Source organism: Mobula hypostoma, chromosome 4, assembly GCF_963921235.1.
Source record: "Mobula hypostoma chromosome 4, sMobHyp1.1, whole genome shotgun sequence".
NCBI classification, from domain to species: Eukaryota; Metazoa; Chordata; class Chondrichthyes; order Myliobatiformes; family Myliobatidae; genus Mobula; species Mobula hypostoma.
The window spans coordinates 25,791,168-26,004,100 of NC_086100.1; the positions used below are offsets into that span (position 1 = coordinate 25,791,168).

At 40.5% G+C, this 212,933-nt stretch overlaps 2 protein-coding genes and 1 long non-coding RNA gene across 6 annotated transcripts; 2 read left to right on the forward strand and 1 right to left on the reverse strand.

Annotated features, from left to right (window-relative positions):
- The first annotated feature begins 240 nt into the window (after nucleotides 1-240).
- xrn1 (5'-3' exoribonuclease 1) lies at nucleotides 241-111,239 on the forward strand. Of its 4 annotated transcripts, none has more exons than XM_063045421.1 (43): nucleotides 287-483; nucleotides 9,864-10,096; nucleotides 22,378-22,475; nucleotides 26,654-26,763; nucleotides 33,200-33,310; nucleotides 33,795-33,880; nucleotides 34,258-34,345; nucleotides 35,214-35,382; nucleotides 35,480-35,547; nucleotides 38,428-38,559; nucleotides 43,701-43,779; nucleotides 44,047-44,167; nucleotides 46,563-46,652; nucleotides 49,493-49,649; nucleotides 50,041-50,160; nucleotides 53,852-54,021; nucleotides 54,116-54,236; nucleotides 55,399-55,491; nucleotides 55,909-56,012; nucleotides 57,447-57,578; nucleotides 64,515-64,677; nucleotides 65,104-65,217; nucleotides 66,590-66,688; nucleotides 67,700-67,815; nucleotides 68,936-69,082; nucleotides 69,958-70,047; nucleotides 70,608-70,743; nucleotides 74,539-74,595; nucleotides 75,983-76,115; nucleotides 77,492-77,561; nucleotides 77,844-78,063; nucleotides 78,914-79,045; nucleotides 82,036-82,173; nucleotides 82,983-83,094; nucleotides 85,422-85,510; nucleotides 86,532-86,663; nucleotides 88,972-89,109; nucleotides 94,634-94,802; nucleotides 102,180-102,340; nucleotides 105,769-105,882; nucleotides 106,018-106,129; nucleotides 107,000-107,157; nucleotides 110,931-111,239. In XM_063045421.1, the coding sequence occupies exons 1-43, from the start codon at nucleotides 409-411 to the stop codon at nucleotides 111,237-111,239; spliced, it is 5,466 nt and encodes a 1,821-aa protein (XP_062901491.1). In that variant the 5' UTR covers nucleotides 287-408. The 4 variants fall into 4 exon arrangements, 3 of the variants coding, with proteins under 3 accessions (XP_062901493.1, XP_062901491.1, XP_062901492.1); XM_063045422.1 differs by having other exon boundaries at nucleotides 288-483; nucleotides 78,914-79,042; XM_063045423.1 differs by lacking the exon at nucleotides 107,000-107,157 and having other exon boundaries at nucleotides 245-483; nucleotides 110,931-111,103.
- LOC134345187 (uncharacterized) lies at nucleotides 107,182-121,322 on the reverse strand. The gene is made up of 3 exons (XR_010017630.1): nucleotides 121,184-121,322; nucleotides 110,063-110,191; nucleotides 107,182-107,991 (listed from the first exon to the last, which is right to left on the reverse strand). It is a non-coding gene; the product is annotated as an uncharacterized LOC134345187 (long non-coding RNA).
- Nucleotides 120,698-212,722, forward strand: gk5 (glycerol kinase 5). Its single transcript, XM_063045424.1, has 16 exons — nucleotides 120,698-121,270; nucleotides 154,737-154,830; nucleotides 163,503-163,578; nucleotides 168,237-168,330; nucleotides 176,941-177,072; nucleotides 185,057-185,132; nucleotides 188,206-188,267; nucleotides 188,476-188,549; nucleotides 191,571-191,631; nucleotides 194,365-194,491; nucleotides 196,426-196,530; nucleotides 200,771-200,865; nucleotides 207,543-207,646; nucleotides 209,444-209,503; nucleotides 209,711-209,844; nucleotides 211,071-212,722. The coding sequence occupies exons 1-16, from the start codon at nucleotides 121,142-121,144 to the stop codon at nucleotides 211,226-211,228; spliced, it is 1,581 nt and encodes a 526-aa protein (XP_062901494.1). The 5' UTR covers nucleotides 120,698-121,141; the 3' UTR covers nucleotides 211,229-212,722.
- The last annotated feature ends 211 nt before the right edge of the window (nucleotides 212,723-212,933 follow it).

The window sequence follows — 212,933 nt, forward strand, 5'->3', positions numbered from 1 at the left end:
GTTACAGCCGGGAGACGGCGCCTGCCCAGTACCGGCTCACGGCTCATTACAGCCGGGAGAGCGCCTGCCCAGTACCGGCTCACGGCTCATTACAGCCGGGAGACAGCGCCTGCCCAATACCGGCTCACGGCTCATTACAGCCGGGAAACGGCGCCTGCCCAGTACCGGCTCACGGCTCATTACAGCCGGGAGACGGCACCTGCCCAGTACAGGCTCACGGCTCGCTACTACTGGGAGACGGCGCCTGCCCAGTACCGGCTCACGGCTCTCTACTACCGGGAGACAGCGCCTGCCCAGTACCGGCTCACGGCTCGTTACTGCTGGGAGACGGCGCCTGCCCAGTACCGGCTCACGGCCCGCTCTCCAACCTCTTCCTTCTCTGGCCCTCCGCTTCGTTACTCTGTTACCATGGGTGTCCCCAAGTTTTACCGCTGGATCAGCGAGCGCTACCCGTGCCTGAGCCTGGTGGTGAAGGAGCATCAGGTAAGAGAGAGCTTGGGAGGCCTTAACCCCGTCCTTTCTATAGGCCGTTACCCTGAGCGAGCGCCAGGCCTGTGGCCCCCGCCAGCTTGGCTTCCCTCCCTGGCCTCAGGCTCCGGTTACTTAACTCGCCATTTACAGTTTACAACATCGAAGGATTTGGGGTCGTGCGTTGAAAATGGTCTTTTCATTATCGCAGCAGCTCGAGCTGCTCCCATTCCTTATACTTCACTGAAAAGTAAACTGAAAAGTCAGAGGTGAACGGACCTGCATACCTACTGTTCACATATTTAGTCTGAGGCCGGTGTTACGTTAGCGATGCTGCTCTTTAACCCTTCAGTGTTTTAACTTTACATCGGCGATCGAATATTTCACATATTGTTCTTTCTCTCCGTGTTGTTCCTGGCAGTTGTAATGATGTTGTGTCAACACGGTTCAATAAATCTAATACAGCGCTCTATATATTAGTCTCGATCTCTGCAGTGTTGTTTAATTCTTCACTGCCACTTTTCTCTCAATGTGGCATGGTTTTTGTTTTCTTTTTCTCCGAATTTGTTAACAAGTGATCTAAATTGCATTTCTCTGTTTACTAACATTTGTAATTCGAATCGATCAAAGTGCCATGATCAGTCATTTATGAACTGGCTACCTTGGATTTATTTTTGAAGGGGAAATACAATTTTATTTGATGTAAGAAAATGAGCTTAAGCTTTGAATAGAAATCAGGTGTATGGTCGCTGACTTGGAACATGGCTTGTTTTATTTTGCAGCAGCAGTACAGTACAAAACATAAAATTTACTGTAAGTTACAAAGTCGTGTGAAAGACGACTAAGGAGGTAGTAGTCCATGTAATATCCAGAACTCTTATGGTAGAGGGGAAGAAACAGTTCTTAAAACCTTGAGTGTGGGTCTTCAGGCTCTTTTACCTCTTCACCAATGATAATATGAAGGACACAAAGCGTCTTTAATGATGGATGTCACCTTCCTGAGGCATGGCCTCTTGAAGATGTCCTTGATGGCAGGGAGGGTTGTGCCAAGTGTACAGCCTTCTGTGGCCTCTTGCGATCCTGCATTGGGAGTTCTATATCAGTCTGTGCTGCAAACAGCCAGAATGCTCTCCACCATACATCTAGAGACTTGTAAGAGTCTTTGGTTACATAGCTAATCTCCTCAAAATCCTAATGAAGTAGAGATACTGATGTTCCTTAGACCATAAGACATAGGAGCAGAAATAGGCCATTCTGCCCATTGAGTCTGCTCTGCCATTCCATCAAGGCTGATCCCAGATCCCATTCAACCCCATACACCTGCCCTCTCACCATATCCCTTGATGCCCTGACCGATCAGGAAAAAATCAACTTCCGCCTTAAATATACGCATGGACTTGGCGGCCACTGTAGTCTGTGGCGGAGCATTCCACAGATTTACTACTCTCCGGCTAAAAGAAGTTCCTCCTTACCTCTGTTCTAAAGGGTCACCCCTCAATTTTGAGGCTGTTCCCTCTAGTTCTGGATACCCCCACCATAGGAAATATCTTCTCCATATCCACCCTATCTGGTTCTTTCAGCATTCGGTAGGTTTCAATGAGATCCCCCCACATTCTTCTAAATTCTAGTGAGTACAAGCCCACAGCTGCCTAATGCTCCTCAATGTTAATCCCTTCATTCCTAAAATCATCCTCATGAACCTCCTCTGGACTCACTCCAATGACAACACACCCTTTCTGAGATATGGGGCCCAAAACTGTTGACAATATTCCAAATGCGACCTGATTAGTGTCTTATAAACCCTTAGCATTATCTTGTTCTTTTTATATTCTATTCTCTTTGAAATAAATGCCTACAATGCATTTGCCGTCTTTACCACAGGCTCAGCCTGTGAATTAACCTTCTGGGAGTCTTGCACTAGGACTTCTAAGTCCCTCTACATATCTGATGTTTGAACCTTCGTCCCATTTAGATAATAGTCCACACTATTGTTCCTTTTACCAAAGTGCATTATCATATATTTGCTAATACTGTATTCCATCTGCCACTTTTTTGCCCATTCTTCCAATTTGTATAAGACCTGCTGCAATTGCGTTGCTTCCTCAGCACTACCTACCCTTTTATCTTGTTTAGCAGCCTCATGTGTGGCATCTTATCAAATGCCTTCTGAAAATCCAAGTAAATGACATCCACTGTCTCTCCTTTGCCCACCCTGCTTGTTACTTCCTCGAAGGAAATTTCCCTTTGCAGAAACCATGTTGACTTTGACTTATTTTGCCATTGGTCTCCAAGTACCTTGAAACCTCATCCTTAATAACATTTTTCCAACCACTGAGGTTAGGCTAACTGCCCTATAATTTCCTTTCTTTTGCCTTCCTCCCTTCATTAAAGAGTGGAGTGACATTGGCAATCTTCCAGTCCTCTGAGACCATGCTAGAATCAAGTGATTCCTGAAAGATCATGACTAAGGCATCCATTATTTCCCCAGCAACTTCTCTCAGGGCTCTGGGATGTAGTCCATCTGGCCCAGGTGACTTATCCACCTTAAGACCTTTGAGTTTGCCTAGGACCTTTTCCTTTTTAATAGCAACGGCACTCACTCCTGCCCCCTGGCACTCATGGACCACTGGCACCCTGCTCAGTGAAGACAGATGCAAAGTACCCATTAATTTCATCTACCATTTCTTTGTCCCCCATTATGACCTCACCAGCGTCGTTTCCTAGTGGTCCAATATCAACTCTTACCTCCCGTTTACTCTATATAACTGAAAAAACTTTTGGTATCCTGCTTTATATTATTGGCAAATCTGTCATTATATTGCAAATTTTCCCTCCTTATAGCTTTTTTAGTTGCCTTTAGATCTTTAGATTATGAGGACACTAATGCGTACATGCATTAAGAAATGATACAATGTTTCTCTGGAGTGATATCACAGAAAACAGGACAAACCAAAGGCGAACACTGACAGAACCACATAATTATAACATATAGTTACAGCAGTGCAAAGCAATACTATAATGTGATGAAGAACAAACCATGGGCACGGTAAATAAGGTCTCAAAAGTCCCCGAGTCGATCGACTCCCGAGTCCCCGATAGCAGGCGGCAAAAGGGAGAAACTCCCTGCCATAAACCTCCAGGCACCGCCAATTTGCCGATGCCTTGGAAGCAGCCAATACTGAGTCCATCCGTCCGAAAACTTCGAGCCTCCGACCAGCCTCTCCGATACAGCCTCCCGAGCACCATCCTCTGCCGAGCGCCTTCGACCTCTCCCCAACCGCTGAAACAAGCAAAGCCGAGGATTTCGGGGCCTTCTGCTCCGGAGATTCCGGTTACCACACAGTAGCAGCGGCAGCGAAGTGGACATTTCAGAAGTTTTCCAGATGTTCCTCCGTACTCTCACATCCGTCTCCATCAAATCAGAATTGTGCACGGTCCCCTACTTGACAGATAACAGATATTCATCACCGGAGAGGCCTTTTGTTGGGTTTTAAAAGCTTCCCAAACATCAAACTTCCCACTCACTTTTGCTACCTTTCCTTGGCTTTTGTGCAGTCCAACCAACCTTTAACTATGCCACAAGTTTGTCCACCTTATTCCAAATGCAATGCACATATAAATACAGAACCTTCGGTCCTGCATTCTTGGCCCTTCCTCTGTGGTACAATTTAGTCCTTTGCTTTGTCTGCATTTGTACCCAGTCATTGGCTTCTCCTTCCTTGCGTTCATGTTACACCCATCATCGACTTGTAAACCTGCTTGCTTATCCTCAGTTCTATTATCCTGGTTCCCATTCCCCTGCCATATTAGTTTAAACCACTCCCAACAGCTCCACTAAATCTGCCCCTTAGAATATTGGTCTCCCTTAGATTAAAATGCAACCTTTCCCTTTTGTACTGGTCCCACTGCCCCAGAAGAGGTCCCAATTATCGGGATTCCTTCTTTGTGTTTGCACCAGTGTTGGGGCCCAGCGTAGATCCTCTGAGATGAATTGTATTTTGTCATTTTTATTTCATGTTCATGGTTTTGGTATATCTCCAAAGATACTCAAATTTCTATAGATGTACTGTGGAAAGTGTTCTAACTGGCTGCATCACTCTCTGATATGGGGTGGCTGCTACACAAGATCCAAGTAAGTTACAGATGGTTGTAAATGCCATCATGGACACTGGCCTCTGCCATATCCAGGTCATCTTCAAGAAAGGGTGCCCCAAAAAGGGTGTCCATCATTAAGGACCCCAATCACCCAGGTCACGCCTTGTTCTCATTGCTTTCATCGGGAAGGAGGTACAGAAGCCTGAAGGCACACACTCAACAATTCAGGAACAGTTTCTTCCCCTCTGCCATCTGATTTCTAAATGGGTATTGAACTCATGAACACTGCCTCACTACTTTTTTAAAAATTGCTATTTTTGCACTACTTATTTAATTCAACTATTTAATTATATTCAACTATTTATACACTTTAATTCATTTTTTCTCTATTATTATGCATTGCATGGTACTGCTGCCATAAAGTCAACAAATTTCATGACATATGCCAGTGATATTAAAGCTGATTCTGATTCTTCATTTCACTTCTACTTGCATATTACTATATGATTAGCTCGATTCATCTATTGGAAACAGTGGTTGATGATGTAAAGAGCCTTGCCTTGTTCAAGTTTCTCAATCCTCCACCATTTATTTATTGTTGCCATGTTGGGATGGAGAGAAGGGGACACACTTCCACATAAGGCATGTTTTCCCTAAATTTGCTGCTGTTTACTATATTACCTTCCAAGTTTTAATTGACAAAGCTATAAGAAGAAAAAAAGACATCTTGTACAAAGTACTTGCTCTTCTGCTCTAAAAGAGCTCATACTGGTGCCCAAGAAGAACAAGGTAAGCTGCCTCACTGATTATCACCTTGTAGCACTCACATCTACTGTGATGAAGTACTTTCAGAAGTTAGCATAGAACATTACAGCACAGTACAGCCCCTTTGGCCCACAATAATGTGTACTGACCTTTTAACGTACTCTTAAGATCAATCTAACCCAGCCTTCCTGCATAGCCCTAATTTTTCTATCATCCATGTGCCTATCTAAGAGTTTCTTAAATTTATCTGCCTCTACTACCACCCCTGGCAAGGGATTCCATGCACCCACGTCCTCTGTAAACGACTTGCCTCTGACATACTTTCCTATACTTTCCTCCAGTTGCCTTAAAACTATGCCCCCTTGTATTTCTGCCCTGGGAATGTGGCTAGAATTAACTCCTTATTGAGCAAGGAACTGGAACCACTGCATTTTGCCTACTACCATAACAGATTTACAGCAGATGCAATCACACTGGCTCTCTAGTCTGCCTTGGAGTACGAAGACAACAGTAAAACTTACGTCAGGTAGGTGTTCATCAATTTCAGTGCGGTGTTCAACACTATTGTCCCCTCAGTCTAAATAAAAATTCCTTTGTATCTTTTTTAAAAGGATGTCCTGTATTCTGAGGTTGTGCCCTCTGATCCTAGACTCTCCCACTATTGGGAACATCTTCCCTACGTGTACTCTAACTGGGCCTTTCAATATTCAGTACCTTACAAGTAGTTTCCCCCCCACCACCATCTCCCACAATCCTTCTAAACTCCAGTAAGTACAGGCAAAAAGCTATCATTCCTCACATGTTAATCCTTTAATTCCCAGATCACTCTTGTCAACCTTCTCTGTCGCCCCTTGTGTGATGTCAACCTGCACATCCTTCCTTAGATATGGTGCCCAAAGCTGCTCACTATCTCTTCTGGGATAGAGGCAACCTGTATAAGAGGGATGGGTTGCACGTGGACCAGAGAGAGACCAACATCCTTGCAGGAAAATTTGCCAGTACTACGCAGGAGGGTTTAAACTAGCAACACACAAAATGCTGGAGGAACTTTGAGTTTCTTTAGCATTTTGTGTGTGTTGGTTAGATTTCTGCAGATTTTCTTTAGCTTGTGAGGGTTTAAACTAGATTGGTAATGGTGTGGGACTCTGAGCAGGACAAGTCTGGTGATCACGATAGCCAGGGGCACAATTAAGGCAGGAAAAGGAATACTCCAGGTGGATTGCTTCAGGATTCTGGGACAGAAACTTAGCTGAGGGATGGGCCAGTACTGGCAGCTCAGTATTCCAGGAATGAGATGTTCTAGGTATGACAGAGGTATTTGAGGTATTTGAAGCATTAGGGTGCATTAAGGTGGATAAGTCCCCAGGGCCTGACTGAGTGCATCCTTGGACTTTGTGGGAGGCTAGAAAAGAAATTGTGGAGGGCCTTGCTTCTTTAAAAGGACAGGGAGCAATGGGCTGGTCAGCCTGACTTGTGTACAGTACTGGGGAAGATACTGGAGGGAATACTAAGGGTCAATCTGATTGGAGTCTCAGCATGGCTTTGTGCATGGAAGTTTTGCTTGATGAAACTTTATTGCCTAATTATTACCACTCATGGCTCGTGTTGGTAATTTTTTGGTGTTTCATCCTCAGTAGATCAGCAACATGTTTAACTCTGAGAATGATAAGCCAGATATGGCGAAAAAATGTCTGACTTAAGATTCCAACGCATTTTAGTTTAGTACAGATGCAGCTTTTTGCTCTTCAACCAAATGGCTGTAAGATACAAAATGCTGAAACTTAAAACTTGAGTAAAAAGAATTTTTTAACATAATGAGGCAGTATCTGTTGAGAAAAGCATGGTTAATGTTAGACTCTTTATTGGTGGAATATAACAGAAGGTGCTCAAGTAGCAAGATTGTAGAAATGATATTTACCGGATAACTCAGTTTGTGATTTTGGTAAAGGTTTAAATATTGGCCAAAGTACCAGAGATGGATCCCCTGCTCTTCCTGAAGACAGTGTTGTGGGTTCTGAGAAGCAGGATGGAGCCTGGCTTCTGAATCATGTCAATATCCAAAACACTAATGTGCGGCAGCCCTGGTCTAGATCATGCCTGGTTCCTTCTTTTCCTTCGTTATCTCTGCTTTAACTTTTAGTATTTTGTTATGTGGTTGCTGTTGTGTGACATTTAAGTATTTGCTAGGATGAAACTTGGAAGGATTACATACTTGACCAAGTTCCAAATCAATGTTGTTAAACATTTATTTTGGCAGACTAGTTAATTTGTCTATTTTGATGTTTTTGTTAAGTTTATTCATCGAGAAAATTGTTTTCAGTTTTACTCTACTTTTCCTATTTTCTTGTGATATTGAAAAATCTAAGTGTAGCAGTTACTTGAAAACAAACCAAAATCACTGAGAGACTGAGTACGGGAATTGTCACTGTATGATGCGCTTCCAAATAACTGAGTTCCAAGTCAAAGAAAAGTATGTTTGATCCTTTATTACAAAACCAGTAAAAATGAACAATCTTACAGCAATATTAGTAATTAATGAAACTAAATTAGGAATGTAGTGAAATAAGAGCAATTAGTATTCAAATTAACATAATTAAGTGTAACTAAGAGGTCAATAAAAATATTACCCCGCGTATGTGCGTACGCTCTCTCTCAAACTAAAACTAAAAACTAAGAAAAAGCAAGAATATGTAACTATACTAATTTACTTCCACCACACCCCAACCCATGTGACAACTTACTCATAATAAACACACAACACAAAATACAATACAGACACAGAAAATAGATATGTGGCTCCAACAGTGAGGATACTGATCACTTTTACTAACTTATTCAAGTAGTCATTTCTTCAATTGATAATTGTGTAATTGTTCACATATGAATTCTCACTGTTCACTGTTCCTGAACCCAAAATGATAAGATAAGTCATATCTCATGTAATACAATTCATAGTAACTTTTAACCTAGCTGTATGTTGTTTTTGTACACCAAGCCAATGGAAAGTTGGCTGTTACTTTACTCAGTTGCAGGAATAAAATAGTCTGTTGGGAGTGTTTTACAGGGAAACCATTGTCTTAATGCATGACCATGATTTGGATGATGCTTTTAAGCTATTTGGATTTTGCCCATATGACTTTTCATTATTTTCTTTATCTCTATGAATATGTATCAGTACCTACTTCCAAAATTACTTCGTCATGCATAATTATATCTACTGCCAGTGGTTTCATTGCTAGTGGAAAGGTGTAAGTGCAACATGATGCTTGTTTATATTCATTTCTGTGCAAGTAATCATGAATTGATGGCAGAAGAAAAATACTGTTTGTCATTCTGCAAAAAGAAATGTTTTCAGGGAGATTCAATGATTGATTAATAATTGATCCAGCATATAAGTGTAATTAAAAAGCATCTATATTTTATATTGTATCTGGAATCAGCCTGATGAATAAATTTACATCTCTGTGGCATTAGGACTTTGCTAGATATCCCTTTTCTGAAAACTCAATGAACATTTGGATACTTGAAATGTATCCAAAGGCAGGCTGCTGAAGAATTTCTCCTTCCTTTGAAAGTTTGCTCTTAATTTGAGTTTTGAGTGTGCATCTAAATGATGCTTAAACTGTGATGTGTATTGACAAGTCATTCAAACACAGATGCATTTGCTTGACCTTGCATATTAGAATTTAAAATAGGTACATGGAGCTTTGAAAAATAGAGGGCTATGGGTAACCCTAGGTAATTTCTATGGTAAGGACATGTTCGGCATAGCTTTGTGGGCCGAAGGGCCTATATTGTGCTGTATGTTCTCTGTGTTTCTAAAAAAAAACTACAGGGGATTTGTGGCTACGTCTATGGTCAGATTGCTGAAGGGATTGGGAGTCTGAGGCCAGCGCCAGTGGCAAGCTATAAAAGAACTCTCTAAGGTAGCAGAGCGAAGCAACCACTGGTTATGGATGAAGCAGGGTGATGACAGCTGGGCCTGAAAATGTCCCATGGGTCGCCAGATATGAAGGGGGGTGCATCTGGGACTCTGGGTAGCACTGTTGAGCCCTCTGGAGATGTGGTGGGCTTAAATTGACAAAACATCTAAGAAGGAGGATGCCCAACTGATGACCCTTGGGAAGCATCTGCCACCCACCAAGCCCCACCTCAAGATCTCTATGCTGTGACCCAAGTTAGGATCTGCTTGTCAAAGGGATTGAAGCATCTAGTCCTATGAGCTCGAACAGCTGTCAAGTTATGTGGACCAGTTACTTGCCTGGATCTTCCTGTAAAGTCACAGCATGTGGCATGTTGAACTATTTGAGTATTGTGTTGTACCCTGTGTATTAAACATTTTTCGGTGGAACATTGAAGAATTTTATAAAAGCCTGTTATGAGGAGTAAATTGAGAGGGCTGTAATGTAAATGTGCTTAAAGTGTGCAAAATAATGAAATATTTTAAGTAAAATAAAAGTTACTTTATCATATTCTTGTTAAGTTGGTCTTTTGTTCAGTATTTTACCAATGCATTTTGTTGTTCAATTTTTCAGATTCCAGAATTTGACAATCTCTACTTGGATATGAATGGAATTATCCACCAATGCTCTCACCCAAATGATGAAGATGTGCACTTTCGAATCTCTGAGGAAAAAATATTTGCTGATATTTTCCATTATATAGAAGTTCTCTTTCGGATCATTAAGCCAAGGAAGATCTTTTTCATGGCTGTTGATGGTGTGGCTCCAAGAGCAAAAATGAATCAACAACGTGGCAGACGTTTTAGGTAAGAAAATTGTATGGTAGTGTGGTCAAAGCAATTCTTTTTGGCTTGGCAAATTTATCCAGTAAATAGCTGAGTCACATTTGTTTTGGCATTAATAAGGATCATAAATTGGATAACTATATGGACAGGAAAGGAATGGAGGGTTATGGGCTGAGTGCAGGTCGGTGGGACTAGGTGAGGGTAAGAGTTCGGCAGGGACTAAAAGGGCCGAGATGGCCTGTTTCCATGCTGTAATTGTTATATGGTTATATGGTTAAGTATCTCTCAGCTTGGACTAGGAACCTTATTGGTTTTCTGGTTGATACAGGTTGAATAGCCCTTATCTGAAATTCCAAATTCCAAAAACCTCAGTCTGAATTTTTTTTTGAGCGCTGACATGATGCCACAAATGGAAAATTCCACAAGATGCTAAGAAGGTTCCCAGGTAATGTCCAGGTCACTGTGCACCACAGACAGTTCTGAGAAGTGACTTCACATATGTAATGAACAGAAGTTAATGAAAGGTAGAAAAACACTGCATAAAGTGAAAAATGAAGTTCTTAATTATGTATTGCCAGCAGTGGAGTGAATGTTTGCCACTTAACGGTATGCTGATCATGAAACAAAGTTCTATCACGACAAGCTGAAAATTGAAACCGGTTGCAGAAATCCTAAAAAGAAGGCATGGCATTAAATTTTTCAAGCATCTGCTGATCATGAAAATCTAGCATTAGAGCAAGTCTATGATGCTGCTTGTTTTATACCTTACATAAAACCAAAAAAAAATACAAATACAATGTACTGTAACATTTTAATCATAAGACAGCATTGCAGGTGGAGACTGAAAGCCTGCTCTTGTTTGTTGTTGTTCAACAGCTGATTCAGGTATTCTCCCAATGCTGCCATGCTACTTTTGTTACCCTGCATAGATTATATTTCATTATATTAATTAATGTAGTAATTTTTGTTGTTAAGTACATATGTGTGATGAACAACTGTACGACGAAGACTGTTTACTGGTAGCATATAAATTCAGAGTTGGAAATGATAGCAGTCCCGTCTCATGATATATTCCAAAATCTAAAGCACTTCTGTCCTCAAGTATTTTGGAAAAGGAGTACTCAACCTGTATCTTGAAATGCAGTGGCTTAAGAAGGTGAATCAATGTTATGTCTTGGAAGATATGTAGCAAATGGACAGCAAATGCTGACCATTTCATCAATGCTTACATTAAGTTAAATGCACCATCGTATACCAAGGTTAGGTTTGGATTTTGCTTTTTGCCTGGTGTGATCAAGTGGATTTGTTAGTATTTAATGCATAGAATCCTAGATCCTAATATATAGAATATTGGTCAGATGGGTAATGGATCAGAAGATTGTCACTGTAAGTGTGAATGTCTGTGTTACAAAGTTTGAAGTTTGTTCATTCAAAGTTACAATGAGCATGTTCTTCTTCACTGTGTAACAACTCCCAAAAAAAAGGGAATAGCACTGGTCACTGTGAGTGACCTACATAACTCCATGAAAGTCTTTGATTCCATCAAATGTGAGTTCCTGGCAAATATCCTCTTCAAATTTGGCTGCCCACAGAAGCTCAGTCCCATTTTATTCTTGTTCTTTGATGCCATGCAAGCCACTATTCATGTTGTCAAGTGTTATCAAAGCTTTCCTTAATTGTTTCTTCCTGAATTTTGCATTTCACCTGAAGCAAAATCCCTGTGGGAGTAATGCTAATATTCAGAATTAGTAGCAAGCTATTTAACTTCTGGCAACTACATTCCAGAATGATGGTGCTATGTTTACCCATGCTCGAGAGGCAGAACTCCAATCTCAAAACTTTCACTGAAACACACAAGGTCATGGGCCTTGCACTCAATATTTTCATCCCATAGCAGAGATGTCTGAATCCAGATATCGTGGGTTTGAGATGAAGGTGAAGAAGCTAAGAGAGGAATCGGAGGAGAATGTGTTGTACTTAGAGGTGCTTGGAATGGGAAATGGCCTGAGAGGGTTAGGGAAAGCAGAGAACAGCATCTAGTGAGTATCTACATAAACATTTGTTGTAAGCATTGAAGACTAGAAAATGGGATTAGTATGGAAGGATACTGGTCAGCTTTGGGAAGCCAAAGAGCAGTTTCTAATGTAAATGTGTATCAACCTGCCATACTGCACTATGTAGCTCTCCAATAATAAAAATTAATGATTAATGAAAATTAAGACTGTGGAATATGTGGACTATTTTGTATTTGTTGGGAGCAATTTCTTGGTGAAGGCAGATAAATGATATTGAAATGTACTACTGCCTTAAATGCACCAGGACAGCCTTTTGAAGATTAAGATCTTGGATATGACATAAATTAATGGTCTACCATGCAGCAATGGTCTCTGCCCTCCTCTGTGCTCGAGACCTGGACTACTTGCAGACAGTTTCAGAGACACTGGAAAAATGCCACTAACACTGTTTCTTGAAAATTCTTCAAAATCTTTGAATGGCCACTGACCTGATGTCAGTATTGTTTCTGAGATCAATACCTCCAGTAATGAGTGCCTGGTTACATACTCTGTTATGTTTGCCAGGCTTTCTTTTCTGCAAGTGACACCAGGCTCCTGAAGAACTACTCGGTTATGAATGGTGCTCCAGTAACAGATTGCCCGATGGACGAAGGAAATGGTCCAAAGTTGTACTCAAAGGCTCTACAAGGGGGGAAAAGAAATGCAACATCCCTACTAACTCTTGGGAATCATGGTAATCAGGAGCAAAAAAACAGGGGCCCAGTGTCAACAATGGAAAGAGCAGACTTCTTTGTAAACTGCCTAGTTAAGTCAGCTATCACCTGCCCTGTTTGTAGAATTGTCAGCAGTTCCCATCTTAACCTCAGATTTCATTGTTTTTTTAGGTTTGTAGAGATACTTGTGCGGAATGGGGGGGAGTTAAATTTAGGGACAAGGATATGGTGGAGTTAAATGATGTCCAGAGTCTAGGCCTCCATTTCCCATTTGGAGACCAGTGACCTGAAGGTGGGACGAAGGACATTTGTAGTTGGATGTTGGGGCTGGCAACCAATAACCAACCAGGTTATCGAGTCATTGGCAGGTTTTGAAAATAAGAGATCCATGTGGTACATGAGTCAGTGAGACAGGCATTTGAAGCTTTATACTTGAGTCCTCTTCCTGGGTCCACATTGGTCCTTATGTGTAAGTCCTGAGGTTGATACTGAAGATCAAAGTTTGAAGGCTAATCAGAACACCGGAAGTCGAGGCCTGATGTCTAATTCCCACGTCTTTGAGTCTTCAACTCTGTTGGGAAAGTTAAAGGTCCAATGTCTGCAAACCTATAAGACTGCTGGAGGCCTGGCCTCAGCTGTCCTGGGGATAGAGTACTGTTTCTTTGTGTACATGGATGGGTGGTAGAGAGGTAAGGGGCTTGTTTTACTGCTGTTGTTTTGATCCTGTTGTTGCCTGAATGTGTTCATAAAGACATGAAAGGTACAATAGTTTGTTATTAGTTTAGACAGATTTGTGTTTGTCTATTATTGTGATTTAGATGAAGATCAGATCACATTTTATGCGTAATTAATGCAGAAAACCAGGTGGGTGGGCCTTTGCGGTTCTAATGTTTTAACTGCTATTTGTTCTTTGGGGCACTCTGTTTCCATGGATGTCTGTGAAGAAAAGGATTTTGGGATATATTGTAAACATTTCTTTGATATTAAATGGAACAATTGAACTATTGATTGTGCTCATCAATACTGAGTACACCATTTAAACAATCACAGTCTAGGTTCAAAGAAGTAATGAACCTCCAGGGTAGTGCCTTCTTACAAAATCTATTTGGAGACAAGCAATGAGATGACTTTGGAGGTGTGATTTTATAGAGGTACCCTGCCCTTTAAAAAAGATAAACAAATAAGGTTACTGACAGAGCCTACTCTTCTCAAGAAAGATTTGTTTATGTGCACCATGTCTTAATGAAAACAACTTTCAGAAGATCTCAGAAGAAAAATTGTAGTGATGCATGAAGCTGGAAAAGGGTGCAAAAGCATTTCTAAAGACCTGAGTGTTCATCAGTCCTCAGTGAGAGAAATTGTCTACAAATGGAAGAAATTCAGAACTGTTGATACTCTCCTTAGTAGTAGGCATGCTGCAAAAATCACATCAAGGGCACAATGTGCAATGCTGAAGGAAGTGAAAATGAACCCAAAGGTAACAGCAAAAGACCTGCAGAAACATCTAGAACTTATTAAAGTCTTTGTTCATGTGTGCACTATAAGAAAAACACTGAATGAGAATAGTGTTCATGGAAGGACACCATGGAGGAAACCACTGCATTCAAAAACAAACAAACAAAAAAAGCATTACTGCATGTCTGAAATTTGCAGAAGATCACCTGGATGTTCCACAACATTTCTGGGGGAAAGTTCTGTGGACAGATGAGGCAAAGTTGAACTTTTTGACAGAAATACGCACCACTATGTTTGGAGGAAAAAGGGCACTGCACACCAACACCAAAACTTCTTCCCAACTGTGAAGCATGGTGGAAGGAACATTGTGGTTTGGGTCTACTTTGCTGCCTCAGTGCCTGGACAGCTTGCAGTCAGGGAACAATGAATTCAAAATTGTAATAAGATATTTTACTGGAGGATGTCAGGGTAGTGGTCTGTCACCTAAAGCTTAGTAGAATTTTAATGCTGCAACAAGACAATGATCCAAAACACTTAAATCAACAACAAAATGGTTTAAAAAGAAGAAAATTTGTGTTTTGGAATGGTAAAGTCAAGAGTCCAGACCTTAACCCAATTAAGATGTTGTGGCATGACCTGAAGAGAGCTGTTCATGCAAGATATCCCAGAAATATTGAAGAACTGGAACAGTTTTGTGTGGAGGAATGGTCTAAAATTCCACCTCACCATTGTGCAATTCTGATCAGCAGCTACAGGAAACATTTGGTGGAGGTTATTTCTGCAAAAGGAGGTTCCATCAGTTATTAAATAACTGGGGTTCATATATTTTTGACAGCCTGCACTGTGAATTATTAAACAATGTGTTCAATAAAGTCATGAAAATTACAATTACTGGTGTGTTACTAGTTTAGGCAGATTGTGTTTGTCTATTGTGTGACCACATTTTATGAGTACTTATACAGAAAACCAAGTAATTGTAGTATAGAAAGCCAGGTAAACCAGAAGACTATTGTACCAAAATGTTTCTTTATGACAGAATCTACCAGTTACACCACTTTCAATGAATTCTGGGGCTGTATTCCCTGATGCCTTTGTTCGGCCACACTCCTCAGTGCCCTATAGTTCACTGTGTGAGACCTATCCTGGTTGGTGCTACCAAAGTGCACCACCTCACACTTGTCTGCATTAAATTCCATCTGCCATAATCTTCAATTCCATCATTTTCTGACTGGTGTGCTGGAGTATCAGAGAATATTTCAAGCTGAGGAGCTTGTCCTGTTACATCTCCAACATGAAACAAAACGAATCACTGCAGATGAGAAAGCAAGTTGATAACATACACGTGTAAAGGTATGATGTGGATGGAGCTTTTGAGTGTTGTGTTGCTTTTTGTAAATAAAACTTAAATTCAGAATTCACAGTAGGCACCCTTATTTAGGCCATGTTGGCCTATTGGAAGTACATTCCATTTAATCCTATTCCATGGTCTTTCTTTCAATGAGGGTTGAAAATCATGTCTCTTCTTCGCGGACAATCAACTCAAGTGCACCTCAAGAATGTGCTTAGCGCACTGCTTTCCTCTTCCTACACTTGTGATTATGTGGCTCAGCACAGCTCAAACACCATCTATTAATTCCCTGTGTCATATTTGTTTTTGGCAGAATCTCAGAGAGCAATGAGGAGGTATGTAGGAGTGAGATAGAATCACTGGTTGACTAGTATTGCAGCAACAACTGTGTACTCAATGTCAGCAAGACCAAGGAATAATTATGAATTTCAGGCGGGTGAAGTCAGGAGAACACACACCAATCTTTAATAAGTCAGCAGTGGAAAGGGTGAGCAGCTTTAAGTCCCTGGACATCAACCTCTCAATGGATCTATCTTGGGCTCAGCACATTGATGCAGTCATTAAGAAGGTGGCACCCTCTTCATTAGGAGCTTGAGGAAATTTGGTATGTCAAAAAAGTCTCTTGCAAAAAAAAATATCATGGATTTCTGCAAATGTATGTGGAGAGTATTTTGACCAGTTGCATCACCACCTGGTAAGGGGTTTCCAATGAACAGCATCGCAAGAGGCTGTAGGGGATTGTAGACTCAGTCAGCACCACCACAGGCATGACCCACCAACCATTGAAGACCTCCTTCAGGAGGCAGTACCTCAAGAAGGCAGCATTCATCATTGACGATTCTCACCATCCAGGACAAGCCCTCTTTGCATTATTCCCATCAAGGAGCAGGTATAGGATGTATACTCAGAAACAGTTTCTTCCCACTCTCTCCATCATCTGTCTGTGAATGGTGGATGAACCCATGAACCCTCCTCTTTTACACTGTTCATTTGCTGTTATAACTTGGAGTAATTTTTATGCCTTGCACTCTGCTGCTGCAAAACAGTAAATTTAAAGATGTGTGTCAATGATATTAAACCTGATCCTGATATCTAATCTTCTTTTGAAAGCTACTCTGAATCTGTATCTTTTGCCTTATGAAGATTCAAAGTGCATTTATTATCAAAGTTTGTATGGAGTATACAACCCTGAGATTTGTCTTCCCATGGATAGCCATGAAACAAAGAAACACCATGGAATCCTTTCAAAGAAAACATGAAACAGCCAAATGGCAAAAAATGCGACTGATTAACACACAGAATGTTAAACATTAAACCGCAGAGTCCTTGAAACAGTTTATGAATGTTCAGTTCATTGTAGTTTAGCGCTGTGTCATTAATTGACCTCGGGTCGCGGAGCTAGTCTGCCCCAGTCAAAATTCCACAAATTAATAAACACTTATAACATAAACTGCAGAATCCTTTAAAAATGAGTCTTATCCATAAACTGCACTGATCAAACCTTACTCAAGACCCAAGGCTCCTGCACCTTCCTCTGGCAGCAGAGAGGGAGATTAGTCAAACGCAGACAGATGATGTTGAGCACTCGATCACCGTCCGCTCTCGACTTCGTTGATTTCAATCTTGCTCAATACTTTAGTCAGTGAGTTGATTGAGAATTGGAGCCAATCATAGGTTCGTTGTCTGCAGTTAGGCTGCACATTGTGTTCTCAACTACACCAAATTTCCTCAGATGACAAAATTGCCAGATCACTCAGTCAGCCCAAAAACACATTATCAAAATATAAATTACAGGCTCCAGTCGCACACAAATTAGTAGAAGCATACAGGTTTCCCCCACTATCTGAAGGTAGAGCATTCCTTTGAAATGGTTTGTAAGCCGGAATGTCGTAAAGTGAATAGCAATTACCATTTATTAATATGGGAAAAATTTTTGAATGTTCCCAGACCCAAAAAAACCTACAAAATCATGCCAAATAACACATAAAACCTAAAATAACAGTAACATATGGTAAAAGCAGGAATGATATGATAAATACACAGCCTATATAAAGTAGAAATACTTTTCTGCAGCACTGTCTAGTGCAGCGAAAATCTCACGACAGCACTCTTGGCGAAAGCGCTCTCGGCAGAAACACTCTCTCCAGTAACCTTTAAGCTATGAAGCTGCCAAATCATACTAAATAACACATAAAACTACACAGCCTATATAAAGTAGAAATAATGTATGTACAGTGTAGTATCACTTATCGGAATCGGGAAGACTCCAATAAATTGCAGTTTCATCACAGTTAAACACTTGCTTATACGAATAAGCACCTGACGCAATTGGCAATTGCCTCTGATCTGGGCTGACATTTAAGTGCAAGGCGGCACCTAATTAATTAGCTTGTTTATTTCGGCTTTTTTTCTTAAAGATGTGCTGGGTGCGTTCCGACTACTGCTGCACCCCTGCATGCTTTGCGGCAATGTATCGGTCTGCGGCCTGGAGGTTGGGGGCCACTGCTTAAACTATGAAGCTGCCTTCGCCTCAGAAACCGATCAAACCACTCATGACTACCTTTAAATTCCACTTTCGCAACACTTTCATCACCATCGTCCAGTGCTTTCTGTTTCAGCTTATTAAAAAGACTGACTGATTTCTCCTTTAAGTATAAGAAAACTTAACGGAACACCACGCTTTGTACACCCATCAATCCCCTCAAGCAATACTTTCCATTTTATCCATTATTGGATGCTGACTAAGAGAGAGCACTTTGCTGCGAGCAGAACCAACAGTAACATCGGTAGCTTTCAAAATTCTTTCTCTCTGCGTATAAATAACGTGAATGGTGGATGCAGGCAAGTTCAACGCACGGACAATGTCCTTTCTTCATTCACCACGGTCGAAATGCTTAATTATGTCTAGTTTTACGCTGAGTGTAACACCCTTACGAGCCCTTTTAGGCTTTTCCGATACCTTAGAACACATCTTGCTAACAGATGCACAAAATAAATCGAGATAAAGCACGTGTTTAAGCAATGGCGGCTAGAATGCAGTTCTGGGGGAGGAGCTTGGCTGTTCAGGCGTGCGCTGCCTTCTTTCGTAACAGTGAGGTGTCGTAAAGCGACCGTTCGGAAAATGGGGGCCACCTGTATTTCAAAGAAGGTGAAGTCGTAGTTTCATGAACTGTCTGCAACAGTTGGTTGCTGGTGCCACCTTGCCATTGTATTCCAAAATATAATGAGCCATTTTAACCAATCACATTCTAATGCTATTGCTAATAGCAAAAAATCTGTTTTGTCTCGTTATTAACGACTGGAAACACTTTTATTTTCACTATGTAAGCTCTTAATTTCAATCATCTTATTCTAAGGAGAACAATCTCATCTTTCACATTTTATCCACACAACTTGATCCTTGAAGTGTTCTTAAAAAAACTATTTTGGAAAGGACATGTTCAGCTTATAAATGCACTGCTTGTTCAGAATTAGATATACTGCAATAGCTGGGGCTAAACATGTTTTGTACTCAATGTATCTATTAATAAAGTAAACAACAGGAATTCTGCAGATGCTGGAAATTCAAGCAACATACATCAAAGTTGCTGGTGAACGCAGCAGGCCAAGCAGCATCTATAGGAAGAGGCGCAGTCGACGTTTCAGGCCGAGACCCTTCGTCAGGAGTCCTGATGAAGGGTCTCGGCCTGAAACGTCGACTGCGCCTCTTCCTATAGATGCTGCTTGGCCTGCTGCGTTCACCAGCAACTTTGATGTATGTTGTTTATTAATAAAGTATCTTGTTTACTTTCTAAAAATGATTGAAATGAGTTGTCAGATGTAATGAGGATGTGATCAGGGATTGTGATACAATGTTGAAAAGATGAAAGATGTTATGGTAAATATGTATTGAGAAGAGGTTTATGGAGTGTTGGGATGCAGGGAATACCAGGAATGTTGTGAAGTCTTGAAGTTATGTGAGTGTTCCATTTCACATCCTTTGAATTTCTTTTGCAACTTTTTGAAATGTTTGCAAAAAAAACAGCATTTGTCAAACTGAAGAGTCTTAGGGATGGGTGAAGTGGGGAAAAAATCATGTGGAATTGTTGAAACGTGCAGGAACTATTTTTTTGAAATTAAACAAGGTTGGAAATGCTCAAGGTCAAGAACCATGAGTGCAGGGAGTGCATGTTTGGGTTCATGACCTTGCATTAATAACTGTACGTGATTGAAACAAGCAACACACACAAAATGCTGGAGGAACTCAGCAGGCCAGGCAGCATCCATGGAAGAGAGTACAGTCGATGTTTCGGGTCAGGACTCTTTGACAGGACTAGAGAAAAAAAGCTGAGGAGTAGATTTCAAGGGTAGGGGGAGGGGAGAGAGAAACACAAGGTGATAGGTGAAACCTGAAGGGGGAGGGCAGCTGAGGCCCAGCACCAAATCTTAGACACCTCCTCTTACTTAGTTCTCGAACAGGACCCCACTAAGGAACACCAGGCCATTGTCTCCCACACCATCTTCAACCTTATGACTATGAGGATCTCCCATCCACTGCCACCAACCTCATATTCCCGCACCCCGCACCACCCGTTTATACCTCCTACCCAAGAGTCCACAAACTCGCTTGTCCAGGTTGACCCATTGTTTTAGCTTGTTCCTTCCCCACTGAACTCTTATCTGCATGCCTTGACTCGATTTTCTCCCCCTTAGTTCAGTCCCTTCCTACCTACATCCGTGACACTTCACATGTTCTGGATCTTTCAATGATTTCAGGTTCCCTGGCCCCCATCACCTTACTTTTACGATGGATGTCCAGTTCCTGTACACTTCCATCCCCCACCAGGAAGGCCTCAGAGCTCTCCGTTTCTTTCTGGACACCAGACCCAACCCTCCGCCTAGTGGAACTTGTCTTCACTCTAAATATTTTCTCCTTTGGCTCCTCCTGCCTCCTTCAAACAAAAGGTGTAGCCATGGGCACTCACATGGGTCCCAACTATGCCTGCCTGTTTGTCGGCTACGTGGAACAGTCAATTATCCAAGCCTATACTGTTGACAGTCTTGCGATTTTTCTACATTACATCGACGACTGCATTGGTGCTGCTTCCTACACCCATGCTGAACTTGCCGACTTCATCCGCTTTGCCTCCAACTTCCACTCTGCCCTCAAATTTACCTCGTCCATTTCCGACACCTCCCTCCCCTTTCTCAATATGTCTCTATCTCTGGAGGGAACTTGTCTACTGATGTATGTTACAAACCCACAGACTCTCACAGCTACCTGGACTATACCTCCTTCCACTGTGTTACTTGTAAAAACACCATCCCCTTCTCTCTATTCCTCTGTCTCCACAGCATCTGCTCTCAGGATGAGGCTTTTCGTTCCAGAAGGAAGGAGATGTCCTCCTTCAAACAAAGTGCTTTCCTTTCCTCCACCATCAACGTTGTCCTCCACTGCATCTCTTCCATTTCACGCACTCCTGCTCTCACCACATCCTCCCACCACCCTACCAGGGATAGGGTTCCTCTTGTCTGCACCTACAACTACACCAGCATCCACTTCCAGCACATAATTCTCCGCATCTTCTCCACCCCCCCCCGCCACTTTCTGCTTTCTGCAGGATCACTCTCTCGTGGCTCCCTTGTCCATTCATCCCTCCCCACTGATCTCCCTCCTAGCATTTATCCTTGCAAGTGGAACAAGTGTTACACTTGCCCCTACCATTCAGGGCCCCAAGCAGTCCTTCCAGGTGAGACAAAACTTCACCTGTCTGTCTATGGGGGTCATATACTGTGTCTAGTGCTCACGGTATATCAGTGAGACCCGATATAGATTGGGAGACCACTTCACCGAGCATCTACGCTCTGTCCACCAGAAAAAGCAGGATCTCCAGCGGCCACCCACTTTAATTCCATTTCCCATTCCCATTCCGATTTGTCTATCCATGGCCTCCTCCACTGTTGCGATGAGGCCACACTTCGGTTGGAGGAACAACACCTTGTATTTTGTCTGGGTAGACTCCAATCTGATGGCATGAACATCGAATTCTTGAATTTACAGCAATGTGTGCCCCCCCCCCCGTCACCATTCCCCATCCCCTTTTCCCTCTCTCACCCTCTCAGTTTATCTCCTTGCTCGCCCATCGCCGCCTCCTGCTGCTCCTCCCCCCTTTTCTTTCTTCCATGTCCTTCCGTCCTCTTCTATCAGACTCCCCCTTCTTCAGCCGTGTATCTCTTTCACCAATTAATTTCCCAGCTCTTTACTTCATCTCTTTCCCTCCAGGTTTCACCTATCACCTTGTGTTTCTCTCTCCCCTCCCCCGACCTTTTAAATCTACTCCTCAGCTTTTTTTCTCCAGTCCTGCTGAAGGGTCTCAGTCCAAAATATTGACTGTACTCTTTTCCACAGATGCTGCCTGGCTTGCTGAGTTCCTCCAGCATTTTGTGTGTGTTGCTTGGATTTCCAACATCGGCAGATTTTCTCCTGTTTGTAATGATGGAAACAAGCATGCACCAGTGAGCAAAAGAGATTTAAGTTGGAAACTGGCTACTCAGAACAAAGTTAGAAGGTCCTAGGGGATAGAGATTAGGGATTATTTTTGATATATTTGAATATGATGGATGCATGCCAAACCCACTATCCTACTTTTTTGTCTCCTTTCCTGTTCTGCATTTTCTTTTGCACAGGGAAAAACTTGTCAGGTGTCCATATACACAGACACTTTCCCTCAGAAATTAGTGTATTTCCTGTTCATCTGTTTCAACATAATTCCACATCGTTTTTAATTGCAGATCAGCAAAGGAAGCAGAAGAAAAAATTAAAAAGGCTGTGGAAAAAGGAGAAAACCTTCCAACAGAAGCGAGATTTGACTCCAACTGCATCACCCCAGGTATCATGTTCAACAGTAGCTGTATTTTCCTCAAACTAATATTTATTTATCTCTCTATCTGTCCATCCATCCCTTTAGAAATATGACACAGTATCAGGCCCTTCCAGCCCAATGAGTCCCCATTGCCCAATTATACCCAAGTGACCAATTAACCGACTAACCCATATGCCCTTGAAATGTGGGAGGAAACTGGAATATCCAGAGGAAACTCACGTGGCCAAAGTGAGAACATACTTAAATGCCATCATGACAGCAGCGGAAATGAACACGAATTTCTGGCGCTCTAATAGCGTTCTGCTAACCACTATGCGACCATGTCACCCTGATATAGAATTGAATAAAATAAGATGGTGCTATGATGGTGCTACTTAAATAAAGTTTTTGAAGTTATGGTTCATTGTAGTTTGTTTCCAGAATCTCAGAAGGAAAAATATTCTTTGCTTTGAAAACCCATCATCAGCCTTCATGAACATAATCCCATTTATCTTTTGTTATACCAACAATAACTTACTATGTTCATTTCCTAAGCTACACCCATCTCATCTGAGGCTACTGACCTTTGTATTTTCCGGTGTTGTAAAATGGAGTAAGTTTTTCTTGTCCTAATGCTAATCAGTGAGTTTTGAATTTTTAATAGACTGAAGGCCATGGCTTATTTATAAATAGCATTATCAGAAAGACATCAATGGACTGTACATGCCCAAGAATCAACCTTCTTGAAATAGTAGAAATTTAAGTTCTTTATTTTTAAATGAGTATTATTCAATGTTGATTCTATGTTAAAACTTTTGCTGCATCCAATTGCCCTTTCGATGAGGAGAAAAATCGGGAAACTTTAAATTATAAGCTTCCAACTAATTTACATAATTGAAATCCTTTAATAAAGGCTAATGTTCCCAGAAGATTCATCAGTAAATCCTCTTTAAAAAAGAATAAATTTACAGGTTTTGAAAATACAAAGCACATAAGTTCAAAAATTCTAAAGAATCTATATAAAGATAAATAGAGCAAAAAATGCTATATATGCTGGAATCATAAATTAAGAACAAAATTCTGAAAACATTTAGTAGATCAAATACCATCCTTGGAGAAAGAAACAGAGTTGGTAATTTGGATCAAGAACTCATGATCAGAACTGTGTAAGTGAGACAATTATGGGAGATGTTTGGAGAACAGTGGGGATGTCTGTGGCAGAATAAAGCTCCCAAGGTAACAATGCAAAACAGGGCAGTTAAAGATGGAAAAATAATTGAAACAGAATTGTACAACCACATCTTTAAAGAACCACAATAGGTCTACAGTGGATGCAATCTCACTAGCTCTGTACTCTGCCTTCGATCACCTAGACAATAGTAATACTCACATCAAGCTGCTGTTTATTGATTGCTTCTCAGCATTCAACATAATTTTACCCTTAGTTCTAATTAACAATTTGTAAAACCTGGGCTCCTATACCTCCCTCTGAGCACATCTACACGGAGTGCTGTCACAGGAAAACAGCAACAGGACCTCACATCTCCCAGGTAATATTCTCCTCTCACTGCTGCCATCAGGAAGAACGTACATGGGTCTCTGGACCTATACCACTAGGTTCAGGATCAGTTATTACCCCTCAACCTTGACTTTCTTACTGGGAGACCACAGTTAGTATGCATCAGGAATAACATCTGCTTCTCATTGACAATCAACACTGGTGCACCTTAAGGTGCATGCTTAGCCCACTGCTCTACTTTCTCTGCACCCACAACTGTATGGCTTGGCACAGCTCAACCGCCATCTATAAATTTGCCAATGACACAACTATCGTTGTCAGAGTTTCAAATGGTGATGAGGAGGCGTACAGGAGCAAGACAGATCAGCTGGTTGAGTGGTGTCAAAACAACAACCTTGTACTCAGCATCAGTAATACCAAGGAATAGATTGTGGACTTCAGGAAGGGTAAGTCAAGGGAACACACACCAGTCATCATTGAGGGGTGAGCAGTGTCAAGTCCCTGTGTGTCAACATCTCTGAAGATCTGTCCTGAGCCCAATATACTGATGCAATTACAAATTACACAGCAGCTATATTTAAATTTGAGGCAACTTGGTTTGTCACCAAAGACTCTCAAATTTCTACAGAGGTACTATGGAGAGCATTCTAACTGCTTATATCACTGTCTGGTATGGAGGGGCCTCTGCAGAGGATTGGAAAAAGCTACAGAAAGTTGAAAATTAAGCCAGCTCTTTCAGCCTCCCAGCATCGAGGATACCTTGAAATAGTGATGTTGCTTTCTTGAGGACCTCTAATTCATCAATAAGAACTTCAATCATCCAGGACATGCCCTCTTTTCATTCTACCATCAAGGAGGTACAGGAGCTTGAAGACATACACTCATTATTTCAGGACCAGCTTATTCTCTCTGCCATCAGATTTCTGAATGGACACTGAACCCACAAACACTACCTCAAACTATTTTGTTTTGTTCTCTTTTTGTAATACTTGTATATAAATTTCTTATTGTAATTATTACGTATTGCAATATACTGCTACTGCAAAACAGCACATTTCACGACAAATGCCAGTAATATTAAATCTGATTCCGAGGAGGGAAATATGAGACCACCTGAAACTGCTAAATTCATTATTGAATCCCAAGCACAGAAAATGAGATATTGTTCCTTGAGCTTAAATTCAGCATTATTTCAGCAGTTGTAAGAGTCCTTTGACAGTGAAACGTTAGCATGAGAATGAGAAGAAGTGAACTAAAGATGCCTGGAAGCTCAGGATTGCTGTAGAGAATTGAATGGAAGTGTTCTGCAAAGTGGTAAACCAAAATGCATTTTACTTCTCTGAATGAAATGCAGTAAAATAAAAGGAATTGAAAGTAATTTGGTTCAAGGATATGGGAAGGGAATAAACATTCCCTTGGTTCTCTGCACCCTTCTCCTCCTTGCAATTTAAATGATGCAGCTTTTTCACCAACTTCTGATTTCTTGTAAACACTATTGTTTACAAGAAATCAGAAGTTGGTGAAAAAGCTGCATCATTGATGCATCAACAGTATGCTGTTGATGTAGATTTTTCATTGCACCTGTGGATTTGTATATAAGAGAATACACTCAACTTTGACTTGTTCATTTGATGATTCTGTTACCTCAATCATTAACTGTTACTCTCCCCACAAATGTTGCTTGATCTGCTAAACACCTACATTTACTATTGCTGTTACATAAAATGCTTCTTTGTGAAAGAAATCTTCCATTCACTTTTTAAAAACACAGAAGTAATCATAGCAATTCATTTTCAGTGATGACACTAATTGCTCACAAGTTTGAAGGAGGCAAATTTGTTGCTGTTACAGCATCTCAAGTATCCTCATCCTTGTGATAAAATTTGTTCTAAAATCTTTGCAGTCTTTTCCAAAAATGATTCACAGAAACACACAATAAATAGTTTTAAGTCTTCACTGAACCCAATCACATAGCTGTGTAATATTGTGGGGTTCCAACTTTCAAATCCCTTACTCACTCTTCCTTCAGTTAGTCCTGACGAAGGGTCTCGGCCTGAAACGTCGACTGCACCTTTTCCTAGAGATGCTGCCTGGCCTGCTGCGTTCACCAGCAACTTTTATGTCTGTTGCTTGAATTTCTGGCATCTGCAGAATTCCTGTTGTTTGCATTATATTAAATTCCATTCTTTGCAATAAATCAAAGAATTTAAGCTAAGTTCTCTGTTGGGTATTATTAATGTCAAGTTGGGTATTTTTAATCTACAGTTCACATCTCAATGATTCTTGATTGTCAGCTTTCGACTGAATTCTGTGTACTGTATATTTCACATATAATGAGCTACTCCACCAAATTGTGTTTAAGATCATATATAGGTGGATGTGCAGAAAAGATTCTGGATTTTTTCATTCTGGATTCCCACCAAAGTCACAATTTTATTCTATAATACCAGTAAATCTGTGAATATTTTACCTTCCTAAAGATACCAAGCCAGTTAATTACTATAGAAAAAGGGAAGAAATAGCTCTATGTAGATTGTTTGAATGATCGTCCTTGGACTTTGTCTGAAATGATGCCTGAAGCTCCATTCTTGTTGCACAACAACAGCAGTTTAAGTATTTCTGTTTCTGTACCATTTTGGGATGGACAAAATAAGTTTTTCACTTGTCTATTTTTGTTTTGTTTCAGGCACTGCTTTTATGGCCAGGTTACATGAGCAGCTAAAGTATTTTGTAAACATGAAGATTTCAAGTGACAAATCTTGGCAAGAAGTGATTGTATATCTGTCAGGTCATGAGGTAATTAAACAATAAGTAGTCCAAACTTGTTTTATTCCTTAACTTGAAAGTCCAAATGGAAGAGAGAGGAATTGTTTTGAAATTTCAGAAGGTTAGTTGATATTATTGAAAATATGGAGGGTAAATTGGGTTTAGAGTGTATCAAAGTAAATATGAGAAATGTAGTTAATAAGCATGATGGGCTAGAGAACTAATAGCTATGAGGGAATGTAATTGAAACCCCCGGTTTCCTTGGCTGCGTAAGTCTAGGGGAAACACTTTCCAGTCCCGCCAAACTCGTGAGATTCAGATGGCTCTCCCGCCCCAGACCTCAGACCCCGGTTTGTGCGGATGCTGTGTAATTTGCTACTCTGTTACAAATTAGTGCCATGAAATAACAGACAGTGCACTGTATGCGATTAAAGGAATTATATTTATGAATCTTAACTTAATCAAAGGGTTAGTAAAGAAAAACAAAAAAAGGGCCTATTTTAATTAAACAGTCAAATGTGCACAAGTTGGAGGTCACCTTGAAATTTTCTGTCACTCGTGCACTGGACCCTTGGTCAGCATGAAAGCACGCCAATCTGAACGTCACTCGCAATCCATCTCAAACAAACGGGTCTCCCACGAGGTTGAATGCTATGACCAGTTCTCCCCAGCATCTTCTCTCTTTATATCCCGCCGAACCAAAACAAACCCCAAGACCAACCTTAGTATCCCTCACCAAGAAAACCTCCTCCAAATTCTACCATCCTAATTAGATGGCGTGCATTCCTCATCATCCCTGATCTTCAACAATAACCCACCCAGGCTGACAGCAGACCAGACTGCTCTTACAGAACTGCTAAATGAAATACATACAGCATAACAGTAAAAATATGAACGAGGGCATTACATAATCTAAGAGCAAGCTCAAAAAGGGAGTTTTGAATACATGATGCAAGTATTCAGGAAAAGCAGGGATGAGAAAAAATTCCATTATTTAGAAAAATATATGAGAATGTTTGGAGGAGCCATGTATCTATTTTCTGTCCGTTGAAACCCTGTATCTATTTTCTGTCATATGGGTTGGGATGTGGTCGAAGCAAATAGTTGAGAGAGGTAAGCCATGGGGTGATACCTTTTTGTTGGCCACTAATTTAGTGCAACTACTTAGCTACATTAATTTAGTTTGACTGCTTATTTACACTAATTAACTTCGCTAATTGGGATTGCTAATTAGAATGCTTACTTACACTGATTTGAATGCTAAGATCACTATGTTTAGTTTTGTTAGTTTTTTATTGCTATAAGGTCATTTGTCTTTACTGGTTTAGTAATAAAGGATCAAAAGTCTCTGGCTTAGTCTCTCAGTGGTTTTGGTTTGTTTTAAAGTAACTGCTACAATGTTATTAAGGGGTGCAGTTGTTGGATGGGCATTCCAGCAAGGGCAGGTGGTCAAAAATTGTGTTGGGTTCTGAAAAATCAGAAAGAAGTTATAAAGTTATATGCTGTGCTTTACTAGTCACTAAATAGTAGGAATTAGCTAGAGGAACAGATTTGATAATGAGAATAATTATTTATGCCATTTTGCATGGTGCAGTGGGTTATTTAACAAACAACTTCTATGTGAGAACATTTTCAGTTCATTTCCAGTTTAGATAAGGATTTTCAGTTCCTTTCCATTCTAGTTAGTCACACTTTTTCTCTGATGTAATCACTGCAATCAACAACCTGTGCTTCCCTTTTGGAGTTGAGCTGTTGAACCGCCTGCTTGACCTGGCATTTTTGCAGTGTGAACAGAAGTCCTGAAGATGCAGGACAGTTGTGGTGTGGTGTGTACAGGCCGAACACCTCCCTCTGCAATTCCGGGGTCTCATCATCGGGGTCTCTCTTCCCGCCATTACAGACATTTACATCACACGCTGCATCTGTAAAGCAAACAGCATTATGAGGGACCCCATGCACCCCTCATACAAACTCTTCTCCCTCCTGCCATGTGGCAAAAGGCACCGAAGTATTTGGGGTCTCTCGACCAGACTACGTAACAGTTCTCTCCCCCAAGCCATCAGAATCCTCAATACCCAGAGCCTGGACTGACACCAACCTACTGCCCTCTACTGTGCATATTGTCTTGTCTATGCCTGCACTGTTTTATGTACTTTATGCAGTCCTGGGTAGGTCTGTAATCTAGTGTAGATTTGTGTTGTTTTATGTAGTTCAGTGTAGTTTTTGTATTGTTTCATGGAGCACCGTGGTCCTGAAAAACGTCTTGATTTTACTGTGTACTGTACCAGCAGTTATGGTCGAAATGATAATAAAAAGTGATGACCTGAATCAAGGTGGCTTGGCCTGGGCACGAGAGTGGGGAATGTGCCAATGTTGGGCCATTGCTGGAGTGGACATGGAAGGCAATTTGATGCAGCAGAATAGAAGCATGGCAATGGGGCCTTGGCTCAGGCTTGAGCTGGAGAGTGAGGAAAGACCCGAGGTTTGATCAGTTTAAGCGCCGGACTGAATTGGAAAGGTTGGGTAAGGGTGGAATTGGGCAATCGAGAACATACCGAAGCAGCAAGGCCCAGTTTTGAGAACGAAAACCAACTTGAGGTTTGGATGGTTTAAGTGCAGGACTAGATTCAAAAGGTCAGGGTGAGAGATGGACAATTTCAGCTAGCTGCTCCGTGAGGTTTACTCGTCTCTGCGCTGAACTGAGGCTGTGGCTTGCAATTAATGGGCTGCTGAATCAGCTGCAGTGATGACTGGCTTTGTGGCTCTGGATTCACTTTTGTGAACTTCAGTTCTGAATGTTATTTGCTTACACTTTATTGTTGGCACGATTTCTTTTCCTGCACGTGAGGTGTTTGACAGTCTGTTTTTTTAATAGGTTCTAATGGGTTTCTTTGTTTTGTGGCTGCCTGTAAGGAGACAAATCTCAAGATTGTATACAGTATACATACTTTGATAATTAATGTACCTTGAACTTTGGAGGAGGTTTTGTTCCATCTAGTCCTGAAGAATGAAATGGGTTGATAAATGTTATAACTTCAAAAACTTGGACTAAATAAGGAGGACAAGAAAAAATTTAGCCAACAAAAGATGAAGGAAGAATAATTTCAGCTAGCTGAAGAGTGCATTTATGTCACAGGTTTGATATACAGAAGTGTGACAGCTAATACATATTCTCACAAATGGTAACAAAGTCGCAGAGTGAAGCAAAAAGGAGGCATATGACATCTTTAATCACAGAAAATACAGAAGCAGGAGAAGCAGGTAGAGAAATATATTAGTGATCTCATGAAAGTGAACTCGTAGATCTTCTTCAGGATTATTAACAGTTAAAGGACTGTTAGAGGAACAGGAGAGCAAATGAGAAACCAAAATGGAGATATGTTATAGAAAACATGTTTGTGATTCTAAATGAATGCTTTGCATTATGCATGTCAAGTAGGAATTTTGCTAGCACTACTAACTGAAGTTGTTGCCAGTACGTGGGGAAAAATACTGTTAAAGAAGTCCTGTAAACACAAGAAGTCAAGAAGAACAACCTACCAGCCGTGCTTGCTTACATCGATTTTCGCAAAGCTTTTGACTCCGTTCACCAAGGTAAACTGTTGAAGATCCTGAAAGCTTACGGAGTGCCAGACCATCTACTGAGAGCAATAGAGTCCAGCTATACCAAAACCATGGCAAAAGTTGTATCACCAGATGTAGTAGTAGTGCAAACACAGCTGTTGGAGAAGTTACTGTTTTCAGGAAAAGATGCATCACTAGTTGCTCAAATAGAGATGGAATGAGACTATAGTTCTTATGAGATGCGCAATTTTAAAGGATACAAGAGACAACAAAACATTCGTATTCAGATCTTTAAAGATTATTAACAAGCCACATAATCAACTGTATAATTCTGTTTTTTTTCCTGAGAACGTGAAGGATAAGTCACACAAATATAATCGTGTCAATATGCCATAAGTGATGAGGAAGCTTTTAAAAACTACCAATGATTTGCAAAAGAAACATTGACTTACTAAGATTTGTTAGTTCAGGGCAAATTGCACTTGACTAGCCAGTTTGATTTTTTTTTGATTAAGTAGCAGTGTGTATGGATGTTAATATAAGAAGGGGGCATGAGAAGACCTTGGCGAGTAGGGTAAAGGAAAATCCCAAGGCATTCTTTAATTATGTGAAGAACAAAAGGATGACAGGAGTGAAGATAGGACTGATTAGAGATAAAGGTGGGAAGATGTGCCTGGAGGCTGTGGAAGTGAGCAAGGTCCTCAATAAATACTTCTCTTCGGTATTCACCAATGAGGGGAACTTGATGACCGTGAGGACAATATGAGTGAGGTTGATGTTCTGGAGCATGCTGATATTAAGGGAGAAGAGGTGTTGGAGTTGTTAAAATACATTAAGACGGATAAGTCCCCGGGGCCTGACAGAATATTCCCCAGGCTGCTCCACGAGGCAAGGGAAGAGATTGCTGAGCCTCTGGCTAGGATCTTTATGTCCTCGTTGTCCACAGGAATGGTACCGGAGGATTGGAGGGAGGCGAATGTTGTCCCCTTGTTCAAAAAAGGTAGTAGGGATAGTCCGGGTAATTATAAACCAGTCTGTGGTGGGAAAGCTGTATGAAAATATTCTTAGAAATAGGATCTGTGGGCATGTAGAGAATCATGGTCTGATCAGGGACAGTCAGCATGGCTTTCTGAAGGGTAGATCGTGTCCAACAAGCCTGATAGAGTTCTTTGAGGAGATGACCAGGCATATAGATGAGGGGAGTGCAGTGGATGTGATCTACATTGATCTTAGTAAGGCATTTGACAAGGTTCCACACGGTAGGCTTATTCAGAAAGTCAGAAGGCATGGGATCCAGGGAAGTTTGGCCAGGTGGATTCAGAATTGGCTTGCCTGTAGGAAGCAGAGGGTTGTGGTGGAGGGAATACATTCGGATTGGAGGATTGTGACTAGTGGTGTCCCACAAGGATCGGTTCTGGGACCTCTACTTTTCGTGATTTTTATTAACGACCTAGATGAGGTGGTAGAAGGGTGGGCTGGCAAGTTTGCAGACGACACAAAGGTTGGTGGTGTTGTGGATAGTGTAGAGGATTGTTGAAGATTGCCAAGAGACATTGATAGAATGCAGAAGTGGGCTGAGAAGTGGCAGATGGAGTTCAACCTGGAGAAGTGTGAGGTGGTACTCTTTGGAAGGACAAGCTCCAAGGCAGAGTACAAAGTAAATGGCAGGATACTTGGAAGTGTGGAGGAGCAGACGGATCTGGGGGTACAAGTCCACAGATCCCTGAAAGTTGCCTTACAGGTAGATAGGGTAGTTAAGAAAGCTTATGGGGTGTTAGCTTTCATAAGTCAAGGAATAGAGTTTAAGAGTCGCGGGGTAATGATGCAGCTCTATAAAACTCTGGTTGGGCCAGACTTGGAGTACTGTGTCCAGTTCTGGTCGCCTCACTATAGGAAGGATGTGGAAGCATTGGAAAGGGTACAGAGGAGATTTACCAGGATGCTGCCTGGTTTAGAGAGTATGCATTATGATCGGGGATTAAGGGAGCTAGGGCTTTACTCTCTGGAGAGGAGGAGGATGAGAGGGGACATGATAGAGGTATACAAGATATTAAGAGGAATAGATAGAGTGGACAGCCAGTGCCTCTTCCCCAGGGCACCACTGCTCAATACAAGAGGACAATGGCTTTAAGGTAAGGGGTGGGAAGTTCAAGGGGGATATTAGAGGAAGGTTTTTTACTCAAGAGAGTAGTTGGTGTGTGGAATGCACTGCCTGAGTCAGTGGGGGAGGCAGATACACTAGTGAAATTTAAGAGACTACTAGGCAGGTATATGGAGGAATTTAATGTGGGGAGGGGTTATATGGGAGGCAGGGTTTAAGGGTCAACACAACATTGTGGGCCGAAGGGCCTGTACTGTGCTGTACTGTTCTATGTTCTATTTTCAAAAAGGCATATGTTAAAATACTAAAATAGGTAGAGGATTAATTTCTAAATTTATAAATGAACTTGATCAGTCTGTCCAAGGGGACTAGGACAGACTGATCAAGTGGACTAGATGCACAGTAAATGAAATCAAATCGTGAAAGTGTGAAATGATATGTTTTGATAAGAATGATGAGAATGGATGACACTTGTTAAATGCAATATATGTGAGACTGTAATCATTGGCTGTGAGATTATTTAGCTTTGTCCATAGTCTGCTGCTGTTTTGCATGTACAGTGTTGCTACACGGTATTGGCAAATCATTGCTTGATAATGGCTAGTTATTTAGAGTGGGTGTCCTCGCAATATGATAATGGTAGAGTGAGGGATTGCTGAGTCGTGGGTTTACAGTTTATTATGGAATAAAATTCTCCAGCACATTTTTGAATTTTGATTCGATGACATTGTGAGCTGCAAATAATATTATCAAATATTACTGCTTAAGTACCAAATTTTAAATTATGATATCTTGTTTTAGACCCCTGGGGAAGGAGAACACAAAATCATGGAATTTATTAGAGCTGAGAAAAGAAAACCGGATCATGATCCCAATACACGACATTGTCTATATGGACTAGATGCTGATTTAGTAAGTATTAAATAATGCTTTTGTGCAAAACACATTCAAATTCAGCAATTTTGCTTTCATTTCTCCTACCTGGCCCTTCATCTCTCGTCTGTCTCCTACCTACACACCCTCTTTCCCTCATGTTCCCTTGACTAGTGGCTAGACAGAGTAAATTTGATGCCCTACTATCACTTCATGTCAGATTACTAATTAATAAAGTGCTATTAGTTGTAGATTTAGGTAGTATTGACAGTTTTATGCTACAAAAACATTTAGAGTTTATTTTAATGTAAGTTGATGCTGTTCTGTGTTGGTCAGCACAACATGATGGACTAAAGGGCTCACCTGTGCTATTTTATGTTCTACTTCAAAAAACTTTATATATTTGTGCTTTTGCACAATTTTTATTATAGTCAAGGTAAATACATTCATTCATCTCCCAAGATTGCTTTTTAAATAATTTGCTCTATAATGGGTAATTTACAGACATTTCTGTTTTATGCAGATTATGCTTGGATTAACAAGCCATGAACCAAATTTTTCCCTTTTGAGGGAAGAAGTTCGATTTGGTGGCAGAAAATCTCAAAAAAGGTACGATCTTAGTACTTTTCAACAGATTTCTTCTAGTTTTAAATTAAAATTTAGAAATGGAAAGCTCATGTTGATTTTTGATTTTTTTTTTTCCCCCTGCATTTGTAAATTAACTGCTGGAAATGTTAAAGAAATAAAGAGGTGTGCAATGGTTTTTCTGAGAACAATGCATCTTTTCTTCCTGAGAAGTAAATCTTCAGAGTTTACTTCATGATATCCCCAAGTTGCAGGGATAAAATAACATGAGGAAATACAAGGAATGAAATAATATTATTTTCACTATTCTTTAGGTTCTTGATATTTCAGTTGCTGGATTATTCTTTATAATGCTGATTTTGTCCACAAGCATCTTTTACAGACAGTTTTCTTCATTGCAGGATTACTGCAGTTGAAGAAACAACATTTCATTTGTTGCATCTGTCCCTAATGAGAGAGTACATTGACTATGAATTTTCATCAACACGAGTGAGTATTTGGATCAGATTTAATTTCTGATGATGATGATGATCATGATGTTTGAATTGATTGCTCTTGTGTTCTTCAGTTCATTGGTCCAGGATTTGGACCAAAGCTTTGACGGACTCTGCAAAGTACAAAACTGGTGGAAATTTTATTGACAAATAAGTGTGCTTGATAGAATAACATACAATATTTTACTTAATTCATATGAGTATGAATAATTGAAGACAGCTGTTTGTTGTTGGACTTTGTGTATTTTGTTGATTTATATCAAAAGTATCAGACTGCATGATCTCAGGGCAGAGAGGGAAAATGGATCAGCCATGGTGAAATGGTGGAGCAGACTCGATGGGCCAAATGGCCTAATTCTGCTCCTGTATCTTAAAGTCTTACGTATCTTATATTTATCCTTTCTCTCTGAGAGCAAAGCCCGTTTCCGTGCACTGTTCTGTTGGAGAGAAAACTTATTTCAGCTCACCTTGGGCAGAACGATGGAGCAAAGTGATTGGAAATTTGAAACTGCTCTAGAGCTAGCTCCCAGCAAAATGACTTCACAACTATCACAGATCAAACATATGGCTTCCATTAATGCTTTGTTCCTTTAGCTGTCTTGTTGGTTGTGCCACCAGTGTTGGTATTTGGAGACTAAACTATCTGAATAGTGCTTTTAACATGAAAAAGGCAAACAATTTGAATTCTTTGTCAAATGTTTTTTATCCACTGAGCAATAAATACATTGTTAAATTGAATTTGCTGGCTTGAGACCTTGTACATTAGCAACTGTCTAATTTACCATAACAATCTACTAGGTTGAAACTTACATGTATCATTTTGGAACTTTGATTTTGATTAACTTGTTGTTCTCAATCAACAGGGAAAGATTTCTTTTGAGTATGATCTTGAACAGATAATTGACGACTGGATATTGATGGGGTTTCTTGTTGGTAATGATTTTATTCCTCACCTACCTCATTTACATATCAATCATGATGCACTACCTTTGCTATACAAGACATATATTGAGGTCCTGCCAACTCTTGGAGGTAAGTACTTGAAACAACATATTCTAGCTTGTTGTCAAATATTGTTTCATAGATGTGGAAATAATTATTAGATAAATTTTAACTTTATTTTGATCAGGCTATATTAATGAAGGTGGAACATTAAATTTGGAACGCTTTGAGAAGTATCTTATAAAACTGTCGGAGGTAAGTTGAGGTTACTTCTATAATTTGAATGCTTTATTTGATTTGCTTCTGAATCATAATTTAAATTGATGTTTTTAGATTGGTCTGGTTGAGGGAAAAGCTCAGTTTACGTCAGCGGAAGTGGTACCTGTGGGTTCGATTACAACATTTTTAAGAGCAGTTTGGATGTGTACATGAATGGGAGGGGTATGGGGTCCAAGTGCAGGTCAATGTGAATAGGTGGAATAACAGTGGAGCACAGAGTAGATGAGCCAAAGGGCCTGTTTCTGTGCTGTATGACTCTGACCATTTTGATCCTAAGATTTCAATAATATGCAGTGACTGTTGTGCACATTTTGCAGAATAATCCATTTTGTTCAACATTTGGCATTTAAAAAAAACCTTATTGTCCTCCATTTCATGCACTCAGACGCATCTCCCCCATTTCACGCACATCTGCTCTCACCCCATCCTCCTGCCACCCCACTAGGAATAGGGTTCCCCTTGTCCTCACCTACTACCCCACCAGCCTCCGGGTCCAACATATAATTCTCCGTAAGTTCCGCCACCTCCAACAGGATCCCACCACTAAGGACATCTCCCCCCCCCCACTTTCCGCAGAGATTGCTCCCTATGCGACTCCCTTGTCCATTTGTACCCCCATCCCTCCCCACCGATCTCCCTCCTGGCACTTATCCTTGTAAGCGGAACAAGTGCTACACATACACTTACACTTCCTCCCTTACCACCATTCAGGGCCCCAGACAGTCCTTTCAGGTGAGGCGACACTTCACCTGTGAGTCGGCTGGGGTGATATACTGTGTCCGGTGCTCCCGATGCGGCCTTCTATATATTGGCGAGATCCAACGCAGACTGGGAGATCATTTCGCTGAACATCTACGCTCTGTCCGCCAGAGAAAGCAGGATCTCCCAGTGACCACACATTTTAATTCCACATCCCATTCCCATTCTGATATGTCTATCCACGGCCTCCTCTACTGTAAAGATGAAGCCACACTCAGGTTGGAGGAACAACACCTTATATCCCATCTGGGTAGCCTCCAACCTGATGGCATGAACATTGACTTCTCAAACTTCCACTAGTGCCCCACCTCCCCCTCGTACCCCATCCGTTATTTATTTATTTATATACGCACATTCTTTTTCTCTCTCTCCTTTTTCTCTCTCTGTCCCTCTCACTATACCCCTTGCCTATCCTCTGGGCATCCCCCCCTCCCCTTTTTCTTTCTCCCTAGGCCTCCTGTCCCATGATCCTCGCATATCCTTTTTGCCAATCAACTGTCTAGCTCTTGGCTCCATCCCTCCCCCTCCTGTCTTCTCCTATCATTTCGGATCTCCCCCCTCCCCCTCCCACTTTCAAATCTCTTACTAGCTCTTCTTTCAGTCAGTCCTGACGAAGGGTCTCGGCCCTAAACATTGACTGTACCTCTTCCTATAGATGCTGCCTGGCCTGCTGCATTCACCAGCAACTTTTATGTGTGTTGCTTGAAATTCCAGCATCTGCACATTTCCTCGTGTTTACCTTATTGTCCTTTTGTTTTTTACAGCTACAGCATCTCTAAACATAGTTTACCTGAAGGTATTTACAGGTGACACAGTGGCTAATAAATTGGACAGATTGAAGAAATTGGAGTTTTTACTATTTTTTGTTACTTTGTCTTCCTTTTTCTTTGTATAGCCAATGTCAATTTTGAAGCATAATTTTATGTCTCACTTCCCATTCAAAGAGGTGGAGTTAGAGGTGAGCTCCACATCTCTTTGCCAACTTTTCAATATACAGGAAGTGTATCAGAATTCATGTGATCTGTCTTCCCATTTTACACCTCCATTGATTCCAGCTTGATTGTTTCTTTTGTTCTCCTGACTTGAGAAATTTCATTTGGACTTTGGTCAACTTGAATCTTGAACTTTTTGCTCCATTTATTTTTTAGTTGGAACACACATTCTAGATGAATAGTGATCCATATATAAGTTAACTCTCTTGTTTAGGTGCTCAAATTGTGAACCTCAACAAATAAACCATTGGGCTGATTCTTCAGGATAGTTTAAATTGGAAGTTTTCAAGTAGGATATATTTTTGTTTTTAAAGCAACATTCTGAAATAGTAGATGTTGTTCAGTGCAAATGTGTTTGTTAAATGTACTTATTGTCTGTTTAATGACACTTTTTTGAGGCATTTTACCAATGGCAGGGTATGATCCTTAAGGTTTTAATTCTTACTTATCAATGATTTAATGGTAAGCGTGAAATCTGTAACGCACAGCTTTTCACTTAACTAAAAGATTCAAATGTAATAGAGGCAATTGCAAACTGAAGTTTCTGACATTAAATTAAAATTATTACTCTGTTTCACGGTATTTTGAGAAAACTTGCCTGGGCCTTTCTGACTTTATAGAATACAGCAAGGTTTTTAAAGAAATGTCTGCTAATTTATAGTGTAGCATGAACTAAATTTCTTTTGTATTTGATAATTGATGCGATTTATTATCAATTCAGTCATATTTGAGTGTATATTGTTTGTGATTAATCCAGAACAAGGGGTCACAGTTCCAGAACAAGGGGTCACAGTTTGAGGATAAAGGGGAAGCCTTTTAGGACCGAGATTAAGAAAAACTTCTTTACACAGAGAGTGGTGAATCTGTGGAATTCTCTGCCACAGGAAACAGTTGAGGCCAGTTCATTGGCTATATTTAAGAGGGAGTTAGATATGGCCCTTGTGGCTACGGGGATCAGGGGGTATGGAGGGAAGGCTGGGGCGGGGTTCTGAGTTGGATGATCAGCCATGATCATAATAAATGGCGGTGCAGGCTCGAAGGGCCGAATGGCCTACTCCTGCACCTATTTTCTATGTTTCTATGTAACCTCATTATTTGATTACAGTTTGATCGTGAACATTTCAGAGAAGTTTTTGTTGACCTGAAGTGGTTTGAAAGCAAAGTGGGTAAAAAATACCTAAATGAGGCAGCAGGCGTGGCAGCGGAAGAAGCAAAACAGCGTAAGAAGGAAAATAAAGTGAGTATTTATCTTATTTAAGTCTTCTCTCTCTGCGCTGAGGTGCACTAAATTTAAAAAGCAAGCCTGTCAGGAATTTCTGCAGAGCGTGAGATCATTTGGGTTATTAGGCAATTGGCAAGGGTAAATAAAAAGAAGTTAGGTTTAAGAGGAGCGGCCATTGTTTGAATGGACAGAGTTAGAATGGGTAACTGAGTCTTTTGCTCAAGGGGCTTCATGAGGAGAGGCCGAGACAAGGTAGAGGTCGCTATTAAGTTTCTGTTTCTTTCTCTATTAGTGCTTAGCTAGAGTAGTGAGAATGGTTCCCAAGTCAGTGGTACGCTGCTCTTGCAAGATGTGGGAGATTCGAGAGAGTTTCAGTTTCCTTGATTGCTACATCTCCAAAAAGTGCATGTGGTTGTAGATCATGGTAGGGAGCTGGATGGCCTTTGATCATGTGGCAGGATGAAGAGGTGATAGATAGGAGCTACAGAGACGCAGTCACACCTAATTTGCAGGAGGTAGGTAAGGTGACCATCAGGAGAGGGAAAGGAGAAAGGCAAATGTTGTGAAGTATCCCTATGACCATTTTCCTTGGTAATAGGTATCTTGTTGGAGGAGATGACGTACTAGGGGAAATCTGCAGCAACCAGGTCACTGAGCACCGAGTCTGACTCTGGCTCAGAAAAGCAGGGTGCAGAATAGGAGAGCAGTGGTGATAGGGGATTCAATAGTTAGACGGGAGATTCTGTGCATGTGAAAGAGATTCCTGGATTTAACCAATTTCCCCCTGGGATCAATAAAGTATGACTATGACTATGACTATGGATGGTATGTTGCCTCCCTGGCGTAGGGTAAGGGATGTCTAAGGTCAGGTGCATGGCATTCTTGGGAGGGGTTGGTGGTGGAAAAGCAGCCTGAAGTTGTATAATTTGGTAACAATAACAGATAGGAAAAGGGACGAAGTCTTAAAGTGTGAATGTCGTAAGCTAGGAAGGAAGTCTAAAAGCAGGACTTCAAGGGCAGTAATCCCTGGATTGCTGCCTGTGCCATGTGCCAGTGAGGGTAAGAATGGGGTGATAGGGCAGATGAATGTGTGGCTGAAGAATTGGTGCATGAGGTAGGGTTTCAGGATCGTTGGGATCTCTTCTGGGGAAGGTATGACCTGTAGTAAAAGACAGGTTACATCTGAACTTGAGCGGGTCCAGTGTATTTGTGAACTTCCTGGAAGCTATCGGGGAGGGTTTAAATTAGGTTGACAGGGGGCTGGGAACCAGAGTGATAGGTCAGAGTTGGTATAAAGATAGGTGCAATGTATAGACAGACTGAATGTGTGCACTGGATGGGGCATAACTGCAGTCCGTTGGATGGATTGAAATATGTCTATTTTAAAGTAGGGAGCATCAGAAACAAAGGTGATAAACAGAACATGAGTCAGTACATAAAACTACGACATTGCGCTCATTGCAAGAGACTTGGCTGACACAAGGACAGGAATGGCTGCTTGATGTTCTGGGGTTTTGATGTTTCAAAAGGTATAGGGAGGGAGGAACAAGACAATGACTGAAGAGAGGGTATCTCTCTGATCAGGCATTTTTAAAAATAGAAACGTGCCTTGAGTTGGAGGAGGTAGGGGTGTGCATAATGAATACTTTGCTTCAGTATTTGCCAATGAGAGGGAGTATATGAGGATGACAATGGGCTGATATGCTAGAATACGTTGATGTTAAGAAATTGGATGGGGTGGAAATTTTGAAAGACATCACAATAAATAAGGCCCTGGGCCAGACCAGATATACCCTAGGTTACTAGGGGCAGTGAGATAAGAGATTGCAGCTCCTTTAGTGATGATTTTGGGTCCTCACTGGCCATAGTGGTAGTTCCAGATGTTTGAAGGGTGGCAAATGTTATTCCTTTGTTCATGAAAGGTAATAGGGATAACCCTGTAAATTACTGACCAGTGAGTCTCATATCGGAACTGGGAAAACTATTGGACTCTATTCTTAGAGACAGGATTTATGAATATTTGGAGAAGCACAGGCTAATTAGGAACAGTCAGCATGGCTTTGTGAAGGGCAAGTTATGCCTCATGAGTCTGATTGAATTCTTCAAGGAAGTGACAAAACAAATTGATGAAGGTAGTGGATGTGAGGTGTATATGGATTTTGGTAAGGCATTTGACAAGGTTTCACATGAGCAGCTCATTATGAAGGTCAGGTGATATGGCATCCTTGAAAACTTGGCTGCGTGGATTGAGACTTGGCTTTCCCGCAGAAGGAAGAGGGTGTTAGTAGCTGAAACATCTTCTGTCTGGAGGTCAGTAACCAGTGGTGTTTCATGGTAGTTTGTTCTGGGACACCTGTTCTTTGCGTTTTTTGTAATTGACTTGGGTGAGGGAGTGGATGGGTGCATGAGTAAGTTTGCGGACAGCATTTAGTTTGATGGTGGTGTTGATAATGTTTTGATTGTTGTCGGTTCCAGTGCAACATTGATTGAATGCAGAGCTGGGTTGAGAATTGGTAGATGGAGTTCAACACTGAAAAGTGTGAAGTGATACCCTTTCGAAGGTTCTTCTTAAAGGGAGTGTATAGGGTTAATGGCAGGGTTCTTTGCAGTTTGGAGGAACAGAGGGATCTTGGGATTCACGTCCATTGATGCCTGAAAGTTACTGTGAAAGTTGATAGGGTGGTTAAGGACGCATGTAATATGTTGAGTTCGAGAACCATGAGGTAATGTTGGTATAAAATTGGTTAAACTGTACTTGACTCTGTTGGTAAAGAAGACATGCAGTATTTTTTCTTCATCGGGAGAGGTGCTGAGTGTAAGTTAGGAAGTCATGTTGCAGCTGTATAATATTTTGGTTAGGCTATGTTTGGAGCATTGTGCTTATTTGTGGTCATCGCACTACAGAAAGGACGTTCAGGCTTTGGAGATGGTAAACTTTTTCTGCACCAAGATCAAAGTTCAAAGTAAATTTATTACCAAAGTACATATATGTCACCATGTACAGTACTGTGCTAAAGTTTTAGGCACATATACATAGCTAGGGTGCCTCAGACTTTTGCACAGTACTGTACTATCCTGAGCATCATTTTCTTGTAGGCATTCACAATAAATACAAAGAAACAATTGAATCAGTGAAAGACGGTACATGACAAGACAGACGGTACATGACAAGACAGACAAACAACAAATGTGCAAAAGACAACAAACGGTGTGGGAGAAAACCTAACTGAATTACAAACGAACAAGCAAGTAAATAAGCAGTATATATTGAGAACATGAGAGGAAGAGTCCTTGAAAGTGAGTTCATAGTTTTTTGAAGTTCACTGTTTAAGTGAAGTTATTCCCCTGTGGTTCAAGAGCTTCATGATTGAGGGATAATAACTGTATCTGAACCTGGTAGTGTGAGTCCTGAGTTTCCTGTACCTCTTTCCTGATGGCAGCAGCGAAAAGAGAGCATGGCCTGGATGATTGGGGTCCTTGATGATGTATGTTGCTTCCTGCAACAGCGCTCAATGGTGGGGAGGACTTTACCTGTGATGGACTGGGCAATATCCATTATTTTTTGTAGACTTTTCTGTTAAATAGCATTGGTGTTTCTATACCAGGCCGTGATGCAACCGGTCAGTATACTCTGCACCACACAGCTGTAGAGATATGTCAAAGTTTTAGATGACGTGCCAAATCTTTGCAAACTTCTAAAAAAAGAAGAGGCACTGCCGTGCCTTCTTTGTAATGGGACTTACATGCTAGACCCAGGACGGGTCCTCTGAAATGATAATGTCAAGGAATTTAAAGTTGATGGACCTCCGGTTTCCTCCTGCTGTAGTCAATAATCAGCTCTTTTGTTTGATTGTTGTGTATATTGAAGTGTATTAATTCTAAAGACAGATTGGACAAACTTGGATTGTTTGTCATCTGTGGGGGCAAGTTGATAGAGATATATAATATGAGAGATGTGAATAGAGTACATAGTCAGTGCCTTAGTTTCAAGGGTGCAATGTCAAATACATAGTTTTACACTGAGAGGGGAAAGATTTAAAGGAGATTTGTGAGGCATTTTTTTCACAGTGTTCAATAAGGGGTCAAAGCAGATATGACAATAATGTCTAAGACATTTAGACAAACATAAACCAGAAGAGACTTGTGTGATTAGATTGGTGTCATGGTTGATGCAGATGTGTTGGGTCAAAGGACCTGTCACTGTGTAGTTCTTTTTCTGTTGTTGTTCTTAAACTATTCTTTACTGCTGAATAATAAATGAAATGAAATAATGTAAATCAATAACACACCATGTCAATAAATTTCTCAAATAATTTATTTTAACGTAAGGAATTAGGAGTGTTCAAATCAAACTTGCTTCTTCCACAGACTGAATTTGCCTTTCAGATCTATTTCATATACTTTAGGAAAATTCAGCAGAAATATTTCCTCACGTAACCATCATCAGCTCTAATATATTTTATCTTTTGACATTAATTAAGTTTGCCTGATATATTCTCTAATGAATTCTAATTGTGTTCAGACTTAAAGCATGGGAATGTTTGGTCCACCAATTGTTTAGTGCAAATGGAAGGGGGTTGCTTGATGATAAATATTGAAAAACCTGATTATAAATACATGGGCAACATACACCTGAAACTTTTGGTAATTAGGCAATAAAAGAACATTCCACTTCCCTATGAACTATATTTTTTCACTCCTTTCTAGGTCATTATTCCGCCCATGTATTTTAAACGATTAGGAGAAAGCCTACATTTGCCTAATCTGAATTTACTTTCAAAAATTTGCTTCATATTGTTATTGCTATTTGAGAATTAACAGATTGAAGTTTTGACTTATCCAACTCAAATTCTTAACAAAACGTTTATTGACTGTTTCCTTATTTATTCAAGAAGCCTTGATTTCTCTGTAAAGGCAAATCGAATATATTGTTAGCTATGTCTAATCTGCAATGTTATGTGATGCCTTATGATTTAGAAATTAATCTTGAGACTTTGAAAGTGTAATTTTTGGATCAGTCCCATGTTACTCATTGTATTAGTTGGCTAGCTGTTGAAGAGATATTACTATTCAGAGAAGTCTGCAAACCTTTTGCCACTTTGTTAAAGGGAATTTAGTTGGGTGAGGAAAAGATTTATCGGTTTATTTATTTACAGGCGCGGGAGGATTTGTGCCTAGCTGTACTAGATGAAGCAGAACCCTGCTCAGACTACAGTCCTGAATTGAATCACAAAGGTATGTGACTTTCAGTACATTACCATTCATTCTTTAGATCTCAGAAAGCCATTACATTTTTCTGTCACTTGAGAATTTGCTTGCTTTGATTAGCTAATTGAGGTAAACTGTTAAATTTAGCATAAGAATAATGAATTTGTCTGTTTTGCAGTTTAAATATTGTAACTATTTTGTTGAAGCATCATTGTGGACTTAAGCTAATTTACCGAGCCACATTTTATCCCCTATCTGCACTTAAATGAGTAATGTATGTGGTACACTTTTCAGATGCATTAGACAATGACAAAGATGAGGACCATGAGGATGAGGATGATCTGTTTGAAACAGAATTCAGGCAGTACAAGAGAGTTTACTACATGACTAAAATGGGCGTAGAAGTCGTTTCTGAGTAAGTGAATTTTGTTTGTTACTCACACCCAATTTTAATATTCAAGCATGACTATATTATATATTAAGAATAATCAGAAGGTCAGCTAAAACAGATGGGAGAGATCTTAAATGGATTTTTTGCATCTGTAATTTCTCAGGAGATAGAGTCTATAGAAGTGAGGTAAAGGCAGCAGTGAGGTCATGGACCAAATATAGATTGCAGAGAAGGTGTTTGCTGTGTTGAGGTAAATCAGGGGGACAAATCCCCGGGGCCTGACAGTGTGTTCCCTCGGACCCTGTGGGAGGTAAGTGCAGAAATTGCAGGTGCCCTAGCAGATATTTAAATGATCCTTAGCAATAGGTGAGGTACCAGAGGATTGGAGTTGTTCTGGTGTTTAAGGAAGGCACTAAGAATAAACCAGGAAATAATAGGTTAGTGAGCCTGACATCAGTAATGGGAACGTTATTGGAAGATATTCTAAGGAACCAGATGGATAAGTATTTGGATAGACATGAAGTGATAAAGAATAGTCAACATGGCTTTGTGCCTGGTAGGTCAGATCTAAACAATCTTGTAGTTTTGTGAGGAAGTTACCAGGAAAATTGATGAAGGCAAGGCGTGGATGTGGACTTCAGCAAGGCATTTGAAGGGGTCCCGCATTTGAAATTGGTCAAGAAGGTTCAGTTGCTCAGTATTCAAGATGTGGTAGAGAATTGGATTAGACATTGGCTTTCTGGGTGATGCCAGAGTGTGGCAGTAGAGGGTTGCCTCTCTGACTGGAGGCCTGGGACTAGTGGTGTACCGCAGGGATCTGCATTAGGTCTGTGGTATATCAATGATCTGGATGATAACGTGGTTAACTGGATCAGCAAATTAGTGGATGACGTCAAGATTGGGGGTGTAGTGGATGGTGTGGAAGACTATCAAAACTTGCAGTGGGATCTGGACCAGCTGGAAAAATTGGCTGCAAAATGGCAGATGGAATTTAATACAGACAAATGTGAGATGTTGTGCTTTGGTTGGACCAACCATCTCACGCAGTGAGCAGTGGGGCACTGAGGATTGTGGTAGAGCAAAGGAATCTGGGAATACAGCTACATAATTCATTGAAAGTGGCGTCACAAGTAGATTGCCTACTTCTAAATCTTCAGCCCTAATTTGGAATATTGTATGCAGTTTTGGTCACCTACCTACAGGAAAAATATAAATAAAATTGAAAGAGTACATAGAAAATTTATAAGAATGTTGTCAGTGCAGAGGAAAGATTGAATAGGTGAGGGCTTTATTCCTCTGAGCAGAGAAGATTGAAGGAAGATTCAATAGAGGTATACAAAATTATAAGAGGTATAGATAGGGAAAATGCAAGCAGGCTTTTTCCACTGAGCTTGGGTGAGATTACAGTTAGAGGTCTTGGGTTAAGGGTGAAAGGTGAAATGTTTAAGGGAAAGTTAAGGAACTTCACTCAGAGTGGTGAGTGTGGAAGGAGCTCCAAGCGCAAGTGGTGGATGTGATCGTGATTTCAATTTCAACTTTCAACAGAAGTTTGGATAGGTACATGGATGGAGAGGGGGTGTGGAGAACTGTGGTCCAGATGCAGGTCAATGGGACTAGACAGTTTCAGTGTTTTGGCATGGACTAGATGTGCTGAAGAGCCGGTTTCTTTGCTGTAGTTTTCTATGACTATGACTTTGAAGAGGTGGTTCAGGGTTTCTTTTGAGATGATCCCTATTTGTTGAAAACCTAGGAGGCCTGCCAGTTTGTGTTGTGTTGGGTGGTTGGTGGGGTCAGGGAACATGGGTGGACTTTGAGCTAACAATTCGATAATCAAGTCCATGGAGTGGTGATAGGTGGCATTGCCAGGGAGAAAATTCGAGGAGAAAATTTGGGTTAGCTAGCTGTCCCAGGCCCCAAAATTCTTGGAGAAACTTGATTTGAAGCGTTTAAAGTGAGTAAAAATTTATGTACCTTATGTCTTGCATTGGCTCCAGAAATGCAGCATTGCGAATTTAGTACATTGATTTCTGATGTCAGCATGATCTTTACTTTCCTGTACCAAGAAAGCAGCACTGTTATTTATGTGAACACACAATGGCTGTATTGCCTGTCCAGTGTCCAAGGACACAGTGTATCCAGTGCACAAAGAGATATTGGTCGAGAAAACAGTTGAGTTTATATCTGTGGTTAAAATGATGCCATAACTGTTCATACTTGCATGTATAGTGTTGGTACTTGGATAAGGTATTGGATAATATCAAAAAAGAGGGAGAAAACATCTGTGGAAAATTTGATTTGGTTGCTGGAGAAATCAATATTCCCTCTTTTTCACGCCTGTACTCTTAGAATCCTAATAGCAGTAGTTGAAAGTTTCCAGTAGTTGGAAATGTATTTATTTCTTTCCTTCCTGTTCCAACAGTGAATTTCTTGCTCAACAGGCAGAATGTTACGTTCAAGCAATACAATGGATTTTGCACTATTATTACCATGGTGTGCAGTCCTGGAGCTGGTAGGTGTTTAGATGGAGATTTTAAAATATATTTTTGTGAAGCAGTGCCATTGTCTTACCTGCTTTATTCAAATATAGTTCTACAACTTATTTAATCTCTAACTATATGCAATTTAAAGTTTTCTTTTAGAAACAAACTTGGTAGAGAATGTAGAACTATAAATTAAGATGCCACTAGTCAGATCGATTTGCAGCTTAGAATATACAAAGTAATTGCAGCCTCCAAATTAAAGTTAAGGATGTTTGTTTTTATCTGTAGGATGTCCCTGGCAACTTTTCTTTTGATTGTCGCTGAGAAGGTGGTAATGAGCCATTAGGGTCCTTCTGCTGAAAATATTTTGGCACAGCATTGTGCTGTAGGTTTTCTATGTTTCTAACAGCAGAATTTGGTTAGGAGATTCAGGAACTAAGCCAGAGAGTTAAATATTGTCAGATTAGGATGGGTGTACAACTATGAGGGGAGGCAGAATATTCCTATGCACATGCTTACCCTGCCTTTGTGATGGAGGTCATGACTGCAAGTGACAAAGGTGAAGAAGTGAACCTGTTAATCAGGCAGATTGCTTAGTCCTGGATGATAGAGTCCTCAGCATAGAAGCAGGTCCTTTGTTTGACTGAGATGTCTGTCTACACTAATAACATTTTCTTAAATTTGGCCAATATCCCTCCAGTCCTTTCCTGAACATGTACCTTTTGAAATGCTTCTGAACCCTGTAATTGTACCTGTCTCCATCCACTCTTAAGTGGAAAAACTTGCCCCTTAGATTAACTTTAATTTTTTTTCCATCTCACCTTTAGCCTATCTGCTAGTTTAAGACTCCCCTAACCTTGGAAGTAGACTGACTATCTATCGATGCCCCTCATAATCTTATAAAGGTCATAATGTCACTCCTCAACCTTCTGCATTCCAGTGAGAACAATTTCAGCCAATCCGTGGTCTTTTTAAGTCTTGCCGAAGGGTTTAGCCTGAAAGGTCGAATGTACTTTTTTCTTAGATGTATGTGTTGCTGGTCTTTTTAACTAAAGCCTTCTGTTCAGGGCATCAACCTAGTGAATCTCTTCTCATGCAAATATATCATTTACCTACTGTGATGGCCCCAAACTACACTCAATATTTCTAAGTGTGGCCTAATCAAGCTCCAGCTACCTCTGCTTCAAAATTATATCTGAAACTTTGACTTTGATTCAGCTTGCTTGCTTTTATAGGCATGGGTATTGAGTACAAAGTACATTTGACGTTCCCTACTCTGGCTACCTCTGCTGCTAATTTGAGGAAGATATGAACTTGTACCCCAAGGTTCTCAGAACATAAATGCTTATAAGGTCTTTTTCATTTACTGTACATGTTCTGCCTGTATCAGATTATCTAAATTATTATTTCACACTTGTCTGGAAAAATTCCATATGCTGCCACCACCCAACTTTCCAACTGACCTACTGTATGTCCCTCAGAATCAGTAGGCGAACATCCTTCAGCTTCACCAGTTTCCACATTGTCAACAAACATATCAGACAGCCTTCTCAACCAAGTCACGTATATACATGACAAACAACAAAGGAACAGCATGGACCCTCACGGTACACCATTCATTGCAGACTTCCAGTCAGAGAAATGATTCACCACCAATATGCACTGCTTCCTTTTACCAAGCTAGTGTTGGATCCAACTTGTCCAAACCTTGGATTCCACGTGACCTAACTTTCTGGGTCAGCCTACCTGTAGCACTTGTCAAAAGTTTCACTAAAGTCCATGTCTGCTGCTTTACCTACATCAATTTTCTTCATAGCCTCCTTAAAATACTCAAATCTATTAGTGAGACAGGATTCCTCATGCACAAAACCATGCAAACTTCCCTAATCAGTCTCTGCCTTTCTAAGTTATCATAAATTCCATCCCAAAGAATTTTCTCCAATAGTATCTATCTATCTATCTATCTACTTATTTATTGGTACAGTGCGAAATAAGCATTTCTGGTCCTTTGAGCTGCATCACCCAGCAACCGCTGATTTAACTCCAGCCTTATCATGGGACAATTTACAATGACCAGTTAACCGACTAACCAGAAAACCTTTGTACTGCGGGAAGAAACTCCGGAGCACCCAAAGAAAACCCATGCATTCCACAGGGAGGATGTACAAACACCTTACAGATGACGTCAGAATTTTGCTCCGACCTCTGATACCCACGCTGTAATAGTGTTGCGTTACCGGTACACTACCAGTTTTCCTCACCGGTCTGTAACTTTCTGGTTTTGATACTGAGCTGCTTCAGTTTGTTGGAGCTGCACTCATCTGCAGAAGTAGAAAAAGTTTTATCATCTACCAGCTGATGCCTTTCAGTTGACAGTCAGGAATTATGTCACTCACTGTGGAATACTCATCCTAAGGCTCTTTTTGGGCAGCAGGAATCTTTTCCAATGTACCTGTAGGTATCTAATCATAAACTCCTCCACCATATTCTGTTATCTAAACTGGAAATACTGAAAAGGTGACAGGAAGTAAACCATGAAACCTTAGTGGCAATTTTCATCAGTTTTCATAGAATCATTGAACAGGTTTAGCTTATTTGAAAGGTATTGCAATGAAGGTGCATTTTGTCACATTAATCCCCATTTTTGAGTTAGCCAACAATGAATTAAACTTCTAGTGAACCAATAAATTCAGTGGTTCTAATGGAATATCATTTGTCAGTAAGATTAACTTTTTTTTCTGACAAATGAAAATTTGCTGCATTTTCTGGTTTTTTTTCTATGATTTTCTTAAGCATTTTACTATAAGACAATTTCTTGTGTTGCATTCCAGTGCCATATAAATAACGAAATGTTGTTTTCACTGCTTAGGTACTACCCTTATCATTATGCACCTTATCTATCGGACATCTGCAGTATCAGTAAGGTGAAGATAACATTTGATATGGGAAGGCCATTCAAGCCCTTTGAACAGTTACTCGCTGTTCTGCCAGCAGCTAGTAGAGAGCTTCTGCCCAGTTGCTACCAGGTAAATTAAATTTGCTTGGTATTTAAAATAATAAAATTGTAAATTCGCATTTTAGTGAGAATTACCTGTGATAATTTGCATAACATATTGTTAATGGCCAGCTGAACTCAAATATTTTCAATTTTCAGTTGTTTCTCTGCACTGTCCCCGTTTCCATTAATCTCTTATTCAGTCTCACTCAGTTTCACATATCCACTTGTCCTACTAACCTTTTTCTTCCTCCAATTCCCATGTTCAATGCCTGCAAAAAATGTTAAATTTTTTAGTTTCTTTATGCTTTCAACAAAATAGTATTCCATCGAGCACAATAGATTAAATATTGTTTAGTGAAAAAAGACATCTTTCATGATGATTGTAGAGCTTAAATTAATTGTTGTTTTTACTTCCTCAGTTTTTAATGACCGATGAAGAATCTCCAATCATAGAGTATTATCCTCCAGATTTCAAAACTGATCTTAATGGCAAGCAACAGGAGTGGGAAGCTGTTGTGCTGATTCCATTTATTGATGAGGTGAATGTTTTTTTGCATGTTACCACTTTGTGTTTGAAGACTTTAAATAGTTAAAATGAACCAGTCATCACTTTTTAATGCATGAATATGACTAGCCTTTAAAGAAGTAACACACAAAATGCTGGAGGAATTCAGCAGGTCAGGCAACATCAATAGAAATAAATAAACAGTTGACTTTTCCGGCTGAGACCTTTCTTGAGGAGTATCTGTTGATTTATACTATTATACTCTTGCTTTTAAAATATTGATTTTGTTTTATTGTTAGTAAGCAGCCAGAAGTTTGTACTTTAACATTTATCTGCATGTTAAGATGTCTTTTTTTTCTTGTTCTAACTTAAGTAAACTACTGTTGAGGGGTGGTGTTGGATAGTTTTTCATGATAACTGATGGATGCTTATTTATGAGTCATTCCATTATCCAAACCCAAGCTTTCCCACATTTTTGTTGATTTTTTTTTTTAAGATTCTTCTTTGCCAGTGAAAACTTGAATTTGTATAATACCTTTAAAATGGAATACATAATAACTACTGAAATCGGATACAAGGAAATTAGAGAAAAGGATTGACCGAATGGATACTGTGGTGGGGCATTTTAGCAGAAAATGTTGATTCAAATGAATGAGTGATTACATTTCTTAAAGTCCTGGGCGTGATAGAAGGAATATGGGAGAAAATAACATAAGGGAAAAGAATTTGCATGCTTTGACACTGAAACTTTTGGTTACTGTCTTTCTTTTGCCTTGCCATCAATGACCTGAGAGGAAATGAAATACTAGGTGGTGTTTCACCAGATGTAGTGAAAAGGTGGAGGTATTTAAAAGAAAAGGTTTTTATTGGATAACATAGATTAGTATCAGTGAGGATCATTTGCTTGTTACTTGGCAAAGTACCCCTCATGATGGTTAGGAAGCTTGTAAATTGGTAAAATCTCAATCAATGTTAATGGAAGGGATAAAGGAGGTACAGTACTGAGCAAAAGTCTTAAGTACACGTAAAAAAAATTCTGCAAAGCAAAGATGCTTTCAAAATAATGAAATAAAAAAGTTTTTGAATATCAAAGCATTTACTATAAAGAGCAATAAACAGTAAAAAAAAATCAAATCAATGCAACACACACACAAAGTACTGGAGGAACTCTGCAGGTCAGGCAGCATCTATGGAAAAAAGTGCAGATGACGTTTTGGGCTGAAATCCTTTCCAACTGTACTTTTGTCATAGATGCTGCCTGGCCTGCTGAATTCCTTCAGCATTTTGTATGTGTTGCTCAGATTTCCAGCATTTGCAGATTTTCTCTTGTTTGTGAAGTCAAATCAATGTTTGGTTTTGTTTTTAAAAGTGCATCAATTCTCTTAGGTACACTGTTGTACAATTTTATAAGAAAATGGGCTGGTAGATTGTTCCAAGCACCTTGGAGAACTTACCACAGTTCTTCTGCAGAATTTGGCTGTCTCGTTTGTTTCTGACTCTCCAGGTAATCCCAGACAGCCTCAATGATGTTGACATCAAGACTTTTGTGGAGGCCATGCCATGTGACACCATATAAAAATCTAGAGTACCTGAGACTTTTGCACAGTACTGTGCAGAACCAGTTGAAGAAATGGTACAGAAATGACTAAGCAAGTTATGAAAATAACACAGTCTGTTAAGGGACAAATGTTTGGGAGGAAGGGTAGAGTGGGGGAAATGGGGGATACTGCAATTTGGAAAGAATAATAAAAAACAGTATTGAAGTGAAAGAGAAGATTGGTAGCTCAGGTTAGCTGCTTGCTTGTAAGGTTGTTTGCTGAGCCTGAAGGTTAAGCTGCAAACATTTCGTTGCCAGCTGAGGCGGTATCATCAGTGCACAATTGCGTGTTGATTTTACTGAGTGCTTGTGTTTATATTGGTTCGACTTGTTGTTCTGATTGGTTGCCTATCATGCTGGCCGCTAGTCATGTAGTTCTGTGGAGAAAACTACCCATGACACTAGCCGCAAGAAGACATGGTCCTCTGTCACTCATCTCAGTACATGAAGATGAAGAAGGACACAAGTTTGTCTGGGAAACTACATAAATCCTGGCAGATGCACGAAACAAAAATCAAGTGAATAGTTAGAACTTGATTTTCAACAGAAGACTCTGTTAACAAGCATATGGAACTGGACCTAATTTATGAACCTATGCATCTGCGGGATCGGAGCCAAAGGGTGAGCAGCAAACACCTGACGAACCAAGCTCATAACGACTGATAACCATTGATATGGGCCAGCAGAGACTAGTGGCCAGCCCGACAGCCATCCAATCAGAACAACAAGTCGGACCGATATAAACACGAGCACTTGGCAGAAACAACGATCAATTGTGCACTAATGATATCACCTCGATTCGTGAGGAAACATTTGCGACCCAACCTCCAGGCTTGGTGAAGAACCCTAAAACAAAAAATGTTGTTTTGATGATGAGAAATTACAGAATATTGTTGGGCAGAAGGATCAAAGTTGTCTTCATACATGAATTATAGTAAATTCGTATGTAGGTACAAGTAACCATGAAGGCAGTAGAAGTGGCACATAGTATAAAAGTAAAGAAATCTTGTTGCAACTTTTCTCAACAGATTTGTTCTCCTTTAAAGATTGATGTACTTGCGTCAAAGACTGCTCAGATAAAGTTCATCAAGTTGATTTCTCGCATAAAGCAATATGCTGATGAGGAAAGATTAGGCTGTATGGTTGGAGTTTAAAAGAATGAGTGGTGCTTTATTAAAGCAAGTATGTTTTTAGATAACTCAGCAAGGCAGATACTGACACAGTTTCTCTTTGTGGAGGAATCCAGAACAGAAGAGAGTAATTTCAGACTGAGGGTGGTCCATTCTCCTGGAAGATGGATGAAATTCATCTCCAAGTGTCTGTCTTTGCAATACTAAAATCCTGAAGAGTTTTAAAGACTGAATCTATAATTTTTCAACCTACAGAGGAGTTGGAGATTGTGGGAAACTTGCCAGTACTACAATTGAAATCAAGATCAGATCTTTCTTGATATTATTGAAAGGTGGAGCGAGATTAAAAGGCCATTTATTCTACTGTGACAACTACTTGTGTTTTTATAGAGAGGATTTTGCTACCCTTTCCATTCTTACCACTGTTTCAGACCCATAGCTATATAATTGAATAAGAAAATAAAAACAAAAAATCTGAAATTTTAAAAAAAACTGAAAATGCGAGAGATGCTTGCTGGGTCAGGAAGAACCTACGAAGGAGAGAACAGCATTAATGTTTCAAGTCAATGTTCCTCCATCAAATCAGGTTCTTGATTTAAGGTATAAACATGAATTCTATCGTTCTGTAATATTTCTGTTCATTTGAAAACGTAACTGACTGAACTATCACCTAGCTGGAAATGCCCACATTCTTTGTTTAAGTAAGACAAAATCATATTCTCAAGAGAATAATTGCTTTCAGAATCTCAAAAACATTAAGATAGATTCTTTATTGTGTACTTGCATTGAAGTCCAACCATTCTAAATATGGAAATAACTATTTTAAAATCAGTTCTGAAGCCAGCGTCATTAGCATAATGAAGAAATCAGCTGGAAGTTGCCACCTCTCTTTGGAGCTTATAATGGATATTTCAGCCATCTCAGATTGCCATCTTTTTAAATTGCTTCATCCAATTGTGAATGTATTACCAAAACTGAATATTTTCCCATCTTTTCAGAAACGACTATTGGCAGCAATGGAACCTTGTAATGAGCATCTTTCAAGTGAAGAGATACAGCGCAATCGACATAGTGGATGTATTAAATATTGGTATGATAAAGAAATTGAATTTAAGTATCTATCACCATGGGCAGAAAAATTTCCAGATGTGAAACAATGTCATGTAAGGTATTGAGATTTTGTCAATATCAAATTGTTTTCTAAGGCATTAAGCATTAACAACTTTGTGTTAATTTACCACTTGTTTTTTTTTAAATTAAAGACAGGAGGAGATTCCCATTGATGCATGGATAGTACCTCTTCATTTTATGTTAAACACTATCACTAACAACAGTTTGCTGTACTTTTGTGGGTTTCCAACTCTGAAACACATTAAGCATAAGGTAAGATTTGCCTGTGATAAATTACTGTTATTGTAGAACTTGTGGCAGTTACTTTTATGTATTGGGATTAGGAGTTTACTACATTATTGCAGGCTTGGAAAAATTGAAAAATAAATTTGTTCAAAGGGATCGTTGGATTGTTGTTCCATTGCCCATAATTGAGTCCTTGCCTTCATTCGTAATAGACTGAGTGGACATTTGGATTTTTGCTTTTGAGGTGAAAAGTGAACGAAAGTTAATGTGAATGTTTGTAGATAGGTGCTTCTGTGCTGTTTGATGGACAAAACCATAACACAGTAGCATGGTGGTTAATTGCCAGGTGCCTCTTTCATAGATCCAGGAACATTTATTTAAAATCCCAACAAGGTAGCTTGGCAATTTAAATTCAGGTATTTGAAATAAATATGGAATGTAAGAAAGATATAGTGTTGATGCCTATGAAGCCATTAATTATCATAAAATTAATTATCAAACAAAAGAATATCTGCCTTGTCTGGTGAGCAATGATGTGGTCTTTAAGACCATGTGTTGTGTAAAGAGGTACTTACGATTATTGACAGGCTAAATTTCACTACGTGCTAGTGCAGAGCATGGCTAACTTGCTGTTCTTCATGTTAATCCCACCTTGTGGCACTATGCATTGCGGTGAGTTTTACTGAGCAAATGTAGTAATTCTGCAGCAGAGTTGGCTTTGACTTGAAAATAGTGGAATGGGATGATTAGCCACTGTCATGGAAAGCGATGAGCAAGGTTAGTCTAACTCATAAGCATTAAACACTCAGAAAATAAGTTAGCATTTGAAACGTCAGGTCTGTATTTGCATTTTTCTCAGCAATTGCTTTAAGCTCATTCATCTGATTGTTATGCATACTTCTTTTAATATGGCTCAAGATGGAATGATCTATCATCATGAGGGCACTTTCACAACTGCCTCTCAAAATAAAATCATGACATTTAAACTTTGAGTGTCTTGAGAATGAATGAAGTTGGAAAGCTTCCATCTTCTTTATAAACATCTTCTGATTATAAATCTTCTGTTCAGAAGGCTAAAGATATCCAAATAGATGTATCAAGTCATTTTACAATAATTGGAAATAATCCTTTCTTTTACACTTCGTATTTATTGTATAAATGGAAAGTGTCAATATTTATGTTTTTGCAGTTCTACTTAAGGAAAAGTGGGGTTCAAGTCTTTCAACAGACAAGCCGTGGAGAGAATATGCTGTTGGAGCTATTGCCTAACAAGGAGGCAGAAGTATGTAATAGATTGCACGAATTGTAACAAATGAAATTTCATTTTACCTTTTTAAGAGAGGGTTCATAGAGACATTAATATTGAATGTTGTTTTCCTATCCCGTTTTATGAATGAATCAGATCATTTCCAGAAAAAAATTGCTCAGTGCCTTGATTAAATTTGAAGACCAGATCATTCATTGGGTTTACACCAAAGCTAGCTTTTGCAACATTAAATTATTTTTCAGAATCCAAAAGTGGGGGGGGGGGCATTTTTAAATGCGTTTGTGCCCAATTTCAGTAAAGATTTTTTTTCATTATGCTTGGAATGCTCTCTTTATTGAAAAATTTACATTTTGACGTGTTGAAAAGAGGAAACCCAATATTTATAATCCATATATTTAAGATTAATATAGAAGTCGCCTGTTTCCCTTTCAGAATGTGGATGACGTTGCTAATCAGGAGCTGGGAAGGTCTATCTTTTTGAATTGGCCCCATCTTGAGGAAGCTCGAGTTGTTGCAGTGTCAGATCAAGAAACAAAGTAAGCACCAAATTAAAAACAAATGTTTTGAGTTGAAGTTTGAGCAATAGTGTGAGACAGTGCTCTTAGTGTTGTAGTTTGGGTTTTGATTTGGTGTTTGCAGAATTAAATTCCCTCTTATGTACTGTATTCTTCCTCATGTGGAAATCTACTTCCAATGAGCTGTTTATGTTATGTTAGTGCATTCAGCAAACCAGGCAGTATTTGTGAAAAGCAAAATTGAATTGTTTCTATGTGCTGATGAGAGATTATTGACCTGAATTTTACCTCTGTTTCTCTCTCCACCTTTGCTGCCTGACCTGCTAAATGTTTCCAGAATTTTCTGCTTCATTTTTTATGATTCACACTTGTTTACTTATGACAGCTTTGTTACACAGTGATGCAGATCAGATTAGTTCAAATGATTGCAAAAGTTAGCTCTGGGCTTAGGATATAGCATTAAACTTGCAGGCTGAGCAATTTTTAAAATCAATGGCAGGGTTCTGTACTTGCACGTTTTCTCACTTATTCAAGAAGAATTCGCAGACAGTATTCACATTGGGTTGTGGAATTTCAGGAAATTTAAGAGTTGAACTGGGATCTCTGTTTTGCATCTTGTTTATTAAGTCAAGATGAGTTTATGAATGAAAGACTATAAAATTTCTATGCCTTTTGTGATTACAATAAAGAAAATTATTTGAAACATTATGTTCTAATTTTCAGAATATTTGTAAGGCAACCACATAATCTAATTTCATTTTTTTCATAGGAAGGTAATTCAAAGCAATTCTATACTTTGAATATGCAACATTGAAATTAAATTTGATATCCATATATTTCAAGATTGCAAGCTAACAGTGATTATTATCTACAAATATTTTCAGGGCCAATTTGATAACAGTAAAATCAACCAAAGCTCCCTACTATGGTTTATTTCCATCTTTGAATATAGAACAAGTGAAACTGACTTGTACTTGTAGATGGTACTTTGTAGCAGCAGCACATTTGATTACCACTTTGTGTCATTGCTGTATTCATCATTATCTACTCACCAGTGAATTTTTGCTTGGTAATGGCACTTCAGAATGAGAATAAATGTTCTCTGGGCATCCAGAGATCTTTGGGAATCACACATCCCATTCATATCTCACTGTGTGTGGATGTTTGAAACTTGGATGACTGAAGTAAAGATACAGTCAAACCTTCATATGACATCTAAATTTCTCCATAAGTCTGAGAACTGATCTGTCACCATTACCTGATTGTTATCCATATTGGTATGCAGCTTGTTCTTTCAAAGCTGACCTTTTTCTACACTGATTGCTATGTGTTAGGTTATTATTATTATTGTCCCTTAGCATTTGGAGAATAAATTTAAATTGTTTTCTTCTGATCTTACTTAATTGAATGTGAATTGATTAGTGACATGTCTGCTTTTCTGACAATGATTGATAGATATTACTTAGACGAACCTCCAGGAATGCAGAAGCTTTATACAGGGAAAACTCCACCACCTATTAAAGTAGTTTACCTTGGTGATGCAGAACAAAACACATGGACTAGAGAAGTGAATACTATAACCGAATTGTAAGTACATACATGCAATGCAAACTGCTTATTTCATATTAATATTGAAAAATGTGATTTGTCGTGGCAAAATAAATCAAAATGTACACAGATGAAGTAGAATTTCACCTTTTCTCTTAATGGATGTTTTCCCCGTGTCAATTTATTTCATCAGGTTGTTTAGGTTTCCGAGGTTGTTTAGTCATACAGTATTGAAAATTTCCGAAATATGGGGATTTACAGTCATTGAAGTCACATTATATGGCCAGGATAAGTTACAAAACTATTTGATCCATAATATGCTGGGACCACATTTGGTCATTTAATGATGCTGGAAGCATTTAGAACTTCTCTCTCCCCCTCTTCCAATTTGATATCATTGGTTTTATTTAAAATAAAGCCCTGGCCCTTTTGTCTTTTTAAAACCACTATCCCATCTCTAAAACTCTTTCCATGCCTAAGTCCTTAAGTGTGTTGTAGCTTCCTAGGTTCAACTTCGCTGAGTTTCTATCTGTGACAGAATGCTGAATTACCTCCAATCAAAGTGACCATTCTTCCAAGTCATTTTCAAATGTCTGCAGACTTTAGTGTGATTGATCTACACCATTCTTCTACAGTGCCTCTCCACAGTTACCCATTGGATGGGTAGCACTTTGTTCCATTCTTATGTATCAGAGAGTTGTTAACCCCTAGTGAACTCTCGCCCCAGTGAGGCCATCTGTTGACCTATTGATTATCTATGTGGCTCCCCTAGGATCATTATTCAGAACATGTATATTGTCCTGTCACAGACCTCCCACTCTCTTGATCTTTTAGTATCTTCAAATTGCTGGACATATCCATGTACAATAAAGACTGCCCATTTCCATATCCATAATATCTGCCCTTGCCTTGCCTGCTCAGACTCATCTGCTGAAATACCTATTGATTCTCATGTTTCTTCTAGATATGAACATTGGAAGTAATCTATAATGCTACAGCTTATATACTCTCATTTACATATCACCATTGCTTCAGCTAACCATGCTGAAATCAAAGGTCATAGATGACCATGAGATTCGTAGTCTGTTGAGGGCTACATCTGTGACATTCAAGACTGGTGATCCAGACCTATATTGGACATCCGGGTGTGACCTACAGATGACTATCTTAAGAGCAAATAAACAATTCTGATTGAAGTTAGAGATAGAATCAGATTCATATTAGCTCTGGTGGCATTTGCAAGCCATTACTTCCTACATAGTGAAACGTAGCATGAAATGGCAGTGATGCTTCACTCCAAGATGAGCTCAATGCCTTTTATGCTTGCTTTGAAAGAGAGAATAAGAATAAATCTGTGTAAGTGCCTATGTGACCCTGTGATCTCTGTCTTGGAGGCCTGTGTCAGAACATCTTTCAAGAGGGTGAACCCTCGCAAGGCATCTGGTTCTGATGGTATACCTGGTAGGGCTCTGAAAACCTATGCCAAACAACTGGGAGAAATGTTCAAAGGCATCTTCAACCTCTCACTGCTCCAGTTGAGGTCCCCACCTGGTTAAGAAAGGGTGACAGTCATACCAGTGCCGAAGACGAGCAGAGTGAGCTGCCTCAATGACACTCACATCAGTACTTTGAGAGGTTAGTCATGACTAGAATCAACTCACGTCTCTGCAAAGTTCTGGACCCACTGCAATTTGCCTATCATCACAGTATGTCTGCAATGGATGTACAGTCACTGGCTTTCCACTCTGCCTTGGATCGTCTGGACAATAGCCGTACTTATGTCAAGCTGCTGTTTATCGATTTCAGCTCGGTGTTCAACACTATCATACCCTCAGTTCTGATCAACAAACTGCAAACCCTGGCCTCTATATCTTCTGCAACTAGATACTTGACTTCCCCTTGACTTCTTCCACTGACCACAGTCAGTGCAGATCAGGAATAACATCTCTTCCTTGCTGACAATCAACACTGACGCAGCTCAATGATGAGTGCTGAGCCCACTGCTCTGTTCTCTCCACCCCCAAATTTAGTCAGTCACTAGCAGACATGCCTTCAGCTACAAATCTGAAATTCCCTCCCTCAGCCACATGTTCGGACGCGTCTTGTAACTTAAGCTGTTGATGCTATTGATGTTGATAACCAGTTGTACTCTGGAACCAAGATAAACCAAACCTGAGTAGTTGACCTGCACTAAGTGGATGACCCTTGCGTCTATGCATGATTGCTCAGCTCCAGGCATCATTGGTTCATTCACCAAAGCATACAAGAAGATGAGCTTTTTCTAGTGTCCTCTACCAACCTGATTTCTCATATTAAAGGTTTGCAACAAAACCATAGCAAGCAGAGATCACATCTCAGGAGCCACTGAACAGTGAATGCAGACTTCAGTAATGAAATTCACCCCAGCCTACATTGTGCCTTTTGTCAATTGAGGAAAAGTATACATGAAGACTGAGATCTCAGGACTGGCACAAGATGAGTGTACTACGAGGCAAGATTGATCTTTGCAGCTGAGTACTGGGCTATCTGTAGCAGGCACCTTGAGGTACTGGAAAAATACCAGCAACACTTTGAAAAATACTCCAAATTCACTAGAATGATAATTAAATCAATGTCGGTGTTCGCTTCAGGCCAACATCCTTAGAAATGAGGCCATCATTGTCTTCGGGCATCTATGTTGAACTGGGGCAGACACCAGGTTCCTGTAATTGGCATTCTGAACATTGCATGAAGAGATGGCCAAGCTGACACAAAGAAAGATTGAAGATGTGCTCTGAGCTTTATTGAAGAAGTGCAGTATCACCACTATGTCCTGGAAATCTCTGTCCCGGAAACCTCTGTCCCATGATTGCTCAAATTAGAAGAGAAGTATTTGGGTGTTGTAAGAAATCTCAAGACCATGCACCAGGAGCCCATTGTGTAATCCTACGGAAGTGATGGAAAGAGCACATAACTTCACAAACTACCTACCCGTCTGTCTAGTCAGCCCTTATTTCTGGAAGGGTCTGCTGTTCTTGCATTATCCTCATTAACCATTTCAAATCACATAAAACTTGAGTGGAAGCAAGACATAATTGATTTCATAGTAACAAGATCTCCAAGAAGATGTTCTCATGGTCTTTTGTCTCCATCACCAGGAGTTGGCAGGTACTGCAGCTGTTTATAAACTCTGTATGAAGTTTCTATACATTTCCAGATTCTTCTAACTTTTGTGAATGATGAATTTGTTCATAGACAGTAAAATACACCCCTCTATGAATGACAAAAAAATGTTATGAGACCGTAAGTTATAGGAGCAGAATTAGGCCATTTTGCCCATTGAGTCTGCTCCGCCATTTCATCATGGCTGATCCAATTTTTGCCTCAGCTCCAATCTCCTGCCTTCTCCCCGATATCCCTTAGTGCCCTAATCTATCAATCTGTGCCTGAAATATATGTAAAGATTTGGCCTCCACAGCTGTCTGTGGCAAAGAACTCCACAGATTCACCACTCTATCAATAAAGAAATTCCTCCCCATCTCCATTCTAAAAGGACGCCTCTCTATTCTGAGGTTCTGGTCTTTAGAGTTTACCACCAGAAGAAACATCGTCTCCACATCTGCTCTGTTGAGGTCTTTCAACATTTGATTGGTTTCAATAAAGTCACCGCTCATTCTTCTGAACTCCAATGAATAAAGGTTCAAAGGTTCATTTATCAGCAAAGCATGTATCCATATACAATTCTGAAATCTGTATTTCTCCAATAGCCATGAAACAAAGAAAGAACATGAAAGTTGTTCAGAGAGAATCATCAGCCCCCCCCCGTACAAAAAAGAATGACATCCCAATCATCAACCCCCCAAAACCACCCCCCCTGCACAAAATGGAACAGGAACATTGACTCCCAAAAAGCAACCCCTCCCCACTCAAAAAACTAACCATCAGCCCCTGAACATGTTCTCCTTGCATAAGAAAACGGAAAAGGAATGGGTGATTTAAAAAAACAATACAATATAAAAACCATAAGTCTGAAAAAGTCCACAGTCCATAAACAAAAAACCATGATGCCATCCTCCGATATCACAATATCCATCGAAAAGAAGGGACACTATAAGAGGTCGAGAGGCCTACCTGCCTGCCACGGTGAACCACAGCAATAGGCTGCACACAAACTCCTACTCCAGCAGTGATTGAAAGGCAGGCAATTGGGTGCTGAAACTCTTGTCCGCCTTACGCATTCACCTTGATGTCTCAGTCTTCCTCGATGCTTAAATCGGCGATTAATGGACACTTAAATGGCAAAATGGAGTCGAACGTCGGCTTGTGTCCCCCTTGAAGATTCTTTACGTCGAAGCCCAGAGTCCAGAGCTATCAAATTGTCTTCATATGACAAGCCATTCAATCCTAGAATCATTTTTGTGAACTTCCTTTGAACCCTCTCCAGTTTCAGCACATCCTTTCTAAAATGAGCTGCTGCTATTATACATTGGGAGGTTGAGACTGTACAAAGGTTTCCCAGCAAAAATATCATTTCTACAACAAGGGCAAAATGTTTACTTTGCTTCCCCTGAGAAGTTTATAGCAGAGTTGCTACTATTATTAAGCCCCATACCCACCCACCACCATTTTCAACCCCCCTCATCCCCAACACCACCGCACACAGACAAATAATTGTTAATATGACTGGCTTGTTGGAAATACAAAAAAACTAATAGGATGAGGTTGTTGTCTGTAAAGGAAAATTCATTGTCCGTCTGTAATTGATTTGCTGGGCTGTTTCGGATCGCAGTTGAGAATTGATTATATTTCCATGGGTCAGGAGTTACACAGAGACCAAAAGATCTGATGGGGAAGAATTGATGTAAAGGAGATTTTAGTAATCCAAATGGGCTTTTTATGGCAATGTCAAAAATTTCAAGGGTTGTCATTATCAATACTCACTTTATATTCTCAGTTTTAACCAAATTTAAAGGTGGAATTTGAACTTTGAATTATTAGTCCAGTCTTGGATACTTTTAACTTAACTACTCTATTTTGGTACCCAATATTTACTGCAGAAATATTTTCTGTAGCAAGCAGAATTTACTTCAGTTATAGGAAAGACTAATCTGAGAGAAGTGATGTGCAGTACAGTATTTCATTATTGATAAATGTGTTTTTCATATCAGTTTTAATATGGAATTAATAGATGATGAATAATTTATTTTAAACTTTGTTTGGAAAACTAATGAAAAGCATATAGACTCATAGAACACTATGGGACAGAAACAGGCCCTTCAGCCTGTCAAGTCTTTACCAAACCATTTATCAACCTAGTCCCATCGACTTGCACCTGGACCATAGCCCTCCAAACCCCTCCCATCCATGTATCAGAATCAATTTATTATCACTGGCATGTGATGTGAGATTTGTTAACTTAGCAGCAGCGGTTCAATGCAATACCTAATAAAGCAGAGAGAAAAAAAAAATAAAATAAAAATAATAATAAACAAGTAAATCAATTATGGTATACGTATATTGAATAGATTTTTTAAAAGTGCAAAAACAGAAAATACTGTATACGTTTAAAAAAAAAGTGAGGTAGTGTCCAAAGGTTCAATCTCCATTTAGGGATCGATGGCAGAGGGGAAGAAGCTGTTTCTGAATCGCTGAGTGTACCTTCAGGCTTCTGTATCTCCTACCTGATGGTAACAGTGAGAAAGAGGCATGCCCTGGGTGCTGGAGGTCCTTAATAATAGACGCTGCCTTTCTGAGACACTGCTCCCTGAAGATGTCCTGGGTACTTTGTAGGCTAGTACAGGTTTCCCCTGCCATCCAAAGGTAGAGCGTTCCTATGAAATGGTTCGTAAGCCGGAATGTCGTAAAGTGAAGAAGCATTTACCATTTATTTATATGGGAAAAATTTGTGAGCGTTTGCAGACCCAAAAAATAACCTACCAAATCATGCCAAATAACACATAAAACCTAAAATAACAGTAACATACAGTAAAAGCAGGAATGATATGATAAATACACAGCCTATATAAAGTAGAAATACTTTTCTACAATCATTGCCGCACTGTTCTCTGTAGCGAAAATCTCACGCAAGCGCTCTGGGCAGAAACACACTCTCCAGTAACCTTTAAGCTATGAAGCTGCCAAATCATACCAAATAACACATAAAAATACACAGCCTATATAAAATAGAAATAATGTATGTACAGTGTAGTATCACTTACTGGAATCAGGAAGACAGCGAGCACACTGATGGTGGTGTGTTAGGCTGGGTTGTCAGAGGTTGGGTGGTGCAGTGGTCCCCAACCTTCAGGCCGCCGACCAATACCGGGCCGCGAACCATGCAGGGATGCAGCGGTAGCCGGCACGCACCCAGCATATCTTTAAGAAAAAAACCGAAGTAAACAAGCTAATTGATTAGGTGCCACCCGGCACGTAAATGTTGGCCCAGATCAGAGGCGACGCAATCGGCAATAGGCTTTTCCGATACCTTAGAAATCATCTTGCTAACGGCTGCTCACAGGCACGTGTTTAAGCAGTGCCAGCTAGAATGCAATTCCGGGGGAGGAGCTTGGCTGCTTGGGGCACGCACTGCCTTTTATCGCGCATTGCTTTTTTCATGACAGTGAAAACAGCTTCTGTTAGCGAAAACAGGGCATTGATGTAGGTCTTTCGTAAAGCGAACGTTTGAAAAGCGGGGGACACCTGTACCTATCTAAATTTCTTTTAAGTGCTGAAATCAACCTGCATCCACCATTTGTGCTGGCAGCTTGAAGCATACATTGAGTGGAAAGGTAATTAATGCTGTCTCTTTGAAGACTTAGTGTGAAATTATTTATCATGGTGTCATGAGTATTTTATTTTATTAATCTTCCAACAGCATGGGTGATTATTATGCTTTTGTTTCTCACATAAATTATTCATAAACAAGCTAATTTTATCTTCTAATTTTGTTGATTTTTAAATTGGTGATTTCCTTATTTTTAAAAAATGTCTTTTCAGTTACCACAAAAGGAAAGGAATCCTTATCAATGAAACGTCAGTGCTTGTATATGCACAGCTTCTCGCAGGTCGTCGATACGTATTTGGTCGTAATGGTGAAGTTACTTTGGAGAAGGAATGGTCAAAGCAAATACTCCCATTTGCGCATCAAACCACTGTTCGGGTAAGAGATGAAAATAAAGGTCATAAGACGTAAGAGCAGAATTAGGCCATTAAGCCATCGAGTCTACTGTTTTCCATAGATGCTGCCTGACCTGCTGAGTCCCTCAGCATTCTGTGTGTGTTGCTTTGTCTGATTTATTATCCCCCTGAACCACATTCTCCTACCTTCTTCCTGTAACCTTTGATGTCCTGGCTAATCCAAAAGCTATCAACCTCCGCAGCAGTCTGTGGAGGCCGTGAATTCCACAGATTCACTACCTTCTGGGTAAAGAAATCCCTCATCTCTGTTCTAAATAGTTATCCCTCTTTTCTGAAGCTGTGCCCTCTGGTTCTAAACCCCTCCAGTATAGCAAAGAACCTTTTCACAGAGATGTTTTGTGTAAACCATATGATGAAATTAAATCCAATCACGATGCTTCTTTTTCAGGACCTAAAATCATTTGATTCCAGTTTGTCTCGCTTCCGCACATTGGATGAACTATTTCCACCGGGAATTAACATTTTCATGTTGGGAACTCCTTACTATGGCTGCATGGGAGAGGTTGGTTAATTTTGATACAGGAGATCTAACATTATGTGTCTTAGATAAGAGTGATTGCAGTTTGGTCATGTATGAGAAATGAGATGTAACACTAACTGTTTTGAGTGCTTTCATTAGAATATATGTAGTTTGTAACCTTACTATCTCTTTGGGTCAACAATGTAAATAATTGCCACAAAAATCAGTGCAATCTCGTGGTCAATTGGCAGACCTTCATCTTACCCACAGTAATGGTGTAGTGTTGCAGAAAAGGAGTGTTGGGAAGAGCAGACATTTGATTGGTGCTTCTGATCATTATCTGAACATTGGTATACCTAATAGATAGGAAAAGGCTGATAATCTGCTGTGATACAACCTATTTACAAATAATCTACAGAAATTGTGCATAAATTAAGGCTATACTCTATGCACCCAATCCAGTATGGTTAAAGTGAAAATTGTTGAACACCATTCACTTATAATAAGATACTATGCATTAATTTTATTAGAAATTTTAAAAAATTATGTTAGATCAATCTGTTGTATATGCTAAATGCACAGGATAATAACGTTTACTTTGAACTGCACTAAAATTTGCTTCTAACTTCTATGGAATAAAAATTGTAAGTGGATTTGATGTTCCTTGGCAGTATTATAGACTGTAACTGAGGTCTCGGTTAAGCTTCATGAATTGTATTCATAATCTGATGGAAAGCAAGAAAAAAATGTTTAAACAGCATCAACAATTGGCAGAGCAGTAAGTATTTAATCTGAAGTATGGCATCTCTGACAGCACAGCACCTCCACAGTACGTTACCAACAAATTCAAATGACATTTTGGTTTTGAACTCTGATTTATATTAAAAAAAATTGTATTCAGCCCCATTTTTGTTTAAGCTGTAGAACTCTTAGCTAATACAGTTAAAGCCAATGTTAAAGTCTAATGTTAAAGATTTGCACATCCCCAGGACTTAAATTTCATTGCATTTCTGAGAGGCTGCAACATAGTTGTGCATTTTTCCCTCAACAAGCTGTTAAATTTCAAACTTGAATGTATCAGGTGGACATAAAAAAATCTGCATCATTATTCAAAGAAGAGTGAGGAAGTTTTCCTGGCAAGCAATCCATTATCTTTTACCAAAACTGCTAAGGCAAATTTAATTGATTATCTTTCACATGGCTCTTTGCTTCACCCTCCTCCTATGTTTAACAGTGACGGTACATAAGGACATTGTTAAATGTAACTGTTAATTCCTAGGATGTGAAAATGCAAGTTTTGTCTTTTTTGCCTGCTTTCTGCACTTCTGCTTTGGAACCCAGTAAAACACATCAGGACAAAAGTGTGCTTGCACAAAAAATTGCTGAATAAAACTGAAATGGATTTTCTTAATAGGTTCAAGACTCTTCAGATGTTATCACAGATGGAAGAATCCGTGTGGTTTTCAGTGTTCCTTGTGAACCTCATTTAGATGGCATTATACAAAACCAGCATGTGAGTACTTGATGTTAGTTTGAATATCTTGAGTATTGTAAAGTGTTCCATCCAGTATTGCTGTGATAATCCCCTTCAAAACCATTATATCACAATAGTAGTGAAATTGTTAAGCTACTTTATTATCAGATTTTGGTTCTGCAAGCTCCTCATCACATCAGAGCACTGATGTAGTACAAAGGGAAAAGTATAGCACAATGTAGAATTAATTGTTACGGTAATAGACTGTAGTACAGGTAGACAAAGTGCAAGGCCAAAATGAAGTGGAATGTGAGATCAAGCCCATTTTATCATACTTGGGGAACTGTTCAATAGTATTCTTTCAGTAGGATAGCAGATGTCATTGATCCTGGTGGTACATGCTTTCATGCTGAGTTGTATCTTCTGCATGATGGAAGAGGGGAGAAGAGAAAATATCTGGTGTGTGTAGTATCTTTGATTATGCTGACTGCTTTACCAAGGTAGAGAGAAGTACGGACAGTCTTGTGGAGTGAAATAATTTCTTACAATCTACGTATAAGATACCCCTTTAGCAGTTAGGCTTCTCCTAGTATGATGAGCCCCTTGTTCAAAATAAATTTTATTAGAGCACATATATTTCACCACATACAACCTTGAGATTATTTTTCCTGTGGTCATACTCTACAAATCTATTGAATAGTAACTATAACAGGAACAACTGTGTAAATGCAATTATAAATCAATCAATCTCTGTGGTAGCTCACCACTCAAAGGCTTCCAATCACAAAACTAGATCTAATGTTGGCTAGATCTTGCAGCATGTACCCAGTTTTATTTTCTGAGGAGTTGAGAATAGAATTGAACACGAGATTTTGCAGATGCTGGAAATCCAGAGCAACACACACAAAATGCTGGAGGAACTCAGCAGGTGAGGGAGCTTCAGTGGAAATGAGTAAATGGTTAATTAAATGACTAAGTACCCACATAATGGAAATGAATATTTAGAAGTGAACATTTTTGGCAGTTATTGATTTTATGTAATTGTTTCAGAAATACTCTACAAAATATAACCCTGGCTACGTCCTGGCCAGTCGCCTTGGAGTTACTGGGTATCTTGTGTCAAGGTTAACAGGCAGTTTGTTTATTGGGAGAGGATCAAAGGAAAAGTAAGCATCCCTTTATTTACTTGTTTGACTGCTTTTCTGTTGCAACAAAGGTGTCTCAATTCACTTTACAGAAAAAATAATAAATAATTTTGCCTCATGGGGAAAGTAATCTTAGGCACCTATTTTACCCAAAAAAAAATGATTGAAGAATTGCATTTCTAAACACCAAGTATGTCACGAATTTCATGGAAAAAAATTGATTAGGTGCAATGCAGGCTGAACCCAGTACATCCTTGGGTGTGTTGGTTGTGAATGCAAACTATGCATTTCGCTGTATGTTTCAATGTACATGTGATAAATAAATCTGAATTTGCGAACTTAAGAAAATTACCGGATCTCCAAGGTCTTGGCTTTGAACTGCAGATCAACATAATTAATGCTTTAATGTGCTCATCCAAGCTCCATCAACATGGGAGCAATCAGGCCAAAGGCTTCATTCGTGCTTGTACCAATTGGATGAGCAGAAAATATTTAGTCTGAAGGACACTTGATAACTTCCTACATTTACATATTGGAAGGAACATATTAAGGTCGGAGTATTAAAGACTGAACTATATGAAATTCTTAATGTTTTTTTTTATTTCCAAAGCCTTAACTTTTGAATGTAAAGGAATTAGAATGGACATAAAATTGGTTTCACGGCACTGAATTCTTTACTAAGCTACTTCCTTCACCCAATGTATCTGTTTTGCCTCAAGTGACAATGTAAGGAGGGGGAAGGGGTTGAAGGAGATGGTTCTCAATGAGAGTGGTTTAAAAGCAGCTGAAATTCTTGTCTATTTGTCCTTGAATGCAATGTGGAAGACTGCAAGTGGCATAGGCAAATCAGAAAGGGCAAGGGTTTTCTGTATTTTACTCTGCATGAGCAGAAGTGCTGAATTTGTTATCATTTTTATCAATGGTTAGTGGTAAATACTGCTGTCATAACTAGCATAAAGCCGTTGATACTGGAAAAATATACAGCAGAATTTTGTTTCTCTGTACCGAGAATTGTAGTTGAAAGAAATCTACCCGGATTTATAAATGCCAATTGCAAATTGAATTTTAAGGGAGACTATCAGGAGCAATTATTCTGTTTAAAAAAAAGACTAATTTATTGTCTTCAAATTCATTTTGGCAGCCCACTTGGAGAACAGAAAATGAATGTGGGGCTGAATCTAAAGTTTAATAAGAAGAATGAAGAAGTGCCAGGTTACACAAAGAAAGTTGGGAATGAGTGGTTGTATTCTTCTGCTGTTGAACAGATTCTGAGTGAATATCTAGAGAGGTAAAATATTATTCCATTGTGTGCATAATTCCACTTATCTAGAGCAAAATATTTTTGCTATTGAAAATGGTATTTTGAGTACTTGATCTCTTCCAGCCATGTGCAATTGTCCTTTTCAAGATTGTTATATGAAGTTGAGGGTTGATTCAGTTCTGGAGTGCTTCACACACTAGAGTATTTGATTCAAAGCATGGACTTGTACCACCATGACAGATTTTTAAAAATACATTGGTAGGATTAAGTTAATAAACCATTGGTATGGGTCAGCTGCGTAATATCATGCATGAACTTACCGTGCTGAAGTACTTTTATCGAACCTTACACTCTGGGAAATGGTGAATAGAAAAATCTCATGGTGGCACTGGAAGAAGAGCATGGGGGTTTCTAGTGTCCTGTCATTATTTTTCCCTTAATCAAATTCACACAAGGGGATTTTCTGGTCATGATCTCATTCCTGTTTGTAAAACTCTGTTGTGAACAAATTGATATATTTTTATTTGCCAGTTCTTATTGAAACAATAAAAGAACAAAAAAATGAAAGTAGATATTTTGTCACTTGTTTACTAAACAAGTATATCCTTGACATTTAGAATGTTCTACTGCAACTAGTTATTGATACTCAGATTCTGATGAGACTTCAGATGGAATTGATTAATTATTCTGAACAAATCAGGAATGAGGGTTGAGCAATAAATTTGCAATAGATAATTCTTAACTGAATGGTCAGGTCCAAAACTTCAGAAAGAAAAGTTTCCAGTTATTTCTATGATGTTATTACTTTTACTTGATTTTCTGCTTATATTTTGAATAAATTAAACTGATAATGGCAAATAATATTATTTAAACCAGATGTAAATGTATATTTTCATTTTTAGATTCCCTGAACTGATATGCCACATTGCTAAAAACAGCCACGAAGATCTGTACTATGAGGATGATATTTGGTCTGGAGAAGATGTCAGTGGGTGAGATTAACTTATTTGTTGCTGCATTAGCATTTAGTTTTGGTTCACCTATGATTTTCAAAGCACTTGAATAGATTAATTGATGGCTGAATACTAATAGGAATTGGTCATTTGGCCCTCAAGCCTGTTCTGTCAATCATACTTCTTCTATTACTGAATTCCATTGTCTCTTATGCCCAAAAACCTTGGGCTTTGAAGAATTAATCATTCATTTAAAATTAATAATTGTTCTAGAATCAGAATTCTATTCTTGTAACATCATTTTCTATCTCAAAAACCTGAAGGTTTTACTCCTTTGCTTAAATGTTGAAACTCTCTTTACTATAGTTTGTTAGAGGGGATTTTCAGGCTCCCTTTAAGTAAACGAAAAATTTCCCACCCCTCATTGAATATAAATGCGCATTGTCTGTCTAGCTAAAATCATGTTAACCCAGCATGAATCTTTAGTGAACTATATTTTCCTAAATTAGTCAGTTAAGAATATGTTGAATTATTCTATTGCATTGTGCATAATACTATTTAAGCTGCTGTGTTAAAAATACTGTTCAAAATTTTAACAGTCCTGAAAAGGTCCAGGAAATTGGAGCCTGGTTGAAGACGCATCCTGTCAGTAGTTTGTCAAGAGCATCTTGTGACTTGAACTTATTGGATGCAGCGATCATCGAAAAGATTGAGGAAGAGGTAGAAAGCTGCAAGGTATTTCCCTGTTTTAGTTTTCAGATATACTTTTGAAAAACCTACCTTTTAGTTTAGTTTAAAACTATACCTGTTAGTTTGTAATTCCTTAATTCCATCCTTCTTTTCATATTTAATCAAGTTTTCTCATGGTGATTCTGTTTGATTCAAATTCTATATTGTCATTGGTTGCCTGTAACTCTACAATAAATCTTAAGTCGCAGTTCTTTAATGCCTGTATTAGGCTAGGCTATATACAATAGTCTGTACTAGGCTATTGAGCTCTGTATCGATCACATCATAGTTTGCATTCTATAGTGTGCATTCTACAGTGTCAGTAAATATTATCAAGAAGGAGACTTGAATAATTTTGATTTTTTTTCCTCCTGCCAGTGGATGAGCCTTGCACCATTTAAGTATTCTTGAGGCACATTCATTGGCATTGGGGAAAATCCAATCAGTATTCTGTCTTTCTGTTGTTTCCATTCCCGCCCCTTCTGTCAGGTGCAATAACTTTCACTTTGTCTGCATTAATTCATTGATTTTTTTTTGCTGTAATGCCATCAAATTTTATGGAATATGTATTTTCCATTTACAAAGCTATTTTTCATCTTGAATGGCATGCCCCACTCCTTGCAGTGGTACATAATAATGCATTTCACCATGATGACCTCACAAATCCTGACATTCAGCAACATTAGAAGCTAAGTCATTGAGGTATGTTTAACAGAATGGATGCAATTGGCATGCTCAAAAGGCTAAATGGGGAAGAGCTAAAGATGGAAACCAGTGAGGGATATGAGAATATTAGAATTGATTAATTACTTAATTTAGGATTCAAGAGGAGACTGACTGTATGAACGAATGGAGTTAGGATAAGAGTGGCGAAGTTTGCAAAGGGCGGAAAGTGAGAATTGATATCTTTAGAAATCACGGTGATAGTTTCAGGAACAGGTGAGTTGAGATAGACACAGATTCAGGCAACTTTTCTAGAAGCAGAAATAGGCAGTGTTGCTGTAAGTATGTGATCGGTAGCTCATTTCAATGGTTAGACATGATAGTAAAATTGTGAAACTCTGGTTCACCCTCAGGGAAGAGGAGGTGGCATTGGTGTTTAACGAGCAAAGTTGGTGATGCATGTGGCTTTGCTTTTCTCATTATTTGTGTGATATAAAATTGTGTTTGCTTACTATTAGATGTTGGAACAACTGTTTAACAATTCCAAAATAATTGATGAGTTGAGGAAGGAAGAGATGCAAGATTGAACTGGGTGTCATCAACTTTCAGAAGGCAGTTAACCCTAAGGCTTTTAATAATGTCACTGAAGGCTGTATGTATTGCTAGTGGTTTATTATTGTCACATGTACAGAGGTACAATGGAAAAACTTGTCTATAGAGGTAAAATTATTACACAGAGCATTGAGCTAGAATAAGATAAAACAATAGCAATGCCAGATAAAGTGTAAAAGCTTTAAACGTTTAATTGAGTGGAAAAGCAGATTGTGTAGAAGATACGGAGAGTCTACAGAGAGAGATATAGATAGGTGAAATGAGTGGGCAGGGGTCTGGCAGATGGAGTACAATGTTAGTAAATTCAAAGGTCATCCACTTTGTAAGGAAAAATGAAAGAACAGATTATTATGTACATGGTAAAAAATTTCAGCATGCTGCTGTGCAGAGGGACTTGGGAGTGCGTGTGCATGAATCACAGAAGGTTGGTTTGCAGGTGCAGCAGGCTGCCAAGAAGACAAATGGATGTTGGCCTTCATTGCTAGAGGGATTGAATTTAAGAACAGGGAAGTTATGCTGCAACTGTACAGGGTACTGGTGAGGCCGCACCTGGAGTACTGCATGCAGTTCTGGTCTCCTTACTTGAAGAAGGATATACTGGCTTTGGAGGCAGTGCAGAGGAGATTCACCAGGTTGAATCCAGAGATGAGGGGGTTAGATTGAGTTGCCTAGGACTGTACTTGCTGGAATTCAGAAGCATGATAGGAGATCTTATAGAAACGTAAAATTATGAAAGAGATAGATGAGATAGAGGCAGGAAAGTTGTTTCCACTGGTAGGTGAGACTAGAACTAGGGGACATAGCATCAAGATTCGGGGGTATAGATTTAGGACAGAGATCAGGAGGAACTGCTTTTCCCAGAGGGTGGTGAATCTGTGAATTCTCTGCCCAAAGAAGCAGTGGAGGCTACCTCAATAAATATATTTGAAACAGATTTTTGCATAGTAGGGGAATTAAGGGTTACGGGGAAAAGGCGGGTAGGTGGAGATGAGTCCATGGCCAAATCAGCCATGATCTTATTGAATGGCAGAGCAGACTCAACGGGCCTGATGGCCTACTCCTGCTCCTATTTCTTATGTTCTTAAAGCTACCAAAAAAGTGCATTGCAAGCATTGTTTCCTCTAAGCTGCACGGCTGCACAGCTGCGCAGTAACTGACATGCTCTTGTATACGTAACCTTTGTTGCTACGCAGTTTTCCAGCTGTGTAAAAATTTTTCTGCTCAGAAGAATAGTTGGTTCATGCAGCTGTAAAAAAAAACATATATAGAGGGGATGCAAGTAATCTACAGAGTGTAAGATCATATAAAGGTAGATTGTGAGGCAAAGAGTCCATCTTATTGTACAAGAGGTCATTTTAGGAGTCTGTTAGCAAGTGGGATAGAAGCTGACTTTCAGCCTAGTGCTATAGCTTTTGTATTTTCTGCCTGATATGTGAGTGAGGAGAGAAAGTCCATGGTTGGTCAGGTTTTTGGTTATACTGGCTGCTTTGCTGAGGCAGCAGGAATTGTAGATAGCGTTCACCAGGGCAGGCTGGTTCCTGTGATGTGCTGAGCTGTGTCCACAACTCTCTGTGGTTTTTTGTGGTCACAATCAGAGCAGTTGCCATATTGAGCCATTATGCATTCAGACAGAATGCTTTCTGTGCTGCGTCAACAAAAATTGTTTAGAGTAAGGGGAGACATGCTGAATTTCTTTAGCCTCTTGAAGAAGGAGAGGTGTTGGTTACATCAACGTGGTTTGACGAGACAGTCCATTGGTGATGTTCGGATCTAGGAACTGGAACCTGTCAACCCCGTTGATGTAGACAGGAGCATATGCACATTCTGAAGTCAATGACCAATTCTTTTGTTTTGTTGACATTGAGGGGAAGGTTGTTGTCATGATGCCATGTTGCTCAAGTTTGCTGTCTCCTTCCTGTAATCCGACTCATAGTTATTTGAGATGCAGTGGTATCATCTGTAAACTTGTCGATGGAGTTAGAGCAGAATCTGAAAATGTGGGAACCAAAGGAACATTGGAAATGGTACAGTAAGGGGAAGAGGATTAATGAGACTGAATAGATAAGAACAGATACTCCGACAAATGAAGATTCTTCTGCTAATCACTGGTCAGAGTGGAGGCAGGAAGATTATTATCACTTCAGTCTGCTTCTGGTACTCTCAAGGCAAGTACTTTGATGCATAGACCACGTAGTAAATGTTGCAGATGACATTGGCGCATTCATAGGCTTGTTGCAGGTTACTTCCTGGGGAAAACTTTTTTGCTGTCTCTTCATTGGTGTGCCAGTGTTTTGGCTCACTGCTGCATCTTTTAAATGTAATTATTCTCTAAAATCCTATATCAAATGAATATTTGATCATCTCTTCCAATTTTGCAACAAAAGGCAATATTTCAATTTCTTTTTGATTATTTGATTTCATTAAACACCTGTAAATTTTGAAGATAAAGCATTGTCCATAGTTAATACTTTAATTGAAACATTTGCTGAAAGTGTTGTTTAACATCAGTATCATTATTCCTCTTAGCAAAGAAGAAGTAACAAGAAAGTAAGAGTGACTGTGAAACCACATCTGTTGTACAGGGTAAGTTCAATGAGACCATTTCATCGATGTAATATTTTCCATTTAATATGAAATTTAGCACCAGCTTCATAATTGTACCACTGGAGAGTTTAGGGTCTTGAAATCAAAATCCAGATTAGACTGTTATTTGTTTACTTTGCTAATTGGGGAGCCATTTTTTTTTGTCTGCTCCAGTAAGTACTGTGCTTAATTTGCATGAATATCTGTAGCAGTTGTACAGAACAAAGGAAATCATCCCCTCATTCACTAAAATTTTGCTAATCATCTGAAAGATAGAATATCTGTCTGAAGCCAAGAATAAATATAAACATTACTTTTTTGCACTCTACTTGATCATTTACTCCAAGTTGCATTTTCCGCAACAAATTTCCCATTTTCCAGGTTGCATTGTAAACTAGCTTAAGTGCAAATTTGTAGCTTGGTGTTTCTCCTAAATTAAGAGAAACGGAGTTGTACCAAAAAAAAAGGGAAGTGCTGGAAACATTCAGCAGGTTAGGTAAGATCTGTGGAATGAGAAATGGTTAACATTTCAGAGGATCTTATTGACAACCCATTAAGAAGTCTAGTGCCATTAAGCAAGGATGGTACAACCAAACTCACTAATGTTTCATTCCAGCTGACCTCAATCATCCCAAATTTGGAAAGGCCCTGGGTGGAATTAAGAACACAAAATTCAGAAGATCTGTTCTATGGATTATTTGCTTGTACTGCTTTGTGAGAACTTCAGTGGCCTTTGAATTGTATTCTGCTCTCTTAGAAAGAACAGCTATATAACAGGAAATAGAAACAGAAAGCAGAATACCCTAAGCCCCTCTTCATCCACTCTTTCCCTCTTCACCTTTATTTTTGTATCCCCAAAGTCATTTTTCCTCCTCATTCAGAGCTTGGCTTGCTGTAGATAAGTTGAGAAATTTGGTACCATTTCATCCAATTCTGTGTTAGGATCTTTGGAGGTGGGTTTAATCCAATCTACACAGTGTCACCAAACAAGAGCTCTGCAACATGTAATTGATTTGAAGTTTTATTGTTTTCTTTTTGTGGGGAGGTAAAGAACACTGATTCTCTGCATGGGTAGCAACCTACTGAAAGTGAGGGGATAATGGGAAGAGGCCCGTACACATATTGCAAGATTACTATACCTACAATAGATTAATAAGATGGTGGATGTTTTAGAAACTAGACAATGACAAAGTACAGATGTTCATGAGCACGTGGACCTTAGGACTAAGTCGGAGTCTGATTAGACTTTTGGAGATCTGGAACTTCAATACATTCATAAATAAAATGTGCTGAAACTGCTTTTCCTTTTATCAGTTAAACTGAATTTTAAACACGTGAGTACTTTCAAGATCTTTTTTTCTTTCTAAGTTTTTATTTCCCTACACAGCCCCTGGAGCAACAACATGGTATAGTCCCAGACAAAGATGCAGAGTACCTTTTATTTGATCGTGTTGTGAATGTGAGGGAGGACTTCTCTGTTCCTGTTGGTCTTCGAGGAACTATCATAGGAATGAAAGGAGGTGAAGTTTTAAAGAGCATAATATTTAGAGAAGGTTAAGTGCCATGAATTTGGATAGCAATAACTCAGATTTTGACCTTTATAAAGGTCAACAAGAAGTACTTAATTATACTTTTTTAAACGGTCTGTTCCGCTTGATTGCGGTCTTTTCGCAATCTGTCTGCTGAGGCTAGACATCGCCTTGCTTCACTCTGGCCTGCTTTTTCTGGGAGTTCTGTGTCTTTCTATGGTTGGGATCAAATAAGTTTCTAAGATCATTCATTTTTTTAAAAATGGTTTTGGACATTCTTAAAATTCGGAATAATGTTCATGCATGCTTAATTTGAGTGTTTTTTCCAGCTTTTCAAGTTTGCAGTTAGTTATGTAGCTTTTACCAGGTCTTTGGAGCTTTTTAGCAAAGTTGAATACAGAATCCATGTGACCCAGCAATTGGGATTTTCATATGATCTTATTTATTTGTCATTGTTTTTGTGTATGGTTACTTTGTTCCTATTTCTTAGATCCATCAGCTGTTTGATATTCTTGGTCTTAAGAGATCATGACTGGCTAAGTATTATTTCTAAATTAGTAGTAAACAAACCTATTCAAAACTTACTGGATTTTTAACATGGTGTGTCATTATTCTATGCAGGCATACTTATATCTCCATTTAATTTCCCAAAATAAATTGCTGTTCTTGTCATCTATCTCCACCTGATGTCAACATTATTTAAATCTCTCATGTTCCTGCATAATGCCCACTTGGTGAAAATGTTGTTTCCCTCCCTGACTTTTGCAAACTTGCCCTTCAAATTCTTCATCAAGCTTACTTTGCCTGAACATACATATTTCATGTTTTCTTTCATGTAGATTAATGTGTTGATGGTGCCAGACACAGTTTAGAGCCATGTTTCATCCCTAAAGTAAAATCAATTTGGAAGAATGATTCAGGTTCAGACTTGGTATAATGATAACTTGGTATAATGTTCATTCAAAATCCCACTTATTTTGAGAATCTTATGTCATACTACCTGCCCTTTATTTTTTAGTCAGTGTATTCATTCAATCAATTTTAAATTTGGCAAAATAAATAGTTGGAGTGGTAAGAATGTTGATATTAAAAGTTTAACTCAATCGGTCTTAAAAAAAAACGTTTCTGCAACCTTCCCGTCACATCCCAACGTTGTTGTAACTTTTTCGTGCTTTGTTAAGGTTATCTGACCTTCTGGAAGCACTACCTTGAACAATTTTTCTTTGCAATAGTCCTTATTTTAGATTGGAACAGTAAATATGTAGTCTTCTGATTTTCTGATTTGTCAAAATGAAAATAAACTACAATTTCACTGTTATCGAGGATTTTCTGCTTTTCAATGATATGTGCTTGTCTTCTTTGTATAGCTGAGCGAGAATCCGATGAATTTTATGAAGTATTATTTGATGAAGAATTTCCAGGTGGACTTAGTCTAAGGTTTGTTTATATTTACAGGGTTCTTTGAAGTTACTTAATTCACTGTTCAAATCAATTACATCCACATCTTGTATTTTCATTGATAGGCTTTGCTAACTGAAGGATTGTCCCTTTAACTGAAGTAAAATATAATTGGTTGTGCTGTATGGAAAGATCATTTAGCCTGGGATAATTTATTTTTGTGGGATTTGAATAATGTTACGTTAATGCATTTACTTCCCAAGAATATGAGCACTCTAAAAATGTAGTTTCAGCAACTAATGATGCTACAATTGCTTTTAGATGTTCTCCTTGCCGAGGTTATAGGCTTCCAAAGTGTGCCTTAATCAACCTCAGTCACGGTAATCGCTTGGAGTTTGGAAGCCAGAAAGCAGCAATGTTGTTGAAACCACAGCCAGCGGCAATATCTCAACATGCTATGTCTCCTTCTTCGCAGTCTGCTCAGAAAATACCAACAGGAGGCTTGAACCACTCCCCTCGATCCCTATTTGTACCTACGCAGGTATGGATATTTAATTTAATTTTGTAAACACAACCTGATATTGGAAATTTGAAAAAGAACAGAAGATGCTGATAGGAAACAATAAGCCAGTTGGAATCTGAAGAGAGAATGGTGGTTATTATCACAAATACTGCTTGAGCATTTCCTGCTTTTTTAAACTAATAGGACTGATTTTCTAAATTTTCAAATTCAAGTTTATTATCATTCATCCATACACATGTATACTGCCAAATGAAACAACATTCCTCTGGACCAGGGTGAACAACATAGTACATGTAACAGACACACAAGACATAAAATAATATTACCCCCAATAAATTAACAAATAATAAGGTTCATTCAGAACACAAGTAACAATATAACACTACTGGCTCTTCATATGTGATGAGAACTGGGTGGCAGCAGGGAGGTCAGCAGTCTCACGTACTGGGAAAAGAAGCTGTTTCCTATCCTAACAGTTCTTGTCCTAATGCTGTGGTACACTCTTCCTGATGATAGGCAGTCAGAAATTTTTGGGTGGATGGGAGGGATCATTGACAATGCTAAGCATAGGTGTTTTCAAAAGAAATCCACAAGGGTGTTTGGATGTTTCAGAATGGCAGCAAATCAGCAGTTTTATTAAAATGTTCTTGAATTTCTTAGATCCAGCATGATGTGAGATTTTCATTGTGTTCCTCTTAAACCTATTTTCTGCTTGGTTTTCTGAAATACTTTGAGATTGAACGGACTAGGCTGCTATTCTCTGGATCATAATGTGTCTGGCTCACTTCAGAATCTGCACATTGTGACTTTGTCTAAAAACATTAGTGAGCCAAAAAGTTAATTTTTATCTCTGCATTTTAACATTTAGCAGCTTAATGGAAGACAACCATCTCTCAGGGCAGAAAATAGAAGCAATCAAATCAACCATCAGAAAGCAGATGGACTGTCTAGCTTTCAAAGAAATGATGATCATGAACACAAAGGAGCATCTGCTAAGGTGGTAGGATGGATGTTCATTGATTAAAATTTCTTTAATTAGAAGTGAATATCTTCATAAATATAGTAAATATTATGTTCTTATTGTATCTCTTCCTGTTCCTGCAGACATTCAAATACAAAATATTTAACTGTTTGCTTACTCTAGTTTGCATAGTTACATTATAAACAGCCAGGCCAGCCACATACAATTTTACCAATGTAGAATCTGGGCTTTATTGCAGTATAGTATCCTGGATAATGATAGAATTTTCCTTTGATTCATGTTGTGCAGAATTTTAACTAACTTTTTATATAATCATTGAATTCCAAACATACTATCAGTAAACATAATGAAACAAGGACACATCATGTTTCCCATGCATTTATTACATAAACTCAGTAAACTACATTAGAACTCTCAAATTCTCCATCAGTTACCTTATTGCCAGGGTTATTATCTACATCAGCCTTTTCCAAGTGCTGTATGACTGTTTCTCAGAGAAGGATAATAGAAATTGTTGCAATGTGTGGTGTGAAGGCCTCCCTTATTAGATATATTGACACACAGTTACCTTGTTTATCGCTCTGGGTGCATTCACAGGATTGAGAGTGCTGACACTGCTAAAAAGGGACCATTATAACATTGTACTATATTTGGAGAGGACTGTTACTGGCAGTGCAGCTATACTGGCAAAAAGCCCAATCTGATTCTCATTGTTGCTTTCTCGTGTTCTAGGAGCCTTTCACAAATCCCGCCCTCTGTTCGTGCTCTTAGAGCATGAAATCTTGGTTTGGAGAGGGCAAGCAGTGCAACCATTCATTGCTGAGGTATGGGGCTGAGATGTGTGTCCTGGCCAGCAAGGTTTCTTGGTAGTGATGAGTTGAATGGCCAGCAACCATTCCCCACACCTCCACCTCCACCCCACTGAGCTTGAAACTGCTGAGAAACCTTTAGGCTTGGAAGATAACATCTCCCATCACTTTGAGTAGGGGATGATGAAAAAGACCGGAAGCTGGACCGTCTGTCAACATGTGGGCTCCCATTGCCAGCCCCAAAAATGGAAGACACTCAATGTTCAGACCAGTGTTCCTCCTTGAGTTCCCCGTGAAAGCAATAAACAATGATGCAGCTTCCCAGCAGGTCCAATGCCAACCATCCCAACACCAAGTCCAAGACAAAGCAGAACAATGTGGGAATTTCAGCAAATCTCAGCACAGCACTGTAAAGCAGTGAAAGGCACAGAGGTTCATGCCCTGTTCCCTGTTCCTGATCCAGCCAAACTGCTTTATTCTTTATAAACTTCTGATGGTTACTTAGGATTACCAAGGATGCTATAATGTGTGTAGAGCTAAGTAGTATCATTTCTGCTCTCCATTTTGATTTTCTTTGTCCTTCTATATGTTGCAAGTGTGCAAGTGAACTTTGAATGTCATCCTTGTATGCAAAATGGTAAAAAAAAATGATTGAAAGGGAAAGTTCATCCCCCTTTTTTCTAATTTTTTTTTAAAACCTTTTATGACCGATCTAGTTTTTAAAGAATGGGATAGATTGGGTATTAAATGCTTCCAGGATTTGTTTGTTGGAGGAAGTCTCTTTTCGTTTGAGCAATTGTCAGCTAAATATAGCTTACCAAAAACCCACCTTTTTCGATATCTACAAATTAGAGACGTTCTGCCATCTCAATTATATACATTTCCTAAAAGTCCCGATAAGAACTTAATAGATGTAATTTCTAATTTGAAACCTTTTCATAATGGTTCAATATCCAATATTTATGGCATGTTGCTGGGAATGAGAAATGCTCCTTTAAACAAAATTAAGAATCCCTGGGAACAAGATTTACAGACATCAATTTCTGAGGAAACTTGGAATGAAATTTTTAAATTGTTTAACACTTCATCGTTATGTGCCCGCCATTCCCTCCTACAATTTAAGGTGGTCCATAGGGCCCACATGACTAAGGATAAGCTGTCTCATTTTTACTCGGATATATCTCCCTATTGTGATAGATGTAACAATGGAGAAGCTTCACTAATTCATATGTTTTGGACATGTCTGAGTCTTGAAAAATACAGGAAGGAAGTATTCCAAACTTTCTCTGTACTTTTCAAAGTAAATTTTAAGCCGAACCCTTTGACTGCCTTATTGGATATTGTTGGAGGAAAAGATATTATTTTGGGGATATCTGATTTGCACATTTTGGCTTTGATTTCTCTTATAGCTAAGAGGGTGCTCTTGCTTAAATGGAAGGATGGCGTTCTGCCTACTCATGCTCAATGGTTAAGTGATGCTAGGTCATGCTTAAATTTAGAGAAGGTTCGTTGTTCAATTTCTGAATCTAGCCAAAACTTTCAAACATTGTGGGGACCATTTTAGAACTATTTTCAAAACCTTTGATTTGCTGTTAAATTACAGATGTTGGCTAATAACATATTTCACTATATGATAAGGTTTTTTTTTCCTTTTTTCTTTCTTTACCAAACAGCTTCGATCTTGGTAGTGAGCTTAGATTCCTTTTTTTTTGTATAATAAATTATCATATTTCAATATTATGATTTAATTTAATTTATATGAATATAGAGTAATGAGATCGCAAGTGTGATTCAAATATAATGTATTTGGTATTATTTTATCTTTTTTTTGACCTGTATATCTTCTTGTACTCTGTATTCTTCTATGTAGAAATTAATAAAAATATTGAAAAAGAAAGGGAAAGTTCATTTCAAAGCAACAACCAACCTGTCAAACGAACTTAGCCTGCTGAGTTCTTACAGCAGATTGTTTGTTGCTTCAGATTCCAGCATTTGCAGTCTCTTGTGTCTACAAAGTACATGTTTCAGTATTTAACCTTATTTACTCATGGAACACGACAAGCAGATTAAACATTTTTATAAGTGTTTCAAAAACTGTTGAATATAAAATTAAATATCAAAATTAACATAAGTTTATATTCATTTGAATACAAACTAATTTATGACTTGAGCTGAACTACATTTGTATTCATGTCATAGGATCAACTGAAACCGGATGAGTTTTCCAATGTATGGCAATCCTTACAAAGTAATTTTGGAATTTCACCCGTCCCTGCACAAAGCAATTCTGATAGTGCGGAACTAGCCAGCAAACCTTCTTCCAGTTGGCAAGAAAAGGTAAGCAGGATCATTGAAATTTTACAACACACAAGGATGTTATTTAACCAATTGCATTTACATATATAACCTTAATATCATTTTCAAACTTGAAAAGTGTGACTTTTTGACTGAGATTCGTTGCATATTCCTTTAAAAGAATATTTAATAATGGCACGGTAGCATAGCTGTTAGCACAATGCTTCACAGCACCAGCAATTGGGTTCAATTTCTGTCACCATCTTTAAGGAGTGTGTACATTCTCCCTGTGACTATGTGGGTTTCTTCTGCGTGCTCTGGTTTCCTCTCACATTCCAAAGACATACAAGCTTGGGTTCAGATTGGTAAATTGTGAGTTGTGCTTTGTTGGCACCAGAAGCAGGGTGACACTTGAGGGCTGTCCCCAACATATCCTTAGACTTTGTTGGTCATTGAAGCAAGTGATGTATTTTACTGTATATTCAGTGTTTCAATGTATGTGTGACAAATCTAATCTCTTTCATCTTATTTTAAAAGAAGTATAAAAGAATTTAAAGTAGTCCAAATAACAGTCTTTTACCCCTATATTTGGGTATGCTAGTGAAAGGATGACTTTTGCTTTCATTTTCCCTGCCTTTTTAATAGCTCCCTAGGATGTGTTGGAAAAAGTAATTGCTCAGATCATAAAACTTATGTTTTGGACACACTGCATTAAAATTTCATGTTAGTTATTTTACTGGTGACTATCAAAAGATCCTCTCATCAATGATCAAATCCTTCCAGAAGAATGTGATGTAATGTGTTGTGTTTTGGGAACACTTTATGTTATTTACTCTTTTCTGCCTTCTTAGCCCATGTCCCAAAATCCCACATCTACAGAAAATAGTGTGCAGTCATTTAAAACAGATGGACAACAAAAGCAGAAATGGGTACCGGGAGATCAAGTGGCACGAAGCAGAAGAGGTAATGACTAGAATGGAATCAATCAAACTTTGTCATATTATTTGCTAAATAAAATCATCTAGTGTTTCAAAGATGCCTGAAATTTTAGTCCCTCACAACTATATTGGAATTTCTTTAGTTTTAACAGTGTTGTAAACATAGTTATATCTATCAAATGTTATTTTATTAAGCACTTGGATCCAAACAAGTGCGATGCACAAGATATTCTGCAGATGCTGGAAATCCAGAGCAACACAAACAAAATGCTGGAGGAACTCAACAGGTTGGGCAGTATCTATAGAGACGAATAAACAGTCGACATTTCAGTATGAGACCCTTCATCAGAGAAGAGGTCGCAGAGGGGGCCAATGCTAGTGTGATGCGACTGTTTTTTCCCCCTCAAAAAATTTACCCTATTTCATTAAGGATCACAAAGAACCTATTGTCAGAAAGCAATAGAATATGGAACTTCTTTTTGCTTTCTTTAGATTGTTTGGGTATGTTAATCTCTGAATGGACTTGCCCTCTTATGAAGGCGAACCAGCAGAAACACTGTAGGCAAATGGCCCCTCCTTTCTGTCATAAATGTTCGATAACTCACTGAAAAACATATTCAGTTCTGAATAACCATATTTTGGCAAAAAGCTGATTATTGCGAATTTGTCATAAGCTTGGGGGAGAAAAATGAAATATAGAATTTAACATCTATCCCTGCACTCGTTTTAGGTTTGGGATTTTTTGCGAACCTTTTGTCATTCAAATTTTAATCATTGCTTAATGAATTATATTCCTTGATTTTTACAAATGTAATTAATATTAAGAAAATAGAACATAGAGGGAAAAGTCAGTAGATTAGGTAAAATTAGTGGAAGAAGTCCAAGCTTCAGGATTTTCATCTGAACTCAGATAGTCATAACTGTTTTTGATTGAATGCCAATGTGAAACAGTTGAAGGCAAACTTAAAAAAGGAACTTAAATTTCAATGTTAAATTTTCAGTCTTCGACCCAATGTTTTTTTTTTCTATATAATGATGGTATGATACACACAGCCATGGTTAATAAATAAAATTGTCTTGCAAAGTATTGAGTCACATCTAGAAAATAAGTTAACAATTTTTATTGTAGATGGTGGGAAGGCTTTGTATGGATGCTGATTTATTTGAGGATGTGTGTCACATGCTGAAGGATATCCAACCTCAGATCTATCCTGTGTTTACATAGTTGCCCTAATTTTGTTATTGGTGATCAGAGGATACCGATGTTAGAGGAACTTGGTAATGGTAGCTTTGTTGAAAGGCAGATTTGGAGATTTGGGTGTTCGTGATCCATGCACACTCCATTTTTGACCTTGTAAAGGAAGGAAGGTCATTAAAGCAGATAATTCGATGACACGTTGGACAGTGAGGTCTTGAGCTTAGAATGATTGACAGCCGTAATAATCCTTCTCTCTGTGAGGTAATGAAGTATTTTCCTCTAGATGCTTAATAATTTATACCAGGGCTCATTAATATTACTTTAAAATCAAGAACTTTATCTCTGGCATTCAGTTCTTGGTTCCTTGTTCGGATCAAGTTGTAATGAAGTCTAGAGTTGAGAGGTCCTAGTAAAAGTCAAACCAAACACTGGTAAGCAGATGACACTTTCCATCAGCTAAGTAATGATTGAGAGTGGACTTATATTTGTCCTGCTTTTTGTGGACAAGAAATGCTGGCCAGTTTTCCACATTATCAGGTAAATACCAACATTGTAACTTCTCTTGAACAGTTTACCTGAAAGCACAGCTAATTCTGGAGCTGACATCTTTACTTCAACACCTAAGATGTTAACATCCCACATCCCCTGCTTGAGGACATACTCTATTTTTTTCTTCATATCAGCTTGGCTGAAATCCAGCTTCTTTGGTGGGAAGTTCAGTAGGAAACTAAAATGAATCATCCACTCAATGAATATGGCTGGACACATGTTTTGCCCTTTGATCAAGGAGGATAGGGATGTCCTTGATGCTACCTTTTCCTGATAGCTATTTGATTGCCTATACCCATTCATGACTAAGTATCAACAAATTGCTGAGCTATTTTCTGATCCATTATTTGTTATGTTATTCAATTATGTATTTTCCTGATTTTTGTAACTACTTTACACTTGAAACATTAATTTATCTTGTATCTTAATAGATGTTCATTTGAAGTATTGAGTTTCCTACTATCATATTTCTTCCTGTAAATGTGGTTATTCAGTTTTTAATTTATCAATGCTCTTTGTAATTGAACTGTTCTTGCTTGTGTGGCAGAATTCTTTTCAACCGTTTGTATTCTGGTCATTAAAGCTTTTTGTTTTGCATCCATTAGCAAAAGAGGATAACTCTGAAAATTTCAAGGCGAGAACTCGAGGACCTGAAGGCACTGGCCAGTCACAATCTAAACTGCCAAATAAACAGGTATGTACACATTTTAGGATTGTAACTTGCAATGTGATTTTTTTGAAGTTTGGATGTAGACATTACAACATTGATCTCCACACTGAGTCTGGTTGATGGCCAGCTAGCAGCTGTTCATGGCTTAGTAGGTCTTTGAATTCCATCCTTGACTATGCAAATATGGATGCCTAAGTTGAGTTGTGGCTCAAATGCTAACATATCCAGTACATTGAGTTCTGTGGCCGAGCCAAAATATATTGTAGAGAAAGTTTGGAAGCATATTGTACCCACTCCTTAGTTTATGGTATGAATATCTGGCAAATGAACAGCAGTTCCAACAGTACAGTGGTTTTGCTGTCTCGTAGTTATGGCAACACTGGTTCAATCCTGACCTCTGTTCCTGTCAGTGACCCACATAAATTTGCCTCAGTTACTCTGGTTTCCTCCTACATCCCAAAAATATGCACATTGATTGTTAAAGTAGCCACTGTAAATTGTTCCTAGTGTGTATACAAGTTGGAGAATCTGGGAGGGAGCATATGGGAAGATTGAGTATAAAATAGATTAGAATTAAATTAGTGTAAAAAAAAAGATGATGCTTGATAATGGGGGTAGCTTGGTCAGCCAAAAATTCCTGCGTCTGTGTTACATGTTATGACATTAGAATGGCATTACTAGCTCTTTGTAGAAGTGCTTGTCTCATTTTGCTTTCTGTTCTATTATTTTAATGTGTTTTAATTTTAATTTATTTTGTTTAAACATTTAATCATTTGTATCTAACTAAATAATTTGAAGTATCTCTATCAAACACTTAAAATAGTTAAAAAGCTCTTGCTGAGTAGTAGCAGGCTAAGCATATGAACTTCGAGCTGAGCCCAGGATAATGCAAACCAACATTTGTACAGATTGGTATCTGCATTCTTATCTATGCAAAAATTGTAATTGTAATCAATAGTCCATTTTTTGTCAATGATAGCATAATTCATAGCCCTAAATTATTTAAAAACACTCAAACTGTGAAATGTTCTTTTGAACTCTGCAGGCATGTACTGGCGCTAGTAAACAAGGTATGAAAATTCTCAAAAGGAATGAAGAATCATGTGAGCAGAAGCCTGTTGTAGAAAATTGTCAGTCATGTCTATCTTCAACAGAAAAGAACAATTCCTCCACCAAGGTAAGAACCCCACTTGCAGCATCATGTAGCGATTTTGAGAGGCATAGTTGAAATATGTAATTCCTTTTTTTTTGAACTGGAGAATATACAATTAATTGTGAATTCTCAATTTGTCTGTATATTTTAGTGGAACTAATGTAAATGGGTAGCTGGGTTTCACTGTCTGAATTAAGGACCAGGATTTAAATTGAAACTTCTCCTCTAACTCTGAATATAGTGTAAGAAGTTTGCATGCTGGCTGCACAAGAAAAATATGGAAGGCTGAAAAAACAAAAGTGGCTTGTGAAGAGTGGCAAAAAAAGTTGACTAATCTTTTATTATTAGTATTGTGTAGTATTGCACCTTTTTAAAATTTGGTGTGTTTGAAAGAAATTCTATTAGAAGGGAGAGTGATTTAAATGGGTTAATTTTGTACTCAAGATCTTTAGAGAACACCTCATTATTTCCGTAGGCAAATCTAGAAATAATGGGTAATTTTCCTATTGGAACTAGTTTGCTCAGCTTTTATAATCTTCGCATTAATGAACAAAATCTAAAATCTGGAACTCTTTTACCCATCTTCCCCCCCCCCAAAAAAAAACAAACTGGTGTGGAAGTCAGTTGAATATATTGTAATTGGTTCTGATTTTTTTTAAAGTAGCATGATTAATGGATGAGGAACATTGTGGGAAAATGGATTAAGGATAGCAAACATTTATAAATGATGGAACAGGCTCGAGAAACTGAATGCTCTTGTTCTTTATTCACTTACCTGAAAGAGAGAGTATAGATTGCTAATAATAATAAAATTAAAAATATACTTCCAGATGAACAGAATGCAAGATTCGCCTAGTCAAGCATGAAAGATCGCCCAGCTATTGAATAATGTGATTCTAATATGAACAGTGTAAATGTGGTTACGTTAGGTTAGTTAAGGTGTTGCAATGAAATTAATCTTTTGATCAGAGCAAATGTGATCAAATATACTTAATGGCCACTTTATTAGGTATTCCTGTACACCTGCTTGTTGCTGCAAATATATAATCGGCCAATACTGTTGCAGCAAGTCAATGAATAAAAGTATGCAGACACAGTCAGGAGGTTCATTTGTTGTTCAGGCCAAATATCATATTGGGGAAAAAATGTGATCAAAGTGTCTTGGGCTGTGGAATAATTGTTGGTGCCAGACAGGGTGGTTTGAGTATCTCAGAAACTGCTGATCTCCTGGGATTTTCATGCACAACAGTCACTAGCGTTTACAGAGAATGGTGTGAGAACCAAAAATTAAACATCCAGTGAGCAGCAGTTCTGTGGCTGAAATGAGAGAAAATCAGAAGAGAATGGCCAGACTGGCTCAAGCTGATAGGAAAGCGGCAGTAACTCAAATAACCATACATTACAATAGTGATGTGTAGAAAAGCATAACACACAACTCATCGAACCTTGAAGTGAATGGGCTAGAGCAACAGAAGACCACAAACATACAGGAGGTACCTGATAAAGTGAGATTTTAAAAGCATCTACAGATGTATTTGACAAATGGAAAGGGATGATAATTAAACTGTTTTTCTATTACTATTTACCCCTTTTTGTTCATTTTGTGTCTGTATTTATATGGAACTTGCCCTAATATTTGGCTTTGAACATTAAATCTTTTGACCATTTCAATTTGCATGAAGACAGGTTTTTATTTCAGTGAATATACCATATTCTCTAAGTAATGCCTACATGTTTGTTAGGCCACACTGTCATTAAAGAGAAAAACTCAAAGATTTTTCTGTTTCAAGTTGAGTTTGATTCCTGCAATCCTGGAAGACAAAATCATGTTCATTAATTTTTTCATAACATTTTTCTGTGATGTGTTCTAATTTATTCTATAATTCAAGGGTTTAAAATATTGTAGAGGAGGAGAATATCACAACAGTGCGGATAGGAAAAGTTTAGAGGGGTATGGGGTAGTACAGCTAATATAGGCAAATGGGGCTAGCTCAGGAAACTACTTTGACAAGCAACAACCAGCTGGGCTGAAGGCCTGTTTGCATGCCATGTAACTCAGTGGTTGTATTTCTTATATTATTATGTGCATTATTTTTACAACAAAAGCAATCAATGGGAGCTGTTTGCCAGTATGGTTTATATTGTTCTTGTTACTAAACCACATATTTTGTAATCTCATTTGATTTTATCTTTGTACTCGGTGTTTATCTTTGAAGGAAAATAATGTTTTTATGTCTGCAATTTTGTATTGCTCCAAGGATATCGAGCTATCCTTTGTGGTTGCATCTTTACTTGAATTTTTGTTTGATGTTACAATGCAGTATATCAACAGGTGTCATCTGATTTTGAAGAACTGTTAGTTTCATTGAAGACACCCAGTGGACAAGCAGAGAAAGATGCACAAGACTCACAGTCTAAAGAAAACAGGGGAAATAATGGAGAACCTTTATCTCCACAGTCTTTCGCAATGGTAAGGCTTGTTAAGACAGTTATGTTTTTGATATTTAAAACTACCTAAAAGAAAGGGGGGTATAAGCTTTCTATTGTTGCCACATTTGTGCACTTGAGAATAGCAATATCTGAATCCTTGGCAATAATTTCACATCCTGTTCTGGTTCATGAACTTTGGCTCTTGGTCAAATTATGCAACACACATTACTGCTGCAGAGATACACAAAGGCATTGTCTGATTCTTAACTGGATATTATTGAGGTATCCCTTCAGAGAGATGCCTCAAGGTTGTGGTGGTCTCAACAACTGTTTCGAGGAATGTAGAACAGCTTGTAGATTTGTGGTTGGTTGGTGCTGATTAGAGGTTTCCGATTTGCCTGGCCCTGTTTTAAAATGAAGATCAGCTTACTTTAACATTATGCCTACAGCAGATAGGTACATGTCAAAGTTCAAAGTAAATTATTAAAAAAGAACATATGTCCGCATTAAAAACCCTGAGATTTGTTTTCTTGTGGAGATACTCAGCAGATCCAAGAACCAGAATAGAATCAAGGGAAGACTGCACCCAACAGCGCGGACAAACAACCAAAGTGCAAAAGACAACAAACTGCAGTGCAAGAGATAAAAAGAAAAAATAATCATAAATAAGCAATAAATATTGAGAACCTGAGATGAAAAGTCCTTGAAAGAGAGTCCTTAGGTTGTGGGAACAGTTCAGTGAGGGGGCAGGTGACTTTAGGTGAAGTTATCCACGCTGGACAGCACAGCAACGCCTCTACTTCCTTAGTTTGCAGTGATTTGGCATGACAAATAAAGCTTCTATACATGTGTAGTGGAGAGTATATTGATTGACTGCATCACAGCCTGGTATGGAAACACCAATGTCTTTGAACAGAAAATCCTGCAAATGGTAGTAGATACAACCTAGTCCATCACTGGTAATGCCCTCCCCATCATTGTGCATATGGAGTGTTGTTGTAGGAAAGCAGCATCCGTCAATAGGGATTCCCACCAGTCAGGTCATGCTGTCTTCTAGCTGCTGCTAGTTACAGAAGCCTGAGGACCTACACCACTCCACCAGGTTCAGGAGCAGTTATTACCCCACAACCATCAGGCTCTTTAACCAGAGGAGATAACTTCACTCACCCCTTCGCTGAACTGTACCTACAATCTATGGAGTTACTATCAAGAACTCTTCATCTCAGGTTCTTGATAATTATTGCTTAATTATTTTTATTTGTTTGTATTTGTACGGTTTGTTGTCTTTTGCACATTGTTCGTCGATACTGTTGGGTGCAGCCTTTTGCTGATTCTGTTGTGTTTCTTGTATTTACAGTGTATGCTGGCAAAAAAAATGAACTCTCAGAGTTTCATGTGGCGACATTTATGTACTTTGATAATAAATTTACTTTGAACTTTGAAGCATCTCTGCACCCAAACCACTCATATTTTGTCTTCTACAGGGAGAAAGTAATGACTTAACATATCAAAGGTATACCAAAGGTTTGCAGTAATCCAGAAAGGAAATTGATAGTCAATGTTTAAAAAAAAAATTGAAATAAGTAATTGCAGTACTGAAAAGAAAATGAACAAATCAAACAAAATATTACCTGATTGGTTTCTCTGCTAAGGTAGGTAATTACCATTGGAAGAAAGATTTACTAGGATAATTAATAAATGAAACATAAAAAAAATTAAAACATCTGACATGGTATACAGTGTGGACACAATTGTGTTCATGTCAGCTGCCATTTCTTTGTGTTTGGATTCTGAGAAGGAATTTGATAGGGTGCCACATAAAAGGTGTTGGGACAATGTACGAGCATAGAATGAAGTTCGGTTGTCACATAGAAGAAAGAATTGTGATAAACAGATTATTTTTCAGGCTGGTAGGATAACAGTAGAAGAGTGCCCAAAGAATCATATCTTAGCCATCAGTTATTCTGGGATTTGTATATCACAGACTGGGAGGATAGGGCAGAGTGTAAGGTGTCCATATTTACTCATGACATGAAAATCACTGAGAAAGGCATGTTGTGATGAGGATATATGAACTCTGTGCAGGATAAATAGTTTGATTGAGTGGGTTAAAGCTTGGTGACCAACATCAGTCATGGCCTCATTTTAGAATAATGTGGGGGAAACTTCAAAGGAATCAAAGTACATTTATTGTCAAAGTATGTATATAGTATACAACCCTGAGTTTCATCTTCTTCACAGACAGCCACAAAACAATAGAAGTCATTTAAAGAAAAACTTCAAACCACCTCCCCAACCACATCTCCCCCCCCATGCAAAGAAAAACAAAGTACGCAAACTTATCGACTATTGAAAGATCTACATAGAGTGAACATGAAGGGGAATTTTCCAACAGTCGGAGAGTCTCAATTTCTTTTGTCAGAGTGTGGTGAATCTTGAATTCATTGCCACAGACAGCTGTGGAGGCCAAGTCATTGCTTATATTTAAAGCAAAGGTTGATGGATTATGGGGGAAGGCAGCAGAATGGAGTGGAGAGGGAAAATAACTTAGCCATGATCAAATGGTGGAGTACTCTCAATGAGCCATATGGCCTAATTCTGCTCCTATGTTTTATAATCTTATGATGGAAACAAGCCACTATATATGCTAAGGAGATAATTTGACCTTCGTAGGCAGCATTTTTCCTATACATAGCAAGTGTCATTGCTTTGCTGCTGACCAGGAGATCCAGCCCAAGATACAAGTAGGGCACAGTGGTTAATGGGATTCACCTATGTTAAAACAAACTCACAAAAAGATGTCAAAGAAAGATAAGAAAAAAGAAATAGCCTAGTTTTCAAGTTGAATGTGATGTAATTGCATAACAGACTGCTCTCTGTCATTGTTTAGAATATGAATAGTTTTGAACAAGGATAAAGTAAGTTCCTTTTGGAAAGAATTTGAAAAAATGACTGTGGAATTGACACATCATAGAGGCACGGTGGACCAATATCTTTTCATAAGAAACTTAATATATTATGCCTTTATCTGATGTTACTTTCCAATTTTAACCAAATATAGTAAAACTCCATTAGTGTGGCATGGTTGGTTGGATCAATGCTAATTGGACAATTAGATATTATTCCTGTTTGTCACTTGGCCTCACTTGGATTATTGTGACTAAGAAAGGATGTGCTGACATTGGAGAGGGTTCAAAGGAGGTTCAGGGAAATGAATCCGGGATTGAAAGGCTTGTGATATGAGGAGCGTTTGATGGCTCTGGGCCTGTACTCACTGGAATTCGGAAGAATGAGGGGTGACCTAATTGAAACCTATTATATGTTGAAGGGCCTTGATAGAGAGGATGTTTCCTATAGTGGGAAGTCTTAAGACCAGAGGACACAGCCTCGGAATAGAGTGCTGTATTTTTTGAATGAAGATGAGGAATTTCTTTAGCTAGAGTGTGGTGGATCTGTGGAATTTGTTGCCACAGGCAACTGTGGAGGCTAAGTCATTGGGTATATTTAAGGCAGAGGTTGATAGATTCTTGATTAGTCAGGGCATGAAAGGACACGAGGAGAGGGCAAGAGAAGGAAAATGGATCATCCGTGATGAAATGGCAGAACAGACTCGATGGGCCAAATGGCCTAATTCTGCTCCTATATTTTATGGTCTTAATACTTCCATGCACTTTTAATTTGCTATTGTTTTAGATGTTGCACAGTTGAATAATGTATTTCTGGAGATTTGGTGTTTTGAGCAAGGTAGATTTTGGGTTAGCGTGGGGAACAGCCCAGTGGGTTTTAAGGGAGCCTCTGAACTGGGCCTGGTAAGCCATATGCCAGGCAATTAAGATTATCAAATAGTTTGAAACCTGCACTTCCAGTGCTGTGCTATGATTTCAAAAATGAAATGGTAAATGCTTTGTAATACATCATAATGAAGAATATTATTTGGTTATGAAATCAACCCAACATTAGTGTAATCTAGAAAAAAAATCAGCAGATGAAAAGTAACTTGTACCAGACTGTATGTATTCCAAAATGTTACAGTCTTTGTATTGCTTATGCTTGTATGCATAATAATTGTTTTGAGTTCTGAGTACCCATAGTAACAATATCTGAATGAAGTTTACCAATAAGATTGCAAGAAAACCAAGTGCTAGAAGTTCTCATCATGGCAGGCAGCATCAGTAGCAAGGGAAACAGTTGACATTATGGACCACAGGCACTTCAGAACCCGAGAAGTGAGAAGGTAAGAGAGGGAGCTGGAGAGAACAGAGGAAATGGCTGATTGAGAACACACTAAAATTGTCAAAATAACGTGATTCTAAGATCACCTCCACTTTTTAAAAGTTTTCAAAGATTCGACATCAAATCTAAAACTTTCACAAACTTCTAAAGATATGTGGTGGAGAATATGTTGACTGGTTGCATCATGGCCTGTTATGGAAACACCAATACCCTTGAATGGAAAATCCTACAAAAATTAGTGGATACAGCCCAGTCCATCATGGGTAAAGTCTTTCCCACCATTGAGCACATCTACACGAAGCGTTGTCGCTGGAAAACAGCATCCAGCATCAAAGACCTCCACCACCCAGGTGATGCACTCTTCTTGTTGCTGGCATCCGAACGAAGGTACAGGAGCCTCAGGACCCACTCCACCAGGTTCAGGAACAGTTATTACCCCTCTCTTGAACCAAAGGGGATAACCTTACTCAACTTCATTTGCGTCATTATTAAAATGTTCCCACAACAGATGAAGTCACTTTACAGGGACTCTTCATCTCATATTCTAGATAGTTATTGTTTGTTTATTTATTTAATGATAATTATTATTTCCTCCTTTTTGTATTTGCATAGTTTGTTGTCTTTTGCACACTGGTTAAACACCCAAGTTGGTGTAGTCCTATATGGTTTATGGTTATCCTATTATGGATTTATTGAATAGACCTGCAAGAAAATAAATCTCAGGGTTGAATATAGAGACATATATATATACTTTTGATAATAAGTTTACTTTGAACTTTGTTCTCTACACACTCTTGAAACAATATAACCTCCAACATGACATGTGTAATGCCAAGGTGAATTTATGACTAAATTGCAAATTGATAATTGATGCAACTTAATGGGAGTGCTAAAGTAGTTATCGGCTAAATCTCAGTCCTCCCATTTCTCACTCCCCACCCCACCCCCATCAACTGAAGTTCTACTCGGGAGCTAAATGCCAGAAGGACAGACATTTTTTTTTGATTGATTAAAATCATGGGGAAAAATACAGCTTTATGTGGAAAAAACTGTCCAATATTGTAAGTCAAGGAGTCCAAATCTGAATATGCAATGTTATATCTGTGAAACCTGATTTTTAAATATCTATAGTTGAAATAATTCTTCTCTTAATCTACATTAAATTCTTAAACTATCCGATCTGGTTATATCAAAATATTACCCCGCTCCCACAAAGTTCTGTTTTCGTTTTAACAGGTATGAATTTTGACTCTTCCTTTGCACTTTGATTTCTGTGGATTCTTAGAAAATTTTTGACTTAATGTAACGAATATTTTTGATTTTATTGTTAGAAAGGAACGCAAATGTTAAAGGAAATTCTGAAGATAGATGGTGCACATCTAACCCCTGATAAAGAAACTAGTGCAACTTCTAATGTAAAGCAAGAAACCTCTCCTGCTGCTTCAGTCCATCATGAGAAAGCAGGATATACCTCCCACCAGCGTCCATTAAAAAAACTTGGTACGTCAATCACTATTTTAGCATTTATCTTACCAAAGATAAATTCTACTGTTACCAATTAAATGTAGCAGACAATAAAATCATGCGAGAAAATTAGTTTACCTAACAATTCTACTTTATTGATCATAATTGAACAACTCTAAGGTTCACCCTGTAGTTTCAAATAATCACAACTCTTGAGTCTCAAAAACTTCCACAATTTCCAAAACTCAGTATTTGTATTCAGATGTTATCTAGTCTTGATGAACCTGGCTGTGGTTTGATCTTGATGCATTATCTGAGTTGCTGATTCAGAGTCATTATCTTCAGTGATTGGTCACTGCTGCTGGTTATCTTGTTATACATTTATACATTTGTTCATACACATCCCAATTATTCCTTTGTTCTTTATTGCCTCTACACAGCATTAATTGCTAGCTTATCCACATAATGATGAATTTACTTAACTTCAAATTGCTGTTAGAGCCAATGTACAAATCATATCAAATCAAGTTTAGTTATCATTTAAACCATATGTAGATACAGCTGAATAAGACAGTGTATTTCTGGGGCCAAGGTGAAAAATATTCAAAATAGCAAGCAAACATTCAAAAACAGCAAGTAACATAATTCAAAATATAGAGCAAAGAAGGATATTCACTCGGAAAAAAAACATATATACTCTGATGCGACAATGTCTAGCAATCAATGGTGCGGTCTGCCGGCAATGTACAGACGCACACAATCCAGCCTGTCATTCCACCACTTGAACATGGGAAGGCTGCACCGATGGGATAGGCCAGGACTCAGCTGAGCTCAATGACGCTGTAGCGCTTCTGTATCTCTCACCTGGTCTGCAGCAGCAGACAAGCCTGAGGCTTAAGGCCTTATTTCTCGCTACAACTCCAGGTTGATTGTCCCGCCACCAGACACCTGCAGCAACTTACGTTATCACTGTCCAACGGAATCTTGCCATTGCAAGTAAAATGTTTGAGACAATCTCCCATGGTTATACTGCACCAACTTTTGATGCTTCTGAGTAGCAGTCAGCAACACCACCTTCAGCCAGGTCAGCTTCTGCATACCCAATCTGCTCCTCCGATGTCCCACCAGTTATGCCACCATCACCAGCTCACTGATGAGGTAGCCCTGCAGTGCCCAGTGTTGTTGGAGTAGAATTGTCTTTGGATCATAAAAAACAAATTTTTCAAAGAAAAAAGCACCTTTGGTTGGCCCCCAAGAGGCCACTGTGTTCGCACGTGCCACCGTCTTACTGGAATTATTTTAACCACTTGGTTTCCAAATTAACAGATTGCTTTTTGATACTTGTTATCTATAAGTTAGTACTATTCCAAAAGATGTTAGGTTCCAAACTCCCCGATCTGCTTATTCTGTCTTCCTGATAGCTCACAGTAGGATGTTTACAAAGTCAGTTGAAGGGGTCAGGTCCTTCCTTTACTGGCAGAAAACATTGTGTGATCTTCACTTATGGAGCTGTAATATGTAGCTCAAGTTGACAAAAAGTGTTTGAATATTTTTAGTTTTAACCACATAGCACACACCCACAGTCATGAAGCATCAGTGCAAAAGGGGAAAAAATATTAACTGATAGATTTCAAAAGAAAAAATGGAGACTTTGTTTGCTACCAAAGTCCTGAAGTCCTGCTGAAGGGTCTCGGCCCAAAACGTCGACTTTACTCTTTTCCATAGAGGCTGCCTGGCCTGCTGAGTTCCTCCAGCATTTTGTATGTGTTGCTTAGATTTCCAGCATCTGCAGGTTTTCTCCTGTTTGACGTTGGTTGGTAAACCTTTTCCTCATCGATGCACTAACATAACTTCTAACGAAGGGTCTCAACCCAAACATGAACTCCTCAGTTGCTGCCTGAGCTATTGAGAACCTCCACATTCCAGCATTTGCAGTCCCTTGTACCTCTCAGTGCCTTTTAATGCATACTTTGAAAGGGAGAATAAAACTATACCTGTGCAAATCCCTACTCCATCTCAGAGGCCTTATCTTTCATGAGAGTGAACAGTCGTAAGGCATCAGGCCCTGATGATATACCTGGTATGGCACAGAAAACCTGTGCCAAACAACCGGCAGGGTTGTTCAAGGACATCTTCAATCTCTCATTGCTGCAGATTGAGGTTCCCACTTGCTTCAGAAAGGCAATAATCATACCAGTACCTAAAGAAGAGCAGAGTGAACTGCTCTTTGACTTATTACCCAGTTGCACTGGCATCTACTGTGATGAAGTGCTTTGAGAGGCTGGTCATGGCCAGAATCATCTCTTGCCCAAGCAAGGACCTGGACTCGCTGCTGTTTGCCTATCTCCACAATAGGTCTACAGCAGATACAATGTCACTTCTCTCCGCTTGGACTTGGATCACCTTGACAGTAGCATTACCTACGTCAGGCTTCTGTTCATTGAGTACTGCTCAACATTCAACATAATCGTACCCTCAATTCTAATCAATGAGCTCCAAATCCTGGGCGTCTGTACCTCCCTCTGTAACTGGATCCTTGGGAGACCAGAGTCTCTGCGGATTGGAAGTAATATCTTCTCCTCGCTGACATTCAACATTGACACACCTTAAGGGTATGTGCTGAGCCCACTGCTTTACTCTTTCTACCCTCATGACTGTGGCTGCATATAGCTCAAATACCATCTATAAATTTGTTGATGACACAACTGTTGGCAGAATTTCAGATGGTGACGAGGAGGTGTACAGAAGTGAAATAGATCAGCTAGTTGAGTGGTGTCAGAACAACAACCCTGCACTCGGTGTCGGTAAGAACGGGGAATTGATTGTGGACTTCAGGAAGGAGAAGTCGAAGGAACACACACCAGTTCCTCATCGAGGGATCAGCAGTGGAAAGGATAAGTAGTTCCATGTTCCTGGGTGTGAATATCTCTGAAGATTTATCCTGAGCCCGACATATTGAAGCAATTACAAATAAGGTATGACGGTGGCTGTATTTCATTAGGAATTTGAAGAGATTTGGTATGTCACCAAAGACACACTCAAATTTTTACCAGTTACTGTGGAAAGCTTTCTCACTGGGTACATCACCATCTGGTATGGAGGGGCCTCTGCACAGGATTGGAAAAAGCTGCTGAAAGTTGTAAACTCAGCTAGCTTCATCATGGTCACTAGCTTCCGTAGCATTGAGGACACCTTCAAAAGGCGATGCCTCAAAAAGGTGGCATCCATCATTAAGAACCCCATCACCCAGGACATGCTCTCTTATTGCTACCATTTAGGAAGAGGTGCAGGAGCCTGAAGACACACACTGAACGTTTCAGGAACAACTTCTTCCCCTTCGTCATCAGATTTCTGCATGGACAATGAACCCATGAACACTTCCTCAGCATGAAGGAAGTATGTGATCTAAAGTGAGTGATCGTCTTAGTTGCTTTTCTTATGATCGCAAGACCCTGTTGGACATTGGTGGTGTGGAATGCTGCAAGTCCAATTCATTGGTTTATTGGCCAGTGATGGGGGCAGACTGGGGGAGCTGCGTGGCCTTGGTTATAGCGAGGACTAGGCCTCAGACCATGGTGTTGCCTGCTTGCAGCTGCCCAGGGTGAGGCGTTGGAGTCAGATGTTCCACCAGAGTGCTGGAGGAGGTGTGGTGCGGCATCCATGCTGGAATTGGTGCTGTTCCCCAGTGTTTACTCGGCAAAAGACAAGCTGTATTGTGTTCAACTGCATACTGCTGAACATTCATGGACTTGGGGATTTGAACTATACTTTTTGTATGACTGTATTTTACTGCTATCTTCTATGTGCTGTATGTGTCTTGTGCTGTGTATGACTGTTGGTACTGTGTTTTGCACCTTGGCCCCGGAGTAACACTGTTTAATTTGGTTGTATTTATGTATTGTCGAATGACGATTAAACTTGAACTCAACATTTCAGGAACAGCTTTTTCCCTGACATCGTCAGATTTCTGAATGGACAATGAACCCAAGTACACTACCTCACTATTTTTTTCCTTTTATGTTTCTCTTTTTGCACTACTTAATTATTTTTAAAAGATATTTCTTAGATAATTTATAGTTTTTTTTCCTGTTACGATGTATTGCATGAAACTGCTGCCATAGAACAACAAAGTTCATGATTTATGCCAGCAATATTAAACCTGATTTCTGATTATCTAAATTTCTCTCTCCTTTTTATGGTGATTATTATGTAGACTCTACATAATAAATTCAATTTTAACGGCTATATTTTAATGCATATTATTATTTTATGCATTAAGAAAGAAGCACATATATTACTGTATCAAATGTGTGTTTTAATATTTTGTTATAATTAGTTTCTTTTGTAATCCAATATTTTTTTTATATATTTAAATATACCATTCTGAGAATGGGTCCATAGGCTTCACTGGACTGATCAGGGGGTCCATGACATAAAAAAGGTTAAGAAGCCCTGATATAGAGGAATAATCACATTAGCAGTGGTAGTCCTCAGGCAACTTTCCCGATTAAAATAGAGACCATTTGATAACAACATATTATGATTGGCTCTCTGAATGCAACATCTTTCAATATTGTATATTCATGACCGCACATCTCCCACACACGTATTTGAAGCTTAGGTAGTATTAGCCATGACAGTCTATTTATCTTTATAGATGCTAATTGCATAATTGTCAAAATTATCATTTAATCCCCCAAAGTGTGATGCCACAGAACTTACCTTGCCCCAGGTAAATTTGAATTAAATGTACTATTTACCATTTCAACATGCGTCACATCCATAAGATTATACTGAGATCAGTTCATTTGCCACCAGCAAAAAGTCATTGGTGGTGAGTTTTTTGACCATTATTTATTTTGTCCATTTCAGTTAACTTTCAGTTAGGAATGTAATGTGTATGTGTCATGGGGAGGTAACTTAGTAAATGTTACAGAAAATGTGACTGGAACTCATTGAATTTTATTGATGGTTAATCTATTTTCAGGGATAAGGGATCTGTCATAATTGGATGATCCCCTTTTTTAAAACAGTGACTCTAGTCCTAGATTTTCTAGATACCTTTCAACATGCTTTCCTCATCCACCCTAACCCCTTGGGACTTTGCATTCCAGTTGTCACTTCTCACTCTCCTGAACTCCCAGCAGATCTAAGTCTATCTTGTCAAACCATTCCTCATAATACAACCAATCTGTTTCAGAGATCCTTACTAGATCCATTGACATCTTTCCTGAAGTTAGGTGGCAGATTTATTATCCCTCTCAACCCCATTCTCCTGCCTTCTTCCCATAACCTTTGACACCTCGATGAATTAAGAACCTATCAACCTCTGCTTTACATGTACTTATTGACTTGACCTCTACAACCATCCTATGCAGTGAATTTCACGGATTCACCACCCTCTGGCTAATGAAATTCCTCCTCATCTCTGTCCTAAATGAATGTAACTCTGTTCTGAGGCTGTGCTGTCTGGCCCTACTCACCCACTATAGGAAACAACCTCTCCACCTCCACTCTATCTAGGACTTTCAATATTCGATAGGTTTCATTGAGATCCTCCCTCATTCTGCTAAACTCCTGCAAGTACTGGCCCAGAGCCATCAACATTAACCCTCATTCCAGAGCTCATCATACATTAACCCTTTCATTCCAGAAACATTCTCACAAACCACCTTTGGAACCTCTCCAAAGGGCCCAAAACTGCTCATGGTACTCCAAGAGCAGTCTGACCAATGCCTTATAAAGCCTCAGCATTACATCATCACTCCTATGTTCTCATCCTCTCGAAATGAATGCATTCCTTACCGTCGACTCAACCTGCATGTTTACATTTAGGGAATCCTACACAAGGACTCAAAAGTCCTTTTGCACTTTGGAATCTTGAATTTTCTCCCCATTTAGAAGATAGGCTATGCCTTTATTCCTTCTAACAAAGTGCAGGACCATGAACTTCCCTACATTATATTCCATCTGCCAGCTCTTTATCTATTCTCCCATTCTGTCTAAGTCCTTCTGTAGACTTCTGGCTTCCTCAACACTGTCTGTCCCAGAAAGCAACCCAGATCTATGGAATTTCAGAGAATTAAAATATAATAAAAGACCTTAACTCAAAGACTTTCAGGAGTCAGGATCTTGGCAGCTGCAGTTCTAACAATTTGCTCAGTATTACTTTCCTGTTGATCGTAATTTTGCCAGGTTCTGTCCTTTCCACTTGCTGATTTGCACCCATTTCTGGCATGTTGCTTATTTATTATAGTGAAAGTTGATATAAAACACCTGCCTGTTTGATTCATTCATCCGTTTTCTGTTATTTAATCACCAGACTCCTTTTCCATGGAACTAATGTTCATTTTGTCTTCCCTATTTATCTTTTTGTCATTCATTTTTGATATGCCCAATCTTACTAATGTGCTGCCTAACTTTAGACAACAGCAACTTTCTCCTTGAGTTTGATGCTGCCTTTAACTTTTTTAGACAACCACCAATGATAGCTGTTCTCCGTGGAATTTTTCTTACCAGTTGAAATATACCTGGGTGGTGTTCTGCAAGATCCCCTTAAACGTTTGCTACAGCATTACAACTGGGTGGTCTCTACCTGTTTTCTTCAGTGAAGTCTACTTTCATGCCCTTATCATTTTGCTATTTAAATCTAATCTGGAAAACTTGGGCCCATTCTTTTCTCCCTCAAATTGTAAAATTAAAACATATGATTGCTTCTACCAAGGGTTTCTTAAGCAGAAAAGTCATAAATTAAAACCTATCTCACTGAACAGCTATCTCACCTACAAGACTTGCTTGCTGGTTGGATTTAGAACCATCCTGTAAAACACACTAACTCCTGGGTTGCCTTTAACTATCTCATTTTTCCAGTACATATATAGATTAAAATCAATGGTTACATGGAAAATGAAACAGTACAGCACAGCAACAGGCCCTTTAGCCCATGATAATATGTTGAACTACTTAAACTAGTAATTAAATTACTAACTAAACTTCAGCCTACACTTTGTGAAAATCTCACCACCTTCATGTGCGTATCCAAGAGTATCTGAAATGCTTCTATCATTTTTGCCCCCACTACCACCCCTAGCGTTCCAGGCATCCACCACTTTCTGTGTTTAAAAATAACTTGCCCAGATTATTTGATTATTATCATATCTTTCTTTAGAAGGTCCCATTATTCCTTACTTCATAATGTCTTTCCACTGTGACTATTCATATGTCATTAGTACTTTGTAAAATAAAAGGACAGATTAAAAGAAATGAAACTAACTCATGTAAACTATTAAACCAATACAATTGGTGAATTGTTTGTTTATTTCCTATTGTCAAAAGTCTAACGTTTGGGTACGTATTGTGTAGAAAATATGTTAAAATGTGCTATTCCAATTTATGAATTTGTTTTCTTTGTAGCTGCAAAAATCAACAAACCTCAGGGAATATTGGGTGGAGAAATCTCAGGACATTATCGAGGGCAACAGTCTCCTCTGTCTGTCCCAGTATCAGAGTTGTACGTCACTTGCGCCAGACTTGGTTTACCACATCCAGATTTCTCCTTTATTAAGACTACACAGGTTGGAGCTTTTTGTATTATTACCTCAGCAGTAGTATAATATTTGCTAAATAGCAAAATACTGGTGATCTAATACAGTCTGAAGGCAAACTTGTTATTGACATCACTGTTTTAGTTGTGTGTGTGGTTGTCATAGTGTCATAGAACGCCACAGCACAGAAGTAGGCCCTTAGACCCATTTAGTCTGTGCCGAACTATTAGTTTGTCCAGGCCATCAACCTTCACCCAGGCCATAGCCCTCCAGACCCCCTCCCCTCAAATTGATCTTAATTGTTGGAATTGACCCCGCATCCACCACTTATACTGGCAGCCTGTCGAAGTTACCCTGCATGTTCCCCTTAAACATTTTACCTTTCACCCTTAACCTCTAATTGTAGTCTCACCCAACCTCAGTGAAAAAAGCCTGCTTGCATTTACCCTCTCTATACCCTTCATAATTTTGCATACCTCTATTGAATCACCCTTCAATTTTCTATGTTTCAGGGAATAAAGTTCTAGCCTGTGCATCCTTTTCCTCTAACTCAGGACTTCAAGTTCTGGCAACATCCTTTACGCACTCTCTTAATTTTCTCTGCACATGATGCTTCAGCAATATCTTATACAATTTAAACGTAACATCACAACTTCTGCACTCAATATATTGACTTATGAAGGCCAGTTCCCTACCGCTCACCATGTAACACCTACCCTGGTTGGTCCTCCTAAAGTGCCACATTTCACATTTGTCTGCATTAAGTTCCATCTGCCATTTTTCCGCCTATTTTTCCAGTTGGTCCAGATCCTGCTGCAAGCTTCGATAGTCTTCCTTGCTGTCCACCATACCTCCAGTCTCGGTATCATCTGCAAATTTGCTGATCCAGTTTACCACATTATCATGCAGATCATTGATACAGATGATAAACAACAACAGACCCAGCGCCGATCCCTGCAGTACTCCACTAGTCATAGGCCTCCAGTCAGAGAGGCATCCATCTAAAATTACCCTCTGGCTTTCATGAAGCCAATGTCTAATCCAGGTTACTACCTCATCTTGAATGCCAAGCAACTGTACCTTCTTGTTCATCTCCCATGTGGGACTTTGTCAAATGCCTTGTAGGTACAACCCTCAGGCTTGGCCAGCACGTGTTCGTCTAGGGGAAGACAACTTCTGGCCCCGCCAAACTGAGAAATTTTGTATGTGTGGATGCTGCGTGATGTGTTGCCCGGTTACAAATCCGCACCACAAAATATCAGGCAGTACCCCATATGCAATTAAATGATTGAACTTTATAAATCTTAATCTGAATATAGGGTTGGTAAGGTTATCTCTAGTCATAACCCAAACATTGCTGCTACAGAGAAACCATTACATTAGCAGTGAAACATTATAGAGAGGCCATTACATTAGCAGTGAAACCTTACAGCGTGTTACATAGGCAATATCCACTGCCTTGCCTTCATCAACTTTCCTGGGAAGTTCCTTGAAAAACTCTTAAAGATTAGTTAGACAAGACCTACTCTATAGCTAATCAGTCCCTCTCTATCTAAATACTTATTTATCTGTTCCCTTAGAATACCTTCCTATAACTTACCCACTGCTGATATCTGGCTCACCAGCCTATAATTTCCTGGCTTATTCTTACAGCTTTTCGATACAAACTTCCGTCACCTTCCCTGTCTCATTCCCTAATAGGTGATCTGTATTGCACTCTCTGTAGTGGGCACTTGTATGTACTGATTGAGGAAACTTTCCTGAACTCATTTTGACAAGCCTTTCCCATCCAGCCCTTTTACAGTATGGGAGTCCCAGACAATATGTGAAAAGTTAATATCACCTATTATCACAGTGTGTTTCTTGCAGCTGTTTGTGCTCTCTCTGCAAATTTCCTCCTCTAAATCCCATGAACTGTGGTTGGTGTATAAGATAATCTTATTAGCGTGGTCATACCTTTGTTATTCTTCAGTTCTCCCCATAAAGCCTCACTAGATGAGTAGTCCAGTCAGTCCTGACAGCAATGCCATAATATTTTCCTTGACTTGTAATGCCACAATTCCCCCTTTAATCCATCGCACTCCATCATGTCTAAAACTATCAAACCCCAAAACACTGAGTTGGTCATCCTGCCCTTCCTGCAACAAAGTCTCACTAATGGCTACAATATCATAATTCCACGTGCACATCCATGCCCTACACTGATCTGCCTTTCCTACAATTCTCCTTGCATTGGGCAATACCCAACTTAGAACATTAGTCCCAGCATGCTCAACCTTTTGATTCCTGACCTCGTATGTGGGCTTAACAATGTCTTTATCCACAGCACTCCACTCTCTGTTCTGGCACTCTGGTTCCCATCCCCCCGCATCTCTAGTTGAACCCCTGCCTCATGCAGCACTAGCAACGCTTCCCACAAGGGTATTAGTCCCCCTCCAGTTCAGATGCAAACCACCCTTTCTGTACAGGTCCCACCTTCCCTGGAAAAGAACCCAATGACTCAAAAATCTGAAGTCATCCCTCCTGCACCATCTCCTTAGCCATGTGTTAAACTGTGATCTTACTGGCCTTACTAGCACGTGCCACAGGTAGCAATCCTGAGATCATCATCCTGAGGTCGTGTCCTTTAGCTTAGAACCTAACTCCTTGAACACACTTTGCAGGATCTCATCACTCATTCTACCAATGTCATTGGTAACGATGTGGCCTACGATCTCTGTCAGCTCACCCTCCCGCTTAAGAAAACTTCAGATTTGATCCAAAATGTCCCTGACCCTGGCATCTGGGAGGCAACAAACCATCCAGGAATCTCATTCTCATCCACTTCTGTTCTTGTAACCAATGAATCCCCTATCACTACTGTTCACCTCTTCTCCCCAGTTCCCTTCTGAGCCACAAAGCCAAACTCAGTGCCAGAGACCTGCTCACTGTGGCTTTTTCCTGGTAAGCCGGTCCTCCCCTAACAATATCCAAAGCAGTATTCTTATTATTAAGGGGAATGGCCACAGGGGTGCTCTGCACTGGCTGCCTATTCCCATTCTGTCTCCTAACAGTCAGCCGGGTACCTGCTTCCTGCAATTTAGGAATGACTACCTCCCTGTAAATCTAATCTATTGCTTTTACCATTGCTTAGGGGAAAGAAGTGTGTCTTTTATCGTTAGGTGGAGGTAATAATCCCGTTTGGAACAATTGGAGAATTGTGATGCAAATCCTGAAAAGGGACAGGAAATTAGTTCTCTTGATTTTTTTTAAACTAAAGGCTAACAGTGTATTTTCCCACTCTGCCAGTTAACTTTTACTGGAAATGAAGTTCTTTCAATCAGTGGGAAAATAAAATTCTATATCGTACTTTATAATCAAAAACTAACGAGTTTCATTGATACCTGACAATACACTAATTTATGATATGCTTTATGTGTTTATGTTATGTACTCAAAATGAAATTTTGTGTACTCTAGGGCTTGAAGGTTTGCCAGGTGAAGTTAGCCAATGGTTTGCTGGTGCATGGACCTCAGTGCCATTCAGACAGTGAAGCCCAAGAAAAAGCTGCAGTATTTGCATTACAACGACTGGTACAAAGATCAACTTCCTTTTATTTTTAGTTTAGTTTTGATAATGTTTCACCAAATAAACCTGACTTCTGTAGGTCTCATTTCTTTGCTACCTAATTTTAGATGAATACTTACCTGATAATATTTGTCACACAGAATGCAACAGGACAAAATACACCCCTTGCTCCAAGTGTGTTTCCCGGTTATCAGCCCATGGCAGGAAATGTACCTCTTCGAGCCGTTCCACCACCATTTTGTCAGGCCTCAGGTAACAAATGCCTGAATTTATTCTAATAATCTATGTAGTTGTTTCCACTGTGTAACTTGCTTTTAGTTTTGAACAGTCAACCGCATTGAAGAATTTATGATCTATTTTAAAAAAGTGTCAACATAAGATACCGCAAAAAATCCTAATTGTTTACCTTTTGACTGCAGTTAGAAGCTCTTTCCATGTAGTCGACAGAGCACTTTGATTTTTGGAATGTACTTGAACCTGTAGCTCTAAATTTTCCAGTTTTTTAAAATTCCATCATAGACTGTTGCATTGAAGCTTTCTTCTTAATCTACAGTCTGAAGATGTTGTAAGCAATATACCTTTTTCATCTGTAAAAAGAGAAACGTTTCTGTTCCAAGTCTCCTCATCAGAACTTGAGTGCTGCTTGACCTGCAGAGTGTTTGCAGCATGTCCAGAGTACACTTCAGATATCCAGCAACTGCAGTTTTGTTAACTTTTCTTTATATAGATAACAGATCTTTAAAATTAGAAGTATGCTTTTTTAAAGCAATTTGTGCGTTACACTTTATGAACAGCTTATAAAGATGTTCTTTCATGATGGGTTGGGAAGCTCCTTGATGCCACAGTATACTCCCTCTTTTACGTAATTTCCCAGTCATGGTTTATTCCAGCAAAATTCAATGAGGTAAGGTTAAATGCAGTAAAGGAAGGAAGAAAGTGGAACTGAACCACTGAGTATATCAGTGCTATTTTAAGAGTGTGAAGTAGCATTGAATTACATCAGTAATGTTGAAACTTAGAGTGGGTATTAAGGTAGCATAATGGGAATGGTCCAAGATAAATATTTAAATGTTTTCATATGTTTACAAATCTTAAAATACTTATCTATATTTCAATCTTTAGGTGGTATTATGCCTGTGCCACCTCATGGATATGGTCCTGTGCCTTGGACAAATTTGATTCCTCCCCAAATATACAATAATTATCAGATACCATATTCAGGGAACATCTGTCCTGGAGGAGTGCTTATTGGTACTCACAATCAATTCGTGCCTTTACAGGTAAGGGGCCTTCAAGCTTAAAAATAAATTGTGATAAGACCATAAGACATAGGAGCAGAATTGGGCTATTCGGCCAATCAAGTCTGCCTCACCTTTCCTTCGTGACTTATTTATTATTCCTCTCAATCCCTTAATTCTGCCAACTTCTAATTAGGAACTTATCAACATCCACTTTATTCCCAATATCTTGGCCTCCACAGCCACCTATGGCAATGAATTCCATAGATTCACCACTCTCTGGCTAAAGAAATCCCTCCTCATCAAATGGGATGCTGTTTGATCTCTGGGGAAGGGAAGAATGAAGGAAGATGTATTTAGAATCTTGGAGGAGATCACTCATGAAAGGACATAGTAATATTCTGTTTTGATGTATCGATATTCAATCTTAAGATTCAAAGTACATTTATTATCAAAGTATGTATGCAGTGTACAACCTTGAGATTAGTCATGAAACAAAGAAACACCATGGAACCCATTTGAAGAAAACATCAAACATCCAACGTGCAAGAAAAAGAACAAATTGTTCAAACAGCAGAGAAAAGGCAGTTATACACAGAATATTCAAGGTCAAATTGCAGGCCGCAGAGCCAGTCCGCCCTGATTAAAAATCACACAAAATAGCAATTTAAAAAGGAGTAACCAGAAACACATATAACATGAGGAGTCCTCTAATAATGAGTCCAATCCACAATCTGTGCCGATCAAACCTTGCCCAAGATCCAAGATATTCCTTCCTTTGGCGGCCAAGGGAGAGGGAGACCAGTCAAACGCAGGCAGATGGCTCTGAACACCCACTCGCTTCCACTTTGCGTGACGCTTTAATCAGCGAGTTGGCTGAGAAATGGAACAAATAATGGGTTCGTATTCCGCCATTAGGCCATGCACTCCATTCTCAACTCGCTCTCAACCACAGCAGAACCCCTCAGAGACAGCACAAGTGCCGTATCACTAAGTCACCCCAAAAACACATCAAAATGTAGATTATAGGCTCCAATCGCACACAGATCAGTACTAGAAGTACATTTCAAAGAAGTAGTTGTTTCTTGAACTGCCTGCAGGACATCGCTGTTGGTCATGTTGGTCGCTGGCACCATCTTGCCCACCACCCCTTTGCATAAAGGTAGAATTACACCACTGTATATATGCATATAGATGGTCCTGCCTGATACTGAAGGGATAGCATTCTGGTAATCAAATTCCTCTGGACTGAGAATAGAGAGGGCAAATGATCCGTTAGTCTTTAATGGATCCACATTTATTCTTATTGAGCAGGGATAATTTTACATTGCTTGGTTTTTAAAACACAAAGCACAGAACTTGTATTCATACAGTATAATGCGTAATATTGTCTCTCAGGGCAACACCACCATTTACATATTGTTGGGTTTTTGGATATTGGACTAACTTCTAAACTGGATTTTCAACATTCACTTCATCTGCTCAAGATACAGCGCCTTGTACTTGACTTAAAGACAGCAGCAACACTGCACTTAAATGGCAAAATAAATTATGTGCTTTAGCCCAGGACGAGATGAAATTCACACCTCCCTAACAAAATACTTCTGTCCCAATTGAAGGAATTTCAGCAAGCCTCTGCTGAGAAAAGAAAATGCTTTAAAAATAACATCAAAATCATTTGAAAAAATTCAACAGTTCATCTAAAAACTGGAAAGGCATTGCACTCAGTAGATAAAAATCAAGGAAATCTGTTCCCGAGGGGGTTGTGCTACATGATAACGAAGTCCATGGTGGCACAGAGAATAAATGGAAGCTGTGATAGGAAAGACTGAACAACCAAAAAGACCCAACCACTATCCACAGTCACCACTTACTCCTGCCCACACTGAATGTGGATCCTGGCTCAGCCTCTACGGCCACCTAAGGACCCACCAATATACAACCCCTTAAAGAACATCGCATTGGACTTGAGTTAGCACACTACTACTATTAGCCCTAGAATGGGATTTTGAATCACTGCCTTTACAACTTGGAATCAAGGATGCTATCACTTGACCGTGTGTTCTCAAAAGTGTAAACAAAGAATTTTGTATTGTTTGAATTTTGACATTTACAAGTGATTTAGTAATTTATAGTTCTGCTAATTTGGAGGGGGGGGATAAAAGCTTAATGTTCACAAACCTTATGATTTCAAAAGTATTAAAAGTTAAATTTGTGAGTAGAGATGGTGAGGTCATGATCTATCCAATAATGTTCGATAACTTTTGTGAATTTCTGCTTAGAAATTGGAGCTCCAAGACTATGCACAAAAGCCAAATACAATTCAATAAAAATTAAAATTTAAGCAAATAATCAGTTAAGTCAACTTTGAAAGTTCATAATATTTGCCTTCATCTAATAACTCTCCTCGTTTTTTTGAAATGTGAAGATAATTGATTTTTTATGTATTTTCCTATTAAATCTTTCATCTAATATCCATTTACCCCATTCTGGAAGCTTGGTGTATTACTGCCTACATAAGTGGTACAGGTTTCCCCTGCCATCCGAAGGTAGAGTGTCCCTTTGAAACGGTTCGTAAGCCGGAATGTCGTAAAGTGAAAAAGCAGTTGCCATTTATTTATATGGGAAAAATTTGTGAGCGTTCGCAGACCCAAAAAATAACCTACCAAATCATGCCAAATAACACATAAAACCTAAAATAACAGTAACATGTAGTAAAAGCAGGAATGATATGATAAATACACGGCCTATATAAAGTAGAAATACTTTTCTACAATCATTGCTGCACTGTTCTCCGTAGCGAAAATCTCACGCAAGCGCTCTTGGCAGAAAAACTCTCTCCAGTAACCTTTAAGCTATGAAGCTGCCAAATCATACCAAACAACACATAAAAATACACAGCCTATATAAAGTAGAAATAATGTATGTACAGTGTAGTATCACTTACTGGAATCAGGAAGACAGCGCCAAACACACTGATGGTGTGTTAGGCTGAGTCGTCGGAGCTTAGGGTTGTGCAGTGGTCCCCAACCTCCAGGCCGCGGACCGATACTGATCTGGGACGCACCCAACACCTCTTTAAGAAAAAGGCCGAAATAAATAAGCTAATTAATTAGGTGCCACGCGGCACGTAAATGTCAGCCCAGATCAGAGGCAACGCAATTTCAAATCTCTTACTAGCTCTTCCTTCAGTTAATCCTGACAAAGGGTCTCAGCCCGAAATGTCGACTGTACCTCTTCCTGGTCTGCTGCGTTCACCAGCAACTTTGATGTGTGTTGCTTGAACTAATGTAGGTCTTTCGTAACAGCGAGGTGTCATAAAGCAAACGTTCGAAAAGCGGGAGACACCTGTATCTTCTAAATATCTTGTTTCTCTTAGGGTACGAGATGTAGCTTTCCTGACATTATTTGGTTAGCTTGGTTCTTTAAGGATACTTCCATTTCAGATTTGGCATCTGTTTGGTACTTCAGTATAGATAGCACCAAGGGAATGGTGCACTGTCACAAATAACTTCTTTCACCTCAGGCATTAAATGAAAGTGCTATTGATGGGTATGAAGGAAATGACGAAGAACTAGTTAAATGTTCAAGTGATTATGGTGAACTTACATCTCTTAAATTGCTTACTATGAGTATAAAATATAAAAAACCATATTGTCTACATTCATTGTAGTTATAATGTCAAATACTTTAATGAAACCATCTTGTATTATTCTGCTTGAAGTTTCCCCTTTCAAATTAGACTAAGAAAACAAATTTTATTGTTATTATTATGAGCATTTTGTGGTATTACCATTCATTTTCTTCTTTATAAGGTCACAAAGAGGAGGACAGCCTTAAACAAGACATTTGATGAGAAGGAAGTCAGTCACTCTGTTCAGCAAAAGCTGAGTCAGCCAGCAACTACAATGGAGTATTCTAACACATCACATGGGTATCCTAGTGCCAGCACTTCAAGGAACTTCATTCAGCCCAGCCAAACACCTCTTAAGCCCCAGGATAAAACTGTTGTACAGACTCCCATTCAACCTCAGGGGCAGCAACAGCCGGTAGCAGGTTCCTCCGGCAGACGCAAGCAAAGAAAACTCGCAGTCAATTTTGGAGCCCCTCGGCTGCCTCAGTAGTTAAGGTGAAACAAATTAATCTATTTCTGAAACTTAAGTTTCATACAGTAGTATTTTTTAGATAGTTTTGACATTGAATGTTCCAACTTTCCTTTAGTATTCATTTAATAGTGTGCTTTCCTAAATGCTAATTAATATTGTTAGGCTAAAATTGTCTCCATTATAAACTGATGGCCTCATGGATTATTTTGCCATTGAAGATACAATACTCCTTATCTCAGACATTAAAGAATGAACCTATATTTTGGGAATTTTCCACCTATCTCTCAAATAATTGTGACATTGGTGAAATTCAACTTGTACAAAAATTAATTGCAGGATTAAATATTCCCCTCAGATGTGATCAGCTTCCAGTATACGCCATATAACACTGAAGTCTCTTGATATGAATTATATTTATTTCCTCCTCTTAGTATCAACTCACATGCCCTATTTTGATTTTCAAAGGTTTACATTTCATTTGAAATTTAGAAATGATGCAGCTTTTTATCATTGGCTATATCCATGCCTCTACACAATCCCAATTAAACATTTAATAATAAAAGATTTAATCATGGCATGTACCATGTTCTTTTTTTTAATCTTAGGAGACTTACCAGAAACTCCAGTTTGTAATATTACTTATACCAATAATCAGATTAACTCAGTGAACAGAGAATAGTTGCTGGTGGTGTGGAGAAACAGCAGGTGAAATGTTTGTCATCCATTACGTGACAAGCCTGATATTTAATTCAATTGAAATGGCTGGAGTTAGCTTTTTAAGTTCTTAACTAGGCAGCCAGTTTTTTATTGGCTCTGCTGCTTTCCTGGTCCTGTCTCGTTTCACGTCACTGTACTTTTCACATTGAGGACAAATTGTAGCATTGTCTTAACTCGTGTATGATATTGTCAAGAAAACAGATGATTTTTTGCCAACAGGAGCAAAAAGCATTATAATTTTTTTTCACAATTAACATTAATCGAAACATTCAAAAAGAGATTAGGTAAATATAATGGGGCAAAGCTGCATAATTATTTTACAATATTTTATTATATAGACAACAATAATCATCTACAATACTTGATTAAAAGTCAATATCTAAAAATGGAATTTTCACTTCTGAACAAGATTATATTTTCTGTACCGAGATTCTCATACTATGCTGGGCATGAATCAGGCACTATGGAAACGAAGCTCCCACAGTAGCAAATGCATTGACATCACACAGTATTGCCTTAAGCAATCCCACAACTGAGTTTAAAAATCCACAATCTTCGTCACATGTATGATTGCCTCAGAAGGATAAAACCTTTATTCCAACTTGAGCCTTTTATTATATACAGTGAGTAATAGGGAAGAATTGCCAAGTTTTGTGATATTTGAGGATTAGTATTTCTTGTGCTTTACCGAAATTCTGACAATATTATCTCTGCTGCTTTTAATGCAAACGGGTTTTGAATTTGGGTAGAAAATTGGTAGAGAATCATGCCTTGGATTTAATTCTTCCAGTTTTGCGGTCTATACTTTGATTTGAAAGCTTGAGTTAATTTCAAATACATTTCATTTTGAACATGGCCTTCTGGCTCAGGCTGTAGATAAGTACCTGGACAGTGTTCTTAACTTTGAAGACCTTCTTTGCCTAATAAAAAGAAGCTTCAGTCAGATCTTGAACACGCTTTTTTTGGGCATCAGCTGACTAAAAGGCTTCCTGTGCTTGCTGAATCATGACTGAAAATGGCCAGTCTGTGAACAGCAACTCCATTCATGGCTTGGCTTTGCGAATGAAGATTTAGGAAGGGGACTGCCCATGTCTGCTGCAGGCTCGCAGGTGGCTGACGAGGCCAATACAGGACAGGCAGGTCCGGCCACAGCGGCTGCAAGGGAAATTCTGTTCTGGGTTTGGTGCTGCTGTGTCAAGGTTCTTCCTCCTTCTCCTTTTGTCCTCAATGCCAGCCCTGCGTGCGTTCTCGAAGGAGGAGACAGACTGGTGAATGGTGTGTCGCCAGGCCTCGCGATCGGAGGGTAGGTTAGACCACTCGTGATTGCCAAGGTGACAGGCACCAAGGGATTTCTTCAGAGAGACCTTGTACCTCTTCTTCAGTGCCCCTCTGTTACGGTGGCCAGTGAAGAGTTTGCGGTACAGCACAATCTCAGGCAGGCAATGATCCTCCATCCTGGAGACGTGCCTTGCCCAGCGCAGCTGCGTCTTCAACAGCATGGCCTCGATGCTGGTGACCTCCGCCTGTTCGAGGACTTCGATGTTGGTGACGAAGTCACTCCAGTGGATGTTGAGGACGGTGCGGAGGTAGCGCTGGTGGAAACGCTCAAGGAGTCGTAGGTGGTGACGGTAGGTGACCCACGACTGGGAGCCGAACAGGAGGGTGGTCAGTACAACGGCTCTGTACACGCTGATCTTTGTGCCTTTCTTCAAATGCTTGTTGTTCCAGACTCTTTTCTTCAGCCTACAGACTGTGCTGTTTGCCTTTGCCAGTCTGTTGTCCATCTCTTTGTCAATCTTGGCATCTGATGAGATGGTGCACCCCAGGTAACTGAACTGGTGGACTGTCTTCAGCTCTAGCTCACCGATGGTGATGCGGGGAGTGTGGTAATCTTCCTGAGGTGCGGGCTGATGGAGAACTTCTGTCTTCTTCAAGTTGACTTCCAGTCTGAAGAGCTCAGCAGCCTCTGCGAGGCAGGATGTTACACGCTGCAGGGCTGACTTTGTGTGGGCAACAAGGGCGGCATCGTCAGCGAAGAGTAGCTCTCAGATGAGTTGCTCCGGTGTCTTGGTGTGGGTCTGTAGTTGCCTCAGATTGAACAGGCTGCCATCGGTACGGTATCGGATGTAGACACCGTCCTCGTCATCAAGGTCTTCTGTGGCCCTTTCGAGCATCATGCTGAAGAAGATGGTGAAGAGAGTCAGCGCGAGGACACAGCCTTGCTTTCCTCTGTTGCCTATTGGGAAGGGTTCTGAGAGGTCGTTGTTGTGTCTGACTTGGCCACTCTGATCTTCATGTAGCTGGATGACAATGCTGAGGAACTTTAGGGGGCATCCTTGTCGTTCCATGATTTGCCACAGACCTTTCCTGCTCACGGTGTCGAACACTTTGGTAAGGTCGACAAACGTCACGTACAGTCTCTTGTTCTGTTCCCTGCATTTCTCTCCATTAAGCATTGTTCAAATGCTTGGGTTCATTAGGGTTCTCAGTAGACTACTGTTGGCTTATTATAAACAGTTGCATATTTTGTTCATATTGGGCCAGAATTAATTCTTATGTTAATTGCTCCAAAGGATAGATTTTCAAGCTGAGTATATTTTTTTGCAGAGCACAACAGTCATACCTATAATACCATAAGGACTCTCTTATTTTATTTGGGGGGGGGGTGTGTGCGTGTGTCACATTTCTTTAAACCAGTAAAAGCTTTGTTGGATTAAATGTTGTGCAGAAAATTTTTAAGCCATGCTTACATATTATGCTTTTTAATACATTTTCTTCATACTTTGCTTTCTGTCTGTGTGTGAGTGGTGTAGCTTAGTTTTCTATTAAACTCAATGTCTTTGCACTTGGGAGAGATTTGAGGAATTCAATCTTTATTATACAAAAATATTAAATACTTCATTCACTTATATGTTCTAGAGTTTGATAAAACTGAAGTTTTATTTCAATTCTCATTTCTTTAAAACCTATAAAGTCACTTGTATTTTGGAATTTTACATTGCTTAAACATGGTACTTATGCTTTGATTTTTAAAAAAAATTCTAGTAATATTGTCTGAAATGGGTTAAAATGCTGTGATTCAGTGTCTGTAAACTGTGTTTAAATTGATTCATCGTTCATAAGTTATTCTTGATCTATGATGTCCTATATTTTGTCCACATCTGCCAATACATTGTCAATTGCCATCAGTTGTCCAAATAAGAGCATTTTCCACTCAATGCAAAATCCCAACTCAGTGTATGTGACCTTGCTTACTTTTATAAAAGTCATGTAAATGTTAGTTTTTATTCAATACTGTCAATTATGTCCATAGCACAGTTATACCAAAAGCTTGATATGTACTTGTACAGCAACGTATTTTATACGACTCAAAGAAGAAAATCAACTTCTGATGTAGATGTTGTAGAAGTGCTTTAAGATGGTTTTATACAAAATCTCAATTTATTTACTGTCTGATTTCTAGGTTCTTATACATGTACAATTTTTTATGTTTTTAGAAGACTACAACTGTTTTATCAATTTGTGACACAAACATTTTAATCTTTATCAGTGTGAAAATTTTGCTTTTATGCTTTTGATGTTAAAGGATTTCCATGTGGATCACACTGGTTTAAAACTGTACAGTGAAAGAAAGGTGATGGCAGCACATAAATCATATTTATTAATGAATGTGGACTTTTTACATTTTATGTATTACACAATGGAATGGTGACTGGTGAATAAACGAATACAGTTCAATGTTGCACTTTCTGCTGATGTGTATAGGCAAGCTCGATATGACAAATAAAGAATTTTGTTACAAGTGTTTGAAATGTGATACTGGCTTTGCTTTATCATTTAGTAACTTTTAACAACTCAGAAAAGGAGGATAAAATCAAGGATACTTTGCAGCTGTATTTGGTATTCTGAGAATTACTCAACTGTAGTTTTAGCTGGAACTTCAGGCATTTATTCATTGTAAACACAAAACACTCTGCAGGTTTTGGGGTCAAAGCGACACTCACAACATGCTGGAGGAACTCAGCATTGTACACTGTTAAACCCTAGAAAAGGAGTGTTCTGCCAAAAGTTTGTTTTATATTCTGAGACTGTTTTACAAAGCAGTAAGTTAATTACACCAGCTGGCATTTCTCTTCCCCACCTTTATCTCTCCAGTGCAATAATTTGGAGCCTTTAGAAATTGTGAAAAGGGGCACTTAGGGGATGTCTCAGAGCAGCTGCAGAAAGTTCTGAAGGGGGAAGGTGCGTAGCCTGAGGTCATGGTGCTCATGGTACTAATGACAGGGGTAGAAAGGGAGAACGAGGTCCTATACAGTGAATACAGGGCACTTGGAAAGAGGCTGAAAACCAGGACCTTGAAGGTTGTAACATCTGGATTACTCCCAGTGCCACCTGCTAGTCAGAGCAGGAATAGGAAAACAGAACAGATGAACAAGTTGCTGAAGAACTGATGCAGCGGGAAGGTTTCAAGTTCTCGGATCATTGGAACCTTTACTGGAGCGGGGGTGGCCTGCACAAGGGGGATGTGTTGCACCTAATCTGGAGGGATCCATTATCCTGGCTGGCAATTTCACAATACTATTTAGAAAAGTTTACACTAGTTTGGCAGTGGAATGGGTACCAAGGCCTGGGGTTAAAAACTGAAGGGATTGAGAGGAAGGTAGAAGTCATGAACGGTAAGAACAGGCAGGAGCAAGATAATAGATGCAGTGGGACAGACAGGTTGAAGTGTGTGCATTTTAATGCTAGGTGTATTTATTTATTTAGAGATACAATGTGGAACAGGCCCTTTCGGCTCTGAGCCACACTGCCCAGCACTCCTCCTTTTAACTAATCACAGAACAATTTACAATGACAAATTAACCTGGAATGTGAGAGGGAACCAGTGCACGCGGAGGAAATCCTACTGTCACGGGGAGAACATAAGGACTCTTTACAGGGGATGCTGGAATTGAACTCCAAACTCCGACGTCCCAAGCTGCAAAAGCCCTGTGCTGACCACTACTCTGGCGCCCCACAGTAACGGTGATGAACATAGAGCATAGACCAGTACATGGAACTATGATGTTGTGGCCAGAACATTGGCTTGGTTGAGAGAAGAATGGGAATGGATCATTTATGTTCCAAGGTTTGACATTTTAGAAAAGATAGAGAAGTATGTAAAAGGGTGGAGAGAGAAGTGGTACTATTAGTCAGAAACTATCGCAGTTGCACTCACTGGGGACATAATGTAGGGCTCATCCGCTGATTCCATATGGGGGGAGCTCAGAAAATCAGAGTGCAATTACTCTAACAGGTTGTAGTACAGAAGCCCCCCCCCACCCCCACATCCCCCAATATCCACTGAGGTGTGCAGGCAGATTGGGGAAAGGTTCAAAAACAAGTGTTGGCTGACTTCAACTTCCCTAACATAGACTGAGGCCTCCTTAATGCAAGAAGTTTAGGCAGAATTTCTTTGGTGCATCCAAGAGGGTTTCTTAAATCAATACTAAGATCGATGTTGCTATCCAGGGGAGACCCAGACACCTGGGATGGGGATATATGGTATGATGATAATGATAATGGGTCCTTTGGTGAGGGGGAAACTGCTTTTGCCCCAGAACCATTGTAGGCTCAGCCTGCCGTGGTGACTTCTCAGAAAAATGTCCATGGACAGCCAGGAGTTCAGACTCTCAAGTGCAAGAAGTATAATGATAAGGAGCAATCTGAGATGGCTGCCCGTTTTAAACAAAGGTCTGGGGAATCACTGGCCGAATGGTTACTCAGCTTGTGGGATGATGGAGGTGCTAGTATAACCTTTTATCCTGAAGAACTAGCAAGGCTAGGGTCTTTAAACTCGAATCCTCGTATTAATATTGATATTCTCGTATTTGGAGTATTGTGTTCAGTTTTAGTCACTAAATTACAGGAAGGATATCAATAAGGTTGAAAGAGTGCAGAGAGGGTTTACAAGGATGTTGCCAGGACTTGAGAAACTGAGTTACAGTGAAAGGTTGAACAGGTTAGGACTTTATTCCCTGGAGCGTAGAAGAATGAGGGGAGATTTGATAGAAGTATATAAAATTATAGAGTGAATGCAAGCAGGCTTTTTCCACTGAGGCTGGGGGAGAAAAAACCAGAGGACATGGGTTAAGGGTGAAGGGGGAAAGTTTAAAGGGAACATTAGTGGGGGCTTCTTCGCACACAGAGTGGTGGGAGTGTGGAACGAGCTACCAGATGAAGTGGTAAATGCGGGCTCACTTTTAACATTTAAGAAAAACTTGGACAGGTACGTGGATGAGGAGTGTATGGAGGGATATGGTCCAGGTGCAGGTCAGTGGGACGAGGCAGAAAAATGGTTAGACACAGCCAAGAAGAGCCAAAAGGCCTATTTTTGTGCTGTAATGTTCTATGGTTCTAATACATAGATCGTTTGACAAGAGGAGGGTCCATTCTGGACCTGGTGTCGGATAATAAGTCTAGCCGAGCGACTGAACTTTCAGTGTCAGAACAGTTGAGGAACAGTGACCGTGACTCCTTAAGTTCTATGATAGTTATAGATAAGAATAAGTATGAACCTTGAAGAAGAGTGTTATATTGAAGCAGGTCAAATTATGAGGGTACTAGGGAGAGTTAATTGGAAATGGTTGTTTTTTTTTGGCAATTCTACATCTGATGTGGAGAGTGTTGAAAGAGCAACTGCAGAGTACAGGACAGGTTGGTTCCAGGAATAAGGAAGGACAAGCATGGTAAGATAAGAGAACCTTGCATATTGGGAGAGGTGATGAATTTAGTTAAAGAGGAAGAAATGTATATAAGGTTTGGGAAGCTAAAATGAAACAGGTCCTTTGAGAATTATAAATAAGCAGATGGGAATTTAGGAAAGTCAGGAGAGGCCATTAAAAGTCTTTAGTATGTAGGATTAAAGAGAATCCTATAGCATTCTGTACAAATAAATTAAGAGGATAAATAAGGAGCAGATAGGACCACTTAAGGATAAAGGAGGGAACACGTGCTTGGAGGCAGATGATGTGGGTGAGGTCCTAAATGAGTAGTTTGCATCAGTATTTACCAAGCAGAAGGGTGTAGAGAGGGACATCAGTGTAGACCGTGCAACTATGCTAGACTATCTTGACATGAAGAAGGTGGCAGTGTTGTGTCTTGTATGAATGTTAAGGTGGATATACCCCAGATTATTGAGAGGGGAAGAGATGAGATTTCTGGGCTCTTGACCAATATCTTCATGTCTTCTCCAGCCACAAGCAGCATTCTGGAGTACTGGTCCATAACTAACATTGTTCCATTATTCAAGAAGGGAAATAAGGACAATCCTAATACCAGTAAGTCTCCCAGCAGTGGTAGGGAAGTTACTGGAGAGGATTCTTAAGGTTAGAATTTATGAGCGATTAGAAAACCATGTTCTAATTGAAGACGATCAACATAGCTTTGTGCAGAGCAAGTCACAGAACATAAAATAGAACAGCACAGTACAAGCTCTTTGGTCCATCATATTGTACTGACCTTTTAATTTACCAAAATCAACATAGCCCTCCATTTTTCCTTCGTCCATGTACCTAAGAACTTCTTCAATGTCCCTAATGTATCTGCCTTTACCACCACCTCTGGCAGTGTGTTTCATCCACTACCTCTGACATTCCACCTATACTTCCCACCAATCACCTTAAAATTACGCCCTTTCGTATTAGCAATTGCTGCCCTGGAAAAAAGTTGCTGGCTATCCATGGCTTGGTAACGTGGTTGAGTTTTTCAAGGTGACAATGGTGATTGATGAAGGCAAAGCAGTGGATGTTGTTTACATGGAGGGAAGCTCACCCAGAAAATTAAGATGCATGAGATCCACAATGAATTGGCTGTGTGAATTCAGAATTGTCTTGCCCCAGGAAGACAGGGTAGTGATTATTTTGGTACTTATTTTGGCTGAAGGTCCAAGATTGACTGAAGTTTTGCAGGAATATATATTGGAACCTCTGGAACCCATGTATGCCTTTTATATTTTTATATATTTTGATAGGTTATCCCTCAGTTTGAAATGCTGCAGAGAAAACTAAGTTTATCCAACCTCTTAGAATTCACAGATTTTTGGTACATGTGACAATAGTAAACCAATAGTAAGCCAAACCATTTTGCCCATCACACCCAACTTGTTATAGACGAATGAAAATGCTTGCAGAGGATTGTGAACTGTGATTTTCTACCCCAGGATTTTATGGAGACAAGATCATTTAAAGAAGACGTAGATAAATACTTGTACAGTGAAAGGATAGAGGACCATGGCACAGAAGAGTTTAGGCCTGGGCCTTCCTGCCTCTATTGTAATTCATCCTTGCACAGGCCATTTTTGTACTTGTGACTGTTACTCATTCTGAGACTAAGCATAGAGTCAATTGAATGTTAAAAATAGTTTTTCAGTTGAGTTTTTAATTCTTACAGCGCCACCAGTGTGAAAATACTGACCTATACAAACCCACGGGCATTGCATAATCTTTGAAAGCAGGGCTTCGATAACAATGCTGAGAACTTTTGAGGACCGGTCCAATTCAGAAACCTGAGAACAGGTGTTAGGGAGGGAAGAAATGAGGTGGAGGAAGACAGCTGGAAGCTATAGGCTAAATTAGTACCGTATTCCACTGCTGCCGAAGGAATGGAGCCCCGAACCGTGAACAACACTGAGTTTGCGTGTTAAAAACTCCGCGCCGCTCCGCCCCTTTCAGATGGGCTGATGTGTGACGTGCGACGTCACAGGCGCGGCGAGACGGGGTCAATGACCGGGAGTAAGTGGTGAAAGGAGCGCGCATTCTGTGCGAACACCGCCGGGCTACGCGGGTGCTCCAGCCGGGTAGGGTACCACGTTCCGCCGGCCGGAGCTCGGCAGCCCACCCTTGAACTGGCTAGTACTTCTAGAGAGCCGCTGGAGGGTCCGAGGAAAAAGAATAAGAATGTTTTATTTGGATACAAGAGCAACTTCCTGGAACGCCAAGTATCAGCTGAAGTTCCACGGAGCCGCCGCTTCCTAGTATCCGTAGCGTGCTTGTATGTGAAGCCCTACGCCCCGTGGTTTCCCTCCTTCCAACCCGTCCTTCAGTTTATTTCGTAGTTCTCTCTCTCTCTCCCTCTGCGGTATTTTCATGGCTGTTCCTGATCTCGCCCTGTGACTGCTGGAAGCGCCCCTCCCCGCCCCGGCGCTGGACGCCCACCACCCAGTTATGGGCTCTGTCAAAAATGGGTTTCGGCGCTCTGACACTTACATTCTGGCCGTTGATGTTGGCTCCACGTCCATCAGGTGCTGCGTGTACGACCGTACTACGAAGATCAAAGGTTTCAGTAGTAGACCGGTAAGGTCCATGTGTTAACGCGGGGATGTGAAGGGGTCTAAATCAGTGATCCAGCAGCAAATGAAGTCTGGAGGAGGTGGGAGGGGAGGGTGCGCGCGCCAGGGGAACACCTCTGTTTGTGCAACCTGAACTTGTGTGTGTTGTCATGGGAAAACAAAATTTAGAATACGTGTCTTTAGCGCCGAGTCACGACGTCAGTTCACCACGATTATAATGAGCTGAATAAATCCAGCTCCCTGCTGCTTGAATTCTGAGGCGTTTTGAACCTAAATAGTTCTAACACTGTCGCTCTCCTTTCGGGATGTGACTTGCCAGCGTTTAAAGCCCATCCCACACATGCAAGAAACAAAGTAATTCTGACTTGGATGAAATACTGAGCTGACTGTGATAGTAACACCTATATTGAACTGAATATATACCCAACTTGAACCTGACACACACATTCTGGTGCTATCAAGTTTCAGTTGGGAAGAAAATACTCCCTCTGCACCACTGGGGAGAGAGTCTTAGATTTTGATTTGGTCATGACGAAGGGCCGGCAGTATATTTCCACATTGTGATATTTTGAGATTTGAAGAGGAACGTTCAAGAAGTGAATCCTTGGTATTACAGTTTGGAAGGTTTATAGATGCAACACTGCAGCCACATTGTAATGAAAGGGAATAATTGCAGCTTTGGGGGACTGGATGCCAAGTGGTCTGCTTTATCCCCTTATTGCTCAGTCTCACATTGACATCTAAAACTTTGACAAACTTCTATAGATATGTGGTACAGGTGTATTAGCTGGCTGCATCACCAATGGAAAGACCAATTCCCTTGAACAGATAATCCTGCAAAGAGCAGTGGACATGGTCTTGTCCATCAAGAGTAAAGCCCTTCCCACCACTGAGCACATCTACACGGAGTTCTGTCCCAGGAAAGCAGCGTCCATCACTGGGACCCCCAACACCCAGGTTATACTCCCTTCTCACTGCTGCCATCCGGAAGAAGGTACTGGAACCTCAGGACTTGTGCCACCAGGTTCTGGAACAGTTATTACCCCTGAACCAGAGGGGATAACTTAACTAAACTTCACTTGCCCCATCACTGAACTGTTCCCACAACCTATGGACTCACTTTGAATGACTCATGTTCTCTGTATTTATTGCTTATTTATTATTATTTCCCTTTTTTCTTTTGTGTTTGCTCAGTTTGTTGTCTTTTGCACACTGGTTGTCTGTTGGGTACAGTCGTTCATTGATTCTATTATGGTTATTTATTGAACATGCCTGCAAGAAAACAAATCTCAGGGTTGTATGCAATCACGCCATTTTAAGAGACCGTCTCCAATACGGGGTTGGTGTTGATGGCACTGCCTTGAATTGGTTTATATCCTACCTCAAAAATAGAAGCTTCTCTGTCAACGTAGGCAAATTTTCTTCTCCCCCAGCTAGTCTCTCCTGCGGGGTCCCACAAGGTTCCATCCTAGGTCCCATTCTTTTCTTTATCTCCCTCGCCCTCGCCCATTTCCCCTCAGTCAAATCATTCAAAAATACGACATTTCTTTCCACTGTTATGCTGACAACACACAGCTTTATCTCCCCCGAAACCAAATGACCAGTCAAAACTAGCCAGCCTCATCAACCGCCTTGAGGACATAAAGTGTTGGATGGCAGAAAACTTCTTACAGCTGAATGAAGGCAAGTCTGAAGTTGTCCTATTTGGTGCCCCTGACTCCATCAAAGTGATTACCAACAGTCTTGGTAACCTGTCTACCCTTGTCAAACCCCATGTTAAATCCCTTGGTGTGATATTTCAATCCACCTTTAAGTTTGACAAGCAAGTTAATGCAGTAGTAAAAGCCAGTTTTTCCCAGCTTTGTACTATTGCTAAAATCATGCAGTTTCTCTCCTTCAAGGATCTTGAGCAAGTCATCCACGCCCTTATATCCTCCCACTTGGACTACTCCAACTCCCTGTATACTGGGATTAGTCAGTCGTCCCTGTCCCGCCTGTAACTGGTCCAGAATGCCGCAGCCAGGCTCCTGACAGGTGACCTGAAGAGGGACCATATTTCTTCTATCCTGGCCTCTCTCCACTGGCTGCCAGTACGGTTTAGAATTGATTTTAAGGTTCTCCTGTTTGTTTATAAAGCTCTAAGTGGGTTGCCCCCCTCCTTATATCACAGACCTTCTAACCCCTTATTCTACTTCCAGCTCCCTCAGGTCGGCTGACTTGTGGCTCCTGGCTGTCCCGCGATCTAAACTTAAGTTCAGGGGTGACCGCACCTTTGCTGTTGTAGCCCCTGGACTGTGGAACAGCATTCCCCTCCCTATCAGATCTGCCCCCTCCATCGACTCTTTTAAATACAGGCTCAAAACTTACTTCTATTCAATAGCGTTTGAATCCTCCTGATGTGGCTGATTTTTGGATTGTGCCTAGGCCCTTGTGTTGTTTCTTTAGTGCCTATAAGCTGTTTGTCTTGTTGGTTATGTCTGTGTTTCTTGTATTTGTGATTTTAGCTATCAGCTCTGATCTGTACAGCATTTGGTCAACGTGGGTTGTTTGTAAATGTGTTTCGTAAATAATTTTGACTTGACTTGATTTGTGCTCTGATAATAAGTTAACTTTCAAACTTTAATGCAGGCAAGTGAATATCCACACAGTCAAAGTCCAATTTAATTTTGTATGCACAGGTATTTTGGAAAAACTTGCTTGTAGCAGTATCACAGGCACATAGTATCATTTAAGCAGCATTTAGACATTATAACACGCAAAATGCTGGAGAAACTCAGCAGGTCAGGCGGCATCTATAGAGAAGAGTAAATTTTTTTTTCATTTTTAAATCTTTTTTAATTATTATTGAAGATCAACAAAAAAATGCATTAAAGTAATCAAGTCCACATGTCAATAGGTACGATGAGAAATTAAATTACCAAATAACTGATTAACAAAGCTAAACAATATATCAATAATAAGAAAAAATAAAGTGTTAAAACTTTTTTTTGGAAAAAAGAAAGGAGGAAAAAAGAACCCCTGCTAACTAAAACAGAAAAACCCTACTAACGAAAAAAACCGAGGGGAAAAAGATCATTGGGAGCACAACCCCGGAGCTCTACGCCGTACAAGCTTCCATAAAAGAAAAACATCAATCCGCCAACTCAAATCCATTTAAACAAAAATCTGAAGGAAATAATCTTAATTAACTCAAATCAGATGATAGTAGTGGGCAAAAGAACCCCACCTTTTCTCGAAGTCAAATCGAGGATCAAAAGTTCGGCTTCTGATTTTCTCCAAACTAAGACATAGCATCTCCCGAGAGAACCATTGTATCAAAGTGGGAGCAGAGGCATCTTTCCATTTCAATAAAATATCCCTTCTGGCCAATAATGTAACAAATGCAATTACATGTTGGTCTGATATAGAAATACCATGAATATATTGAGGGATTATACCGAACAAAACTGTCAATTTATTAGGTTGTAAATTAATTTTTAAAGCTTTAGAAATTGTAGAGAAAATAGATTTCCAGAACTGTTTCAATACAGAACACGACCAAAACATATGTGTCAATGTAGCTGTCTCAGTTTTACATCTATCACACTGACTATCAACATTGAGAAATATTTTAGACAGTCTCTCCTTTGTCAAATAGTAACGATGTACAATTTTAAATTGAATTAAAGAGTGACTGGCACAAATCAGAGAAGAGTTAACCAGCTTCAAAATTCGCAACCAATCCTCTGTTACCAAGGTTATGTTAAGCTCTCTTTCCCAATCTTGCCTTTATCTTAAGTGAAGAGTAATTGTAAATTATAAATTTTCCGGATAAAACCTTTAACTAAAGGATTCATTTTTAAAATAATGTCTAACAGGTCAGAATCCTGTATACATGGAAAATCACTTAAATATTCTTATAAGAAATGTCTGACCTGAAGATATTGCAAAAAATGTGAGTATGTGAGAGAGAGTAGTTAGTTACTAATTTCTCAAAAGACATCAATCAGCCTTCTTGGAACAGATCCATGAAGGAATAGACCCCTTTATTCCTCCAAAGAAAAAAGGTAGGATCACTTAGTGAAGGTTTAAATAAATATTTTTGATAAATTAAGAGTAAAGAGTTGACTTTTCAGACCAAGATCCTTCATCAGGACCTGATGTCTCAGTCCAAAACATCAACTCTTTATTCCTCTCCATCAATGCTGCCTGACCTGCTGAGTTTCTCCAGCATCTTGTGTGTTACTCTGGATATCGAGCATCTGCAGAATCTCTCTTGTTTATGATTCAAATGTTATACAAAATTTCCACAAGAAAGGGTGCAATTAGAACAAAGCAGACTCCACCTTCTTCACTGTGCTTTGTAATTGGTGGAAAGGTTTTGGTGTCCTTAAGACACAGTAGCAGAATTAGGCCATTCAGCCCATCGAATCTGCTCCACCATTCTGTCATGGCTGATCCCGGCATCCACTCAACCCTATACACCTGCTTCTTGCCATAATCCTTTGATACCCTGACTGAATAGAAAACGATCAACTTCCACCTTAAATATACCCATGGACCTGGACTTCACTGCAGTCTGTGGCAGAGCATTCCACAGATTCACTTCTCTCTGGCTAAAAAAAATTCCTCCTTACCTTTGTTCTAAAAGGTCACCCCTCAATTTTGAGGCAGTGTCCTCTGGTTCTGGATCACCCTACCATAGGAAACATCCACTATATATCCACCCTATTTAGTCCTTTCAGCATTTGGTAGCTTTCAATGAGATCCCCACGCATTCTTCTAAATTCCAGTGGGTACAGGGCTAAAGCTGCTAAACACTCCTCATGTGTTAACTCTTTAATCATCCTCATGAATCTCCTCTGGACTCTCTCCAATGACAACACATCCTTTCTGAGATATGGAGGCCAAAACTGTTGACAGCTTGACTTGTGTCTTAAAAAGGCTCAGCTTTATTTTCTTCCTTGTACATTCTATCCTCCTTGAAATAAATGCCAACATTGTGTTTGCTTTCTTTACCACAGACTCAACATGTAAATTAACCTTCAGGAAGTCTTGCATGAGGATTCCCAAGTTCCTCTCCACCTCTGATGTTTGGACCTTCTCCCCATTTAGAAATAGTCCACACTATTGTTCCTTTTACCAAAATGCATTATCAGACATTTCCCAACACTGTATTCCAACTACCACCTTTTTGACCATTCTTCAAATTTGTCTACGTCCTGCTGCAATCGTATTGCTTCCTCAGCACTACCTGCCCCTCCACCTGTCTTCATATCATCTGCATTTTGCCATGAATCAACCAGTTCCATAATCCAAATCATTGACAAACAATGTGAAAAGTAGCGGTCCCAATACACGACTAGTCACTGGCAGCCGATCAGTAAAGGGCCCCTGGCTGTCAGCCATTGCTCAGTCCTTGCCAGTATGTTTTCTGTAACACCACAGGACTTTATTTTGTTAAGCAGTGTCGAAAATGAGTCGCTCACCGCACAATTCCCCACATTTGACCCACACCTGCAACCGGTCACCCTGTTAATGTGACTGATATGTTTCGGTTTCTAATTGATGGTAAGGTCATTAAATGTCAAGGGCAAATGATTAGACTGTCTTATTGCAAGTAATCCTTGCCTGCACTTTGGTGGAGTCATACCTAGCTATTTCCCAGGTTACGCAATTTGCAGGCATATTAAAGATCTGTGAATGTTACGTATTATAAAATTGCTCAATCATAGAACATAGAACAGTACAGCATTGCACAGGGCATTGGCCAGTGATGTGGTGTCCACCTTGATGCCAATTTATACGGAAATTTACTTTGTTAGGTCAGGTTTTCCTTTAGGAAACCTGGGGCAGAGAACGCTGGTGGGAGTTGTGTACAGGCCACCTAACAGTAGTAGTGAGGTTGGGGATGGCATTAAACAGGAAATTAGAAATGTGTGCAATAAAGGAACAGCAGTTATAATGTGTGACTTCAATCTACATATAGATTGGGTGGACCAAACTGGTAAGGGTGCTGAGGAAGAGGATTTCTTGGAATGTATGCGGGATAGTTTTCTGAACCAACATGTCGAGGAACCAACTAGAGAGCAGGCTATTCCGGACTGGGTATTGAGCAATGAGGAAGGGTTAATTAGCAATCTTGTTGTGAGAGGCCTCTTGGGTAAGAGTGACCATAATATGGTGGAATTCTTCATTAAGATGGAGAGTGACATAGTTAATTCAGTAACAAAGGTTCTAAACTTAAGGGTAACTTTGAAGGTATGAGACGTGAATTAGCTAAGATAGACTGGCAAATGATACTTAAAGGGTTGATGGTGGATATGCAATGGCAAGCATTTAAAGATCGCATGGATGAACTACAACAATTGTTCATCCCAGTTTGGCAAAAGAATAAATCAAGGAAGGTAGTGCACCCGTGGCTGACAAGAGAAATTAGGGATAGTATCAATTCCAAAGAAGAAACATACAAATTAGCCAGAAAAAGCGGCACACCTGAGGACTGGGAGAAATTCAGAGTCCAGCAGAGGAGGACAAAGGGCTTAATTAGGAAAGGGAAAAAAGATTATGAGAGAAAGCTGGCAGGGAACATAAAAACTGACTGTAAAAGCTTTTACAGACATGTGAAAAGAAAAGGATTGGTTAAGACAAATGTAGGTCCCTTACAGTCAGAAACAGGTGAATTGATCATGGGGAGCAAGGACATGGCAGACCAATTGAATAACTACTTTGGTTCTGCCTTCACTAAGGAGGACATAAATAATCTTCCAGAAATAGTAGGGGACAGAGGGTCCAGTGAGATGGAGGAACTGAGGGAAATACATGTTAGTAGGGAAGTGGTGTTAGGTAAATTGAAGGGATTAAAGGCAGATAAATCCCCAGGGCCAGATGGTCTGCATCCTAGAGTGCTTAAGGAAGTAGCCCAAGAAATAGTGGATGCATTAGTGATAATTTTTCAAAACACTTTAGATTCTGGACTAGTTCCTGAGGATTGGAGGGTGGCTAATGTAACCCCGCTTTTTAAAAAAAGGAGGGAGAGAGAAACCGGGGAATTATAGACGGGTAAGCCTGACATCGGTGGTGGGGAAAATGCTAGAATCAGTTATCAAAGATGTGATAACAGCACATTTGGAAAGTGGTGAAATCATCGGACAAAGTCAGCATGGATTTGTGAAAGGAAAATCATGTCTGATGAAGCTCATAGAATTTTTTGAGGATGTAACTGGTAGAGTGGATAGGGGAGAACCAGTAAATGTGGTATATCTGGATTTTCAAAAGTCTTTTGACAAGGTCCCACACAGGAGATTAGTGTGCAAACTTAAAGCACACGGTATTGGGGGTAAGGTATTGATGTGGATAGAGAATTGGTTAGCGGACAGGAAGCAAAGAGTGGAAATAAATGGAACCTTTTCAGAATAGCAGGCGGTGACAAGTGGGGTACTGCAAGGCTCAGTGCTGGGACCCCAGTTGTTTACAATATATATTAATGACTTAGATGAGAGAATTAAATGCAGCATCTCCAAGTTTGCGGATGACACGAAGCTGGGTGGCAGTATCAGCTGTGAGGAGGATGCTTAAAAGGATGCAGGGTGACTTGGTTAGATGAGTGAGCAAATTCATGGCAGATGCAATTTAATGTGGATAAATGTGAGGTTATCCACGTTGGTGGCAAGAACAGGAAAACAGATTATTAACTGAATGGTGGCCGATTAGGAGAAGGGGAGGTGCAACGAGACCTGGGTGTCATTATACACCAGTCATTGAAAGTGGGCATGCAGGTACAGCAGGCGGTGAAAAAGGCAAATGGTATGCTGGCATTTATAGTGAGAGGATTCGAGTACAGGAGCAGGGAGGTACTACTGCAGTTGTACAAGGCCTTGGTGAGACCATACCTGGAGTATTGTATGCAGTTTTGGTCCCCTAATCTGAGGAAAGATATCCTTGCCATAGAGGGAGTACAAAGAAGGTTCACCAGATTGATTCCTGGGATGGCAGGACTTTCATATGATGAAAGACTGGATCGACTAGGCTTTTACTCTCTGGAATTTAGAAGATTGAGGGGGATCTTATTGAAGCATATAAAATTCTAAAGGGATTGGACAGGCTAGATGCAGGAAGATGGTTCTCAATGTTGGGGAAGTCCAGAACGAGAACTAGGAGGCAAAGGGTGGCAATAAATGGAGCCTTATCAGTTTGGCTGCTGGTGACTAGTGGTGTTCCATGGGGGGCTGTGTTGAATTATTTTTATGTTGTACGTCCACCATTTGGATGGTGAAATAGATGGCTCTGTGGCCAGGTTTGTGAATGGTACGAAGGTGTGCAGGTAGTGTTGAAGAAACAGAGAGGCTGCAGAAGGACTTAGATGAGCAGAATAGGCAAAGAGGTGGCAGATGGAATACGGTGTCAGGAAGAGTATGGTCATGCACTTTGACAGAAGAAATAAAAGCAGACCATTTTTTCAAAGTGGAGAAAATTCAAAAATCCAAGGTGCAAAGGGATTTGGGAGTCCACATGCAGGATTCCCAAAAGGTTAATTTGCAGATTGAATCGGTAGAGAAGGCGGCGAATGCAATGTTAGCATTTGTTTCAAAAGAACAAGAATATAAAAGCAAAGATGTAATGCTGAGGCTGTGTAGGACACTGGAGAAGGCCTCATTTGGGAGTATTGTGAGCAGTTTTGGGACTTGTATCAATTTCATTGACTTTACCTCCACCTTCCACTCTGCTGTCAAATTTACTTGTCCATTTCTGACTCCTGTCTCCCTTTTCTCAGTCTCTCTATCTCCGTTTCTAGAGACAGCCTTTCTATTGATATCGTTTATAAACCCTCTGTCCCTTGCAGCTGTCTTGAGTGTACCTCTTCCCACCCTGTCACTTGTTAAAAATGCCAATCCCTTTTCTCTTTTCCTCTATCTCCACTGCATTCATTCTCAGGATGAGGCTTTTCATTCCTTCGGAGAAAGGGGCTTCCCTTCGTCGACCATTAATGCTGCCCTCACCTGCAACTCTTCCATTTCTGCCCTCGGCCTCCTCATCCAGCACATAATTCTCTGTAACTTCCGCCATCTACAAATGGATCCCATCACCAAGCACTCTTTCCCTCCTCCCCACTTCCCATTTTCCGCAGGGATTGCTCCCTACGTCACTCCCGTCTGTTTGTCCCTCCCCCCGATCTCCCTCCTGCACTTTTCCTGGCAAGTGGAACGTGATCCACTACACCTCCTCCCTCACTACCATTCAGGGTCCTAAACAGTCCTTGCAGGTGAGGCGGCACTTCACTTGTGAGTGTGTTGGGGTCATTTATTCTATTCGGTGCTTCCGGTGTGGCCTCCTGTATATCAGTGAGACTCAGTGTAGATTGGGAGAGCGCTTTGTCGAGCACCTTCACTCCTTCCACCACAAAAAGCGGAATTTCCCAGTGGCCAGCCATTTCAATTCTACTTCCCATTCAGATTCTGACATGTCAATCCATTGCCTCTGCTATTGCCACGATGGGGCCACACACAGGTTGGAGGAGCAACACCTTGTATTCCATTGGGGTAGCCTCCAACCTGATGGCATGAACATCGATTTCTCGAGCTTCCAGTAACAAACCCCCCTCCTCTCCTTCACCATTCCCCATTCTTGTTTCCCTCTTGCACCTTCTCTTCTTGCCTGCCCATCACCTCCCCCTGGTGCTCCTCCCCCTTCCCTTTCTTCCAGAGGATTCTGTCCTCTCCTTTCAGATTTCCCCCTTCTCCAGTCCTTTATAGTAGTAGTCATAGTCATACTTTATTGATCCCAGGGGAAATTGGTTTTCGTTACAGTTGCACCATAAATAATTAAATAGTAATAAAACCATAAATAGTTAAATAGTAATATGTAAATTATGCCAGGAAATAAGTCCAGGACCAGCCTATTGGCTCAGGGTGTCTGGCCCTCCAAGGGAGGAGTTGTAAAGTTTGATGGCCACAGGCAGGAATGACTTCCTATGACGCTCAGTGTTGCATCTCGGTGGAATGAGTCTCTGGCTGAATGTACTCCTGTGCCCACCCAGTCCATTATGTAGTGGATGGGAGACATTGACCAAGATGGCATGCAACTTGGACAGCATCCTCTTTTCAGACAGCACTGTCAGAGAGTCCAGTTCCATCCCCACAACATCACTAGCCTTACGAATGAGTTTGTTGGTTCTGTTGGTGTCTGCTACCCTCAGCCTGCTGCCCCAGCACACAACAGCAAACATGATAGCACTGGCCACCACAGACTCGTAGAACATCCTCAGCGTCGTCCAGCAGATGTTAAAGGACCTCAGTCTCCTCAGGAAATAGAGACGGCTCTGACCCTTCTTGTAGACGGCCTCAGTGTTCTTTGACCAGTCCAGTTTATTGTCAATTCGTATCCCCAGGTATTTGTAATCCTCCAGTCCTTTATCCCTTACACCAATCGACTTCCCAGCTCTTTACTTCATTTTCCCCACCCCCTCCTGCTTTCACCCATCACCTGCCACCTTGTACCACTTCTTCCTCTCCCCCTCCCCTCCCCCCACCTTCTTATTCTGACTTCTTTCCCCTTCCTTTCCAGTCCTGAAGAAGAGTACTGGCCCAAAGCATTGACTGTTTATTCCCATCCATAGATGCTACCTGACCTGCTGAGCTCTTCCAGCACATTGTGTATATTGCTCTAGATTTCTAGCATCTGAATTACTTCTGTCTAACCTTCTCCTTAATAATGACAACTTCAAACACTTCTGCCTCCTGACATTCCTGAACTTCCAGTATACTAGTAGTGTCTTCCGCAGTGAAGACTGATGCAAAATACTTATTCAGTTCATCAGCCATTTCCTTGACCCCCATTACTATCTCTCCAGCATCATTTCCAGTGGTCTAATATCCACTCTCACCTCTCTTTTACACTTTATTTTTTAAAGTCTGTCACGAGCCTTGTGGCCCATCAGGGTGGTGCTTATGCCGATTTCCGTGGCGTGAAGCTACTGAGAGTATGAGACTACCCCCTACCCCCCCGGATAGGACGCCAGTCTATCGCGAGGTTAACCCCCAGCATTTTTGCCAGTACCCATTCTCAGCTGGGTAGACTGGAGCACTGTGTGGTTAAGTGTCTTGCTCAAGGACACGCATGCTGCCCCAGCCGAGGCTCGAGCCCACGACCTTCAGATCGCTAGTCGTAACGCCCTAACCATTTGGCCATGCGCCACACTTTTACACTTTATGTATCTAAAGAAATTTTTGGTGTCCTTTTTAGTATTATTGGCTAGCTTACCTTCATATTCCATATTTTCCTTAATGACTTTTTTTTAGTTGCCTTCTGTTGGTTTTTTAAAAGCTTCCCAATCCTCTAACTTCACACTAATTTTTGCTCTATTATATGCCCTCTTTTTGGCTTTTATATTGGCTTTGATTTCCTGTTTGAGATGTATATATCCCACACCTTCTGAATTGCTTCCAGAAATTCCAGTCAATGCTGCTGTACTGTCAATCCTGCCAGTGTTCTTTTCCAATCAGTTTTGGCCAGTTCCTCTCTCTTGCCTCTCTAATTCCCTTTATTCCACTGTAATACTGATACACCTGACTTGGCTTCTTCTCAAATTTCAGAGTGAATTCAATCATATTATGATCACTTGGCCCTAATGGTTCCTTTACCTTAAGCTCTCTAATCAATTCCAGTTCATTGCACGACACCCAGTCCAGAACAGCTGATCCCCGAATGGGCTCAACCATAAGCTCTTCTGAAAAGCCATCTCGTGGGCATTCTAGAACCCACCCCACCCCCTTGGGATCCAGCACCAACCTGATTTTCCCAATCCACCAGCATATTGGAAGTCCCCCATGACTATTGTAACATTGCTCTCTTGGCATGTGTTTTCTCTCTCCCATTGTACTTGGTAGACCACAGCCAAACTGTACTGTTTGGGGCTCTGTCAGGGGCGTATCTACGGAAAATAGTGCCTATGGCAAGCACTGAAATTGTGCCCCTGTCCAAACATCTGACACCCATCTTTTAGATAACTTTACCATAATATCAGCTCAAAAATAAAGTCAAACTCGTTAACCTTTTAATTAACAAATTATGGCACTACATGAAAATTATAACTGCACCTTCCTTGTTTTCACTGATGCAAATTGGTCTATGATGTGATCAAAGTCAGTTTTTTCAGTTTCTTCTCTTTCTACACTCAGCAGAGCAAGATCACAGAATCTCCCTGGACCCATGGAGGCTCTCTAATACGAAAGTATTAGTTTTAACTTGCTGAATAATCTCTCACAGCTGGTGATGGTTAGCGTTATCTGAATAGCATTGCGAAGATTAGGGAAGACGCTCTCATCTCCATACTGAACAATAAATTCAAGAAGCCCTTCAGGTCTTGATATTTTCATGTTGACCCACCTTGATAGCAACATTCTGCAATCCAAAATTTCTTCATATAGCTGCTGTCCATCAACATCAGAGCTGTACAATTCGCCCAAATTTTCGCACTTCTTTAAGTCGTTACTGTTGGTGCCATAACACAGTCCCGCGACATTGAGAAGGAACCCAAACTTGGCGTCAGTGTCGTGCAAGTGAGTGAACCTTTTATCCATTTCTCTGTGAGTGTTCCCTTCATGACTCTTTCCATTTCCTCCTTAGCTGTTAACCCAGCGTCTCTCGAGTTCTCATCAGCCATTCGTTTCTTTCATCTCTGACGTCTTTCAACTTCAATATTCCACTCTTGACAGAGACCGATTCCTTCAAGTGACTCATGGACCAACACTTCTCTTTCATCATAAAAATGATCTCGGAGGGCTTTCAAATCCAGGGCAGAATCGTGGAAGGTCATGCTAGGATCCTGCAGCCTCTTTTGAATACGGTCAATGCGAAAGAGTACTTTATTCCAAAATCCGAGCAAAATCAGAAAATCGTAAGTCAGCATGCGGTTGTACAGCTGCCTTGTTTCACTTCTTGTTTCACTGGTCTCGTTTTCATTGTCTATTATGTCCTGGAGAACTTGAAGCATCTCCTCAAGGCACTTGTTGACGGGCCTCACTGCTTCTGTCCTTGCACTCCACCTGGTTTCGGGCTCCGACTTAACAACCAGGGGCACGGCATTTTTGAGTTTTTCCCAGCGCTGTGTTGAATGAGAGAGAAGCATGTAGAGAGCTTTGATGGTTTCAAAAAACATGACCATAATTGTATCCTGCTTGGCTGCATGTACACCCACCAAGTTGAGTGAGTGATTGTCGCAATTCACAAACACTGCCAGGTTGTTTTTCTCACTTATTCTTTAATGAGCACCACTTCCGTGTCCAGCCATCCCTGCAGCGTTGTCATAGCACTGTGACCGACAATCTTGTAGCTCCATTTTGTCCTTCTCTAGCTATTTCAAGATGTCTTCAACCAAGCTCTCAGCATCCTTCTGGCTTATCTGGATAAAACCAAGGAAGGACTCTCTAACATGGACTGCTTTCCTCTCAAAATCAACTTCCACATACCTCACTACTTCTGACATCTGCTCACAATGTGCCCGATCAGGAGTCGGGTCGAACATGAGACCATAGTACTTGGCTTTACAAATACTTCTCAGTAAATTCTGGCGAACAGTGGATGCCATCATGTGGATGAATTCATTCTGGACACCCAGTGAAAGATAAGACTTTCCAGTGAGGTGTTCTTTTATGACAGGGTCAAAGATGGCCAGTAGTTTCAGTAAGCCAAGGAAATTTCCCACACTGGAGTCATCGTCTAGCTGTGTCCTCGTAAAGCCAGGTTCTGAGCCGCAAGGAATTTTATGCAGTGAAGGATTCTCGTCAAGATATCACGCCACTTCTGTTTTTCCTTCACAATCTCTGACTGAAATACCGTGTCAATAACTCCTCTGTTTCCAGCTAAATTTCTTTCCATTTCTTTCCTCTGGTTGAATCCACTTATTGCTCCAGTGAGGATTGATGGTCTGACCAGAAATAGAGAAGACAGAGTGGACAGCTATATGTGGAGCCAAAAGAGATGGGGGAGATTCTGAACAATTTCTTTTCTTTGGTATTCACTAAGGAGAAGGATATTGAATTGTGTACGGTAAGGGAAACAGGTAGGGAAGTTATGAAAACTATGATGATTAGAGAAGAGGAAGTACTGGAGCTTTTAAGGAATATAAAAGTGGATAAGTCTCTGGGTCCTGACAGGATATTCCCTCGGACCTTGAGGGAAGTTAGTGTGGAAATAGCAGGGGCTCTGACAGAAATATTTCAAATATCATTAGAAACGGGGATGGTGCCGGAGGATTGGCGTATTGCTCATGTCGTTCCATTGTTTAAAAAGGGTTCTAAGAGTAAACCTAGCAATTATCAGCCTGTGAGTTTGACGTCAGTGGTGGGTAGATTGATGGAAAGTATTCTTAGAGATGGTATATATAACTATCTGGATAGACAGGGTCTGATTAGGAACAGTCAACATGGATTTGTGCATGGAAGGTAATGTTTGACAAATCTTATTGAATTTTTTGAGGAGGTTACTAGGAATGTTGAGGAGGGTAAAGTGGTGGATGTTGTCTATATGGACTTCAGTAAGGCCTTTGATAAGGTACCACACAGAAGGTTGGTTAGGAAGGTTCAATTGTTCGGTATTAATATTGAAGTAGTAAAATGGATTCAGCAGTGGCTGGATGGGAGACGCCAGAGAGTGGTGGTGGATAACTGTTTGTCAGATTGGAGGCCAGTGACTAGTGGTGTGCCTCAGGGATCTGTATTGGATCCAATGTTATTTGTCATATACATTAATGATCTGAATGATGGGGTGGTAAATTGGATGAGTAAGTATGCAGATGATGCTAAGGTAGGTGGAGTTGTGGATAATGAAGTAGGTTTTCAAAGCTTGCAGAGAGATTTAGGCCAGTTAGAAGAGTGGGCTGAAAGATGGCATTGGAGTTTAATGCTGATAAATGTGAGGTGCTACACTTTGGTAGGACTAATCAAAATAGGACATACATGGTAAATGGTAGGACATTGAAGAATGCTGTAGAACAGAGGTATCTAGGAATAATGGTGCATAGTTCCCCGAAGGTGGAATCTCATGTGGATAGGGTGGTGAAGAAAGCTTTTGGTATGCTGGCCTTTATAAATCAGAGCATTGAGTAGAGGAGTTGGGATGTAATGTTGAAATTGTACAAGGCATTGGTGAGGCCAAATTTGGAGTATTGTGTACAGTTCTGGTCACCAAATTATAGGAAAGATGTCAACAAAATAGAGAGAGTACAGAGAAGGTTTACTAGAATGTTGCCTGGGTTTCATCACCTAAGTTACAGAGAAAGGTTAAACAAGTTGGGTCTTTATTCTTTGGAACATAGAAGGTTGAGGGGGGACTTGATAGAGGTATTTAAAATCATGAGGGGGATAGATAGAGTTGACGTGGATAGGCTTTTTCCATTGAGAGTGAGGGAGATTCAAACAAAGGACATGAGTTGAGAGTTAAAGGGCAAAAGTTTAGGGTAACATGAGGGGGGACTTTACTCAGAGAGTGGTAGCTGTGTGGAACGAGCTTTCAGCTGAAGTGGTTGAGGCAGGTTCGATGTTGTCGTTTAAAGTTAAATTGGACAGCTATATGGACAGGAAAGGAATGGAGGGTTATGGGCTGAGTGCAGGTCGGTGGGACTTGGTGAGAGTAAGAGTTCGGCACGGACTAGAAAGGCTGAGATGGCCTGTTTCCGTGCTGTAATTGTTATATGATTATATGGTTAACAAATACAAAATGCAGACTTTTTGGAAGGTGAATGGACCAGCCATGAGTGAGTCACTTCCTCATCACAACCATTTCCCAATTTCCTCTTGAACCAAGTTTTGAGCGGTTATTTGTTGGTAGGAAAGGCCTCTCACTGTTCTGGAAATACTTCCAACCCAGCTTTATTATTTCTGTTCTCAACACGTCAGGCAGAATTGCTTTTCCAGTATCCTTGTCGAACTTCAGAAGTCCAACGTCATGTTGTTCAATCACTTCCGGATTGATAGTTCAAGGCTCTTTGACAGCATCCAGTTCACTAGGTTCAGTGTCGTCAGGTTCAATCTCGTCAATAAACTCAACATCACCATCACCACCATTGTCTTCCCTTCCTGTCATGTCCACGTTCTCTGTGGCAGCCTCACTCTTAATCTCGTCATACTCAGGTGAATCTCAGGTTTATCTGACTTGACTTCCTCCTCGGCTTGTGACGCATTTGTACTTGATCCACCTTCGGATTCTAACAAACTTGTAGCAGGTGCAGGCGACTCCATGGAACGCGTTGAACTACTTGATCCAGGCTTTTCAAAGAAGGGCATGAAGAACTTGCTCGATGACTTCGCTTCCTCCGCCTCCAAATTTCATCTCTTCCATCCTTCAGCTCCACTTCCCTCCTTCGTGAAGAAAGGTTTCATGGGCTTCTTACACAGTGCTCTGAAATAAGGCCATCCTAGTGCTTCTCACCCATGATAATCAAAGACAGATCATACATCTGAAGAAAATTCTTTTTTCACTCTGAGGATGGCTTGTTTGACTTTAATAGAAACTGCTCGGTGGCGCCCCCCTTCAAGTAGCGCCCAGGGCATGTGCCATCCCTGAGATACGCCACTGGGCTCCATATATAACTGACATCAGGGTCTTCTTACCCTGGCAGTTCCTTAGCTTTACCCACAACGATTCAACACCTCCCCATCCTATATCACCTCTTTATAATGTTTGATTTCATTTTTTTTTAACCAACAGAGCCATGCCACCCCCTCTGCCAATCTCTCTGTCCTTTTGATACAATGTATATCCTTGGATACTAAGCTATAATCTTCTTTCAGCTACGTGTCAGTGATGCCCACATCATCATACATGATAATCTGTTACTATGTTACAAGTTCATCTACCTTATTCCATGTACTACCTGCATTCAAGTACAGTATAACACCTTCAGTCCTGTACAGTATTCACTGTTTTTTATTTTGTCCGCCTTTTACATTACAACGCATCCTGTCGACTGCAATTTTGCCCTATCATCAGCATCTCCTGGCTAGGAGTCTCACTACACATTGCCTCTGTTTGTAAACCAACTACCTCATCTTCAGCACTCTCTCTGGTTCCCATCCCCCTGCCAAATTAGTTTAAACCCAACCAACCAATTGAGCAAACCTGACTGTAGTGATATTGGAAGCCCTCGGGTTAAGGTGTAACCTGTGCCTTTTGTAGAAGTCGTACCTTTCCCAGAAGAGGTCTGAGCCCCTGCCTTCTGTACCATTTCCTTAGCCACTTATTCACCTGCCAAATCATCTCATTCTTGCCCTCACTGGTATGTGGCATGAGCAGCAGTCTAGGGATTACTACCCTGGAGGTCCTGTTTCTCAGCTTTCTACCTAGCTGCCCAAAGTCTCTCTTCAGGGTATCCTCACCCTTTCTACTTATGTCATTGGTGCTATACGTAGCAAGGTTTCTGGCTGCTCACCCGACCTCTTTAGAATGTCATGGACCTGATCTGAGACTTTATTGACCCTGGCACCTGTGAGGCAACATTCCATACTCCCCCAGGACAAGCCGCCTCCAAGTCTCAAATCTTCAGTGAACTTGCGGATTCACAGACGATGGCTATAATTTCCAGAGGCTTAATGGCCGAATACCTGGCTTTGCGAATCTTTTAGTTTACGTATTATTGCTTGAGGACAGCTTTGTAATCACAGTCTGTTCTGCTCTTACCATGGGGTTAATGAGGTGGCCAAACCAGCCTTGGCCACCGGCACTATGTAGTTGTATTGTTAGGATAGCAACACCCATTTACTTGGCAAACAAGGTACAATAATTACAAGCAACAGTTGTCAAGGCATTGAATTAACTATATTTTTAATATAATCTTTGATTGTGATGAACAGTTTGCATTAATACAGCAAGACTAAGTTATTGTGTGCTGCTGAAAGCCTATTCTACTGGGTGTTAACGTGAAAGGAGTAAGGTTACCTATTATGATAAATAGGGTAGTGTATTCAATTTTTAAACTACTTTGTCTCATATACCAAATTTGAATTCCCTTTTAAATGAGGGAGAGCTGGATGTGCAGTGTATTGAGGAAACTGTTCAGGAGGCGACTCAGATTTGTACAGTTTTTGGTTTTCTCCTGCCTCATGCTCTCTCCCTTGCCTTGAGCCAGGAGCCATGACTTTGTAACGTGCTTCGGAAACTTCAGTAGGTTATGGAGGCTGACATGACAGCACACTTCTGAGCAACGAGATCTGTGAATTGCTCTAATTGCCATGATGTACGTTAGTCACACTTGCATAAGAGCTGGCTGCTGTGATTGACAGACAAAAATAGTTGCTCCATTTCAGAGAACCTCTTTAAGCCTCAGAATACTTAATTTCCTGGCATATTGTTTGGATTTCCAGCATCTGCAGATGAATAGGCCAGCTTGATTGCCCCAACTTTGCTCACTGGAGCTTATAATAGACCAGTCAAGCTGGGCTAGTGTATTTCTGGGTATATCCTTATGGAGGCAGATTGATTTGGAGTTTCCATAAGCAGAACGGTTTACTGAACCCACTTTGATCATAAAAATGGTGGGTTTCCATAGGGCGTTCTGGTTCCCTCTCGCATTCCAAAGACGTACAGTTAGGTTTGGTGAGTTGCGTGTATGTGATGTTGGGCTGTTATGTTGGCACCACTTGTGGATTGAATCACTACAATCCTCAGACTGGCACAGAAAGATGCATTACACTGTGTGCTTCAATGCTTGTGTGGCAGTTAAAGCTAATCTTATCTTTGAAATGGGTGGTAGGAGGCATAGCACTTTCCAGTGAAGACCTGAGCCGTCCTCTGTTCTTTATTCCCACTCCACCTGCTTCAACATTTAACCTGTTTCAAAAATAATGCAGCAGGAAATGTCCTTCAAAGTACTGGTTTGGGAGACGAGGGAGCACCTGGTCACGAGCTTTGGATCTGGAGACAACAAAAACAATTTTGGTTTTCACCAGCAGAAAGGTGAAAAGGGCTGGGAGCATTAAAAGCTGTGTGCAACCTTTGGGGATTCGTCACTGAGGAAGGTTGGACTTTGCCATGCATTACATGCACATTTTTCTTCAAGCCTGAGAAGGTGGTAAAGGGAGCAGCACGAGGTGTGGCTGCAACCAGAACTCTGATTTCTCCCATTTTGTGAGGGGAAGTTGTGGCTGAAATTATATTACCCACAGTGGCAGGACTGGGAGTTCAAAGAAAATCTGTTATCATAGTGCATATGCCACTCTATACTACCCTGAGATTCATTTTCATGCAGGCGTTCAGAATCCAAATCGGACTGTATAATTGTGTGTGTGTGTGAAGTTAAAATAGGCAGTGAAAAAGTGGAAATAAATTAATTAAAAGTAGTGAGGTAGTGTTCATGGGTTCAATGTCTATTTAGAACTCGTATGGCAGAGGGGAAGCTGTTCCTGAATTGCTATGTGTGCCTTCAGGCTTCTGTACCTCCTTCTTGATGGTAACAGTGTGAAGAGGGCGTGTCCTGGGTGGTGGAGGTCCTTAATGATGGACGCCGCCTTCCGAACGGAACCGTTCCTTGAAGATATGTTTCTGTATCTTATTTTGATTTTGTGCAGTAGCCCCCCCCCGCCACAACCCCATACCAGATGGTGATGCGGCTAGTCCGAATGCTCTCCAGAGTACATTTACAGTTTTCAGATGTTTTAGTTGACGAACTAAAGTGCCTCAAACTCCAAATGAAATATTGCTGCTGGCTTGCTGCCTTTACAGCTGCATCAATATGTTGGGTCCTCAGAGATAATGACACCCAGGAACTTGAAATTGCTCACTTCTGATCCCTCTGTGAGGTTGGTTCCTGTTCCCTCGTCTTGCCCTTCCTGAAGTCCACAATCAGCTCTTTGGTATTACTGATGATGAGTGCAATGTTGCTGTGATAGCACTCAACTAACTGATATATCTGGCTCCTGTATTCCCTTTCGTCACCATCTGAAATGCTGCCAACAATAGTTGTATCATTGAGTGAGCAGAGCAGTGGGCCAAGCACACATTCCTCTGGCGCACCAGTATTAATTGTTAGTAAGGTGGAGACGTTACTTCCAATCTGCACAGATTGTGGTCACAGTAGAACAAAGGAATGCAATAGAATCAATGAATAACTACACAAAGACTGAGAAATAACCAATGTGCAAAGAAGACAAACTCTGAAAATAGAAATAAATATATGATACAGAGAATATGAATTATAGTCCTTGAAAGTATGTTTGTTGTAGAATCAGTTCAGATTAATCACGATTGAAGTTATCCACATCAGTTCTGCTAATTGAAGGGTAATAACTGTTCCTGAGCCTGGTGGTGAGGGGCGCAAGGCTTCTGTACCTCCTCCTTGATGGTAGTAGCAAAGAGAGAGCATGGTTGGCTGGTGGGGGCTATTCACAACAGATGCTGCTTTCCTGAAACAGTGCTCGGTGTAGATGTGCTCATTGGTGGGGAGGGCTTTACCTGCGATGGGTGGGCAGTGTCCACCACTGTTTGTATACTTTTCCATTCTTGGGCATTAGTGTTTCCATACCAGGCCATGAGAAGTATAAAATCAGAACATTCTGGAAATTCTTAGCAGGTGGGGTTCCAGGTTTAAGAATAATTATTTTTCTTGTTGAAGACCCTTTGTCAAAACGGAGAAGGAGACAAAAGAAGCTTTTAAAACTACAGAGAGGGTGAGAGAGGGGCAGGTGACTGACAGGGTGAAACTAGGAGATAAGTTGTAAACATGGTTATATGGCCAATAAGTGAATTGGATTTGCTCGAGAGTGAGAATGCAGGCAAAAGAATGTGGGAGTTGTGAATTGCAGAGCGGGACTATAAGGTGTGGAATTAAAATGCGTGACCAGTGGGAGATCCTGCTTTCCTGTGAGTCGGCTGGGGTGATATACTGCGTCCGGTGCTCCAGATGTGGCCTTCTATATATTGGCCAGACCCGACCCAGACTGGGAGATTGTTTCGCTGAACACCTACGCTCTGTCCGCCAGAGAAAGCAGGATCTCCCAGTGGCCACACATTTTAAATCCATGTCCCATTCCCATTCTGATATGTCTATCCACGGCCTCCTCTGCTGTCAAGATGAAGCCACACTCAGGAGGAACAACACCTTGTATTCCGTCTGGGTAGCCTCCAACCTGATGGCATGAACATTGACTTCTCAAACTTCCGCTAATGCCCCACCTCCCCTCATACCCCATCCGTTATTTATTTATATACACACATTCTTTTTCGCTCTCTCTCCTTTTTCTCCCTCTGTCCTTCTCGCTATACCCCTTACCCATCCTCTGGGTTCTTTCCCCCCTTCCCCTTTTCCTTTCTCCCTAGGCCTCCTGTCCCATGATCCTCTCATATCTCCTTTGCTAATCACCTGTCCAGCTCTTGGCTCCATCCCTCCCCCTCCTGTCTTCTCCTATCATTTTGGATCTCCCCCTCCCCCTCCCACTTTCAAATCTCTTACTAGCTCTTCTTTCAGTTAGTCCTGACGAAGGGTCTCGGCCTGAAACGTCGACCGTACCTCTTCCTAGAGATGCTGCCTGGCCTGCTGCGTTCACCAGCAACTTTGATGCGTGAGGATTGTAACAAAATTCAGCCATTTTAGGTACCCTCTCTTCCAGCCTGGCCAGTCTGTAAAGTTTTCCTTCTACGATATCAATTCAGTTTTTCTCTCTCTGTAGACACACTAGACCATTCCATTTTTTTTTGCTTCTATTCAGTTTCTTCGCATCTCTGCACACCCTTTTGTCTGTTTGTCCTCTCACACTTTCTTTCTGGCCTCCTTAATATGTTAATCAGGTGGTTTTGTAAACTGGGAAACCTTTTGTTGCCCAATTATCCAACCCATCCCCATACTTTTCTCTTTCTTCCCCCATTCCCCACACCTGTGTCACACAAGCAAAAACAACCCCAACATGTTGTGACCTTAGTCGGATGGGTGCAAATGCCAATTTACTTCCTCTCCATTCCAGTTCTGACAAAGTGTCATTAGCTCAAAACGTTAACTCAGGTTTCTCTTCCTGCTGAGGTTACTTGGTTTTCCCAGTACTTCATTGTTTCTTTTCCCCCCCGATTTCCAGGATCCTTTTTCAGACTTTTTTCCCCCAAAGAAATATTCAAAACCGCTCCCTCTTTCTGACAACACACATAAAAGTTGCTGGTGAATGCAGCAGGCTAGGCAGCATCTCTAGGAAGAGGTGCAGTCATTTCAGGCTGAGATCCTTCGTCAGGACTAACGAAGGGTTAGTCCTGACGAAGGGTCTCGGCCTGAAACGTCGACTGCACCTCTTCCTAGAGATGCTGCCCGGCCTGCTGCGTTCACCAGCAACTTTTATGTGTGTTGCTTGAATTTCCAGCATCTGCAGAATTCCTGTTGTTTGTCCTCTTTCTGACACAATGATTGTTTCACATCTATTTCTTGTGAAGCACTCGAAGATGCTTTACATTGTGGATAGTATGGGAGGCTCTGTCATTGTAATTGGGGATCATTAAATGGGCTGCAGTTTGCCACAGAGAATAATTACACCTCCAGTTTTTACCATCAGGGTCGCAGCTGTTTATTTTCTCCAGTGTAGTTGAATGAATTAAGTGGAGTGGAGATCCAGTCCACAAAGACAGGGGAGGGAGCAATTCTAAGATGAAGAAAATACAGTAGTTAAGCTTATTTTGGACCTTTTAAAATATTCTGATGAAATTACAATTAAAATGTCTGCTAAGTATGTAAATTCCAGAAATGAATTGACTTTACTGAATCATTGACCACCATGGAACATATTACACAAAATGTTATCACAGGAAAGCAGCATCCATCATCAGGAACCCCCACCAACCAGGTCATGCTCTCAACTTGCTACTGCCATCAGGAAGAAGGTGCAGGAGCCTCAGGACTCACACCACCAGGTTCAGGAACAGTTACTACCCCTCAACCATCAGGCTGTTCAACCAGAGGGGATAACTTCACTGAACTTCACTTGCCCCTTCCTTGAAATGTTCCACAATCTATGGACTTGCTTTCAATGACTCGTTTTCTCATGCTTCCGATATTCGTTGCTTATTTACTTATTATTTCTTTCTTTTTGTATTTGTACATTTTGTTGGTTGAACACCCATGTTGGTGCAAACTTTCATTGATTTTGTAGTTATTTTATTCTGGATTTATTGAGAATGCCCACCAGAAAATGCATCTCAGCGTTGTATATGGTGACATAACGTACTTTTGATAATAAATTTACTTTGAACTTTGAAATCGGCTGACTTGGCTCAATTAGACAGTATCACAGGGACAAGACGTCCACACATGTAATCTTTGTAGCTGTGAGTGCAAAAGACAAGATTGTAAAACTCGCAGTCGATAGTGTTTGCGTGATCTATATCTGATCATCCTTATTTTTACCATCACTGATTCAACTTTCATCCAATTTGATTTTAAAAAATGCGCTGTAAAGGCTGTGGGCTCGGATTTGACGTTGGCTGCAATGTTAAAGACTTGTGCCCCAGAGCTATCTTCCACCACCCAACCTCCCCATCTGATACGCTCCTGTGCAGCAACACTGGCTTCTGTCCGATAGGTGTATTCAACCAACCAGAAGGATTAAATCCAATCACACCAGTTGCTATCCCATCCCCCCTCTCCGTTATCAGCCAAGTCAGGGAAGGTGTCGACAACTGGACCATTAGACTGTACTCATTCAAAAGCACCTTGCTGTGGTTTGAGCCCTGCTGGAACCACACTCCTCTCCAGACCTCATGCAGCCTTGGTCCAGATGTTGACAAAAGCGCAGGGTCCTTGAAATGATAGCACCCCAAATTAGAATTTTGCAGGTGTTGGAAATTGCTTTGAAAGCTTCCCTGGCACTTTGGTGGTATGAACAGTATGTTAACTCTTTCCCAAGTGCTTTCTGATTGGATGAGTATTGGCAAGTTATGTTTTGTTTGAATACGACATAAAGGCAGCGTTTGACCGATGAAGCAATAACCCTAGTAAAACTGAAGTCAGTAGAAATTAAACAAACATTGTCTTGAAACTCCAGTAATATTTCAAGTCAAGCGCCTCTTGTTTTATCATTAACGATTTCCTCTGCCATGTCAGAGATGGGAATACTTGTTGATGCTTGCAATGTTCTGTGCCACCAACTAACTTTCATAAAATGATGCAATCCATACCAGTAACATAAGTCAAACAATGTTTAAGCATGGTTGGTGATGAGCAACATTCTTGCCATTCAACTGCCTTGTTATAACTGATTTAGGAAGAATCTAACCACTGCCCCATGACAACAGCACAGAGTCACCCAACATTAGCATCCTGACGCTCTCTGCTGATAAGAAACACAGGGCAAAATGGTTACGTAGTGGTTAGTGCCAGCTGTAAGATCGATTGGGATTCAATTCCTGCCACTGACTGTAAGCTGTTTGTATGTTCTCTCTCTGTGATCACATGAGTTTGCTCCCACTTTCCAAAAAGATGTACGGTTTAGGGTTAATGAATTGTGAGAAGGTTATGTTGGGGCTGGAAGCGCGGTGAGACTTGCAGGCTGCCCCTGGCACATCCCTGGACTGTTGGTTTTTTTGACACAAACAACTCATTTCTTTGTACGTTTCAATGTGCATGTGACAAATAAAGCTAATCTAATACCAGAAACTCAGCAGAGCCAGTCACAGCGAGGGTGTGGGGAGCAGAAACAGGGTATCCATTGGTAAGTGGCTCACCACCACTTCCATAATGTGTTTATTTTCTGATATTCTGGGTGTTGTTAGCAAGGCCACTTGGAAAAGGGTGGTGAGCTACCACCTTGAACTGTTGCAGTGCATCTGATGGAAGTGCTCTTACAATATCCTTGGGTTGTGAATTCCAGTATTGATGAAAGAGAAAAGACAAAGTTCAAAGAAAATTTGATTATTAAAGTACATGTATATCACCACGTACATCTCTGAGATTCATTTTCTTGTGGGCATACTCAGCAAATCTACACAATAGTAACCATAACAGGACCAATGAAAGATCAACCAGAGTGCAGAAGACGACAAACTCTGCAAATGCAAATATAAATAAAAAGCAATAAATAATAAGAATGTGAAATCACAAGATTAAGAATCCTTAAGGTGAGATCATTGGTTGTGGGATGCAGAATGATGGGGCAAGTGAGTGTGATTATCCCAATTTATTCAAGTGCCTGATGGTTGAGGGGTAATAACTGTTCTTGAACCTGGTAGTGCGAGTACTGAGGCTCTTGTATCATCACAAACAGGAGAAAATCTGCAGATGCTGGAAATCCAAGCAACACACACAAAATGCTGGAGGAATTCAGCAGGCCAGGCAGTATCTATGGAAAATAGGGTACAGTCGACGTTTCGGGCCGAGACTCTGCCGAAGGTCTCTGCCTGAAACGTCGACTGTGGTTTTTTTCCACGAGTGCTGCTTGGCCTGCTGGTTCATCCAGCATTTTGTGTGTGTTGCTCTCGTAGCTTCTACCTGATGACAGCAGTGAGATGAGAGCATGGCCTGGGTAGCGAGGAACTCTGATGGATGCTGCTTCATGTAGATGTGCTCAATGGTTGGAAAGACTTTACCTGCGATATACTTGGCCGAATCCACTACCTTTTGTTGGATTTTCCATTCAGAGACATTGGTGTTTCCATACCAGGCCATGATGCAGCCAGTCAATACACTCTCCACTACACATATATAGTCAGAAAAGTGTGTGTGAGCTCGGTCTTTCTATTGGTTCTAAAACAAAAGCTGGGAAATGGAATGCACACCATTTACCTCATTGAGGGTTGTTACAGTCATTTCTACAATAGATTGCTGCTAACCAGGGTAAAGTAGTTCCTTTGGTTGTTGTCCCATTCACTGTCTCACATTTACTGTACCTCTCCCTGCAAAATCTGAGGACCATACGTACAGCCTAAAAGATGCAAACACCCGGAAGTCTTTAGTACTCCAATCCACGCTTTCCAAAATGGTAAGGCCATAAGGCATAGGAGCAGAATTAGGCCATTCAGCCCATCGAGTCCACTTGCTGTTTCATCATGGCTGATCCCAGGTTCAGTTCAACCCCTTACACCAACCCTCTCACTATATTCCTTGATGCCCCAACTTACCAACTTCTGCTTTGAATGTACCCACGGACTTGGCGTGCACCACAGTCTGTGGCAGAGCATTCCACAGATTCACCACTCTTTACTCCTTACTTCTGTTTTAAAAGGTCGCCTCTCAATTTTGCGGCTACGCCCTCTTGTTCTTGATATTCCCACCAGAGGAAACATCATCTCCACATCTAGTCCTTCCAATATTCGGTAGGTTTCAATGAGCTCCCCACGCATTCTTCCAAATTCCAGTGAGTACAGGCCCAAAGCTGCCAAACGCTCCTCGTATGTTAACCCCTTCATTCCTAGAATCATCTTCGTGAAGCTCCTGGATTCTCTCCAATGACAACTCATCCTTTCTGAGATAAGGGGCCCAAAACTATTGACAATACCCCTAGTGCTGCCTGACTACTACCTTATAAGGCATCAGCATTATCTCTTTGTCTTTGTATTCTATTCCTCTTGAAATAAATCCCAACATTGCATTTGCCTTTACCACAGACTCAACCTGTTAATTAACCTTCTGGGAGTCTAGTATGAGGACTCCTAAGTCCCTTTGCAGCACGGATGTTTGAATTTTCTTCCCATTTATATAATAGTCTATTATTGTTCCTTTTACCAAAATACATGATCATACATTTCCCAATACTGTATTCCATCTGCCACTTTCCTACCCATTTTTCCAATTTGTCCAATTCCTGCTGCAATTGTGTTGCCTCCTCAGCACTACCTACCCCTCCACCTTCTTCGTATCATCCGCAAACTTTGCCACAAAGCCATCAATTCCATTATCCAAATTAGTGACAAAACAATGTGAAAAGTAGCAATCCCCTGAGGAACAACAGTAATCACTAGCAGCCAACTAGTAAAGGCCCCCCCTTTATTCCCACTCGCTGCCTCCTGCCTGTCAGCCATTTCTCTATCCATGCCAGTATCTTTCCTGTAGTGCCATAGGATTTTATCTTGTTAAGCAGCATCATGTGAGGCACCTTATCAAATGCCTTTTGTAAATCTACATAAATGACATCCATTGCCTCTCCTTTGTCCACCCTGCTTGTTACTTCCTCGAAGAATTTTAACAGGCAAGATTTCCCTTTACAGAAACCATGCTGACTTTAAATTATTTTGTTATTTGTCTCCAAGTACCTTGAAACCTCATCCTTAATAATGGAATCCAACACTTTCCAAACTACTGAAGAAAGGCTAACTGGCCGATAGTTCCTCTTCTTTTGACTTCCTCCCTTCTTAAAGAGAGGAGTGACATTTTCAATTCTCCAGTCCTCTAGGACCATGCCAGAGTCAAGTGATTCCTGAAAGATCATGACCAATGGATCCGTTATCTCTTCAGCAACCTCCCTCAGGACTCTGGGATGTAGTCCATCTGGTCCAAGTGACATCCACCTTAAGGCCTTTGAGTTTGCCTAGTACTTTTTCCTTCATGATAGCAATGGCACTCACTCCTGCTCCCTGACACTCTTGGACCCCTGGCATAAAGCTAGTGTCTTCCACAGTGAAGACTGAACCAAAGTACTTATTAAATTCATTTGCTATTTCTTTGTCCCCCATTACTATGTCATCAGCGTCATTTTCCAGTGGTACAATATCAACTATCACCTCCCTTTTATTCTTTATATAACTGGGGTAAAAAAAAATTAGAATCCTGCTTTATGTTATCAGCTAGTTTGCCCTCACATTTCATCTTTTCCCTTATTGCTTTTTTAGTTGCCTTTTGTTGGATTTTAAAATCTTCCCAATCATCCAACTTCCCACTTACTTTTGCTACCTTATATGCCCTTTTCTTGGCTTTTATGCAGTCCTTAACTTCCCTTGTCAGCCACGGTTGCCTACCCCTGCCATTTGAGAGCTACTTCTGTGGGACATGTCTATCCTGAGCCTTATGAACTATTCCCAAAAACTTCAGCCACTTCTATTCTGCCATCATCCCCGCCAGTATCCTCCTCCAATCCACCTGGGCAAGCTCCTCTCTCATGCCTTTGTAATTCCCTTTATTCCATTGCAATACTCTTATATGTGACTTCTCCCTCTCAAATTGTAGTAAGAATTCAATAATATTATGATCACTGCCTCCTAAGGGTTCCTTTACGTTAAACTCCCTAATAAGATCTGGGTTAGTACACAACACCCAATCTAAGATGGCTTTTCCCCTAATAGACTCGAGCACAAGCTGCTGTAAAAAGCCACCTCATAGGCATTCAACAAATTCCCTCTCTTGCGATCCAACACCAACCTGATTTTCCCAATCCCTTTGCATATTGAAGTCTCCCATTGCAATTGTGTCATTACCCTTGTTACATGCCTTTTCCAGCTCCCTTTGCAATCTCAACCCCAGATCTTGGCTACTATTTGGAGGCTATATGTGATTCCCAGAATATTTTTATTACCCATGCAGTTTCTTAACTCCACCCACAAAGATTTGACATTGACCCTATGTCGCCTATTTCTAAAGTTGTCATTCCATCTCTTACCAATAAAGCCACACCACCACCTATGCCTCCTGCCTGTCCTTTCGATACCAAGTATATCCTTTGATGTTAAACTCTCAACTATGATGTTCTTTCAGCCACGGCTCAGTGATGCCCACAACGTCATACCAATCAATCTCTAATTGCACCACGAGTTTGTCCACCTTATTCCGAATCCTACATGCATTTAAATACAGCGTGTTCAGTCCTGCTTTCCTCACCCTTATGAATTTTGCCTCTGTGGTACAACTTAACCCTTTTCTCTGTCTGCAGTCGTACCAATCATTGTCTTGTCCTTCGTTATATCCATATTACATGTTGCATCATCTACTTGTAAACCTCCTGGCTCATCCTCAGCCCTATCATACTGGTTCCCATCCCTCTGCCATATTAGTTTAAACCACTCCCATCAGCTCTGGCAAACCTGCCCGTAAGGGGCAACAAATCCCTACAAACATCTCCTCATCCAAGTCCATTCCCAAGTTGTATTTTCCTGACAATAGAATACATTTGTTGTTCCTTTGTTCTCACAAGGTCAATATTCTGGTGTGGCATCTCAATCAGCATTGCCAGCAACAGACTGCAGTAGCTCAAGGTGGTGGTTCAATGACAACTAAAGGGCAATTGGACACGGGCAATGAATGCTTCATTTGCCAGTGTGATGCCCAAATCTGTGAGTGCATTGATACTTTAAAAAAAACACTAATTTGAAGCATGTACAGAACAGCATCTCAGTCTAGATCAATGTTAGAATGCATCATTCAAAGTAGGTTTACTACGAATGTCGACACACACGTGCAGGGCAAAGGATTTTTCTATTACAAGCCTGAAGTGAAACTGAAAGGCAAGTGGGGTCACAGTTATTTATTGAATATGAATGAGCATAATCATTTTTAATGTTGGACGCTCTTTGGAATAACAAGTCCAGATTGTGTTGGAAGCTACCTTGAGTATCTTCTCTGTAAATCACATACTTGAAATGTGTCATAGTCATGGAGAAGCAGACCCTTCAGCCCATCAACTGCCCACTCCCATTGACTGGTACCACAGCTCTCCAAACCCCTGCTATCCATGTACCATTGCCTAAATGTTGAAATTGAGCTCACATGCACCACTTGGGCTGGCACCTCATTCCACATCCTCACAAGTGAAGAAGTTTCCCCTCGTATTCCCCTTAAACATTTTACCTTTCACCTTTAACCCATGAACTCTGGTTGTAGTCCCACCCAGTCTCAGTGGGAAAAGCCTGCTTGCTTCTACCCTATCTATACCCCTCATATATTCCTATTACAGCAATTTGTTAATGCCAGTGCTTGGCAAAGAAGCAAAGTCTTCCTTATTTCTGTTGGAGATGATTGTGGATTGAGCATTGAAAACCTTGTTCTCTTCGATATGAAGTGTCATTTTAGAGCCTCGTCAAAAGCTGTGCTCTAACAGTGCAGGGCTGTCAATAATACCCTGAAATGTTACTTTACCAGACTTGGACACATAACCTAATGCACCTTACAGCCATGTCTTACAGGCGAACAGAAAAGTAACGCATTTTCAAAATGGATAACTTTCAGTCCCCCTGAGCATTTGAGGATTTTTACCACATTTGACACTAAAATTAGTGCCTGAAAAGTGATTAATCCTGTTCGTTCAACTCCACAACTGGAAGGAATATTTCATTTCAGTCCCATTCATCTAGGACAAAGATTGGAAAAGGGAGAGTAGGAAGGTGAACATATTGAGAAATTAACACAGTTCTGCCTTGAGAGGAGGAATACGTATTTGGAAATATCACCCAAAAGTTTTGGTCCTTTCACTTCTGCTGACACTAAAAAATTTAATTTGAGTAACTTTGGAAGTTTTCATCATGAGTGACTATTTAGCTGCACATTGGTAAAATCACTTCAACTTTGATTTGTACATTGGTGGGTTAAGTTCCCACTGTTTAATGTATGCATATGATAAATTTCATTGATTCAAGTAGATGTGTGAAATTCTTCACATAAGTTGTGTTGTCCACTGTTTTTCACGATTGTTGGAATTGCTTTTGGACCTGTTACCCAATGTGCTGCAAATTCTGCTCCCACAGTTTTGAAAAGAGAATAATAGCCCTATTCATAGATATGAAGCTGTTTGGAATTTTTGATCTAGACTGGGGGCATTTTGAAACAGTCACTCGAGGTGCAATAATGTAAGGGATCAGCATTAATAGTTTGGTCAAGGCTTTTGTTGATGGGTTCCAGTGATCAAGTGTTAAGTTTATAACCTTTTCATAATACCTCAGTGATAACCTTAGGAAATGCTAAACATACTGCTTGTTTAAAGCAAACAACAGGAATTCTGCAGATGCTGGAAATTCAAGCAACATACATCAAAGTTGCTGGTGAACGCAGCAGGCCAAGCAGCATCTATAGGAAGAGGTGCAGTCGATGTTTCAGGCCCAGACCCTTCGTCAGGACTTAAGTCCTGACGAAGGGTCTCGGCCTGAAACATCGACTGCACCTCTTCCTATAGATGCTGCTTGGCCTGCTGCGTTCACCAGCAACTTTGATGTATGTTGCTTGTTTAAAGGTTGTTCTGTAACTTGGTGTTAATGTATTTATGACAGACATCCCACCCTGCAAAAACTCATTTTAGGGAGGTAGCACCATCAATTTGCGGGAGACTTCCGGGAGAGGTGGGATGTCTGCGATAGAGTAGCTCCTCAGCCGCCAGCCAGCTAGTTTAAATAACGTTAGCTATGCTAATGAACGGATGACACCTGTTAAACTCACCTCAACATGTCTTTTACAGTCTTAACCCACCATAGTCAATAGAAAAGTCGCTGTTGCAAACAGTGCAGCGAGCAACACTGTCGTTATTTTTGACCCCTATTAGGCAGGGGTACACTTTAGTGTAGTCTGGGGTGACGTACGTTTTATATTGTTTTTGGAACACTCTGCCATGGTGCGCGCGCTCTCTCTCTCGTCGCTCACGTTCTCTCAAGCGCTCTCGCTTGCTTTCTCTTTCGTTCTCTCTCTCTCTCTCGCGCGCGCGCGCTCTCGTGGTCGCTCTCGCGTTCTCGCTTGCTCTCGCTCTCTCTCTCGCGCGCGCTCTCTCTCTCTCCCGTGGTCGCTCTCGCGCTCTCACTTGCTTTCTCTCGCTCGCTCTCAAAAAAATTCGTTTCCGTGATATTGTATATAATTTGCGGGCATCAGGGAGCCGCTATGAATATGCGGGAGACTCACGGAAGTTCCGGGAGAGGTGGGATGTCTGTTATGATCATAAGCTTTTTAACTTGTGGAATTGTGAAGCTGCTTTAAAAATTTTGAATATTTCTCAGAGACACGATAACTAAAAGCCGTGACACCTATTTCATGCTCCCCAGGGGGGAAAATGCAAAAGCTTTAGTTCACCACCATTTGCAGACTTTGCCAGCTGCTCTACCTGGTGTTGATCTGGATATTACAGTAGCCATCTGTTTGCCGTCAAATAAAATCTAACTTACATATAAATATTTCACAAATAGTGGGGTAAATTATGTAGCTTATCTAAAATTATTGATTAAAAGCATACACGTTGAAAATATGCACAAAATCATTTAATGTGGCTTTCTTGTACCAATGCACAAACATTTATGATCTCAATATTAAAATACTTCAGGATACACTATTTCATTTGGAGACTTCTTCAGTCTCCAGTTTAGAGCAACCAGCATATGACTGACCAATGGAAAAGCATTGAGGTTTGAGATCAAGACCAACAGCTTGTAGTGATTGTACAAACATACTTGTGCCAACCTTATGCTCATAGCAAAACGTTAACAAGGCGGTTACTGAGTTGAACAGGGACTTGCAGTCACTTGACTTTTACAAGGTAGATTAGATGGGAAAATTGACATCCAAGTGAAGAAGACATTTTCCCCAGTAGTATTACCAGTCATTATTGTAGCCTCAGTTAACTATATTTATTTTGACATGATTTTGTGCCATTGCATAATATTGGTGAATCTAAATTCTTTAGTATGATTGAAGCACTTTTTTTTGGTTCAAGATTGCGATGACAAAACAGCTGCTGAAAGTTTAAAAGTTCAGTAGGAGCAAGTGCAGCCTCAGCGATGTCTGTCATCCTGTCAATAGACGTGCACTATACAGGTTCAAAAGAAGGTCTTCATTCATTGCCCATACTGCATTTTTACCCCTCTTTTGGTGCTTTCACGCAACCATTGATCGTCGAAAAGGTGTTAAATGACATCTGCCATACTGGAGTGTATTTCAATTAAATCACTAACACAAGTTTCTGCAAATGCTGGAAATTCAGAGCAACACACACAATGTTAGAGGAACTCAGCAGGTCAGACAGCATCTATGAACAGACCCATTTTGGACCGAGACCCTTCGTTATAATCAGAAAGAAAGAGGGTAGAAACCAGAATAAGAATGTGGGAAGAGGAAGGAGTACAAACTGACAGGTGATGTGTGAAACCAGGTGAGAGGGAGTGTTGGGGTGGATGAACTGAGAAGCTGGGAGGTGATAGGCAGAAGATGTAACACCGATTTCTCTAACTTCTGGTAATTTCTCCCCCCTCCCCTTCTCTTTTTCTCCATTACCCATTCTGGCTTCCTTCTCACCCCTTCGCTTCTCCTCACCTGCCCATCTCCTCCCTCTGGTGTTTTTCCTCATCCCTCCATCCTACTGGTCCACTCTCCTCTCCTATTAAATTCCTCCTTTAACCCTTAACCTTTTCCACTTGATGTTGGAGATTTCCCTAGTGATTACCATGACCCTGATTTTATCTTTTGGACTTCCATTAGGTCTGGTGCTTCAACGAAAGTGTAGCTTGCTGCGAGTCAATTTATTCTTTTATCAAGAAGTATTTTGGATTAAGTCAAGTGATGGGCTGCGGTATGCAGAGAATATTATGATTATGAATGAGTTTTTCTTCAGTTTGACTATTGCCTGTTGCTTTTCAAACAGATAAAGATGCTGTATCCCAAACCAGGATGGGTTGAAGTTGACCCTGAAACAATGTTTGAACAATTTGTTGCTGTTGTGAAAGAAGCAGTGGAAGGTAAGGGAGAAGGTTGAGGTCAGTTGTAAAGATCTCTGCCATAATTACTCTGCTTTTAATTTTACTTTGCAATATGTATTTAATATTTCAGCAATATTTGAATAATATTGTAAATGTATTAACACAACAAAGTCTGCGGATGCTGGAAATCCAAAGCAACATACACAAATGCTGGAGGAACCCAGCAGATCAGGCCGCATCTACAGTCCACGTTTCTGGCCGAGACCCTTCTTCAAGACTGGAAAGGAAGGGGGAAGACACCAGAATAAAAAAAACATGGAGTGAGGCTAAAGAGCAACACTCACAACATGCTGGAGGAACTCAGCAGGCCGGGCAGCATCCGTGGAAACGATCGGTCGACGTTTCGGGCCGGATCCCTTCGTCAGGACTGAAGAGGGAAGGGGCAGAGGCCCTATAAAGAAGGTGGGGGGAGGATGGGAAGGAGAAGGCTGGTAGGTTCCAGGTGAAAAACCAGTAAGGGGAAAGATGAAGGGGTTGGGGAGGGGAAGCAGGGAGGTGATAGGCAGGAAAGGTGAAGAAGGAATAGGGGAAACACAATGGGTAGTAGAAGGAGGTGGAACCATGAGGGAGGTGATAGGCAGCTGGGGGAGGGGTCAGAGTGAAATAGGGATAGGGGAAGGGAGGGGGTGGGAGTTACCGTAAGTTGGAGTTTCTATGTTCATACCAAGGGGCTGGAGACTACCCAGACGGTATATGAGGTGTGGATAGCTAGGAGGTGATAACTGAAGCCAAGTGGGTGGGGAAAGTAAAGGGCTGGGGAGGAAGGAATCTGAGAGGAGAGTGGACCATAGGAGAAATTGAAGGAGGTTGGGCACCAGGAGGTGCTGATAGACAGGTGAGAAGAGGTAAGAAACCAGAGTGGGGAATAGAATGGGGGGGGGGATTTTTTTTTTAACTGGAAGAAGAAATTGGTATTCATGCCATCAGGTTGGAGGCTACCCAGACAGAAATCAAGGTGATGCTCCTCCACCCTGATGATGGCCTCATTGCGCCACCACGTCATATGTGAACGCCTTACTAAAGAAAAACTAAGTAGGCAAGTTTTCCCAGATCCCGAGTTTTTCTTTCGATTAGTTTCTGAAGTTACAAAACTTATCACTATCCCTTGAATGTAGTTAACCCTCTAGGCTTTGTGGCTTGCTAGCCTGTAGTAAAGAGGAAGATTAGAAGATTTTAGCTTTCTCACATGTACATCGGAACATACAGTGAAGTACTTTGCGTTAAATCAAGTCAACGTGGTTTGTGCTGGGCAGCCACAATTGGTGCCGCAGTAAAGGACAATTCAACTCATTTGTATTGCTTGGATCAAGTCATGCAAAGACTACACTGAGTGAAAGTGACGCATTTCCTCCTCTGGCAGATATTTGTGACTCATCGGTTTCAGAATAATGGTAATTCCATGGCCACTGTTCCTGGCATTGGGTTTTTATTCCAGTTATTGCTGCTGCTTGAGGTTAAATTCAAATTGATGTCATACTGTAGAATACTAGGCAAGTATTCTCAACACCAACCCACACTTTCCGGGAGGAGGCTTCCATTTATTCTGCCAGTTGTATCTGGTCAGTGGCCTCTTGGCCGGACCAAGGCCAGGAGCTCACTGTGCAGATGAACTTTGGATATGGTCCCTTGTTCAATTCCCTCATGTAGCCTGCTGCACTCTGAGATCGACCTGCAAAGCATTACTCACAACCTCATTTGCATATTCCGAACTGGAATCCCTGCTTTGTCTTCTCAGCCCCAGTGCTGACCCCAGCATGTTTTCATAGGAGGCGACGCTGAATGAAAAGATTTTACTTTGATAAAGTTGGCAAACTGTTTTATGTTTTCTTTTAAAGACTGGTATTTCAATATTGCTCTTAAATTTTACATTCCAAGCAATTAAAACATTAAACAATCAATAGAAATTGGAAATGGTGAAATTTAATCTTTTTGAATAAAAGAGGTTCCTTCAGATGATTAGATACAGGAACGTGGATCCTAAAGTGGGTCTTCATGACCTGGGCTCAGAGAGACATGTTCTGTAGCCTCATGTCTATGCGTTGAGCCTTATTGAGCTCTGCCATTGGCCTCATGGTGGAGATGTTAGATGTTTATCAGCCCCCAGTAATACAATCCCAATCCAATTTGGATGAGGATTGTTGGTTCTAATAAGCAATCAGTCCTCACTGACTCACAGTTAAAAGGTTTGGAAAATAGTTGCCACAGAGTTTTATACAGCCTTTGGTGTTAAGCGGTTGTAGCTCGTAAAACCTGTATGAAATGAATATTAGTTGGGTAATTTCATACAGAACTTTACCCTAGGTGAAGATCTTAACTTGCAAATAAATACGATTCCCAGAAGCACTTTAAAAAAAAAAACAAAATTAATGGTTGCTGAGATTTATTGGATTTTCCTTTGAATGCACTAAGCCTTTTATTTTTTCCTTCTGCTACTGGAATTGGAAATGAGGGAGATTTAATAAGACTGAGGAATTTATACTGAGTAATAATTATAGAAACATTATTACTACCAAATGTCATTATATTCTTAATTATAGATTAATTGGAGAACAATTCCATAAGCAAAGATCCAAAAGCAATTGGCTATGTTAAAAACACAAACACGAGGAAATCTGCAGATGCTGGAATTTCAAGCAACACACATCAAAGTTGCTGGTGAACACAGCAGGCCAGGCAGCATCTCTAGGAAGAGGTACAGTTGACGTTTCAGGCCGAGACCCTTCGTCAGGACTAACTGAAGGAAGAGTTGGTAAGAGATTTGAAAGTGGGAGGGGGAGGGGGAGATCCAAAGTGATAGGAGAAGACAGGAGGGGGAGAGATGGAGCCAAGAGCTGGACAGGTGTTTGGCAAAAGGGATGTGAGAGGATCATGGGACAGGAGGCCCAGGGAGAAAGAAAGGCGGGGGGGGGAAGCCCAGAGGATGGGCAAGGGGTATAGTGAGAGCGACAGAGGGAGGAAAAAGGAGAGAGAGGAAAAAAATTAATAATAATAATAAATAAATAACAGATGGGGTACGAAGGGGAGGTGGGGCATTAACGGAAGTTAAAGAAGTCAATGTTCATGCCATCAGGTTGGAGGCTACCCAGACGGAATATAAAGTGTTGTTCCTCCAACCTGAGTGTGGCCTCATCTTGACAGTAGAGGAGGCCGTGGATAGACATAGAATGGGAATGGGGCGTGGAATTAAAACGTGTGGCCACTGGGAGATCCTGCTTTCCCTGGCAGACAGAGCCAGCCTCCCCTCTCCCCCCTCTGATCCTAGCTCTCAAGACTCCAGCCTTGAACTCCAGGCTGGGTCTTCACGTGCTGCTATTGTGACTCCCGTCTCCCCTTACCCCACCACTACTCTGCAAGCCCGTCTCCCTCAAATTCCATCATCTACTCCTGGGCCCTCGGAGGCTCCACCTTCCTCTCACCCCAACTCTCCCCTCTCCACTGACACCACCAGCCTTCCTCCCCTCCCCCCTCTGATCCCACTTCACATTTGTGCCGGGTCTTTACCATCCCCTCCGACCTTCAACTCTCTGAGGCAGAGCACTCTGTCCCCCTCGCCCACATCTTTGTCCCCCTTCGCCCACACCTTAGCGAGTTCCGCGTTCGCCATGACACTGAACTCTTCTTCCGCCTGCTCCGTCTTCAAGCCTACTTTGGCAAGGACTCTCCCACCCTCACCGATGACCCCTTTTCCCGCCTTCAACCCACCTCCTCTTCATGGACACGCTGCTCTGGTCTTCTGCCTGCTCTGGATCTCTTTATTGCTAACTGCCGACGGGACATCAACCGTCTCGACTTCACCACACCTTGTTCCAATTCCAACCTTGCTCCTTCCGAACGCTCTGCTCTCCACTCCTTCCACACTAATCCTAGCCTTACTATAAAACCCAGCGATAAGGGGGGTGCTGTTGTAGTCTGGCGTACTGACCTCCACCTTGCCAAGGCACAGCGACAACTCGCGGATATCTTCTCTTATTTACCCCTCGATCATGACCCCACCAAGGAGCAGCAGGCCATTGTCTCCCACACCATCACCGACTTTATCCGCTCAGGGGATCTCCCATCCACTGCTACCAACCTTATAGTTCCCACATCCCGCACTTCCCGTTTCTACCTCCTACCCAAGATCCACAAACCTGCCTGTCCTGGTAGACCTATTGTCTCAGCTTGCTCCTGCCCCACTGAACTCATTTCTGCATACCTCGACAGTGTTTTATTCCCCCTTGTTCAATCCCTTCCTACCTATGTTCGTGACACTTCTCACACTCTGAATTTTTTCGATGATTTTAAGTTCCCTGGCCCCCACCGCTTTATTTTCACCATGGATGTCCAGTCCCTATATACTTCCATCCCCCATCAGGAAGGTCTCAAAGCTCTATGCTTCGTTTTGGATTCCAGACCTAACCAGTTCCCCTCTACCACCACTCTGCTCCATCTAGCGGAATTAGTCCTTACTCTTAATAATTTCTCTTCCTCCAAACTATGGGTCCCAGCTATGCCTGCCTTTTTGTTGGCTTTGTGGAACAATCCATGTTCCAAGCCTATACTGGTATCTGTCCCCCACTTTTCCTTTGCTACATCGACGACTGCATTGGCGCTGCTTCCTGCACACATGCTGAACTCGTTGACTTTATTAACTTTGCCTCCAACTTTCACCCTGCCCTCAAGTTTACCTGGTCCATTTATGACACCTCCCTCCCCTTTCTTGATCTTTCTGTCTCTATCTCTGGAGACAGCTTATCTACTGATGTCTACTATAAGCCTACGAACTCTCACAGTTACCGGGACTATTCCTCTTCCCATCCTGTCTCCTGTAAAAATGCCATCCCCTTCTCGCAATTCCTCTGTCTCCACCGCATCTGCTCTCAGGATGAGGCTTTTCATTCCAGGACGAAGGAGATGTCCTCCTCTTTTAAAGAAAGGGGCTTCCCTTCCTCCACCATCAACTCTGCTGTCAAATGCATCTCTCCCATTTCACGCACATCTGCTCTCACCCCATCCTCGCACCACCCCACTAGATATAGGACTCCTCTTGTCCTCACCTACCACCCCACCAGCCTCTGGGTCCAACATATAATTCTCCGTAACTTCTGCCACCTCCAACGGGGTCCCACCACCAAGCACATCTTTCCCTCTTCCCCACCCCCCCCCCGGTTTTCCGCAGGGATCGCTCCCTATGCGACTCCCTTGTCCATTCGTCCCCCCATCCCTTACCACCAATCTCCCTCCCGGCACTTATCCTTGTAAGCGGAACAAGTGTTACACATGCCCTTACACTTCCTCCCTCACCACCATTCAGGGCCCCAGACAGTCCTTCCAGGTGAGGCGACACTTCACCTGTGAGTCGGCTGGGGTGATATACTGTGTCCAGTGCTCCCAATGTGGCCTTCTATATATTGGCGAGACCCAACGCAGACTGGGAGATCGTTTCGCTGAACACCTACGCTCTGTCCGCCAGAGAAAGCAGGATCTCCCAGTGGCCACATATTTTAATTCCATGTCCCATTCCCATTCTGATATGTCTATCCACGGCCTCCTCTACTGTCAAGATGAAGCCTCACTCAGGTTGGAGGAACAACACTTTATATTCCGTCTGGGTAGCCTCCAACCTGATGGCATGAACATTGACTTCTCTAACCTCCGTTAATGCCCCACCTCCCTTTCATACCCCATCCATTATTTATTTATATACACGCATTCTTTTTCTCTCTCTGTCCCGCTCACTATACCTCTTGCCCATCCTCTGGGCTCCCCCCCCCCTTTCTTTCTCCCTAGGCCTCCTGTCCCATGATCCTTTCATATCCCTTTTTCCAATCATCTTTCCAGCTCTTAGCTCCATCCCTCCCCCTCCTGTCTTCTCCTGTCATTTCGGATCTCCCTCCCCCTCCCCCTTTCAAATCTCTTACTAGCTCTTCCTTCAGTTAGTCCTGACGAAGGGTCTCAGCCCGAAACGTTGACTGTACCTCTTGCTATAGATGCTGCCTGGCGTACTGCGTTCACCAGCATTTTTTATGTGTGTTGCTGGCTATATTAGATCACAGAAGATTTTGCAAATCAGTGAGCCTTTTTGATCATTTTCCCTTTCATTTTTCTTCAGCTACACCATCTCTTCATAGAAGAAACGGCAAATAGTTCAAAATTCTCATTCTTTACTGATGACATCCTAAGAATGCCTTTTTTAATCTTTTGTATTCATGACATCTTGACTGAATTTCGTTCAGAATGTGAAACACTGTTAACTTCATTGAAGACAAGCGAAAATCTACAGATGCTGGAAATCCAAGCAACACACACAAAATATCGGAGGAGCTCAGCAGGCCAGACAGCATCTATGGAAAAGAAGTACAGTCGATGTTTCAGGCCGAGACCCTTCGACAGGATTGGAGAAAGGGTCTCGGCCTGAAACGTTGACTGTACTTTTTTTCCATCGATGCTGCCTGGCCTGCTGAGTTCCTCTAGCATTTTGTGTGTTGTTTAACTTAATTGATTTTGTTTTGCGGATTGGGTGTATTTGAAGTTTAAGTACTGAAATATTATTGAAAAAACCCTGTTTATCCAAATTGTACTCCTACCTGAAAGCCAAATTGATTCCTACGTGACAGTCTAGCAGCGTTGGTAAGTTAATATACTAAGTACCATTAGAAGTAGGAGGTGGGCAATAAATCCTGCTATCGTTTTTTGCCAAGAATAATCTAGATTTTTTTTTAGAAGTAATTTTAATGTTTGTGTTGCTTGGTGTATAACTGCTTCAAGTCAAGTTGCAAGTCAAATAAATTTCCCTCACCATTCAGTCAGGTTATCTCAGGTTAACCCAGCCCTGAATAAAGGACTTGAAATCGCACTCTCTGATGTTATGAGGAAAATACACGAAACAGCTCTGGTTACTTTAATATTCATTAATTCATCCACAAGATGTGGACCTTACTAGTCTGGCCAACATTTATTGATCTGGAATTGAATATTAGGGAGAGAATCATCTTTTAAAGGGTTATGGCTCAGCATTTTTATATAAAGGCGATAACTGTCCAGTGTAATTTCAAAGGTGAAATGGATTTGTTGGTCTTCTGGTATACATAATATTTTTAATCGTTATCACTTCCTCATTACAGTATTGTGTTTTTTTTTAACAAGTTGTGGAAACCAGTTGACCCTCAGCAGGTCTGGAAGACTCACAATCAGAATCAGGTTTACTATCCATGATGTGTCAAGAAAATTGCTGTGTGGCGGCAGTACAGTGCAGTACCGAAATACCACTATAAGTTACAACAATTATATAAACAATAAAGTGCAAAAAGAGCAAGATAGTGAGGTCGTGTTCATGGTATCATCGATCGCTCAGAAATCTGGTAGTGGAGAGGAAGAAGCTGTGCGTAAAATGTTGACAGTGGGGATCTTCAGGCTCCCGGACCACCTTCCTGATGTGGCAAGGAGAGGCGGGCATGTCCAGGGTGATGGGGATCCTTCATGTTGGTTGCTGCCTTCCTGAGGCACCGCCGTTTGGAGATGTCCTCAGTGGTGGGGAAGCTGGTGGCTATGATAGAGTCTACAACCCTCTGCTGCTGTGTTTCCAACTTGTGCATTTCAATCAGAATCAGGTTTAATATCACTGGCATATGTCGCAAAATTTGGTGTTTTGCGGCAGCAGTATATTGCAATACATAATTATAAAAAATTATAAATGACAATAGGAAATGTAGTTTAAAAATTAAATGTAAAAAGAGAGCAAAAGAGAAAAAAAAATACTGAGGTAGTGTACCCTCATGGGTTCATTGTCCATTCTGAAATCTGATGGCGAAGGAGAAGGAGCCATTCTGAAATGTTCAGTGTGTGTCTTCAAACTTCTGTGCCTTGATAGTAGCAATGAGAATAGGGCATGTCCTGAGTGATGGGGTCTTCAATGTTGGATGCTAACCCTCTTTGTTTGAGAGCCTGATGGTTGACTGTTGACAATTGTTCTTGAACTTGGTGGTGTGAGCCCTGAGGCACCTGTACCTCCTACCTGATGCCAGCAGCAAGAAAAGAGCATGGCCTGGGTGGTGAGGATCTTTGATAGATGCCGCTTTTCAACGGCAATGTTTCATGTAGATGTGCTCAATGGTTGGGAGGGTTTTACCCGTGATGTACTGGGCCAAATCCACTACTTTTTGCAGGATTTTCTGCTCAAAGGCATTGGTGTTCCCACACCAGGCTGTAATGCAACCAGTCAGTGCGCTTTGCACCACGCCTCTATAGAAGTTTACCATGATTTTCGATGACATGCCAAACCGCCGCAGTCTCCTAAGGAAGTAGAGGCGTTGTGATGCTTTCTTTGCAACAATATTTATATGAAAGGTCCAGGAGATAGTGACACCCAGGAGTTTTCTGGTAATGAATCTAATCCAACATTTTTTAAATGCCCCAGACCCCTGCCATTAACCAAGGGGTTCACGGACCTCGGTTTGGGAACTCCTGATTTAGGCCAAAGTTGCTGACGTGATATGATATTTCACAGGAACAGTATTTCAGAACTGACCATTACTCTGAAAGCATTTTCACGTCCAAAGCTTAAAGGCATGGAGTTCTCCCCACTGAAGAGCAACATTCAGTTGAGCTTTAAATCAAAATGTCAGTCATATCACAGCTTGCAATACTAGTGATTCTTTCTTTGTGTTTTTTAGCTTCACAATTACATATGAAGCAGATGGTAGCCCTTGGCATTTCAACGCAGAGAGCAACGTTTGTTACTTGGGACAAGTAAGTGATGATAACATACCACCTCAAAGTTTTAAAAAAGCCTTTGGTCTACTTGCAGACTTGGAGTTGCAATCTTGTTGCAGTTCATTGACCTATTGACCTATAGTAATGGTCGTAGAACGAAGGGAGGAAAAGATTTGAGCCGCCCCTGCTTCTAAATTTTTTATTTCTCTACAGTTTTCAGTTATCTTAACAAATCCTAAATCCCTCAACCTTATGGAGTCCCTCGAGAAGTGTGATTACTTTGCCTCGTAGTGCTTTATAAATTCTCCCATGGCCGAATCCTAAACGATATCTTTAGTTTTCACTTTCGCAGGGTTTAAAAGTAAAACATCTGGAAAGGGTTAGATTTTGAGATGCATCTGCAAAAAGAGGCTGTTTGAAAAATGAATGACATGCGAAGCTGTTGAAAAAAATCAAAATAAGTTGTATCTTTAAAATAACATGATTCAAATTTGATTGTTTGAGTGACCGCGACATTTAAAGTGTGGTTTACAGCAGAGCTGATTTGAGTGGTGTCTGCTGAATGTCAGTGGAATATATTGGATTTGTTTACCCAATAGGATTATGTAACAGCTATTGGGAATAGATTGGCTGGCTGTGGCTAAACAGCATGACAGTTCTACCAGCTATGCAATGACCATTGCCAGCATTTCTACGAATTTTCTAAACTAGAAGCTGCTTCTGTTTGGCAGGTTAACTTTGTCTTTTATAATTTAACCGTTGGTGTCAGGGCACGCCAATAAGTAACCACATTTTGCCGTTCCTTCAGACCGTGAATGATCTATGCCAAGACTGGGTTAACTCCCCCTCGCCGAACAATACAAAATCCTTAACTCTGCCTTGGAGATTTTAAATGTCCAACTATCCTTTTTGTTTTGAAGGAAGAAAGTTTCATACTTCTGTGTTTTGCATGAAGAAATCTTTACTTTCTAAATGGCCTAGCACTAAATTTAAGCTTGTGCTCCATATTTGTGATTCGCTTCCTCGAAGAAATGGTTCCTCTCTGTGGAATCCAATGTTTACTTAAATATCCTAGGTTCTTCTTCACTCACTGTGATGTATGCCAGGTTTTTGCAGCTTGTCTTTATGCTCTCCCAGTTCCTTACAGCTTTGTAGCAGGTACTGTATACAGCTGGGTTCTCCCAGGTGAATACGCCTCTGAGAGTTTAAAATCACACGGCATATATGTGCCTCCTTATCGGAGAATCAAAACATTTAAAATTGTTTCCCTTTGCAAATTCCTTTTGGCCTGTAGTGACTGCTACATCAGCAGACTAGGATAAGGGAATATCCAGTTAATATGCATTCCAGGGAACTGGTTTTGAGGGGAATGTTAACCATAGCACAGCCTAACTTCAAATTGCACCATGCAATTTTTGATGTTTTGTTTTACAGGCAGTCAGATCTGTGGCTGATTTTTCAAGGACATTCTTACTGAGAAAGCAGCTAAACTTCAGTAATGGGATTATCCATATACATTATTTGCCTAAATTACACAATGATATTTGAATTAAATGTGGCAACTAAGTTGAAGAAATATGCAGATCTGGGTATCTTCTTGTTTAGTCATCACTATTTCTAATGGAGGATGTGGAGCATATACTGAAATTTACACATCTCTAACAGTAAACATTTTGGATGTTCTTTTCAGCCTGTAAATTAATAGAATACATTTATTCTGTTGTGCATACCTTGCCTGAATTTAGAGCATGAGGTAATTGCCCATGTACCTTGTCTACGTTTCAGATGGAATTAGTGCTTCCTACAGTATTTCAGATTTGCGGGAGTGCTGAAGCTTCCAGTCCTGCAGAAGCGAGACTGGGCCATGGTATTAGTTTGCAGGACTTCAGGATAAAGCAGTCACCAAGTTTATTTAAAGAAAAGTTGGTCTACATTAGGATGAAGTTTGGGAGGGAGAAACTACGTTCAGAAAAGCCAAACGTTTCTGATTAGTGTTACAGGGATTAGTTTCTGATAGACTAGTGTTATCTATTTAAATCATCACCATCGTCATGTGCCATGTATGATGTGGGTGATCATGGCAGTCTTTCTGTTATTAATACTTCCTTCACGCTGTTGTTCTTAATATTTTCTCTACCTATGACCATGATTTTTCATGGCAAATTTTTCCACGGAAGTGGTTTTTCATTGCTGCCTTCTGGGCAGTGTCTTTACAAGATGGGTGACCCCAGCCATTATCAATACTCTTCAGAGATTATCTACCTGTGTCGTCAGTGGTCACATAACCAGGACTTGTGATATGCACTAATTGCTCGTATGACTATTTACTACCTACTCCCATGGCTTCTCGTGACCCTGATCGGGGTGCTAAGCAGGTGCTAGGATAACCTTGCCCAAGAGTATCCTATAGGCTAGTGGAGGGAAGGAATGTCTTTCACCTCCTGGGGTACAGATGAATCTCCACCCCATCACCCATCTGTTTAACTCTATATATTTATTCATAAGACAGAATATTATAATCAGCGAAGTTGCTTTTGCTGGATTTCTGATTAAACTGGCTATATGTGATCAAAACGTGGAAAGCAATTGCTCTTAATTGCTTGTGCATATTTGGGTGATGAGGCTTGGATGAGGAGTGTTGTTTGTTGTACCAAATTTGCTTAACAGTCTGTCTTCAGTGTTAAAACGCACAAACTGATACCCAATGTAGCTCTGCACTGCTGAATACTCTTTTTCCGTTGTACCAAATACCATAAGATATACAGTAGGTGCAGAATTCAGCCATTCAGCCCATCGATTCGTCCTGCTGATTATCTCCAGAATTTTCTGTTATTGTTAAACTTCTGAAATATATCTACAATCTATGTTGCAATATCTGATCAAAAAGTTCAAAGTAAATTTATTATCAAAGTACATATATGTCCCAAATACAACCCTGAGATTCAGTTTCTTGTGGGTATTCGTAGTAAATACAAGAAACACAATAGAATCGGTGAAAGACCACACCCAACAGGGTGGACATTTATTTATGCACTTGCAGCTTAGATTAAAAAAGGGAAAGGTGAGCTCTATTTGTCACATATACATTGAAACATAGCGAAATACATCATTTGCATCAATGACCATCACAGTACAAGATGTGCTTGGAGCAGCTCACAAGTGTTGCCATGCTCCCAGCACCAAACTAACCCAAACCCCAGCCATGTGGCACCAAACTAACCTAAACCCCAACCGTGTGGCACCAAAATAACCCAAACCCCAACCATGTGGCACCAAAATAACCCAAACTAACCCAAACCCCAACCATGTGGCACCAAAATAACCCAAACCCCAACCATGTGGCACCAAACTAACCTAAACCCCAACCGTGTGGCACCAAAATAACCCAAACTAACCCAAACCCCAACCATGTGGCACCAAAATAACCCAAACTAACCCAAACCTCAACCATGTGGCACCAAACTAACCCAAACCCCAACCGTGTGGCACCAAAATAACCCAAACTAACCCAAACCCCAACCGTGTGGCACCTAAATAACCCAAACCCCAACCGTGTGGCACCAAAATAACCCAAACTAACCCAAACCCCAACCGTGTGGCACCAAAATAACCCAAACTAACCCAAACCTCAACCAAGTGGCACCAAAATAACCCAAACTAACCCAAACCCCAACTATGTGGCACCAAAATAACCCAAACTAACCCAAACCTCAACCAAGTGGCACCAAAATAACCCAAACTAACCCAAACTCCAACCATGTGGCACCAAAATAACCCAAACCTCAACCATGTGACACCAAAATAACCCAAACCCCAACCGTGTGGCACCAAAATAACCAAACTAACCCAAACCCCAACCACGTGGCACCTAAATAACCCAAACCCCAACCGTGTGGCACCAAAAAACTAACCCAAACCTCAACCAAGTGGCACCAAAATAACCCAAACTAACCCAAACCCCAACTATGTGGCACCAAAATAACCCAAACTAACCCAAACCTCAACCAAGTGGCACCAAAATAACCCAAACTAACCCAAACCCCAACCATGTGGCACCAAAATAACCCAAACTAACCCAAACCCCAACCGTGTGGCACCAAAATAACCCAAACTAACCCAAACCTCAACCATGTGGCACCAAAATAACCCAAACTAACCCAAACCTCAACCGTGTGGCACCAAAATAACCCAGACCCCAACCGTGTGGCACCAAAATAACCCAAACCCCAACCGTGTGGCACCAAAATAACCCAAACTAACCCAAACCCCAACCATGTGGCACCAAAATAACCCAAACTAACCCAAACCCCAACCGTGTGGCACCTAAATAACCCAAACCCCAACCGTGTGGCACCAAAATAACCCAAGCTAACCCAAACCTCAACCAAGTGGCACCAAAATAACCCAAACTAACCCAAACCTCAACCAAGTGGCACTAAAATAACCCAAAATAACCCAAACTAACCCAAACACCAACCATCTGGCACCAAGATGACCCAAACTAACCCAGCCATGTGGCTTTGGAATGTGAGGGGGAACCAGAGCAGCCAGAAGAAACCCATGCAGTCACAAAGAGAACATACAAACTCCTTACAGCTGTGCATTGTATCACCCTGCACTACGTGCATCTGCTCTTTTAAGTTTTCAGAGATGTAATTGCAATGATGTTCCTATGTTCTGTGTCTGTGTTGCAGGAGAACTGGGAAACCGTTTCATAACTTCATTTGCTGGCAGGACCTTCGAGCAGTTAACCTTGTCAAATCGTGGAATGGCTCAATGCTACTTTGGGTAATGTAGACAAATGATGATCTTTGGGAATTGCTTACAAGAGAAAACCTGCAGATGCTGGAAATCCAAGCAACACGTGCAAAATGCTGAGAGAATTCAGCAGGCAAGGCAGTATGTATGGAAAAGAGTACAGTCGATGTTTCAGGCCGTTTCAGTCCCACCAAAGGGTCTTGGCCCGAAACGCCGACTGAACGACTGGCGTCCTGTCACGCTGACCTCAATAATAAGCAAATGCTTTGAGAGGCTGGTCAAGAATTACATCTGCAGCTTGTTACCACCCACAGTGGACCCCCTACAATTCACCTACCGACACAGCCGATCGACAGATCACGCAATCGCCACTGCTCTACATACCGTCCTTACACATCTGGAGAAGAAGGATGATTATGTGAGAATGCTGTTTTTAGACTACAGTTCAGCACTCAACACCATAGTTCCATCCGGGCTCGACAAGAAGCTCAGAGACCTTGACCTTGACCCTGCCTTGTGCAGCTGGATCCTGGACTTCCTGTCAGATCACCAGCAGGTTGTAAGAGTGGGCTTCCTCACCTCCACCCCTCTGACTCTCAATATAGGAGCCCCTCAGGGCTGTGTACTGAGTCCCCTCCTTTACTCCTGTATACCCATGACTGTATCACCACCCACAACTCCAATCTGCTAATTAAATTTGCCGACAGCACTACATTGATTGGCCTAATCTCAAACAATAGTGAGGTGGCCTACAGGGAAGAAGTCATCTCTCTGACACAGTGGTATCAAGAAAACAACCTCTCCCTCAATGTCGCATAAACAAAGGAGCTGGTTGTGGATTACGGGAGGAATGGAGACGGGCTAACCCCCATTGACATCAATGGATCTGGGGTTGAGAGGGTAAACGGCTTCAAGTTCCTCAGCATCCAGATCGCCACAAACCTCACGTGGTCCGTACATACCAGCTGTGTGGTGAAAAAAGTACAACAGCGCCTCTTTCACCTCAGATGGTATGGACCCCCAAATCCTAAGAACTTTCTACAGGGGCACAATTGAGAGCATCCTGACTGGCTGCATCACTGCCTGGTATGGGAACTGTACCTCCCTTAATCGCAGGACTCTTCAGAGAGTGGTGCAGACAGCCCAGCACATCTGTAGTTGTGAACTTTCCATTATTCAGGACACTTACAAGGACGGGTGTGTAAAAAGGGCCCGTAGGATCATTGGGGACCCAAGCCATCCCAACCACAATGTATTCCAGCTGCTACCATCCAGGAAGCGGTACCACAGCATAAGAACCAGGACGAACAGGCCCAGGACAGCTTCTTCCACCAGGCCATCAGACTGATGAACTCGCGCTGACTTGAGTATACCCTATATTACATTGATCTATTTATTATAAATTACTATGTTTGCAGTGTGGTGCATGGCCAAGTGGTTAAGGCGTCGGTCCAGTGATCTGAAGGTCGCTAGTTCGAGCCTCAGCTGAGGCAGCGAGTTGTGTCCTTGAGCAAGGCACTTAACCACACATTGCTCTGCGATGACACCGGTGCCAAGCTGTATCGGCCCTAGTGCCCTTCCCTTGGACAACATCGGTGGCGTGGAGAGGGGAGACTTGCAGCATGGGCAACTGCCGGTCTTCCATACAACCTTGCCCAGGCCTCAGTCAACATCAAAAATCGATGGACAGCAAAAGAAGAAGCAGAGAGACTATGATTGCACATTTAGGTGGAGATGTAACATAAAGATTTTTAACTCATGTATGTGAAGGATGTAAGAAATAAAGTCAATTCAATTCAATACTCTTTTCCATTGATGCTGCCTGACCTGAGTTCCCCCAGCATTTTGATTTTGTGTGTGTGGTTTGGGAATTCCTTGATGAGTTTGCGATATTTATACAGCTGTATTAGATTCTGAAATTTGCTTTGAGTTGGGTCAGTTTTATTCTCTTTGCATAATTTTCGCAGGATGTAATTTTGAAGCTGTTTTGTATTCAAATCTAAAACTTATTGCAAAGCTCTAATAACTTAAGATTCAAATTGATGTCTGGAAGATGTAGGAAGCAATAACTTTAAGTTGATTTGTTTTTGAGCTGTGCTCATAACCTCTACAGTAGTAATTCATTGTTTGTTCATTAAGTACTGTGCCGTATGACATGGGCGGTCATGGTCTTTCTAAGACCATGATTGTTCTTGGCAAATTTTTCTGCAGAAGTGGTTTGCCATTGCCGCCTTCTGGGCAGTGTCTTTACAAGGTGGGTGACCTGAGCCATTAGAACATAGAGCATAAAATAGTACAGCACATGAACAGGCCACTCAGCCCACAGTGATGTGCTGAACCAGCTGAACAAATCAAAACCACCCAAATACTAATCCCTCCTACCTACACCGTTTTCATATCTCTCCGTCTTCCTTGCATGCATGTGCCTATATAAACGTCTCTAATCTATTTGCCTCGACCACCATACCAGGCATCCACGACTCCTGAGTAAAAACCTCCCCTTTGAACCTACCCCCTCTCACCTTCAAAGCATGCCCCATGGTATTGGAGATTCCAACCCTGGGAAACAGATGCTCTCCGTCCACCCTGTCTGTGCCTCTCATAATCTTGCAAACCTCTACCAGATCTTCCCTCTGCCTCTGGCGCTCCAGAGAGAATAACCCAAGATTATCCAGCCTCTCATCATAGCACACACCCTCTAAACCAAGCAGCATCCTGGTAAACCCCTTCTGCACCCTCTCCAAAGCCTCAACATCCCTTCTATAGTGGGCAACCAGAACTGTATGTCGTAATCTAGATGTGGCCCAACCAGAGTTTAATAAAGTTGCAACATAACCTCTTGACTTTTGAACTCTGGCTCAACTAATAAAAGCAAGCATTGCACAAGCTGCCTTAACCACCTTTTAACCTGTGTAAATGCTTTTCAGGAGCTATGACCTTGGGTCCCAAGCTCTCTCTGCTTGGCAAAACTGTTAGGATCTCGCCCTTAACAGTGTACTGTTTTCTGGAATTTGCCCAACAAAGGTGCAGCATCTCACATTTGTCTGCTCTAAACTCGCCATCTGCCATTTCTCTGCCCATATCTGCAACTGATCTATATCACACTGTATTCTTTGCCAGTCTTCTACACTATCCACGACTCCACCAATCTTGGTATCATCCCCAAACTTACTAACCTACCACCTACATTTTCATCCAGGTTATTTGTATACATCACAATTAGCAGAGGTCCCAGCGGAACACCAATTACAGACCTCCAGCTCAAATAAGTGCCTTCAGTCACTACCGTCTATCTTCTATTATTAATACTTTTTAGAGATTGTCAGTGGTTGCATAGACAGTAGGTGCAGGAGTAGGCCATTCGGCCCTTCGAGCCAGCACTGCCATTCACTGTGATCATGGCTGATCATCCACAATTAGTACCCCGTTCCTGGTTTCTCCCCATATCCCTTGACTCCGCTATCTTTAAGAGCTCTATCTAACTCTTTCTTGAAAGCATCCAGAGAATTGGCCTCCACTGCCTGCTGAGGCAGAGCATTCCACAGATCCACAACCTTCTGTGTGAAAAAGTTTTTCCTCAACTCCATTCTAAATGGCCTACCTCTTATTCTTAAACTGTGGCCTCTGGTTCTGGACTCCCCCAACATCGGGAACATGTCCTCTAGCGTGTCCAATCCCTTAATAATCTTATATGTTTCAATCAGATCCCCTCTCATCCTTCTAAATTCCAGTGTAAATTCCATAACTAGGACTTCTGATATGCACCATCTGCCACATGCTCCCATGGCTTCACAGGACCCTGATTGGGCTAACCTGGTGCTACACTTTGCCCAAGGGTGACATGCAGGCTAGCAGAGGAAAGGTCGCCTTACATCTCCTGTGGTAGAGATGTATCTTCACCACACTACCCTGAAATTCTTAAGCCTTGTAATTCCTCACTTGAGTAGCAGTCAGGGACTTGCCGGATTATTTGATCATGAACCAATACCTGGCAGCTCATTCGGAACTCAGCCAGGGCTGCCAAACGCGGGGATTCAAAGGGTGCAGGGCAGGTCAGACCAGAAGCATCATCCATTCCTTGGCCTCTGGAGAAGCAGGTTGGCACAACTTTTGTTTTTAGCTTCTTTACTCTATCAGTTTTCCTTAAAACTTGTGTGTTGCAGTCAAAGTCAGAGCCTCTATTAACCAAGCTGCAACTAAGATCAGACCCATGGTGGCACCTGGTGCACTTCCTTCATGGAGCTCGATAGTTTTAACCCTGACGCACGTTTTGTCATCATGGCGTGCTAACTAGGCAGCGCTGAATTATTGCTGCCCTGTGGCTTCTGATAAACTGTTGGCTTTGCTACCATGGTCTTTCCCTCATGGCCTGCCCTGCCCTCTGGCAACTGGGAGACAAGCAGTGGGAACTAAAGACTTGTCTGTGGACTACCTTGGTGGCCTGCTGACTGCTCTCTGATGACCAGTTCAGCCTAAAAGGTCTAAAATTATTTGTTTTTAAAGGATAAATTTACTTGAAACCCCATGAACAACTATTAATTAAAATACATTGAAATAAAGAATATGAACATAAAGATAGGCTTTAGGATAGACAAAGGAGAGCTGTTGGATGTTTTTTTTAAAACTTGGATTTTAGAAGGCCTTTGATAAGCTGCCACGCCTGAGGCTGCTTAACAAGATAAGAGCTGGTGACTAGTGGTGTGCCACAAGGGTCAGTGTTAGGACCACTTCTTTTCACATAATATGTCAATGATTTGTTGAAGGAATTGATAGCTTTGAGGCCAAGTCTGCAGATGATACAAAGATAGCTGGAGGGACGGGCGGTGTTGAGGAAGTAGGCAGTCTGCAAAAGGACTTCGACATATTGAGAGATGGGCAAAGAAGTAACAGATGGAATATAGGGTAGGGAAGTACACCGTGATGCACTTTCATAGAAGGAATAAAGGTGTGAACTGTTTTCTATATGGGGAGAAAATTCAAAAATCAGTGGTGCTGAGGCTTTACAAGACAATGATCAGACAGTTCTTGGAGTATTGTGAGCATTTTTGGTCCCCTTATGTAAGAAAAGGTGTGCTGACTTTGGAGAGGGTTAGGAGGAGGTTCGCAAGAATGATTATGGGAATGAAAGGGTTAACATATGAGTGTTTGATGGCTCTGGGCCTGTACTCACTGGAGTTTAAAAGGATGAGTTGTGATTTCATTGAAACCTACTGAGTATTGAAAGGCAAACAACAGGAATTCTGCAGATGCTGGAAATTCAAGCAGCACACATCAAAGTTGCTGGTGAACGCAGCAGGCCAGGCAGCATCTCTAGGAAGAGGTTCAGTCGACGTTTCAGGCCGAGACCCTTTGTCAGGACTCACTGTCCTGACGAAGGGTCTCGGCCTGAGATGTCGACTGTACCTCTTCCTAGAGATGCTGCCTGGAATATTGAAAGGCTTGGATAGAGAGGATGTTTTCTATAGTGGGTAAGTCTAGGACCAGAAAGCAGAGCCTCAGAATAGAGGGACATCCATTTAGAACAGATATTAGGTATTTCTTTAGCCAGAGGTTAGTCAATCTGTGCAATTCATTGCCACAGATGGCTGTGGAGGCCAAGTCATTGGATATATTTAAAGAGAAGGCTGATAGGTTCTTGAATAGTAAGGGTGTCAAAAGCTCGGGGAGAAGGCAGGAGAATGGGGTTGAGACAGATAATAAATCATGATGGAATGGTGGAGCAGAAGATAGTATGGTATCATGGTCAAAGAAGAGCAAAAGGCATTGTTGGGTTAAGTTGGTGGGTAAAGCAGCACCTGTAGAGGAAAATGGTTGGTTGACGTACTGCGTTGGGACCCTCCATCTGGACTGGGTCAGTTTTTTTTGCTCCAGGTTTTAGCATCTGCAGACTTTTGTGTCTCCATTGAATATTACTTAAAAGACTGATTTTTTTTTTTTTAGGTTGGCATCTCTGATCTTGATGACTCAGCTGTTGATGTACAAAGCTAAAGTGCCTGATTATGTACTGTCTCCAGCCTTTAGCTCAGCTACGTAGAGTGCCATGACCCAATGATCAATCTAGGATCGGAGCAAGAGGCCAGGCATTGCCACGCCAGTGCTTTTCTTACTCACACACTGCAATGCAGAGGTGTCGGAGCCTGTAACCTGCTGCAGGCCAGGGGTGCTTTGTGAACCTACTGGCTCACTTCAGTACGCTTCAGTCTGTTGTCCTCGAGATGGGTTCCTGGCTTCATCTTGTTTATGAACTGTAAGCAGTGCCATTTCCTGACTGGATAATCAGAAGGAAGGAAGTGAGATCGGTAAAGAGGTCCCACCCTTGTGCTTTCTTTAAACCAACTCGGAACCTGAAAAAAGACCCTTCATAGTGGAGAATCTGAGAGGATAACAAACGATAACACAATTATCAAAATAAAAGTAGAATGAAGTTTCAGGACTTCCATTAATGCGAAAACTACGTTGTTCTATAGTTTCCTAAAAATGTATCCATTTAGAGAATAACACACATCAAAGTTGCTGGTGAACGCAGCAGGCCAGGCAGCATCTCTAGGAAGAGGGACAGTCGATGTTTCGGGCTGAGACCCTTCGTCAGGACTAACTGAAGGAAGAGCTAGTAAGAGATTTGAAAGTGGGAGGGGGAGGGGGCGATCCAAAATGATAGGAGAAGACAGGAGGGGGAGGGATGGAGCCAAGAGCTGGACAGGTGATAGGCAAAAGGGATATGAGAGGATCATGGGACAGGAGGTCCGGGAAGAAAGACAAGGAGGGGGAATTTAAAGAATAGCTCTAAGTAATAATAAAGATATCCAAGGCATTCTCAGGTTTGTTTTAAAAATAGAAACAAAAACTGTGTCTTCCCTACACCAGTCTGCCATTATCTAGGTACATTAGCTGGGGAGTGAGTCCATGGAGGTTGTAATTTTATTGTGTTGACTGATGAGATTTTTCACCTGGACATGTTTTGCAGTTTATATCCCCCTATTAAGCCCTTTATAAGAAGAAGATAAGCAATCTTTTCTATGATATGCTGGCTCCTGCCAATTTGTCAATGGTGTGTTGACCATTTAACAATAGAGATGACTGATTATCAGCATGGGGCATAGTAGAGAGTTGATTGTTGGAAAGTATAACAAGGATATCAGACATGGTACTTTGTTTCCAGAGATGGGTGCATGGAACACACTGCTAGGGGTGTTGGTAGAGGCCAATACATTGGGGGCATTTAAGGTAACTCCTAGATAGGCTCATGCTGATAGAAAACTGGATGTAGGAGGAAAGAGTTAGATTAATCTTTGAGTCAGCACAATATTGTGGGCCGAAGGGCCTGTAAGTTGCCTTAATGTTCACAGGTATGGCCTGTTTAGTTCTGACAGTGTTTACATCACCCTTGAGCCTTCCATCTCTTACCACCTAATTGTAATCTGGTGCTCCATTTTTCCTCGTGCTTTTTCACAGAAGTTTCTATGCATTTTTGTTTCTTTATCAGTTAGGTGCAGGTAAAGAGAACAATTGTTATAGTTTCACATTCTTGATTCGTGTACCAAACTCACGCCAGATCTTTTTTGCTTCCCGCTTATCTCCCCAAGCAGGAGAAAGATCTGTGCGTTTGGTGACTGAAGATAGTTGATTGCACTCTTCTTCTCTGAAGTATCTTCCTAAGTTTTCGACTGAGACAGCACAATAAAGTGTTACTGTAATTATGTGCAACTAACTCGATTACTGTTTTGACAAAATGTCTATGGTGTGAAAGATTTCCCGATGGGACTGGAGCTGACACAGGCCAGAAAGCTCCTGTTAAGATGATTTCCTTGCAAAGTGTTGCATCAGATTCAGAGATATAACTATAGCTCTGGTTGAAACAATGTTGCATCAAATTCATCAGTACATTTGACCTTGTTCTGATTCAGATTTATTAGTCACATACATGAAATGCATCCTTTGCGTTAACAACTGACAGCTACGGATGTGCCGCGTTCTGGCGCAGATATCACCTGCTCACAGTGTTCAGCAGAGCAAGACAGGAACAGCAACAACAAAGCAGACTCTCAACACTGTCAATCAGCGAGTCATTTTATTACGTGTCCCCTCTCACTGTGAAAGGGGACACCTCTTCTTTTCCTTTATTGGACAGAGAGAGCCTGTGGCACGTCAAATTGTCAAGTGAATGATTCCTTTTTGCTGTACTGCAGATCACGGTTTTTACTGGGGGCTTTGCTGTTGCACGCTTGGTGGATGGAGGGTGCTGATGCTTTTTTTGCAGAAATGATTTTGGGGGGGGAGGGTTGCTGCTTTGCTGCTGCCTGGTTGTGGGAAGCAGGAGTGGGATGCCCTGGGGTTCCAACATTTTTTACTGTCGTTCAGCCTTTGGGGCACTCTTCTGTTTTTGTGCATGTCTGCAAAGAACAAGGATTTCAGGATGTTTATTGTTTACATTTCACTGAAATTAAATGGAACTAGTGAACAACCCTCTTTATTGCCCTCCCTCCCACACGTCCACTCACACACAGATAGGCCTCTAATCCCAGGATAGGCTGCAAATGGGCCTTTGGTCCATGGCCTGGAATCTCCGACTTGCCTCTGACTTCAAATTTCTAAATTATGCATTTTTACATAATAGAATTATTCTCCTTTTCTTTCTTGTAGTCAATTCATGGATGCAGTGCCTTGCTCCACTTTCTGTCCAGACAGAAGCGCTTCTTAGCTGCGAGCGTGATCCAGTTCTCCACACAGCACGTATCCCTTCGTCTAGCCTGGGTTCTTCAAAACATAAAACAGGTAAGAAATGGAAGCTCTTGTATCTTATCCTATCCGACCAACAGCCTCCTTGACCTCCTATCATCAAGCAGGAGGTTCCATAGCATTAGGCTGAGAAACATCCCGCCCCCCCCCCCGCCACCAGGCTGTGAGATGACTGAACTCCCTGCCAACACCCAGATCTCATTGTGCATGAGGCGTTGAACTGTTTACTTTTTAACATTTGTTGTAAATGCACGTTGTTTTTGTTAATGTATTTGTGGTAATGTTATTTTGCATTATGCATGTGAGTTGTATGTACTTGTGTTGTGCACCTTGGTCCGGAGGAACCTTGTTTCGTTTGGTGGTAATTGTGTGTATGGTTGATGGACAATAACCTGAACTTGATATGTGCTGAGAGCATTCTGAGCAAATATGCTTGTGAGATTGGGAATGAACTTGGTTATAGCCTATTTTTAAAATTGAAAATTCAGGTCAAGCAATCAAAACCTACAAGTTATGCATGATGGGTTTTGATTTTTTGACCTGAATTTTCAGTTTTAAAGATTATCGGCAGAATCAATTTTCAAGACCAAGGTAAACAAAGCATTGCAACGAGGTATAAATATAAAGAACGTCCACCTCTGTCTAGCCATTAGGGTTTGCCAAAGCTCTTTACTAATGAAGTCGTTTTGAAGGGTTAGCTCTTTTCTTCGAAAGAACTGCTGGGAATTACATGGGTGCTTTTAAGCCGTAGGTAGAAGCAAGATTGGGCCATTTGATCCCTTGTACCAGCTCTGCTGTAAAAATACACTGTAACTAATATTCTACTATTGCCAATTTCTGCCTGAGTCCTATCCTTTGATATCAAATGTCACTAATAAACTGGGATTTATGGTAGGAAATTCCAGTGAAATTTCTTTCAATCTTGGTCCTAATTAGTCAATTACTAAATTTTAAGACATTGTCCCTAACATCCAAACCAGGGAAGATATAAATTCTTATAAACTTAATTGTGCAGGCATGGAGTGCTGAATCTCCCCACCATTATCCTTCCATGGTAGAAATCAATCTGGTGAATCTTCTTTGTGTTTCCTCATAAGCAAGTGTATTCTTGGACAGGGAGACTAGAGCTAAATGCAATATTCTCAATGCTGCCTTACCAGGACTCCTTATTTCCATTTGTCTGATAGCAGGCTTTCCTTTTTGGATTTTGAGTATTGCATATTATGATTATTATTCTATTATGGATTTATTGAGTATGCCTGTAAGAAAATGAACCTCAGAGTTGTATGTGGTGACATATATGTACTTCATTGTGATGAATAAAGTCTTTGATCATCTCTCTGACAGATTACAGTCTGCTCCCCCAGCAGTTTATTTCCAAAATCGTTTGTTTCTCCTATCAAATTTTAAGCCTTTGCAGTTTAATTTACTGGATGCCAAAGAGAGGAGGAAAGGTGAAACTTGAAGAAATAGTTGGAGAAGCTGGTAGAAATAGTTGGGTGCAGTCTACTCACAAAAGAGCAGGATGAGGGAACACAAACAATCCTTTTAGAGGGATCAGAAGTGGAGAGAGTGAGCAATTTCAAGATCCTGGGTGTCAAGATCTGAGTATTTAACCTGGTCTCAACATACCAATGCAGCTATAAAGAAGGCACGTCGGCAGCTATATTTCATTAGGAGTTTGAGGAGATTTAGTATGTCACTTCAAACACTTGAAAACTTCTACAGATGTACCATGGAGAGCATTCTGACAGGCTGTATCACTGTCTGGTATGGTGGGGAGAGGAGTCTGCACAGGATCAAAAGAAGCTGCAGAAAGCTGTGAAATAAATCAGCTCTATCTTGGGTACTAGCCTTTGTAGTATCCAGGTCATCTTCAAGAAACAGTGCATCAGTAAGGCAGCATTCATTATTAAGGAGACCCATCACCCAGGGTATGTACAGTCACGTACACAGACACACATATGTACACGGACACGCACAGAGACACACACACACACACACACACACACACACACACACACACACACACACCCACCCACAGTGGTGACATTAAATCTGATTCTCATGAAACTGAACTGAATGGAGAAATTACTTTAATTTGCCCACCAGTTATGCCAGGGATAGGTTAACAAAACAATTTAAGATAGTTTCAATTCTTTTCATAGCAAGCTTGATGGCTTACCTTTATACTTAGTACCAAGTTTCGTCAATGTCTTTGAAATGGAACTGATTCACGAGTTGTTGGCAAGATCTAGTGCCGTTTTTTAATTTGTTAGAGTGGAGAAAATCTGGTGTTTGTGTTTGTGATGGTCAAGATAGCTGTACTTCCAGTATGTCAATGACTACATTGGTGCTGTTTCACCATTGAAGTAGAATTTGAGAATTTTAATATTTCTGTGGCTAACTTCTACCCTGCTCTCGAGTGAGTGTGTGTGTGTGTGTGTGTGTGAGAGTATCTATGTATGTGGATGAGCATGTGTGTTGTACACTCAGGAGTTCTGTCTAGATTATGATTGTCAACTTCATGGTAGGTTGCTGTCACATGTATTTATTGATTTTGTTTACCACCCGGTTCAGTCCTACTGTGGCTGTGTGGTGCCTGTACATTTCCCAGCTTGTCTGAATTTGTGAATGGATGGGCCGCCCTCTGGTGGTAAATAATGGTACCGCATCTCCCTCGTGTGCAAGAGAAATCTGTACCCCGGCAAGGCTTTTTCCCCGTTACCAGCATCTTGCAATCTTTTGTTGCGACCAAATACCTGATGGTGACAACCAATAAATGGTCACGCCTCAAAGTATAAAACTGTGGTTTTTAAATTAAAATTCTATTGTAGAAAATATTCACATATAAATTTATATTCAATTTTCAAATATGCTTTACATGTAAATCATCTTGTGCAATTACAGATTTAAATTTAGTGACATAAAATGGATAGCTCTTGGCTGTGAGGATGTTTTAAAAAAACTGTTTGCAAGATGTGGATGGCCTTGGGAAAGCTAGCATTAATTGTCCATCCTTGATGGTCGTGTGTACTTGTGTTTGGAATGATCTGTTGTTGAGACGCAACTGAAACTTTCAATGTATTTTGTGCGTGTGACAATAATGTATCAATACCCCACCTCAGAGTAGCTTGCCAGGCCAAAATAGAATGCAGGAGTCAGCCGTTCACAACTGATTAAAGTTTGTCTTGTTTCCTTCTGTGAAGAACATTGGTGAACCAGATGTGCTGTATAATAGTCCAGCTGTTTTATTGATTTCACGACTGATCATTTGCTTCTGTTGCTGAATTTAAATTGCCCAGTTGTCATGTTGAAATTTGAACTTGTGTTCTGAATCCGTGGTAGAATCACCTGGATTTTGGACCAATAACTATCGTAGCTACCGTGCTCCAAATGATTTTTTTTTAACTCAAGTTTTCAAATTCCAGTTTTCTTTTGCCACTGCTAGTTTTTCTTTCACTTGTCAATGATGGAGTCCTCCTTAAGATAATTTCTCATGAGAATTGTTATTGTTTCATGTTCCACCAGCACCACTGTGGGTACAATTATTGGGAATGTTGAATCTCAGTTACTGTCAGGTTGTCAAAGTTTTTGAGTAGAGTTTAGAGTTCAGAGTTATACAGTCACCATAAAGGACCTTTGGCCATACCTGTCCACGCTGACCAAGGTGTGTATTTAGTGCTAATCCATCTCCCAGCACTTGCCCATATTCCTCTAAACTCCTGTTATCCAGATACCTGTTACACATACATTAATGTATCTAATATAATTGTCTCAACCCTTATTCAAAAATCCAGCTTTGCGTCAGAATAGGCCAGCTCCCATGAAAGGTCATCAGTATGCTATCTTGCTCTGTTTTTTCTCTTGTTATCCAGTGTTATTCTCTTATTTCAGGTTTCCATCTTCTGCACTGTTTTGTTCCTGCAGTATGTTGCATCTTGAGTAGTGTTCCCTTTTTCTCCTTCCTCTTTTGTTTTCACTTATCACCCAGTTAAATATACAGGGATTAACCAGTATGATTAACAGACCTTTGCCACTTTTATTACAGCTGTTACTGTCACCAGATGAATCATTGTCTCTCCTCATCTCCATGCAATTATACACGTTCTTGCTCTTTTCACCCTATCCCTTCTCTGCAGCTTAAGAGTTTGACCGCAGTCAGTTCTGATTAAAGACCCTTGACCTAAAATGCTGGAGGAACTCAGCAAGTCAGGCAGCAACTATGGAGGGGAATGAATCACAGAAGTTTGGTTTGCATGTGCAGTAGGCTATCAAGAAGGTAAATGGAATGTTGGCCTTCATTGCCAGAGGGATTGAATTCAAGAGCAGAGTTTATGCTGCAACTGTACAGGGTACTGGTGAGGCTGTACCTGGAGTACTGCATGCAGCTCTGGTCTCCTTACTTGAAGAAGGATATACTGGCTTTGGAGGTGGTGCAGAGGAGATTCACCAGGTTGATTCCAGAGATGACGGGGTTAGACTATGAGGAGAGATTGAGTCGCCTGGGACTGTACTCGTTGGAATTCAGAAGAACGAGAGGAGATCTTATAGAAACATATAAAATTATGGAAATGATATATAAGATAGAGGCAGGAAAGTTGTTTCCACTGGTAGGTGAGACTAGAACCAGGGGACATAACCTCAAGATTCGGGGGAGTAGATTTAGGACAGAGATGAGGAAGAATTACTTTTTCCAGAGAGTGGTGAATCTGTGGAATTCTCTGCCCAATGAAGCAGTGGAGGCTACTTCAGTAAATATATTTAAGACTAGGTTGGATAGATTTTTGCGTAGTATGGGGATAAGGCAGGTAGGTGGAGATGAGTCCGTGGCCAGATCAGCCATGGTCTTATTGAATGGTGAATCAGGCTTGACGGGTCAGGTGGCCTACTCCCGCTCCTGTTTCTTATGTTCTTATGTAATAAGCCATCGGTGTTTTGGGCCTGGACCCCTCCTGACTTGCTGAGTTCCACCAGCATCTTGCTTGTGTTACTGAAGATTTCCAGCATCGGCAGAGTCTCTTGTGTATATACCCCACTTTATGGTCTCCTTATGCCGCTGATGGTGTGCTTCCACCATTCAGATTTCATTATCCGTTATTGTTTAACTTCTCTCTGAGCTGGAACCCCTATCACAAGTTTCACATGGATTTGCTGACTAAGTTTCCTGACTTTGATGCTACTGAAACAAGTAACCGAGAGTCCATTTGTTGTATAAGGTATGGATGGGGCCTAATTTGGAATATTGTGTGCATTTCTGATCACCTACCTGCAGAAAAGATATTAAGATACAGGAAAGCAAGCTCACTGATGTCTCTATTTATGAGGAGGCTGAAGAGAGCTAGGCTATGCGATCTGTACTCACATCCTCCTACGGGTGTTCAGTAGGGAGCATCCTAATGTGCTGCATCACTGCACGGTATGGGAACTGCACTGTGGCTCTACAGTGGGGAGCCAAAGCTGCCCAAAGTATCAAGGATATACACACAGAAAGGTGCCGGAGAAAGGCCACCAACATTGTCAAGGATCCACCCACCCTGCTCATGGACCATTTGTCCCACTCCCATCAGAGAGGAGGCTGTATAGCATCCATGCCAGGACCATCAGATTCAAAAGCAATTACTTTCTCCAAGCAGTGAGGCTGATCCACACCTCCACCCACTGCTCCATATTCCCAACCACCACTACTTTTTTATTTTTTGTCAGGGTCATTCTGACGTTATGTACAGATATTCCTTCCTGTGCCTAGCATCACTTTATGGACGTAGGAATAATCTACATGTAATGGTACCCTGATTTGTATTTTTACTGTTATGCTGTATGTATTTCATTTTGGCAGTTCTGTAAGGGCAGGCGGTTCTGCTTTCAGCTTGTTTGGGTTATTGTTGAAGATGAGGGATGAGGAGAAATGTGTGCCATGCAATGAGGATGGGAGAGCTGAGGGGAGGTTTCTCTGGTGAGGGACACTAAGGTTGGGCTTGGGGCTTTTGTTCGAGAGGAGGTGAAGAGAGAAGACGCTGGGGAGAACCGGTCATAGTACAATCCAGTGGGAGACCCGTTTGAGATGGATTGCGAGCGACGTTCGGAAGGCGGTGTGGGCATTTATGTTAATGAGGGCCCAGCGCGTGAGTGACAGGGAAGTTCAAGATGAGCTCCAACTTCTGCGCATTTGACTGTTATATTAGAGTGGGCCCTTTTTGTTTTTCTTTACTAACCCTTTAGTTAAGATTCATAAATATAATTCCTTTAATCGTATACAGTGTACTGTCTGTTACTTCGCATCATTAATTTGCAACAGGATAGCAAATTACACGGCAGGGTTTGGGGTGAGAGTGCACCTCAATCTCATGAGTTTGGCCGGGCCGCAGGTCGTCTTCTCTGGACCTACACAACTGAGGAAACCGCGGTGTTTCATACAAGTTATTTTATGTATTTATATTAATACTGTATTTTTAAAATCTTACTGTGTTTTTGTGTTGCTTAGGATCCGGTGCATGAATTATTTTGTTCTCCTATACACTTGTGTACTGGAAATGACATGAAACAATCTTGATTCTTCAATAAGACTGAAAGAGTGCAGAGAAAATTTACAACCATTTGCTGGGACTCGAGGGCTCGAGTTATATGGAAAGGTTGAATAAGTTAAGAGTTTATTCCCTGGAGCAAAGGAGAATGAGAAGAGATTTGGAAGAGGTATACAAAATGATGAGGGGGCATAGAGAGGGTAATTACAAGCAGACTTTTTCCTCTGATGTTAGGTGAGACTGGAACCAGAGGTCACAGGTTAAGGATGAAAGGTGACATGTTAAGGGGAACATGAGAGGGAACTGCTTCACTCAGAGAGTGGTGAGAGTGTGGAACGAGCTGCCGTCGGAAGTGTTGGATGTGGGTTTGATTTCAACATTTAAAAGAAATTTGGATTGATACATGGATGGGAGGGGTATGGTCCCGGTGCAGGTCCTTGGGACTAGGCAGTGTAATAGTTCAGCACAGACTAGATGGGCCAAAAGGCCTTTGTGCTGTAGTGTCCTATGAATCTATTAGAAGTCAGTTGATTACAGTAGTTTCCATCAGACAATTCCTGTAAAGATTATTTGGAAAAATCTGGAAACTTGCCTGTGAGAATGGGGTAACTTAATAATTTTAAGATAATATAATGAAAAAGTACTTGAAGATTCACTTAAAGCTTTGTTTTTATATGCCGTTGAAGAAAAGTGTTGTGCACGATTGAAATCAAATAGGAAGAACTGTTAGAAATACTAAGTATTTAGAAAGATGTGTAATGTTTTGTTTCTTGTGAAAAGGGTATCATTTTGAAAGGTTAACAATGTCTGTCTTAACACGAGTATTTTCTACATTTACTATTTCTGCCCCTTTCAAAAGGGCTCCTATTACATTGGAAATGCAGACTGCAACGTGTTCCATCCCAAAGTCAGGGCAGCAGTGGAAAACGGGCTGAAGGTGAAGTTGAGGGCATAACTGAGTAGTTAATTGATACCAATAGCAGATTTTCCTTCCCTGGAATGCACTCAGGAGTTGAAAAAGGCTGCACCATGTTAACATTTGGATCCAATGAGCTCAAGACTTAAAGGGTGTCTGATACGCCCAACACGGCAATAGAGTGTAGATGCAGCAGCAGTGAAATCAGAGTAACTTTATTGTCAAACTATGTGCGTCTTATCATGTACTGTACTACCTTGATATTCATTTTCTTGCCGGCATTAACAGGAAAATAAAGCAATACAATATAATTTATGGAAATCTATACATAAGCATAAGAAGATTTTGGTTACAGTAAGTGATCCACCTTGTGCACTCCGTGCTGTCCACTTGAGGGAAAGGTTTCCTCGACCAGAAACAGTCTACATTGAGCATTTTGTTCTTGTCTCTGAGAATCCAATGAGCTAATCGGCTGTGGAGATCATTTTGCCTTGCTGAAGCTCCAGTTGTGTTTATTTGCCATTCTGGGGCCAAGGGCTCCGATATCTGTACGTGTTCTGATAAAGTTGTGTTGTTACAGGTTCAGGAGACTGCGGCTGACGGCAACTGCTGCTTCGGGACTATTGATACATGGTTACTGTACAAACTAACAAAAGGTAAGGCTTGCCTTGGAGACTAAACGTTAGCTTCACCAAAAGAACAACAAAGCCCTCATTCAAAATTGTGATTGATTAAAGCTTCTCAGTCTAAGTTACGGATTGAATACCATCCTCCTGCTCTGTACAGAAACAACTTTAATAGAGATTCACTTGGCATTTGTCACAGATCTTGGAAAGAATTGAAGCATTCTGATTGGTTCATTTCTCAAGGCATAAAAAGCAAGCAATAAAAAAAAACACATAAGCCACTAACCATACTTCATTATGGTAAAATGCCAGTAACCCATTACCTGAGTCTTCAGAAATTACAATACTTGGGTGTCTGGTTCTGAGACCCTAGCCCCACCTTGTGCTCTTTCAACTTGATGCTCTACTTGAAAATGTGTTATAATACCATGTAACCATTCAGAACTGAATTAGGAATGAGTTATTAATTGGGGTAACATCTAATGGTCCAGAAATCTGTCAATCCAACGTCAAAATCCTAAGTGTATAATATTATTAGTGTTTTACTGTATCTATCAAATGAAAGTCCCAGGAAACAGTTCAAGCCCTTAAGTCCCTTTTTTTTAAAAAAAAAAGAAAGCATCTAAAATGAATCAAGTTTTAAACAAAAAAAAGGGACAATTGTTAATTCCGTGTTCCATTACTTTAAGGGACTTAAATCTGCATGTACTGTCCCTTTCTCTGGCCTTCAGAGCACTTATGTTGGAGGAATATGTGCAGGCAGTAGGAACTGGCTGTCATTAGCTAAATCAGTTCTGTTCCGAGCATGATTGTTCAGCTTATTGTTGGGTAATAATGTTTGTCATATTAGTAACCACCTGATATTCGCTGTAGCCTAACTCTTTCCATGGACTACTAGAGTAGCATAGAGGCTGTCACTTGAAATCTGATTTTTAAAAAAATCTAAAGGAAGAGCTTTTTCAGTTCTCATGATAAATGGTTGTTCACAGGGCTATGATCCGTTTTTATTGATGTTGTAGGAATGAGGATGTGGTTGACCAATCAGTACCTTGACCCTGCTCTGCCACCTAACTAAATCATAGCTGGTGTGTGTCATCCCTTCATTTACCTGGCTTTGCTTCAGAATCCCTTGATATCCTTGCATAATGACCAAGTAACTAGAGGGGTGCTTAAGCTAAGAGAGGAAATGTTCAAACAAAATGTGTGGGGCAAGTTTTCCACATGGATTAATGGATACCTGCCCAGGAACAGTGGTAGAGGCACTTACGATGGAGATGCAGGCGGGAGGGATTGGGTGTCATTAGCTTAATTAGTTCAGTACAATTTCAAGGGCTGGAGGGCCTGTTCCTGTACTGCTCTTTTCAATATTCTAGTCTTAAGTTCCAACTGTCCTCGAATATTTTTTTAGGGAAATGTTTCTGGATTTCCTCTAGAAAATATGTTTTAGTTTCCAGTGTGGTGTTGTTAAACCTCTGTTCCCACATTTGACAGAGCAGGTCCTCAAACTTCAGCCGATCAAATTTTAAATGTTGTATCAATCCTTATCTTGAATAGAACATAATCCAGGTTTCTGTGTTCTGTGGCTCGTCCATTTCAGTCGTTCGTAGTGGATCTGCCCTGTATCCCTTCCATGCCCAGTGCATTCATCCCTGGGTCCCTCTAAGACTCTTAAGAATAAAATACAATTTCAGTCTGCTCCCCCAAATGGTCAGCATTTTGATTGGTGTTTATGGTTTTATTTGACTTTTTGTGCACTTGCATTCTATCTTGCCCCCCCCCGATTTCTTTCTTCCTTTTACATCTTTAAAAATAAAATCCACACCATCACAATGTTGGATCCAGAGTGAAAGACCCCATAGTTGTCTGCATTGAACTTGAACCACTTTCTTTCCCTGTTTACTTGCCATCATGTGGTTGTACAGTACTGACTTCCCTCGCCCAAGCCATGACTGAACAGTCTGGAAAGTTCCCGCCTGTTGTATTGCATGTTCCTTTATCCGCACTCTGAATGGCGCTTCACTGCATTTTCTGAATGCCAAGTCACAAGGTTAGTTCTAGTTTCACATATTTCAATCTTGTTACTGTGTCACTACTGAATGAGCATTCCACTGCCACTCACTGCAGTTTTGTCATCCTCTGTGAGATGTGAAAAGTCTTGCATCTTTGTTCACATAGACATAGCCCTCCAAGTTTGTTTTCACTGGCTATTCTGGGAAATGATAGACTGCCGATGGCCACGGTGAGATTAAACACGCATTGACTGCTTCAGTGAACCATGGGCCTTATCCAGTGGGAGCAACAGGTACCTCAACAACGACCACACAGTGACTGGCCCAGGTTCCCACCTTTCTCGAAGACACCCCTTTCAATGGAACCCTCACAAACAATGGGCAAAGTGGCCAACTGCTCGACAGAAGGGGATGACCCGGTGTATAAATATCCGTGAGTCCAGTGTTCAACTTGTTCAACTGACGGCAGCAGTCTGAGATGTCTGATTTCACCGCCTCCCCCTGCCCCACCCCCCCAAACTTGGCATCTCAAGATGAAGTTGATCGGATTAAAAGGCAGAACACTTACAAGGTGTGCAAAAGATGGATATAATTGCTTTTGGTCATTGTGCCCTTCTGTTACCACATTTTATGCCTTTGCCCACTCTTACCCAAGATGGTTTTCACTGCCTATTAATTGTTACGGGTACTCTCTCTCTTTTCAACAGTTGTGATATTGTAAATCCTTTTACTTTATTGTTTCCTAATTCTAAAGGAGTCAGAAGTAATCTCTGATATTAAATTTCTCATTAAAGACTAGCTTGTTAATATAGGTATAAAAGGAAATGGGAGGCTTCATCCAGGATTCTAATCTATTCGGGCAAGGGGACACTGGTTTAGAGTGCTCTTGTATGAAGTGTGGTCCCCATCGGAAATAGTATTTTAGGAAAGGTAGTCTTGGAAGTGGAAAGAAAATTGGAAATAGCAGAGTGGGAATGTATGATTTTTCTGGATGATTTAGATCTGTTATCTAACCTCAATCTTCCTCATTTAGACTTAAGTATTTTAATTTCGGTCACTTCTACATTGTTACCCATGTTATTCTTTAAATGTAGGTGCTGTATTCGCAACAGATTATTCGAATGCAAGTACCACAGCAATGTTTGATCCATATCAGGTAATTTAATTCCTGTTTATTGTTGCTATTCATGTGTGTTTTGGATATTATTAGGAATTTTGGACAATGTGCACCTGTTTTTTTTTCTTTTCAGAAAAGCAACACAGTAATTGTAATGTTTTGAGTCTTTACCATTTAAAGCCTAATTTATGGCAGCATCGCGGTATTACTATTGCAAATTAGCAGTAATTAATGGTTATCTTTTCAGTTGTGCTGGAGTGGATTCCTTGCAAACCTCCTCTCAGTGCCTCTTTCTATTCTCCCTCCAGTAAAGGATACTAGGTAAGCATTTTCATTTCTAAATCACGTTCATTGTGCCATGCTGATAAATTACAGCGTAGTTAAAATAATTGTTTGGCATTGAATCAATGGTGAAAATATGCATGAAACTTTGATCTTTGGGCACCTTTCCCTGAACCCTGTGGCTGGAGAATTAAAGATGCTATAAATTCTGACCCGCTGGGTAATAAGGGGCAAATTCAACATTGTCAGTTGAAGGGCTTCAGATATGGGCTGGTGATCTGTACTGAGTTTATTAAATTAATTTAATGTATTGAAACCATAATTTCATTTTTTCCCCTGAAAGACTTCACAGATGGGCAGATTAATTATTAAACACCAGTGAGGCATGTTGCCTTGGTGAATGTGGAAAATGTGTTTACCTATTTTAAAAAATTGAGATTCAGGACAATGATGTATGAGATTGTGTGATCTGTTACGAATATACAAGCTGAACAGTACAACATTAGATTAGGATTAATTCTATATTCTGGCATTTGGTCTCGTTATCAGTTTTGATGTCCTCAAACAATTTGTTTGTATTTCCATTACTAAAGTTAATGCAACTTGCAACATTTTTCTTGTAGATTTAAGTGTTTTTCTCTTGGAATGACTTGTAAGCTAATTGAAACTGAGGGCTTAGTTGAATTTGGCCTTTCCCAGTTTTAAAGATACTGTATAATCCAAGAATGTACAACAGTTGGTTCGGGGAAAGATGAGCAAGGCATCTAATTCTATTAGAGTACATGTGAAAATCTGAAATGGTGTTCTTTATCCCTTGTGTCTACATCATCCAAAGTTCAAAGTAAACTTATTATTAAATGACATATATGTCACCATGTACACCCCGAGATTCATACTCAATAAATCCATAATAGAAATATAGCCGTAATAGAAACATTGAAAGACCACATCAACTTGGACATTCAACCCGTGTGCAAATACAAGAAGAAATAACAATAATAAATAAATGATCAAGAAATATTGAGAAGATGAGACAAAGAGTCTTGGAAAGTAAGTCCATGGGTTTTGGGAGCATTTCAATGATTTGGTTCAAGATCCGGATGGTTCAGGGATAATAACTGTTCCTGAACCTGGTGGTGTGAGTCCTGAGGCTCCAGTACCACCTTCCCGATAGCAGCAGCGAGACGCGAGCATGGCCTGGGGTGGTGGTGGGCCCTGATCATGGATGCTGTGTAGATGTCAAATTCTTGAATCAGAATCAAGTTTATTATCACTGCCATGTCATGAATTTTGTTGTTTTGCGGCAGCAGTTCAGTGCAATACATGAAAATTACAGTAAGAATACAGGGAAAAAATAGGGCAAAGAGAGAAGAGTAGCGTTTATTGGTTCATGGGCCATTGAGAGATCTGATGCAGAGGAGAAGAGAAAGAAAAGAGAGAAATTGCCTTTAAACTCACGAGAGAGCATTGGCCATCAACTTTTTTTGCTGTTGATGTTTCTGTAGCAGGCAATTTCTTTTTTTACGAGGTCGAGTTGCTAGCTCAACGCTCAACCCAGCACAGATGGAAAGTGTGCCTGGGGAGCCGGCTGGGTTCGAACTTGGGAGCCTTCGCTCTGAAGTCCGGCGTTAATGCCACTACGCTACCAGCCAGCTCAGAGGAGAAGAAGCTGTTCTTAAAACGTTGAGTGTGTGTCTACATGCTCCTTGAAGGTAGTAATGAGAAGGGGGCACGTCTGGGTGGTGGGGCTCCCTTAGTGATGGCTAGTGCCTTTTTGAGGCTATTGCCTTTTGAAGATGTCCTCAATGGCAGGAAGACTTGGTGCCCATGATGGAGCTGGCTGAGTTTACAACCTATTCCAGGCATGATGCAACCTGTCATAATGCTCTCCATGATACATCTGTAGAAATTTGCAAGCGTCTTTGACACACCAAATCTCCTCAAGCTCCGAATATATCCACTGGCATGCCACCTTCATAATTGCCTCAATATGTTGGTATTACTGATGCAAGGTTGCTGATGTGACACCGCTCAGCAAGCACTTGGAAATGAAATTCGCTGACTTTTCTTCCTTGCATCTTCCTTCTATCCCCGGTGACTTTTCTCCCCTTGTCAGATTTTGGTTCTATTTTCCCCTGCTAGATCCTTGCTCATCCTGTCCTGATGCTGTTCAGAAGTCGAATTTGGATTGTTCTTTGTCTTCCTCTATTACTAACCTAAGGTACCACTTTCTGTGGATCAAACTTACCCAGGTGTTCTCTCACAGTCTTACACATACCCCAGCACCAGATCCAGCAATGCCTCTTCTAGCCACCCTGTCAACATTTTCCTCAAGGCAGATCCCCTAATCACACTTAAACATCTTCCTTTTTTTTTACTTTGACATTATTTCAGCTACCATTTTATTTGACATTAAGGTCGACTCCATTTGAACAAATTGCCATAATGTTTCTTTGGAGATTTGTTGCTGATGACTCTTACTATTTGGAGATGTAAATAATATCCCCAGTAATCCTCGTTATATTCGTTCTGCCATTGCCTCTCAAGGAGTAGCCACCTTTCCAACACCCCACTATCTGCTCGTATTAGTTTTGCCACCTGACCTTTTTGTTCATTTAAAAGGTCTCCATCAGACCTTTTACCTATTGAACTCATCTCGTCCTCATTGTTTTGCACCTTTTTCTGTCGATGCCTCAACATCATATTCAACATCATATTATTGAGGGTGTTTAAGGAGGAGATTGATAAGTATCTAATTAGTCAGGGTATCAAGGAATATGGGGAAAAAGCCAGAAACAGGAACTAGGTGGGAGAATAGTTTAGCTCATGGTGGAGTGGCAGAGCAGACTCGATGGGCCGAATGGCCTGCTTCTGCTCCTTTGTCTTTGTGCTCTTGTGATCCAAGATGGCTGTTTATACTTTCTTGACTGAAATTTATGTAGATAAGATGCTTTGAAGAAAAAGCCTGACACCGATTTTTAACTTGATATTAAAGCATTATATACTTGTATAATATAATTCCCGACTTAAATTAATGTACTTCTGCTTCCAATATTTTAGCTGCAAATTTGGTTATACTGATCGAAGTATATTTGGTACTCCTATTCCAATAATGGCTTTGGTGAGTACAGATATATGTTTAATACTCAAGTAGTGTTTCTATTGGCTCTGGAGTGCTAGCATTTAATCCAGTTATCAGTGCTAAGTATTCTGATTACTTGGGAGTTCATTGTGACAGTTTTTCAAATCAATTTGAAAATTATCACTGAGTCTTGAACCAGTTTCCTGTCAGAGATCCTGTGTTGTCATTACATCTGACACCTTGAGCTAGCATAATTAATTGATACATGAGAAAAAATCCGCGACGTTGACTCTGTTCTCTTTCTGTTGATGAGAGGTTTTGGCATTCCCATTTTTGTTTCAGATTTGCAGCACTTGCATCTTTTTCTCTGGTAACTTCATGGAGTCCTGGTGAAAGGCCGTCAGACACAGGAGTAGAGTTTGGCCCATCGCGTCTGCTCCACCTGATCTTGCCTGATTTATTATTCCGCTCAATCCCATTCTCCTGCCTTCTCCCCGTAATATTTGATGCCCTTACAATTAAAGCCTATCAACCTCTGCTTTAAATATATCCAATGACTTGCTCAAAGAACTCCAACAGATTTGTTTGTCACGTACCTCCAAGTACCCTGAAACCTCACACTTAATAATTGACTCCAACGTCTTCCTAACCACTAAGCTGGGCTAACAGACCTATAATTTCAAAGAAGAGAAAATCTGCAGATGCTGGAAACCCGAGCAACACGTACAAAATGCTGGGGGAGCCCAGCAGGCCAGGCAGCATCTAAGAAAAGAGTACAGTCGATGTTTTGGGCCGAAACCCTTTGGCAGGACGCAATTTCCTTTCTTCTGCCTCCCTCCCTTGTTTAAGAGAGTGACATTTACAATTTTCCAGTCCTCCAGAAGCAAGTAATTCTTGAAAGATCATTACTAATGCCTCCACAATCTCTTTAGCTATCTGTTTCAGAATCTTGGGATGAAGTCAGTCTGTTCCAGGTGACTTATCTACCTTAAAATCTTTGTTTCCCAATCATCTTCTCCTTGGTAATTGCAACTACACTCACTTCTGCCCCTGACACACACAAATTTCTGGCATACTGCTAGTTTCTTCCACAGTGAAGACTGATGCAAAATACTTACTAAGTTTGTTCACTATTTCTTTATCCACCCCTCCCCTCCCATTGCTATCTCTCCAGTGTCATTTTCTAGTGATCTGATATTCACTCTCATCTCTTTTACCCTTTATGTATCTGGAAAAAAAACTGTTATCTTCTTTTACATTATTGGCTAGCTCATCTTTTCTCACCTTGTGGCTTTTTAGTTGACTTTGTTGCTTTTTGAAAGTTTCCCAAACCTCAAACTTCCCACTATGTTTTTTTGCTGTGTTATATGGCCTCTCTTTTGATGTTGTTACATTGCATTGTAACTATCAGTTCGCAATGTTACGAATTTTAGACTCATTGATAATTTTCAGGAGACTTTATTCCTTCAATGAAATGCTTGTTTGGAAATTGTAGTCTTATTTCAATGTTTGGATTACCCTTTGTCTTTAAACCCATCACCCCTACTGGGGAATAGGCCACCGACACTAGCTCACCTGCGCCCTGGGCCAATCATTCAAATTGTTCCCTGGTGTGTCCTCTCCCAGGGGTGAGGTCTTTGGAGCTTCTATTGGTGTACCTGTATCTCCAGGTTTTTACAGGACATAGTCACTAGCCCCGTGCCCAGCCGTCCTCCTTTCACAACCATTCTTGGCACTGCCCATGGTGGAGTTAGATTATCTGTGGAGGGAATTAAATGATTACATTCAGCTGTCGCCTTCTGAGTCAGACAAAAGAAACTGTGCATGCTGGCCTCTGTCCCACCCCCAACTTTTTCACCTGGATTGCATCTCTCTGGTTCCACCTGTCACCTAGAGCCTCTATTCCACTCCCTTTGTACTGGTACGCGTTGACAGCTTTTCCTGTTCCCTCTCAGGGTCTCAATCTAAATGTCGACGTGCCTTTTCCCTCCATTGATGCTGATTGAGATCGGTTTGTGGTTCTGAGCCACCAGCTTATTTTGTGTCTTTTCCTTTCGCATTGAATGGTTGGTTTCTGAGAGAAAATCAGAAATTACCCTGCGGGGTTGGGGGGGCGGGTTAGGGAGGGGAACTTCTCTCCTTGTACTGCCTGTGTATAGTCCAATGAATGGAAATTATTTCTATGGAGTGGGTAAGAGGAAGATTAACCAGGTAGACACTGATCTTTGATCACCAGTAATAACTATATGCTATTGATGGCTGCCAGTCAAATAGGTTTTGTGTTGGGCATGTGACCAAATAGTTAAGTCATTCGTCTATTTATCTCAAGGTCACTAGTTCGAGCCTCAGCTATGGCAGCGTGTTTGTGCCCTTGAGCAAGGCACTTAATCACACATTGCTCTAGTCTGTGTGAGGAGTGGTGCCCCACACAGACTTCCAATCTGCGCCTTGTAAGGCATGAAAATGCCCGACGCAGGCCTCTCATGGTCTGAGTCGACGTTCCCTCCCTCCCCTCCCCCAAATGGGTTTACATTTAATTGATGCCATTGATTTCATTCCAACCAAACATGCAGATAGAAGGAAATGGGTACCTGACTTGTGCAGTTCATGGAGGAGACCAAACATTAGTTTCTCCCCGTGAGTTTCTCCCGTTTGCCCCTTGTGAACATAAAGGGAAAAGGAGTGCTGTGAACGTACAGAGTTAGGGGTGTTAAAGTGACAAGTAGTCTCACAGCAGCGTGGGCACGTCTAATGCGTTTTCTCCTTTGCCAGGCGGCAGATCAGCAAGCAGCCATGTTCGGGGAGTGCTGCTTTGAACCAGGTGATGTGAAGCTCACTATGGGAACTGGCACTTTCATGTCCATCAATACTGGAACTAAACCTCATACATCTGTAACAGGTACGCAGTCGTACTTCAGTCACAGCTGTACACTCAGCATCAGATTTAGTAGCACTGGCCAATGATGTGAAATTTGCAGCAGCAGCATAATGTTAAGATATAAGATGTAGAAATTACAAAGAGTAGTGCCAAAAAAAAAATGAAGTAGCGTTTACTGGTTCGTGGTCCTTTCAGAAATCTGGCGATAGGGAAGAAGTTGTTTCTAAATCATTGAGTGTAGGCCTTCGGTCATCTGTACTACGCCCCTGATGCTGGTAATGAGAAAAGGGCTTGTCCTAGATGGAGAGGGTCCTTATTGGTGGCTGCTGCCTCTTGAAGATCGCCTCAGTGGTGGGGAGGTCTGTGCTGGCGATGGAGCAGGTTGAGAATGCAAACCTTCTCAGCCGCCTTGTGATCCTGTGTTTTGAGCCACCATTCCAGTCTTCGTTCCTACCACTTAGAATTCATTCACTGAGGTGCTATTCCTTCGTTCTCATTGATATTTTCTTCCATTTCTTAATGTCAAATGCTTGGATTTATGTTTTCAATCTTTTTCTCTTTTACCTAGGAGTTTTACAATTCTCTTTTGTCATTTCTCTTCATCAAACTCGTGTGTGTGTGTGTGTGTGTGTGTGTGTGTGTGTGTGTGTGTGTGTGTGTGTTTGCAGAATTTTAAACTGCTCCAATCCACTTTTTCTGTCAATTTTATATGCCTCATCTTTTCATCAAATACAACTCCAACTTTTGTTAGCCCTTATAGACTTGCTTCTCCTTCTGTGTTTTCCTAAATAAATAAATAAATAAATTTGTATTTTCCACTTGTTCTCTTCTCTAGCCAGGGTTATAGATAGTCATAGTCATACTTCATTGATCCTGGGGGAAATTGGTTTTCATTACAGTTGCACCATAAATAGTTAAATAGTAATATGTAAATTATGCCAGGAAATAAATCCAGGACCAGCCTATTGGCTCAGACATACTTTATTGATCCTGAGGGAAATTGGGTTTTGTTACAGTTGCACCAACCAAGAATAGAGTATAAATATAGCAATATAAAACCATAAATAATTAAATAATAATAATGTGTAAATTATGCTAGATGGAAATAAGTCCAGGACCATCCTATTGGCTCAGGGTGTCTGACCCTCCAAGGGAGGAGTTGTAAAGTTTGATGGCCACAGGCAGGAATGACTTCCTATGACGCTCAGTGTTGCATCTCGGTGGAATGAGTCTCTGGCTGAATGTACTCCTGTGCCTAACCAATACATTACATAGTGGATGGGAGACATTATCCAAAATGGCATGCGACTTGGACAGCATCTTGTGTCTTATGATCTCCCCTGTTTTAAATATCCAACTCAATTTTCATTCTTTCAGGGTTTTTTTTCTATCCCTCAGGTAATTTTACTAAATTTGAATGGATCTAAAATAATTTGGGCTTAAAAACTTCTGAAATTTTGTATTTATTTTTCATTTCGGCACAACTTTGTGGGCCGCAGGGACTGTATTGTACTGTAGGTTTTCTGTGTTTCTATTTGTCTATTTTTTTTCCTCTGCATTACCTGGAGACACTTCTTTATTTCTTTCCTGGTCTGAGTGTGCATGACTAATGTTCGTTGCATCCACTTCAATGGTAGCCATTCTGATTGGACATTGAAACGACCGCGAGAATTCAGCTGAACTTCCTTGAAGTAGTTTAAGAACTTGGAGTTGGTGGTTGTATGCTATGTCAGTGCAGAATGTGTGGCGACCCTTCCAGGCTGCCCCCATCACGTTGTTAGGTTTTGTTGGTTGTTAATGTAAACGATGCCTTTCACTGTATGTTTCAATGTACATGTGATAAGTAAATGAATCTGAATACTGGCCAGCCACGTATAATATGAATCTGGAGTACCACGTTACTGAATGGGAAGAAACTGAAACAGGCACCCTGATGTTTTACTTTATTAATACAGGACTTTATCCATTGGTTGGCTGGAAAATTGGATCTGAAGTAACATATATTGCAGAAGGAAATGCTGCTGATACGGGTAAAGTGATCCAATGGGCACAACAACTAGGTAAGGAGCTACATTGCTGTGTGTGCATTTTTGTTTTTTGGAGGGAAGACTGTTTGCTTTAACTTTGTTATACTCTCGGTACAATTGTTTTTAAGTCTATGAAATTTGTTGTTTAAGCATCTAGTGGATCAATAAATATTGGCGATTTTAATGTAAGAGGAGTCTTTGTGCTTCCACTTCTATCATTTGGCTTGTGAATATTCTTACGTCAAGTTGAGGCATGTGCATGCAGGGAAATACCTCAATCTCCTGGATTCCTCAGTTCATTTTATTTATTTCAAGAGTTAAATGCAGGACGAGGAGCCTCATCCACAGCGGCATTTTTTTCTAATTGTTAATTCAGAAGGTTTTCCTTCCAATGAATTATTTTTGATGTAGAATCAGTCTTGTACATGTGTGACATTTTTTCTTCCTCACTAGTTCCTACACGTACCAAGTCAATGACAGATATTCAGCATTTGGTGTAAAGATTGTAAGGTGTATGTTAGTTCAGATAAGTGAGAACCACCTTCTTCTCCAATAGCAGTTTGGGATTCTCCACATTGATATTTGATACTCTGTACTTCTGCAATTGTGTCAACAGGACTGGGGATGATTGATATTTGACTTGAATTCAGAATGAGCTATTATTGCTGTCAGTTTTTCAAAGTTGCAACATCAGGTGCTAGTAGCTTTGCCATCATTGCATCAATAACACATCTCCACTGATGATTTTCTACCATGTACCGAATGCATTATCCTTGTTTCTCTTACACCCTATTGTTTGTACTCCTAAATGTACAGAATTATATTTTTTTAAAACATACATTTAAAAAATCATTCATTTTATTTATGTATTTTCATATTGGGCATTATCTTGGTGACCATTTTTAAAAAATGATCTCCCTATTTGTCCCTTTCAGTGTTCTGACTTCTCAAACTACACATTGATCTCCAGCCCAATCATTTGTAAATGTACTTGCTATTACTTCTCCGTGGAGAAAATGACCTACCTCTCCATATCATCTTCCTGAATCCAATTTGCAGTCCTACCTATACACCTTTCTCACCTCCCTGCTCCTGCATTGAATCTTACAATTGACTTTTTGAAAGTGTATGTACACAAAATGCTTTTCCCAAGAGAATAAGGAAGTAGCCCAAGAAATAGTGGATGCATTAGTGATAATTTTTCAAAACTCTTTAGATTCTGGACTAGTCCCTGAGGATTAGAGGGTGGCTAATGTAACCCCACTTTTTTAAAAAAGGAGGGAGAGAGAAACTAGGGAATTATAGACCGGTTAGCCTATCATCGGTGGTGGGGAAACTTCTAGAGTCAGTTATCAAAGATGTGATAACAGCACATTTGGAAAGCGGTGAAATCATCGGACAAAGTCAGCATGGATTTGTGAAAAGAAAATCATGTCTGACGAATCTCATAGAATTTTTTGAGGATGTAACTAGTAGAGTGGATAGGGGAGAACCAATGGATGTGGTATATTTGGATTTTCAAAAGGCTTTTGACAAGGTCCCACACAGGAGATTAGTGTGCAAACTTAAAGCACACGGTATTGGGGGTAAGGTATTGATGTGGATAGAGAATTGGTTGGCAGACAGGAAGCAAAGAGTGGGAATAAACGGGACCTTTTCAGACTGGCAGGCAGTGACTAGTGGGGTACCGCAAGGCTCAGTGCTGGGAACCCAGTTGTTTACAACATATATTAATGACTTGGATGAGGGAATTAAATGCAGCATCTCCAAGTTTGTGGATGACACGAATCTGGGCGGAAGTGTTAGCTGTGAGGAGGATGCTAAGAGGATGCAGGGTGACTTGGATAGGTTAGGTGACTGGGCAAATTCATGGCAGATGCAATTTAATGTGGATAAATGTGAAGTTATCCACTTTGGTGGCAAGAACAGGAAAACAGATTATTATCTGAATGGTGGCCGATTAGAAAAAGGAGAGGTGCAACGAGACCTGGGTGTCATTATACACCAGTCATTGAAAGTGGGCATGCAGGTACAGCAGGCGGTGAAAAAGGAGAATGGTATGCTGGCATTTATAGCAAGAGGATTCGAGTACGGGAGCAGGGAGGTACTACTGCAGTTGTACAAGGCCTTGGTGAGACCACACCTGGAGTATTGTGTGCAGTTTTGGTCCCCTAATCTGAGGAAAGACATCCTTGCCATAGAGGGAGTACAAAGAAGGTTCACCAGCTTGATTCCTGGGATGGCAGGACTTTCATATGATGAAAGACTGGATGAACTGGGCTTATACTCGTTGGAATTTAGAAGGCTGAGGGGGGATCTGATTGAAACGCATAAAATCCTAAAGGGATTGGACAGGCTAGATGCAGGAAGATTGTTCCCGATGTTGGGGAAGTCCAGAACAAGGGGTCACAGTTTGAGGATAAAGAGGAAGCCTTTTAGGACCGAGATTAGGAAAAACTTCTTCACACAGAGAGTGGTGAATCTGTGGAATTCTCTGCCACGGGAAACAGTTGAGGCCAGTTCATTGGCTATATTTAAGAGGGAGTTAGATATGGCCCTTGTGGCTAAAGGGATCAGGGGGTATGGAGGGAAGGCTGGTACAGGGTTCTGAGTTGGATGATCAGCCATGATCGTACTGAATGGCGGTGCAGGCTTGAAGGGCCAAATGGCCTACTCCTGCACCTATTTTTTATGTTTCTATGTTTTAATATGCCTGGACTTTCACAGGGGATGCTAATTTTTTTTTCAAATGGAGATAAATATCTCCAGAACTCCCAGGTAGTATATTTCCAATGGCTTTTGCAATTCCTTCTGCTATAAAATGCATATGCATTGATATTTTGAAATTACTGACCTGAGTGCTGCCTTCTATATACTATACATCAAATGTCTTTCCTTTTTCACAAAAGCTACACTTCTCTCATTTTATTTCTTTTTATTATATCTGTCATAATACGCCATTTTATACATCTAGATTAGATTCAACCCGCACTTTATCGCTATTTCTCCATCAGTTGTAGGTAATATTGTGTCTGCTCTTTTGATGATTCCAATCTATAAGAGTGAACACATTTTTCATACCCCATTGACACTCCATGGATCTTTTTTCAGGACAGAGCCATTTGTAACCACTGATAGGCAATCCTACCTTTTACTCCGTAGCTCCTAACCAGTTTTAATCTATTTCTGTGGTTTGCTTTCTACCTTTGAGATATTAATCTCTTCTGTATCTTTCATAACCTTATGGTTTCTGGTAATGCACAAAATTCAGTGCATCTTGCTACATCATTAAAAGATCATATTGTTGGATATGGTTTCTGAAGTCCACTGACTGAACATCCACATCCACTCATTTGGTTTCTTCATTTTATGAAAACAAATTTTCCATGTAAATATTTGGGGTCAGTGTTCCCATCTGAAAATGAGCTCCTTCCCAAACCATTGTTGTGCATCAAAAAAACTTCGTAATAACGCTTGTTCAGAAACTGGTGTGTTAACACTAGCATATGTCGTGAAATTTGTTGTAGTATTTTCAAGACAAAAAATTACTATAAGTTACAATTTTTTTTAAATGAAGCCAAAGAGGCATTCAAGATGAGGTAGTAAATTGGATTAGACATTGGCTTCACAGGAGAACCTGGAGCTGGTAGTAAGTGGTTGACTCTCTGACTGGAGGCCTGTAACTAGTGGTATACTGCAGACATCGTAGTGGTGAGCACAATGCTTTACAGTACCAGCAACCCAGGCTCCATTCTTGAAGCTGTAAGGCGTTTGTACGTTATCCCCGTGACCACATGAGTTTCATCCAGGTGCACCAGTTTCCGGCTACAGTCCAATGACCTACTGGTTAGTCGGTTAATTGGTCATTGTAAATTTTCTGTGGTTAAGCTAGGGTTAAATTAAGTGTTGCTGGGGAGCATGACTCGAAGACCTGTTCCATGCTGTATCTCAATAAATAAACAAGCAAACAGTAGCTAATAGACCACCTTTATTTGCTCCTGCTCCTGTGATAACGTTAGCTAATAAAAATCTATCACAATGGTGAACACTGAAGTTCTCCCAACAATCCACTATCTTTCTTCCATGAGCTCCCTGAGTAAGACAATTACATTTTGCCTTAGGTTTGGGAAACAGTGTCTTCAATTTCATGTAACTTTTCGTGATTAACAAAAGGAAGCTGCTTTTCCCATGGCTGTCGACTGGATGAAATAGCACGGTGTTTAAGCTGATGTTCCATCTAGTCTTCTCTAACATCGTCCTGTCGTCGTTCTAGGTTTTTTCTCTGATGTAACTGAAACCGAAAAGATGGCGCAAGAAGTCCAAGATTCAGATGGTGTATTTTTCGTTCCAGCATTCAGTGGATTACAGGTAAATTTACACAACATATGTGCTGTCCACTGCATAATGCATTATTTCCAAAATGTTCATAATTCACTTTGTGCAATGTTTTATTATGTGTGTTCCACATTTGAATTTGGAAGTTGGTAGGTGTTTCAAAGAAAATTAATGACATTAATTACATACTTATTAGAAAAACGCTAGACAAGTCTCCTACTGTTTGATCAGCTTTGTTTTTCATTGTTCCTCAATATTTTTTTACAATTGAATCAGCCCACAATTAAAGCATCTTCTTTTCACTGCTGTATTGTCATTCATAATTTGGCTGATATCCACCCCCACCTCCATTTTCCTGTACTTTATACAGTATATGTTCTAGTCTGGTATATCTAGGTCTGTAATGTCCAGCTTGTTCAAGTTTAATTGTCATTTAATGTTGTTTGTTCAGCTCAAAATATCGTTGTCTGGGGCCATTGTGCAAAACACAGTACATCCAGTCACATACAGCAGATGTACTTACAATAGCACATACAGTCACAAAATAATACTAGCACAAGTCCCTGAGTGCCACGACCAGAAGACTAATGGAGTCTGAAGCTGTCGACCTTCTACCAAAGTATTTGGAGATTCTTGCCTTGGAGGATGTTCTTCAAGTGTTGAATACGTTTTTATAATAACTTGGGGTTCAAAGAAAACCCAAGGGGACAACAGTTTCATCTTGATTGACATGATATAATTAACATGCTGATCAATGAAGTTTTTATTATTTACATGTCAATTATTACAATTCCAATATTTTTATTAATGTGTAGGGTTTTGCGCAAAGAATGGTTTCTTGGTTAAGATACAGACTTGATTTCAAACGTTTAAATCAAAGAGGAAGTCAGAAAAAGAATTAAATGTTGAAGTTTACCAACCTCTGTAGCTAGACTGCCGACCATTTAAGGTGACATGAGACAATTAATCATCTTCACATTCCAGCTGAAATTAGTCATGCATCACCATTTCATCCTCTTCCTTAATTCAAAATGCTGGAATTTCCTACCCAATGCTCTGTTGTAGAAGTAGATAATAATAAAGGCTGTGGTGGTCCAGAGAACTGAAGTTGGGCAATAATCACAGTCTCAGTGATGTTTCCCAGACTCTGCAACCATGTATCCATTGGTCAAACAAATTGCAGAGCACTTGAATATTTGTTAACATCCGTTACAATGATATCGATGCAACTTGTTAAATAAAAATGACAGGTTTTATTTTGTTTTTTTTTTACTCTCATCCCTTCAAATTGGAAGGAAATGGACTCTGAATTTGAAATGTACAATACAAGGTAATTTCTACCTTAATGTGTGCTGATACAAAGTATTAACAGAATACTTTTTAGTGATGTGTAACTGTACTTTCTAATCCACTATACAATGCACAATATATTTTTCCTCTACAAAGTTTGTGTGTAAACACAGTCTTAATCCCATGAATTGTGACTACAATTCACTTCGCATCAATAATTCCCATAAGAATGCAAGTCCTAGATTCAAACACTAAATGAAGGATAATTAGTAGACACTATTATTCATTTTCACTGTGGGGTTGTGGGAGCAGGCAACATGTAATATAAGGTTACACTGAGAGCCAGATGGTATTTATGAAGTTGGGGAATAAAATTGAGAGTGATAGAGCAATATAGTACGGATACAGGCCCTGTGACCGAGTGAGCCCATACTGACCACAGTGTTCACACAGCTAGTTTCAATTTCCTGTGTATAACCCATAATCCTCTAAGCCCTACCCCTCCATCTACCAATCCAATTGCTTCATAAATGATACTATTATACCTGTTTCATCTACTTCTGGCAGCTTGTTCCATATATTCACCCACCCTCTGCGTGGAAAAAATTGCCCCTCAAGTCCCTTTGAAATCCTTCCCCTCTCTCTAAATCTATTACCCCTAGTTTTGGACTCCCTTACCCTGAGGAAAAGGCTTTTACCATACACCTTATCTATGCCCCTCATAATTTTAAACATTTCTCTAAGGTCACCCCTCATTCTCCTATGATACAAGAGCTAAAGCCCCAGCCTAGTCAACTTCTCCCTATAATTCCAGTACTGGCAACATCCTTGTTCGTATATCTATTCTGCACCTTCTCCAGTTTAACCAAGTCTTTCCAATAATAGGGTGGCCAGAACTGTGGCCTCAACAATAACTGATAAAGCTGTGACATGCAGTCAACGGCCACTTTATTAGGTACACCTGTACACCTCACTAATGCAAATATCTAATCAGCCAATCATGTGGCAGCAACTCAGTGGATAAAAGCATATCGATGTAATCAAGAGGTTCAGCTGATGGGAAGAAATGTGATCAAAGTGACTTTGACTGTGGCATGAATGTTGGTGCCAGATGGGGTGGTTTGAGTATCTCAGTAACTACTGATCTCCTGGGATTTTCATGCACAACAGTCCCTATAGATTACAGAGAATGGTGCGAGAAACAGAAAGACATCCAGTGAGTAATGGTTCTGTGGGCAAAAACACCTTGTTAATGAGAGAGGTCAAAGGGGAATGGTCAGACTGGTTTAAGCTGACAGGAAGGTGACTAACTCCAAATATCCACATGTTACATCAGTGATATGCACAAGAGCATCTCTGAATGAACAGATCATCGAACCTTGAAGTGGACGGGCTACAACAGCAGCAGACCGTGAACACACACTCAGAGGCCTCCTTATGAAGTAAAGGAGGTAACTAATAAAGTGGCCACTGAGTGTAACATCCCAACTCCTATACTCAGTTTCCTGACTGAAGGCCAGAAGGCTGAATGCTTTTTTCTCCACACTGTCTACTTGTGACTTTGCTTTCAACGAACTTTTCACTTGTACTCATAAGTCCTGTTCCACTACACTCCCTGGTACCCAACTATTCATAGGAAAAGTCCGCCACTGGTTTGACTTTACAAAATGCATCACCTGACACTAAAATGAAGTGAAATCCATTTGTCGCTCCCCAGCCCACTTGCCTTCCTGATGGAAATCTCCTTCTCATCTACGATAACCCTCTTCACTATCAACCGCACTTCCTAAATGTGTAATCTGCTGATCAAGCTTTGTGCAACCACATCCAAATCATTTATATGAATTAATGAATAACAAGGGTCCCAACAGCACACAAGTCACCAGACTCCCTTCCAACAAACAACTTTCAACCATATTCCTTCTGCTTCCTACCTGGAAGTTGACTTTGAATCCACCTAATTAGCTGTCTCAGGATTCCATGGGACCCAACCTGCCAGGCCTCCTACCATACAGGACCTTGTCAAGGTCCAGTAGACAACATCCACTGCCCAACTTCAACTTCCTTTTTGGTTACCTCTTCACAAAAACTAAAATGTTCATCATCATGACTTCCCATGCACAAAAGTATAATGATTTCTCCTAATCAGACTTTGTCTGTCCAAATGCTGGTAGATCCTGTTCCTCAGAATTCACTTCAGTAACTTACCCACTACTGACGCCAGGCTGAGTGACCTGTAGTTCCATGACTTGTCCTTGCCACCCTTCTTAAACAATGGAACAACATTAAGCCACTTGCTAATCTTCTGGAATTTCACAATGGCTAACAATGAATCAAATATCTCTACAAGAGCTTCCACAGTTTTCCCTCTAATCTCCCACAAAGTCCAAGGATGCACTTAGTCAGGCCCTGGGGATTTATCCACCTTAATGCAATTAAATAAGGCTGCAGTTGCCTCTTTCCTGGTCATATGAATAGTCTCCCAAACATCTCCACATTTTTCCCTTCTCTCTTGAGCAACCATGATTTTCTGCTGCAGTGAATGCTGAGGACAAATGTTTGTTAAAAGTACCAACCATTTCCCGTAGCTCAAGACTTGGGCAGCCCTGCTGATCTCTGGGGAACTGATTCTCTCCTTAGCCACACTTATACTCTTGATAATGCTATAGAACCTCTTGGAATTTTCATTCATCTTACCTGCTATGTCCATCTCAAACCCTCTTTGACCTCCTGATTTATCTCTTAAGAAATTTTTAATGGTTTTATAGTCATCAAGTGATTTGCTCAATCACGATCTCCTAACCCCGAAGTTTTTCAACCAGAGCTTCAATATTTCTAGTCAGCAAAGGTTCCCTAAACTTGCCAGGTTTGTCCTTCATCCCAATAGAAACAAGCAGCTCCCAGACACTTGCTATGATACCTTTAAAAGCCTCCCATTTGTCATTTGTTCCTTTCCCTTCAAACAGGCTCACTGTGTTGTATGACATGAAATTTGTTGTTTTGTAGCAGTAGAAGAGGGCAAAGACAAATTACTATATATAACAGGTAGTACAAAAAAAAAGTGTTAGTATTCATGGACCATTCAGAAATTTGATGATGGAGGGGATGCAGCTGTTCCTGTATCATTGAGTGTTCTTCAGTCTTCCTGTATCTCCTGATAGTATTAATGCATGTTCTGGATGGTGATAGTCCTTCATGATGGATGCCTGGATACAACCTTCGTGAGGCAGCACCTCTTGAAGACACCCTCAATGGTTCTGCCCTTGATGAAGTAGACTACAACCCTCTGCACCCTCTTGCAATCTTGTGCATTGAAGCTGCATAATAAGCTATGATGCAATTGTTAGAATGCTCTCCACCATACAGCTACAGAAATTTCCAAGAGTCTTTGGTGACATACCAAATCTCCTCAAACTCCAAATGAAGTAGAGCCACTGGCATATGAATGTATCAATGTGTAGGGACCAGGACAGATGCTTGGAAGTGTTGCCACCCAGGAACTTGAAGCTGCTCACCTTTTCCACCACTGCCTCCTCAATGAGGACTGGTGCTTGTTCTCTCTACTCCTTTCTGAAGACCACAATCAATTCCTTGGTCTTGCTGATGTTGAGTGCAAGGTTGTTTTTGTACCACTGCCCAACAAACCCATCTTTTTCACTCCTGTGTGCCTCGCTGCCATCTAAGATTTTAGCAAGAACAGTAGTGTCATTTGTGAGTGTGCCTTCTATATATTGACTCAGAAAACTTTCATGGTCACATTTCACAAATTTTACCCTATCCAACCCCTTAGTACTCTGGGTGGTCCAGTCAATACCAGGGGAAGCTAAAATTTCCAACTAATATAACCCTATTATTCTTACAACTATGAATAATTTCTCTACACACCTCAAGTTCCCATTGACTATTCAGGTGTCTATAGTAGTGCCCTGTTACTGTGATCCTCTCTTTGTTTCTGAGGTTCTATCCATATGGACTCAATGGTTGATTCGCTCAAGAATGTCATCTCTAAGTGCTGCTCTTACCTCTTCCCTTATCAAAAAAGCAATGCCCCCTTCTCACTTCCCTGTATCTTTGTATCCTGGAATATTGAACTGCCAGTCTTGCCCTTCCCATGGTCATGTTTCTGTTATGGATTTTAATCCTGGTACTCGTATCCAATCCCAAGTTCATCTGCCTTGCCCGTTAAACCTTGAGCTTTGAAATAAATGCAACTTGACTGAGTATTCACACAAGCTTTCAAGGCATAAACTTGTATTATCCTTGTTTTATCTCCCTTGGAGTTGGACAGTACAGAAATGTATGACCACGCCAACACAAACATTTTTTGCTCATTTACGTTAATCATCCTATTTGTCTGCCTTTTATATCATGCTTATTTTAATACCTGTCTGAATGTTTCTTAAACATCATGATTGTTTCTGACTCCTCCACCACCTGGTTCTGAAATTGGTACCCACTGCTGGGATCTGTGGTACACAGTGACAGGGCAAGTATTGAGAAGGTTTATCAGTGAATCAGAACAATTCTCACAGCTGACAAAGCAGATAGTAGTTAACCTGGAATACAGATTACATTTAATCACTTAACAGAAAGTGATGCAAAGATTGGGTTTTTCACATGGGAGTAACAAATACAAGCCTTAAGACTTTTTATTGTATCCACAAATTTGCTTGCAACAACTTTTTAATTCTTTCTCCAATGTTCTTTCTTTGGAAGTGAGCCTTGATAGTACCAATAGCCATTTGGCTTACAAGAGCAGAAACTGAACCAGTTTGCTACTTGATGCTTCTGGCATTATAAATATTCTACGTAGTGTCAATGTGTTAAGTATGTAACAGAGGAAATGGATATTAGGCAGGGCTTGGGATCAAACTGTACTTTCCCATACCTTTGTAGCATACGAGCAGTGCCCACTCTGCTAGACCAAACATTGCACTTACTCAACTGTGCAAGATCAATAGAGTAGTAATCAGATCTGGGGCTGTCTTGTGTAATATGGTGATGTAACAACAAATTCAACCGCAGCATGGAGAGTATTTAAATTGCTGTTTAAGTTGTTGCTAAAGCACATATTCACTGTTTTCTATAGCTGTAAGACAGGAACAGAATTAAGCCATTCAGCCCATCGAATCTGCTCCAAATTGGTTGAATCAGCCATGAACTGGTTGCTGAGGACTGTGTAATAGTTTGGGGGTTGTACACAGTGAAATGGTCTCATAATATTATTCACATGGCATATACATAAGAGTGAGTGATATTTTGAGCTGATCCACCCTTTAATTTATGCATCAATAAAAAAAAATTTCAAACTTTCTATGTTGTCGATCACTCTCCTTTCTCTGTCACTTGGGAGATGTGAATTACTTATCCGCATGGTATTGAACTACATATTTTACTGTGCTGTGTTTTATTTTGGCCAGGCTCCTTTAAATGATCCTAATGCGTGTGCGTCATTTATGGGACTGAAGCCTTCGACAACCAAAATTCATCTGGTTCGAGCAATATTGGAATCCATAGCCTTCAGGTGTGTGGAAAACAAGCTGAAAATGTTATTTATTTGAACACTTCTGTGGGAAAAAAATAGTATTTCTGGACTGTAATCATTATTTTATTATGTATTAGCAAGCTCTTTAAATGTTTAAAATTAAAACGGATCCTGACCCAGATCTGGGCTGTACCCTCCAATATCCGGACCTGCCTCTCGGTTTTTTTGCACAACCTTACTTTCCATTTTTAATTTTCTATTTATGATTTATAATTTAAATTTTTAATATTTACTATCGATTTGTTATCCAGGGAGTGGGAAGCGCAGAATCAAATATCGCTGTGATGATTGTACGTTCTAGTATCAATTGTTTGGCGACAATAAAGTATAGAAGTATTTAATGATAGAGCCCAGTTTTAGGTAATTGGCTTTTGGATTGAACCTTTTTTCCCGTTTGGTATTGGACGTTTATGTAGATTTGAAATTGCATCACAAGATACCAGTACCAAATGTACTAGAAGGTGGTTAAAGGAGAGGTAAAGGAAATTGCTATCACTAGAAGTTGGAAGGATCAGGAATTCTCTCCTTGTGATGGTGGTTAGAGTAAAAAATTCAAAGAGTTGGGTACACACTGGAAGACCCATAACTAGCAAGACTATGGATTAAGTACATTCATGGCATTGCACTGTATGTAAGTAGACCCTTTGGACTAATTTGTCCTTCTGACCAAGGTGCCTTTGTTCGCTAATCTATTTTGGTCAATACTCCCTAAATCAGGGGTTCCCAACCTGGTGTCCGTGTACCCCTCGGTTAATGGTAGTGGCCCGTGGCATAAAAATGATTGGAACCCCTTAGATGAACAGTCCTTCCTTTCCCTGTTACTGTAGCTCTCTTTTTTAAACCGCCACATTCACAATGTCAACTTCCAGTATTGTGAATTCTCTGTGATTCTGCAGAGAAACCATTTTATGATTGTCTTCATTTCCAAATGCTAAACTGCAAATTTATAACCCTAGTCTTTGGCAAGATCATGATCAACATACCTCTAAACCATTCTGAATTTTATTTCCAGAACAAAAAGCAATAAGGAACTATTGAGACTGACCATTTTGAGCCATTCATCTAGCCATGGCTCTCTGAACAATGTTGCAGTTCTGGGTCTCAAACTCCCATAAATTCTAATCATATGCACACATGATTAGCATGTACACAATTGTTTTTTGGTTGCTCGCAGATCATCCTTTACTGGAATGCAGACTTGGGACCAAGTTCTGTCATTACTGCTGAAGCTGCTCTTGTAAACATAATTCCATTATTTCCTTCCACATAACTCCCAATAATGATTCTTCATTATAGATCATTTGCTCTAGTTTAGCAATAGAACTTGGCCAAAAGTCTGTTAGTTTTCTGTATCTTTTCCTCCTTCATTAGAAGATTACTACAAGTTCGGAAATGTTTAATCTCCTTATTGAATTTAATGTAGTTTCTTGTCACAGTGATGACTGGCAGTCTTACTTGTGGAAATATAAACTTAAAATATACCAAACAAATATAACTGAACTCCAGCTGTTAGCATATGCAGAGCCGCTTCACATAAGCCACTGCAACCTTCTGACTTGCAGAAAATTTGAATCTGTTGCTTCTAATGGTAAAATTCCACAGCAAATATGTACCATGCTTCCCAATCCCTTAAAAGGGAAGTAATATCTAGACTCTCAAGTGAACAAAATTTGAAAATACTCTAAATTTTATTGGTACTTTAAAAAATAATTTAATATTTTCTCTAAATCCTTTCCATATTTAGTGACATTTTTGCCATGTTTGTTTTATATATAGGAACAAGCAACTATATGATACAATGCTGAGAGAAATCCACATTCCAATTACACATATCAGGTAATCTTTATCTGAATTTCAGAGCACTGCTTTTAGTGTTTTTTTAAACACAATCAATTCCGAATTTTATAACTAACTCGCAAAAGCTACTGATATCAACGAGGAAAATGTCCAGCATTTACTTTAATAATGCCAAATAAATTCCTTCTGAGATGGTAGCTCTTGATATTGCATTATTTTTGCTGATATTTATTTTATTATACACAGAGCCAATGGTGGTATATGTAACAACCAGTTTGTCATGCAACTTACAACAGATCTGCTCACCTGCGACATTGAGAGACCTAACCGAGTGGATATGTCCTGTCTTGGGGCAGCTTTTTTAGCTGGCCTTGCCATTGGTACGTCAATTTTGAATTTGGATAACATTTCATATTAAATTTCAAAGTAAATTTATCAAAGTAGAGGGCAGTTTGCTCAGGAGAGCACCTGCAGAGTCGCCAGTTGCTGGTGCCATCTTACATCTCAAGTACATGCATGTCACCATATAGAACTTAGAGATTCATTTTCTTGAGGGCATACTCAATAAATCCATAATAGAATCAATGAACGATCACACCAACTTGGGCGTTCAACCACTGTGCAAAAAAACAACAGTGAAGATATTAAAAAAAAAGCAATAAATATTGAGAACATGAGACAGAGTCCTTGAAAGTGAATCTATTGATTGTGGGAGCATTTCAATGATGGGGGAAGTGACTTATCCCCACTGGTTCAAGAGCCTGATGGTTGAGGAGTAATAACAGCTCTTGAATCTGGTAGTGAGAGTCCTGAGACTCATGTACCACTGCAGTGAGAAGAGCATGTCCTGGGTGGTGGGGGTTTCTGATGATGGATGCTGCTTTCCTGCGACAACACTTCGGGTAGATGTGCCCAGTGGTGGGGAGGGCTTTACCTGTGTTGGACTGGGTGGTATCACAACTTTTTGCAGGATTTTCTGTTCAAAAGCATTCATATAGAATGTCAATTACTTTTGCAAATCAAACTTTATCCACCTAGTCCTCTGTCAAATGCTTTTGCAGGAAAGTTTCAATTGTATTGCAATTCTGATAATGCAGTTAAAACTTCACATTCAATTCATTTATGAGTACAGTACCTTGTGTAAACTTTTGCATGAGATTAGCAAGATCCACACGTTTTAACTTTCATAGATTGCTACACCAGCCACCATTATATAGTTGAGTTGATTGTGATCAATAATAGGCATTCTATGAATGACTCCTTAATCTGTTACTTGCTTTTACAAGCAGTCAATTTGAAGAGCCTACAGTTATTATAACTCCCTTGGTAATTAGGATGAATAGTTTTTAAATGCAAAAAGACTGCTGATACTGGAACTCTGAAATAAAGAAAATGCTGGAAATATTCAGCAGATCAGGCAGCATTGTGGGGTAGCAAAGCTTATTTCCGGTTGGTGACTTTTTAGCAAAATTCATGATCAAACATGATGGACCGGGGAACATATGAATCTTGCTATTCTGATGCGAAAGCTTACACAACACTGATTGTATTTATTTTTTTCTTTACAGGATAGACATCTTATTAATATTGTTTAATACTGTTACAGGATACTGGGATAGCAGAGAAGAATTAAAGAAGATTAGATCTGTGGAAAAGATCTTCAAACCACAGGCTGTGCCACATCATTATAAAACCACATTAGAAAACTGGCAAATGGCTGTAAGACGATCCATGGATTGGTACAATAAAACAAAACAGAAGTGATTTGTTTTACTTGAAGATAGCACTGACAGGTTTATTGTAAAGATTCCAAGTACACTTAAGACTTGCATTGCTAAGTCTAAGAAGCGAAAATGGACTTGTGTAATTCCGCCTTCAGTTTTGTTGTAGAAATTGCTGTGGGAATGCTTGCGAATGTAAAACCAATTGTGCCTCCAACAAAAGGTAAAAATACTGAAATTCATGTTTCATTATTTCTAATTCTCCCCCTGTACCATCTGTCATTACCTATAAATGGTCCATTCAAAATGGTGAAATCTAGTCCAAGTCAATGCAACCTGTGTACAAGGGACTTAAACTTGGGACCATTTGGTGAACATCAGGTGTTTTGCCTTTTCCACATGTTGATTCCTTTGATTGTTGTAATCCTTGTTGATGGAAGAATATTTTGAGTTGTGTTTTTTTTTACTAGCATTGTATTTCTAATTCCACTGTGTGACTATAATGATGATTGCACTTCACTAGTACTTTCAAACATTTTGGAACTTTAAGGTTGACGGAGGGGTTATATAGATGTGTTTTATGATGAACAACAAATAATACTTGCAAATGGCTGTCAGAGTATCGAGTATTTGAATAACTAAGTTCTTTATTGATGCCATCCAAATGATAGAATTTATATAATGAAAGTTTACAAATTACCAAAATGTGCCTTAAGCTTTTCACTATAATCAATTGCATAGGGTTTTTTTTTGTCAAATGGAAAATAATTTGTTTAAGCGGCTGAATTATGACTTGCCAAAAAGCTATTTGGAAATGAATAGAGATGAGATTTTTTTAATTTATAACCTTGTATGTTAAAGAAAAGATAATTTGTTAAAGTGTCAATTTTTGAACTAGTTAGGTCATCTTCAAAATAGTTGAACTCCAGAAATTTAAGGAGCAGGTAATGGCAAGGTTATGACAATACTTGTAGGTTAAGTTCTTGGGGTTATGAAACTTAATTGAAGTAGTGACTTAATTATATACTCTTGTTCCTGATACACTAACTTTTTTTTTCCAGTTTGTGACCAGTGATCCACAGAAGATGACTTTTAGTTCTAATTAGAGCCAGGCATTCTAATCTTTTTTGCTGATCCTCCATTTATACAGTAATTAAATGTAGCATCATTAAAAAAAATAGTGCTGCTACTGGGAAGGATAAGATTATGATTTCTCAAATTCCTGTTGAATGCCATTGTTTAGTTTCACCCTCATATTGGGTGGAGATTTTGTAGAGTAATTCTGTCTTAAATCAAAGTTCAGTGGACTCCTCATTCCGGACTGCTCTTGTACAATGACTTGAACACTTCAAAACGCCAAACAATTTTCCTCTTTGGCCTCTGTCGGGAATGAAATGCGGACTTGTTCTATTTTTAGGAGCTCCCTGCACCACACCTTTTAAGAAGTATTTTAAAGATGCCTTGTGATCAAGTAAAATGTGACTTTGAGTCATTGTAAGATTAAATGATTCTGACTAAACTGGTGTTTTCTCGTTTTGATTTAATGTTAATTAGATCCAGAATTGTAGCGTTCTCGTGAAGCCACCTACTGTTACCATTCACTGTTTTGCTTTACAAATAGGTGTAAAGAATACTCATGCAGGAGTAAACAAAAGATTTGGATTTAGTGTCCATTGGAAGTTGGTTAGTATTGTAACATAAACCCGTGAAAGCCAGTTATTCTACACCAGTTTCTATCAACTAACAAT

Excerpts from the sequence above, each read along its gene's own strand:
- xrn1 (XM_063045421.1), top strand. The coding sequence starts at position 409 with ATGGGTGTCCCCAAGTTTTACCGCTGGATCAGCGAGCGCTACCCGTGC. Across the intron at positions 66,689-67,699 it reads GCATTATACAAAACCAGCAT|AAATACTCTACAAAATATAA; the intron begins GTGAGTACTTGA and ends TAATTGTTTCAG. Across the intron at positions 106,130-106,999 it reads ACCATTTTGTCAGGCCTCAG|GTGGTATTATGCCTGTGCCA; the intron begins GTAACAAATGCC and ends TTCAATCTTTAG.
- gk5 (XM_063045424.1), top strand. The coding sequence starts at position 121,142 with ATGGGCTCTGTCAAAAATGGGTTTCGGCGCTCTGACACTTACATTCTG. Across the intron at positions 194,492-196,425 it reads ACCTCATACATCTGTAACAG|GACTTTATCCATTGGTTGGC; the intron begins GTACGCAGTCGT and ends TTATTAATACAG. Across the intron at positions 209,504-209,710 it reads ATTCCAATTACACATATCAG|AGCCAATGGTGGTATATGTA; the intron begins GTAATCTTTATC and ends TATTATACACAG.